Below are 288,358 nucleotides of genomic sequence, written 5' to 3'. Positions count from 1 at the left end.
GTTATTTCCGTTTAATGTCATTTTGTGCAGGGACTGTTCTAAACACGGGAAACACGTGGCACTTCACAGGCATACTACAGACACCCCCCAGGCACCATATTTAAAGGAATATTTCACTTTTTTTTCACTTTAATCGTCATTAAAATCAGTGCTCCCGCCAAAACGGCCATTTTTAAAAACATTTTAGGCATTGACCCATGTCCCCTGGGGCAGGAGCCAGGTCCCCAAACCCTTTTTAGGACAGTATCTTGCATATTAGCCGTTAAAATTAGCACTTTTCATTTCGAACATTCGAGTCCCATAGACTTCAATGGGGTTCTAAAGTTCGTTCGAATTTGGGGTCCGTTCGAAAGTTCTGGTGCGAACCGAACCGGGGGGTGTTCGGCTCATCCCTAATTACTATAGTGCTGTGTTTAGATGTGCACAATACACTGTGTGAATCTAATTTCTTCTTAGGGATCATTCACATATGTTGATTTTCTGCACTGAACACAGGTTCTAGCTGGCAAAGCTAGAAGAAAATTCCACGTAAAAAAAAAAAAAAAAAAGTGCAGCATTTCAATGTCCAATTCCTCAAATAACTTTATGTATGTATCAGTGGCATAACTAGAACCTTCAGAGCCCCGGTTCAAGAAACCATTAGGGCACTTTCACACTGGGGCGGGGGCGTCTCGCAAGAGCACCACTCCAGTGTGAAAGCACTCGGGCTTTCACACTGGAGTGACAGGAGAGGAGCTTTACAGGCGCTCCTTTTAACACTAAAATGCCTGTAAAGGGCCTCAGTGTGAAAGTAGCCTTAGGGCCCCCCTTCCCACTGAGCCTAGTGGTGGAATACCAGGGCCTGGTTGCAAGTGTGACCTTTGTGACTCTGGTAGTTCCGCCACTGGTGTCAGTAGTTTTTATTTTTGTGTTTTTATTATTTTTACAAAAAAAATTTTTTTTTTAACAATACATTTTTTACATTTTTTTTAGGAGCCTCGTTGGCTTTGGTGAGATATCAGGGGTCTAAACAGACTTCTGATGTTTCACCTTTGAGACATGTAGCACTGACTCCCGAAAGAGCGGCTGATTTAATTGGGCTTACCGTTACCTTCTTGACCTCGTGTGTGTCTAGGGGTTTCCTGAGCCCAAGAACTGTAGAGACTGACACCAAATCTGCTTGAGGGATTTTTATTCGCAAAAAAGGGAATGAACGAACACAGTCTCTCAACGTAGGGTTAGAGGGTTTAGGTAGGAAAGTCCAGGCACTCGAAGTTAAATCAAATATAAAAGAAAAATAGAGTTTCTCACATTAGGAACATCCAGAGAATAGCCATTCACAGCTGGATCTCCACTCTTATCGGATAGTCCCTCTCTCACTAGGCCCAGCAGCCGATAGAATGCTCAAACAAAGCGAAGCCACAGACTTGCTATAGGACACTTGAATAAAGTCTCTGCCACAGACTTGCTGTAGAACACTTGAATAACTGAAAGGATATAGCAGCTTAGAGAACCCTCGTACAGCACCAGTATCTTGAAGCCGGTATGGCGATACCATACGAGATCGGATTCACTTGGGGTCTTTCAAATAAGCTTCCAGGCTTTTTCTAAGAAGCCAACCTGTTCGTGGCCTTCCCCCGAAGAGTCCTCCCCCCTACTTCTCCAGTTGCTGGGCCTCTCCACATATCCGAGACGGCACCAGACCACCTTTGAATCCTTCCTTCAGTTTCTTTGCCTTGGGCCAGCCAGCCCCGAGACTTGAAATCAGGTGGATCCGCACCCCAGGCCATAAGAGCCCTGGGGGCTGGTCAGGAGGACCAGGACCAAACAGCCAGAAAGCACCTCTGGACCTGAACCCCGAAGCATGGTGAGAAGCACCTGCGGTTGCGCTCCCGTGATACATCCGGCGGCTGTAGCCGCTCATTGTATCACTTGGCCCCGCCCCCGGCTCCCCACGTCATTGGATGCGATTGACAGCAGCACGAGCCAATGGCTGCGCTGCTTTCAATCCATCCACTCTAGCCAATCAATGGCCAGGCTGAGCGGCGAAGATGATGTCGGAGGCGAGCAAGGGACTTTCGAGGGGTGAGGTAAGTAAAACGGGGGGCCTGGGGGCGCCGGCACTGTCAGATGTTTTTTCACCTTAATGCATAGAATGCATTAAGGTTAAAAAATATTTATCTTTACAACCCCTTAAAGTAAGGAAGGAACCAGTAAATTACACATTTACCGGCCCCTTACAGGTCACGGCTGAATGCCTGCATGAGGGAGGGGAGGAGAAGCTGACATTCAGTGGCTGAAGGAGAAAAATAGAGAAATCGGTTCCTCTATATGCAGCCGTCCCCATCGCTTTTCCTATCCAGGTCTACAGGGGGCAGCACGGACCCCCTGCAGCATGCAGCCAAGTCGCAACTATGACCCCTATTAGGTATGCCCCTGGTATGTATGCATGCACATGCTTACACTTATAGTACAGGCCCTGCCTTCATGATAGTGACAACTCTACTCTGAATTCAGGAGCAGTGCAGCATTGTTACCACTCTCGCATCAAGCTGCATTAGGTGGACTTCACTGGCAATAGACATTTGTAGACCTTTGAAGGGGGACTAAAAGAACACTGTAAATACAACACTTTTTTTTAAAGGGAGACAAAAGTTCTACTTTAAAGTGGTTGTAAACCATTACAAACCAATTTGACTTACAGGTAAGCCTAGATTAAGGCTTACCTGTAGGTCCAAGAAATATCTCCTAAACCTATACGGTTTAGGAGATATTTGCCTGAAGACAGGCACCGCTGTCTACGGCGCATGCGCCGCAGACAGCGGCACGCAGGCGCACTGAGTGCGGCATCGTCAATGACGAAGATGCCGCGTGTGTCGGCTCCCGTGCGCATGTGCGGGAGTGACGTCATCGCGGCTTCGCCGAATGACAGCGGCGGAGCTGCAAGACCCCACCGAGAAGATGGATGCGTCGGACTACAGGGGACAGCGGTGACTTCTCTGGCTCCTGTGTCAGGTAAGTGCGATGCATAGTAGTCCATTATGCTTTGCCTTTGCAGGGAATGAAAGAGGAAGTAAACCCATCAGGGTTTACTTCCTCTTTAAGGGCCCATTCAAACCAGATGCATTTGGATGCAATTTTGAGTGCGTGGGTCACCCCCTAAAGAGCCGCTGGTGGATTGAGTCCTATTTTCCCCCTTAGATCACACACAGCCAGGCACACAGCATTTTTGGCATTCTTCCTCTGCCTAAAAAAAAAAATCAGTTTAGGGGTTTCTTTTTGGGATTTTTATTGGGGAACGATTACTTTGTATAGGGAAAAGGAGTATATCCCAGAACTGTATAACTGTGCAACCTGAGGACTGCTGAACTTCTGACTGTTCTGCACAACTCCAATCTGTACTGCACAATTTCTGGCTGCACTTTCAGAAAGTAATGTCGCACAGGATCACTAAGCTGCCTGTGACCTATATTGCTCCCAGGCTTTCATAGCACCATGCTGTCACACTTGCAGCTCTGGGGTCTTGTACTCAGCACCAGGATCATCGGTTGCCTTCTGACGATATTCACCAGGCTCTTCCTAGTGAGTTCCTAGTTGCACCACCTCTGGGCAACTTGGGCTCTCTCCCACACATCCTCCTGGCTCTATCTCACGAGTTCACTCTGGATCCTGGGGCTGGATTTGCGAATAGGTCCCCCAGCTAAGCCAAGCTGGGACCTTGGTGTCTTCATGCTGGCTCCCTCCCAGGCTTCTGCCCACGGAGGGGCAGAGCCCCTCAACAGGGCTCTCCTTCTGCAGAGCTGGACCCAGGAACTCTTTCTCCTGCTGTTCAGGCCTCATACTATTTATGAGTTCTTCCTCCACCACTTGGGCACACATTTCCAGGGGTTGGCTGGAATTCCATATATATTTAGGCTGCAGACTTTGCCTTCCCTCCCACTACCAGTATATTCTAGAAGTCTCTAGAAGACAGGGGGAAGTAACAGAGCAGCAGCCTGTGAAAAACTGAGCAGCCCTAAGCAATCCACCTGGGTCCACTGATTACAGAGGAGCTAAACTATATTTATCTAGCGCCTACCGTACTTCTAAATAGGAGGGAGTCACAACTGCATTTCAACTGCATAGACAGTCAAAAACACAGGTTATCCTATGGGCATATAGTCACAAAACATCTAAAAACAGTGTAAAAATCACATCTTCTATATATAATAAATTGAAGCGAGTCCATCATTTCTTTTAAATATATATACAGTCAATCAATAAATACAAAAGAAAAATTTGACTTTGAGAAAGCCCATTGAGTGCTACGCGCGAAGTCATCGGTGACGTAATCATGCTGGGACTAGGTGGAGCTGTGTATGCAGAGGATTGTATTGTGAAAATGTTTATTTTTTTACTTCTTAAATGTGAGTGGATTTTTATATGGAAATAAATACTTTTTATTAGCGATTTGCACTGTGGTTCTTTCCTCTTGCCTCCTATAAGATTGACACCATGCTTAGAGCTATTGAGAGCCATGGATTTGGAGTGTACAGCCAGTGGGAGCCATGCCACTTAGGCCCCATTCACACCTGAGCGTTTTGTAGCTTGACGCCTGAAGCTACAAAAACGCAGGAGGGGAAAAAAATCAATTATTCTCAATGGAGATGGTTCACATCTCCACTCCAAGTCGCCTGAAGCCGAACGCCTGAAGCTCAAAACAAGTTCTGGACCCTTTTTTACGTTTTTCTTTTTTTTTACATTGGTGACCTTTTGCCCTGCATAAAATCGCGGTAAAACGCAGTAAAAAAATGCCGCAAAATTTTCTGCCTGAAAACGCTATGCTCAGGTGTGAATGGGGCCTTACGTATAACAGAGGCAATTACTGAAGAGTTCCTGGTGTATGAGACTGCACATTACTTTTTTACAGAAATTGACTCATTTATTGATGGACTGTATGTATATTTAAAAGAAAAGATGGACTCAAGTAAATGTATTGTATATAAATGGTTTTTACACTGTTTTCAGATATTTATTTATGCACTATAATTTGAATGCACTTGAGAGTGCTTTACCAGTGGCAGTGCATCCATTAGAGACACACGGGCGCCGCCCCCTCTCTCCAGCCACCCCCTCTGTGTACTATGGATAGATACATGCGTTGCATGAATCTATCCAAGGCTGCTGTAGCCATACAGCAGCGGGGGGGGGGGGGGGTATTTTTGAAGCACCTAATTAGAGCCATAGGCTGTAATAGGCTTCAAAAAAGGTGCATTTCGAATGCAAACCATTGTGCTCGCAGTGCACCCAGGTATGTTTATTTGCTTTGCTAACACAGAACTGCCTCTCAGCCAATCAGGAGGCCCGGATGTAATACCGGGCACCTGATTGGCTGAAGGCAGAGGCGATCCCATTGGCGCCAAGGAATACAGGAAATAGACACACACGGAGGAGTCGGCGGACACAGCATCCATCACCACACTACAGTCCCACAGCTCGCCGCCTGACACGCCACCACAATGGGGTAAGTGCCGGGCAGACAGCAGATGGGCACAGTGGCTGCATATTATGGGCACAAAGGCTGCAATTAATGGAGCACAGTTGACTGCATTTGCTGGGCACAGTGGATGCATATTATGGTCACAGAGTCTGCATATAATGGGCACAGTGGCTGCATATGATGGGGCACAGTTGGCTGCATTCGACAAGCACAGGGGCTGCATATTATGGGCATAGTTGGCTACATATGATGGGCACAGTGGCTGCATATAATGGGGCACAGTTGTCTGCATTTGATAAGCACACAGGCTGCATATTATGGGCACAGTTGGCTGCGTATGATAAGCACAAAGTCAACATATGATGGGCACAGAGTCAGCATATGATGAGCACAGTTGGCTGCATATTATGGGCACAGTTGGCTGGATATGATGGGCACAGGTGGCTGCATAATATGGACACAGTTGGCTGCATATTATGGGCACAGTTGGCTGCATATGATGGGCACAGTTGGCTTCATATGATGGGCATGATCAAAAGTTTACACACCCCAGTTCTTAATACCATGTATTACCCCCTTTAACATCAATGACAGCTTGAAGTCTTTTGTGGTATTTGTGGATGAGGCTCTTCATCTTCTCAGATGGTCAAGCTGCCCATTCCTCTTGGCAAAAAGCCTCCAGTTCCTGTAAATGTTTGAGTTGTCTTGCATGAACGGCACGTTTTGAGATCAGGAGACTGAGATGGCCACTCCAGAACCTTCCCTTTATTCTGCTGTAGCCAGTGACAGGTCAACTTGGCCTTGTGTTTTGGATCATTGTTTTGGAATGACCAAGTACGTCCCATGTGCAGCTTCATGGCTAATGACTGCAAATGTTCCTCCAGTATTTTTTTGATAACATACTGCATTCATCTTGCCTTTAGTTTTGACAGTGTGCACTTTCTCTCCAAAATCCGGCGTAAACCAGCAATCTTCCAGGTAGTACACGGTCCACTGCCACAATTTTTATTGCATTTTGTACAGGTGGTTGGATGCATAGTGGTGCTAGCTGCCTCCTATAGTATATAGAGTTGAGTAATAGGTGGTTTATACACAGGGATAGTGCAGAAAGTTTTTTTTCACATTTATATATATGGGCATAGTTCGCACCAATACAGTGCAGTTTAGTGAAAAGAAAAGTACAGTAGTGAATGCAAACACGCAAAAATGTGTACAAACACACCCCTACACATCACAGTGTAAAGGCCAAAGAAAGAAGAAGCAAGTGACCACATAGTACAAACTATGACAAACTATCAACTGCGTGTAAATGCACATCAAATGCATGCAAAATGTGCATGAAAAAACACACAGTAGATGCAGTTTTTGATGTGAATGAGTCTTAAGTTACACACTATGCTCATATCCACTTCTGTACTGAGCACACAATAGAAACAACTAGCAGAGGCATGCTGGCGTCGGCTCAGGTTGAGCTGCATAAGCGGTCTTGGAAATGAACAGAAGGGAGTCGCTGTGAATGGGTTTGTTTGAGTTTGATAAGTGTGGGTGAGTAGCAGGAGGGCGCAGATTAGACAATGGTGTCACCCCGTGCAACCCTCGCCCGGGCTGCTGTGTTGATATTCAGCCGGGTCGAGATGGCAGTGAACGCCCATCTACCTGATACCTAATCTCCTCATTAAAATACCGCTGACGGGAACCAGAAAAGTCCCAGAGAGGGTTCTGATTGTTTTCATTATTGTACCTTAAAGAAATGCAAGAAAACGAATGAATGTATAGTCTGGAGTCCAGTAATGAGACTTTGGCTGAGGGTAATTGGTATAGCTGCCAACATGCAGATATTACCCATTCTGTCCTATTCTTGCTTCTGTGAACATCACAGAGTAGGAATGTGGCCCCATTAACACCTGTGTGGTCTGATGCGGTGGCTTTTATTATGTGTCAATGTGTCTTATGCTGTTATTATTATTATTGTACAGGACTTATATAACACCAACAGTTTTCAGAGGGAGAGAAAGAAAGTAGAGATACAATGCAATTCAACACAAGAGGGGTCTGCTCGTTAGAGCTTACAATCCAAAATGGAGGCTCAAGTGAAACAGAAGGTAATTACTGTTAGAATAGCTTCCCTGAAGACATGGAATTTCTGGGCATCACCTAAAGATGGACAGAGTAGGAGATAATTGTACAGATTGTGGTAGAGAAATCCAGAGGATTAGAGAGGCTCTGGAGAAGTCCTGGAGATGAATATAGGAGGAGGTGATGGGGGAGCTAAAAAGCAGGAGGTCTTGGGAGGAGCGTAGAGGACAGTTTGGTTGGTATTTTGAAACGGGGTTAGTGATGTAGCTGGAGACAGAGTTGTTGATAGCTTTGTAGGTTGCCGTTAGTTTTTTGTTATTTGTTGGGTAAGTAGAAGCTAATGAAGGGTGTGGCTGAGAGGGGGAGCAGGAACTGAAGAGTTGGTAATGTGGATGAGTATGGCAGTATTATTCATGGTGGATGGATGGGGGTATAGCCTCGTAGAAGTAGGCCAACGAGGAGGGAGTTTCAATAGTCGAAGTGACAGATAAATTAGTAGCTTTGTGGTGCTAGTTGAGAACAGGCATATTTTGGTGATGGTACAGGGATTAAAGAGGCAAAATTGGATTGGATATGATTTTTTGAATGCAAGTGGATGTAATTTTTTGGGATCTTTTTTTGGATGGGATAGCATCATCCTTAGGGGGACCCCGGAGACAAGTTGTTTGACATCATAATGGTAAATTGATTGACAATTTTGCTGGATGTGGGCCTGTGCTCTGACTATCTCTTTGTTGGGTTGGGTGGTTTGTGACTGCCTTGTTGTTCGATGGGGATGTCTTTTAGGTGGATTGGGCTGTCTCTTTGCTATATGGGGAGTCTCTTTGCAATATAGGGATGTCTCTTTACTGAATATATAGAGATTTCTCTTTTCTGGATTAGGTCATCACTTTGCTGAATATATGGGGATGTCTCTTTGCTGGATTAGGCTTTCTCTTTGCTGTATATATGGGGCTGTCTCTTTACTGCATTTGACCATCTCTTTGCTGAATATATAGGGAAGTCTCTTTGCTGGATTTGGATGTCTCTTTGCTGAATATTTTCTTTGCTGAATATATGGGGTTGTCTCTTTGCTGGATTGGGCTGCCACTGGGCAGATTTGGTGTCACAGCCAGTGGGCAGGCCCTGGGGAATGTTGGTGGTCAGGCCTGGGGGGGGGGGGGGGGGCTGGCCTAAAGCTGTGTAAGTGGCCCCAAAAATACGTTGGATGCATGTACTCTTATTAATCTTTTCTTACATAAAGCTTGTATTATTTCCATACAGGTGTGCATCTATATACTTATTGGGCAATGTTATATGCTGGTTGCAGTAGCTTCTCTGATCCCAATTACTTTGATTAGATTATTGGTTCATTTCCCAGGAAGGTAATCCCCTCTGCTCACAGAGGCCCTGTCCTGGGTGGAGACACTGCCAACTTTATTATTAAACCCACTCTTCCACTTAGCACTCTTATTTATCCACAGGTTTAGTCCAGCATCCTATTTATGGAGGGCCATTTATCATAACCCCTCAAAAGAGGGCTACAAAACATCTGGCTGGACATGCACTTTAATAAATCTTGCATAATTTAGTTTATCGCATACATCATATGATGAGACAAAGCTGTTACAATCCCCATATTTCAGCTTGTTCCAGTTTTATTAGTCCCAAATACTGCGGTAGGCTTCGGTGATGGATCGCACACTGACTGCAGCAAGATATGACTGTGCACCAGGCAGATAGTGACAACACAGATCATCCAGTGAGCCCAATACGAGTCCACGGGGAGGCCGGAGTGATTGATCATTGGGGTCTGTGACTCATTTCTGCTACACAAAACAAATTTCTTACATGATCGAAATCCAAACCGAAAATCACTTTGAGTCTTAGTGGAATTATTTCTTATATTACAATTTACAAGGGAGGCCCGACTATCACAGGTAGTCTCTCCCGGGATCCATGTCCATCCTAGAGGTGCAATTACTGGAAACAGGATATATAAGCGTGAATAGAACCATATAAGAGAGTATCTTGTTCCTGATATAATTTCCTTCTCCCTGTCACTATTGTCCTCTATCCCACCCTTTAGCTCCCTTTGCATCACCAACATATCCTCCAGATACAGCATAGGTCTTCTCTGTTGGAAGAAGCAACAGCAAGTAGCTTTCTATATTGTGAACTATATATATATGCATTATACCTATCTATACCAGTAGGTGGCACTGCAGTGCTATAGTGTGTTATTCTATGGTATGTGATCACAGGATGTTCTGTCTGTATTTGGTGCATGTACTTGTATGCCCCTTGTCCCTGTTCTCTTCCTGTTTCATGCTGTAAGACATGAGCTAATATTCTCCATAAACGTAAAGCTGTTTTATTTATCCAAGAAGCTTCCAAAGCATTATTTCAATACTCAGCTAATAGGTTATGGACCCAGGCACACCCAGCAAACCCAGAGCGCCCAGCACACCCAGCAGGCACTGGAGATTATACTTTAAGTTTGTGAGTACTGTATACAAGCAGCTGAAAGATGGCAAGCGATTCAGATGTGAAGTTTGCAATTGCAAAGCTGAACAATGCCAATTACCAGCTGTGGAAATTTAAGCTAGAAATGTTTCTCCTCAAGGATGACTTGTTGCAAGTGCTGTATACAGACAGACCCACAAACGGAGAGACAGAGGAATGGGACAGAAAGGATAGGCAGGTAAAAGCGATTATAAGCTTACTAGTGGAAGATGACCAGCTTATCCACATAAGAACAGAGAAAACAGCCAAAGGTATGTGGACATCACTGCAAAAGCTGCATGAGCGTTCAAGTCTAAACAGCAAACTGTTTTTGCTAAGAAAGTTAAAATTAGTTTTCTGATGTAAAAGATTTACAAAGTGTGCCACATTCCATGAAAAATGGAATAGAGAGGAACCCCTGGGGGTGGGATTTCTAAGGCACCACCAACACACAGTATAGAAAAAAAATAGTAATAATTTTATTAAGTAACTATCTAGAAAAATACATGTAATAGTAGACAAAATTTAGACATAGAGACATCAAAATTGTACAGATTGATGATACAGAGAGCCTATAACCAACGCGTTTCAGAGATGAATGTAGTCTCTGTCATCAGGGGTTTAACAGGAAATTTGTAATATTTTGTTGAATTGCACATACATAAAATCATCCAAATCCATTTGAAAAAAAGAGAAAGACACTGTCACATGGAGTCCATCCGCCATCCCATTCACATTGTCCCTGCTTGGAATGGAACTCTAAAATGAATATCTCAAACCCAGATTTAGTGTCAAAAAATAAATATATGTATGGACCACGCCCCAAAATTGAAGAGGGTCCTGGGTTGGAGCAGATCATTTGTGCTGGGACCTATAAAGCAGGAGTCCTGCAATAATGCGCATCAAAAATTGCAAACAGGCTGAGAGGGACACAAATATCTGTAGAGGTGTCAGTGTGTTGGGTTTACCTTCAGCAACTCCAGATGTGTCAACCTATCAGCCTTGTTTGCTAAGAAAGTTCTACAAGCTGAGACTACAAGAAGGCCAGCAAATGTGTGACCACGTGAATGCTATGTTAGAGATCATAGAGCAGTTACGCGCCATTGGAGATGACATAAAAGATAACCATATTGTTGCCCTGCTCCTCTGCAGCCTTCCAGAGACAAATACCGCTCATATTAATGCTTTAGAAACCAGAACCGACCACGTCAAAGGGAAATTAATTGATGAATACGAATACGACAGAAGGAGAGAAAATATGCACCATGATGACAGAGCTCTAATGCCGCGTACACCCGACAGGACTTAAGTCCGGCAGACTTTCGACGGAGTTCTGACAGAGTTCTGACGGACTTTCCGAATGAACGGACCTGGCCACACACAATCACACCAAAGTCAGACGGATTCGAACGTGATGACGTATGACTGGACTAGAATAAGGAAGTTCATAGCCAGTAGCTGCCCTAGCGTCGGTTTTAGTCCGTCAGACTAGCACACACACGAGCGGATTTCTGGGTCCGGCAGAGTTCTGTCAGAAAAATTTGAAACATGTTCCATTTCTAAAGTCTGTCAGACTTTTGCAAATCAAAAGTCCGCTGCAGCCCACACACGATCGAATAGTCTGCTGGAATTGTTCCGTCGGACCTTTGATGTTGAAAAGTCCGCTCGTGTGTACGCGGCATTAAGATGTACAAAGGCACAAAGCACACCGAAGAAAGCCAAGCCTGTTTTCGCTGTAAAAGGACTGGTCACTTAAAAAAGGACTGTTCAATCTGGAAAGCCAAGCAGCGAAAGCTAAAGCTATCCACAAAAGAAAGAGTCAAAGCAAAAGCCAGACGTGCTCCCCTTCCACAGGCATCTCAAAGAAAAACCACCACCCCCTCCAGCTCATACACAGTGATGCATGCAGTCCAATGAAAACTCCCACATTAGGCAGGAACAGATATCAACTGACTTTTATTGATGATTATTTCAGGTACACAACTACTTATCTGATGAAACACAAGAATGAAACATCAGAGAAACTTCATGAGTTTGCTGCCATGGCTAGCAAACAATTCCAATGCAAACCAGGAATAATACGCACTGAAAATAGGGGAGAATACATAAGCAAAGAAGTGACGTCTTACTTTTACTTGAAGAGACAAGGAATAGCACACCAAACAACCGCACATACACTCCTGAACAAAACAGTGTAGCATAAAGGAAAAATCGCACTCTTTTAGAAATGTCCGGATCCATGTTGTGGGATGCCAACCTACCTCACAAGTACTGGGGAGAAGCATTTATGACTGTAACCTACCTATAGTACAGACTACCATCAAGAGCCATTAAATGTACTCCATTGGAAATGTGGCATGGATAAAAGCCTATCATAGTGCACATCAGAGTGTTTGGATGTAAAGCATATGCCTATATTCCAAGTGAAAAGCAATCCAAGCTGGAGAACAGAGCCATAGAGGGCATTCTAGTAGGCTACAGTGAGCAAACTAAGGGTTAGAGAATCCTACACCCAAAGACCGACAAAGTGACAATAAGCCATAGTGTTTATTTAATGAGAGCCCATCATCAGAAACACCAGTCCCTAAAAGAGAAAGTGAATATGTCCAGCAAACAAGAAGAAAAGGTTGACCAAAGTGAGAGGTGGAACTCACATTGCCTAAATCAAGTTCCCTACCTGCTGAATTGCCTGAAATCAGAAGATCCACTCGGACTACAAAGGGAATACCACCCTTCAAGCTGTCATACACTGTCAAAACACACAGCATAATTGAACCAACATCCTGGGAAGACATAGAAAAACCTATAAATGGAGTAAGGCAGTAGAAGAAGAATTAAAGTCACTTCAACAAAAAAAAACCTAGACACTCAGAGCTCCTTCTTAACTGCAAAACTATAGGAACTAAGTGGAATTTCAAAGTAAAGTCAGACGCAGAAGGGAATTCACAAATTCAAAGCCAGACTGGTTGCCAAGGGTTACTCACAGAAATTTGGTGAAGATTACGATTAAACTTTTGCTTCTATATCGTAAAACACTCCACTGTTTTGTCTCAAGTACATATAGCTAAACCTTTTTGTCCCATAAACTTCAGATACCATATTTCTTTGTTCTCAGTTTTAATAGAACAAGCCAGGTGAAACTACAAAATAACAGAAATAGACTTCAATAAGTACAATATTGCATACAATACAGCATAGATTGCAGAAACAACGATATATACAATACAAGATGTGATAGTAAAACATACTAGTTAAGTTCTCTAAGGGGTGATGGCGATAGATTGAGAAATACATGTGTTACTTCCTGAGTATCTTCTCAAAGAATGGTGACTGTTTCACTTTCTGTGAAGATTCTACCCAGAATTCCCTACTTACTAACAACTTCCTTAACTACACATACAGTAATCAAATAAACCAGAACAACTGCAGCAATACCGAAAAAGAACGCTAGATGGAGCCTGCACACCACTTATGATTGTCTTATGTAAATTACACATTTTACATGTAAATTTAACAACACAGGTACAAATAACCAGCATAAACATCTGGTGGACAGAACATTCACCATCAGAGCACTTCTTAGTGTAGAAGCTACATGGAGCAACCACCAGGGTTTGATCAAGGAGACAACCTTGTGTGTAAACTGAAGAGCATCTACGGTCTTATTCAATCTGCAAGGATGTGGAATGAGAAAGTAAACAAAGTGTTCACTGGAGAGGGATTCTCAAGATGTAAAACAGACCCCTGTCTCTACTCCAAAAAGCGAGAAGACAGATGGATATACATCCTTATCTATGTTTATGACATTATAACCTGTTTTGAACAAGAAGGGGATTAAAATTTTCAAATTAGATAGTTCACAAGCTGAAAGAAAATTTTGAAATCAGAGAGCTAGGGAACATTAGCTACTACTTGGTAATCCAAATAGAGAGAGAAAAAGATGGAAGTTATCTTCTCAACCAATCTCAGAAAATCTCAGAAATCTTGGAACAATTCCATATGCAAGATGCAAAGGAAGTGAAAACTCCTATGGAACCAGGCTATCTAAAGAGCATTGAAGCAGAAAACGTGCTACCCAACAATATATATTGCAGAGCAATTAGTAAGTTGCTATATGTTGCCACTGTGACAAGACCAGACATAGCCACAGCAGTGGGCATACTATGCAGGAAAGTTTCAGCTCCTTGTCAGCGTGATTGGAACGCAAAAAAGGGTGATGCAATGTCTCAAAGGAACAATTCAGGTGAAGTTATGGTTACCAGCAACATCCAATCCAAAACTGGTTGTATATGTGGATGCTGATTGGGCCAGGGACTGTACAGACCGCAAATCTACAAGTGGATTTATCTTCCAATATGGGGAAGGAACCATAAGTTGGTCTAGTCGAAAGCAAATAACTGTCGCTCTATCTTCAACTGAAGCAGAGTACAATGAAGCAGCTCACGCATGTCAAGAAGCGATATGGATTCATCAACTTTTTGTGGACATTGGGATAGACATGTCAAAACCAATTCCTATTTTTGAAGACAACCAGGGATGTATAAAACTTACACAATCAAAGAGGGTCAATCCTAGGACCAAACACATCAACGTCAAGTATCACCTACTGAGGGACAATCAAGAGCAAGGTGTTATTGACATTCAATATTGCCCATCAGAGGAGATGACTACCACAGATGACTACCACTCACCAAGCCCTTGTGGAAGGAAGGCCATAGCTATTTCCAGAAGAAGCTGAATATAATTTGACAAAGCACATGATGTTAAGAAAGGGTGTTGGAAGAAGCAACAGGAAGTAGCTGTCTTTATTGTGAAATATATATATATATATATACACATTATACCTGTTTAGACCAGTAGGTGGCATTGCAGTGTTATCGTGTGTTATTCTATGGTATGTGATTACAGGATGTTCAGTGCATGTACTTGTATGCTCCTTTATTCCTGTTCTCTTCCTGTTTCATGCTGTAGGACATAATCTAATATTCTCCATAAAAGTCGTTTGCTGTATCAAAGAATCTTCCAAAGCATGATTTCAATACTTCACTAATATTCTCAAACCATGACAATGGGCTTTGGGTTTACAAGTCTAGAAGAGGGCATGGCTTGCTTGACCAGATGATTACTTTTATTTCCAGAGTCAGAGAATGAAAACGAGAATATGATAAGTTCTCAGGAGCAACATAAAGAATATTCTTTGAAGAACATTAATTTGTGCAGCCCAATAAGAATTAGTAGAAGTGTTTTTTTATTTTTATATATATTACAGTTCACAAGGGAACCCTAGCTATCACAGGTAGACTCTCCCAGGATCCATGTCCATCTTGGAGGTACAATTACTGGAGACAGGAGATATAAGCGTGAATAGAGCCATATAAGACCCCTTTCACACTGGCAGAGTTTACCAGCAGATCCGTCTGCTCAGCGCAGGGATCTCTCTGCTGATCCCCGCCAAGTAGGCAGATGACAGGTCCCTGCCTGCTCAACATAGACACAGCCCACTTTCCTCTATAGGCGGTCAGATGTAAACGGACAGATAAGGAATGGATCCCTATCCTTCTGTTTTTAGCGGATAGGATCGGATCAGAAATCGGCAGGTGCCAACAGACACATGTCAATTTACATCCACTGCTCCATAGAAGGCAATGGATGGTCCAATTGGGTCCGCCTGAAAAACTGGCAGAAAAACTGGCAGACGGACCGGATCAGTCTGCCCGTGTGAAAGGGCCTAAAATAGTATCTTGTTCCTGATGTAATTTCCTTCCCACCCCATCACTATCATCCACTATCCTACCCTGAGCTCCCTCCGCAGCACCAACATATCCTCCAGATACTGCACAGACCTTCCCAATCCGGGACAATGGGCTTTAGGTTTGTAAGTCTAGAAGAGGAAATTTTTTCTTTGGCCAGATTGTTACTTTTATTTACAGAGTCAGAGAATGCAAACAAGAAGATGATGAGTTTTTAGGAGCAACATGAAGAATACTCTTTCAAGGACATTTATTTGTGCAGCGCAACAAGCCTTAGAGGAATTATAATTCACAAAGGAGATGAATAAGCTAATGCGCTGACTATAACCCAACCGTCATTTAACGGGGCACATAAGAGGGCCGGGAGAGTGGTAAGGAACACCGGGTGAAGTGGATGCAGCTCTTCTCAGATTAGGTATTGAGATCCTAATGCACATATGACAAACAAACACAAGAGAGCGCCTCCATCTAAGTGTAGCACTTTATTCAAAAAGTATAAAAGACAATAAAAAGTTAAAAGTGGATCAAGGCATGTCATAAACCCATATAGACCTCGATAGGATCACCATGAGGCTATGGTGGGTCTATGGTTTTATGACAAGCCTTGATCCACATTTTTATCTAGTGAGAACATTTTTTATTGTCTTTTATACTTTTTTAATAAATCGCTACACTTAGATGGAGGTGCCTTTTTTTTTATTCATAAAGGAGGCCCAACTATCACTGGTAGGCTCTCCAGGGAACCATGTCGATCCTGGAGGTACAATTACTGGAGATAGGAGATATGAGCGTGAATAGAACCATATAAGAGTATCTTGTTCCTGATGACATTTCCTTCCCACCCCATCGCTATCATCCACTATCCCATCCTGAGCTCCCTCCACAGCACCAATATATTCTCCAGATACAACACAGGTTTTCCCAACCTGGGACAATGGGCTTTAGGTTTGCAAGTCTAGAAGAGCAAATGGCTTGGTTGGCCAAAACAACCAGATGATTAATTTTATTTCCAGTCAGAGCATGAAAGCAAGAAGATGAGGAGTTCCCAGGAGCAACATAAGGAATATTATTTCAAGGACATTTATTTATGCAGCCCAGTAAGCCTTAAGGCTTTCCATGTCCATCCTGGAGGTACAATTACTGGAGACAGGAGATATGAGCGTGAATATAGAATATTCTTTCAAGTACATTCATTTATGCAGCCCAATAAGCCTTAGTGGAATTATTTGTTATATTACAGTTCATAATAGAGCCCTGACTATCACTGGTAGGCTCTCCCGGGATCCATATCCATCCTGGAGGTACAATTACTGGAGATGGGAGATATGAGCGTGAATAGAACCATATAAGAGAGTATCTTGTTCCTGATGTAATTTCCTTCCCCCTGTCACTTTCATCCGCTATCCCACCCTGAGCTCCCTCTGCAGCACCAGCATATCCTCCAGATACAGCGCAAGTTTTTAGAACTCGGTACAATGCACCTTGGGTTTGTAAGTCTAGAAGAGGAAATGGCTTGGTTGGCCAAAGAACCAGATGATAACTTTTATTTTCAGAGTCAGAGAATGAAGGCAAAAAGATGATGAGTTCTTAGAAACAACATAAAGAATATTCTTTGAAGGACATTTATTTGGGCAGCCGAATAAGCCTAACTATCACTGGTAGGCTCTCCCAGGATCCATCCTGGAGGTACAATTACTGGAGACAGGAGATATGAGCATGAATAGAACCATATAAGAGAGTATCTTGTTCTTGATGTAATTTCCTTCCCCCTGTCAGTATCATCCGCTATCCCACGCTGAGATCCCTCCGCAGTACCAACATATCCTCCAGATACAGCACAGGTCTTCCCTACACGGGAGAATGGGCAGGGCCATCTTTAATATCTATTGGACCCTCTGCAAACATTTTCTTGGGTCCCCCTCCATGCAACATTGCTCTCCACCTGCTCTGAGACAAACAATAAATAGCAGCTAGACTCAAAATCAGTTTACTGAATCAGATCAGGCAGCAATTGCGATTGGTTGCGAAAGGTTACAGTGTATCATTACCGCTCACTGACTGGCTGCTAGAGGTTACAGCACACATTATGGCTCACTGTTTATTTGCTAGAGGTTACAGCACATGAATTCTGCTTGCTGATTGGTTGCTAGAGATTACTTTACATCAATACTGCTCACTGATTGGTTGTTAGAGGTTACTGCACATCCTTACCACTCACCAATTGGTTCCTAGAGGTTACCGCACATTATTACTGCTCACTGATTAGTTGCTAGAGGTTACTGCATATCCTTACCGCTCAATGATTGATTGCATGAGGTTAGTGCACACCATTACTGCTCACTGATTGGTTGTAGCACATTAAAGGTTATAGCACATTATCGCCTCACTACCTGCACACCATGGACTGGGGAGGTGAGGGGACCCATCAATAGAAAGAAAACTCCTAGGGATCCTAGGACTCCTGGGATCAGTGGCAATGCTTGGGGAGGAGGATGTGACCAGTAGCAATGCTGGGGGGTTGATGAGATCAGTGGAAGTATGGGATTAGTTAGTAGGCAGTACACTGCCAAACCATATGGACATCCATAGGATCACCATGAGGCTGTGGTGATCCTATGGATGTCTATATGATTTTATGACAAGCCTTGGTCCACTTTTAACTAATGAGTACATTTTTATTGTCTTTTATATTTTTTAATAAATTGCTACACCTAGATGGAGGCGTCCTCTTGTGTTTTTCTTTTTTATTCACAAAGGAGACCCGACTATCACTGGTAGGCTCTCCGGGGAACCATGTCCATCCTGGAGGTACAATTACTAGAGATGGGAGATATCAGTATGAATTGAACCATATAAGAGTATCTTGTTCCCATCCACTATCCCATCCTGAGCTCCCTCTGCAGCACCAATATATTCTCCAGATACAACGCAGGTCTTCCCATCCTAGGACAATGGGCTTTAGGTTTGTAAGTCTAGAAGAGGAAATGGCTTGGTTGGCCAAACCAACCAGATACCGTATATACGCGAGTATAAGCCGAATTTTACAAGACATTTTTTATGCTGAAAACGCCCCCCTTGGCTTATACTCGAGTGAGGGCCTTCCCCTTTTTCACGCAGTCTTAACTGTTCAGCGGCCATCCACTGTAACAAAGCCCTGCCTCCTCCTCATCCATGATAGACGGAACACTGAACACTGGTACAATGCTGGGAAACTGAATCATCAGTGTTCCGTCTATCACAGACGAGGAGGAGGCAGGGCTTTGTTACAGTGGATGGCCACCGAACAGTTAAGACTGCAGTTGCATGACACAGCGGGAGACACCTGCTGTTTGTAATCAAAGGTACAGGTGGGCACAGTGAGGCTGCAGATGGGCACAGTGAGGCTGCAAATGGGCACAGTGAGGCTGCAGATGGGCATTGTTTTCCAGTAGCTGCTGCATTTCCCACCCTAGGCTTATACTTGCGTAAATACGTTTTCCCATTTTTTTGTGGTAAAATTAGGTGCCTCCACTTCTCGAGTATATACGGTACTTTTATTTCCAGTCAGAGCATGAAAGCAAGAAGATGATGAGTTCCCAGGAGCAACATTTATTTATGCAGCCCAATAAGCCTTAAGGCTTTCTGGGATCCATGTCCATCCTGGAGGTACAATTATTTTTATTATTTATTATTATACAGGATTTATATAGCGCCAACAGTTTGCACAGCACTTAACAAAATAAAGGCAGACATTACAGTTACATTACAATTTGGTACAAGAGGAATCAGAAGGCCCTGCTCACTAAAGCTCACAATCTAGGAGGGAGGGCCAATTGATACAAAAAGTAATAGCTGTGGGTGATGAGCTGAGAAAGTAAAACAGTGTATTAGTTAGAAGCAGGATAAGCTTCTTTAAAGAGAAGGGTTTTCAGGGATCGTCTAAAGATGGATAGATTAGGGGACAGTTGGACGGATTGGGGTAGGGAGTTCCAAAGGATGGGAGAAGCTCTGGAGAAATCCTGTAGCCGGGCATAGGACTAGGTGAAAAGGGAGCTAGAGAGCAGGAGGTCTTGGCAGGACCAAAGAGAGCGGCTTGGTTGGTATTTTGAGACTAGGTTAGTGATGTAGCTGGGGGCAGACTTGTGGACAGCTTTGTAAATTATTGTTAGTACTTTGAATTTTATTCGTTGGGTGAGTGGAAGCCAGTGCAGGGATTGGTAGAGAGGGGTGGAGGATACTGAACAGTTGGTAAGGTGGATGAGTCTTGCAGCAGCATTCGTTATGGACTGAAGGGCAGATAGTGTATATAAAGGTAGTCCAATGAGGAGTGAATTGCAGTAGTCGAGGTGAGAGATGACCAGGGAGTGAATTAGAAGCTTTGTGGTGTCATTGGTTAAAAAGGGGCGTATTCTAGAGATGTTGCGGAGGCTAAGGCATGATTTGGACAGGGATTGGATGTGGGCCTGAAAGAACAGTTCAGAGTCTAGGGTTACCCCTAGGACCCTGGCATATGGGGACAGACAGATAGTTGTGCCATTGATCTTGACAGAGAAGTCAGGGTAAGGGGCACTTGGGGGAGGAAATATTATGAGCTTGATTTTAGATAGATTCAGTTTGAGGAAGTGGTGTGACATGCAGGCTGATATGTCTGTTAGTAAATCAGTGATGTGTGAGGAGACTGACGAAGTGAGCTGGGGGGTAGAGAGATAGATTTGGGTGTCATCTGCATATAAATGGTAGTGGAAGCCATGGGAGGCTATCAGCTGACCCAGGGAGGATATGTAGATCGAGAACAGTAGAGGTCCAAGGACTTAACCTTGGGGGACCCCAATGGTAAGATGTGTTGGAGTGGAGGAAGTAGAGTTGTAAGTGACACTGAAGGTGCAGAGAGATAGTTAAGATTCAAACCAACGGAGAGCACAGCCATGGATACCAAGCATATTGAGTTTTTTTGAGGAGGGGGTGATCAACTGTATCAAAGGCAGTGGAGAGGTCCAAGAGTAAGAGTATGGAATAATGACTGTTGATTTTAGCTGTTAGCAAGTTGTTTGTGAGTTTTAGGATAGCAGTTACTGTGGAGTGCTGTGGACGAAATCCAGACTGAAGGGGATCAAGAAGGTTATTCTCAATGAGATGGTCGCTCAGTTGGTTGTAGACTAAATGTTCAAGGAGTTTGGAGGCAAAGGGGAGTAAGGAGATGGAAAAAAGGGAGTAAGGTTGTTAAGATTGGTGCAGTCCAGTGAGGCCTTTTTTGGTATGGGAGTGACTAGTGCATGTTTCAGAGGGTTGGGGAAGATGCCAGTAGAGAGGTTGAAGATATGAGTTAAAGAGTGAAGGATAGAGTCAGAGGGTGACCGTAGTATTTGAGAAGGAATGGAGTCCAGCGGGCAAGAGGTTAGGTGGGCGTTAGAAAAATGTTTATTGACTTTCTCTGTAGTAGCTGGGTTAAAGAAGAGTTTTGATTGTACAGGAGGACAAAGAGTGTAAAGTGAGGGAGATATCCGTAGAGTGGAGGAGATCTCCAGACAAATTTTCTCAATCTTATTTTTGAAGTGATTAGCAATCTCCTGGGCATTGAGAAAGTTAGTGGGTGGAGGTAATGGTGGACGAAGTAGAGGAGCATTAAAGGTAGAAAATAGTTGACGGGGACTGCGTGAGAGGGTGTTAATGAGATTGATAACGTAAGTCTGTTTGGCAGCGTGGAGACAGGAATGTTATTTTTGGAGGGCAGATTTATATTGGCTGAAATATTGCTGTGACTTTGTCTTACGCCACATATGCTCAAGAGCACAGCCCTGTTTTTTGAGGCTTTTGGAAAATGTCTGTCTACCAGGGTTGTAGCGGTCGGGGCCTGTTTCTGTGCATAGTGAGGGGGCCAAGGTATCCAGGGTGGATGACAGTGAACTGTTGTAGATAGAAGTGCCCAGGTTGGGGCAGGACAAGGATGAGATTTTGACATAGAGAAAATCTGTAGCAGAAAAAAGAAGAGAAGGGTTAAGATGGTGAAGGTTTCTACAGGTAATTGTTTAGTAGTTGGAACGCAAAGAGGAGGAAGACAAGGAGAGAGTGAAACTAATAAGGAGGTGATCAGAGAGAGGAAAAGGAATGTTGGAGAGGTTGCATGGAGTGCATAGGTAGGAGAATATGAGGTCAAGGCAGTTGCCAACATTGTCAAAAGAGGAGGTTAGGTTCAGAAATTAAGAAGTAGCAGTAGTGTTAAGATTAACAGGGATTGTGAAGTCACCAAGAATGATTGTTGGGATTTCAGAAGAGAGAAAGTAGGGTAGCCAGGCAAAGTCGTCAAGGAAGCTTGATACTGGTCCAGGAGGCCGATAGATCACAGCAATTCTCAACAAAACTGGAGAAAATAGACAAATACAGTAAGCTTCAAATGAGGAGAGAAAGTGGAGTGGGTGAAGAACCTGAAAAGTGCTTTGAGGGGATAGGAGGATTCCAACACCACCTCCTTTCTGTCCACTAGGCCTGGGAGAGTGAATCCATGGGAGGCCACCATGCGAGAGGGCAGCAGGAGAAGGAAAATCAGATTCTTGAAGCCAAGTAGGTTTAAGGAGTTTGTGATGAATAGGTCATGGACGATGGTAAATTTGTTGCAAACTGAGCGGGCATTCCAAAGGGCACAGGAAAAGGGAAGGCTCGTTCTAGGCAGAAGAGGAATAGAAATTAGATTGTGTAGATTGCGGCTTCTGGCAGAGAATGGGGGTGCTGGGTATGTTGGCCAAAGGTAAATGATGGTGGTCCATTATTTGGAGAAATATCTCCAGACATTAGGAGAAGCAGAAGGGTGAGAGAGGTGATATGGGAGTGTGACTTATGTGGGGGGACACTTCTCAGTGTCCTGGAGGTTTTCTTGGTATGTGGGTTAAAAATTTGTAGGAGCTTATGAGTGCAGTAATAAGGTGAAGACAGGAGTGAGGATGATATATAAGTTGTGGGGTGGAGAAGAGGGGTGAAGGAGAGAAGCTAAAGGAGAGGGGATGCAACTGTGAGAAGGAAAAGTAGGGAGTGCATGATATAGAGTGGTGAGATTGAGAAGCAGACTGGATGAGAGATGTTCTATGGGGAATCAGGACACCTGTAGTCTGTTTAGTGTGTTGCAGTAGTCTGTTGTAGATTTTCGCTTTGTGCGTTCACTGAAGTGCTGAGCCGAAGTGTAATACTTAATCCAATATAAATATTTTATCCAAAATGATAGTTGCCAATGCAATCCCTGCCTGTGCAACCCCTAGAGAAGGCCTACATGTATACTGAGTTGGGTGGGGGTATTATTGCCAGTTAATCAGCCAAGATTGCATAGGAGGAACACATGGCTGACAGAATGAACTTCTCACACCAAAGACAGACTACAAGACTAAAAGATAAAACCAGCTCATAATTTAGGTATGGACAATAAGAAAACAAAAATAAACATTATAGTGATATGGACAGAGGTAAAGAATTTGAAGGCAGCATAGATTACAATTTAAACTTTCAGACCGGATCATTTTGCTGGCTTAAGACCAGACCATTTTTTGCGATTCTGCACTGCGTCGCTTTAACTGACAATTGCGCGGTCGTGCGACGTCGCTCCCAAACAAAATTGACGTATTTTTTTTTCCAACAAATAGAGCTTTCTTTTGGTGAATTTGATCACCCCTGCGGTTTTTATTTTTTGCGCTATAATCAAAAAAAGAGCGTCAATTTTGAAAAAAAAAACGCATTATTTTTTACATTTTGTTATAAGAAATATCCCCTAAAAATGTATAAAAAACATTTTTTTCCTCAGTTTCGGCTGATACATATTGTTCTACATATTTTTGGTAAAACGAAATCACAATAAGTGATTATTGATTGGTTTGCACAAAAGTTGTAGCGTTTACAAAATAGGGGATAGTTTTATGGCATTTTCATTAATAATTTTATTTTTTACTAGTAATGGCGGCGATCAGTGGTTTTTATTGTGACTGCGACATTATGGCGGGCACATCGGACATTTTTGACACATTTTTGGGACCATTGTCATTTATACAGCAATCAGTGCTATAAAAATGCACTGATTCCTGTGTAAATGACGCTGGCAGTGAAGGGGTTAACCACTAGGTGGCAGCGTAGGGGTTAAGTGTGTCCTAGGGGTGTGTTGCTAACCGTGGGGTGCCTGGCCTGTGTTGTACACATTACTGATCTCTGCTCCAATCAGAGGGAGCAGAGATCAGTGTCACTGTTGCTAGGCAGAATGGGGAGATGCTTGTTTACTTTAGCATCTTCCTGTTCTTCCTCCCCGTGAGACGATTGCGGGTATCCCCGCGGCGATGGAGGTGCGCATGCGATGGCACGGCGGCAAATTTAAAGGGACGTACCTGTACGCCCATTTGCCTGTCCGTGCCATTCTGCTGACGTAAATGTGTGTGCGCTGGTCAGGAAGTGATTAAAACAATGAAGCAGTTGCAGTTAACCGGTGTGTTGCCACTAGTAACTAACATCCACCATATCACCCTTCTGCCAGATCTCCATATATCACCTCTAAGGCCGCGTACACACGCGCGGACTGTTCGCCCAACTTTGTCCGTCCAACAGTTTCGGCAAACAGTCCGCTCAAACTTAGCATGGACGGACATGGCCACACACGACGGACGAACAGTTTGCTGAAACCGTGCGCGATGACGTGAACGGCACGTACGACGGGACAAAAAATACAACGTCCTATACACTGCATTATAGCTTTCGGCGTGAAAATCCTTTCTGAGCATGCGCGCAACTTTGTTTGACGAACAAGCCTACACACGAGCGGGCTGTTCGCTGAAACAAGGTTTCAGCGGACAGTTTTTCGGAAATTCCGAAAAACCTTGTCCGTCCAACTGTCCGTTGAAACTGTCCGCTGAAAGCCCACACACGAGCGGACTGTCCGCCCAAACACTGTTCAGCGGACAAAGTTGGGCGAACAGTCCGCCCGTGTGTACGCGGCCTTAGGCAATGAACAGTCATTTGCTTTGTTTTGTTTTGTTTATTGGGGGGATATAACTTGGTTGTGGGGAAAAAGGATATAAGGGATGCCCATAGATCAAATTACTTTGCCATCAGATCTGCCATCATATTTATAAATTAGAACTTTGTTTGAGCCTTGAAGAAATGATGCACATGTATAACATCTAAAGTCTCTTTCCTGCATCACCAAGCAGATTATTGCTTCTCCTCTGCGTAACTCCTGCTGACTATTGCTCCCAGGAATCCTTCCCTCCTGCACAAACTTATTCTATAGCACATTATGTTTCTTGCCACATCCTCTTCTATGTGCAAAAGAACCCACTCTGAATATTCTCTAATGCTGACTCTGATTGGATGCTGCTACTAGGCCAGAGGCCTGCAGTACCTCTCGCCGGAGGCCTAGTAGGTTCGGCTGCATTGATTTGGCACTATTCCCCACAGTCTTTCCTCTGTTCCAGGACTCCTCATCAATGACCGTGTAAAGATGAGGACTTCATCCATGACCGTGTAAGGATTAAGTTCCCTCCCAGACTTCCTTGCATGTCTCCACATCCAGCTCTTCATTGTAATACACTCACTGACCTTTCGCTGCCCCGAGTCCATGATGGAGAACCTAACTGGAGTGTATATTCTGACAGCTTCTCCTGCCCCTCTGCTCCAGGAACTCCTCATCAATGACAGTGTAAAGATGAGGACTTCACCCATGACCGTGTAATGGTGAAGTAGGGGGTAGGGGTGAAGTTCCCTCACAGTTCTCTCGAGCCACCTCTTGCGATCGGCGCACCTCCCCCCAGGGTGGCCTCCTACTGCTGCCACCTAGTACTCCATTCTCCACTTCTCCCGGCCGACAACCCCTCCCAGTGGCCTGTTACATCAGCTTATATGGTTTGCCTGCCCCCTGCCAATTCCAGTTGGGGATTGGTCAGGGCTCCTCACATGAGCTGCCTGCCACTCCAGTTCTAGGCCTTTCTTTTCTTCCAGAACATTCTTTCCTGGAAGCAGAGGAGGCACCCAAGCACTGAAGCACAGGTGGTCACACCCACTGCTACACTAACCACTCCCTGCCCCCAGGTCAAAACAGACAGGCCTAGTCTGAAGCATAGGCCTGCCTAAATTTACCTGTACCAACAGTTCCTTACTAAAAAATCCTCACTATAGCACCTACCTATGGTAGCGGGTGCTACATGTGGAATTTGAAGGCAGCATAGATTGCCATTTAAGCATGTTTAAAACAATGAAGCAGTTGCAGTTAAAGGTGGAATTTGAAGGCAGCATAGATTACCTGTGAAGGGATAGAGAAGAGTTTTTATAGATAGTGCTGAGCTGAAGTGTAATACTTAATCCAATATGAATACTTTATCCAAAATGATAGTTGCCAATGCAATCCCTGCCTGTGCAACTCCTGCCAATTACTGGAGACAGGAGATATGAGTGTGAATATAGAATATTCTTTCAAGAACATTCATTTATGCAGCCCAATAAGCTTTAGTAGAATTATTTCTTATATTACAGTTCATAATGGAGCACCGACTATCACCGGTGGGCTCTCCCGGGATCCATGTCCATCCTGGAGGTACAATTACTGGAGATGGGAGATATGAGCGCGAATAGGACCATATAAGAGAGTATCTTGTTCCTGATGTCATTTCCTTCCCACTGGGGCCCATGTCACTGTCATCTGCTATCCCACCCCGAGATGCCTCCACAGCACCAGCATATCCTCCAGATACAGCACAGGTCTTCCCAACCCGGGACAATGGGCTTTGGGTTTGTAAGTCTAGAAGATTAAATGGCTTGATTGGCCAAAGCAACCAGATGATTACTTTTATTTCCAGAGTCAGTTAGAGAATGAAAGCAAGAAGATGATGAGTTCTCAGGAGCAACAAGAGAAATATTCTTTCATGTACATTCATTTGTGCAGCCCAATAAGCCTTAGTGGAATTATTTATTATATTGCAGTTCATAAGGGAGCCCCAACTATCAGTGGTGGGCTCTACCGGGATCCATGTCCATCCTGGAGGTACAATTACTGAAGATGTGAGATGTGAGCGCGAATAGAAAGCAAGAAGATGATGAGTTCTCAGGAGCAACATAAAGAATATTCTTTCAAGGACATTCATTTGTGCAGCCCAATAAGTCCTTAAAACTGAACTCCAGCCTTCCATTCAGCATTGCACAGTTGAACAGGCTCCTCTCCTGTACTAAAAAAGCTTATTCTGATTTCACTGCACACTGCGAGCATCTCCCAGTGTGCATTGGAAGCTGCAGCAAGTCAGGTAGAGCCTGCCCTATTTCCTGGCTGGAGGACAGCCTGACTGTCCCTGCCCCGCGCCGTTTGTTAATTGGATTCCAGATCTATCAATCGTGGCAGCTCAACGTGAAATGTGGGTGTTACCCAGCACAGTCTGAATGCAAATGCAACCAGACAAACACCCATCCATCAAGGCATAACTCTTTCCATGAGCCAGCCCACTGCTTGCATCAGGGAGGGAGCCTCTTGGGCGGGTACTGAGGAAGAGTGCTGTGATGTTTTCAGGAAGCTGTGTACAGCACCCTTCTGGTCCCTCCCACCAGCCATGATCTTCCTGCATTGCATAGAGAAGCATGGAGACCCAGTGATGACATTGTTGGGTCTAAAATAAGGTACTGTATGTAATGCAATCAGAAAGGTTTTATTTAAAAATATCATTAACATGCTGATGAGGTGGAAAGGAAGAACCAGAGAAGGCAAAATATAAGCTGATTAAACTTCAGCTTTAACTTCCCATTGTTCTCCGTGTCCACAAATTCTGGGTGTGGTCCCTGGATTTAGCCCACTGGATGCAATACAAAGCCTTGATTCTAATATATAATGACCTCAAGAATCTGGCTCCTTCCTATATCTCCTCTTTAGATCCGTGTGTGAACATATCCAGGAACATTGCTCTCTATGTGCGTTTTCTTATTCTTCCTTTCTGATAATCATTCCGATAATTTCTCCAAGAATTTCTTTTTTTTTTTGATGCTCTCTTTCCCTGCAACTCCCATCCAGAGTGTTGAGAGATTCAACGACCTTCTTTAAAGTGGTCCATCTGAGTTAACACTATTTTGAATATATATAATTTATTTTATTTTTATTACCATGTCTTGAAAAAGTATTCATACCCCTTGAATAGTATATATATATATATATATATATATAAATATATATATATATATATATATATATATATATATATATATATATATATATATATATATATATATATATATTAAAAAAAGGAATTAACTCCAGAGATAAAACAATAATTCTCCCGCTCTACAAGACTCTGGTCTGGCCACACCTGGAGTATGCTGTCCAGTTCTGGGCACCAGTCCTCAGGAAGGATGTACTGAAAATGGAGCGATGTACAAAGAAGGCCAACAAAGCTAATAAAGGGTCTGGAGGATATTAGTTATGAGGAAAGGTTGCGAGCACTGAACTTATTCTCTCTGGAGAAGAGACATTTGAGAGGGGATATGATTTCAATTTACAAATACCGTACTGGTGACCCCACAATAGGGATAAAAAAAATTCACGGAAGGGAGTTTAACAAGACATGTGGCCACTCATTAAAATTAGAAGAAAACTGCGTAGAGTGTTCTTTACTGTAAGCAAGGATGTGGAATTCCCTTCCGCAGGCGGTGGTCTCAGCGGGGAGCACCAATAGTTTAAAAAAACTATTAGATACACACCTGAATGACCACAACATACAGGGATATACAATGTAATACTGACATATAATCACACACATAGGTTGGACTTGATGGACTTGTGTCTTTTTTCAATCTCACCTACTATGTAACTATATATATATATATATATATATATATATATATATATATATAATTTTTTTTAATTTTTTTTATATAATTTGTGTTAACTATAGTTTTTGGTATATTTGTTACACAACGTTACACATACATTACTGTTTAGCATATTTGGACTATGAATGTGAATGCCCTACTCCAAATGACAAGAACATTTTTCTCTTGCACTAATATATATTGCTGGTGGATAATTGTAACACATTGCATCTCTTTGGATTGTGTGCTGTGAAATGACAGGTGCTCTTTAGCGGTTGAAGTGTAGCTCCCATGTCATTTGGAACTTGCCGGCTACACCATATTGTCTTTCCAGAAATATCTCTTTCCGTAACCCTGAAGTTAATGTATTTTGTCTGTTCAGAGCCCCCAACCCCTCCACCCTCTTCCTTTCGCTGGCAGCAATTACTGTGTAGGGTTTTGGAGCACAGCGACAACTTCTCATTGGTCAGTGTCAGGCGCGATTCGCTGGAGAATTCCTCCTGACACCAATGTGACCGTGGGGACTTCATCAACACCTCGAAGGGCCCGCACGGCCAAGCTCAGCGACTGACGTGACAGCAGGAAAAGGTCCAAGGTGTATAGATCTGTTTTCTAAAAATGCCATCTCTAGACGTCTCCGCTCATCAGTATGCAGCAGACACAGCGCCAAGGGCACAGGGATTATCTGCCATCGCGGAGAGCGGATCTTGCCTGCAGTTTGCTTGAACAGTAGCTGTGCAGCTTTACTTAATACTCTGGGAAAAAACTTCATCCCCGTTTAAAGAAGGCCGACTCCTGAGACAGTCTGCTCAACCATTGCAAAAGTGCCAGAAATGACACAAGACAAGACTGTATATCAGGTATTGTCCAAGATAGACTCCGCCAAAGCGGTGAGATACCAAGGTGAACCGCTCTTACTGACCTCTGCTTGGAAATACGAGCTGACCCGTTGTAATGCCAGCTCAGTGGTTCTAATATTTTGAAGTTGATGACCTAGAGCATTTTTTTTATATTATGCAAAATATTGAGGCACTCTGGTCTAAAATTTAAAAAACTTAAATCTTACTTATCAAGAAGAAATGTGAGCTTGGGAAAATGCATACAACTGCCTTGATGAAATTAACTTAATATCAGGAGCTCCACTTCACATTAGAGGCCCTCCATCATACCAGAGGTCCACCCTTCACGCCAAAGTCCATACTTCACATCAGAGATACTCCATCACATCAGTGCCCCTCCCCCCATCACTCTAGAGGTCCCCTTGTCACATCAAAGTCCATAATTCACATCAGAGTTCTCCTTCATATCAGAGGTCCTCCATCACATCAGAGGACCCCAATTATGTCAGAGATCTCCCCTTAATGTCAAAGTCCACATTTCACATCAGGAGCCTCCCTTCATATCAGCTGTCCTCCATCACATCCGGGGTCCTCCATCACACCAGAGGTTCCCCCATCACTTCAAAGTCCTCAATTCAGAGTACCCCCTTCATATCAGTGCCCCCCCATCACATCAGAGGAGGTCCCTCATCATGTCAAAGGCCCCCCTTGATGTCAAAGTCCACACATCACATCATGAGCCTCCCTTCATATCAGAAGTCCCCCATCACAACAGACGTCCCCCTTCACGTCAAAGTTCACAATTCACATCAGGAGCCTCCCTTCATATTAAAGGTCCCCCATCACATCAGAAGTTCCCCCTTCACATCAAAGTCAACATTTTACATCAGGAGCCCCCCTTTATATCAGAGGTCCCCCATCACATCCGGGGTCCTACATCACACCAGAGGTTCCCCCATCACTTCAAAGTCCACAATTCAGAGTACCCCTTCATATCAGTGCCCCCCCCCCATCACATCAGAGGAACCTCATCATGTCAAAGGCCCGCCTTGACGTCAAAGTCCACACATCACATCATGAGCCTCCCTTCATATCAGAGGTCCCCCATCACATCAGACGTCCCCCCTTCACGTCAAAGTTCACAATTCACATCAGGAGCCTCCCTTCATATTAAAGGTCCCCCATCACATGAGAAGTTCCCCCATCACATCAAAGTCAACATTTTACATCAGGAGCCCCCCTTTATATCAGAGGTCCCCCATCACATCAGGGGCCCCCATCCCATCAGAGCCCCCCCCTTCATGTCAAAGTCAACACTTCACATCAGGAGCCTGCATTCATATTAGAGGTCCCCCATCACATCAGACGTCCCCCCTTCATTTCAAAGTTCACATTTTACATCAGGAGCCTCCCTTCATATTAAAAGTCACCCATCACATCAGAGGTCCCCCCATCACATCAGAAGTTCCCCCTTCACATCAAAGTCAACATTTTACATCAGGAGCCTCCCTTCATATCAGCTGTCCTCCATCACATCTGGGGTCCTCCATCACACCAGAGGTTCCCCCATCACTTCAAAGTCCTCAATTCAGAGTACCCCCTTCATATCAGTGCCCCCCCCCATCACATCAGAGGAGGTCCCTCATCATGTCAAAGGCCCCCCTTGATGTCAAAGTCCACACATCACATCATGAGCCTCCCTTCATATCAGAAGTCCCCCATCACAACAGACGTCCCCCTTCACGTCAAAGTTCACAATTCACATCAGGAGCCTCCCTTCATATTAAAGGTCCCCCATCACATCAGAAGTTCCCCCTTCACATCAAAGTCAACATTTTACATCAGGAGCCCCCCTTTATATCAGAGGTCCCCCATCACATCCGGGGTCCTACATCACACCAGAGGTTCCCCCATCACTTCAAAGTCCACAATTCAGAGTACCCCTTCATATCAGTGCCCCCCCCCCCCATCACATCAGAGGAACCTCATCATGTCAAAGGCCCGCCTTGACGTCAAAGTCCACACATCACATCATGAGCCTCCCTTCATATCAGAGGTCCCCCATCACATCAGACGTCCCCCCTTCACGTCAAAGTTCACAATTCACATCAGGAGCCTCCCTTCATATTAAAGGTCCCCCATCACATGAGAAGTTCCCCCTTCACATCAAAGTCAACATTTTACATCAGGAGCCCCCCTTTATATCAGAGGTCCCCCATCACATCAGGGGCCCCATCCCATCAGAGCCCCCCCCTTCATGTCAAAGTCAACACTTCACATCAGGAGCCTGCATTCATATTAGAGGTCCCCCATCACATCAGACGTCCCCCCTTCATTTCAAAGTTCACATTTCACATCAGGAGCCTCCCTTCATATTAAAAGTCACCCATCACATCAGAGGTCCCCCCATCACATCAGAAGTTCCCCCTTCACATCAAAGTCAACATTTTACATCAGGAGCCCCCCTTTATATCAGAGGTCCCCCATCACATCAGGGGCCCCCATCCCATCAGAGGCCCCCCCTTCATGTCAAAGTCAGCACTTCACATCAGGAGCCTGCATTCATATTAGAGGTCCCCCATTACATCAGAGCCCCTCCCTATCACATCACGGGTCCCCATCACATCAAAGGTCCCCCCTTCATGTCAAAGTCCACACTTCACATCAGGAGCCCCCCCCCCAATATCAGGGGTCCCCCATCACATCAGAGGTCCCACGTCAAGGTCCACACTTCACATTAGAGGCCCCTCCTCACATCAGAGTCCCCACTTCTCATTGGAGACCTCCCCTATACATGAAAGTCCCCTATGTGATGAAACATGACTATAGTAAAAAAAAAAAAATACAAAAATGTAAATAAAAAAGTTCCACCCAAGTACATAAAATCCCCCCCTCCACCCACATACAAGCACATACGAATGTAAATACAAACATTGCTTCTAATACTTACAAATACGTTACATATTGCCGCGCACGCCGGAGTGAGAGCAACAATTTCTAGTCCCATTATTCACAGCTAATTCTAAACTGATGACTGATCACGGGCACACGGAATTTTAAGTTTTGACATACTGGGCATCTATTTACTTGGCACAATTTCATCTTTTATATTTTACCCAAAAATTGGGTAGTATACTTTTGTGCCCTACAATTAACTTTAGTGTATTTTTCAGTGAAAATTTGCATTTTGTAAACTGTTGCAATAATATAATGGTGCATAAAAGATTGGAACTATCATTGTTTTATTGCGGGCCACATCAGCATTATGGATGCCCTCAAGGGCACGTTTTTTTCTGTAAGATTAAATGTATTCAGGGCTTTTTTCTCAGAGAATAGGTGCAGAAACTAAACCACAACCCCCCCCGCCCAAACTGCATCGAGTGGGTGTGGTCAAATTGCACAGAGGGAGAATCGTAACGGGGCAGGGTTGTGGGTTGCGCTATGTCCACAGTGCAGGGTTTAGGGGTGTGCTACGTACAGAGTGCATTAACCACTTGCCGACCACTGAATGCCGATATACGTCTTTACTTGCTAGCTGCCATAACCCTGGTATCCTCGTATTCAGCCGGTGGTCGGCTACAACTTTTATCGGCGGTGGGAAAGGGGCCCCTGCCATGCTCCAGTGCCCTCCGTCACTTACCGGAACCATCGGCAGCGGCGGGTGCGACCCAGTTCTCTCTGTGGGTGGCTGTTCATGGAGACGAGTGAGGGGAAGATGGCCACCCGTCTCCATGACATTGCAGGGCGGAATCGATCTCAAGGTCACTTCCGCCCATAGGCCATTTTTTTAAAATAATTTTTTTAAATGACAATTAAATTTTTTTTTTTTTTTTTTATTGCATTTTAGTGTAAATTCTGTAGTGTAAAGTCTTTTTGACCACAGATCTTCCACATGTTGGGTATCAATTTACTTGGCGTAACATTATCTTTCACAATATAAAAAAAAAAATTGGGCTAACTTTACTGTTGTCATATTTTTTTAATTCAAAAAAGTGTATTTTTTCCAAAAAGTACGCTTGTAAGACCGCTGCGCAAATACGGTGTGACAAAAAGTATTGCAACGACCGCCATTTTTATTCTCTAGGGTATTGGTAAATAAAATGTATAATGTTTGGGGGTTCTAAGTAATTTTCTAGCAAGAAAAAAAAATGTTTTTAACTTGTAAACACCACATCTAAAAAAGAGGCCTGGTCCTTAAAGCGGAGGTCCACCCTAAAGTGGAGCTTCCGCTCATTGGATCCCTCCCCCCCTCTGGCACCACAATTGGCACCTTTCAGGGGGGAGGGGGGTGCAGGTGCCTGTACAGTACAGGTATCTGCACCCACTTCCGACGTAGATTCTGCAGAAGCTACGCCCCTTTCCGCAGAATCTACGCCCCTTTCCGAAGGTCCCCCGCTGCCTGCTGGGAAACACACGGATCCCAGAGACAGCGGGGACCATCCTTATTGCGCAGCGCAAGGCTCCACTTCCTGATTCCCATACCCAAGATGGCGGCGGCAGCACCCGAGAGACGATCGAGAGATCGGCTTCGGGTGCCGACATCGCGAGCGAGCTGGGCGGGTAAGTGTCATTATTTTAAAAGTCAGCAGCTGCAGTATTTGTAGCTGCTGGCTTTTAAAAAAAAAAACAGCGGACTCCCGCTTTAAGTGGTTAAGGGGCAAAATGTTCCGGTCCTTAAGTGGTTAATAGTAAAGCAATAAATATTGGAATTGGACTCATCCGTTGCTGACCCCAGAGCAAGTATACAGATCAGGTATTCAATGTATATATTAAAACCTGAGGATCAGCATAATAGGCCAAAAATGAGCATTTCCCACAGTAGGTACACAGTATCTGCCTACATAACTGAATTCCTTTTAGTATATAGAAGGAAGGAATGGGCCTGCTGGCCAGTGCGCACCATAAACCTCCCTACTATGGGTTTGCTCTCTATAACCGTCGAGTACCCGGCCCGCCACCGGAATCTACATTCCTTTTCACACTGCTGCGCTGGCATGTACCGCAAAAACCACACAATCATATTTTCCACCAACAAATATGTGACTGGAACGAAATACAAAAACGTTGGTGTCACTCGGTGCCTTCTCAGTCACTCTTCTCCATCTGTCTGCACAGCTGTTCCATGGCCGAGATGAGTAATTAATGAGCATTGCGCACTAACGAGGAACATCAATTTCTCCCAGCATCTTCTTTTATCAAGAGGGCTTTGTTTCTTTACTTAAAGGGGAACCTCCGGCAAAAAAATAGCCATTGAGAAAAAAAAACAATAACAAAACGCATGGATAAAGAAACTACATCTAGTAACCACTTCAGCCCCGGAAGATTTTACCCCCTTCCTGGCCAGAGCATTTTTTTGCGATTCGGCACTGCTTCGCTTTAGCTGCGATTGCGCAGTCGTGCGACGTTGTACCCAAGCAAAAATCCTTTTTTTCCCTACAAATAGAGCTTACTTTTGGTGGTATTTGATCACCTCTACGGTTTTTATTTTTTCACTATAAACAAAAAAAGAGCGACAATTTTGAAAAAAAAAGAAAAGAAATATTTTTTACTTTTTGTTATAATAAATATCCCCAAAAAATATATAAAAAAACGCATTTCTTTCTCAGTTTAGGTCGATACGTATTCTTCTACATATTTTTGGTAAAATAAAATCGCAATAAGCGTATATTGATTGGTTTGCACAAAAGTTATAGCGTCTACAAAATAGGGGATAGATTTATGCCATTTTTATTATTATTTTTTTTTAAATTAGTAATGGCGGCAAGCTGCGATTTTTATCTTGACTGCGACATTGTGGCGGACACATTGGACATTTTTGACACTATTTTGGGACCATTGTCATTTATACAGCGATCAGTGCTATAAAAACGCACTGATTACTGTGTAAATGACACTGGCAGTGAAGGGGTTAAACACTAGGTGGCGATCAAGGGGTTAAGTGTGTCCTAGGGAGTGATTCTAACTGTGGGGGGATGGGCTTCCACCCTCGTGACAGCGATCACTGCTCCGGATGACAGGGAGCAGTGGATCTCTGTCATGTCACAAGGCAGAACAGGGAAATGCCTTGTTTACATAGGCCGTTATGCCTCTCCACACTGCAATCGTGGGCCGCCAGAGAACATCGAGTTCCCGGGACCCGCGGGTATGCTCCCGCGGGATGCGGTGGGCACACCCGATAGGCAGCAAATTTAAAGGAACGTACAGGTACGCCCATTTGCCTGACTGTGCCATTCTGCCGAAGTACATCTGTGTGCGGCTGTTGGCAAGCGGTTAACCCCTTGTCTGCCAAGGTATGTTTTTAAACTATCCAGGTTTATAGGGCTTCTAGCAAGCTCACAGCTGCTGCTGCTGCTGCTGCACCCGATGAGGCTTTTTAGATCAAAGGACTTTCAGATAAACAGGAATCACTTTTATGGAACTCTAAGCCAGTGATGGCGAACCTTGGCACCCCAGATGTTTTGGAACTACATTTCCCATGATGCCCAACTACACTGCAGAGTGCATGAACATCATGGGAAATGTAGTTTCAAAACATCTGGGGTGCCAAGGTTCGCCATCACTGCTCTAAGCCCTTGTACACACGGTCGGAGATTCCGTCGGAATGTGTCCGATCGGAGCGTTTTGTTGGATATTCCGACTGTGTGTGGTCTGCATCGGACTGTTTCAGGCATGTACTGGCCATTGGGACTACAGGGAGTTTCCCGGTGGGCCGATGGCTCGGTGGGCCGGTTTCAATGACAGTAATTGAAAGTAATGGCTGCGCGGCTCGCCTTCAACTTCACGCAGTGATGTGAGAAAGATGAGAAAAAAATACAGAGGAGAATAAGTGAAAAAGAGGTTAGTGAGGACTCCTTATGTTATGCTACATATGTTTTTTTGCACAATTACGTATAGTTTTATATACTGTTTTTGTGCTTGTTTGCAAAATTAAAGTGGGCCGGTCTGGATGAAGTCCAGGGCCAAATTTTTGTCCCAGTCCAGCCCTGGACTGTTTCCGTCGGAATATCCGTCGGACCAACTTTTCCAACTTGCCGGAAATATTTTCTGACAAAATGCTCCGATCGGACATACTCGGATCATGTGTAGAGAATTCCGATCGGACAAAGTGCCACGCATGCTCAGATCAAATTCCTACACCAAAGCTATTGTGTACTGGGGGGAACATAGTCCCGTCGTAACGAAATAACGTCATCACGTCAGATTTTCCGACAACTTTGTCCGACCGTGTGTATACAACAGTTTCGGACAAAATCCGATGGATAAAATCCGACGGATTTGGTTGTCGGTATCTCCGACCGTGTGTACAAGGGCTTAGATCCCCGTTCACACCAAATGGGACTTTGAAATCGTGCGCCTTCACTTGAAATCGCACAATTTCAAAGCCGTAGGTCAGTGCAACTTCATGTCTATGCAAGTTGCATCTGAAATGAAAAAAAAAATAGCGCAGGAACCTATTTTTTTTTCGGTGCCGCACCACAAAGTTAGTGTCGCACCGATTTGAACAAATCCATTGCTAACGATAGGGTGCGATTTGGACATGTCAAATCGCATGACACATTGCACCAGTGTGAACAGGGGGCTCAAGGTGTGCCCAAATCGCCCAGCAGTACTTGCGGTGGGTTCCGGGGTCTCCCATTCCTCTGAGGAGCCTGGGACCACAGTAAAAGGTTCCTTCAGTGAGAACAGGAAGGATGTTCCCCCGGGTTCACAACTGTCATTCCCCAGCTACTGTAGCCAAGGATGCAGATAATCAAGTAAGATATAGGCTTATCTAGCTGGACTGAAGGGGGATGGAGACAATGGGGGGGCTAATAGACCTCTCACGTCTATATTAGGCTGGATTCACACTATTGCCGCATCCGTCTCACAGCAGGGGTCCGATGCGTCCCTGTTCACCGTTTCAGGTCCGATTTCAGCCCGAATTTTGGGCTGAATTCGGACCTGAAATGGACCAAAAGATGCACATTGTTTATGTGCAAAACGCACTAGACCTGCTGTGGAGATCAGCTCAAAATCTCCTGCTATTGCGAATTGGATGTGGGTAAACCGCATCCAATTTGCAATAGTGTGAACCCAGCCTTAAGAGGACCTGTCACCTGCTCAAGACTTGATAGCCCCTTTGTGATAGCGATAAAATTAAATAAAGTAAAAAAATAATAATTTAAAAGTTTAAAAAAATTATATTAAATTGAAATAAAAAATAATAATTCAAAAGCACAGAACAGAATAAAAAAGTTTAACTGCTTGCCGACCAGTGCACGACGATATACGTCAGCACAATGGCACAGCTGCGTAAATGAGCATACAGGTACGTCCCCTTTAAGACATGGCATTGTGGGCGAGTGCGCCTACCACGTCCTCCGTGACCGTGCCCACCCACCGCGTACTCCGTGACTGTGCCCACGGGTCCCGCAGACTCGAGCATCGGTCGGCATCCCATGATTGTGTCACGGAGCAGCAGAACGGGTAGATGCCTATATAAACAAGGCATTACCCCGTTCTGCCTAGTGACATGGCAGAGATCTACTGCTCCCTGTCATCAGGAGCAGTGATTGCTGTCATGTCAGTGGTAGCCCATCTCCCCCACAGTTATAAATCACTCCCTAGGACACATTTAACCCCTTCATCACCCCCTAGTGGTTAACCCCATTCACTGCCAGTGTCATTTATACAGTGATCAGTGCATTTTTATAGCACTGATCGCTGTATAAATGACAATGTTCCCAAAATAGTATCAAAAGTGTCTGACATAATGTCGCAGTCACTATAAGAATCGCAGATCGCCGCCATTACTAATAAAAAAAAATTATAATAAAAATTCCCTATCCCCTATTTTGTTGATGCTGTAACTTTTGAGCAAATCAATATACGCTTATTGCAATTTTTTTTAACAAAAATATGTAGAAGAATACATATCAACCTAAACTGAGAAAGAAACTATTTTTTTTATATATTTTTGGGGGATAGTTATTATAACAAAAAGTAAAAAATATTGTTGTTTTTTTTTTTTAACGTGTCGCTCTTTTTTGTTTATAGCGAAAAAATAACCGCAGAGGTGACCGACCTAAACTGAGAAAGAAATTCGTTTTTTTATATTTTTTGGGGGGATATTTATTATAGCGAAAAGTAGAAAATATTACTCTATTTTTTTTGTTTATAGCGAAAAAAATAAAAACCGCAGAGGTGATCAAATACCACCAAAAGAAAGCTCTATTTGTGGGAAGAAAAGGACGTCAATTTTGTTTGGGTGCAACGTCGCAATTGTCAGTTAAAACGACGCAGTGCCATATCGCAAAAAGTGCTCTGGTCAGGAAGTGGTTAAAAAAAATGATATAAAACGAATAGAAATAATTTAAAAACATTTTATTGCACCATTGTCACCCTCCTACATGTCCCAATTCAAAAACACAGGACAGAATAAAAAAGTGTAAAGAATTATGTAAAATAAATAGAAATTATAAAAAAAACTGTTACGTATTATAAAAGAAAAACATAGTTTTATTTTTTAAATTCAGCTACTGTAAGGCAGGGTTCCCACTGCTGCGGTGACGAGATCGGATGTGATTCGCACCGCACTGCAGTGCAAATCACATCCGATCTCTGTGCGATGCGAGTTCAGCCATACAGATAGTATACAGATAGTATGGCTGAATTCGCATCGCATCCGGCCCAAACTCGCACAGGACCCTTTTTTTGGTCCGCAGCAGAATCGGGTGTTCACACCATGCGATCCGATTCCTGTCCGAGTTTGCAGATCGCACTGCGATATGCGAACTGATCTGGAGGTGTCATTAACGTTTCACTGACACTCCCAGCAGTTCACATAGGGCAGTGTGAACTGCAGCTGGGAGGCATGCGATGCGGGAACCCGCAGCGGATACGCAGCGTTCCCGCATCGCTGCAGTGTGAACCCAGCCTAAGGCTACTTTCACATTACTCCTTTGCAAAAGCACATTGCAAATGCATATGCATTTTTTGCCAAGTTTTTACCTCGTTTTTATTGTATTTCCAGTGCATTTTGCACATGTGAAAAAAGACATGTAACTCAAAAAACCGCACCAAATGCGCGAAGAGGGATGCGTTTTTGACACGGTTTCCATTCATTTCAATGGGGAGGTGCGTTTTTGGTGCAGTTTTATTTTACCGCACCAAACATACACCAAAAATGCAAGGGGGGATTTTACAAAATGCAGCTGACCCACAACTGATCAGAGTTCCATAGGATTTTTATGGTCGTGCATTTTTCTTCCGCATTTTTTAACACGAAAGCAGAAGAAAAGGGGATCCATATGAAAACAGCCTAAAGCCTCGTACACACGATCGGATTTTCTGACCGGAAATGTCTAATGACAGGCTGTTGGTAGAAAATCCGACCGTGTATATGCGCCATCGAACAATTTTTGTCGAATTTTCCACGCACAAATGTTGTATGGCAGGTTTTAAAATTTTTCATGTACAAATGTCTGTTGTCGGATTTTCCGAGCGTGTGTACACAAAAGTCCAAAGTACAAACACGCATGCTCGGAAGCAAGGAGGTGCCAGAAGCGGTCGGTCTTGTAAACTAGCGTTCCTAATGGAGAATTAACAATCGTGACGCTTACCGTTACCTTCTTGACCTCGTGTGCGTCTAGGGGTTTCCCAAAGTAGATGGCCATCTTTAATATTGATTGGACCCTGGGCAAATCTTTTCTTGCCCCCCCCCATGCAGTTTCGCTCTCCACCTGCTCTGAGACATACAATAAATAGCAGCTAGACTCAAAAGCAGTTTACTGAATCAGATCAGGCAGCTATTGCGATTGGTTGCCAGAGGTTACAGTGTATCATTATCGCTCACTGACTGGTTGTTAGAGGTTACAGCACATATTACGGCTCACTGATTATTTGCTAGAGGTCACAGCACATGATTTCTGCTTATTGACTGGTTGCTAGAGATTACTGTGGATATGGGCTCTGGGGGCATGATATACATATCAATGCCACTGGCGGACGCTATTTACATATGAATGCCACCTTTACATATGAATGCCAGTAATTTACATGTAAAAACAGGGTCTGCAGGTGAGTTATCTGTACACAACAATAGGAGAGAGCTGGGCAGCATTAGTAGCAGCACTTCACACTGAGATACTAGGACATAGCACAGGACTAAAACCTGAAGGGACGAGGGAATTTAAACCAGGATAGTTGGCAAGTATGAGGCAGCTGCTTTGGGCCCCACAACAATGACAGGGCCCAGGGCAGCTGCCCCTTTTGCCCTGCCTTAAAAATGGCCCTGGATGGCCCAATGAACTGTAGAGACTGACACTGGATCCACTTTAGGGATTTTTATTTGCAAAATGTTGAACAGAACGCAGTCTCTCAGTAGGGAATAGAGGGTATGGGTGGGTAGGAAAGCTCAGGTATTCTTGGAACTGCTGACACTCGAATGTCTCTTTATATGCAATCCCGGGAATAGCCATTCACAACTGGATATTACAACTATCAGATAAATCCCCTTTTGGTGAATTTAGCAACCAACAGGTGATTCAGATAAAGCAAAGTTTCTGCCACAGACTTGTTTGTAGAACTTTAGAATAAAAAATCTCTGCCACAGATTTGGTTGTAACTGAGGCCGGGTTCACACTATAGCGATGCGGGAACGCCGCGAATCCGCGGCGTTTTCCCGCATCGCACACCTCCCGCCGGCAGTTCACACTGCCCTATGCGGACGGCTGGGAGTGTCAATGTTATGTTAATGACACCCCCAGATCCGTCGGCATATCGCAGTGCGATCTGCCGACTCGCACAGGAATCGGATCGCATGGTGTGAACCCCCATGCGATCCGATTCTGTTGCGGACCCAAAAAAGGGTGCCGTGCGAGTTTGCTGCGGGAGCGCTGCGAATTCAGCCATACTATCTGTATGGCTGAACTCGCATCGCTACGGAGATCGGATGTGATTTGCTGTGCGAATCACATCCGGATCTCCCCCCGCAGCGGTGGGAACCGGGCCTTAAGGATCAAATTAGAGAACTCTCATATGGTACCAGTATCTTGCAGCCGGTCCGGCGATACCGTATGGGTGTGGATTCACCTGGTGTCCTTTCCAGCTTAGCTTCCAGGCTCTTGCTGAGCAGCCAGCCCTGTGCGTGGTCTTCTTCTGAAGAGTCCTCCCCTGGTTGCGTTTTCAGATGCTGGGCCTCTCCAAAACCGAGATGGCACTGGACCACCTTGGAAACCTCCTTCCAGTTACTGTGCCTCGGGCTAGCCAGCCCAGAGACTCGTAAACGGATGGATCCGCACCCCAGGCCATGAGGCCCTCTGGGGGCTGGTCAGGAGGACCAGGACCATGGAGTCAGAACATACTTCTGGACCGGAACCCCGAATCACGGGACCTCAGTACCTTAAGTACCCTTTCCCAGAATACACAGCCAGACAACGCACCCACTGATTGGTTCCGAGAAAGATTGGCACCCAATGCGTCCAACCAGACTGCGTTCCAAATGCCTGCCAGAGGTGACACCCACACCTATGGCCAAGCAGAACACAATACAGTCCAGCCAAACTGATACTGAGACCATAATTTACTACAATTAACCCTAAAACCTAATTATGGTCTTAGAAACATTTAAATTGACAAAAACATGCGTGCTTTTCAGGAGCCTGGCACTACAGATACAACTATGTTGGTGTCCCTTGTTAATTTTACTTTGTAATTTTTTTAAATGTAACTGCCTACTCCCAACTGTCATTTGAAGTAAAACACATAGCCAAGTATTATTCTACACAATTTTTTTTATTGTGCATTAAAAAAAGAAAACAAATAAAATTAGACATGCTATCTGCCAATAGAACTTAACAAAAAAGTGCATTCTATGCATCCAAAAATATAGAAAATATACCAAATCAAATCATTATTATTCAACCAAAAAATAAAATAAAAGCCTCATGCATGTGTCCTGCTTCTTAATATAGGGGGTCACCAATGGCAATAGTTGGTGAAAGCAGGGGTCCGTCATCTGGAGATAACTCCAAAAATTATCCGGATTATTCTCCTGGAGCTCCCGCAGCAAAGGCATATGACATAATTGGTCACGATTAAAAAGCAACCAATTTTTGGTCCAGGAACTCCTTCTCCTCCTGTTCCTGGACTGGACTTGGGTCAAAGCAATAACTCAAAGGCCAATAATAAATAACACGTTATCTCCTCTGATTCTGCAACATGGCTGGTTGAGGAACAACCGATCAGAAACAAACTGAAAAGTGCAAAATGAAAAGCTTGAATAAACACTCACCAAACTTCAACTAACACGAAATTAGCAGAAGGAGTCCACAGGCTCCAGGGTGGCGCCTGACAATTGAACTTAGTAGTACATCACTATATTCGTGTTTGTTGGCCTACAATTCCTTCCGTTTGTATGCAAGACGAGTTCCTGGCCAACACCCTTCGGACAAAACCCTGACGTTTTGCCTGCGGAAAATCTGATCATGTGTACGAGACTTTAGTCTACCTTTTTATACTATGTGACTTGCACATGTTACACCCATATTTAGGATGTAACACGTAACATGGTGCCAAGCTGCCCCTTCAAACTAACCCACCCTTACATATTCTGGGGGTTCCTTTCCTTGGCGGCTGCTGTCGTGGCGCAGAGATCTCTGAATGATTAAACTGCACCACCGTGGCAGAGGGGCTTGTAGTTATCAATGGAACACAAGTGTTCACCAAACTCATAGTCCATTGGTACTTGCTCCAGCGCTGTAACTGAAAGTCTAAACCTCAGTATGGACTAGACATGTGCAGTTTGTTTCGTTCCGAATTAGTTTTTTTAATGAATTTCGACAAATTTGTTAATTCTGAAACATCCGAATTAACAAAAACCTGTTTAATTAATTTTTCCGAAAATTCGTAAATTCTAAAATTCATAAATTTGAAATTCGAAAACCCGAAAATTTGAAAATCTGAAATAATAACTTAACTATTAAATTATAGTTATTGGAATTTCCTTTAAAATTTGGCTGTTAACGAATAGGAATTTATCCAAAGTTACAAATTATCCAAAATAACAAATTCCGTATCTAAACTAATGGAACATAACGCATTAATAATAATAATAAATAACAATAATAAAAGAAATAAAGAAAAAGTTTTATTATTATTATTTATTATTAATTTGATCAGTTCCATTTGTTTAGATGTGGCATTCGTTATTTCGGATAATTCGTAAGTTCAGATAAATTCATATACGTTACGTTCACTAACAGCCAAATTTGAAAGGAAATTCCAATACCTATAATTTAATAGTTAGTTATTATTAGTTAGTTAGTTGGTTATTATTCAGAATTTACAGATTTTTGTTCTTTCAGATTTTTGGATTTTCTTTCGTATTTTCATATTTACATATTTAACGAATGACCTGAAAAACGGAAAAAAAACAAAAAACAAATGAACATATTTTTCGGCAGTGCATATGTCTAGTATGGACATGGCGCAGGAGGAGGAGTCTGCAGGAGCCTGTGCATTGCAGCTGTGGTGCACTGATCGTGGCTGCAATGCTTTGCAGTTTCATAGGCAAAAAAAAAATAATACATACACGTTTTTATGCAAACGGAGGTGTATTTATAATTTTTTGCAAATTTCGGACTTGGCCTTTAAGTCCCCCCACCCTCTTCCCCAGCAACCCTTCCTCCTACACCTTATGCTCACCTTCCCTTCGCTCCTGCCAGATCTTTGCTATGTAGCCCCTTTGGGACTTATAATAGACAACCTCCCCATAGAAATTAATGGGATATTTCCGTGCATGGACAAAGGCAATAGCTGCCCCGCTGGGAGACTTTACAGCAGTGGCTGTGCACATCCCAGTGAGAGTGAGAGAAGGTGAGTATTAGACTTTGCGGGGGCTCTGGAGTTGGGTGGGAGGGGGTCAATTAAAGGATAACTATACAAAAAGTACCTTTAATGCTGAACACTGAGAAAATGAAAAAAATGACCTTTGCATTGGGAATCCCCCACACCATTACTGGTACGGTTTGAAAAGCAAACACTTGTGCAGGTTGAATATTGAATATTGGAAGTGCATTTTGCGTTTTTATACACATCTTTAACCACTTCAATACAGGGCACTTTCACCCCCCTCCTGCCCAGGCTATCTTTTAGTTTTCAGCGCTGTTGCACATTGATTGACAATTACGCGGTCATGCAACACTGTACCCAAATGAAATTTTTATGTTTTTTTCCCCACAAATAGAGCTTTCTTTTGGTGGTATTTGATCATCTCTGTGGTTTTTATTTTTTTGTGCTATAAACAAAAGAAGAGCGACAAGTTTAAAAAAAAAAAAACACAATGGGGGTTATTTACTACCGGAAAATCCACTTTGCACTGGTAAATCTGAAATTAGGGGAAGCTCTGCTGATTTTATTATCTTTACTTTCAAGTGCACTTGCAGTGCAAAGTGGATTTTCCGTTAGTAAATAACCCTTAATATTTTTTACTTTTTACTATAATAAATATCCCAATTTTTTCCTCAGTTTAGACGGATGTGTATTCTTCTACATATGTTTGGTTTGCAATAAGCATATATCGATTGGTTTGCGCAAAAGTTATAGTGTCTACAAAATAGGGGATAATTTTATGGCATTTTTCATTTATTTATTTCATTTTTTTTTACTAGTAATGGCGGCGATCTGTGATTTTTATCGTGACATTTATCGTGGCATTGCGGCGGACATATCTGACACTTTTGACACCATTTTGAGACCATTCCCATTTATACAGCAATCAGTGCTATAAACATGCACTGATTACTGTATAAATGTCACTGGCAGGGAAGGGGTTAACACTAGGGGGCGATCAAGGGGTTAAATGTGTTACCTAGGGAGTGATTCTAACTGTAGGGAGAGGGGACTCACAAGGGGAGGAGACCGATCAGTGATCCTCTGTACTGGGAACACACTATCGGTCTCCTCTCACCCGACAGGACGTGGATCTGTGTGTTTACACACACAGATCCACGGTCCCGGCTCTGTTATCGGGTAATTGTGGGTGCCGAGCGGACATTGCACCAGGCGTGAGCATCGGCTCTCGAATTGACATGGTGGGTGCACACGCCCCCCAGATGCCTGGGAAGCCCAGGATGTCATATGATGCCCGTCCAGGGTGGGAGATCCCACCTGCGGACGTCATATGAATATGGGTGGGATGTGAAGTGGTTAAAGTGTTTGCAACCAAAAACCAGAAAAAAAACCTGGCCTTTTACCATAAAATGCACCAATATGAACTACATCCACAGGAAACCATGTTAAATGCACTGTAGCGTGTTTCTACAAAACTGAAAATGCACTACAAAATGCATAGGTGTGAACCAGGCCTAACTTATCCATCACTCCCGCAGGCTCCCTTCTCTTCTTGGGTCTGATCCCCAAGCAACCTTGCTTTGGCACTCCACCCATCCGTTGGCCGCAGCTCTGACTTCATCATGTACAATGCTGGGCCAGCTGTCCTCTATTTTAAGTGAGGATACCAAGGGCCAGATCACAACCTTGAAGGGAGGAGGAGTGCTTGTGCAAAAGGGGGGATGGGTAAAGTAAACTTTAAAATTGTAAATTTAAAAATACTTTTTATTGGTACACTAGGCAAAAACAAGCTTTCAACCCATGCAGTGCTGGAGGATCCCCACTGTGAAAATAGTTCATTTCCTTAGCTGTAAACACTTGCAGACCTCCCACCCGCAATGTACTCTGGATGGGCGGCCTATGCAGGCAAAGCAATGTACTGGTACGTAGCTGCATGTTTCTGGGATTAAGAGTCAGGCCCCCCCCCCTCCCTCGCCCAATCCCTCTTCCTTTCCCCCCCAACACTTGCTGTGATTGCACAAATCAGACGTCTGTCAGCAGGTCCCAACCAATGATTCATGGCTGGGACCTGCTGATCGGCTCTGTACAATCACAGCCCAGAGCCCTGTGTTGACAATCAGCACAGAACTTGTTGTGGAAATTTTATGACGATGTATTTTAATATATATTGTCACTATATATTGTCACAGTGTCTCGCAGTGTTCATTCTCCTGCAGCCCGCTCTAAAGAGCTGACTGGGGCAGGCTGATGCTGGTTGAGATCCGTTAGGTAGCGAAAAATTTCTTGGGATTGGAGAGAGGTGTTTGCAGAGTGGGGGTATGTCCGCCAGCGAAAGGCCCCCTGTGCATTGCATAGACGATCGTCTGAGGGGATACAGTGCCTTGCGATTGTATTCGGCCCCCTTGAACTTTTCAACCTTTTGCCACATTTCAGGCTTCAAACATAAAGATATAACATTTTTATTTTTTGTGAAGAATCACCAACAAGTGGGACACAATTGTGAAGTGGAATGAAATCTATTGGATAATTTAAACTTTTTTAGCAAATAAAAAACTGAAAAGTGGTGCGTGCAAAATTATTCGGCCCCTTTACTTTCAGTGCAGCAAATTCACTCCAGAAGTTCAGCGAGGATCTCTGAATGATCCAATGTTGTCCTAAATGACTGATGGTGATAAATAGAATCCACCTGTGTGTAATCAAGTCTCTGTATAAATGCACCTGCTCTGTGATAGTCTCAGGGTTCTGTTGAAAGTGCAGAGAGCATCATGAAGACCAAGGAACACACCAGGCAGGTCCGTAATACTGTTGTGGAGAAGTTTAAAGCCGGATTTGGATACAAAAAGATTTCCCAAGGAGCACTGTGCAAGCGATCATTTTGAAATGGAAGGAGTATCACACCACTGCAAATCTACCAAGACCTGGCCATCCCTCTAAACTTTCAGCTCAGACAAGGAGAAGACTGATCAGAGATGCAGCCAAGAGGCCCATGATCACTCTGGATGAACTGCAGAGAACTACAGCTGAGGTGGGAGAGTCTGTCCATAGGACAACAATCAGTCGTACACTGCACAAATCTGCCCTTTATGGAAGAGTGGCAAGAAGAAAGCCATTTCTCAAAGATATCCATAAAAAGTCTTGTCTAAAGTTTGCCACAAGCCACCTGGGAGACACACCAAACATGTGGAAGAAGGTGCTCTGGTCAGATGAAACCAAAATCCAACCCACAATGCAAAACGATGTTTGGCGTAAAAGCAACACAGCTCATCACCCTCAACACACCATCCCCACTGTCAAACATGGTGGTGGCAGCATCATGGTTTGGGCCTGCTTTTCTTCAGCAGGGACAGGGAAGATGGTTAAAATTGAGGGGAAGATGGATGCACCCAAATACAGGACCATTCTGGATGAAAACCTGTTGGAGTCTGCAAAAGACCTGAAACTGGGACGGAGATTTATCTTCCAACAAGACAATGATCCCAAACATACAGCAAAATCTACAAAGGAATGGTTCACAAATAAACGTATCCAGGTGTTAGAATGGCCAAGTCAAAGTCCAGACCTGAATCCAATCGAGAATCTGTGGCAAGAGCTGAAAACTGCTGTTCACAAACGCTCTCCATCCAACCTCACTGAGCTCGAGCTGTTTTGCAAGGAAGAATGGGCAAGAATTTCAGTCTCTCGATGTGCAAAACTGATAGAGACATACCCCAAGCGACTTGCAGCTGTAATCGCAGCAAAAGGTGGCTCTACAAAGTATTAATGCAAGGGGGACGATTAATTTTGCACGCCCCACTTTTTTTTATTAGTTAAAAAAGTTTCAAAAATCCAATAGATTTCGTTCCACTTCACAATTGTGTCCCACTTGTTGGTGATTCTTCACAAAAAATAAAAATGTTATATCTTTATGTTTGAAACCTGAAATGTGGCAAAAGGTTGAAAAGTTCAAGGGGGCCGAATACTTTCGCAAGGCATTGTATGTTTGCTCTGCAAGGACATTATCAGTTATAGGCGGATGTACACTCTTGTCTCTGCTGTATCTGATCAGCACATGTCGAGATTCGCAGCGTGCACCTGCAGATAGCCTCCCATCCACAAGGAACGGTAGTATAAGGATTCCTATCAGCTGGATTGTAGTCATCGTTCATTGGTTAGTGTATAAATTTGTTTATCACGTGTTACATCCTTATTTGGTAATTTCCTGTGTTGACATTTACATCCTGTTTTGTTACATCCTTATTTGGTCATTTCCTGTGAGGTCACAAACTGTAGGAGGCGATTGGCTGTTGGAGGCAATCCCCCCAGTTTGGGACTTCCTGTTTATGTGTAAATAAAAGCAAATGCACTGCTTGGAAAGGCAGTGATGCTGATGGAGCTGAGAACGTAAGCCATGGTTATGTCTGTTTACGTGGGGATATATATACGGGTAATGGAATGATAGGTAAGGTACATTATATTATTAGACAGAATGTGTGCTTAGGAGCACAGGAGATATGGTGTGCGCATAGCGTACAGCCAAATTTCCCGGACAAACTCTGTACAGTGGGGGTGATCTCTCTGTTTCAGAAACAGAGAACTATTTGGTAAAAATCAGCATGCATTAACACATTCTTAGGCACACAGTTAACCCCTGATTACCCAAGATGTTAACCCCTTCCCAACTAGTGTCATTAGTACAGTGACAGTGTATAGTATTATCACGCCAGTGGCAGTTAGCCAGTTCCTACTTAGTGTCAGTTAGTGTCAGATTACCTGCCGCACAATCACAGTCCCATTATAAGTCGCTGGTCATTAGTAGCATAAAAAAATAAATATATAAAAATTCTATTCTATATAAATATATATATACCATAGTTTGTATACGCTATAACTTTCACGCAAACCAATAAATACACTTATTGGGATTTTGTTTACAAAAGGCATGTAGCAGAAATTTTACGAAGACTTTTTTTTTTTTTAATTAGAAATCAGACAGAAAATGTAAGGACCCCTGTACTGTGAGCCAGCCAAGCTATATGGCTGTGCACATTGCAAACAATCTTACATGTTTTCAGGTACTGGGCAGCTTGTTTGCTTTTTCAAAATGGCAACTGCTTGTATACTTTCGAAAAGTCATGAGGCAGTCAAGCCAGGACAGCCTGTAGACTTTGTCCCTTAGCAATGGCCCAGATCCCAACCACCTGCTGCACGTGATAGATAGAACAGAGACCTTAATGTTGGCCTTCAAGTTCATCACCCCGATCAACCAGAATCTCCAAAGTAATCTTTCTACCTTTAATTAATATTTCTACAGTGCTTTTCTCCCTGGAGATTCAAAGTGCTTTTTGGGCAGATGGTGAGGCAGCCATCTTGGGCTCGCTAAGTAGAATATCATACTAGGGCCAATATTAGGCAGGAGCCAATTAACCTACCAGCATGTCTTTGGAGTGTGGGAGAAGACTCACACAAGCACAGGGAGAACATGCAAACTCCATACAGATGGTGTCCTGACTGGGACTCAAACCAAGAACTCCACTGCTAGAAGCCAGAAGTGTAATCACTAAGCCACTGTGCTTAGCAGTGGATGAATTACCTTCACCACCTGGCCCCAATTATAAAAAATGGCTGATATATTTCACTCCTTTATTCCTTTGAGCTATATTCCACAGCTCTCCCACACCCTCCATTCACTGATTCTTCATTTGGCTATTCTGAAATCACTCTGCTCAAGGATGGCCTTGGTCATCAAGAGGCCCTGTTTTACTGCAGCTTGATATTGCTCTATTCCTTTGTCTGCTGCTTACACTGAGACTCTTCCTTCAGGGCCAACTTTATATACCAACCTTTCTTAATGAGGGTTCCTCCACAGGTTTCTAGAGGTTCCTTGAGCTATGTGAAATTTCTGCCTTTCAGATAAGTAACCACCACAACCAATTTTTATTTTACGTATCTGTAAGGGGGGATTCTTCCTACTGACCATCAATATAAGAAGCATTCTTCCCACTGACCACCAATGTAAGGGGAGATTATTCTTACTGACCTCCAATGTAAGGAGCATTCTTTCCACTGACCACCAATGTAAGGAAGGATTCTTCCTACTGGCCACCAATGTAAGGGGGGATTCATCCCACTGACCACCAATGTAAGGAGCATTCTTCCCACTGGCCACCAATGTAAGAGGGGATTCTTCCTACTGACCATCAATGTAAGGAGCATTCTTCCCACTGGCCACCAATGTAAGAGGGGATTCTTCCCACTGGCCACCAATGTAAGAGTGGATTCTTCCTACTGACCAACAATGTAAGGGGGGAGTCATCCCTTCTGACCACAAATGTAAGGAACATTCTTCCCATTGACCATCATGCTAATGTACCGTATTATGTATTGTATTATGATCTCTAGATGTAGTCATTATTTGCAGGGGTTCCCTGAGGCCCTAAAATTGTTTCAAGGGTTTCCCTGTGTTAAAAAAGTTTGAAAAAAGTTTGAAAAAGTTATAGCCTTACTGAGCAATCTATAACACTGATAGAGTTATGTCCTAAACCCTAATGATGCAACCTTCACACTCCAAGACTATTCTGACATTATTTCATATGGACTATGTGACATGTTGCTATCTATCATTTCTCCTATAATATGTTTAATGGTTCTTGTAGTCTGGCTTAGTATGATGTTTTGGGGTTTGTGGTAACCATGTCTTTGCCGTCCGAATATTAATAAGCTTGCCGAAAGGCTGCTTTGGGCCACCCGAAAAATGATCCAACAAATGAGGCCTGAAGCTCATCTATGCACTTTGTTTTTTTTTGTTTTTTGTTAAGGCTTTTATACACTGCTTATAGACAACTTAAATTGGCTGTAAAGGCTCAAGGTTTTTTAGAATACATAAAAGTAAAAACCCTCCTCTGGGCAGCATCCCCCCAGCCGCCCCTAATACTTACCTAAGCTGATTTCCTCCAGCGTTGTGCACGAGAGCCTTGGCTCTCTGAGGACTCTCCCTCCTCATTGGCTGAGCCAATGGCTCCTACTGCCGTCAATCAAAGCCAGTGAGCCAATGAGGAGAGAGAGGGAGTGGGGCCGAGCCTGGATTCCGTGTTTGAATGGACACACAGAGCTGCGGCTCACGAACGTGCCTGCTTGGGTGCCCCCATTGCAAGCTGCTTGCTCTGGAGGCCAAAAGGCCTGGTGAGGGACCCCAGAAGAGGAGGATCAGGTCTGCACTGTGCAAACCCATTACACAGAGCAGGTCAGTATGTTTGTTATTTAAAAGAAAAACAAAAAAGAAAGCCTTTAATATCACTTTAAAGATAAAACAAGAAAGCAAGTTTTTCACTTTTAGGCTAGGTTCACACCATAGCGATGCGGGAACGCCGCGAATCCGCAGCGTTTTCCCGCATCGCATGCCTCCCGCCGGCAGTTCACACTGCCCTATGCGGACTGCTGGGAGTGTCAATGAAATGTTAATGACACCCCCAGATCCGTCCGCATATCGCAGTGCGATCTGCACACTCGCACAGGAATCGGATCGCATGGTGTGAACACCCATGCGATCCGATTCTGCTGCGGACCAAAAAAAGGGTCCCGTGTGAGTTTGCGGCGGGAGCGATGCGAATTCAGCCATACTATCTGTATGGCTGAACTCGCATCGCTACAGAGATCGGATGTGATTTGCACTGCAGTGCGGTGCGAATCACATCCGGATCTCCCACCCGCAGAAGTGTGAACTCAGCCTTAATCTAGAGCTTTCCCCAGGGCACTTCTTTTGCACCACTAGATGTCCTCAGTCTGACTGCCAGCACCGCTCCATCCATTTCCTCTAAACTCAGGTCGTCATGGACCTACCCCAGCCTGTGACTGAACAGTGAAAGGAAAAGCAGCACAGTGATGAGATTATCTCTCACTCACTCTGCTCTCTCTTTCTTTCTATCAGCATGCTCCTTGTCAGTACATGAACTGGTTGGCTCTTTGTACTACCTTTTTCCTTTCACATTTTGCTTGAAATTCTGTGTATAGCCCTACAGAACAGACAGTGCACAGTCCACATGTGCTTTGCTGCTTAACTGCAGACAGGAAACTTTATTCATGGAACAGACAGAGCATACCATAGATGTGGCTACAATCTTATAAACACTGCCATCTACTGGTTGAAGACTATATCTCTAATACTGATATTGATGTAGTTGTTGCATAAAGTATAAATTAACATTGTATTCCAACAGTTTTGCTGTTCAGGAACTGCAGGAGGCTTACATTCCTTTACTTACATGCTTGTATGATGTATCATTGATTACAGAGCTGCATTCATTTGTGTTTTTTTTTTTTACATCTGCTTAAAGTTTGACTTTAATTCCTCTGCTAATCAGGCATTCATAGACTATGCTGGGCACATCCGCAGTCCCACTTTTCTGACACCCCCCACCTCTAGTGTTTTACAAATATCCTCAAAGGTTTTTTTTTATTCCTAACATGAATCACAGGAACAGCGTAATCTTATAAATTCATTTCCACTTCAAGTAACACATAGTGAGCCTGAACCAGAGGGGAGGAAAGTTCTTCTGGAAAGATGCTCTGTGTAGTAAACTCCTATGTCCCTCTATGACATGTCCATTCCACAAACATCTTTCATACATTTTGCTCCATTGCTCATAAACTGAACAATATAATTAAATTAAGAGAACATTGTTTTGACTGGGGATTTCCATCACACATCGTCTCCATACTTTATAAGGCTAAGGCTTGGATCACATTGCTGCATGTGCAGTTGAGATTGTGAATTTTACGCGTGTAGCATCCTGATGTTTAGGCAGGGTTGCTAGCAAATTTACCTGCCAAGTGATCGTTGCCTTGGCCGATTGATAGGAGGTCAATTGATTCCACCCTAATTTTGGAATTGCTGCACTTCTCTCTTCTGTCACTAGATGGCCGGGTATCTGTTGGCATTAAATAAGACAAGGGCATTGCAAGGACAGATTAGGAATAGATGGGGTGTCTCAGCCAATGGGCAGGGATTTTCTTGGGTCCCTTGGCCTGCTGGGAGAGCCTATTTTTTTGGGTGAGGTCAGGTGATCAGGGTTCTGTACCACCTGGACGGCTGTCTGGGTGGAAGTGTGTTCTACTGCCCCGGGCTGCTTGGCCAGAGCCTGAGGCCTATCCCGGGGACATCTTGCTGCTAGGCTGTTTGAGGGCCTATCCAGAAGCAAGAGAGAGAGCACCATAGGGTTGGACTGCAGCTTGCAGTCCAACCAAAAGTGATGGTTCTGCTGGCTGGAGAACCTGTCATGGTCGGAGGTAGAGGGGAAGCTGCCACCACTAAGGGACCATCCACCTTATTATCAAGAACCACTTTGAGTAGTTGAAGCAAGTACCAGAGCAATATTCTCATCATATTCTCATCAACCGTCGACGGTGAAGAATTGGGAAACTTCAGCACGTGTCAAGCCAGGGACCCAGCCAGTGGAGGTGACACTTGCAGAGCAGTCTTGTGTGCCAAACTAGGGACTAAGCAGACCAGTGGGGTGAGTGCCAAGCTAAGGACCCAGCAGGGACTGGGTGATGCTTAAGGAAGATACTCAGTGAGAAGATTGGAAAAGCTCAGGAGATCCAGTAGCAGTGGATCAGCGGGTCTAAGTGATAGACTGGGAGCTCAGAGAAGGAGAGTGTGGAGGAGCTGAAAGAGTTCATTCCAACCTTTGTTAGAAACTGTTCAAGATTGTTGCCATAGGAGACAGCGTGTCTACACATGCAGAAGTGGTGTCCGGCTGGATGCCTTTTCCTGCATGGCTGTCTACCTATATAAGTCTCGGAGTCTGCTAATTAACATTGCATCTACTAAAGGGGGCCCTGTCCCTAACCCTCTTTCCCACAGTTCTGTTAAGAGAAAATAAATCTCTTTGCATTCAAGAAGTGTCTGGCACCCATGAATCTACCCTACATTGCACCCACCATGCCTTGTAACCCTACACAGAAGGGTGTCAGCTGTCCCTAACTCTGGAGGTCACCATTAGGCCTGGAGAGGCCCAGGACAAGGTTACACGTGGATTTCCATGGGTCGTGCGTAGGGCAGCTTATTAATTTCAAATGGCTGCCCTACCAGCAAGAAATATGGGGAAAGAAGTCCTTGGCCCTATTTTTAAAATTGCGTCGCACTGAAGCGCATGAGGCTGCTGGACCATGCGGTTTGACATGCGTTTTTACTGATGCTTGGGGGTACCTGTTTTTAACCCCCTGAAGCCAGTACCACTGAGCTATTTCAGGGGGCTTGTGGTATGGCTTTATTCGCTTAACAGGTCCTGTTCAGTGGTGGTACTGCCCTATAAACACAAAGCATCGTGACCTCACCATTTGTTCATGCCTGTCCAACTGCCTTTTCAGCTCAAATGGGCGGTCAGGAGGGATTGGGGGTGGTAAAGCATCATCTTCATTTCACCTAAAAGTGTCAGAGCAAAAAAAAAAAAACAGCAGTAAACCTCTTTAACACATGCACACGCATACTTGTCTTTAGTTTATCCCTTTAAAAACCCTTCACGTACAGAAAAATGGTTCCAGAAATGCACACAGCTGCTAATACCCTTTTGTGGAATAACACCACTTTTGTGGACTAAAATTGCAAGACTTGAGGGCCTGTTTTTAAAACATTTGTTGGACGAATGTCTCAAGCCTTTGTCAAGGCTGCGTGAACTTTTCCCGAGTTTTCTCTAATATTATGACTTTCTGTGACCATCAGCTGCATCTAGTGGCCAAAAATGTGGTTATTTTTTTTAACTATCTCAACCAGAAAATTATACGACCTTTTGGCGACTATATGGGGGTGACGATCATAGGAAATCATGGTATTCGAGAAAATGAATAGGAAAACTTGTGTAGCTCGGACGAATGCTTGTGACATTTGTCCAATGAATGTTTTATAAATAGATTCCCTGGTGTCAGCCCTGCCCAGTTGTCCGTTGTTAAAGTACCGAATCCCACCCACTCTCCCCATCTTAAAAGTATACGGACTAATTGTAGTGCAGGACAATAATTTGGGATAACACAGTAAATGTACATAAGATAGCTCTGACATTTCTGACTTTTTTGCATTTAACAAAAAAGATAACAAAACAGTTTCAATAGTATTTTTAACAGACCAGAATAAGAGAAGCCCATTGTTGGGGTTTATATACCCTTAATCATTAATTATAATCAAATTCATTTGTAAAATGCGAGTAGCTGCACTTGGCTTGGTAACAGCCTTTTGTAATCCCCTGTAGAGTAGAACTCAGAATGAGAGAGGGAGAAGCAGCACAAGAAGCCAATCACATTGTCAGGTCACCTTGAGGCGAGGTGACAGGTGCACACCGTAGGGATCCGGAGTGCACCGCAAGGTTGTGGACCCTACGGCTGACTGCTGCAGACAGGGGACAGATCCCACTGGGGATAGAGCGTGAGATTCCCTGGGGCGCGGAGTCTAAGAGCCAGCAGGTGTTCACCAGAGCCTCCAGTGGTGAGGATGGACTTGGCTGCAACTGGCTCCAGGTCGCGACCCCCAGGGTCCCCCAGCTCACACCCACAGTAGGCAACAGGAGGATAGGGATGGTGAGGGACAAAGCCAAGGTCGGAGCCACAAGCAGACAAGGATAGTCGGGTACACGCCAAAAGGTCAGGGTCACAGGCAAGCAGGGATAGTCAAGACACGCCAAGGTCAGTAACGGAAACCAGTAGCAGAGCACACGGCAGGAAACAGGAAGCTGATACACAATGGTTGATCAGCACTGAGGCCTGCAGTGCACAGGTTAATATAGGGATCCCTGATAGGGCTTGGGGTGGAGCCATGCTTAGAGGAGAGGTTATAAAAAACCCCAGGTGGAAGTGGCTGGATTCTTAGTCTGAAGACATGGGGGAAGGTAAGCAAACACAGGAAGATCACTGCATAACCATGACACACATGTACCATTGTACTCATATGCGAACAAGGAGCGTGCTTATAGGAGGAGAAAGGTGTGATAGAGAGATGATAATTTTCTGCCAAATTCCTGCACTTGGCTTGGTATCAGCCTCTTGTAATCCCCTGTACAACAGAGCTCAGAATGAGAGGGAGAAGCAGCAAAAGAAGCATAAATAAGACAATCAGTTGTACCATGGTGCCCATATGCCTCAGCTCCATCTAGTGGCCAAAATGCAATATTTTCCTGAACCACTCTTTTTATGAATGAATGCCTTTCGACCTGTAGATGAAATGGCAGGAGGACATTTGTTTTTGCCCCATTCACAAATGTAAAAGCAGTATCAGTGGACGGTTAGCTATGCGAATAAGTGTGCATGTACAGCTTTTTTTTCTGTTGGTGCCCTTGTAGGCAGGTGCAGTGTCATGGTTATGCAGTGATCTTCCTGTTTGCTTACCTCCCCTCATGTGTTCAGACTAAGAGGCCAGCCACTTCCACCTGGTGGTTTTTATAACCTCTCCTCTAAGCATGGCTCCACCCCAGGCCCTATCAGGGAACCTTATATTAACCTGTGCACTGCAAGCCAACAGTGCTGATCAACCATTGTGTATTCCTTTGTGTGTTTAGCTTCCTGTTACCTGCCGTGTGCTCTTCTGTTGTTCCGTTACCGACTTTGGCGTGTCTTTGACTATCCCTGTTTGCCTGTGATCCTGACCTTTTGGTGTGTCCCTTACTATTCCTGTCTGCTTGTGGCCCCGACCTTGGCTTTGTCCCTCACCATCCCTATCCTCCTGTTGCCTACTGTGGGTGTGAGTTGGGGGACCCTGGGGGTCGCGACCTGGAGCCAGTTGCAGCCAAGTCCATCCTCACCACTCAAGGCTCTGGTGAACATCTGCTGGCTCTTAGACTCTGCGCCCCAGGGAATCTTATGCTCTAACCCCGGTGGGACCTGTCTCCCATCCGCAGCAGTCAGCTGTAGCGTCCACAACCTTGCGGTGCACTCCTGATCCCTACGGTGTGCATCTGTCACCTCGCCTCAAGGTGACCTGACATACAGTTAGCCCCTGTGCCACTAGGTGGCTCTGTACCAGAATAGTGTTGGGTGCAGCAGGTAGTGACACTAGGTGGTATACCCTTTTTTAGGTAGAGCCCTCCCACAGGGGATGTCAGAGGTGAGTTAGCACCCATATATAAGCTAGGTGGGGTGGGACACAGAGAGTATTGAAGCAGGAGAGCCATACACTCCAAATCTGTGAGACTGTAATAAACACACATGGGCCCTGGACAGAGCAGGAGGCAGGGTGGAGTGGACCTGTATGCAGAAGAAGCTGGCTGTAGACAACCTGTCCCTGAAGGAGGTGGGGGCTAGGGCAGATTGCAAATGGACTTTTAGGCCAGGTTGGAGATCCCTGGATAAGGCTGCTTTCCTGGAGGTTCCCGGGAGATGTGCACCCAGCTAGAAGGTGTCTACAGAGAACACAGTCCTGTAAGTACTTTATGACCCTGGGCAGAGGACAGACTGTAGGAGATGGCTGATAAGGTCCTGCAGTGCTTTCACCTGTGACTACTGCGGCCTGTCCACTTTATGTGATTGACTGTGTACTGTCAAGTGACTCCAGACTGTATGTCCTAGTGATGTGACCATCTTGCCATTCACACCAGTAAAGTGTAGTGAAGCCAACTAAGATGTGGACATTCCATCTAATATAAAGGTCTATGGCTGGGAATGTCGCGAGGAGGCCGATAGTGAGGAGCAGGGCACAAGATGGCGGAGGGGTTGGCCTCAGCAGGTGGAATCATGCTGTAGCAAGGCTGGAGCGAGGGTTGGGCCTTGTGCTTGGATGCCAAAATCCGCCAACCACAAGGATCCTCTTTCACTCTGACCCTACAGAGACACAGATATTATGGCCATTGACAGTGACCAGACAACCAACCGGTTATGGGCAACCAAAATATGAGCAGAATTTTTGTCAGAAGTCTTTATGCTCCTCCAGCTAGCAAGATGCTGGCAGCAGCTCTGTAGAACATTTGATTCTATTGCTGTCAAACTTTTTATAGAACAATAGTTGGATGACACAGGAAAGAAAATGAATTGAAGTCAGCAAACCGGGATGGTGGGCGACTCCCACCCATTATATGTGAGAGCACAGGTGTCTGCAATGATGTTTCCTGCTTTGTGCCCTACAATGACACGCCCACCATGTCCTGGTCATCGGGAAAGACCCCTGCGAGTCCTGCGAGCAATTCTTGCATTTAAGTGATATTTTTAACTCTTTGTGAAAATTTTACTTTTCCTGGTTTACTTTTTTTTTTTTTTTTTTTTTTTTACTTACTTTAATACTGGGCACTTTGACCCCCTTCCTTCCCAGGCCAATTTTCAGCTTTCAGCGCTGTTGCACTTTAAATGACAATTGTGCAGTCATGCAACACTGTACCCATATGAATTGTTTTATCATTTTTTTTTTAAATAAAGCTTTCTTCTGGTGGCATTTAATCACCATTGGGGTTTTTATTTTTATTTTTTGCTAAACAAATAAAAAAAAGACTGAAAATTTTGAAAAAAAACCCTTTCTTAATTTTTGTTATACAGTTTTGCGAATAAGTAATTTTTCTTTTTTACTGATGTGGGCTGATGAGGCTGCACCGATGGGCACTGATAGGCTGCATTGATGGGCACTGATGAGGCTGCACTGATGGACACTAATAAGTCTGCACCGATGGGCTCTGATTGGCACTGATGAGGCTGCACTGATGAGCACTGATGAGGCTGCAATGATGGGCACTGATGAGGCTGCAATGACGGACACTGATGAGGCGGCACTGATGAGGTGGCACTGATTAGCTTGATGGCTACTGATGAGGCTGCAATGATGGGCACTGATGAGGCTGCAATGATGGAGACCGATGAGGTGGCACTGATTAGCTACACTGATGGCTACTGATAAGGCAGCACTGATGGGTGCTAAAATGCTACACTGATATCTTGCACTGATGGGGCTCCACTGATCATCAGTGCACTGATTATCAGTGTAAATGTTCCCCTGTAAATGGAAAGCCAGTTATTGTCTTTCCTTTCCTCAAACACTGACAGCGCTGCGGAAAGAAAATGCTGATAACCAGCATTTGTTTAAATGTGATCAGTTGTGATTGGACACAGCTGATCACACGGTAAAGAGCCTAAATCATCAGCTCTTTACCCTGATCAGTGATGCGCTGTGTCCGAGGGAAATCGAAACGCAAAGTACATTGGTTCCATGCTTCTTGGCGCCTGATTTTGTGCATGCATTAGCAAGCTGCATAGTAGGGTTGCCACCTGTCCAGGATTCACCCGGACAGTTCAAACTGCCTGAAACCCGGACGCATAATTCAGACTGGACTATGGCTTCTCAGCAGGGTTGCTGGCTGCAGTTTTTCGAAGCCGAGAGTGTCTATTACACTTTTTCACACTGCCCTAAGCCAACACTAACAACCCCCCCCCCCCACACACAGACACTTAGACGGGAGAGGAGAGAGGGCTCGATCCGCTCCTCTTTCTCCCGCCTCTACCCCTCTGCCCACACTCCAATACCTGGGCTGTGCCTCAGAAAAGGAAAGTGGGTGTCGGAAATTTGAAATCTAGCAGCCTCAGATACATATGGATGAGAGGTGCTGACTGCCAAAGGGTGAAGGAGCTCACCATCCATCCTCATCTGTGATTAAAGTCTCCCCCTTCTCTCTCCTGCCTCTGAATGAGTACACAAAAAAAAAAATCAGGATTCTCAGAGCACCCCTTACATCAGAGTGCCCCTTTACACTATAAGCCACCCTTACAGCAGAGTCCTCTCCGTATATCAGAGTTCTCAGTGTTCCCCTTTAAATCAGGGTTTCAAGAACATCCCTTATGCCAGAGTCCCCAGAGTTCTCCCTTACATTAGAGTCTGCAGAGTCCCCTCTTACAGTGTAAGATAACTCTGAAAGTGGATTCAGATGTAAAAGGGGAACTATGTGGACTCTGATGTAAACGGGGACTCTGGTGATTAACTTAATATGCTTAGAAATGTTACTTAATTGCAAAATATATGTATAGTTTATACTATTAAAAAAATAAAATAAAATGTGTGCCGCTAAAGTGTTCGGGTTTGACTTGAAGAAAAGGTGGCAACCCTACTGCATAGGGGTGTCATTTAGAATGAATACTACCACTGGCAGAGGAATGCACAATATTACGCATTATGGGAAAGCGCGCAATTTTGCGCACATTCCCACAATGCACAAATGTGACCCTAGCCTAAGGACTAGTATGCTGCTATATATTCCTTTTTTTACTCTTGGATTTAGCTGCAGTTTAGGTCGTGCATGTCACAACGTCCCTAATTGTGTATTGAATTCATGGCTGCCTTCGGTGTCTGTAGATGACAGGTGCTCTTTAACTGAGGGATGCGTTTTAATGGAAACACTGAGCGAAACCAATACCCTACTGATTATTTTCCTACTCCGACTCAAATAAAAGCAGCGGGCAGAGAGCTCAGAGGCAGCCTCTCTCCTCCGACAGAATAAAAGAGCGAGGCCTGCAATTGATGTCCAGTTGGCACTAGACAAAATGGTTTGGAATCAATAGGAAAATCAATGGTGGAGCGAGCGCAGCTGACTAGAGAAAGCGCCCGGCACCTGAGCAGCTGCAGAACGCACACAGAGACTCTGCCATCCCCTGCTGAGATGACAGCATTCAGACACCGTCTGCTCTTCATTGAAGCTGCAAAGCTTTTGTGATTTCATGGAGTGTCGCAGGACAACAGAAAGTCCATAGAGTTTGCTGGTGCCTGTTTGTAAAGTGTGTCCGGTCATTACGGCCCCCGGGGGGGCCTACAATATTTGTTTGATCACATTACATTTAAGACTGGCATGTGAATGTTAATAGAATTTGTTAATGGCTAAAAGACCTTGTGTATGGTGTGTCCTAATATATGACTTTCTTAATAGGCCAATGACATTGTCAGAGGAAATCCTTGGCCCGTAACCTCCAGGGATGTATTACATAGCACTCCCAATGGATCCAGTAAGGTGATCTGAGGTCAGACAAGTGTCTCCCTGGTTTGTAGGCTCGAGATATGCTCTTCTACTGACTACAGGCATCCAAGAAGCAGTAGCACAAGATTACTGTTGAGCTGCATTTATCTTATCTGTGGCAGCATCATTGTGCAAAGGGTGTTGACCAGCCCTTGAGGAATCGGACTGCCCTAATACAGTGTAGCTCAAGGTCTTCCAGGATTGAATTCCTGGATCACCACCCAACTCTTATGCTGTGTACACACAAGGGGAATTTCCAACAGAAAGTCCGACTGGAGCTTTTCATCGTATATTCTGATCATGTGTATGCCCCATCTGATTTTTTACGTCGAAAATTCTGACGGACCTAGAAAGAGAACATCTTCTAAATTTTCCCGACAGAACCAATTCCTATTGGGAAAACCGCTCGTCTGTATGCTGTTTCAACGTACCAAAAACTATGCATGCTCTGAAGCAAGTACGAGATGGAAGCTATTGGCTACTGGCTATTGAACTTCCTTTTTCTAGTCCTGTCGTACGTATTGTACGTCATCGCTTCTTAACGGTCAGACATTGGTGTGACCGTGTGTGTATGCAAGATAGCTTGACAGGAATTCCATCGGAGAAACCTTCAGAGTTTATTCCGACAGAAAAAACGCTTGTGTGTACAGGGCATTATGGTATTCAGCTGTGACCTATTTTCATCTCACTCTAGACCAGCGTTCTCCTGTGGGCCAGATGCAGCCATTTGCTTGCCAGTATGCTTGCCTTGGGCACTGATCCTCCCACTGATTTGAGGTACTATTTCACCCATTAATACAGAGCACTGTTCCTCCCCCTGACACCAACAATGGGGCACTATTCCTTCCACTGATACCAGTAATGGGGCAATATTCCTCCCACTGACATCAATGATGGGGCAAATGTTTGGGGGGGGCAAACAAACCAAAAAATCTGCGAATCCGAGCGCAATGTGGGCCCACTACCAGCAGTAGCCTTATCATCAGTATCAGCCCTACAGCAGTATTATCAATATGAGCCAAGAAATCAAGGCAATCACTCACGCGACCACCCAACCCCTGCAAGCTAGGTCGAGTCGGTCCAAGCTCCCCCATCCTCCCCTCCTCCTCATCCGAACTCCCTGTGAAGGGGAACCGCTGCAAAGACAAAACCGAACCTTCTTTCATCTTGAGACCCCTCACGGGGAATGAGACTCGCTGAGAACAGTCCAATCACATGATACCAAAACACAAAAAAAACATTGATTCGCCAAAATCAAAAATGGGAGGGCTTGGGGCGCAGTGCTCTGCGAATCCAAAACAAGCCAATTACAGCTCAGCCTCAAATCACATGCTGCAGGTAAGATAGCCAGCTCCCTGCTACATCCCTATATGAAAACATTAATCACAATAGCCATCATGGCACAGGTGCACTCTCCCTTAACTTCTAAAATCAAGGAGTATCATATATCCAATGTGGTAAAATGGATCTCCCAGGGCAAGAGACACCATCCAACACCTTACAAAGTAGACCCAGAATGGTTTCTTACTTCCCAGATGAAAAAGGAAACATCTCTTGACCAAGAAACCACCCCACACCAATTATCACCTAAACCCCCCTTGATGTTTCTCCAATTGGAGGGTAATTACTCAAAAACAGGTTCTTGCTCTACAACTCTGGAGGGAAAGCCTTCTTAGCCCTTGTACACACGGTCGGAGATTCTGACGGAATGTGTCCGATCGAACCATTTTGTCGGATATTCCGACTGTGTGTGGTCTACATCGGACTGTTTCCGTCGGAAAATATCCGACTGACCAAGTTTTCCAACTTGTTGGTAAAATTTTCAGACAAAATGCTCCGATCGGACATACTCCGATCATGTGTAGAGAATTCCGATCGGACAAAGTGCCATGCATGCTCAGATCAAATTCCTACACCAAAGCTATTGGCTACTAGCCTGAACGTAGTCCCGTCGTAACGAAATAACGTCATCACGTTGGATTTTCCGACAACTTTGTCTGAACGTGTGTATGCAACAGTTTTGGACAAAAAACGACGGACAAAATCCAAAATCCGACGGATATGGTTGTCGGAATCTCCGACCGTGTGTACAAGGGCTAAGGCAGTGGTCATCAACCCTGTCCTCAGGGCCCACTAACAGGCCATGTTTTACGTATTACCTTGGGGAGATGCAGACTAGAATACGGCAATCACTGAGCAGCAAATTATATCACCTGTGATGTATTTCAGTTATCTTGCAAACCTGGCCTGTTAGTGGGCCCTAAGGACAGGGTTGATGACCACTGCTCTAAGGGACTCTTTATCGGCAATTGGCTTTAAGTGCCCTCCAGAGCATCCTAAGGACAGATGTCACAGCCAGAGACCAGGGCTTGTCCTGCTGTATAGAAGGCCTTCCTACACAGCTTCATGTCACCCCAACTGAAGGGAAAATCCCCAATTTGATAAAACAGCCTTGCCAAACCCCCCAGACCCCAGCACTGTCAGGCCAGTAAAGAATGTAAAAACCCATTTTGCAAATATATTTCAATATCTTTTTTTCCTTTTTTTTTTTTATGTTATTATATTGTATTACCTCTACTAGGGATAGAAGCGATATGTTTTCGGGAGCCTACAGTGTGTTCCTTATTGGCTAGGTAGGCAGTTAAATTGCACCTCTCTAACGTTCCATGGCAACTGCATTCGTTACAATGGCATACAAATATTAGCTCCCCATATTTACCATACAAGCCCGGGGCAAATCCGAAGGGCAGGTGTAAAAATAACTTCATCTTCCTCTTCTTTGCTTTCTGTTGTACAGCATTATTCTTTCTCCTCCAGGTGTTTATTTATTAACAAGTAGAGGATATCTGGACATGACATTGAGTGGACTGCAATTATTTTTCAAGGACAATGCTTCAGTGTTGCTGATTTACTTAAAGCAAGCTTTCGCCTTTTTTTGGTGCTCTCTTATGCATCCTATACCTCCCTCCCTATAACAGAATTGCAAAAAAAAGAAATGTTTTGTTTTGAATTAAATATTTTTTCCCCATAAAATTCAGGTCCGTCATTCTTGCCTAGGTGACAGCATCATATACAGATCTCCAATGGTTCGCGACGCGTCCTTCCTAGGAAATCGGTCACAGACAGTTAAACTAGGAACATTTTTTTCCGAATCTCAGGCAGTCACCTGCGGAGTCCCTCAAGGCTCTCCTTTGTCACCCGTTCTCTTCAACATTTACATCCGCCCACTCCTCCAAATCATCAGATGCTCAGACCTCTGCTTCCACTCTTACGCTGACGACACGCAACTTTATTTAAGGATCAATGGAAAAAAAGATCACCAACAACAACTTGAAAATTGCCTCAAATCAATAGATGACTGGATGACCACTAACTCCCTCAAGCTGAACAAATCAAAAACAGAGCTTCTTATCTTACACCCAAATCATAATCCCGTAACCAAAACCTCCTGTTCTCCACCAACCGTCTTTGGGCAGGCTATCCTCCCAAAAACCAAAGCCAAGGGTCTCGGGGTTATTTTAGATGCACAAATGTCAATGGGTGCGCAAATAGGAGCAGTAGTCAGTCGATCTCACCATCTGCTGCGCATGCTTCGCAGACTCATCCCTTTTATCCCAAAGAATGACAAGGCAGTGGTAGTTGGAACAATCATTAATTCACGACTGGACTACGCAAACTCGCTTTACATAGGATTACCACAATATCAACTTGCGCGATTACAACTGATCCAAAACACGGCGGCAAGGCTGATAACAGGAAAAAAAAACCTGGGAATCCATTTCTCCTTCACTGAGGAGCTTACATTGGCTAACTGTAAAAAATCGGATCACATTCAAAACCCCTTGCCTCACCCATAAATGCGTGCATAGAGAAGCTCCGCAATACCTAATGGAGAAAATAAATCATTACACACCAAACCACAGTCTTCGATCAGCTAACAAAAACCTCCTCCTCGTGTCCAAAGCCCGGTATAAATCCAAGGGTGATCGGAGATTCGCTGTCCAAGGGCCTCGGCTATGGAATGCTCTACCAATCGACATCCGTCTGGAAGTAAATCACCTGGCTTTTAGGAAAAAACGTAAGACCTTCCTCTTTTAGCTGATGATCAAAGCTCGCCACAGCGCCTTGAGGCGATTCAGTTCGCATTGTGCGCTATACAAGCATTTCATTCATTCATTCAGAGCCTGTGCATGCGGAGGAACGCTGCAGGTCACTTTGGGCTTTGTTGCAGCATGTCTGCACATGTGCATGATCATGCAAACTGCCTTCTGGGATTTCTACTTCACTCATCTTAGGAGGCAAATCGCAGAACCTTGTGCATGCAGTTTTCTGCCAGGAATCCCACTGCACTATTGTGTTCTGACAGATGGAGGTTCCCCTACTGTCAAAATACAATGATCACTGCTGGTGGTTATAGTCGCCAGGAGTGATTGTATGAAAAAACCCAACGGGCTAGTTGTGCTGAAATTGATTGATAGATCGATTTCAGCACAACCAGCCTAACCATAGATCAGGCTTTCACAACCTATAGGGTGGCACAGTGGTGTAGTGGTTAGCACTCTTACCTAGCAGTAAGAAGGGCCGCTGGTTCCAACCCCAACCATGACACTACCTGCCTGGAGTTTGCATGTTCTCCCTGTGCCTGTGTGGGTTTCCTCCGGGTACTCCAATTTCCTCCCACAATCCAAAGACATGCAGGTAGGTTAATTGGCTTCTGTCCAAAATTGGCCCTAGTATATGAATGGGGACCTTGGATTGTGGGCTCCTTGAGGATAGGGACAGATGAGAATGTGCAGGGATAGGGACAAATGTAGAAACTCCCTCAGTTTGAACTGGATGGACTGGTGTCTTTATTCAACCTTACTAACTATGAAACTATGTAACCTTTTCAACACAGAGGAGCCCTTGAAGTAACTTTTTGGTCTCAGGGAACTCCTGCTAAAAATTACTATATCTACAACTCATGATAGATTAGTGTGATGGTCAGTGCCTTACACTTGTGGTCATTGGGATGAATTCTCCCCCTTACAGATTGCTAAAAAGATCAATGGTGTCAGAGGGAACTCATCTAAGCCCTTGTACACACGATCGGAGATTCAGACGGAATATGTCCAATCGGAGTGTTTTGTCGGATATTACAACTGTGTGTTGTATGCATCGGACTGTTTCCGTCGGAATATCCGTCGGACCAAATTTTCCAACTTGCCGGAAATATTTTCCGACAAAATGCTCCGATCAGACATACTCCGATCATGTGTAGAGAATTCCGATCGGACAAAGTGCCACGCATGCTCAGATCAAATTCCTACATCAAAGCTATTGGCTACTAGCCTGAACATAGTCCCGTCGTAACGAAATAACGTCATCATGTCGGATTTTCAGACAACTTCGTCCGACCGTGTGTATACAACAGTTTCGGACAAAATCCGACGGATTTGGTTGTCGGAATCTCCGACCGTGTGTACAAGGGCTAACAGGCAGAAATTGCTCAAAGAACCCCTAGCAACTTCTAGATCAGCCTTTCTCAAACTTTTCAACACAGAGGAACCCTTAAAATAGTTCTCCGGTTTCGAGGGAACCCCTGCTAAAAATTTGAAATCTACAACTCATGATACATTGGTGTGATGGTCAGTGGGAAGAATTGTCCTTACGCTTGTGGTCATTGGGAAGAATTACCTCCTTACAGATAGCTAAAAAAATCAATGGTGTCGGTGGGAACTTATCCGAGAGGCAGAAATGGCCCGATGCTGAAGGAATCCCTAGCAACCTCTGGAGGAACCCTGGTTGAGAATCACTGCTCTAGAGGTACCCCAGGGTTATATGGAACCATGTTTGAGAAACCCTGCCATAGATGGACTAAAATTTGACCGGTTTCTGCTGAATTGGACAAATTTCGATCCATCTATGGCTGGCTTTAAGGGCTCTTTTACACGAGCATTAGCAGGGGATCAGTGAGCAGAATCGGATACAGATTTCGGTTTATTGGTATTACTCCTCTGTTCCAAAGTTTGCATATGGAGCTACAAGGATATTTTGTGATAATAAATGGAGGGTCCCAGCCAAATAGAGGCTCATCACTTTTTTCACAAACTCCATTTTGATGGAATTTCGATTCAGTTGATATGATATACTGTAAATTAAAAATGTTGGTCAAGCTCACAGCATTGCTCATTTTTGTTATGTACATGGACAGGTTCATTTTAAGCATATTTCTTATGTTTCGCAGGATGCTAGGAATATTTTACGTTATGTTACAGATTTTGCCATGACTGTTCTCAGCAACACTGGCAATAAAATAACAGAGATTAGCAGCTAATCAAGTTATCCGACTTTAATAATGTTTAATGACAATCTCTAAGCTTCTGCTGTCTGAGACATACCATAGCTTTATGGAATCCTCTGAACAACTCCTACATTGCCCTTGTATTGTTTTAATAGAAAGGAATGACGCAGTATTATATGATGTAGAGACATGGCCTAGTTGCCAGACATAAACAGGGGATTTTCCCATCAGTATAGGGAAGGGTTTTCTAAGGTGCATTCACACCTATGTGTTGGAATGTAAGGCAACATGCATAAAGCCATACATTGTGCTGATGACAACCCAACACATGAATACAGACCAACAATGCACCCACATGAATATATACAGTATCAGTGATGGCTGGTGCTCAACATTTTTTTTGGGGGGGGGGGGGGGGGGGCGCAAACAAACTGAAAAATACTTTTAAAAAAAACATCAATTGCAGCCTCACTGTGCCCATCAAATTCAGCCACTTTGCCCATCAAATTCAGCCACTGTGTCCATCAAATTCAGCCACTGTGTTCATCAAATGCAGCCACTGTGCCCATCAAATGCAGCCACTGTGCCCATCAAATGCAGCCACTTGCCACTGTGCCCAGCATATGCAGCCACTGTGCCCATCAAATGCAGCCACTATGCCCAGCATATGCAGCCACTGTGCCCACCAAATACAGTCACTTTGCCCATCATGTGCAGCCACTGTGCCCACCAAATACAGTCACTGTGCCTATCATGTATCATGTGCAGCCACTGTGCCCACCAAATACAGCCACTGTGCCCATGTGCTGCCACTGTGCCCACCAAATACAGCCACTGTGCCCATCATGTGCAGCCACTGTACCCACCAAATACAGCCACTGTGCCCATCATGAGCAGCCACTGTGCTCAGCATATGCAGCCACTTGTGCCCAGTATATGCAGCCAATGTGCTCACCAACCCCCCCTCCACTCACGGGGCTTGTGTTCCTGACCCTGATGATGGACTCGCTCTTTGGCTTGAAAGGTATTTCAATACCTTCCTTCCTGGTGGTTTTTGCTGAGATTTCTTAGCCCACGTACACACAGTCGGAGATTTTGCCAACCAAATCCGTCGGATTTTGCCCGTCGGATTTAGTCCGACGGATTGTGTCCGAAACTGTTGCATACACACGGTCGGGCCAAGTTGGCGAAAAATACGATCTTTCAGAACGTGATGACGTAATTTCGTTACGATGGGACTACATTCAGGCTAGTAGCCAATAGCTTTGATGTAGGAATTTGATCTGTTCTGATCTGTTTGAATGTTATGGGGTTCTATGTAATTTTCTAGCAAATAAATGATGATTTTACATGTAGGAGAGAAATGTCAGAATTGCCCTGGGTGCTCCAGAACGCCTGCAGGTGCTCCCTGCATGTTGGGCCTCTGTATGTGGCCACGCTGTGTAAAAGTCTCACACATGTGGTATCGCCGTACTCGGGAGTAATAGCAGAATGTGTTATGGGGTGTAATTTGCATATGCATATGCTGTGTGTGAGAAATAACCTGCTAATATGACAATTTTGTGGAAAAAAAACGAAAAAAAAAAACTTGATTTTGCAAAGAATTGTGGGAAAAAATTACAACTTCAAAAACCTCACCATGCATCTTTCTAAATACCTTGGAATGTCTTATTTCCAAAAAGGGGTCATTTGGGGGGTATTTGTACTTTTCTGGCATATTAGGGTCTCAAGAAATGAGATAGGCCGTCAGTCCTTCAGGTGTGATCAATTTTCAGATATTGGCACCATAGCTTGTGGACTCTAACTTTCACAAACATATACTCCTCTAGGGAGAGGACTTTAACATGGGCAGGTAGCCATACAAAGTATACAACATTATATCAAAGTAACAATGCGTAGTTTAATAATAGTAATTAAAATTGACAATGTAAGATACTATACAGATTTCATGTGTTTACAAACATGAAATAACAAATATACAAAATACATATCCTGTTACACTGTATATTTCCTCAATCCAACTGTGTGACGACACCTTACAGTGGACGAAGGGCAACAAACCCAACGCATTTCGAGATCATAAATAAACTCTCTTCATCAAGGGTATGAATGAATTGCATTAAACAGAAAACAGGAAATTGCTATAATAACCAGAGTCTGTGCACTGGATGGTATAGGGGTTATAAGGTAGTAAGCAAAGAAGCCCTCTATCCAAATACTGGGGAGTGGATGATGCACCAATAGGATCGGCAACCATCACTCAAAGTGACCCGCAAGACAGCATACTCACAAGGGGCATCAATTAGTATAACCCTGGTCTTAAGTATTGACCAAATAATTGAGGGGAGCCTGAGTTTTGTTCCTCTATATCAAACAATCCACCGCCCAGAGTGGACACAAGTCGCATACCGGCAGATTTCAAATATAAGGCAAACAAGCCAGCAGATGTGACATGTAAGCACGCCGGGCTCACGTCTCACGTGACATGTAAGCCCGGCGTGCTTACATGTCACATCTGCTGGCTTGTTTGCCTTATATATGAAATCTGCCGTTTATAATGAATAAAAATTCATTTTTCTACAGAATTTTTGTCTTTTTTCTTTTTTAGCGCAAAAAATAAAAAACCCACCGGTGATTAAATATCACCAAAAGAAAGCTCTATTTGTGTGAAAAAAATGACATAAATTTCATATAGGGACAGTGTTGCATGACTGAGTAATTGTCAAAGGACGTCTGTGGAATGCTTTGCCTGATAGTTTGAGGGTTTTTCAGTCTACTGAAAATTTTAAAAAGGGATTGAAGACTTTTCTTTTTAGCAAATGTTTTTGAATTAAGTTATTTGTTTGTTTTTTATTGAAACTGTGTAGCACTTTGAGGTCTTTTGATGGAAAGTGCAATATAAATAAAATGTATTATTATTATTATTCAAAATGTGAGAGCACCGAAAGCTGAAAATTGCTCTGGTTAGGAAGGGGGTTTAAGTGCCCAGCGGTTAATAAACGCAACACAATTACAAAAAAAGTATTTGAGCAAATAAAATATATGAAAAATGAATACTCACAAGACTATTAAAAGCCCATAGACCACAAGATGCCATAGAGTAAAGGATATGTATGCTCCAATGCAGGGGTCAAGTCCTGGGGAAAAAAGTGTGGGAACTCCCACCCAAGACATCGGGGCACCTCAGGGCACGTGGCACCTCAGGGCACATTATGGGGCATGGGGCATATCAGACCACATGGCACATCAGGGCACAGGGCACATAGGGGCACATCAGGCCACATGGCACATAGCACATCAGGGCACATAGCACATCAGCACATGGGGCACATCAGGGCACATCGGGGCTTGGGACACATAGCACATCAGGGCACATAGCACATCAGGGCACATAGCACATCAGGGCACGGGCATAAAAGGGCACATGGCACATCAGGGCATGGGGAAAATCAGGGCACAGGGCACATAGCACATCAGGGCATGGGGCACATAGCACATCAGGGGGCACATTAAGCGATCTTACTAGCCAGCATGTGCTGCGTGACATGAGAGAGAACTTATTACAAACGCTTTCCGCGCTACTCTGCATGCATCTCGGGCAGCTCTAGTCCTGCAAAGGGAATGGTGTTCCTGCTGTGAAAAAAGTGCAGGGATGCCGTTCCCATGCATTCCCGCAGGACTTGAGCCCTGCTCCAATGTTTGCTGCCAAACTGACGCATAGTTACATAGTTAGTAAGGTTGAATAAAGACACCAGTCCATCCTGAGTGAGTGTCTGTAATTGTCCCTATCCCAGTACATTGCACACTCACATCAGTCCCTACCCTTGAGGAGCCCACAATCCAAGGTCCCCATTCATATACTAGGGCCAATTTGGGACAGAAGCCAATTAATCTACCTGCATGTCTCTGGAGTGTGGGAGGAAACTGGAGCACCTGGAGAAAGCCCACGCAGGCACAGGGAGAACATGCAAACTCCAGGCAGGTGGAGTCGTGGTTGGGATTCAGCGACCCTTTTTACTGCTAGGTGAGAGTGCTAACCACTACACCACTATAGCGCCTGACACATTTCAGAGCTGGTTATGTGGGACTCCATATTTTCAGGACAGGAAGAGAAATCTCTGTGATTGAACCCCTGGATAGCAGTAAAAAACAAAAACAGGGTCTCTACAGTACAGCTGTTAGACCTCACCAACCACAAAAAGTCAACCTTGACCATCCAGCTAAGTCCACCCAAAACTGATATTTCAATAATAAACAATTGCCATTGAGCTGAAGCACCCAAATAGCTTAATAAAGCAGATGACAATTTGCACTTCGAATCTGACTCTGTCACTTTTTAAAAGTAAGAAGATAAGGTTTGGAATTTGGTTGTTGGTTTTCCTCAAGAATGACTTGAGTGGTTATCCGAAGCTCAAAAGTCGCTGATTGCTAAGTAGCTGCCTGGCGTTTGACAGGCTGAAATATTTATAGAAGCTGAAAAAGCTGAAAATCTCAGAAGCCTGGCTCAGTAATTGGTCTAAGATTACATTAGCGGAGGCCACTTTGCCCCAGTGACTGAGATTTAAAAGATTTGGGCCGCGGTGGGTGGATGGCGCCCGCGCGAAAACCTCTTTGTGGAGCCGCCTGTCAGTCCATGTTGTGTGTTACAAGGACTCAACATCGGCAAGGAGTGGGGGGGCTTCTTTATGGGGCATTGATACATAATAGATTTTGGGACTGTGGCAGAAAAGTTTATTTATACCGCGTAACGTTGTTTATGAAGGATGGTCTAGATCAAATATATAGATGGCGGTCTATCCAGGGGTGAACAGATAATGGGGAGTTTGGGAGCTAGATATACTAATACTCAGCAGGGTAGTGTCCTTGGATGTTGTTTGTTGCATGCAGCCCTTCATTTCAACAAAAATCTTCCAATAATATTATATGTGCATTTAAATTATTTTATGTTGGTTATGTTTCATGTAAAAGCCTCCCTTGTATGGACATCCAGAAGCCCTGAAAGTGCTGCTGGGCGCCGCCATCTTGGATGTGATGTCAGCAGCCCCAGCAGACTCAGATCTGTCACTCTATAACAGCAGTCTCCAAACTGTGATTACTGGGCCTGATGCTGCTCTTTGCTTGCCTTTATGCCCTTGGGTCACTAGTCCTCCCACTGACACCAACAGTGAGGGATAACCCCTCCCAATGATATGGGTGATGGAACATAATTCTTTCTACTGACACCTACAATGGGGCATAATTCCTTACGCTGATGGAACATTGCTCATCCCACTAACACCAATGATAAGGCATTATTCTTACCACTAACATCAACGATGGGTCACCATGGAGAGAGATGTTATTCCCCCATTCCTTCTAAATGGGCTGGGATGTGTACTCCCAATAAACCGGATGGTATACCTATGGATGCTTGTGCAGGTTTACATAGACAAGGTGAGGTACCCTTACCGTAAATGGGGGACCAAAATACCATATGGCAGTGAGTCAAACAAGCTTGAAAATCCTCCATTCTGATGTCACGCTGGATGCAATGAAGGATGTACAGCTCCAAATCGTATAACCACTTAAGCCCCGGACCAATTTGCAGCCAAAGGACCAAGCCCCTTTTTGCGATTCGGCACTGCGTCGCTTTAACTGACAATTGCACGGTCGTGCAACGTGGCTCCCAAACAAAATTGGCGTCCTTTTTTTCCCATAAATAGAGCTTTCTTTTGGTGGTATTTGATCACCTCTGCAGTTTTTATTTTTTGCGCTATTAACAAAAATAGAGCGACAATTTTCACGGCAATGGCTGGTGTTAGTGATTCAATCATCACGGCACCATGCTTGATATGGTGTCAGGGTGATTGAACCGTATTATTTCTATTATTACATTGCAGTAATAAATGAAATAGTTCAACTCGCCATACTGTAGAATCAGTGGGAGCCTTGAGTGTGTCACTTACTACTGTCGCCTGCTACTAAATGTGCATAGTCACTTGCCACGCTGCCTGTCACTAGAAGCGGAATGTCACTTGCCACACTGCCTGCCACAAGATGTGGATTGCCACCTGCCACGTTGCCTGTCACCAGATGCGGAGTGAGTGGAGTGCCCCTTGTGGTATGTCAGGCAGACAGCTGAGGGGGTGAACTACAGGTCCCAGCACACCTCACCTGTACTCCCACACACAGCTCACCTGTCATTGATGATGTCACATCTCTGTGGGATCGCCCCTCTGGATGTTGCAGGGTGTCTCTCTCCTCATGCTGCAGCTGGCAGAGGGAGGGTCCGGGACTCCTTCAGCTCTCATTCTCTGGCTCCACCCTTCTGCCACCCCTGATTAGCTGTCTGGGGGGCAGGCAATCTGCGCCGCTGAACAAGGAATCAGCATAAGTTTTCACACACGAGGAGCTGGGGGAGAGCGGCGATGCGGGCAGGCAGTATGAGATGATGTCATCTCTCTGCTCCCCGCTGCACCTCCGACACAGACTGGCTTTGAGGGCGGAAGACAGGTGATGCAGAGGGGGCGGAGAGAGATATCATCTCTGCTTGCCCGCCGCTCGCTTCTTCCATCCACCGCTTTCATACCCGTAGCCCAGCATGTGTCTTGCGGCCGCCCGCACCCGCGGCCCACCTGCAGAAGGGCCACGGCCCGGTAGTGGGCCGGGGACCGGGGGTTGATGACCCCTGATGTATTACGTTATGTGTTGTTTTTTTATTGTAGGGGGCGTGGCCTGGCATGTGACATCACTGATCGTCCTTCCCTATAAAAGGGAAGAGACGATCGGTGACAACCACACTAGGAACCCCGTTGAGAGGTTTGTTTACACAGACCTCTCCTCATTCTTCAGCTCTGTGACCTGATCGTGGGACACCAGCGGCGATCGGGTCCGCTGGTCCCACGGCCACGGTCACGGAGCACAGGACCGGTTCGGGAGCCTGGGTCCTTAAAGAATCCCGTACAGGTACGGGATTGTGCCCAGCCGTGCCATTCTGCTGACGTATTGTCAGAAACCATGAACCAGACTGAGACAGAAGTGCAATCAAATCACACTTGTTTGTTAATAAAAATAAAAGGTAAATAGAAAAAAGCGTAGTCAAGCATAGCCAGAGTCCAGTAGCCAGATCGGGTATTCAGCCAGTCCAAATTTAATTAACCAGATCGGGTAATCAGCCAGGCCAGAAGTCAGGGATCCAAGGAGAGCAACCACAAGCAGGAAAAGAAGCCAGGAGGGATGTCAGCAAGCCAGTCTTTGAAACAAAAAGCAGGAGATGGTTCCTTGTGATGTGACCAACGTGAAGGCAAATGAAAAAGTGAGCAGGAAGGCTTTAAATAGGCAGGTCAGACGAGCATCATCGGGAACAGCTGGTAACTGTGGAAAGAGAAGAGAGCTGGCAATTAGCTGACAGTTGAGCGGCCAGCCCAGAGGAGGAAGGGCTAAGCCAGTCCTAACACGTATATATATCGGCGTGAGGCGGTCCTTAAAGCGGGAGTCCGCCGGGAGTTCCGCCGTTTTTTTTTTTAAGAGCCAGCAGCTACAAATACTGCAGCTGCTGACTTTTAAAATAAGGACACTTACCCGCCCAGCGCGCCCGCGATGTCGGCACCCGAAGCCGATCTCTAGATCGTCTCTCGGGTGCTGCCGCCGCCATCTTGGGTATGGGAATCAGGAAGTGGAGCCTTTCGGCTTCATTTCTCGGTTCCCTACTGCGCATGCGCGAGTTGCGCTGCGCAATAAGGATGGTCCCGCTGCCTCTGGGATCTGTGTGTTTCCCAGCAGGCAGCGGGGGACTTTCAGAAAGGGGCGTAGATCTACGCCCCTTTCCGCAGATAGCTATGCCGGAAGTGGGTGCAGATACCTGTACTGTACAGGTACCGGCACCCCCCTCCCCCCTGAAAGGTGCCAATTGTGGCGCTGGAGGGGGGGAGGATTCCAATGAGTGGAAGGTCCACTTTAGGGTGGACCTCCGCTTTAAGCAGTTAAACGACAGGCAATAGGCACCGATTGTGGTGCAGGTCAACCAGGGATGTTTATTAAAATATAAAAAATCTTACAATGATATGCAAGATACAGAATCTAAATGCCCCAGTTGAAGACCTTTTGTTGTCGAAACACGTTGGATAGAATTTTTATGTCTTCCACATTGCTTTTAGATTTTTTTTTATCGATTTTTGTGATCACTTTTAGATTCTGTATCTTGCATATCATTGTAAGATTTTTTTATATTTGAATAAACCATCCCTGGTTGACCTGCACCATATGGAGTCCTCTTCCATTTTCCTTCCATTTTTGGGTTCTGCTGATTACTTAAATAAAAATAAAAAAGAGTCCTAGAATCCTCTCTCACCCATATATGTATTAATAGTTAAAGCGGTAGTAAACCCGCTATTTTTTTTTTTTTTTTTAACACCTGCAAAGCAAAAGGCATAATGAGCTAGTATGCACCGCATACTAGCTCATTATGAAATACTTACCTTAGAACGAGGCCTCGACATCTGGCACGATCCACGCCGAGGGAGCTGACATGCTCCCTCGGCGTTTCTTCCGGGTATCGCGGCTCCGGCGCTGTGAGTGGCCGGAGCCGCGATATCGTCACTCCCACGCATGCGCACGGGAGATTTCATTCCGGCCGGCCGGACACTGCCGGATTTTCAGGCCGAGAATCCCCTCGTGCGCATGCGCCGCTTACCTACAGGTAAGCCTTATTATAGACTTTCCTGTAGGTAAAAGTTAAAAAAAAGAGTATACAACCACTTTAAGGTATCAGCCGATTCGCCTATAACAGACTCGGATTCCGCCACATAAACAAACAACACCATATGAATAAACAGAAAGTAGGGACAAGATAGTCCCAAGAAAACAAAAAAGGGAGGAATCAACCACGGCTTGTGATACCACTTTGTATCACAAGCCGTGGTTGATTCCTCCCTTTTTTTGTTTCTTGGGACTATCTTGCCTGTCGTTTATACGATTTGGAGCTGTACATCCTCCATTGCATCCAGCATGGCATCTCCCAGAACGGAGGATTTTCAAGCTTGTTTGACTCACTGCCATATGGTATTTGGGTCCCCCATTTCCGGTAAGGGTATCTCACCTTTTCTATGTGAATCTGAAAAGCATCCATAGGTATACCATTTGGTTTATCGGGAGTGCACATCCCAGCCCATTTAGGTATGGGGGAATAACATCTCTCTCTTATGGACTTGGCTTCTTTGGACTGTGATCCAACACACCATTGTGTTGTACCCAGTACATTCCGAATCACTTTCACAGATTTGTTTGATTTTATTACTATGTATTGATATTTTTCACGTGTATATTTTCACAAGCACTAAAACTTTGGTATCCGCCTTAGTTTTTGATATTTATATTATTGCATGTATATATGTTTCCTTTATTCGGTCACAATATTTAGCGCTATACATTATCTTTGCACCTCCCACTAACACCAATGATGGGACATTATTCTCACCACTAATATCAATGATGGGTCACAATTCCTCTACTAACATCAATGATGGGGCACTATTCCTTCCAAAGACACCAACAGTGGGCATAATTCCTTCAACTGACAACAACAATAGAGCACTATTCCTCCTACTCACACCAAAGATGGTGTCAGTAGGATGGTGTCACCAACAAATTTTTCTGACTATTCGTAAATTCAAATATTCGAAAATTCGTAAATTTGAAATCCGAAAATCTGAAATAATAACTATTAACCACTTGCTTACTGGGCACTTAAACCCCCCTCAGTCCCATACCAATTTTCAGCTTTCAGCGCTGATGCACTTTGAATGACAATTGCGCGGGCATAAGACACTGTACCCAAATGAAATTTTTATTATTTTTTTCCCACAATTAGAGCTTTCTTTTGATGGTATTTAGTTACAGCTCGGAGTTTTATTTTTTGCTAAACAAACAAAAAAAGATGCAAATAAAAATAAATCATGTTTTAATAGTTTGTTATAAAATTTTGCAAACGGGTCATTTTTCTCCTTCATTGAAGTGCGCTGATTAGGCGGTACTGATTGGCTGCATTGGTGGGCACTGATGGGCTGCATTGGTGGGCACTGATAGGCTGCACTGGTGGGCACTGATAGGCATAGTTAAGGCGGCACTAATAGGCACAGATAAGGCGGCACCGATGGGCACAGATAAGGCGGCACTGATGGGCAAAGATGGGCACAGATAAGATGGCACGGATGGGTGGCACGGATGGGTGGCACGGATGGGCACTGATAGGTACCACTGATAGATGGGACTGATGGGCACTGATAGGTGGCACTGATAGGTGGCTCTGATAGGTGGCACTGCTGGGCACTGATGGGCGGCACTGCTAGGCACTGATGGGCGGCACTGCTGGGCACTGATGGGCGGCACTGGGGTGCAGCACCTTTGAGGCAGATTGTGGGCACTGTGGGTGGCACTGCTGGGTGGCACTGTGGGCACTGCTGGGTGGCACTGTGGGCACTGCTGGGTGGCACTATGGGCACTGCTGGGTGGCACTGACGGGGGGCACTTACTTTTTATTAGGGTGGCAATGCAGGGGGCAGGTGGGCACTGGCAGGGGGCAGGTGGGCGCTTGCATTGCTGGCCGTGATCGGGACTGATGTCCCGATCACGGCCGCCGGTGATCGGCTTTTTTTTTCTCCTCGCGCCGATTACCGGCTCCGTTATGTCACCTGATCAGCTGTCATTGGCTGACAGCTGATCACGTGATAAGGGGTCGGGATCGACCCCTTGCACGGATCGGTGATCAGGCGAGTCTCATGGACTCGCCGATCACAGAGCGCGCCGCGCGCGCCCCTCAGGGCGCGCGCAGGCCGCTCGTACACGGGACGACGTCAATAGACGTAGTCCCGGAAAAGGAGATCCGCGCTGTAGCCGTCAATTGACTATAGCGCGGATCTCAAGTGGTTAAATTATAGGTATTGGAATTTCCTTTCAAATTTGGCTTTTAGTGAACGTAACGAATACAAATGATCGAATTATCCGAAATAATGAATGCCGTATCTAAACGAATGGAACGTAATGAATTATTAATAATAAATAACAATAATAATAATGAAATGTTTTTATTATTATTATTATTTATTATTAATTTGTTCCTTTCCATTTGTTTAGATGCGGCATTTGTTATTTTGCATAATTCGGAACTTTGGAAAAATTCGTATTCATTGCGTTCACTAACAGCAAATTTTGGAGGAACCTATAATTGAATAGTTAGTTATTATCAGTTAGTTAGTTATTCTTTGGAATTTTCGTTCTATAGAATTTTCAAAATTTATTTCTTATTTTCGGATTTTCTTTTTTCCGAATTTTTGAATTTCAGAATTTTTGAATTTCCGAATTTTTGAATTGACGAATTTACGAATTTTCAAATTTATGAATTTACAAGTATTTAAATGTACAAATTTTTTCCTTTTTTCATTTATGATTTTTCAAATTTAAGAATTTTCAAGTTTACGAATTTACTAATTGACAATTTTTTTAATTTATTATATTTTTTGAATGTATTATATTTTTTTAATTTTTTAATTTACAAATTTTTTATTTACACATTTTTTAATTTACAATTTTTTTAATTTACGAATTTACAAATGTTTGAATTTATAAATTTTTTAATCTTTACATTTACTAATTTGTAAATTTAGAATTTACGAATTTTCTAATTTACGCATTTACAAATTTTTACATTTTATAATTTAAGAATTTTTTAATTTACAATTTTTTTAATTTTACGAATTAAAAAAAAAAAAAAAATTATTTACGAATTTTTGATCATAACAAATGACCCGAAAAAAAATTAAATGAGCAAAATTAAAACGAACAAATTTTTCGGCAGTGCACAGGTCTATAAAATAGAAATGTATAAGCAATCATAGGTTGATTTGCTCCATTCAGTTGTATTTTTGATTGAATAGTGTGTGGCCAGAATTCTGTAGCAGATAATTGTGATCCAGAGACGTTTTGGGCTCAGTATTTCAGCAGGGGGCGTTGTACCAAACCGAGAAAATTGCCCTTCATTCGCTGTAAGCTGTTCCTCCTTGGCGCACAGAAATAAAACTTTCCTCAACTTCCTTTCCCCGATTGTTCCGGCTCCTTTGTGAAGACGTATAAAATAAATAAGGTATTTTTACGAATGCCGAGGGACAGAGTGACCTTAGCCGTGTTTTATGTGCCACTAATCCGGTTTTCCGCATGGGGCTGATTGAAGGAAGCGGCTTTACAAGAATAATTCTTTTCATTTTCATAGCTTCTCCGCTTTGAAAGGAGCCCTTTAATGAGACGGTGTCTTAGGTTACCGGTGACACCACAAGACCTGGCCTGCTCGCTGTGACACCGGGGGCCACCTGTCTTTGTGTGACAACAGGAACACTCTCTGTTTGAAGCCAGGACCGGGGGGTGACATTCCGGAGCCGGAGCCTGCCAGACTATTAGATATCATTTCTGGGTTTTGCACAGATTTAAAGGAAACCTGGATTGGGAGATCTATAGGAGCCGACATTGCCGTCTTCTGTGTCTGAAAATGCTAACACCCTGGCTGTCTTGTTGATGTTTTGGGATGAACTGGAAGGAATTCTGACATTTGTCTGAGTTTCATTATATGTTTGTTGTGGGGTGGTGACTAAACCTGACACAGCCAGGAAACTGGCCTTTTCAGAAAGACCAGCAATGGCAACACACGTACACTATATTACCAAAAGTATTGGGACATCTGCCTTTACATGCACATGAACTTCAGTGGTATACCAGTCTTAGTCCGTAGGGTTCAATATTGAGTTGGTCCACCCTTTGCGGCTATAACAGCTTCAACTATTCTGGAAAGGCTGTCCACAAGGTTTAGGAGTGTGTCTATGGGAATGTTTGACCATTCTTCCAGAAGAACATTCTAGAGTTAAGGGACTGATGTTGGACAAGAATGCCTGGCTCACAGTCTCTTCTCTAATTCATCCCAAAGGTGTTCTATCGGGTTGAGGTCAGGTTGCACGCCAGTCAGGTCCCGCCACCCCAAACTTGCTCATAAATGTCTTTATGGACCTTGCTTGGTGCACTGGTGCGCAGTCATGTTGGAACAGGAAGGGACCATCCCCAAACTGTTCCCACAAAGTTGGGAGCATGAAATTGCCCAAAATGTCTTGGTATGCTGACACCTTATGAGTTCCCTTCATTGTAACTAAGTGGTCAAGCGTGACCACTTAAGTGTGCAGGCCAGTCATGTTCCTCCACCGCAAACTTGCTCATCCATGTCTTTATGGACCTTGCTTTGTGCACTGGTGTGCAGTCATGTTGGAACAGGAAGGGACCATCCCCAAACTGTTCCCACAAAGTTGGGAGCATGAAATTGCCCAAAATGTCTTGGTATGCTGACACCTTATGAGTTCCCTTCATTGTAACTAAGTGGTCAAGCGTGACCACTTAAGTGTGCAGGCCAGTCATGTTCCTCCACCGCAAACTTGCTCATCCATGTCTTTATGGTCCTTGCTTTGTGCACTGGTGTGCAGTCATGTTGGAACAGGAAGGGGCCGTCCCCAAACTGTTCCCACAAAGTTGGGAACATGAAATTGTACAAACTGTCTTGGTATGCTGACGCCTTAAGAGTTCCCTTCACTGGAACTAAGAGGCCAAGCCCAACCCCTGAAATATAACCCTGCACCATAATCTCCCCTCCACCAAATGATTTGGACCAGTGCACAAAGCAAGGTCTATAAAGACATGGATGAGCGACTTTGGGGTGGAGGAACTTGACTGGCCTGCACACTTAAAGGGGGGTGCCCCCTAAAATAAAAAAAATAAAAGTCAGCAGCTACAAATACTGCAGCTGCTGACTTTTAATAATCGGACACTTACCTGTTCCAGGGTCCAGCGATGCGGGGGAATGAAGCCCCCCCCTCGTTCCCCGCTCCGCTCACGGCACCGTCATTCGTACTGTGGGCACCCAGCTGTGGCTTCACAGCCGGGCACCCACTGTGCATGCGCGAGCGGCGCAGGGAGGCCGTGATACGCCGCACAGCCACCTGGGACACGTGACAGGTCCCAGGTGACTGTGCGGCGCGAGGGGAAGTGATGTCACCAGCCCGGGCAAGGAAGAAGGCAGATTACGAGGGACCCCCTAGCAACAGGTATTTAGAGGTGAGTACATTTTTTTTTTCCAAATTATTTTATTTTTTATTTTTTTGAAGAATTTAAAAAATATATATATTTTTTGGTGGCAACGCCACTTTAAGTGGTCACGCCTGACCACTTAGTTCCAGTGAAGGAAACTCTTAAGGCGTCAGCATACCAAGACATTTTGGACAATTTCATGTTCCCAACTTCTGTGGGAACAGTTTGGGGACGGCCCTTTCCTGTTCCAACATGACCGTGCACCAGTGCACAAAGCAAGGTCCATAAAAACATGGATGAGTGAGTTTGGGGTGGAGGAACTTGACTGGCCTGCACACAGTCCTGGCCTCAACCCGATAGAACACCTTTGGGATGAATTTGAGTGGAGATTGTGAGCCAAGCCTTCTCGTCCAACATCAGTGCCTGACCTCAAAAATGTGCTTCTGGAAGAATGGTCAAACATTCCCATAGACACACTCCTAAACCTTGTGGACAGCCTTCCCAGAAGAGTTGAAGCTGTTATAGCTGCAGAGGGTGGACCAACTCAATATTGAACCCTACGGACTAACAATGGGATGGCATTAACGTTCATGTGCGTGTAAAGTGTATACTTTTGGCATGGGTGTTCTGCACCATAGGGCAAGGGGGGTCAATTGCCCCCCCCCCCCCGGAATCGTAAGAGTGTTGAAGTGAGAGTGAAGACACTTGCCCCCTGTGTTGCAATGGCGGGGGGGGCCGCCTCCGTGGCAGCCGTGGACTTTTCTTTCAGTCTGCTGCTGACCTGGGGGCTTGGGCTGCTCTCAGTCTTTTCCGACTACACATTCGTCCCCCCCTCCCTCCTCACCCCCGGCCCGAGCATCGGATTGGCTCTGCTGGTCGGGCCTCTGCTTAACATCACCGTAACCCAGCTGTTCCGTGATTGGCTGCTGCCTCAGCCTGCCGCTGCCTGTGTAAATGTATGTTGTGCCTATGCCGATCCAGCCGACGCAGCGCCAGCTCCTCCCACAGGTCACAGGTGCGTGGCGTGCAGTGGCCAAAACGACCGATAATACACTGCCTGGCTGCCAGTTCCTGTCCTGGGCCTATTGCTGAAGAACTACAAGTAACAGCAGTGCCTGTGCCATGTTACATCTTTTTGTATTGCAAATTGCAATACATGACCTTAAAATGATGCCCCCCCCCCCCCCCATAAAAAAGTTCAGTGGACGCCCATGACTTTTGGTAATATAGTGTGTTTCTTGCATTTCAGGTGCACTTTAAATTTGAACCCATAGGAATACATTCCAAACATATCACAATATACAATAATAGTATCATTTTTTTTTGTAAAAGCTCCACCTTTTATCATTAAAAAGCAGACTTTCACCTCCAGTGACTTAGGCCTAAGCTATCATCAGTCTGCTGCAGGCACAAGAAACCATTTCCTCAGTCTTCATCCCGCCTCCCCCCAGGGATCATACTGTACATTCCAACTTAGTAGGCAGTCACAAGGTGAAAGGCTGCAGCAGAGGCTAATCTGTGTCAGACATCTGTGAACACAGCCAAGAACTGTACAGGCAACAGGATTATGGGATCTCTGAGCTGGCAACATTATTCTAGAAAAGTAGAGGCTGACCCTAAAGGACGTGCGAAGTTGTACCCAAATAAAATTGGTGTCCTTTTTTTTCCCCCACAAATAGAGCTTTCTTTTGGTGGTATTCAATCACCTCTGCATTTTTTTTGCACTATAAACAATATAAAATATTTATACATATATATATATATATATATATATATATATATATATTGATATTTTATATATTTTTTGCTATAAAACACATTTAATAAAAAAAAAAATATCGAATTTCTTTATCAGTTTAGGCCGAGGTGTATTCTGCTACATATTTTTGGGGGAAAATAAAAATCCCAATATGCGTATATTGATTGGTTTGCGTAAAAGTTATGTCTACCATCTATGGATATATAATGAAATTTTTATTAATTTACTTATGTATTATTATACAGGATTTATATAACACCAACAGTTTCTGCAGCACTTTACATCGTTAGGGCAGACAGTACAGTTAGAATTGAATACAGGATTACAGTGGAATCTTGGATTACAAGAAGAATCCGTTCCAGGAGAATGCTTGTAATCCAAAGCACTCGCATATCAAAGTGAGTTTCCCCATAGAAGTCAATGGAAACGAAGAGAATTCGTTCTGCATTGACATCTATTGCATGCAATACCACATGTGGCCAGAGGTTGTGGGGGGCGCTGGAGAGCCTTGGAAATACCCGGGGACAGCTCGCCTGAACTTGGAAAGGCTTGGGAACCCTCTGGAACGGAGTATTACCGAGTGCTTCTGAGTATTTCCGAAAGGCTCCGAACCGTTCCTAGTGTCACTGGCGCCCCCGCACCTCTGGCCAAATGCGGTACTGCAAACCCCATTGGCTTGAATTCTGCTCCTTTTGCGAGACGACACTCACAAACCGAGTCAGAATAAAAAAAAAAAAGAAAGTTGCTCATCTTTCAAAACACTCGTTAACCGTGTTACTTGTAAACCATGGTTGCGCTGTAGTTGTAACTGTACTGTCATTATGCTAGTAATGTTGGTGATCAGCGACTTATTGTGGGACTGCAAATATTGCGGCGGACAATCTGACACTTTGTGGGAACCAGTGACACTAATACAGTGATCGGTACTAAAAATATGCACTGTCACTGTACTAATGACACTGGCTGGGAAGGGGTTAACATCAGGGGCGATCAAAGGGTTATGCGTGTCCCTAGGAGGTGCTTTCTGTGTGGGGGGTGGGCTGACTGGAAGAACACAGAGATTGCTGTTCCTGCTTAGCATTTAGGGTGATCAAAGTGTTAACTGTGTGCCTAGCCAGTGTTTTTTTCTACTGTGTTAGGTGCTTTCACTAAGGTAAGTAATGGATTTTATTCCCTGCTTTTCAGGGACACAAAATCCATCCCCCCCCCCCCCCCATCAGGACAGAGCTCTGCATTGTTTACTGTGTAGGGATGAGCCGAACACCCCCGGTTCGGTTCGCACCAGAACTTTCGAACGGACCGAAAATTCGTACAAACTTTAGAACCTCATTGAAGTCAATGGGACTCGAACGTTCAAAATAATAAGTGCTCATTTTAATGGCTAATATGCAAGATATTGTCCTAAAAAGGGTTTGGGGACCCGGCTCCTGCCCCAGGGGACATGCGTCAATGCCTAAAATGTTTTTAAAAACTGACGTTTTTTCGGGAGCACTGATTTTAATGACGATTAAAGTGACAAAAAAAGTGAAATATTCCTTTAAATATCGTGCCTGGGGGGTGTCTATAGTATGCCTGTGAAGTGGCACGTGCAGATGCCTTTATTATAGAACACCAGCAATAAAAGGTAGATACAGGTGTATATTGTGCTGTGCTGGAGGCACAAAACACCCACTAACTCCTGCAGATGGCTCAATTAGAGAACAGCAATATAGGTAGCTACAGGTGTATACTGCGCTGGAGGCACACAACACCAACTAACTCCTGCAGATGACTCAATTAGAGAACAGCAATATAGATAGCTACAGGTGTATACTGCGCTGGAGGCACACAACACCAACTAACTCCTGCAGATGACTCAATTAGAGAACAGCAATAAAGGGTAGATACAGGTGTATACTGCGCTGGAGGCACACAACACCAACTAACTCCTGCAGATGACTCAATTAGAGAACAGCAATAAAGGGTAGATACAGGTGTATACTGCGCTGGAGGCACACAGACAACACCCACTAACTCCTGCAGACGCCGGAACACTACACAAGGCGCCCGTGTGCCGCATATGGATGGGCCACCACTGATGGGAGTGCAGAATCACGTATATATACATGATTCTGCACTAAACGCCAGCCCTATAGCTGTGTATTTGCTATAGGGTGATCGGGAAATGGATGAAAATGGCGCCGTCCTTCTGGAGCAGATAAAGTCATTGTCAGGAGGCAGGGGCGGACTGACAACTCATGGGGCCCCCGGGCAATAGGAGATTATGGGGCCCCCAGGCAATCAGAGATTATGGGGCCACATAGTATACACAAACACACACACAGTATAATATCACACACACAGTACACACAGACATGTTTCTATTGGCTGAGAAGGTACTGGAGAGGTGGGGCAACTATAATCTTGGGTTTTACTGAGGCTGGCAACCCTGATGGGGCCCCCTAGTGGCATGGGGCCCTCGGGCAGTGCCCGAGTAGCCCAATGGTCAGTCCGCCCCTGTCAGGAGGAGTACTGTAACCTTTGTGAGAGGTGATGAATACCTATAAGTGTTACACCTACCTACACCTTACTTAGCACACAACTACTTGGCATTAAACAAAATATAATGCTAGGTCCATTTTATGGCCGAGCTGAACTCTCAGCAGGTGAAAGACCCAAATGAAGGCAGCTCTGTAATCATGAATACATCTCTATTTCCCAGTCGCAGTCTGGAGTGGTTCCAAATCAGTGTGGGCTCAGAGGAAGTGGGTTCAGTGATGCTGGCCATCAGACTGAGGACATCTAGCAGCAGAAAAGGAGTACTGCAGGCAGGGAGATCTCTGGATTGAAGATGAGCATTGCAACATTGTTTTTTGGTATTTTTATCTTTTAATGGACTGTTCAATTTTTTCCTTGTTATTTTGGGCTGAAGTTCTGTGTTAGGAATATGGAAGAATATCTGGGCACAGGGGCACTTTAAGAACTCCTAATCCAGGTCAAGTGAGGACAAGCTATATAAACAGAGAAAAACGTAATTGCCAAATGAGGACTTCCACCCCTATGTGCTAGGAGAGAAAACATGCTGAGAAACTACATCACCCAGCCCACCCTCCCACTGATATACCGAAGAACTACAATACCCAGCCCACCCTCCCAGTGATATACCGAAGAACTACAATACCCAGCCCACCCTACCAGAAACATACTGAAGAACTACACTACCCACAATAGCCTCCCACCCTTCCAGCGACATGGGGAAGAACTACAATACCCAGCCCACCCTCACAGTGACATCCTGAGAAACTACAATACCCAGCTCTCCCAGTGACATACCAAAGATCTACAATACCCAACCCATCCTCCCTGTGAAATGGTGAAGAACTACAATACCCAGCCCACCCTCTCAGTGACATGCTGAAGAACTACAACACCGAGCCCACCCTCCCACTGACATACCAAAGAACGCCAATACCCAGCCCACCCTCCCAGTGACATACAGAAGAACTACAATGCCCAGCCCACCCTCCCAGTGACATGCTGAAGAACTACAACACCGAGCCCACCCTCCCACTGACATACCAAAGAACGCCAATACCCAGCCCACCCTCCCAGTGACATACAGAAGAACTACAACACCCAGCCCACCCTCCCAGTGACATAACAAAGAACTACAATACTCAAACAACCCTCCCAGTGACATGCTGAAGAACTACAACACCTAGTACATTCTCCCCAAAGAACTACAATACTCAGCCCACCCCCCCACTGACATACTGAAGAACTACAACACCCAACCTGCCCTACCAGTGACATACCAAGGAACTACAATTCCCAGCCCACCCTCTCAGTGACATGCTGAAGAACTACAACACTCAGAACACTCTCTCCAAAGAACTACAATACTCAGCCCACCCTCCCACTGATATACTGAAGAACTACAACACCCAGCACACCCTCCCAGTGACATACCAAAGAACTACAATACCCAGCCCACCCTCCCCAAAGAACTACAATACTCAGCTCACCCTCCCTCTGACATACTGAAGAACTACAACACCCAGCCCACCTTCCCAGTGAGAAACTACAACACCCAGCCCACTATCCCAGTTAGATAATGAAGAACTACAATACCCAGCCCATCCTCCCAGTAATATACCAAAGAACTACAATACCGAGCCCACCCTCCCACTGACATACCAAAGAACTACAATACCCAGCCCGCCCTCCCAGTTAGGAGATAATTCATGCTGAGAAACTAGAATAACCGATCCACATTTCAAGCTAAGAGGTATCACATGTTGAAGAAGCCCACCCACCTAACTAATGAATATGGCATGCTGAGGAACTACAAGGCCCATCCCACCCTCCCAGCTACAACACACAGTAGCACAACATGCCGGGACTTTATGATCCAACATCTGGAGCAGCGCGGACTGCCCATCTGGAGGATGTTTTTGATTCCCAGTGAAAAGTATGAAATGAGAAGCTTTCATCTTGCCAGGACTAGGCCGGGGTCTATGTTGGGTGGAGGGGGTCTGTGTTGGATGGAGGGGGTCTGTGTTGGGTGGAGGGGGTCTGTATTTGGGCGGAGGCCCTGTATTTGGGTGGAGGGGGTATTGGTGCCCACCCTGAGCTGTATCTTGGGTGGGTTAGGATGTTGAAGATTTCCCTGTGTGAATATGTGTGGGAGAGGCTTAGAAAAACATTCCAGGCTGGGCTGGGATCAGGAAGGGGGGAGGATGAAGAAGAGACTAAAGTCATGGAGTTTTCAGACTGGGAGGACTGTGGTCACCACACATCCTTCTGTGATTTCTGACACTGGCTCTCACACCAAGGACAACGCAGAGGCATCAGACGTAAACAGTTTTCTTAGATTTCCTGTTGTTCTTTGCTGAATAGTCAGCAGTAGAAAATGAGAATGACAATAAATGTTCAAAGGGGGTTCAAAGGCAAGGCGTAATTATGAAGTGTTTGCATGGGCTGGTTGCCAAGCTTTGCGTCCTTAAGCAGATGGAACAGGACCCAGACGAGGGAGGTATATTAGCCTCTCTCTTACTTCACCAGTGCGCAGGGATGCACCTGACCAGTATCTGAAAGAAAGAGCTTATGGTCTTTTCACCCAGCCCAGGACCAATAGAGAAGGTTCCTGAACTATCCGGATACATCAGAAGCCTTTCCTGCACTAAACCTAACTGTTCCTGACAGAGGATTGAAATTAAAGCGCCATTTCACTGCTAAGGGGTCCACATACAACTTTATTCCATTAAAAGTCAGGGATACAATCCAAAAAACGTATCCAACACTTTTCGGGGGTCCAAGCACCCCCTTCATCAGGGCTTGCCTAGCAACAATGTGAAAAAGCCAGAAGTAAACTCAACCTACAGAATTATTTTCTTCCAATGTAAAATACAACAGGCGTTATGAGCAACTTGTTTGGCCTGTGCTTGACGGGGGGACTTGGACCCTCAAACCGCGTTGGATTCTATTTTTTTTCAAAAGTCTTTTATTGGAATAAAATTGTATCTGGACCTCCTAGCAGAGGTGTTGCACTTTCATTTCAATTTCCATTACAGTACACTACAAGGCAAGGAGACTGTGGAGATGTTCTGGAGTGTAGAAGCCACCTGCCCAGGAACCAGGTCATGTACAACAACATCAACACCTGTCTGCAACCATAAAATCAGGTAGAGACAGAAGTACAGTTAAATCACACTTGATTAATAATAAAAGTAAAAAGAACAAACGTAGACAAAACATAGCCAAAGTTCAGTAACTGAAACAGATAGTCAGCCAAGCCAGAAGTCAGGGATCAATGTAGTAGAACAGCAAGCAGGATCTGGAGCCAGAAGGGATGTCAGCAAAGCAAGCCTTTAAACAGGAATGCAGGAGATGTCTCTGTGATGTTGACCAAGGTGAAGGCAGAGATCCACTAGGCTGAACAGCTTAAGTAGGCAGGACTGATGAGCAGGATATCATCAACAGCTGTGGAGAGATAGGAGCTAGCAATTAGCAGACAGCTGAGAGGCCAGCTCTGAGAAGGAAGGGCTGAGCCCAGCTCTGACAACACCTAAAAGTGGAGGTCCGCCAAAATTATTTTTTTTTTTTTAAGTCAGCAGCTACAAATACTGCAGCTGGTGACTTTTAAAATATGGTCACACTTACCTGTCCAGGGCGCCTGCGATATCGGCACCCGAAGCCAATCTGTCGCTCGGCTCTCGGGTGCTGACACCGCCATCTTCGGTAAGGGAATCAGGAACAGAAGCCTTGCGGCTTCACTTCCCAGTTCCCTACTGCGCATGCACGAGTCGTGCTGCGCAGTCCAGATGGTCTCTGCTGTCTCTGGGACCCGTGCGTTTCTCAGCAGACAGCGGGGCAGGGGGCGGGAAGAGGCGTAGACTCCCGTGGGAGTCTATGCCCGGATGTGGGTGCAAATACCTATATTATACAGATATCTGCACCCCCCTCCCCTCTAAAAGGTGCCAAATGTGACACCGGAGGGGGGGGGGGATTCCGAAAAGTTGAGATTCCATTTTTGTGTGAGATAAGATAATACCAGTAAGATAACCCTTCGGGTCCAGTGCTATCTTTCCACTTTCCTCACCTGACAAGAGAGGTTCTACCTACTCCCACCCATGCCTAATGGCTACATCAGGGAAGATATGTCCCTTCTGGGTCCAACGAGGCCACCACAATCTGAGGAGAACTTGTGTCCATTCAGGACATAAGGCTCCCCCAAGAAAGGACCTGGAAGTCCTGCGCAGGGGACATACCGGTCCTCTGAGAGGCCTCCTTATCAGCAGTTAAAGAAGTGAGTGAGCAATCTTCGGATCTGCGCAAGCAGCACCTGCCCACACCAGGCTCCCCCTTAGTGACAGGGATACCTTACCTTGCAGGAGGTTCCTCAAACGTCGGAATCCTTCAAGGACATTCCAGATCAGAATCCCAGGTCATAGTTTTTGCTCCCGATTCAGCAATAAAAGGGGAACTCCTTGGCTCAAAGGTCCTCTGCCTTGAGCCCACTACAGAGGACATATAAGTCCTCTACAGGGATTCCTCTAATGCTCAGAACTTTTTGTTTCTCAATAACTCCAGGTATTGTACAAAAGGCCAATGTTCCACCAGGGATGCTGAAGCCTCAAGAGGTTGGTCTGGTTCTTTTTTTTTTTAAGGGTAAAAACCCAAGAGCTTTACTCCAATACACTTCCCTCTCTTGTACAGACCAACTATTCTTTACCCACAAAGCCTACAAACAGTCTTACTCACTCACTCTTTATCCCAGCACATTACAGACACAGAATGTCCATTTTCAACATGGTGGCTTAAGGCAAGTCTCCACAGAATAAACATCTTCCTTTTGTTAGTGCTCAAGAGCTCACGGTGATGTGCGTGATCAAGCTGGCCATACACTGGTCAAAGTTCTGGTGGTTCCTGATAAAAATTGATAAATTCCTTTGTCTTCTTTCTTCCTTCTTCTGCTTCTTCTTCCTTTGTCTTCTTCTTCTCCTTCTTCTTCCTTTGTCTTCTTCCTCTTCTCCTTCTTCTAACTTATTATTCTCCTTCTTCTTCCTTTGTCTTCTTCTCCTTCTTGCTTCTTCATCTTCTTGTTTCTTCCTTCTCCTTCTTCTTCTCCTTCTTGCTTCTTCATCTTCTTGTTTCTTCCTTCTCCTTCTTCTTCTCCTTCTTGCTTCTTCATCTTCTTGTTTCTTCCTTCTCCTTCTTCTTCGCCTTCTTCTTCTTTCTGGCTCCTTCTTCTTCTTCCTTCCTCCTTCTTCTTTCTCATTATTCTTCCTTCTTCCATTTCCCTTCTTCTTCTTTCTCATTCTTCCTTCTTCCATTTTCCTCCTTTTTCTTTCTCATTATTCTTCCTTCCTCCTTCTTCTTTCTCATTATTCTTCCTTCTTCCATTTCCCTTCTTCTTCTTCTTAATTATGTTACCCCAGCATTTCAAATTCCTGATATGTGCCTGCTGTACCATGTACTTATATGAGATAGTATCCCGTTCTCTTTGTATTGCTTCCTTTGTGTGAAATCTCTGGTGTTCCTGCCATTCCCTCTGCGTTACTGTTAAAAACTGACCACACTAGGCGGGAGGGCTCGTCATGTTCAGTTCCCTAGCTATGCTGGAAACTAAGCATGCTCTCCTCCAATGATCAGCCTCCTTGAGAAGTTTCACTTCTCCTTTCACTGAGAAGTTCCGTGTACTGTTGCTTCTCCTCCCCCCAGCTCTTATGCAGCTGAGAACAGAGGGAATGTGATCATTTCCTATCAAAAAAGGTGAAAAAAAGTATTTCTAATTTTTTTTCACTTTTTTTTATTTTTTATATCTATGCACACATGTTTGCTTTTCATTTCAATTTTAAATTAATTGGGTTGTTTTACAAAGTGATAATTTACAATCACTTTAAGTAATAAAATGTATCTAAAGCCAATTTTAGTTTTGGATAGAGTAGAGAAGGATAAAAACACCCGTCAAGTTTTTTTTTTTTTTTTTTTTTTTTTGCTGTGTGAATCTTATTGGGGAGATTTACCTTCACTTCCCGTTTTAGAGACATAACAGGAAATTAGAGGAAATCCTTTTAAAGAGTTGTCACCATTTCCCCTCTGTACCTGTTTGACGACAACTTAAAGTTTAGGATTTTCCCTCACGTTCGATCCCAATGACAGTGTTCACCAGGACAAACAGAGAGGGTGAATCTGCCCCCCCCCCCCCCATCCCTGAAGGGACCTCACTATGTTGTGGAGCAGTCCCGCTCTGTAGAAGAAGTGACCACATGTGACATTCTCTCTGCTCTACATGTTAGCACATGATATTTTTTTATCACGTCTGCACCAAAATGGCCACCAAATCTTGTGGGAATCCTGTGTCTTTAAAAGGCAGTGGCAGGCATCCATTTGGGGAGATTACACCTCACTTCCTGTCCCTGGGACAGCGGGACATAGAAAGAGATTACACCTCACTTCCTGTCCCTGGGACAGCGGGACATAGAAAGAGATTACACCTCACTTCCTGTCCCTGGGACAGCGGGACATAGAAAGAGAGTCGTGGTTGTCACTGGGGCAGTAAATCTAAATATTACTATGACAGTATGTTACATATTATTGATGGCTCTGCAGAAAAACAGTACATTTTATGGTGTCACTTGGGGAAAAACGTGGAGTTTCCGGGAGGCATGAGTGGGGCAATCCTTCATTCTGAAAGGAACAGATCAAAGGATTTCCCATTGCTTGAACTATGGTTATTTATTGGGGATGTAGTTAGAGATGGAGGCCAGCAGAGGTCTCCACTAAATGCTCCATTCCGGCTAAAGTACCAAGCAACCTGTTTACTGAGTATCCCATCAAGTAGAAAGGGAGTGAGAACTTTTGGCACTGCCATTGCTGACCCCGTATATAATGCCGCACAGTGAGCCACTGACTTTACTGGCTGCATGCGTGTTCCAGATCACTTCACTAGATAGTGAATTCAGGGTGAACATGACAGCCCCGGAACCTGCACCTTTAAAAACAAGTCAGCAGTGGCAACTGTATCTCAGTTCCACTTTTATTGATTCTGAGACCATTTTACTTATTTATTTTTTGAATTGATATTTTATATACTTTTAAAGGCTTTATGATTTCACTAGGAAACAGTCAATGCAGTGTGCACCAATGACACTGGTTACAGACTATTTTAAAGGAAGAGCACAGTGGTAGCTTCTCTCCTTATCACACTGTCTATAAGGAGAGCAGAGATAGAAGAGGGGGCGGAGTCACTGTTCTGCAGTATTCAGCTGTGTGTATAATCTGAGCTTCAACCATGCAGCTCTAGAAACGGGTGCTTATCAGCAAGATCCTATTGGAAGTGTAAAAAGGATCTTAGAGCTATGCTCGCTGGATGGAAGAAGAAAATACGATTTATATATATGCATGCACTCTATTACCAAAATGATTGGGACACCTGCCTTTATATGCGCATGAACTTTAATTGCATCCCAGTCTTAGTCCATAGGGTTCTGGGAAGGATGTCCACAAGGTTTAGGAGTGTGTCTATAGGATTGTTTGACTATTCTTCAGAAGCGCATTTTTGAGGTCAGCCACTGATGTTGGACGTGAAGGGCTGGCTTGCATTTTCCACTCTAATTCTTCCCAAAGGTGTTCTATCGGGTTGAGGTCAGGACTCTGTACAGGCCAGTCAAGTTCCTCCACCCCTCGCTCATCCATGTCTTTATGGACCTTGCTTTGTGCACTGGTCAAAATCATTTGGTGGAGGGGGGATTAAGGTGTGGGGTTGTTTTTTGGGGTTGGGCTTGGCCACTTAGTTCCAGTGAAGGGAACTCTTAAAGTGGTTGTAAACCCTTTTTAAAAAATCCTGAAAAAAAAAATCCTGCAAGACAAAGACATAATGAGCATACTAGCTCATTATGAATAACTTACCTAAGAACGAAGCCCCCGAAGCGGTCCTCTGTCTTCCTCTTCGCCGCTGCCATTGATCCCGGAGCAACTTCGGGGTCTCACGGCTCCGTCGCTGTGATTCGCCTGAGCTGCAATGACGTCACTCCCGCGCATACGCACGGGAGCCAACGCTCGCGGCATATTGCAATTGTGGCCTGCCCCAGCGGTGGCTGTCTTCGGCCAAATATCTCCTAAACCGTATAGGTTTAGGAGATATTTCTTGGACCTACAGGTAAGCCTTAATCTAGGCTTACCTGTAGGTCAAAGTTGGTTGTGAGGGTTTACAACCACTTTAAGGCGTCAGTATACTAAGATATTTGGACAAATTAATTTTTCTAACTTTGTGGGAACAGTTTGGTGATGTCCCCTTCCTGTTCCAACATGACTGCACACCAGTGCACAAAGCAAAGTCCATAAAGACATGGATGAGTGAGTTTGGGGTGGAGGAACCTGACTAGCGCACATGTGAGTCCTGACCCCAAGCCCAATATAACACCTTTGGGATGAATTAGAGCGGAGATTGCAAGACAGACAGACCTTCTCGTCCAACATCAGTGCCTGACCTCACAAATGTGCTTCTGGAAGAATGGTCAAACATTCCCATAGACACACTCCTAAACCTTGTGTACAGCCTTCCCAGAGGAGTTGAAGCTGTTATAGCTGCAAAGGGTGGGCCAAGTCAATTTTGAACTCTACGGACTAAGGCTGGGATGCCATTAATGTTCATGTAAAGGCAGGTGTCCCAATACTTATGACAATAGATTGTATGTATGTAGCAGATGACATTTTGGACAAAATGTCATACGCATGTAAATTTAGTTTTTGCCTTAGAACAGTAGTGGGGTTATGAGGGTTGATTGTGTAGGTTAGGCCTTAACTCCAGTCTGGCCAGGCTGTGTTTGGAAGTTCTGCCTGGTCATGTGAGCGGTGAGGTGCACATGACAGGCCAGAACCAGGTCTGGTTGGATGTTTAGGTATCGGCCTTCTCTGAACCAATCAGTGGGAGTGCCGGGGCCCGCTGAGGACTCTGGGAAGGGGTACTTAAGGGGTGTGGGTCACATGTTTGGAGGAGAGGAGTTCGTGAGACCCGTGGGGTCTGTTCTGGTTCCAGGACCAGGGTAGCCCCGTGAGGAGTCCCGGTCATGGGGTGTTCGATACCCCGCAACATGTTCCTGTGGAAGGCCCCCGATAGACCCGCCTGGTCTGGGGTAGGATCCGTCTGTTCCCGAGTCTCGGACCCGACCCGAGGCACAGTAACTGAGGGAGGATTCAAGGTGTCCGGGTGTGCTTTCGGCTTGGAGAGGCACCACAGCTCGTGGAAGTGACCGGGGGAGGACTCTTCAGAGGAGGGACAGCAAGTGGCATCCTGGGAAGTGTCTGGTTACTGAGTTGGGAAGGACATTGACCATTCAGGTGTCCTCCTAAATTATATTCCCGGATCACAATGTTCAAGTACCTGAATGAAAGTGACATCACTCCTGTCAGACACTAACAAGCTCCCGGTGCCCCCTCATCCAACACGACACTACACCCTGGATGGATCTCCATCCCCCCCTTATCCCAGCCCTAGTGGAGAGCGCTAGGCGAAGCGTGGTCCTCCTCCGTTTAAATACTGTGCAGTGTGCAGGGAGTCGCGCCCGTGACGTCACTAGTTACTAGACACCAGGCGGCTCTAGCAACCAGTGGCCAGTAAGGCTCAGGTGGAGGTGGACGCGCAGCCAGCGCTATGTCCGGGTTTGCTGGCTCTGTCAGTTTCATTCTGGGACACTGTATTGTCCCAGAATGAAGGTGCCTGGGACACTATTGTCCCAAAATGAAGGAGCACGGGACACTGTATTGTCCCAGAATGAAGGTGCCTGGGACACTATTGTCCCAAAATGAAGGAGCACGGGACACTGTATTGTCCCAGAATGAAGGTGCCGGGGACACTATTGTCCCAAAATGAAGGAGCCTGGGACACTGTATTGTCCCAGAATGAAGGTAACGGGGACACTATTGTCCCAAAATGAAGGTGCCCGGGACACTGTATTGTCCCAAAATGAAGGTGCCCGGGACACTGTATTGTCCCAGAATGAAGGTGCCCTGGACAATCCCAAATCATTGGAGCGACTGACCTGGCCCCGATGGAGCCCCACGTGTGGCTGGGGCCCCTGGGCAGTGCCCAGGGGTGGCCGCTTGATAAGACGGCCCTAGGGAGCACAGGGAACATGTGCTTTCAAGAGCACCTGTCTAAATGGTAAAGTGACAGAGTCTCTTTAAGTGACAAGGAACAATGAGGTCACGTTTCTGTGACCGTAATTAATAGCCTTGGATGTCTGTAAAAAGCAGCTCCCTGAATAGCCTCCTCCTAGGTATAGACAGGAAGCCGAGCTGCAGCCTCACCTAAGAGACAAAACTATAATTTGTAATGTACAAGATATAATTGTAGAGAAAAAGTTGGCAGTATGAACTTTCTTTTATATGAGGATGTGCTTTACAGTGTACTGTTCTTGCACTGAGGTGATAGCCCTGGGCCACCTCACTAGAAGTCCTTAGTCTGTGACCTCCCTCTTTATAGAAGACAGCCTTGTGCACAGTAAATGCATTGCACAATAGAATTCTACTTATGTAGGCCAGTGGTTCTGAACCACTGGGGCTGAGGCCTGCGACTGGGCTGCGGCTGCGACCTTCCTCCATCTTTGTGACAATATACACTCACCAGTCACTTTATCAGGTACACCTGTTCCAGTGTTTGGTAACACACATTGCTAATCAGCCAATCACATGGCAGCAACTCAATGCATTTAGGCATCTAGGCGCGGTGAAGACGACTTGCTGAAGTTCAACCTGAGCATCAGAATGGGGAAGAAAGGGGATTTAAGTGACTTTGAACGTGGCATGGTTGTTGGTGCCAGACGGGCTGGTCTGAGTATTTAGAAAACTGCTGATCTACTGGGATTTTCACACACAACCATCTCTCGGGTTTACAGAGAATGGTCCGAAAAAGAGAGAATATCCAGTGAGCGGCAGTCGTGTGGAGGAAAAGGCCTTGTTGTAATCGGAGGTCAGAGGAGAATGGGCAGACTGGTTCCTGATGATAGAAAGACAACAGTAACTCAAATAACCCCTCTTTACAACCAAGGTATGCAGAATACCATCTCTGAACGCACAACAAATCGAACCTTGAAGCAGATGGGCTACAGCAGCAGAAGACCACACCGGGTGCCACTTCTGTCAGCTAAGAATAGGAAACTGAGGCTACAATTCGCACAGGCTCACCAAAATTGGACAACGGAAGATTGTAAAAACATTGCTTGGTCTGATGAGTCTCGATTTCAGTTGCGACATTCAGATGGTCGGGTCAGAATTGGGTGTAAATAACATGAAAGCATGGATCCATCCTGCCTTGTATCACCGGTTTAGGCTGGTGGTGGTGTAATGGTGTGGGGGATATTTTCTTGGCACACTTTGGGCTCCTTAGTACCGATTGAGCATCGTTTAAACACCACAACCTACCTGAGTATCGCTGCTGACCATGTCCATCCCTTTATGACTACAATGTACCATCTTCTGATGGCTCCTTCCAGCAGGATAATGCTCCATGTCACAAAGCTCCAATCATCTCACCACTGGACAATGAGTTCTCTGTACTCCAATGGTCTCCACACTCACCACATCTCATCCAATAGAGCACCTTTGGTATGTGGTGGAACGGGAGATTGGCATCATGGATGTGCAGCCGACAAATCTGCAGCGACTGCGTGATACTATGATGTCACTATGGAGCAAAATCTCTGAGGAATGTTTCCAACACCTTGTTGAATCTATGCAACCAAGAATGAAGGCAGTTCTGAAGGCAAATGGGGGGTCCAACCCGGTACTAGTAAGGTGTACCTAATAAAGTGGCCGGTGAGTGTATAACTCCTTAGTCTCTGTAGTCCCTCCTCATCGAAGGCTCTCAGCATTGCACAATAGAATCTATTTATTTAGACGTGGTTACCAACCATCGGCCTGGGACTCGGCCATAACCTTTCTCCACCCAGTTTGCAGCTTTCTGTTACATCGTGCTCTAACACACCCATTCTATGCGCCTCATGCTGTAACTGCTTATAGTTCATATGAAAAAAAAAAAAACATACACCCAACATATGTCTTTTATATGTCATCTATGGGCATTTGGAGAATGGAGGCACTAGACAGCTGATGTCATACAGGTGATTTTGTAGCACATATGAATTTCTCTGACTATTTGTACCTGGCTACACAGTTGCTGCAGTAGCTGGCTACACTGAATTTAAGAATTGAAATACCGCACCATAATATTCAAGTCCGAATACATGTGTATTCCAAAGATAGAGTGATTGCTATCCATCGCTTTTCAGGGGTCTTAGCTTCGCTCCTTCATCAGGGGAGGCTACAAGAAATAGAGCCTCACAAGTCTACATCCTTGCTGAGGCTTGGACCTACATGTGCTTCCCATCCCAGGCACACTCCTGCCAGGTTATTTATACCTGAGCCCTACTTCCCAAGATGCTCTACACTGGCATGGGCAGGGCTTGCCCTTCCTATGACAACCTTATCTCAACCAGGTTTCCGAGGACCCCTACGCTTCCTCCAGAGATTGCTACGGGTTCCTTGAGATGTGGCTTCCATTTGATGGTGCCTGCATCAGTCCAGGGCCAAAGCCACTTGACAAAGCTGGCAGAATGGCACAGATGAACTTTTTAGCTGTCTGTAGGGGTGGCTGACCTCCACTGTAAGGGGGGCATTCTTCCTGCTGACCACCATTGTAGGAGACATTCTTTCCACAGATCCTCTAATGAATTGGTTTTCAAAGGGACTCCCTGAGACATGAGTGCGGAAAATTGTATCAAATACTTATCAGAATTTTCATTTTCCTGGCGCCAATCCATGGCAGCATATGTGCTGTGGTGACTTTCTAATAAGTAGGGATGGAGGTGCATCCTGCCCCCCCCCCCTACAAGACTAAGATCAAGAAAATGGATGGCAGTGCGCTAATGTGATGTGAACCAGACCTTAGACAGTTGACCCCTAAATAGGTTTCCCCATCGGAAGAGGTGTCCCCTGAACAGGTGTCTCCATTGGAAGAGGTGTCCCCTGAACAGGTGTCTCCATTGGAAGAGGTGTCCCCTGAACAGGTGTCTCCATTGGAAGAGGTGTCCCCTGAATAGGTGTCTCCATTGGGATAAGTGGCTCTAAACAGGTGTCCCCATTGGAAGAAGTGTCCCCAGAACAGGTTTCCTTTGGAAGAAGTGTCCCCAGAACAGGTTTCCTTTGGAAGAAGTGTCCCCAGAACAGGTATCCCCATTGGAAGAAGTGTCCACTGAACAGGTGTTTCAATTGGAAGAAATGTCCCCTGAACAGGTGTCCCCATTGAAAGACGTGTCCCCTCAAAAGATGTCCCATTGGAAGAATTGTCCACTGAACAGGTGTCCCCATTGGAAGACTTATCCCCTCAACAGGTGACCCATTGGAAGAATTGTCCAATGAACAGGGGACCCCATTGGAAGAAGTGTCCCCTCAACAGGTGTCCCCAGAACAGATTTACTGTGGAAGAGGTGTCCCTTGATCATGTGTCCCCATTGGAAGAAGTGTCCCCTGAACAGGTGTGTCCATTGGAATAAGTGGCCTATGAACAGGTGTCCCCTAAAAAGGTATTTCTATTGGAAGAAGTGTCCTTAGTACAGGTTTCCTTTGGAAGAAATCTCCCCTGAACAGGTATCCCCATTAGAAGAAGTGTCCCCTGAACAGGTGTTTCAATTGGAATACATTTTCCCTGAGCTGGTGTGCCCATTAGAAGAAATGTTCCCTGAGCTGCTGTGCTCATTGGAAGAAATGTCCCCTGAACTGGTGTCCCCGTTGGAAGAAGTGTGCCCTGAAAAGGTATTTCTATTGGAAGAAGTGTCCCCAGAACAGGTTTCCTTTGGAAGAAGTGTCCCCAGAACAGGTTTCCTTTGGAAGAAGTGTCCCCAGAACAGGTGTCCTTTGGAAGAAGTGTCCCCAGAACAGGTTTCCTTTGGAAGAAGTGTCCCCAGAACAGGTTTCCTTTGGAAGAAGTGTCCCCAGAACAGGTGTCCTTTGGAGGAAGTGTCCCCAGAACAGGTGTCCTTTGGAAGAAGCATCCCCAGAACAGGTTTCCTTTGGAGGAAGCGTCCCCAGAACAGGTTTCCTTTGGAAGAAGTGTCCCCAGAACAGGTGTCCTTTGGAAGAAGTGTCCCCAGAACAGGTTTCCTTTGGAAGAAGTGTCCCCAGAACAGGTGTCCTTTGGAAGAAGTGTCCCCAGAACAGGTTTCCTTTGGAAGAAGTGTCCCCAGAACAGGTTTCCTTTGGAAGAAGTGTCCCCAGAACAGGTGTCCTTTGGAGGAAGTGTCCCCAGAACAGGTGTCCTTTGGAAGAAGCATCCCCAGAACAGGTTTCCTTTGGAGGAAGCGTCCCCAGAACAGGTTTCCTTTGGAAGAAGTGTCCCCAGAACAGGTGTCCTTTGGAAGAAGTGTCCCCAGAACAGGTTTCCTTTGGAAGAAGTGTCCCCAGAACAGGTGTCCTTTGGAAGAAGTGTCCCCAGAACAGGTTTCCTTTGGAAGAAGTGTCCCCAGAACAGGTTTCCTTTGGAAGAAGTGTCCCCAGAACAGGTGTCCTTTGGAGGAAGTGTCCCCAGAACAGGTGTCCTTTGGAAGAAGCATCCCCAGAACAGGTTTCCTTTGGAGGAAGCGTCCCCAGAACAGGTTTCCTTTGGAAGAAGCGTCCCCAGAACAGGTTTCCTTTGGAAGAAGTGTACCCAGAACAGGTTTCCTTTGGAAGAAGTGGCCCCAGAACAGGTTTCCTTTGGAGGAAGTGTCCCCAGAACAGGTTTCCTTTGAAGAAGTGTCCCTAGAACAGGTATCCCCAATTGGAAGACGTGTCCCCTGAACAGGGGTCCCCATTGGATGTAGTGTCCCTTGAACCGTATACTCCACTGGAAAAAGTGTCCCCTGAATAGGTGTCCCCAGGAAGAAGAGTGCCCTGAACAGGGTGAATCTCCTCAACAGGGACAAATACAGCAATACATTTTTTACAGGGATTCTAACCCTTCCCTACTCTATCCAAGATAAAAAGCAATGACAGTACATACACTTGGATTACATTTCTATTACAGCTTCTAATTCATGTGTACTGGCCCTTTAAAGGCCACCTGGCATGTATCTGGGCCATGTCTAGCTGCGGCAGGAAGCCCGTGTGCCAGGACTGTCTATATGTCTGGCAGTGCCAGGGGGAATATCCCTGGGTACACATTGTTCTGCGGTCAGGTGGTGCTCCGTCTATCTAATAATCCTCCCCCCTCCCCACATGGCTCACAGCTATACTAACACACCCAAAAACAAAACAAACACAACCGCGCCTACTGGATAACGCCAAATCATTTATTTAACCTTCCACCGCAAAACATCTCACACCGATACTCAGCGACCTCACCGACCCAAAATCTCCCCTTATCTGATCACTTAAAAATATTACATTACATATAAACTTGAATTAAATGATCATTACTGTGTATCATAAACAATTGCATTTTTATTTATTTATAATAAAACACTTTTTTTCACCTTTTTTTTCACTCTTTGTGTTTTCCTGCGGCCTCTTTGCAGCCACTTCCAGCCCACATGCACCCCACAATGGAGTGGGTTTCCTGGCTGTGACAACAATGGACCAGGCTTGCGTCAGAAAAATACTGCTTTTTGGCAACTAGATGGCGATAAGGATCATAGGAATTATATACACATACATTTATTTAATTTATTATATGTATTATTATACATATTTATTAATTTCAATTATTTGAAAATATATATTTTAATTAATTATTAAATAATTATATTTGACAAAATTCTGCTATTTTTCATTGCTTTACATTTGAACGGTGTTATTTTCTGCTTTACAGGGCAATTAATTGAAAAAAAGTATTTAAATTTATTAATTAAAATGATTATATTAGACAGAATTCTGTGACTTTTCGCTGCTTTACATTTGAACAGCAATTTTTGCACACAGCTGCAATGAATAATCGCCATATTTTGTCTAATATATTTATGTAGTGGCCATAAGGTGGTATTTTACCTGAACTACCTCAATCAGCAAAATACCAATATCATTTATTTAGATAATTATTTCCTATATATATATATATATATATATGTGTGTGTGTGTGTGTGTGTGAAGGGTATATTAACAGTGTGTATATATATATTAATTTAAAAAATGTATTTAAAATAATTCATTAAATAATTATATTAGACAAACTTCTGTGTCTTTTCATTGCTTCACATTCGAACAGTAATTCATTTATTTAATCATTGATTTTTAATAAATGGACCCCTTTGTTTTCTGCTTTGCAGGGGAATTCATTAAAAAGTGTATTTCAAATAATTAATTAAATAATTATGTTAGACACAATTCTGTTATTTTTTGTTGCTTCACATTTGAACAGCAGTGTTTGTTTTTTTTGTTTTTTAAATAGATAGACCCCTTTGTTTTCTGCTTTGCCGAGGAATTCATTCGAAAAATGTATTTCAATTAATGAATTCAATATTTGTATTAGACACAATTCTGTGATTTTCCGTTGCTTCACATGTGAACAGCAGTGTTTTGTTTTTGTTTTTTTTAACTATTTAATAAATAAACCCCTTTGTTTTCTGTTTTGCAGGGGAATTCATAAAAAAAAAAAATAATAATTTAATTAATTCAATATTTATATTAGACAAATTTCTGCGATTTTTTTTTTTTTTTGTTGCTTCGCATTTAAACAGCATATTTTTTTTTTTTTGATAAGTAGACCTCTTTTTTTTCTGGTTTGCAGGGGATTGTAAAACGATAATATATAGAGACCCTATCACCATCTTCAAAAAATTTAGGGGAAAAATAATAACAGAAAAAAATTAGTGTTTTAAATATCATTGTTTTTATTTTCCAGAACTGATTTTATTTCACTTGCAATGTGGCTTTAAACTTGCCAGAAAATTTTGTCAATTTTACTAGGAAGAGTCAGTTCTCTCTCTTCTGATTGAACGTCAAAATCCTCTTCTTGTTTGGGAGTATATAATTACTGCCTGTGCTGGTCCAGCTCCTCCACTCCTCCCCACATCTTCTTATGTAACCTTTCATGGGGCTGCAGGGGAATACTATAAACCAACAATCGAGTGACAGCTCTGAGTCTGCTGACATCACATCCAAGATGGCGGCACCCAAGTGGGCTCAGGGCATTTGGATGTCTACACAAGGGCGGCTTTTACAGGTAAATAACCGACATAAAATGTAAAACCCACATATAATCTAATGGGAAAGCTGTTTTTGAAATGAATGGTCTGGCGACAAGGTCTCTATAAAAATACGGAGTCAGGTAGTTATATTTCATCATGTTTTATCATTTAATATCCTTTAATATGTGATAAAACAATCGTCTATTATACCCGTCTGGAGTACATAAACACCGCCCTGGTATATGGTGTGTCACATTTTAGAATTTGCCGGTATCTCATTTAATGCCGGGAGCGCAGTGGCTCTCGTCTGTGATTAATATATCCCAATAAATTCTCTGCATCTATAAAAGAAGATATTCTGGGCTTTTCATGGATCAATGTTTTATTTAGAATATTGTATCTCTCTGCTTTATTCTTCATTTATTTGGATTATTTTATATAGAAAAAAAAATATTTACTACAATTTTGCTTTGCAACTTAGTAAATAAAATGCGAAACGCGTCTGCGGAATTGCGTTATGTATGAAAACGTCCGACATAGAGGGCTGTGTCCAGACATTGCGGTCCCCAAGTCTCACCACATTGTAAAGCTCCACCCCTTGTGCCGATTTAAGTGAAAATTGGATGTTAGAATGAGCTATTGGGGGCAGCATTGTCCACTTCAGCTCTGGAAGATTTACCCCCCCCTTCATGACCAGGCCATTTTTTGCTCTACAATACGGCACAACTTTGTCCACTTCATCTCTGGAAGATTTACCCCCTTTCATGACCAGGCCATTTTTTGCTCTGCGGTAGGGCACAACTTTAACCACTTCAGAAGGATTTGCCCACTTCCTGACCAGGCAATTTTTTGTTTTGGGATACGGCACTGCATCGCTTTAACTGACAATTGCGCAGCCGTGCGACGTTGTACCCAAACAACATTGATGTCCTTTTTTTCCCCATAAATAGAGCTTTCTTTTGGTGGTATTTGATCACCTCTGCGGTTTTTATTTTTTGCGCTATAAACAAAAAAAGAGTGAAATTTTTGAAAAAAAAGAAATATTTTTTACTTTTTTGCTATAATAAATATCCCCCAAAAATACGTAAAAAAAAAAAAATCAAACAACAAATATCCCCCAATTAAAAAAAAAATATATTTCTTCCTCAGTTTAGGCCGATATGTATTCTTCTACACATTTTTGGTAAAAAAAAATACCAATAAGCGTATATTGATTGGTTTGCGCAAAAGTTATCACGTCTACAAAATAGGGGATAGATTTATGGCATTTTTATTATTATTATTTTTTGTTTACTAGTAAAAATCAGTGATATTTAGTGGGACTGCGACATTGCGGCAGACAGATCGGACACCTAACTGATATTTTGACACTTTTTTGAGGACCAATGACATTATTACAGAAATCAGTGCTAAAAATATGCACTGTCACTGTACTAATGACACTAGTAGGGAAGGGGTAAACTTCTGGGGCGATCGAGGGGTTAACTGTGTTTCCTGGGTGAGTTTGCTAACTGTTTGGGGATATACATACCTCCCAACTTTCTGAGATGGGAATGAGGGACACCTATCAGCAAAAGTATGCAGGCTTGGACACGCCCCTTGCCACGCCCCCTTAAAGGAGAATTGTACAAAAAAACAAGATTGGTTAAACCCACAAGTGCTTTTTTACCACTACTATTCCTTTATATTGGCTTTTGGAATTTACAAATGCAGCAATTTAGAAATCAGATGAAAGGTTTAGCGCTGGGAAAAAAAATTTGAGAGATAAAAAGTGCATTTTATATACAACTATATAGATGAGACCAAAAGAGGGACAAATGAGGAGAAAAGAGGGACAGAGGGACATTGCTCCAAATCAGGGACAGTCCCTTGAAATCAGGGACAGTTGGGAGCTATGGGGGATGGGCTCACTGGGACAACACACAGACCTGCTTAGCAGAACGACAGGATCTGTGTGATCTCCCCTGTCAGAACGGAGATCTGCCTTGTTTAATTGCAGGTGGCCGGTGTTCTGGCAGATAGTGTCCTGCCATCATATAGTGTGCGCAGTACGGGGCAGAAGAAACTTCGGAAAATCTCCGAAGATGAACGGCGCCTGGGCCTTGAGTGGAGGTGGTAGCCCCACCATCCAAGCGGACATAGGGTTGGGAAAATTAGAGGGCCCCTCGTGGGCGAGCTTTACTCGCCACGCTTCGGGCTCGGCCTCGCTGCGCTCGGCTCTTTTATATTCCTACTCTATGTTCACTTGGATGGTGGGGATAGAACCTGGACTCACGGCGCAGGCGCCGTTCATCCTCGGCTATTTTCGGAATCTGTGTGTGCTGTGTACTGCGCATGCGCAGTACACAGCGGACACTATCCGATGGGGGACCATATATGATAGGATACCGGCAGACATTGAGTCAGGCCGGACACGCAGATTGGCTCCCCCCCGCTGGCCAATGGGAGCACGCGCCCACAAAAGCGAGTTCCCGAGCCAATGTACACCTACTGCGCTTTGCGGGATCCTGCCACCTTGCCGCAGTATAATGACGACAGCTGGTCGGCAAACGGTTAACTGACAATTATGCGGTCGTGCAGCGCTGTACCCAAACAAAATATACACAAATAGAGCTTTCTTTTGGTAGTATTTGATGATTTCTACATTTTTATTATATAAAACGATAAAAGACCGACAATTTAAAACATTTTTTTTTCTTTTTGCTATAAAACATATTCCATGAAAAAAAATCTCTTAATATATTTTGGCCTTTGGTAAAAAAAGAAATCCAAATAAGCGGTATATTGATTGGTTGGCGTAAAATTTATAGCGTTTACAAACGATGGGATTTATACGGTACTGGAATTCGTAAAATCGCATATTTGCATACAGTTACGAAACAACGGATTCCGTGCTTAGGAGAAAATTCTGTAGCTGCAGCCTCCGCAAAAAAAAAGACGCTCACAGAATGATGCCCAAATAAGCAAATAATAACTAAAGGGGAAATGGCGCCGCTAGAAAACTGCCTAAATGTCACCTAATCAGGACAAATAATGAATCAATATGTGACAGTGGGGCAGTCAAAGTATGTGTGTGAAACAAAATCCCTGTGTGATATAATGAATCATATAACAAAAACTATGCAAAGTAAAAGAAACTAAAAAATCATATTCTCACCTGAAAGGCATATAATCACATCAAGTATATAAACATCATAAAATCAAACTGATCAAATAAATCAAAAGGGAATGTGTATAAAGCATATAAAATGATGACAGTGAAAATTGAATCCATAAATAAACAAAGCTGTGCAGCAAAAAGGAATTTGCTAACTTTCCGCCTTCACAGCCAAAAAACCCCAAAATATGTGTAAAGGTAAATAAATATACACTTAGTCTATTACTGAACTGATATAAAAGGAAGTCTCTTAATATAAAAAAATTCATATTCCCAGTGAAGAGATTATTTTCAAGTGATGCGACTTTATCTCGACTTCGGTGCAACGAGCATCAGACAACGTCCTATGACGAAACGCGCAAGGTTGGGCTTCTGTTACAAGTCAACAACATGTGGGTTTTATTTCCTCTTTTGCTCCTCGCAAGGCCTGCAAATGAAAAGCATAATGGGCTAGTATGCATCGCATTCTAGCCCATTATACGACACTTACCTGCAAACGAAGCCCACGCTGTCCCCTGAGCAGGCCACATCCATCCTCGCCCCTCTTCCTTCCGGGGCCATGGACTCACGCGCGTGCGCACAGGATCCGTCAGTCACGGCACACGCTGGGGGAAGAAACGGGGGTTCGTTTCTTCACAGCTCATGCGCTGATGGCGCACGTTTAGGAGATATTTCCACTACCTATAGGTAAGCCTTATTCTAGGCTTACCTATAGGTAAGCCTTATTCTAGGCTTACCTATAGGTAAAACTCAACAAAAAGGGTTTACAACCACTTTAAGCTTCACTAAACCTGGATACCCAATCACATGCAAATTGCAACATTTCTGCTTTCACATGATTAAATAAGGTTGGGAGTGCCGTATACACTGCTCCCAAAATGCCTTGCCTAGTGGAATGGGCAGCCCTTTCAAAAGCGCCTTAAAAGTGCCACAAAACTGGAGTTTTTAACCCCTTTTTTGGGATTAAAAGCACCCCGCTAGTGGCCGAAAAGTGAAGCAAAACAGTGGTAAGCGTACATATTGAATAAAAAATAAAACAGTAAAGTTAGCCCATTTTTTTTGTATAATGAGAACGATGATGTTACACCGAGTAAAGAGATACCTAACATGTCACGCTTTAAAATTGCGCACACTCATGGAATGACGACAAACTACGGTACCTAAAAATCTCCATAGGCGATGCTTTAAACATTTTTACAGGTTACTTGGTTAGAGGTACAGAGGAGGTCTGATGCTAGAATTAGAGAAAAGCTGCGCAATGAAATCATACTAAAACAAATCGTGACACAAATTAAATTATATGACATCAATTAATCATAAAAATGAATGTTATAATTAAATATGTGTTCCGAGATAAGTAACCAGTCCTCACATTTCAAGAAAACAATGAACAAAATGTTATCTAAGCCAGTGAAATAAGTGAAAGTGATAATTAATAAATATCCTTTTGTGCAAACAGACCACCAATATATGTGAACCTCCACCACACAGCATATGCTCTTACCAGAAGGAAAGCAGTAAGAGCCTTGTATTGTAGAATCACCAGTAAAAACGTATAGGAAAACCGCCTGATGTATGTTTCATCAAAGAGTGATTTAACACCCATCCTAGACCGCAATGACGTCAGCAAGTCTCTCACCCAATGTATGTTTCGTCAAAGAGTGACTTAACACCCATCCTAGACCGCGATGACGTCAGCAAGTCTCTCACCCGACGTATGTTTCGTCAAAGAGTGACTTAACACCCATCCTAGACCGCGATGAGTCATGGGGACTAAGTCACTCTTTGACGAAACGTACATCGGTGGGAGATGTGCTGATGTCATTGCGGTCTAGGATAGGTGTTTGCAAGCCGGCCGGTGGTTTTTCTATACGTTTTTACTGGTGATTATACAATACAAGGCTCTCACTGCTTGCCTTCTGGTAAGCGCATATGCTGTGTGGTGGAGGTTCACCTATATTGGTGATCTGTCTGCACAAAAGAAATCTGAGGACTGGTTACTTATCAGGAAACACATATTTAATTATAACATAAATTTTTATGATTAATTTATGTCATATAATTAAATTTGTGTCATGATTTGTTTTAGTATAATTTCATTGCGCAGCTTTTTTTTATTTCTGGTCATGGTGTTTGTATGTATCTAAAGGTGATTCAGTTCGCATTGTGCGCTATACAAGTATTTCATTCATTCATTCATTCATTCATCTTACAAGTTGAGCTGCATGTATAGTTTATTTTTGGAGCTTTTAGTTTTGAGTGCAGTATTTTTCTTTTTTTCTGATGCTAGAATTATTGTTCTCGCTCTAATGTTCGTGACGATACCTCACATGTGTGGTTTGAACACCTTTGCATAATGCGGGCATGAACTACGTATGCAATCGTTTTTGTGTGTGAGCTCGGAGGGACGGGGCGCTTTCATTTTTTTTTCTTATTTATTTCACTTTTTATTTTTACACTGTCCCTTCATGTTTATTTTTTATAATCACTTTTATTCCTAGTATAAGAAATCCCTTGTAATAGAAATAAGCATGCCAGATCCACTTTATTGAGAGGTCTGGAGTCAAAAAGACCCAAAATCTCTCATTTACCTGTAAAAAAAGAAAAAGGCACTTTGTCTTAAAAAAATAAAATAAAAAAAATCTCTGTAAGCCCGAGAACAGGAAGTGACGTCAGACATCGCTCCGGTCCTCCAAGGGCACAGAGCCGAGTGGGGGCTATCTTGCCCTCACTCAACTTCCTGCCTAGCCATCAGCCACATCGGATCAGTTCCGGTGGCTTGGGTAAGTTTAGAAACAACCTGGAAGCAGCGGAAAGGGGGGGAAGGGCACCTCTCTGCCCGCCTAGAAAAGTGATCTTGCGGCAAATCCACCACTGGGACCACTTTTATCGGAAAGTCGTCCAGAAAAAACATTTGACAAACACGTCAAAAACGCACGGTTACAAAAAAACAAAACTAAGCTCTACACTCTTTTGTGTTTGTTGAGTATTTTTCTGTTGCATGAGTGTCTTCTGATACGTGAGCTGTTTTTGCCACATTGGTCGCTCATTGAAATGAATGGACTGCCCTATGCATAGAGCGCAAAAAATGCACACAGCAAAGCACGATTTTGCGCACATTCACAAAACGCTCAGGCAAGATTTCCAGTGCGACAGCTCCATTCACACATAGGCGATTGGAATCGCGCGGGGGGGGGGGGGGGGCGGAATTGCTGCGATTCTGCCTGCGATTTCCAAATTCACAGAAAAACACATTTGCCATGCAGTTATTTCTTAACCACTAGCCGACCAGCGCACCACGATGTACGTCGGCACAATGGCGCGGCTGGGCAAATGGGTGAACAGGTACGTCCCCTTTAAATCACAGCATTGTGGGTACGCGCGCCGCGTCTTCTGTGACTGCGGGTCCTGTGTGCGCGATGTCCGCCGGGGGCCCGCGATCGTGTCATGGAGAGGAAGAACGGGGAGATGCCAATGTAAACAAGGCATTTCTTCATTCTGCCTAATAACATGACAGGGATCTACTGCTCTCTGTCATCGGGAGCAGTGATCAATGTCATGTCAGTTGTAGCCATCCCCTCCACAGTTAGAATCACTCCCTAGGACACTAGCCATTGTCATTTACACAGTAATCAGTGCATTTTTATAGCACTGATAACTTTATAAATGACAATGGTCCCAAAATGGTGTCAAAAGTGTCCGATGTGTCCGCCATAATGTCGCAGTCATGATAAAAATCGCAGATCGCCACCATTACTAATAAAAAAAAAATGAATAATAAAAATGCTATAAATCTATCCCCTATTTTGTAGACGCTATAACCATTGCGCAAACCAATATATACGTATCAGTCTAAACTGAGATAGTGCAAGTATCTATATTTTCCATATACGCTTGCGCCAACATCATCGGCGCATGCGCACCGAAGAATGGGCACGATCGTGCCGTTTCTTAAGGGCCGTGCCCTCACCGTCAGCTCCTGCATGCATTCGGGGGAGTGACGTCACGCGGCTCCGGCCAGTCACAGAGCTGGAGTCCACGACCCCGGAAGAAAGAGGGGTAAAGATGGACGCGGCCACCAGCGGGAATCTCAGGGACATTGCGGGCTTCGTTTGCAGGTAAGTGCAGCGTAATGGGCTAGTGTGCAAATGCATACTAGCCCATTATGCTTTTACTTTGCAGGGGGAAAAAGAGGAAGTAAGCCCCCATCGGGGTTTACTTCCTCTTTAAGGCTAGGTTCACATTGCAGCGATGCGGGAACGCAGCGAATCCGCGGCGGGTTCCCGCATCGCATACCTCCCGGCGGCAGTTCACACTGCCCTATGCGAACTGCTGGGAGTGTCAGTGAAACGTTAATGACTCCCCCAGATCAGTTCGCATATCGCAGTGCGATCTGCAAACTCGGACAGGAATCGGATCACATGGTGCTGCGGACAAAAAAAAGGGTCCTGTGCGAGTTTGGGCCAGATGCGATGCAAATTCAGCCATACTATCTGTATGGCTGAACTCGCATCGCACAGAGATCGGATGTGATTTGCACTGCAGTGCGGTGCGAATCACATCCGTTCTCATAAACCGCTGCAGTGTGAACCCAGCCTAAAGGTACCTAATGATCATAGTTACCAAAATTGTATAAAAAAATAAAAATAAAAAAATAAAAAAATTCTATAAAAAGTACTGGTCATATAAAATGCTCATAAAATTGCAAAAATCGCTGTCTTATATTATTATATTATATTATTTTTATTTTTTTTTGCTTGTACAAGTGTATCATTAGAGTCCGTTCACACATGTTAAAATGTCAAATTGCACATCAGCTTGTTCAGGTTCCATTTAATTTAATGGCACCTAAAAAACAAAACAAAAAAACGTGGTGTGATTCTGCCACGCGACAAATTGCGTGATGCGTGTCACCCAAAAAGGAACTTTTTTGGGGCGGCCCGCATCGCCCCCTCCCCCCCCCCCTGATTTGGTTTTGCGTGATTTGTCACAGCAGAATCTCAACCATGTTTATTTAGGTGCCATTGAACTGATGTGCCATTTGACATTTTAACAGTGTGTTTTGAAATCGTGGGCAGAATCGCGCCAATTCTGCCCAAAGTGCGAAAACGCCCATGTGTGAACGGAGCTTAATGACCACAATTTCAAAACGCGCTGTTAAAATGTCAAATCACACATCAACTTGTTCAGGTGCCATTTAATTCAATGGCACCTAAAAAAAAAAAAAAAAAAAGTGCTGTGACGAATTGTGCGACGATTGTTGCCCAAAAGGGGACCTTTTTTGGGGCGGCCCGCATCTCCCCCCTCCCCCCGATTTGGTTTGTGTGATTTTTCACACGACAGTTGTGGCAGAATGTGATATAAAAACGCGCTGTTAAAATGTCAAATCGCACATCAGCTTGTTCAGGTGCCATTTAATTCACCTTGCGTGACGCATGTCGCCCCAAAAAGAAACTTTTTTGGGGCGACCCGCATCGCCCCCCTCCCCCTAATTTGGTTTGCGACAGTTGCAACATAATCTCAACCATGTTTTTTAGATGCCATTGAACTGATGTGCGATTTGACGTTTTGAAATCGTGGGCAGAATCGCGCCAATTCTGCTCAAAGTTTGAAAACGCCCGTGTGTGAACGGAGCTTAATGATACAATTTGTACAAGTTAAAAAAAATATACAATAAAATAAGGCACCGATTTTTACGATTTTATGAGCATTTTTAATGACCAGACCACTTTTTTTTTACAGTTTTTTTTTATTTTTTATACATTTTTTTTTTTTACAATTTTTTTTTTATATATATATATATATATATACAATTTTGGTAAGTATTAAAACCTCCTGTGTTTTGTAGGGCCCAGGTTATTTTTAGATGAGTTATCGGCAAGGTATCCGGCGTTTGGTCTAGCCGTCTAGGCGTCGACGAACCAAAAAGGGGTTAAAAAGAAAATGGTAAAATGTATACAATTTTTTTTTTTTTTATATATATATAGAATTTTGGCAAGTATTACCTTTTAAACCTCCCGTGTTTTGTAGGGCACGGGTTATTTTTAGATGAGTTATCGTTGAGGTATCCGTCGTTTGGTCTGGACGTCTAGGCGTCGACGAACCAAAAAGGGGTTAAAAAGAAAATGAAAAGAACTAAAAAAAAAAAATGGTAAAATTTATACAATTTTTTTTTTGTTACCATTTTTTTTTTTATATAGAATTTTGGCAAGTATTACCTTTTAAACCTCCCATGTTATGTAGGGCACGGGTTATTTTTAGATGAGTTATCGTTGAGGTATCCGGCGTTTGGTCTGGACGTCTAGGCGTCGACGAACCAAAAAGGGGTTAAAAAGAAAATGAAAAGAACTAAAAAAAAAAAAAAAAAAAAGGAAGAACCAGTTGAGCGAGGCGCAGGGAAGGCGTGCTGATAAAGGTGGTAGAGGGTGCCAGCCGCACAGCCCAGCTTCCTTGTACAGGTGGACTGGCGAGGCTCCATGCCAAATAGTTTTGGTTTACAGGGAGTGGTGGGAGTACATTCTTCAAACCACTCCTAGGAAGCAGCGCTCTCTTCATACAAATCAATGACAATTTGCAGTCCACACCCCCCCCCACCCCACAGCAGCCTGCCTGATATTTTTTTTTTCCTACTTTTTTTTTTACATCAATTCAGCACTTCTGCAGCCGCCGCCTGCCACAACGGACGCAGGAAAAGGTCAGTGGAAAAAGCTTCTTTTTGCTCCCAATTTTTTCGATTCTTTCTGTGCCTGTGACTACGGCTCTCTGAGAGATACAAAAGGGAAAAAAATAGAAAAGGTCCTTCCTATTCTTCTGCATGGTATAGAATTGGAGGATGACAGTTCTCCCGGAGCTCAGCTCGTGAGATCAAAAAATGTACAAGGTGGTGGAACTCGCGGCAGCCAATCAGAGATCGTTTTCTTTTTTTTCTTCTTTTTTTTTTTAGATGCTTTTTGTTATTATAATGCTGCCCTGATCTGCAGAGAGCTTTCGGTCCCAGCAGCCAAAGGAGATTTAAAGGGTACATTTCAATTTTAAGGGGTATTTCCACTTATCCACTTATTTCCACTTCCACTCAATTTTGTCTTTATCTGCTCTCATTTACACTCATTTTATTTTTAAAAAATAATGTTTTTACTCCAAAAGAAACTTTGAAACAATTTTCACGTCTCCCCTGCTAAGATTAGTCCATTGGGGGTCATTAGGAAAATGCCCCTTACATTGGAGGTCAGTGGGAAGAATAATCCTTACATTGGTGGTCAGTGGGAAGAATAATTCTTACATTGGTGGTCAGCGGGAAGAATGTTCCTTACATTGGTGGTCAGTTGGAAGAATGCTCATTACATTGATGGTCAGTCAAAAGAATGCACCTTTCATTGATGGCTAATTAGAAAAATGCCCCTTACATTTGTGTTCAGTGGGAAGAATGTTTCTTAATTGGTGGTCAGTGGGAAGAATGCTGTTTACCTTGGTGGTCAGTGGGAAGAATAATCCTTACATTGGTGGTCAGTGGGAAGAATGCCCCTTACATTGGTGGCCAGTGGGAAGAATGCTCATTACATTGATGGTCAGTCAAAAGAATGCGCCTTTCATTGATGGCCAAGTAGAAAAGTGCCCCTTACGTTGGTGGTCAGTGGGAAGAATGTACCTTACGTTGGTGGTCATTGGGAAGATTGCTTCTTACATTGGTGGTCAATGGGAAAAATGTAAAAATTGCGGTCAGTGGGAAGATTTCACCTATCATTGATTGGTATTGAGAAGAAGGCCCCTTACATGGGTGGTTAATGTGAACAATGCACCTTACATTGGTGGTCAGTGGAAAGAATGTACCTTACGTTGGTGGTCAGTGGGAAGAATGTACCTTACGTTGGTGGTCATTGGGAAGATCGCTTCTTACATTGGTAGTCAGTGGGAAGAATGTGCCTTTTAGTGATGGCCAGTGAAAATAATGAAAATAATGCCCTTAACATTGGTGGTCAGAGGGAAGAATGCCCCTTACATTGGTGATTAGCTGAAAGAATGTAACTTACATTGGTGGTCAATGGGAAGAATGATCCTTACACTGATAGTCAGTGGGAAGAATGTCCCTTACATTGATGGTCAATGGAAAGATTGCCACTTTTATTGGTGCCAGCGGGAAAAAGCACCTTATATTGGTGGCCTGTGGGAAGAAAGTCGCCTTCCTTAGTGTGGTGGTTAGAATGCCACCTTTACAGATAGCTTTACAGATCATTGGTGTCATGCTACTGTGGTAATGAAGACAACATTAAATAAATATATTGTAACATTAGATGGGAGGTCCATTAGCCACCGCTCAAGGAACCCCTGGCAACCTCTGGAGGAACCCTAGCGTGCCAAGGTATCCTGGTTGATAATGGCTGCTTTAGATGTTTCTAATGCTGGTCATACATGGTTAGATTTTATTTTGAAAGTTTTCGTTTCCGAAACTTTCATTCATTTAGTCCAGTTAGTGGAGTCAAACTGGCAGTCGATTTCGATAAAAGAATCAGGATAAAAGTTTTAATACAGTAATTTTCAGGAATTACATTAAAACGAAAACAGTGCAATTTAAAAGGTTATTGGCTAAAAAAATGTAAATTCATTTGGAAAAAAAAAACATGAATTTCATTATATACAGTATATACATATGTCTTTCTCATCTCTAACACAGCATTTCTTAACTCTTTTAACATGAAGGAACTCTTGAAATAACTTTTAGGCCCCAGGGAACCCTTGCTAAGAATTACTTTATCTACAGCTCATAGTACATTAACGTAGTGGTCAATGGGAAGAATGCTCCTTACATTGGTGGTTAGTGAGAAGAATGCTCCTTACATTGGTGGTCAGTGGAAAGAATGCTTCTTACATTGGTGGTTCTGTGGGAAGAATGCTCCTTACATTGATGGTTAGTGGGAAGAACGCTCCTTACATTGGTGGTCAGTGGGAAGAATGCTTCTTACATTGGTGGTTCTGTGGGAAGAATGCTCCTTACATTGGTGGTCAGTGGGAAGAATGTTTCTTACATTGGTGGTTCTGTGGGAAGAATGCTCCTAACATTGGTGGTCATTGGGAAGAATGTTCCTTACATTGGAGGTCAGTGGCAGAACTGCTTCTTACATTGGTGGTCAGTGGGAAGAATGCTCCTTAGATTGGTGGTCAGTGGGAAAAATGCTCCTTAGATTGGCGGTCAGTGGGAAAAATGTTCCTTACATTGGTGGCTCTGTGGGAAGAATGTTCCTTACATTGGTGGCTCTGTGGGAAGAATGTTCCTTACATTGGTGGCTCTGTGGGAAGAATGTTCCATACATTGGTGGTTCTGTGGGAAGAATGTTCCTTACATTGGTGGCTCTGTGGGAAGAATGTTCCATACATTGGTGGTTCTGTGGGAAGAATGTTCCTTACATTGGTGGTTCTGTGGGAAGAATGCTACCTTACCATGGTGGTGAGTGGGAAAAGTTCCTCCATCATTGGTAGTGCTACATGTGTGGTTTGAAACTGTGGACTTGCTACAGGTGTGGTTGGAGACTGTGGATATGCTACGGATGTATTTGAGAACTGTGGGCATGCTACAGGTGTGGTTGGAAACTGGAGACACACTGCAGGATACAAAACAGAGTCTGGCAACATGTCTTAAGATACTGCTGAAGATCACTGCCATAGTAGTCCCTTTCCAAATCAGTGCTCCCACCACTGACCGCTGGGGTCCAAGGGCTGCACAACAAGTATTAAAGGGCCAATGTGGCTGTTGGGCCACTGGTTGGGCACCAGGAGGTTTAAAAACTTCTCAGCCTGGTTGACCTCTTGATGGGGTAAAGCAGCCATGGCCATCAGAGAACTGGGCAGTGCCCCAATCCAATCCAAATTGGTACGTGTTCTGAGTAGAGTTGCTCCTTGGAATTAGGATGGTTCCCATAGCTTTTAATATAACAGTTGATTTCCTGTTATGTAATCCTATGGATAGACAGTATACTGACTTCAGCAGTGATTTCAGCAAAGTGCCCCTTCATCTTTTTTTTTTTTTTTTTTGACAAAAATGGGTCACAGAGTCAAATATTAGAAAGGTTATAGAAATATCAAAGGTCTATTTTTCTGTGGTGGCTTTTTTATGCAAATTTGTGGATGTCGCTAGTAGCTCTTGTAGCCAACATTTATTTCATTTTAGGTATCTATGGATTTCCTTCCTAACTCTCCTTCCTTCCTCCCTTCCTCCCTTCCTCCCTCTCCCTCCCTTCCAAATATTCTAAAGGTTATAAAAATATCATTAGTCTTGTCTTCTGTGATGGCTTTTTTAAATACAAATACTGTATGTGGATGTTGCTTGTAGCTCTTGTTTCCAAAATTAATTTGATTTTGTTATCTATAGATTTACTTTTCCTTCCTTCCTTCCTTCCTCTTCCTTCCTTCCTTCTTTCCCTCCTTCCCTCCTAATATTCTAAAGGTTATAAAAATATCAGAAGTCTTGTCTTCTGTGATGGCTTTTTAATGTATATTTGTGGATGTTCTTTGTAGCTCTTGTAGCCAACATTAATTTGATTTGGTTATCTATGGATTTCCTTTGACTTCCATCCTTCCTCTTCCTTCCTTCCTTCCAAATATTCTAAAGGTTATAGAAATATCAAAAGGTACCATTTTCTGTGATGGCTTTTTTTAACCACTTGCCTCCCGCCAATTGTCAAATGACGGCTGCAAAATGGTTTCAAAATCCTGACTTGGCGTCATAGACCGTCCTCATGATTTTGAGCTGCTGCGCGTCCCCGGGGGCGCGCATCGCGCCGATCGTTGTTGCGGGGTGTCAGTCTGACACCCCGCAACTACGATCTTGGTAAAGAGTCTGCGACGGAGACTCTTTACCATGTGATCAGCCGTGTCCAATCACAGCTGATCACAGTGTAAATAGGAAGAGCCGGTGATCGGCTTTTCCTCACTCGTGTCTGTCAGACGCGAGTAGAGGAGAGCCGATCGGCTGCTCCTCTGACAGGGGGGGTCTGTGCTGATTGATTATCAGTGCAGCCCCCCCGAGGATGCCCACACTGGACCACCAGGGACATCACCAGACCACCAGGGATGCCCAGCACCAGGTATGCCCCCCTAGACCACCAGGAATGCCAGTCAGTGCCACAATGGATGCCAATCAGTGCCCACAATGGATGCCAATCAGTGCCCACAATGGGCATCACTGATTGGCATGCATTATTGTTTGGCACTGATTGGCATCCATCAGCACAAAACCATACAATACAATGTCGCCTATCAGTGCCCATTTATGCCACCTACCAGTGCCCATCCGTGCCACCTATCAGTGCCCATCCATGCCAACTATCAGTGCCCATCCATGCCCATCTGTGCCGCCTATCCATGCCCATCTGTGCTGCCTATCCATGCCCATTCCTGCCGCCTATCCATGCCAATCTGTGCCAGCTATCAGTGCCAATTTGTGCCACCTATCAGTGTCCATCCGTGTCACCCATAAGTGCCACCTATCAGTGCCGCCCATCAGTGCCGCTCATCAGTGCCGCCCATCAGTGCCACATATCAGTGCCCATCAATGCCACCTCATCAGTGCCACTTCATTGGTGCCAGCTCATCAGTGCCCATCAGTGCCGCCTTATAAGTGCCCTTCAGTGCAGCCCCATCAGTGCCCATCAGTGAAGGAGAAAACATACTTATTTACAAAGTTTTGAAACTGAAACAAGAAAAAAACATATTTATTTTCAAAATTTTCTGTCTTTTTTTATTTGTTTAGCAAAAAATAAAAACCGTAGAGGTGATCAAATACCACCAAAAGAAATCTCTATTTGTGGGAAAAAAATGATAAAAATTTCATTTGGGTACAGTGTAGCATGACCGCGCAATTGTCATTCAAAGTGCGACAGCGCTGAAAGATCAAAATTAGTCTGGGCAGGAAGGTGTTTAAGTGTCCTGTATTGAAGTGGTTAATGCAAATACTGTATGTGGATGTTGCTTGTAGCTCTTGTTTTCAAAATGAATTTGATTTTGTTACCTATGGATTTCCTCTTCCTTCCTTCCTTCTTTCTTTCCTTCCTTCCTTCCTAATATTTTAAAGGTTATAGAAATATCAGAAGTCTTGTCTTCTGTGATGGATTTTTAATGTATATTTGTGGATGTTCTTTGTAGCTCTTGTAGCCAAAATTAATTTGATTTGGTTATCTATAGATTTCCTTTTCCTTCCTTCCTCTTCCTTATAGGTTATAGAAATATCAAAAGGTACCATTTTCTGTGATGGCTTTTTTTAACCACTTGCCGCCCGGCAAATGTCAAATGACAGCTACAAAGTGGTTTCAAAATCCTGACTGGACATCATAGACCGTCCTCATGATTTTGAGCCGCTGCGCATCCCCGGGGGGCGTGCATTGTGGCGATTGTTGTTGCGGGGTGTCAGTCTGATACCCGGCAACTACAATCTCGGTAAAGAGTCTCCGACGGAGACTCTTTCCAAAGTGATCGGCCATGTCCAATCACGGCTGATCACAATGCAAATAGGAAGAGCCGGTGATCTGCTTTTCCTCACTCCAGTCTGTCTGTCTTATAGCCAAAATTAATTTGATTTGGTTATCTATAGATTTCCTTTTCCTTCCTTCCTTTTCCTTCCTTCCTTTTCCTTCCTTCCTTCCCCTTCCTTCCAAATATTCTAAAAGTTATAGAAATATCAAAAGGTACCATTTTCTGTGATGGCTTTTTTTTAAAGCAAATACTGTATGTAGATGTTGCTTGTAGCTCTTGTTTCCAAAATTAATTTGATTTGGTTATCTATGGATTTCCTTTTCCTTCCTTCCTCTTCCTTCCTTCCTTCCCTCCTTCCTTCTCCCCTACTAGTTGGCACATTTCTTTTGGCATCTATAAATCACACCGTATATCTCTCCCCTACGTTAGCTGCAGGGTTGCAATGTTCTGTTTATTATTTTTTCACAGTTATACAATATTTGTCGCACTCTGACAACCAATAACAATCTGAAATTGTTCTCTATACAGAAAGAAAGGTCAATCAAATAGATTTGCGCTCAGATCCTCTGGCCTGGTATGGCATGTTGAGACCCAGGTTGCCCTCAGGTCACCCTCAGGCCAATGTCAAATGGTCTCTCTGAGCAGCCCATCTGACAATTACAATTATATTCCGCCATGAGCTCCTTGCAGTGTGCTGGCAGTGTGACACCCTTATCTTTCCTATCCAGATAAATATGAGATATTCCAGAACGGATGGTGTGGGCACTTAGTTCACAGAGAAGAGCGAATCCGGTACAATTCTCCCTCCCGGCAGTCTGAATCCAGTTCTGGGATCTTTTAAAATATTTACAATCCACCTCCTTTTCTTCTTCTTTTTTTTTAAGTTTTAACTTACAAAACTATTTTTATTGGAGAAACAAATGACATTGTTACATGTCTCATTTCTTTAAAACATATGTTGTAGCTAAGAGGGCTAGAAAAATAATTCTTTGAACTCTGTGGTATTTTTTATTTTGTTCATGTAAATCTGGCCCTAAGGGGTGTATTATTTTTATTTTAAAAAATTCCCATAGCTGTTTTTTTTTTGCATGGAAAATATAAATGGGTCCTGTGTAAATGGGCAAAATCAAAATGTTCTCAGGCGATATTTTTTTTCGCGATCAAATTTGTGAAATGCTGCAATATGTCCACTAGATGGTGCTGACTGTCATAGAAAATGAGTATGCTCCTCAGAGCCATCTAGTGGCCGTAAAGCAGTATTTTTTTCTCATGTACAGATTCATTCTGCAGAGAATACTGTAGCATGGGAACATTTGATTTTACCCCTTTTTTTGCACAGAATGCAAATGCACATGCAGTTTTAGTGGGAGGAATGCTTCCTACATTGGTGACCAGTGGGAAGGATATTTCCTACAGTAACATGCAGTTTTAATGGACGAACAGCTAAGATAAGTTTAATATGAAATAAAAAAAGTCACTCTTAAAAAATAACTAAAATCCACAATACTCACCCTACAGCAATGTGGTGAGTGCCAACTCATTTACCATTATGTGTGCCCGGTCTTCTTCCTGGGTAGGCATCTTCTGCCCCCCTGATTGGGTAGCCTAGGGTGATGTAACACCCACACATGCGCACAGTAGTTCATTATTTTATTTATTTTATTTACACCCAAGGTATGTTGTATATACATACAGCACAATAAAGGTGTGAGGTATGTAACATAGGGGGTTATTTACTAAAGGCAACTCCATTTTGCACTACAAGTACAAGTGTAAACTACAAGTGCAAAGTGCATTTGAAATTGCACTGAAAGTGCACTTGGAAGTGCAGTCGCTCTAAATCTAAGGGGTTGATCTGAAATGAGGGGAAGCTCTGCTGATTTTATCATCCAATCATGTGCAAGCTAAAATACTGTTTTTTATTTTCCTTACATGTCCCCCTCGGATCTACAGCGACTTTACTTCCAAGTGCACTTGCAGTGCAAAGTGGATTTGCCTTTCGTAAATAACCCTTACAGTGTTACTTTCTGCTCAGTGAGAGAAAATAATATTAAAAAACACCAAAAATAGAGTTACTATTTTTGAATGTTAGCTATATTTTAAACATATCTTTTTTAAATGCGCAATTCTGACTTCAGTGCGTGTAATCCCCTGTACAAGAGCACTTCGACTTTTGCTGCTCCTTTTCTAACCAATCACAGGATGGGGGTGGGAAGGTGACCTAGCTGCATGGCTTAACGGCAATAGAGAAATATCAGGCATGTTGTGTGGCAGAGCTGTGTAAATCTCAGGACAGGTTGGACAGAATTACAAAACCTTAGGAAGGTAAAACTGATTATATATACTGTGTGTATGTATATATATATATATATATATATATATATATATATATATGAGAGGGAGGGAGATTTTTTATATATATATATATATATTTATTTATGTACACTATATCAGGGCTCAAAATTTCAAGTCCTGAGTTACTAGCCAGACCTCAAGGGTTACTTGCCACCATTTGCCCCACCCAACGCCGACCCTGCCACACCCCCAATTCCACCTCCTAAACACACCCTCATAAATTGCAGCCTGCCCGTGTCCACCAATACAGCCTGCCCAGGCCCACTAATGCAGCCTGCCGGTGCCCACCAATACAGCCTGCCCATGCCCACCAATGCAGCCTGCCCGTGCCCACCAATGCAGCCTCACCTGTGTCCATCAATGCAGCCTGCCCATACAGGGGAAGAGAGGAGAGGAGCAGCAAAGCCGCCCGGATGATCAGAGCGTGGGGAACACAGTGATAACAGCTTTCTTGGCCAGAGAACATTGATAGAGAGATCACCCTGCCCAGGTGATCTGTCTATCAAATTTCCTGGTCGGGGGCGGGGCTGTATGTGACAGCAAGTGCGGGGAGCATACAGCAATTCAAATGAAAGCTGTTATCGCTGTGTTCCCCACGTTCTGATCATCCGGGCGGCTCTCCTTTCTCTTCCCCTCCGCCGTCGCTGGGAGAAGGACTCCCATTCAACCTCACCTGCCAGTGGTGCTTGCCCCCGATCCCAGGTAGCCCTTCTTCACTAGCCCTCAAATTACACTCACAAAATACGAGTGGAATTTTTAAGGAGTGCACTGTCTAGTCAAAAGTATTGGGACACTTTCCTTTGTGTGCACATGAACTTTAATGGCATCCCAGTCTTAGTCCGTAGGGTTCAATATTGAGTTGGCCCACCCTTTGCACCTATAACCTATTCTTCTAGAAGCCCATTTGTGAGGTCAGGCACTGATGTTGGACGAGAAGCCCTGGTTTGCAGACTCCCCTCTAATTCATCCCAAAGGTGCTCTATCAGGCTGAGGTCAGGACTCTGTGCAGGCCAGTCAAGTTCCTCCACCCCAAACTCGCTCATCCTTGTCTTTATGAATCTTGCTTTGTGCACTGGTTCAAATCATATGGTGGAGGGGGGATTATAGTGAGGGGTTGTTTTTCAGGGGTTGGGCTTGGCCCCTTTCAGTGAAGGGAACTCTTAAGGCATCAGCACACCAAGACATTTTGGACAATTTCATTTTCCCAACTTTGTGGGAACAGTTTGGGGATGGCCCCTTCCTGTTGCAACATGACTGTGCACCAGTGCACAAAGCAAGGTCCATAAAGACATGGACGAGTGAGTTTGGGGTGGAGGAACCTGACTGGTCTGCACCTCAACCCGATAGAACACCTTTGGGATGAATTAGAGCGGAGACTGTGAGCCAGGCCTTCTTGTCCAACATCAGTGCCTAACCTCACAAATACGCTTCATAGGAGACTGCATAATAATATACAATGGGTATTTATTTAAAAAAAAATTGTATCTGTGATTTCATTAAAATTGGGAGGGGGGGGGCTCAGAAAATTCTTTAACCTTTTTCTGACCACATGACGCATTTGCGATTCTACACTGCGTCACTTTAACTGACAAATGCGCGGTCATGCGACGTGGCTCCCAAACAAAATTGGCGTCCTTTTTTCCCCACAAATAGAGCTTTCTTTTGGTGGTATTTAATCACCTCTGTGGTTTTTATTTTTTTGCGCTATAAACCAAAAAAGAGCGTCAATTTTGAAATTTTTTACATTTTGCTCTAATAAATATCCCCCCAAAAAATATATAAAAAACATTTTTTTTTCCTCAGTTGAGGCTGATACGTATTCTTCTACATATTTTTGGTATAAAAAAAAAGTTATAGCGTTTACAAAATAGGGATAGTTTTATGGCATTTTTGTTAATATTTTTATTTTTTTACTAGTAATGGCGGCGATCAGCGATTTTTATCGTAACTGCGACATTATGGCGGACACATCGGACATTTTTGACACATTTTTGGGACCATTGTCATTTATACAGCAATAAGTGCTATACAAATGCACTGATTCCTGCATAAATGACACTGGCAGGGAAGGGGGTTAACCACTAGGGGGCAGTGTAGGGGATAAGTATGTCCTGGGGAGTGTTACTAACTGTGAGGGGCGTGGCTACGTGTGACATGTCACTGATCACCACTCCCGATCCCACAGAGCAGAGATCAGTGACAGTGTCATTAGGCAGAACGGGGAGATCCTTCTTTACATTAGCATCTCCTTGTTCTTCCTCCCCGTGAGATGATCATGGGTATCCCCGCGGCGATAGAATCCACGGGACCCGCGACCCGACTCACGGATAACACGCACGCGATGGCCATTCAGAATGGTGCCATTCTGCCGACGTACATCGGCGTGCGCCGGTCGGGAACAGGGTTAATATCATGAATTTAACCACTTGCCACCCGCCCTATAGCAGAAACACGGCAGCAAAGTGGTTTCAAAATCCTGCCCGGACGTCATATGACGTGATCAGGATTTTGAGCCGCTGCGTGCCCCCGGGGGCGCGCATCGTGGCGATCATTGTTGCGGGGTGTCGGTCTGACGGAGACTCCGACGGAGACTCTTTACCACGTGATCAGCCGTGTCCAATCACGGCTGATTACAGTGTAAATAGGAAGAGCCGGTGATCTGTCAGACGCGAGTAGAGGAGAGCCGATCAGCTGCTCCTCTGACAGAGGGGGTCTGTGCTGATTGATTATCAGCACAGCCCCCCCAAAGATGCCCACACTGGACCACCAGGGACGCCACCAGTCCACCAGGGATGCCCAGCACCAGGTATGCCACCCTAGACCACCAGGGATGCCAGTCAGTGCCCACAATGGATGCCAATCAGTGCCCACAATGGACATCACTGATTGGCATGCATTGTTATTTGGCACAGATTGTCATCCATCAGTACAGTATAATACAATACAATGCCGCCTATCAATGCCCATCCGTGCCGCCTATCAGTGCCCATCCGTGCCGCCTATCAGTGCCCATCTGTGCCACCTATCAGTGCCCATCCGTGGCACCTATCAGTGCCCATCCATGCTCATCTGTGCCGCCTATCCATGCCGCCTATCCATGCCAGCTATCAGTGCCAATTTGTGTCACCTATCAGTGCACATCCGTGTCACCCATCAGTGCCACCTATCAGTGCCGCCTATCAGTGCCACATATCAGTGTCCATCAATGCCACCTCATCAGTGCCACTTCATTGGTGCCCCCTCATCGGTGCCCATCAGTGCCGCCTTATCAGTGCCCGTCAGTGCAGCTCCATCAGTGCCCATCAGTGAACGAGAAAGCGTACTTATTTACAAAGTTTTGAAACATATTTTTTTTTCAAAATTTTCAGTCTTTTTTTATTTGTTTAGCAAAAAATAAAAACCGCAGAGGTGATCAAATACCACCAAAATAAAGCTCCATTTGTGGGAAAAAAATAATAAAAATTTAATTTGGGTACAGTGTAGCATGACCGCGCAATTGTGTGCGTTTTCAGCAGCTGTTACCTGCACTTTTTTTTTTTTTTTCAACACAACAATGAAAACCCTATTTTTATCTATCAAAAAGTGTTTTCCAGTGCTAAACCTTTCATCTGATTTTGAAATTTCTGCATTTGTAAATTCCAAAAGCCAATATAAAGGAATATTAGTGGTAAAAAAGCACTCGTGGGTTTAACCAATCTTTTTTTTTTGTACAATTCTCCTTAAGGCTGGGTTCACACTGCTGCGGGGGGAGATCCGGATGTGATTCGCACAGCAAATCACATCCGATCTCCGTAGCACTGCGAGTTCAGCCATACAGATAGTATGGCTGAACTCGCAGCTGTCCCGCAGCAAACTCGCACAGGACCCTTTTTTGGGTCCGCAACGGAATCGGATCGCATGGGGGTTCACACCATGCGATCCGATTCCTGTGCGAGTCGGCAGATCGCACTGCGATATGCCGACGGATCTGGGGGTGTCATTAACATAACATTGACACCCCCAGCCGTCCGCATAGGGCAGTGTGAACTGCCGGCGGGAGGTGAGCGATGCGGGAAAACGCCGCGGATTCGCGGCGTTCCCGCATCGCAATAGTGTGAACCTAGCCTTAAAGACTATGCCTATTTTTGACATTTGGTGTTTACAAGTTAAAATCCATATTTTTTGCTAGAAAATTACTTGGAACCCCCAAACATTATTTATATATATATATATATATATATATATATATATATATATTTCAGCAGAGACTCTAGAGAATAAAACGGCGATTGTTGCAATATTTTATGTCACACGGTATTTGCGCAGCAGTCTTTTAAACGCAACTTTTTGGGAAAAGGGACACTTTCATGAATTAAAAAAAAAAAAAACAGTAAAATTAGCCCACATTTTTTGCATAATGTGAAAGATAATGTTACACCGAGTAAATAGATACCAAACATGTCACACTTTATAATTGCACGCACTCGTGGAATGATGACAAACTACGGTACCTAAAAATCTCAATAGGTGACGCTTTTTTTTCCGTTTACCAGGTTAGAGTTCCAGAGGAGGTCTAGCGCTAGAATTATTGCTCTTGCTCTGACAATCGCGCCCATACCTCACATGTGTGATTTGAACACCGTTTAGATATGCGGGTGCGACTTCCGTATGCGTTTTCTTTGCTTCGCGAGCTCGCGGGGAGGGGGGGGCGCTTTAAATTTTTATTTTTTTCTTATTTATTTTATTAATTTTAAAATTAATAAATTGTTTTAAAAAAAAAATAAAATTTTGATCACTTTTATTGCTGTCACAAGGAATGTAAACATCCCTTGTGACAGTAATAGGCGGTGACAGGTACTCTTTATGGAGGGATCCCTCCTTTACACTTCAAAGTATTCAGATCGCCATTTTCGGCGATTCTGAATACTGTATATATTTTTAAATCCGGCGCCATTGGCAGCTGAGTAAACTGGAAGTGATGTCATGACGTCGCTTCCGTGTTTACAATTAGGAGACTGGAATGAAGCCGCTTACGGCTTCATTCCAGTCCCTCACTAGCCGCCAGAGGCATCGGATTGTGCATCGTTGCTCCCGACTGAACGGGAGCTCCGGTAAGAGCAGCGGGAGGAGGCGGGGGGGGGGGGAATCCCCTCCAGCTCCTCCGGCATAACAGTCGAGTGGCTTTTAGCCGCATAGGTTGGTATGGCTGGAAAGCCAATCGCCCGCTCTAAAAATCAGTACTGGGATGATGCCTGCAGCTGCGGGCATCATCCCGGTATAACCCCCAGAAGCCGAGTACCCATATCTCAGAAAGTTGGGAGGTATGGCTTCTGATTGGTATCCAGTGGGTGAGGCTGTCGATCATGAGAGCCAATCACAGCGGTCGCATGGTAGGAAAGCCTGCCTGAATTGGTTAAAAAAGGAAAAAGGGAGGGGAAGTCTAGATTGTATTTAAAGTGATCCTGTCGTCTATTTGGATTGGAATTCTCAGGCGTCAGTGTATAGAATTCACATTTTGAACACAGGAAGGAGAGGATTTGGGATGAAGCCTCTTCTCAGTAATCAGAAGGAATCAGGCAATTGATATTTTAGCTATGAGACTCCGAATTACAGCCCATATTCACACCTCCCAACTTACTGAGATAGGAATGAGGGACACCTATCAGCAAAAGTATGCAGGCATAGGACACACCCCCTTGTCACGCCCCCTTAAAGGAGAATTGTACAACCCACAAGTGCTTTTTTTTTTACCCGTACTATTCCTATTATATTGGCTTTTGGAATTTACAAATGCAGCAATTTAGAAATCAGATGAAATGTTTAGTGCTGGAAAACACTTTTTGATAGATAAAGTACATTTTAAATAAGGAACAGAGGGACATTGCTCCAAATCAGGGACAGTCCCTCGAAATCAGGGACGGTTGGGATCTAAGCACATTGTGTATTGGGGTATGATGGCGGTGTATGGGGGGTGCATTAATAGTGTGCTGGTGCATACCTCCCAACATTTTGAGATGGAAATGAGGGACACCTACTAGCAAATGTATGTAGGCATAGGACACGCCCCCTGTCACACCCCCTTAAAGCATAATTAACCCCAAAAAAAGGTTAATTAAACCCACAAGTGCTTTTTTTACCACTACTATTCTTTTATATTGGTTTTTAAAATTTACAAATGCAGCAATTTAGAATTCAGATGAAAGGTTTAGCACTTGGAAACACTTTTTGAAAGATAAAAAGGGAATTTTATATACAACTATAGAGATCAGACCAAAATGGGGGACAAATGAGGAGGAATGAGGGGCAGAGGGACATTGCTCCAAATCAGGGACAGTCCCTCGAAATCAGGGACAGTTGGGAGCTATGGGGGTGGATTCCCGGCTCTCCCACCAGAACTCCTCAGCCAGCTGCTCTTCCAGAGTTCAGTAATGTCAACCACATAAAAGAGGCAGAGCTGCCTTCCCTCCCCTCCGGGGGAGTGAAAAATCCGGCAAACACTTAGCTAACGTTTCATTAACCCCGCCACAGCCGGAGCGGAGGTGTCGGCTCCCCTCCAAGATTGGGTGTAAAAGATTGGTCCTGAGAGTCTCTGTCCCTAGATTTCATTGCTAATGATCAATCCTTGTTTCTACGCTCGATGTGGATTTTCATTGCGGGGGCTTTAGCTGAAGTAAAAATAATACGACTCATCCATGTATTAATTAAAGCTGATAAAAATAAATACATAAATAAATAAATATATTCCTCACTAGCCACAAAGAGTAGAAGTCCACTTGATTTTCCAGCATGTAAATGTAGCGGTGACATCATAACTGTGCTGCACATTGCCTGTGCAAAGAGCAGAGCTGTGGGAGGGGCCCAGCAGGTTCCACCTACCATAGGCTGCCTGTAGAGAACTACAGGAGGGGGCGGAGACTAGACCAGTCACCTGCACAAGGAGAGAGAGCAACAGTGACCGGTCTTTATTACAGGAATCTATTTTCATTTTTTATTTTTTTTGTACAGACCTCATTTGCAGTCTAACCCCTTCAGATCCGCGCTACAGCCAAATGACGGCTACAGAGCAGATCTACTTTGCTGGGAGGCCGTCAATAGATGTCCTGCCCTTTGCACGCTCCCCGCGCACCCCCTGCATGATGCACGCTGTGATCACTAAGTCAATGAGACAAAGCCACCTCATCTGTGCCACCTATCAGTGCCCACAGTGCCAGAAATCAGTGCCCACCAGTGCATAAGTGCCAGAAATCAGTGTCACTTATCAATGTCCATGACTGCCACCTATCAATGCCCATCACTGCCACCTATCAGTGCAACCTATCAGTGCCACCTATCAGTTCCCTTCAGTGCCACCTATAAATGCCTTTCAGTGCCGCCCATCAGTGCCACCTATGAGTGCCCACCAGTACCACCTCATCAGTGCCCACCAGTGCCGCCTATTAGTGGCCATCAATGCAGCTTCATCAGTGCCGCCTATCAATGTCACCTATCAGTGCCCATCAATGCCGCCAATCAGTGCCCATCACTGCCACCTATCAGTGCAACCTATCAGTGCCACCTATCAGTTCCCTTCAGTGCCACCTATCAATGCCCTTCAGTGCCACCCATCAGTGCCAGCTATCAGTGCCCACCAGTACCACCTATCAGTGCCCACCAGTGCCACCTCATCAGTGCCCATCAGTGATGCCTCATCAGTGTACATCAATGAAGGAGAAAAATTACCTGTTTGAAAAATTTCTAAAAATATAAAACTGTTTTGTAATATTTTTTTTCGGTCTTTTTAAAAAAAAAATAACAAAAAAAAAAACCCCAGAGGTGATCAAATACCACCAAAAGAAAGCTCTATTTGTGGAGGAAAAAAATAATAAATAAATAATAAATTTCATTTGGGTGCAGTGTTGTATGACCGCGCAATTGTCATTCTTGCCTAAATGTGCTCTTGAACTGGACCCAAACACACACAGGACCCTTTTGTGATCCGCTCCGTAGCCGCTCCAGACCTGTGTGAACTGGCTCCATTGATATTATCATATATAATATAGATAGATAGATTTATTATATATTTTTATTATTATATATTTATTATATATTATTATTATATTATTATTATTTATTATATATTTAACATATATATTTTTCTATATGTGTTTTATTGGTGAATTATAATACACTATAAATTATACTGTATATATATATATATGTATATGTATGTATATGGTTTACTCACCTAGGTCGGTGACATGCAGGGCCCTATATTATATTATATTGGGGCTGCTGTATTTAAACTCTTTTTTGGGGGGTTTAGTATGTCTTTAATCTGTGGGGTGATGTACATTTATATAGTTTCATGAAATGTATAATAATCTTATTTTTTATTTTTTCATACAATTTTTGTGGTGTGGGCATTTGTTTCACGTGGTGATTTTGCTTGTAGGCCATCTAATAATGAGTTGCGGCAGTGCCAGGATAATTAATGACCCTACACAATTGGTCAGTGAGACTTTCTGTGATGGGTGGAAGGGCATGGAGGAGCGTAGTGGTTAGCGGCTGCTATGGAAGAAAAGAGGAAGCTGAGTCAGAGCTTTACTTCCTGCTACAGGCTAAAATATTTCTTTAGATTTTATTTATCACTTCATCAAAGCAGAGCATTCTGAATCAGAGATGCAGGCAGTCCTCTTGTAGTGTTGATAATTTGGAATGTGGGCACCCTGCTGCCCTATGAAGGCTTTATTTTTTTAATAAAAAAGGTTCAGCCTTAACATATGTTATATGTTTCTTCTCTCTTTTGGGGACTTCATTGGTGATATCCTTGTGTTGAGTTCCCGGGTCTGTACACCTGCTGTGCCCATTATGAGGGGTTCCCACCTTCTCTGTGACGAGCTCCTGGGTCTGTATACCTGCTGTGCCCATTATGAGGGGTTCCCACCTTCTCTGTGACGAGTTTCTGGGTCTGTACACCTGCTGTGTTCATTATGAGGGGTTCCCATCATCTCTGTGATGAGTTCCTGGGTCTGTATACCAGCTGTGCCCATTATGGGGTGTTTCCACTATTCCTGCCCAGAGTTCATGGGTCTGTACACCTGTTGTGCCAATTATGAGGGGTTCCCACCATCCCTGTGCTTAGTTTCTGGGCCTGCACATCTGCTGTGCCTATTATGGGGGGTTCCCACCACTGAGTTCCTAGGTCTGTATACCTGCTGTGCCAATTATGAGGGGTGCCCACCATCCTTGTGCTGAGTTCCTGGGTCTGTACACCTGCTGTGCCAATTATGAGGGGTTCTCACCATCCTTGTACTGAGTTCCTGGGCCTGCACATCTGTTGTGCCCATTATGAGGGGTTCCCACCATCTCTGCACTGTGTTCCCAGGTATGTACACCTGCTGTGCCCATTATGGTGGGTTTCCACTATGCCTGTCCTGAGCTCCTGGGCCTGTACATCTGCTGTGCCCATTATGAGGAGTTCCCACAATCTCTGCACTGAGATCCCAGGTCTGTACACCTGCTGTGCCCATTATGAGGAATTCCCACCACCATTCCACTGAGTTCCTAGGTCTGTACACCTGCTGTGCCCATGATGAGGGGTTCCCATCATCCTTACGCTGGGTTCCTAGGTTAATACACCTGCTGTGTCCATTATAAAGGGTTCCTACCATCCCTGTGTTGAGTTCCTGCTGCACAGGTTTGCTGGACTTTATTTTATTTTATGGAGAATGTACAAGGAGGAGCTGGGGCACACAGAGCTGGGCGGGGGGGGGGGGGGGGGGGGGACACCCAGGTGGACAGGAAGCGTTGCAAATGATGGTGGGAAGATCTCATTAACTTTAACTTAAAATTTTGGGTGGGATGACCCTTTAAGTTCAGTCGCAACAGAGTGGAGAAAGATCATCAAGAGTTGATTTGCTTTCTGTGCCTGTGATGGGAAGATTTGCCTCTACTTCCTGTCCCAGCAACCACACAGGAAGCGAGGAGAAGTCTCAGCAATGGGGACACAGACATCAGATGAAACCTAGCAGGGATCTTACCCTTCTGCTTTCTACCCAGAAAATGTTCTGTTGAGAGTTCTACTTTTACGACACTGGAGACAACCAGAATTTAGGGAAGACACGGTGGGTGTAAGGAATGTCCGCCCTATGGCCCTTCGTCTGCCCATGTGGACTATGTGTTCTCGCTCTCTCTTTCTCGCAGGAGAAGTAGCAGTAAATCCCAGCCTGGCAATAGCTCTCTTTTCCTCTCTGTCTCCTCTCCCTCCTCTCCTCTCTGTGCCAGAGCCAACGTGTGGGTGGGAGACGACCCAACCCATGTAGATTACTATCCAGGTGACTCGGATTCTGGCACATCTCTCCTTGGCACAGTCATTAACTCGCTGACAACTCAACACTCCTCCTAACCAGTTCTAAATGTGCAGGATAACATAAGACGCTAAAAGAAGTCAACTTAAAGGGGCCCTCACATGCAAGGCTAGGCAGAGGGGTAGGCAGAAGAGGCCTTGCACACTTCGGCAGGAGGGGGGTGTATAAAGACCATGACCTGCAACCTATGCTGCTGAAGTCGTTCACAGATCATTGGGGGGGGGGGGGGGGGCTCTTTGGTCTTTTTTACCTTGGATGCTACAGGACCTTGTTCCACATGCCACTTTCTTTACCATTACAGTAGATTTAAAGCCTAAAGCTGGCCATACATGGATCGAAATTCGGCCAGTTCAGCAGGGTCCAGCCAAATTTCAAACCATCCATGAGAAGGGTGGCTGTACAGAAGTTCAACCGCCCTGTTAGAAAATGTTTGCTTAATCAGCATCGCCAGCTATAGCCAGAATACAAAGGCTCAGCGTGGGTGGGGGGTGGAGGGGGGTACGGTTCCCCTATCCACATCGAATGTGTGTTCAGTCATTTTTTTTTTCATTCAACCAATCATCTATGGCCTGCCCAACAAAATAATTTGTTTATGAAAGCATCATAAATTGGATTTGGCGCACAGTTTTTTTTAAATTTTAGCGGTAAATACCCTGTTTCCCCGAAAATAAGACCTAGCGTGATAGTCGGTGATGGCTGCGATATAAGCCATACCCCCCAAATAAGCCCAACCCTGTTTCCCCAAAAATAAGCCCTACCCTGAAACTAAGACCTACAAGGACTTTAACTAAGGCTTATTTGGGGGGTAGGGCTTATATTGCAGCCATCAGTGACAATCAAGCTAGGTCTTATTTTCAGGGAAACAGGGTATGTTTTGCGCAAACCGATCAATATACCTTTTGGAAGGGCCTATGTTCAAATATCACATATATTGAATGGATTGAATGGAGGAACTCCATGCAAAAATTCTGGTAGCACAAAAGGACATAAGGCTCCATTTACACCATGCAGCTGTGATGGAGCGTGCGTGCGTATCAGTGCGTTATTGTGCATCGTGTGTAGAGCAGCCCATTTGCTTCAATGGGCTGCCCTATGCATGCAAAACGCGCACAAGAAGCGTCCGTCACTTTTTCAAAATTGTGCCGCACCAAATCGCATGTTGCTGCGGCACCGTGTATTTTGCCGCATGTTAGCGGGGGGGGGGGGGGGGTGCTTTTATACCGCTAAGAATGAATGGCACTATCACATGTTTGGTTAAGGGCAGTGCGTTCCTGTGCGTGCGTTCCTGACATGCACAGATGTGAATATAGGGGAAAGAGCCAGCAATAAAAATCTGACACAGGTTCTGAATTTTCCCCACCCTATGATTAACAGAAAAAAAAAGGGTTGCGTTTCATTCAAAAATATTTTCTACGTATAAGTTATTAACCTCTTGCTCGGTATAAAATAAATGTACAGCTCCTTGAAAAAGTATTCATACCCCATGAAATTTTCCACATTTTGTCATGTTACGACCAAAAATGTAAATGCATTTTATTGGGATTTTATGTGATAGACCAGCAGAAAGTAGCACAGAATTGTGAAGTGGAAGGAAAATGATAAATGGTTTTCCAAATTGTTTTACAAATAAATATCTGAAAAGTGGGGGGGGGGGCATTTGTATTCAGCCCCCTTTACTCTGATACGCCTAACTAAAATCCAGAGGAACCAATTGCCTTCATAAGTCACCTAATTAGTAAATAGTCCACCTGTGTGTAATTTAATCTCAGTATAATTACAGCTGTTGTGTGAAGCCCTCAGAGGTTTGTTAAAGAACCTTCGTGAACAAACAGCATCATGAAGGCCAAGGAACACACCAGACAGGTCAGGAATAAAGTTGTGGAGACATTTAAAGCAGGGTTTGGTTATAAAAAAAAATCCCAAACTCTGAACATCTCACGGAGCTCTGTTCAATCCATAATCCGAAAATGGAAAGAGTATGGCACAACTGCAAACCTACCAAGACATGGCCGTCCATCTAAACTGACAGGCCGGGCAATGAGAGCATTAATCAGAGAAGCAGCCAAGAGGCCCATGGTAACTCTGGAGGAGCTGCAGAGATCCACAGTTCAGGTGGGACAATCTGTCCACAGGACAACTATTAGTCGTGTACTCCACAAATCTGGCCTTTATGGAAGAGTGGAAAGAATAAAGATATTGTTGAAAGAAAGATATAAGAAGTCCTGTATGCAGTTTGTGAGAAGCCATGTGGGGGACACATCAAACATGTGGAAGAAGGTCCTCTGGTCAGATGAGACCAAAATTGAACTTTTTGGCCTAAAAGCAAAATGCTATGTGTGGCGGAAAACTAACACTGCACATCACCCTGAACACACCATCCCCACCGTGAAACATGTTGGTGGTGGCATCATGTGGTGGGGATACTTTTCTTCAGCAGGGACAGGGAAGGTGGTCAGAGTTGATGGGAAGATGGATGGAGCCAAATACAGAGCAATCTTAGAAGAAAGCCTGTTAGATTCTGCAAAACACTTGAGACTGGGGTGGAGGGTCACCTTCCAGCAGGACAACGACCCTAAACATACATCCAGAGCTACAATGGAATGGTTTATATCAAAGCATTTTCATGTGTTAGAATGGCCCAGTCAAAGTCCAGACCTAAATCCAATTGAGAATCCGTGACAAGACTTGAAAATTGCTGTTCACAGACCCTCCATATCCAATCTGACAGAGCTTGAGATATTTTTCAAAGAAGAATGGGCAAAAATGTCCCTCTCTAGATGTGCAAAGCTGGTAGAGACATCCCCAAAAAGAGTTGCAGGTGTAATTGCAGCAAAAGGTGGTTCTAAAAAGTATTGACTCTGAGGGCTTCACAGAACAGCTGTATTTATGCTGAGATTAAATTACACACAGGTGGACTCTATTTACTAATTAGGTGACTTCTGAAGGCAATTGGTTCCTCTAGATTTTAGTTAAGGGTAAAGGGGGCTGAATACACTTTTCACATATTTATTTGTAAAAATGTTGAATGAAAACCATTTATAATTTTCCTTCCACTTCACAATTATGTGCCACTTTGTGTTGGTCTCACAAAATCCCAATAAAATACTTTTTTTTGACCAGTGAGAAGCACATCTCAGGCTTCTTCTCTGGAAAGGTGTTCCATAAGAAAGAGGCACTTGGGCGCACTAACCATTGCAAGCATTACCATAGATACGCGCTTCGGCCTGTGTATTGCACTGGCAGCACAGGGCATCACAGCCACTATGTCCAGTGGGGTCCAGAGGGGTGGCCAGGATAGATGAAGTTAGTTCACCTTTAAAGTTTTTTGTGATACGGTGAACATACCCTTTAAGGCTGGGTTCACACCTAATGTGGATGCGGCTCCCAGCAGGAGTCCGGTGCAGTTCACAGTTTCAGGTCCGATTTCAGCCCAAATTTTGGGCTGAATTGGGACCTGAAAGGAACCGAAAGACGCACAGGGCTCCTGTGCAAATTCACACCGGAGCCGCATTGGAGATATGTGATCCGGCTCCATAGAGAGCCAGTCAAAATCTCCTGCTATTGTTGTGAATGCATAGCTCCCAACTGTCCCTGATTTCAAGGGACTGTCCCCGATTTGGAGCAATGTCCCTCTTTCCTCCTCATTTGTCCCTCATTTTGGTCTGATCTATATAGTTGTATAGGAAATGCACTTTTTATCTTTCAAAAAATGTTTCCCAGCGATAAAAACCTTTCATCCAAATTCTAAATTGCTGCATTTGTCTATTTTAAAAAACCGTATAAAGAAATATTAGTGGTAAAAAAAAGCACTTGCGGATTTAAATAATAAATAATAGGTGTCCCTCATTCCCATCTCAAAATGTTGGGAGGTATGCGAATTAGCGAATTGGATGCCGGGGGTACTGCAGCCAATTCGCAATGGTGTGAACCCAGCCTAAGACCCGGGTTAAAGGGACGTGCTGGGTGGACTGGAAGGGGTTAATGTCATAAGAAATGTGTTATACATCAGAATGTATATAGATGGGGAAAGCCATCTTTGTTCACTGGCAGTGCATGGTCCTACTTGATTACAGCCACTGCACTCTATTTGTACTCCTAATCTTAGTGTTGGTTGTCAGCCGACCTGAACACAAAATACTTTCCAGGTGGCTTATCTCACGTGATCCATATCTTGATTGCAGTTGTTCAGAAATAATGCTGATTGCACTGCTTGGCCTACAGATGAGCTCACACTGGGTTGAGGCTGGGTTCACACTGATGCGGTCTACAGCATCGCATATCATATCAGGAATCGCACCAAATTCATGTACAAATGTCAGTTTGGTGCGAATTAAGCCATTGGCTCAATTCACGTTGGATCCGCACCAAAAATGTGCAGGACCCTTTTTTTTTTGTCCGTGCTGGAATTAGATTGCATAGGTGTGTTCAGACCCATGCAATCCGATTCCACAGTTCGCACGGCGTTCTGCAAACCAATTTGGGGGTCTCATTATCCATTTAAGGACCGAGGCTCCTTTTTGAGATTTGTTGTTTACAAGTTAAAAACTGTTTTTTTTTTTGCTAGAAAATTACTCAGAACCCCCAAATATTATACTTTTTTTTTTCTAACACCCTAGAGAATAAAATGGCGGTCGTTGCAATACTTTCTGTCACACCGTATTTGCGCAGCGGTCTTACAAGCGCACTTTTTTTGGAAAAAATACACTTTTTTTAAATTTAAAAATAAGACAACAGTATTATGAAAGACAATGTTATGCCGAGTAAATTGATACCCAACATGTCACGCTTCAAAATTATGCCCACTCGTGGAATGGTGACAAACTTTTACCCTTAAAAATCACCATAGGCGACGTTTAAAAAATTCTACCAGTTGCATTTTTAGAGTTACAGAGGAGTTTCTAGAATTATTGCTCTCGCTCTACCGATCGCGGCGATTCCTCACATGTGTGGTTTGACCACCGTTTCCATATGCAGGCGTTACTCACGTATGCGTTTCCTACCTGCACGCGAGCTGGGCGGGACGGGGCGCATTAATAAAAAAAAATAATTCTTATTTATTTTACCTTTTATTTTTTATTTTTACACTGTTCTGTTAAAAAAAAAAAAAGGTGTCACTTTTATTCCTATTACAAGGAATGTAAACATCCCTTGTAATAGAAAAAAAGCATGACAGGTCCTCTTAAATATGAGATCTGGGGTCAAAAAGACCTCACATGTCATATTTACGCTAAAATGTAATAATAAAAAAAAAAGAAATTTTTTTTTTTGCCATTTAAATTTTTTTTTTAAATGGCACTTTAAGAGCTATGGGCGGAAGTGAAATTTTGACAGCGCTTCCGCCCTGCAATGTTATGGAGACAGGTGGGGGGCCATGCTCCCTTGACTCGTCTCCATACCCAGCAAGGGAGAAGGATCCGATCGCATCCGCCGCTGCCGACAGCTCCGGTAAGTGGCTGAGGGAGGAGGGCCTCTCCCGTCGCTGATAAAAGTGATCTTGCAGCGAATCCGCCACAGAGACCACTATTATCGGAAAGCGGACCGCCAGCTGAAGAAGACGATACTGGGGTTATGGAAGCTAGCTGCTGCCATTACCACAATATTCCTCTTCAAATTTAAGTCGTATATCGGCGTGTGGCAGTCCGGAAGTGGTTAACTTTATATTGACACCCACAGCGATTCGCAGAGCATGGTGTGAACTGCCTGCCATTCTGACACAGTGCGGGTTCCCGCCCAGGAATCACTGTGGTTCCCGCGCCGCATACACGTGATCCCAGCCTAAATGGAATGCCTGCATAAGCCCCCCGTTCACACCGGTGCTGCTTTGAAACCGCTCTACTTCAGCGAGATTTCAAAGCCGCACATCAGTGCGATTTGCACTGCCGATTTCAACAGAAGCCTATGCACATCGCAATGAAATAGGGAAAAAATCGTGCAGAAACTTTTTTTCAAAGTGGCAGCTATTTAAACAGGTCCATTGCCGACAATGGAGGTGCGACTTGTCATGCGATTTGGAACTGACAAATCGCACCGGTGTGATTTTATCCTAAACATATGATGGTAAAAAAATGTAGAACTCACATCAAGATTGCTTTTAGGTTTTATTTACAATGACTAAAAATGAGTACTCATTGAAAATGGATAATGTCTTCCCTGCTTAGTGACAGCAGTCCTGGACGATGCCTGCCCTTGGCTCAGGCAGGAATGTGGATTTCATCCAGAAGGGAGGTTTTCCGGCATTGTCTGCTCTGATTACACAGGTGTGTGCACACTGCGGTTGTGCCCGACCACGCTGCAGCTTCCCTCGGTGCTATAGGGGTTACTTTTATTTTGTTTTGCACATTTTCTTGGCTCGGAGGTGGCTTGAAGGGTGGAGAAGATTATAAACTGGGATTCTGATGTCAGTCTGGGTTCTCTGCCTGCTCTGCATTAACCAGTTCAGCTCTCACACCTGTACACACTGTACACACTGTACACACTGTGGACGTTTTTGGATGCCTGCTATGGGCCGGTGTATTCGGCAAAAGCTTTGAAATTGCATAAGATAACAATACATTTATCATTTTTAACCACTTGTCTACAGGGCACTTTTACTCCCTTCCCTTCCTGCCCAGGCCAATTTTCAGCTTTCAGCGCTGTCACACTTTGAATGACAATTGCGCGGTCATGCTACACTGTACCCATGTGAAATGTTTATCATTTTCTTTACACAAATAGAGCTTTCTTTTGGGGGTATTTGATCACTACTGGGTTTTTTATTTTTTACTAAAAATAAATTTACTTAAAATAAATAACAAAAGTTTTTTTTTTTAGTTTCTGTCAGTACATTTTCTATTGAAGCCATTTTTCTCCTTCACTGATGTGCGCTGATGACACGGCACTGATAGGCTGCACTGATGAGGTGGCACTTGTGGGCACTGATTAGGTGGCACTGATGAGGAGACAAGAATATGCCGCACTTATGGGCACTGATAGGTGACACTGATATGTTGCACTGATAGGTTGCACTGATGGGTGGCACTGGTGGGCACTGATAGGTGGCACTGATATTTGGCACTGATGAGCACTGATAGGTTGCACTGATGGGTGGCACTGGTGTGCACTGATAGGTGGCACTGATGGGCACAGATAGGCAGCATTGGTGGGCACTGATGAGCAGCATTGATGGGTGGCATTGATGGGCAGCAATCATGTGCATTGATGGGCAGCAATGATAGGCGGCACTGATAGCCAGCACTGACTGGCATCACTAATGGGCACTGATTGGTGGCACTTGCGGGCACTGATTGCTGGCAATGGGGGCATGTTATAGTAATCAGGGCACTGATGATCAGTGCCCTAATTAAATGTCTTGATGTCCCCTGGGAGGAGATGCCACTGATCCGCTCTCCTCGCCACACACTCTGTCAGTGTGAGGCGATGAGAGCCAATTACCAGCATCTCCTTGTTTACATGTGACCAGCTGTGATTGAACATACTGGCCTGGAGGTGAAGTTCCGGCACCCTGTGGGTATAGGAAGTGATGTCAGCTTGGGGGCGGACCGCCTCTACACCTCCTCCAGCTCTGTGAGCACCACCAGCGGCCATGATTTGCTATCATCGGCGGGACTGGGACACCGATGAAGATTTTGCATTTGGCCAGATATGTACTGTGAGGCCGCGTACACACGCGGGGACTGTTCGCCCAACTTTGTCCGCTGAACAGTGTTTCGGCGGACAGTCCGCCCGTGTGTGGGCTTTCAGCGGACAGTTTCAGCGAACAGTTTGCTGAACAAGGTTTTTCGGAATTTCCGAAAAACTGTCCGCTGAAACTTGGTTTCAGCGAACAGTCCCCTCGTGTGTAGGCTTGTTCGTCAAACTAAGTTCCGCGCATGCTCAGAAAGGATTTACACGCCGAAAGTTGTAATGCAGTGTATAGGACGTTGTATTTTCCGTCCCGTCGTACGTGCCGTTCACGTCATCGCGCACGGTTTCAGCAAACTGTTCGTTCGTCGTGTGTGGGCAAGTCCGTCCATGCTAATTTTGAGCGGACTGTTTGCTGAAACTGTTTGACGGACAAAGTTGAGCGAACAGTCCCCGCGTGTGTACGCGGCCTGAGTGCTAACATTTTTAATAAACTGCCCACTAGATGGCGCTTTTCCCTTTCTACTGTATACACAGTGTTAATTTTGGCAGCAAATTTCGATTTAGTTTTAGTCTTTTGACTAAAATGGCATTTTAGTTTTAGTCCCATTTTAGTCTTCTGCAATGTGAAGACATGTGAACCGGCTACATAGAGAGCCGGTCACAATCTCCTGCTATGCAAATTGAATGCGGAGGAAGCTTGCATCCAATTCGCAATATTGTGCACCCAGCCTCAATCATTTTTTTCAACTCTCCATCTATTAAATCTTCTGTCCTTGTTATTTTAACTTTGGATAGTAAAACTTTCTTTTTCTGCCAGTAAATACCTTATACAGCCCACTTCCTGTTTCTTGTCTGGTCATTAGCCTAGGCTTATGACATCAAGCACAGCTCTCTCTCTCACTCTTCTGAGAGCTTGCCAGGAAGGGAGGGGGGGGTGAGTCATAAGAGGGCCAATGAGAGCTGCAGAGCTGGAGGTGTGTCTGTGTAAATCCAGGAAGTGAATAGGCAGCAGCTTCAGTTGCCCACAGTTAAAATGGATGCAGCCAGACTCAGTGGAGGGTGATTTCTGCAGCATATTTGGCAAGTAAGGATGAGCTCAGGCGTGTTTGCATGGAACAAGTGCAGAGCCCGCCAGGAAGTCGTAATCACAGGTAGTGAGACATTACCCCGATGTGCGGCTGCAGAGATCGGGCAATGCTTCACTGCCTGTGATTAGCGCAGCGCCGACTTCCTGGCGGGCTCTGCACGTGGTCCATGCGAACACGCCTGAGCTCATCCCTACTGGCGAGTACAGAATCGCAGTATATATAAAATAATATGCAAAGTGGTTAGAGGGAAGCTTCAGAATAGCCAAGATTCGCATTATCTATTTGTCTTGGTGACCATGAGACTGCAAGTAAGAGAAAATTCCAGTTGTCACCTGAACAGGAATAGAGGGGAAATGGACGCTTCTTCCAGTGACAACTAGGAAGGGCTTTCCCTCACTTTGGAGAAATGTCTTCTCTCTCCCTGTGGGTTCTTATAGACAGGTTAAGAAAGATCTCACTAGCCACATACAAATGGCGCAAGAAAATACGACATGGGATTTTGTCCGTTCCTCACTCTATCCAAAACGAATAAAAAAAAAAAAAGTTTTGGCTTTGAATCGAGTTTTTAAACGTGTGGCTTAAACTGCAAAATTTTCATTTTTGATGAGAGGGTAAAAGTTTGTAAAGCAGAACCTGTGGGAGACATTCAGATGGCACATTTGGCATTAACTGGTCTTGTGTTCCAACCACACATCAGCCCTTGAAAGCTGTCATGGAGGCTTAGTGGTAGGGAAGGAAAGTGATGAAGACGTGATGAAAACCAGCAACAAGATCTCTACATCAAGAATACAGCAAAATTGGAATTGGAAAATGGAAAAGACTATTATTAGCCAACCCCCCCAACCTGCTTTCCTGCACCTCACCATCATTCTGTTTTTCCGTGAGTCAAACTCTATGCAAACTCCATGGTGAGTGGTGACAGAGCTCACACGGGGTTGATGCCTTCCTCCCCCTTTGGTGACTGTGCTCAGGACTGAAGATTGGCCACTTGTAGGGTTCTGCATCTGGTGTAGTGTGGCCTCTAGATGCCCCCCAGTGCTAGTCTGGAAACCATGGCCACTAGAGACACCTGGCTTAAGTGCCAGCCCTACCCCTGCCAACAGTAGGGCACTTTGGGTAACTAAGAAATAGATTATAAATAGCCCCAGGGATGCAGTGTAAAAGTGGCCAGTATGTGGGACAGTGTACTATATTCTTCTGTCCACAGGCCTAAAGACACAACACCATGTAGGTGGGAAGCCATCTTCATTTTAGCTTCCCCTGGGGGAAGCCAGAGGACTTTTTTAGAAATTAGTTTGCTAACATCCGTTGGAGGGATGTTAAAACTACAGACGATCAGTAGAGGGTCTCTTGTTTCTCATCCCTCTGTAAGTTGCCATAAGTAATGTGCCATCACCTCCCTTGGGTGGCTGAATTGTTATGTTGGAATGTAATAATTCAGTAAACAAGCAAAAGATTTTGTGTATGGACTACTCCTTTCCTCTAACCGGTATAGTCCCATCTCCTGCAAATGGCCTTATGCACCAAGGTTACAATGGGGTTTATTGCAGGCAAAGCCTCTAACAGCTGCAAGAGGTCTGCTGGGATTACTGGTTAGGCCAGGCTTGATGACCAGGTGGCCAGGTGTCCCCTGAGGTGATCAGCGCTTACATCATAGAGGCCCCATGCTGAGAGTACCCCACTAGTCAAGGAAACCAGCCAAGGAAAGGACCAGGCAGGAAAGGAATGGGTCAATGCAGGGGTTTCCAAACTTTCTAAGCAAATAGCCAATTTACTGCTCTTCAGGCTTTAGGGGGCCAGACTGTGGCCAGTGGAAGTAGAAAATGCCGTAGCATCAATGCCCCTTTGGTTTTAATGGGAGGAATAGTGCCCCATTGTTGATATCAATGAGATGAATAGTGCTCCATCATTGATGTCAGTTGGTGGAATAGTGCCCCAAGGGCCAGATAAAGGCAAGTGAAGGGCCATTTGGCCCCCGGGCCACTGTTTGGAGACCACTGGGTTAACAAGTGGATGTTCTCTCCCACTACACAATACACACAAGTTGATTTGCTTGATCAACTTGAGTACATCCAGCCTGCCCATACATGGTTAGAATCTCGGCCGTTTCCTGATGAAACGGCCGAGATTCCAAACGTCTATGGCTGGGTTTAGATGATCTCGCTCTGCAGCTATGAGGCTTAAGGCGCAGGAAGTGCACTGCTATGTTTCTGGAGGAATTTTAGACCAATAGTAAAATTTCCAGGTACCATATAGATGCAAATAATATTTCCAGATGTCCCTTATAATATAGCAAAGCCTCACATTTTCTGTTTTGGTCCTCTTTAAGGGGTAAGAATCTCAAAGCCCTCCAATTTTGTGCAATATAAGCTTGCCTTTCTAAAGGGCCTTACGAGCTTGAGTCCATGGCATCAGTTTGACTTCAGTTTGAGATGCTTCTGAGGTGCACTTGACCTCTTTTTTGACCTGCAGTAAAATGGTTTTGCATAGACTTGTATAGCCTCATACACACAATCGGACTTCAAACCAACATTTCCGTGGACTTCTGTCCAAAGGGTGTTGGCCATGAACTTGGTATGCACACACACGGCAGGACTTTTTCAGCCAACTTTCACCAAATCACGTGGTTTTTTACTTCTTTACCGCCACCATTTGGTCAGCTTCTGTATTGTTGTCTGATCTTTTGCATTGGTTCTGAGCATGCGTGTTTGTACTTTGGACTAAAGTTCAATGGACTTGTGTACACACGATAGTATTTTGCACCCTAGGACTTTTGTTGCCGGAAAGTTTGTTTGCACAGCGAACATTTGTCCGATGAAAACCGAAAAAGTTTGTCCGATGGAGCATACACACGGTTGGATTTTTCCTTAAAACAGGTAATTTGCATGTTTGTTGTCAAAAATTCAGATCGTGTGTATGGGCCTTAAGAGAAAGAAAAGTCCATTTGAAGTAAACAAAAGCTTGTTGACACAGGCCCCCAAAAGAGATGGCCAAAATCCCAAGGTGTCAGAAACCATGAGACAGAAGTACAATCAAATCACACTTGTTTATTAATAAAAATAAAGAGGTAAATAGAAAAAGCGTAGTCAAGCATAGCCAGAGTCCAGTAGCCAGATCGGGTAGTCAGCCAGTCCAAAGTTCATTAACCAGATCAGGAAATCAGCCAGGCCAGAGGTCAGGGATTCAAGGAGAGCAACTGCAAGCAGGATAAGAAGCCAGAAGGGATGTCAGCAAGCCAGTCTTGAAACAAACAGCAGGAGATGGTTCCCTGTGATGTGACCACGCAAAGGCAAAAGTGAGATGGAAGGCTTTAAATAGGCAGGCCAGACGAGCATCTTTGGGAACAGCTGGTAACTGTGGAAAGAGAAGAGAGCTGGCAATTAGCCAACAGCTGAGCGGCCAGCCCAGAGGAGGAAGGCCTAAGCCAGCCCTGACACAAGGTTACATTTCTCCTTTAGCCCACGTTCACATTGGGCCAATTTGGCATGTCGAAAAGCATGACAAACCAATAGCTGGCAACGGCACCGTCTGACTTTTCAGTGCCGCACCAATTCCCAAAAGTAGTTCCTGGACCACTTTTTGAGACTTTGAGGTCGGGTTGTGATCTCATCCCTTTAAACCCCTAACACATATGAATTACACAGGTTCTGAGGCTAATTTAATCCAGGTAAGGCAATAAGTGAGATTAATTACCAACTTAATCAGCCACAGAACCTGTGTAATTCATATGTGTTTGGGTTGAGGATGAGGTGGCAACTCTCTGTACATGAGCCCACATAGATGTCTGTCAAGTCTCCTCCGAAGTCGCACTGAGATGCAGTTTTGAAACCGCGTGAGACCTACCCTCAGTGTACACGTGGGCTTAAACAAAGTAGCTGAGGCTATGCAAATAATGATAATACGCTCACCTGTGCTTAGAGGTCCTCATGTTTATAGCACAGGTAAAACCTCCAAATAGAAAGGCATTTGTTTAGCTTCTTTAAGCCCAACTCTTTTTGTGTCATCAGCCGTAAAACAGCTGTATTGTGAGTAAGCAGTGAAATGCTGATTATGTGTCTCCTCTTACTAGCAGTGGGCAGGACCATTAGAGGAACACTTGAAGCACCTCAGATAACCTCGGTGCAGAGAATTTCAAAATGTTCCACACAGGTGCAGAGAGGAAAGCATCTTAGAGCCAACAAAGGCTTATGGTTACACCAGTGCACCAATTCTCAGCACCGGGTTTTGGCATGAATTTTTGTATGTGCACCCATGGCCTCCTATAACATATACAATGCCTTGTAAAAGTATTCCCTTGGCTTTTTACCTATTTTGTTACATTACAGCCTTTAGTTCAATGTTTTTTTTTTTTTTTATCTGAATTATATGTGATGGATCAGAACACAATAGTCTAAGTTTTAAGTAAAATTAGAAAAATATATACATAAAAAAAAATTTCTGAAATAAAAAAAAAAGATAATTGGCATGTGCGTATGTATTTTGAAGCCCATAAAAAGCTCTGGTGCCACCAATTACCTTCAGAAGTCACTTAATTAGTGAAATGATGTCCACCTGTGTGCAATCTAAGTGTCACATAATCTGTCATTACATAAACACACTTTTTTTTGAAAGGCCCCAGAGGCTGCAACACCTAAGCTAGAGGCACCACTAACCAAAGACTGCCATGAAGACCAAGGAACTCTCCAAACAAGTAAGGGACAATGTTGTTGAGAAGTACAAGTTTATGAAAAAAATATCCAAATCTTTGATGATCCCTAGGAGCACCATCACATTTATCATAACCAAATGGAAAGAACATGGCATAACAGCAAACCTGCCAAGAGACGGCCGCACACCAAAACCCACGGACCGGGCAAGAAGGGCATTAATCAGAGAGGCAGCACAGAGACCTAAGGTAACCCTGGAGGAGCTGCAGAGTTCCACAGCAGAGACTGGAGGATCTGTACATAGGACGACAATAAGCCGTACGCTCCATAGAGTTGGGCTTTATGGCAGAGTGGCCAGAAGAAAGACATTACTTTCACCAAAAAATAAAATGGCGCGTTTTGAGTTTGCGAAAAGGCATGTGGGAGACTCCCAAAATGTATGGAGGAAGGTGCTCTGATCTGATGATACTAAAATTTAATTGTAACCTTTTTTACATTTTCACTGCTGTCTGTGCCCACAATAGAAATATTTATTTCACTTCTTATTGTATCATCTTGACAGGAAGAGAAGGAGCTGTCTCCATTGTAGACACAGACCACAGTTAAAATGTTATTAAAGGCTATATTTTAACAAATGTTATACTTACCTGCTCTGTGCAATACCCTGAAATCCTCTTATGAGGTCCCCCTCTGGCGTTGTCCTCTCCTCCTTTTCTGTATCTACCCCCATAGCAAGCGCTTTCTATGGGACACATTGCGGGGTCCCTCCCAAACTGGTGGCTTGGCCCTGCCCTCCTGCTTCCTTCTCACAGCATTTGATTGACAGCAGCAGGAACCAATGCCCCCCCACTGCTGCCTCTGCACCTGTGAGGAGAGAGAGCTGAGCTGCTGCTCTCATACACAGTGCTGGATCATGATCAGGCTCAGGTAAGTATTTATGGGGGGAGGGGGGCTAATCATAGAAGGTTTTTTTTTTTCACCTTAATGCAGAGAATGCATTAACCACTTAAGGACCACACTGCAGCAACGTGGCTCGAAATCGCCGTAGGTGTATGTCGGCTTGTACACCGATTGCGCACGCACTCCCGCTGGCCAATGTCCGCCGGCGACCCACGATCGTTCCCCGCAATGACAGAATGGGGATCTCTCTGTGTAAACAGGGCAAATCTCCATTCTGACAGGACAGATCACACACATCACTGTCTTTCTGCTATGCAGGAAGATGGATCTGTGTGTTGTCCCAGTCACACAGCCCCCCATACAGTTAGAACACACAGTGAGGGAACACATTTAACCTCTTGATCGCCCCTGATGTTATCCCCTTCCCTATCAGTGTCATTAGTACAATAACAGTGCATATTTTTAGCACTGATTACTGTAATAATGTCACTGGTTCCCAAAAAAGTGTCAAAAATGTCAGTTAGGTGTCTGATCTGTCAGAAGACCAATTAGTGGTTTGTGTAAACCATTGACTTTAAACAGGCTTTTTGGTGCCAATATTCATGCTCAATGTGCACGCATGCCTTGAGTCACGTGCATGAACACACACATTCATTACTGTAAGTGCAGAGCCTTGTGCCACTGTATAAGGCAGCACATACCTGTAGTGTACTAGCATGTATTGCAAGCTGGTAAGCTTGACTTACTTTTGTGACACTCAGTGGAAGTGCCAAGGTAAGTATATTTTGAATTTTTCACCTATGTGTGTGATTTTTTGTTTTTTGTTTTTTTGCAATGTTCTTAACATAAAGGGATCTAAAGCAGAGGTGTCCAAATGTAATAACCAAAGGGCCACTTTACTGTCCTTCAACTTTAGGGGGCCAGTGGGAGTAGAAAATGTCATGGTGTCAATGGAAGGAATAGTGCCCTACTGTTGGTGTCAGTGAGAGGAATAGTGCCCCATTGTTGGTGTTCGTGGGAGGAATAGTGCGCCATTATTGGTGTTAATGAGAGTAATAGCGCCCCACCTATGGTATAAAGGGGGAGGAACAGTACCCCATTGTTGGTGTCTGTGGGAGGAATAGTACCCCATTATTGGTGTCAAAATGAGGTATAGTGTGGCAGGAACTCTGCTTCCTACTGACAGTGGGGGGAATTATGCCCCAAGGGCTGGCTAAAAGCAAGCAAAAGACTGCATCTGGCCCCAGGGCCGCAGTTTGGAGAACACCGATCTAAAGGAAAAGTTGTCGTTGCATTTTGAATGGGGTGCAGTTGCACATACTCATACCCTTTGCTTGTGCTATGTTCAGCCACCAGGAGTATACAATATATAGAGTGCAAGGGTAAAGTGTATGTAATGCACAGAGTGCTAGAGGTAGGAGTATGTAACATACAGGGTGTAAGGGTCAGAAGTATGTGATGTACAGAGTGCTAGGCTCAGAAGTATGTAACATACAGAGTACAAGGGTCAGGAGTATACAATATAAGAGTGCAAGTGTAAAGTGTATGTAATGCACAGAGTGCTAGAGGCAAGAGTATGTAACATACAGGGTGTAAGGGTCAGGAGTATGTAATGTACAGAGTGCAAGGGTGAGAAGTATGTCATATACAGAGTGCAGGGGTCATGAGTATGTAACATACAGAGTGTAATGGTCAGAAGTATGAGAGTATGTAATGTACAGAGTGCAAGGGTCAGGAGTATATAATGTACAGAATGTAAGGGTCAGGAATGACTGTCAGGAGCAAAGTCACTTAATATTACTCTGCTCCCAAAAGGAAGAACAAAGTCCCCTTTCTGCCCTGGGCTCTCCTGCTAAACTAATGGGGCCCGGGAAACTTTAAGAAAAAATGCTGGGAACTGCAGCCTGCAGTAATACTCTGCCTGCACCCCATGGAAAGTAAAAAGTCCCCTCTCTGCCCCTGGGCCCCCCGACTGGAGTCTGGGCCTAATACAGGAAGGTCAAGTCTAACCCCCCCCCCCCCCCCCCCATTGGCAGCCCTGCATACAGTAACAAAACAAAATACCTTATTGGAAATACAGAATAGTTTCCCTTTAAGTATATTAAAGTATATGTAAACCCTAAATGAATGACTTGAGATTTTAGTAAATTAATTTACTAATATACATAAAATGCACATAATACTTTGTTGTGTGGTTTAATTGGTGCCTAAAGAATGTTCAGGCCACTGCCAAGGCAACACAATACAATGTAACCTACTTAGTTTCAAGGCCTGTGTGCTTCAGGCAGTATTCAGGTAACAATTGGCACACATTGCTATTCACTGCCTGCTCAAGGACTGTGTCCCTATTTCACTTGCTGTCTTGATTAGTGATGGACGAACTTCCGACGGGACGTTTCGCGAACGCGAAACGCGAACGGACACAAACGTTCGCGAAAACGACCGTTCGCCGCGGGCTCCATTGACTTCAATGGGAGGCGAATTTCGCAAACCTTTAGGTCGAATTTGCGGCCACGGGGTAATTATTAGGGGGTAGCACGTAGTCCCACCACCTGGACAATAGCATAATACATGTATGAGGTGAATTTGGGATCGATAACTACAAGCATTTTTTTTTTATTTGGGAAATTGTTCTGACAATTCAGGACTATGGAGCTAATGAAGGCAATGGAGGAGAGGGAAGGTCAGGGACCAGGGTAGGCAAACAAGAGGGTGCAGGAGATACAGAGCACTGACAGCAGCACCGTAATACAGAGCACTGACATCAGCACCGTGACATACAGCGCTGACAGCAGCTCCGTGACATACAGCGCTGACAGCAGCTCCGTGACATACAGCGCTGACAGCAGCTCCGTGACATACAGCGCTGACAGCAGCTCCGTGACATACAGCGCTGACAGCAGCTCCGTGACATACAGCGCTGACAGCAGCACCGTGACATACAGCGCTGACAGCAGCTCCGTGACATACAGCGCTGACAGCAGCTCCGTGACATACAGCGCTGACAGCAGCTCCGTGACATACAGCACTGACAGCAGCTCCGTGACATACAGCGCTGACAGCAGCTCCGTGACATACAGCGCTGACAGCAGCTCCGTGACATACAGCGCTGACAGCAGCTCCGTGACATACAGCGCTGACAGCAGCTCCGTGACATACAGCGCTGACAGCAGCTCCGTGACATACAGCGCTGACAGCAGCACCGTGACATACAGCGCTGACAGCAGCTCCGTGACATACAGCGCTGACAGCAGCTCCGTGACATACAGCGCTGACAGCAGCTCCGTGACATACAGCGCTGACAGCAGCTCCGTGACATACAGCGCTGACAGCAGCTCCGTGACATACAGCGCTGACAGCAGCTCCGTGACATACAGCGCTGACAGCAGCTCCGTGACATACAGCGCTGACAGCAGCTCCGTGACATACAGCGCTGACAGCAGCACCGTAAGCAGCCCCAGGAGGAAGTCAGCACAGCACAGGGATGGTGTGATCCCCTCATAATAAGAACCCCCAGGAGGAAGTCAGCACAGCACAGGGATGGTGGGAGCCCCTCATAATAAGAACCCCCAGGAGGAAGTCAGCACAGCACAGGGATGGTGGGAACCCCTCATAATAAGCAGCCCCAGTAGAAATATGACACCGCTCAACCTCTTCAAAGAGGAGGGTAGGGGCATATAGTACGGTGTGCTTTTTTGGGTCAGGGAAGTGAGCCAAATGAATTAAGAAGGTCTGTGTGCTTGATTCCAAAAATTGTTTATAGACATATACATGGTCTACTGATCACATGTGTTGAATTCCTCCGAGATCCATGCCTCATTCATTTTTAGAAATGTGAGGTAGTTAACACTGTCGTGAGCTAGGCGAGTACGCTTATCGGTCACAATCCCCCCTGCTGCGCTGAACGTCCTTTCGGACAGGACACTGGATGAGGGGCAAGCCAACAGTTCGATTGCAAATTGGGCAAGCTCTGGCCAGAGGTCAAGCCTGCCCACCCAGTAGTCTAGGGGTTCATCACTCCTCAGAGCGTCCACATCGGCCGTTAACCCAATGTAGTCGGACACCTGACGGTCTAGGCGTTCCCTGATGCTGGATCCGGATGACACCTGTCGATGGGTCGGCTGAAAGAATGACCTCATATCCGAAGTCACCAACACATCTTCAAACCGGCCTCTTCTTGCAGGCGCTGTTGGATTGGTACCCGCAAATCCTTCTCTGGGAGTGGGAATTGCTCCTCTGCCAGCGCACGCAAAAGCAGAATGCAGCATTTCTCGAAGCAAGGCCTGGAAGTGCTGCATTCTGACAGCCCTCTGCGACGGCGGTAACATTTCCGCCATTTTGTGTTTGTACCGGGGATCTAAGTACGTTGCCACCCAGTACTGGTCCTTGACCCTCATGCTTTTTATACGGGGGTCCCTATTAAAACACTGGAGCATGAAGGCCCCCATTTGCACTCAAGCGGAAGGTATGTGGTGGTGGTGGTGTTGTTGGTGGTAGTGTCTTTGGGGGTGCACATAGCAGAGAGTGAAGAAGAGGGTGCAGATCGAGAGGATGAGGAGGGTGCAGAAGAATAAGGCTGAGTGAGCCACTCAACCAAGTCTGGTGCGTCCTTTAAAGTAATTGAACGCACCTTCTGCAACTTCCCACTTTGGCTCAAGGCTGTTGCTCCTGCCCTACCCCTACCACCCCTGCGGAAGGGCCTGCCTCTTCCTCTGCCTGTCATTTTTTAAATCACCCTGTGACAAAACTCTTAGTCCCTATACCGCTGAAGGACTGCTGCAGTATAGGGCAGCGGTCAGCAGTAGTGCACGTCAACCCTATGTATTGTGGACCGATAGCGGTCCTTACAGAACAGCAGACTGTACTGCACTCAGGCCTATGTACCGTAGCACCCTATACCAAGTTACCAGTCCTTATAAAAACTTTTGTGGACCAAGCAGGTTGTGTGTTAGTGTTTAGCAGACTGTGCGTCAGTCCCTATACCGCTGAAGGACTGCTGCAGTATAGGGCAGCGGTCAGCAGTAGTGCACGTCAACCCTATGTATTGTGGACCGATAGCGGTCCTTACAGAACAGCAGACTGTAACGCACTCAGGCCTATGTACCGTAGCACCCTATACCAAGTTACCAGTCCTTATAAGAACTTTTGTGGACCAAGCAGGTTGTGTATTAGTGTTTAGCAGACTGTGCGTCAGTCCCTATACCGCTGAAGGACTGCTGCAGTATAGGGCAGCGGTCAGCAGTAGTGCACGGCAACCCTATGTATTGTGGACCGATAGCAGTCCTTACAGAACAGCAGACTGTACTGCACTCAGGCCTATGTACCGTAGCACCCTATACCAAGTTACCAGTCCTTATAAAAACTTTTGTGGACCAAGCAGGTTGTGTGTTAGTGTTTAGCAGACTGTGCGTCAGTCCCTATACCGCTGAAGGACTGCTGCAGTATAGGGCAGCGGTCAGCAGTAGTGCACGTCAACCCTATGTATTGTGGACCGATAGCGGTCCTTACAGAACAGCAGACTGTAACGCACTCAGGCCTATGTACCGTAGCACCCTATACCAAGTTACCAGTCCTTATAAGAACTTTTGTGGACCAAGCAGGTTGTGTATTAGTGTTTAGCAGACTGTGCGTCAGTCCCTATACCGCTGAAGGACTGCTGCAGTATAGGGCAGCGGTCAGCAGTAGTGCACGGCAACCCTATGTATTGTGGACCGATAGCGGTCCTTACAGAACAGCAGACTGTACCGCACCCAAGCCTATGTACCGTAGCACCCTAGACAGACCAAGTTACCAGTCCTGATAAAGAGCTTTGTGGAACAAGTGAGTTGTGAATGATTAGCAGACTGCAGCAGAAGGGCAGCAGTCAAGTATAATATTCTTTCTATATTTGGAAGAAAGAATATTATACGTGTACAAGCCTATTACCGTACCACTGATACCAGTCCTGAAAAGAACCTTTGTGGAACTAATAGTAACAGCAAGTCTTTAAAATTATCCTCACTGCCTGACACACTGCTTCCTGCCTGTCCCTATACAAATTGGCAAAAAAGAGTAGGCTGGAACGATTAGCTGGAATAGCTCTTTTGTGGACCTGATAGTAACAGCTAATGATGATGATGATGATGATGATGAAGAAAGACTAATCTGGCTGAGCTGTCCCTAAAATAGCAGCATACAGCGCTCTGTCCCTTTATCTAAACTGACAAAAGAAACTCAGGCTGCTGACCTAACACCTATACCAGTCCTGAAAAGAACTTTTGTGTACCAAATAGCTAGCGTTTTCTCTGTCCCTACTCCACACAGGATCCTTTCCCTACAGTGACAGAAGAAAGAATGTAAAATGGCCACCGGATCGGGTGTATTTATAGGTTAGGGGGAATGTCCAAGTGTCCATGAGCTGTCATGTCTCAATTGGTTGTCCTGTAACACATGATAAACGTGTCACGAAAGGTTAAAGTTCTTGTATACATTAAACACGTAAGTCCGCCGGGGCGAACGACGGAAAAAGGCGTTCGAACCCGCGGACGGCGAAAGTCGGAAATTCGCCGCGAAACGACCGCCGGGCGAAACGTTCGTCCATCACTAGTCTTGATTTGATAAATAAATTTTTGTGTGAAAAGTAAAAAAATAAATAAATAAAAAGACATATGTATCCCTTATGATATTTAAAAACAAACAATGTAAGTATCCTAAATCTGTTTACTTGCCACATTAGCTGAAATTTGAGATTAGGCTACAAAATAAGGGATAGATTTATGGCATTTTTATTATTATTATTTTTTTCCCCACTAGTAATGGCGGTGATCAGAGATTTTTAGCGGGACTGCGACATTGCGGCGGACAGATCGGACACTTTTTTGGGACCATTGATATTCATACAGCGATCAGTGCTATGAAAATGCCCTAATTACTGTATAAAGGTCACTGGCAGGGAAGGGGTTAACTCTAGGGGGCGATCAACATTAAATGTGTTCCCTGGGAGGTGTTTCTAACTGTGGGGGGGGGGGCAGACTGGAAGTACAGACAGATCGATGTTCCTAATCACTAGGAACAGACGATCACTCTGTAGTTCCCTGTCAGAACGGGGATCTGTTTGTTTGCATTAATCAGATCCCTGTTCTGGCTCTCTGTGAAGCGATGGCAGGTGGCCAGCGGAAATCACGGCAGCCAGTCACGCGCATCAGCTCCCCTGCCACGCTGCTAAAGGGACCACCGTACAGCTACGGTGATTCTTGGGAACGAGCCGACCTGCCATCTTAATGACCGCAGCTGGTCGGCAAATGGTTAATGATGAAAGGTGGAACTTTTTAAAAACTGACACTATTGCTGTGTATAGTGACATGTTAAAAATGTAGGTAGACTTGTAAATTTCAAGTATTACTAAACTCACAACAGTAAAATCAGTCTGTATATGTAATAAAGCATGCTTGTTATACTCACTGTGGAACCTAAGGGGTTAATCCTCTGCATTGTGTAAAAAAAAGCTGTTTGATTCTGTCTTCTTTGATGCTCCCCTTTTTCACCTGTCCCCAATACATCTGCTGATAGAACAGAGCAGGGTTTCTCAACTCCAGTCCTCAAGGCGCACCAATGGGTCATGTTTTCAGAATTTCCACTATTTTGCACAGGTGATTTGATCAGTTTTCACTGCCTTAGTAATTACCACAGCCATTTTATCTGAGGGAAATCCTGAAAACATGACCTGTTGGTGCGCCTTGAGGACTGGAGTTGAGAAACACTGGAACAGAGCATTAGGGGACACACTGCACATGCTCAGTTTGGTGTGTGGTGTGCATGTGATCAGCACAGGGGTAATCAGCACTGTGCAGACAGAGGGTCAGGGGTCCTGCAGCCTCATCGGAGAGTCAGAGGGGAATGAAAACTCCTCCTACAAGCTTTAACCAGACACTGATAGAAGTCACAATACTGCTATATAGTGCTGATGAGAAAAGGTTTATTTTTACTAGAACTATTGCATGTTCTGTGTTCTGTGGGAGACCAGATATAGTGAATGCAGGCTTCTGGATTTAGTAACTGCTGGTGTACTCTGGAAGGAGACAGCACAATGAAAGGGGTGGGCCAGGGACAGTCAGACTGTGAAGGAAAGAGCTAGATGATGCTGGATGTCCTCCAGCCAGGAAATGAGGTGAGCTCTCTAACGTGCTGCAACTGCTAATGCACACTATAAGAAGCTCACAGTGTGCAGTGACATCAGAATAAGCGACTTTAGTACAGGAGAGGAACCTATACAGGTGTGAAAGACTGAAGGGAAGACTGGAGTTCAGCACACAGTGACACCATACCGTCCATGTAAACCACATTCCGGTTAAACACCATTTCACCATTTGATTGCAGGGAAATGTCAACAGACACCTCAGATCAGGGGATGGCTTGCACAGGGCATGCTGGGCCATGTGGTTCTCCGGCAACTTAGCCCCCCCCCCCCCGGCGCTCACGTACAGAGCTGAGCCTCATGACAGCGTATTGTGTTTTTCCGCCGATCCTGGCCGCACTCTCTCTCTCCAGCTCTGCTTTCCTGCCTGCCAGATAAAAGTCAAGGCCTAGGGGCTTGGCCCGGTCTCTCTGTGTTTTCTTAGTTTTGCCCATTTGTTGGGGTCAAGACCAGAACAAATTGTGATCTCACAGAACTGAAAAATCAGAGACGAGGAAGGAGTTCCAGAACATATGGTTTACCCGGCCTTATCTATTTGTCCCCAAGCCGGCCACAAAATTCCTGTGTGCTGGAAATCCAATATGGGTGGGTGGGGGGGACAATTATGGGTTGGACAAAATTACAGCTCTATCTTCCCCAGTGTCACTTCCAGTTTAAATCATATGATAAATATTTCATAACATCTTCCCATTAAAGTATCCAGTTGAAGAAATTGGCTTTATTAAAGCCCAACTGAACTCTCGGTTGAAATCAGCTAAATGTATCCCAGGCGCATTAAAGCAGAGATCTCCAACCTCTCCAGCCGTGCAGAAGACAACCCCTCCACAGACCTTGGGGGTGGGTTTGGTTGGTCGGTGCAGCCCGTCACTTGGGGAAGGAAGGAGATCGGGTTGGTTGTTCAGTGTAGCCTATAACCTCGGGGGAGGAGGGGGTGCAGCCTCAGTCTCACCAGCGCTTTGAGATCCTGTCCCTGGGCTGGCTCTCCTTCCTCCCCTTCTCCATGAACACAGAGAAGGAAAGGAGTAGTGGTACTAAGAGAAGGGGAGCGGGCTTTAAGATCCTGTCCCTGGGCTGGCTCTCCTTTCTCCCCTTCTCTGTGAGCACAGAGAAGGAAAAGAGTAGTGGTACTAAGAGGAGGGGAGCGGGCTTTGAGATCCTGTCCCTGGGCTGGCTCTCCTTCCTCCCCTTCTCTGTGAACACAGAGAAGGAAAGGAGTATTGGTACTAAGAGGAGGGGAGCGGGCTTTGAGATCCTGTCCCTGGGCTGGCTCTCCTTCCTCCCCTTCTCTGTGAACACAGAGAAGGAAAGGAGTATTGGTACTAAGAGAAGGGGAGTGGGCTTTGAGATCCTGTCCCAGGCCTGGCTCTCCTTCCTCCCCTTCTCTGTGAACACAGAGAAGGAAAAGAGTAGTGGTACTAAGAGGAGGGGAGCGGGCTTTGAGATCCTGTCCCTGGGCTGGCTCTCCTTCCTCCCCTTCTCTGTGAACACAGAGAAGGAAAAGAGTAGTGGTACTAAGAGAAGGGGAGTGGGCTTTGAGATCCTGTCCCAGGCCTGGCTCTCCTTCCTCCCCTTCTCCTTTTTCGTGACCACAGAGAGGAAAGAGAAAAGCGGTGCTAGGAGAAGGGGAGCGGGCACCCTCTGGAGATCTTAGGGTGGCAGTGCAGGTTGTTCTGGCTCGCTCTGCTTGCCACCAACCCTTCCGCTGTGTGGCCCAGCTCCCAGTAAGCCAGGCACCGGAACCAGTCCACAGCCTGGGGGTTTGGGAGCCCTGCAGTAAAGCAAAAGGTGTGCAAAGTCTTAAACTTAGTTTTCTTTAGAAAACAGCCACAACCTGAGTAGAAAAACATGTCTCCTGCTAGCATGCTGCAGAGAAGGACCTTTGCTTTCTGTAGTGGTCTTTCTGTAGAAGTCCCTCTGCTCAGGCAGATATAGAGCATGAGTTTTGCTGATTGGAGAGGTGAAAGTCTGACTCAGCATCAAAGGCATCTCTTTTCTAAAACAGAAGTTAAACTTACAGATCTATGAGTATTTGGGTTAAGCAGAGGTTGGAGGAACCCTGGAGAGACCAGGTCGGCAACCACAGAGGATGGGACCCTGTTAACCATGTGGACTGCGAGTAATATCCTTCTCTATCTCCCCTTATTGGGTTGAGCAATAGTCTACAGTTGGACCACTATACATAGGAGGGTCGGGAGGAGTTTGAAGAGTTGGTGGTGGTAGAATCGAGAAATTAGACAAAGAGGACAAGTGTCCCTGGTTTAGGCCCCCATGGGAATACAAGTGCCTCACCAGCAGAGGCCATGTAGTACACCAGACTATGGCTTTCGCTTCTGGAAAATCTTACTACCCCTAATTGGGTCAGATGAAGGTAGCTGGAGGACTAGTTGATATAGACCATTGTGGGAAGTTATGCTGTGTCCCTCAGGTATCTATGATGATCTCTGTGATCATTTAGGCGTTAGTCTTCAAGTTCATATTCAGTAAAGCAAGAAAAAGAAGAACTTAGAGTCATACTTTTCTTTGCCTGTTAAGGTGGATGGCCTATACCTTGGGAACCTTTTGTGGAACGTGGCACACTAAGAGGCGAGTTGGGTCGGCAATCATGCTGGTAGAGATGGGTTCCCTGTATGTACTTTGCATCCAGTAGGCCTTTAGGCTGGGTAGTTGAAGCCAGAAACCTTGGAGGGACCTGGTTGGCAACCACAGACGATAAGACCCTGTTAGCTATGTGTATCTAACTGACCGAGGATAGGACCCAGTTCTAGCTCCCTTATTGGGTTTAGCGGTAGTCTCCAGTTTGACCCTAAGGGGTTTCCCTGTTTGGGTAAGCACTATACAAATAGTAGTGTTGGGAAGAGTTTGGCGAGTTATTGTTGGTGGAGTAGACAGAGCAGACAGAGAGAAAAAGTGTTCCTGAGTAAGGCCTTCAAGGGAATCGGAAAGCGTCACAAAAAAAGAACATGTAGTATATCAGACTATGGGGAATGATGGAAATCTCCCTACCCCTGAGTGGGTCAGACCAAGGTAGATGAAGTACTATTTGATAAAACATTGTTGTAGGCTGACGATGGGACTATCAAAAACTGCAAAAGTTCAAGTCATGTGTCTATGAGAAGTTTTCTGCATGATCATTTAACCACTTGCTTACTGGGCACTTAAACCCCCCTCCTGCCCAGACCAATTTTCAGCTTTCAGCATTGATGCACTTTGAATGACAATTGCGCGGGCATACAACAGTGTACCCAAATGAAATTTTTATAATTTTTTTTCCCTCAAATAGAGCTTTCTTTTGGTGGTATTTAATTACAGCTGGGAGTTTTATTTTTTGCTAAACAAACAAAAAAAGATGCAAAATAAAAAAAAAAAAAAAAATCATGTTTAATAGTTTGTTATAAAATTTTGCCAACAGGTCATTTTTCTCCTTCATTGAAGTGCGCTGATGAGGCGGCACTGATAGGCTGCACTGGTGGGCACTGATAGGCTGCACTGGTGGGCACTGATAGGCTGCACTGGTGGGCACTGATAGGCATAGTTAAGGTGGCACCAATAGGCACAGATAAAGTGGCACCGATAGGCACAGATAAGGTAGTACTGATGGGCACAGATAAGGCGGCACTGATGGGCACAGATGGGCACAGATAAGATGGCACGGATGGGTGGCACTAAGGGGCACTGATAGGTGCCACTGATAGATGGGACTGATGGGCACTGATAGGTGGCACTGATAGGTGGCTCTGATAGGTGGAACTGCTGGGCACTGATGGGCGGCACTGATGGGCACTGGTAGATGACACTGATGGGCACGGATATGTGGCACTGGGGTGCAGCACCATTATTGAGGCAGATTGCGGGCATTGATGGGTGGCACTGTGGGCACTGCTGGGTGGCACTGTGGGCACTGCTGGGTGGCACTATGGGCACTGCTGGGTGGCACTGACAGGGGGCACTTATTTATTGGTGAGGTGGCACTGGCAGGTGGGCACTGGCAGGGCTGGCCGTGATCGGGACTGATGTCCCGATCACGGCCGCCGGCTGACAGCGCGAGGAGGAATAATAGCCGATTACCGGCTCCGTTGTATCACATGATCAGCTGTCATTGGCTGACAGCTGATCACGTGGTAAGGGGTCGGGATCGACCCCTTGCTCGGATCCGTGATCAGGCGAGTCTCATAGACTCGCCAATCACAGAGCGCGCCGTGCGCGCCCCTCAGGGGGCGCGCAGGCCGCTCGTGCACGGGACGACGTCAATAGACGTCGTCCCGGCAAAGGAGGTCCGCGCTGTAGCCGTCATTTGGCTATAGCGTGGATCTCAACTGGTTAAGTTGTATTCTTCAAGTCCATGTTCAGTAAAGCAAGAAAAAGAAGAACATTGAGTCTAGGCTCACACCTATGTGGCTGCGTTTTATGATTTTTTTTTAGGCACGCTTTTAAGTGCATTTTGCCTTTTTAAACCAGCGTTTTTTATGTGTTTTTGCATGCAGTTTTCGTGCATTTTGCGTTTTACATTTTTTTTCTCTTTAAAAGCATTGTAAAGCACACTGTATAAAGCTGGTTTCTAACGAGTAGGCCAGGAAGTTGGTTGCTGCATCCCTAACAACGGATGAGTCATCAACTGTCAGCGGGGTTGTGTGGGGGCCCCCCCCAAAACCCATAGCAGACCCTTATCCGAGCATGCCCCCATGGCAGGTCAAGAAAGGGAGAGGAAGAGTGAGCGCCCCCTCCTGAACCATACCAGGTCGCATGCCCTCAACTTGGAGGGGGATGGGTGCTTTGCGAGCCACCCCCCACCCCAAAGCACCTTGCTCCATGTTAATGAAGACAAGAGCCTCTTCCCGACAACCCTTGTCTGGTGGTTGTCAGGGTCTGAGGGCGGGGGGCTATAGGAATCTGGAAGCCCCCTTTAACAAGGGGCCCCTCACATCCCTGCCCCCCACCCTATGTGAATGGGTATCGGGTACATCGTCCCCCTACCCATTAACCAAAAAAGCAATGAAAAGTAAAAAAAAAAAACAAGAGCCAGCTTTTGACTATTCTTTTATTAGTAAAATAGCTCTGAGCCACCGTTCCCCGGATAGCCCCGCCCCTGGTGACGTCACATGTCAGAAAGGACGGGCTCTCCAACGACATCACTGGATGGCCACTCCCCATGCCTATATAAGAGGGGCCGGACAGCGGGGTCTGGTATGAATTTTGGGGGGGGACCCCATACCAAACTCGAGGGGCCTGGTATGAAACTGAAGGGGAACCCCACGCCGTTTTGTTCGGAGATTATTTTTCAATTCAGCTTTCAGCGTGGGAACCCTGCTGACAGCTGATGACCCATCGGTTGCTAAGGATGCAGCAGTCAGCTTCCCGGTCCCCTGCTTAGCAACCAGCTATATACAGTGGTAAAATAAGAACCGCAAAACACATAAAAAATCGTATATCACAAACGCACCACTTGCATTTCTGGTGCAGCTCCATTGAAAACTATTAAAAAAGTCCCCAACCCTTTCCAAAAATGCACCGGCCACAAAACACATACAGTGGTGTGAAAAAGTGTTTGCCCCCTTCCTCATTTCCTGTTCCTTTGCATGTTTGTCACACTTAAGTGTTTCGGAACATCAAACCAATTTAAACAATAGTCAAGGACAACACAAGTAAACACAAAATGCAATTTGTAAATGAAGGTGTTTATTATTAAAGGTGAAAAAAAATCCAAACCATCATGGCCCTGTGTGAAAAAGTGATTGCCCCCCTTGTTAAAACATACTATAACTGTGGTTGTCCACACCTGAGTTCAATTTCTCTAGCCACACCCAGGCCTGATTATTGCCACACCTGTTCACAATCAAGGCATCACTTAAATAGGAGCTGCTTGACACAGTAAGGTCCACCAGAAGATCCTTAAAAGCTACACATCATGCCGAGACCCAAAGAAATTCAGGAACAATTGAGAAAGAAAGTAATTGAGATCTATCAGTCTGGAAAGGGTTATAAAGCCATTTCCAAAGCTTTGGGAATCCAGCGAACCACAGTGAGAGCCATTATCCACAAATGGCGAAGACATGGAACAGTGGTGAACCTTCCCAGGAGTGGCCGGCCGCCCAAAATGACCCCAAGAGCGCAGCGACGACTCATCCAAGAGGTCACAAAAGACCCCACAACAACGTCCAAGGAACTGCAGGCCTCACTTGCCTCAGTTAAGGTCAGCGTTCATGCCTCCACCATCAGGAAAAGACTGGGCAAAAATGGCCTGCATGGCAGAGTTCCAAGGAGAAAACCACTGCTGAGCAAAAAGAACATCAAAGCTCGTCTCAATTTCTCCACAACACATCTTGATGATCCCCAAGACTTTTGGGACAACATTCTGTGGACCGATGAGACAAAAGTGGAACTCTTTGGAAGGTGTGTGTCCAAGTATATCTGGCGTAGAAGGAACACTGCATTTCATAAAAAGAACATTATACCAACAGTAAAATATGGTGATGGTAGTGTGATGGTCTGGGGCTGTTTTGCTGCTTCAGGACCTGGAAGACTTGCCGTGATAAAAGGAACTATGAATTCTGCTGTCTACCAAGAGATCCTGAAGGAGAATGTCCGACCATCTGTTCGTGTTCTCAAGCTGAAACGAACTTGGGTTCTGCAGCAGGACAATGATCCTAAACACACCAGCAAGTCCACCACCGAATGGCTGAAGAAAAACAAAATGAAGACTTTGGAGTGGCCTAGCCAAAGTCCTGACCTGAATCCTATTGATATGTTGTGGTATGACCTTAAAAAGGCCGTTCATGCTCGAAAACCCTCTAATGTAACTGAATTAGGACAATTCTGCAAAGATGAGTGGGCCAAAATTCCTCCAGGACGCTGTAAAAGCCTCATTGCACGTTATCGCAAACGCGTGGTTGCAGTTGTTGCTGCTAAGGGTGGCCCAACCAGTTATTAGGTTTAGGGGGCAATCACTTTTTCACACAGGGCCATGATGGTTTGGATTTTTTTTCACCTTTAATAATAAACACCTTCATTTACAAATTGCATTTTGTGTTTACTTGTGTTGTCCTTGACTATTGTTTAAATTGGTTTGATGTTCCGAAACACTAAGTGTGACAAACATGCAAAGGAACAGGAAATGAGGAAGGGGGCAAACACTTTTTCACACCACTGTAGATGTGAACTAGTACCATTGGAAACCATGTTAAATGGACTGTAGTGCATTTCTCCAAACAGCAAAATGTACTAAAGAAATGCATAGGTGTGAACATAGGGTGAATCAGTCTCTTCCGAGCCTATTAGGTGGGTGGCCTATACCTAGGGAACCTTGTGAAACACAACTCAGCGAGAGGTGGCGTTGCCCCTGGTGAGCTCCAGCATGGTGGTATAGATGGTCCCCTGTCTGCACCCTGAATCCAGTAGGCCGGGTAGATGGGACCATGGAGGGACCAGGTTGGCAACCACAGTAGATGGGTATCTAGACTGGGGGCTCCCTTGTAAACCTGAAGGCCGTAAGTAGTGTGCCATGCCTGGGATGGAGGTCACCTAAGTTCCTGACAATTATGTTCCTGTGCATAGGCCCTCTAGCACAGGAACTGGCTTATCAGGGATTGCCACATGCAGTATATTGCTTTCTAATGTCAAGTCTGGAAGTATAACCATACAGGTTATGTTATTTTTGGGATTTGTGATGGAATGAGACATGCGAATCCTTTTTTAAGAAGATATTACTGTCAATGTCAAATCTAAAATAGTTTTTATTTTTAACAAATGGTCAATGTTTCTAAAACCTGGGATTGTCCCTGAAAACCAAAAACGGTTGGCAATCATGCTACTGCTATCCCAAGCTCGGCATTGCTCTCAAATAAGCGCCCTCGTTTCTAATCACTCCGCACTGTGATACGTCAGACTAGTGAAGTCTGTCAGTTTAGCGATCTGTACCCGATATACCCAAATACCGCGTACAGTGAGCTACAGCCAGGAACCTCATACGCTCCGCTGAGCATGAAAAATTCAATAAAGTCTTCATTTCAGCAATTACCAGCATCAGACAAATTGTAATGGAAGGATTGTTTCTACTATTATGTAATTGCGGATTTTATCCCAGAATGTCGCTTCTCCATTACAGAGAGAGCTGATGAGATGATGTCATATTTCAGGCTGAGCGTTAAATGATTAATTTGAAATCAGGAATTCACAAAAAAACAACATGTCACACGGAGATTTACTCATTCCCAGCTCATGATCGGCTGATATACTCACTCTACTTTATTATTACCAGCTGATTCGGCTACATGTCACCCCCGTATTCCTGAACCTCTCCCACTGCAATGTCCACTGTGACCACAGATCTTACTACGTCTTGTGTTAATGTGTTTATTGACACGACACATTGACGTGTGTTAAGGAGCACTGCATTAAGGCTGTCAGTAATTTTGTATGGGCTGGCAGTGGACCTTAGCCCTTTTTTTACGTCAGTGTAATGAATATGTGTGGCGCCAGGGTAGGACACCGCACATAGACATCCATGGGGCTCACTGCGCACTCCCAGCACACTGACTGAGCTGTTATCGAAAGCTCCTGGTCACTGTTTGCAACTAGGAGCCAACGACAGCCAATCACAGTGAGCATGTGATCCGGAAACTGCCTCCACCTCTCAGCCTTAACGCCCCCTTAAAGGGACATTAGCATGCAGTGGGAAGGGGTAAAATACCAAAAAATGGACACAAACCCCCCCCCTTTTTTTTTTATGCGGCACAGTGGAGCACCACAATGCCCTAAACAGGAGTGGCCATGCCTCTGCCTGTTGTTCCCCAGGCCACGCCAGGGCTCACTATCCAATGACATGAGCCGTTTTCCTTTGCTTTTCCCTGTCCACCTTCCATAGCTCTCAACTGTCCCTGATTTCGAGGGACTGCCTCTCACTTGTCCCCCATTTTGGTCTGATCTGTATAGATGTATATAAAATACACTTTTTGACTATCAAAACATTTTTCCAGCGCTAAACCTTTCATCTGATTTCTAATTCGCTGCATTTGTAAATTCCAAAAGCCAATATAAAGGAATAGTAATGGCAAAACAAACACTTGTGGGTCTAACCAATCTTGTTTTTTTGTACAGTTCTCCTTTAAGGAGGCGTGGCAAGGGGTGTGTCCTATGCCTGCATACTTTTGCTGATAGGTGTCCCTCATTCCCATCTCAAAAAGTTGGGAGGTATGCACCTTCCATGAGGTCTATTGTTATTGCGTGATGTATGTGACATAAGGAGAGAGTTTGGGACTTTGTGTGAAGCAGGCGGCCTGAATTGAACAACATGAACCAAGAGTGACTGGTGGGTATAAAATAATGTTATACCCACCAGTCATTCCTTGTTCATTTTGTTCAATTCGGCCACCAGCCTCACACAAAGTCCCAAACTCTCTCCTTATGTCAATTTAATAGGGATGGAGGCACTTGACGGTTCAAGTCTTGGCCTCATATAAAGTCCCAAACCCCCCCTTTTTTTCTTAATGTGTGATGTATCTGTTTGTTTACTTCCTGAGATTTCTACCCCCTTAATGGGGGCTGTTATAATATTTAAAATATATAATATTATATAATATTTAAAATATTTTTTGATTCTTTATCCATTTATATGTTTATCAGTTACCATATCCCAAGTTAATACAATCAAGTGGATCCTGAGGAAACAGCTTATATGTAAAACGCGTCAATCCATTACGATTTGCAGAGTGTTCACTATACATTTAATATTGGTGTTTCTGATGGATGTGGTTTACAATTGTCTATTTTAATGTACCAATAAAGCTGTATTTTACTTTTAGGTTTATTAGTTGTTGGCATATTATAAATCCCCATATTCCGGTCGTTCTATGGGTCGATTGGAGACTGAGGAAATGCTCTCTCCTTCCTGCAGCAGACCGATGACATCATCTGTCATGTACCTGACTGGAGACTGAAATGACGAGATTGGCCTCTCTTGTATCTCCAGCCCAGGTCCCACTGAAGGTGGAACAGAGGATACTGAGGGACAGGAGGAACACGAGTGCTGGCAGATGTTGATAGGAGTGCTTGCAGCAAGAGTTGCAGATCCTGGCAGGCTGGCAGAACATCAGGTCAGGAACAGTAGCTGTGCATGAGATCTAGCCAAAGTTAAAGGGGCACTCCACACAGGCTGTGGTTTCCAGATGCGAGGCTTGTCAGAACTCCCAGCAGGCTTGAGACAGGGACTCGCTGTGATGAGCAGAGTTGATACAGATGACAGCCGGATAGACACTTGAACTAGATTTGAGAGCAGAGATCTCAGGGATAGCCAGGGGTCAGCAGCAGGCGGGCAGTGAGGTACTGAGTCATAAGACAGAGATGTGGTCAAAAACAGGGCCGTGGTCAGGAAGTGGCAACAGAGAGAGGATCCAAGTTCAGGTCAGAGGCAAGCCGGGTCAGCAACAAGAGAACAAGCTGAGTACTAGCAGGACAAAGGGAACAGCTGAAAGACCAGTCAGCACTGGGGCATGAGCAGGAGCCCGTCTGACGCCAACATGCACTGAGTGCACGCCCGTGTGCGTGTGCTCATGCGCATTCCTGTGCACGCCTAGTCACCATTCTGCTGAGAATTGTGCATTTCTGTTAGCCAAATGTCTGGTAGTCATTCTCTGACATCATCTCTTGTCAAAAAGGCAAACTAACAAAAATTCCAAGCTCACTTACCAGCCACCCTGCAACAGTTCACTTTAAAAACTGGCATTTAGTTTACACATATGTGTAAGCTGCATCGGCCACATCACGTCACCCCAGTGTACTGAAGTTCTAACTCTATAATTTTGAGGTTCTCTTGAGTTGGAGCACATATATAATAAAGGATAGATTAAGTTCAGGCATGCCTGGAGGGAGCCCACCCCTCCCAGGGAGCTTGCCCTTCCTTAAAGCCACAGACACGCATTGGACACCCAGCAATAGCACAATGGCAGCCAAGGTGTCCACTGCACCCCCTCACCAATTCGCCAACAGTACAAATAAATGGCAACCAACCCAACCTATAAAGCCCTGTACACACGAGCGGACTTTTCAACATCCAAAGTCCGACGGAATGATTCCGTCAGACTATTCGATCGTGTGTGGGCTGCAACGGACTTTTGATTCGCAAAAGTCTGACAGACTTTAGAAAATGGAACATGCTTCAAATTTTTCCGACGGAACTCCGCCGGACCCAGTTCCTACCGAAAAATTCGCTTGTGTGTATGCTATTCCGACGGACTAAAACCGACACTAGGGCAGCTATTGGCTACTGGCTATGAACTTCCTTATTCGAGTCCAGTCGTACGTCATCACGTTCGAATCCGTCGGAGTTTGGTGTGATTGTGTGTGGCCAAGTCCGCTCAGTCGAAAAGTCCGTCAGAACTCTGTCGGAACTCCGGCAGAACTCCGGCAGAACTCCTTCGGAAGTCTGTCGGACATAAGTCCTCTCCTGTGTATGGGGCTTTACTGGCTTTTGCAGCAAGGAGCACATGGAATGAAGAGGGGTGGTCTCCCTCCAGGCATACCTTCCCTTAACCACTTGCCGACCATGCTATAGCAAAAGGACGGCTACAGTGCGGGCAGCCAGTTCTGGGAGGGCGTTATATGACCTTCTCCCGTAATCGTGTCCCACGCATGCCTGCTGCAGAGCATGGACGGCATGATCTGTGATTGCTGTTTTCTGGACACAGCTGATCACAGATCGGGGTAAGGAGCCAATCACAGTGGCTCTTTAGCATGTGATCAGCTGTGTCCAATCACAGCTGATCACAATGTAAACACACTTGCTGCTGGTGATCAACATTCCTTTCCTCGTGCTGTCACAGCGTGAGGAGAGGAGGGAGCTGATAACCGACTAGTGTGAAAGGGGACATCTGCACTGATCATCGGTGTCCTGATGATCAGTGCAGCCCCAACAATGCCCATCAGTGTGCTGCCCATCAGTGCGGCCTATCAGTGCCCATCAGTGCTGCCTATCAGGGCCAACTATTAGTGCCCATCAGTGGTGCATATCAGTGCAGCCTCGTCGGTGCCCACCAGTGTAGCCCATCAGTGCCACCTATCAGTGCCCATCAGTTACACATATCAGTGCAGTCTATCAGTGCTGCTCATCAGTGCCCATCAGTCTTGCCTCATCAGTTCCCATCAGTGCTGCCTATTAGTGTCCATCAGTGCTACCTTATCAGTGCAAATCAGTGAAAAAGAAAAATGACCTGTTTGCAAAATTTTATAATAAACTATGAACGATTTTTCTTTTTTCGAGAGTCTTTTTTTTGTTTCTTTAGCAAAAAAATAAAAAACTCAGTGGTGATTAAATACCACCAAAAGAAAGCTCTATTTGTGTGAAAACAATGATAAAAATTTCACATGGGTACAATCTTGCATGACCGCGCAATTGTCATTCAAAGTGTGACAGCGCTGAAAGCTGAAAATTGGTCTGGGCAGGAAGGGGGTGAAAGTGCCCGGTAGGCAAGCAGTTAATCTATCCCTTACAGGGGCGGACTGACCATTAAGCCACTCGGGCACTGTCCGAGGGCCCCGTGCCACTAGTGGGCCCCATCAGGGTTGCCAGCCTCAGTAAAACCAGGGACAGTATGTAAAAATTTGTGTTTTTTTTTTACATCTGTCTCTGAAATGTCCCTTACCGACATCCTTTTGGTCTAAAAATCCAGAGATTATAGCTGCCCCACCTCTCCAGTACCTTCTCAGCCAATAGAAACCTGTCTGTGTATACTGTGTGATTGTATACTGTGTGTGTGCGTTTATGTATACTGTGTGGTCCCATAATCTCTGATTACCTGGGGGCCCCATAATCTACTATTGCCCGGGGGCCCCATGAGTTGTCAGTCCGCCCCTGATCCCTTATTATATATGTGTTCCAACTCAGGAGGCGCTCAAGGATAGTTTTTTTTTAATGATAAAAAGGTAGACCTTTCAGAACATCAGGAATTTATTTTATTTACTTAACTTATATTAAATTGTAAAAAAAGGTACATGTTAAATTCTAAATAATAATGTGATTCGGTAATGCCAAGGTGGACCCTACTGATTAGAGAGATGTGTGCATTTATAGATAGGACCACTTTAATTAAAGGGGAGATAGAATACCTTAAACAAAAAAAAGCAAGAACTAATGAAACATTTACAATATACATATGTTTATCTCCATAAAGAATTTCTCTCTAAAAAGCCTACTATTGGTTCAAAGAATGGTCAGACTTGGGTCCTCCAGAGAACTCCATGACAGCTGCACTCTGTGCCCCCCCACACTAGAGAAGCCTCGTAACTACCTGGTAGCTTGTATGCTGAGGAGGTAGGTGGGAATTGCTGCAAGAAACAATATTAGCTAAGGTGTGGAGGCCAGATTAGAAAACGTTAACCTTTGACCTTTTGATAATCTCTTCTGGGCCAGATTTTTTTTTGGGTCCTCCCAATTAGTCATTGTGCTTCAGTAAGTAAAGCGCCTGCTGTGACTGCCATGGCGATGATACTTTGTTACCAGTAAATACGCAATTCTTTTTTTTCTGGACACGACAAGCACTTCTTTTTCTAAGATAAACTTGCTACAAATGTGGCTAATTTTGGATGTATTCATTTGTAGCGGCCTCCCGAACCTCTAGAGGCCTAATGGTGACCTCCAGAGTCCAGGAGAGCTGACATCCTTCATGGTAGAGTGGGTTACCAGGCATGGTGGGTGTAATGCAAGAGGAAATGCTGGGCGCCGGTCCCTTTATGAATGCAAATAAAGATATTTATTGCCTCTTAACAAGAACTGTAGGCATCTGGGAGAAGGGGTTAGGGGCCAGGACACCCTTAGGTAGATGCAATGACAATTGGCAGACTCCGAGACACAATAGGCAGACAGCTATACAGTCGGTGGCGGCTGGTGCGCAAAATTTTTGGGGGGGCACAAACAAACTGAAAAATACTGAAAACCCTACCCCCCATCAATTGCAACCCCACTGTGCCCATCAAATGCAGCCACTCTGCCCATCATAGGCAGCCATTGTGCCCATCAAAGGCAGCCACTGTGCCCATCAATTGCAGCCATTGTGCCCATCAAACGCAGCCATTGTGCCCATCAAACGCAGCCACTGTGCCCATCATAGGCAGCCACTGTGCCCATCAAATGCAGCCAGGTGCGTTCCCCGGCTGTCATTTCACTAACCCTCCCCGATCCAGCGGCACTTACCGATTGACGGGGCTCGTCTCCTCTTCTGTAGTGACGGGAAGCGACGGCTGCAGCTCCTGTGTCCGCTCGGCTTCTCAGGCTTCCTCCGCCGCGTCTCCTCTTCCGCCAAAGCGTTAGGCATCCAATAGGATCGCCTAATGCTTTGGCCAATTGGGGGAGATAGGTCTCACTGACCTGCCTGCTGATTGGCAGGGAGGAGCATTAGTGTGAAAATAGCGAAAATCCATTCACTTTGCCACACAACAGGGTGGGATCGGGCAGAAGTTTTCTGCACCCCGAGCCCACCCTATTTTGAAGCCTATTAGAGCCTCTGGCTCTAATCACATGCTTAAAAATACACACCCCCCGCCTATCCCCGCCATAGAATTTCATGTGTCCGGCGTCCTGAAAGGGGCCGGGCACATGAATACCGAGGGCAGCGGAGGTGTCAGGGGGAATGGCATCCCTGTGCCCACAATGCACGGGCCGCCACTGTATACAGTTCAAAGCCTCCAGCCAGATGCAGCTTCTGTATTGGCAGGACCGCTGTCTCCTATAGCAACTAAGCTTTTAACAGTTTCCAAAGATCTTCACACATAGAACTTGGTAACAGAGTACGGTTCTTCTCTTATCTCCCCTGAGCTCTTCCACAGCTAACCCGCTGTATACTCCTCAAGCAGCACCCCCGCTAACCCGCTGAGTCCCTGACTTGGCACTTGCTGAAGCTGTCCCACTTCTTCACTGTCCCCAGCTGGTGAGAAGACTGCTCTGGTGCTTTTTCAGGCTTACTCACAGTAGTCTCTGGTAATAAGGTGTTTGGTCTCTTTGTGGTGACAGCTTCCCCTTTACCTCTGACCACATCTGGTTCTCCGTCCAGCTGAACCTTCTCAACTCATTTGGACACCAATCCTGCAGTCCCAACCTTACGCTGCTTCTCCTGCTCCTGGATAGGCCTCAGGCAGACTAGCAGCCAGGTGTCCCCGGGATAGGCCGTAGGCTTCTGACCTAGTAACACACGTCCACCCAGACAGCTGTCCAGGTGGCACAGAACCCCCAATCACCTGACTCCATCCAAATAAATAGGCTCTCCCAGCAGGCCAAGGGTACAAGAGAAACCCCTGCCGATTGGCTCAGACACCTCCCCATTCATAATCTGACCTTGCTATGCCCTTGTCGATCTAATGTCACCAGCAACAGTGCCACCCAGTGACAGAAGAGAAAAGGGTGCAGCAACTCCAGAATTAGAGAGTAATCAGTGTATCTTCTAACAATTGACCAGAACATTTAATATCTGGCAAATTAATTTGTGAGCAACCCTGCCTAACCATCAGGGTGCTACACATTTAAAAAAAATTGTCCTGCGAAACTACACATACATTCGTTCTGGAAAAATCAAATGTTTCTAGGCTATGTTCTCAAAAGGTGGATGATCTTCATTCATAAGAATAGGAAAATACTACATCATGGCCCCTACATGGAGCCAATGATCATAGGAAGTAAATATTTATTTACTATGATCGGCAGCTCCATTTAGTGGCCATATTGCTGTATTTTTCTGTGTTGTTTTTTTTTTTTGAAAGAACATCCTATCTTTAGAGAAAATAGCCTAGAAACATTCGATTTTGACAGCATTCGCACAGAACGAATGTACATGCAGTTTCGGTAGACGAATATGTCTGCAATTTTTTTTTTATAAATACACCTCATAGTGTATAATAATAAAGTATATAAATGAAGGTTTCCTTTACCGCATGTCAAAATCATTGACAGAAACCTGGAAATCCAGGCTGTTCCAAGTTTTTTGTGTGTGTGTGTATATATATATATATATATATATATATATATATATATATATATATATATATATTGTTGTTGTTTTTTTGCTCAGTGCATGCATGCTAAGTAATGTGAGAAGGTGATGCATTTTAATAATCACAATCCTGCTACTGGTGATGCTTTAGTTTACCTTTCTCCCCAGAAAGACGGCACCATCTTTTTTTAGGAAACATATGAGGGTCATTATCCAATTCCTGAACTATAAACGATGTCCTTGTACACATTCATGTAAACGTGCCTTTGCAGTATATTGTAGTAGTTGCTAAGGTGTGGAAATTCTTTAAGTATGTAAACAGTAAAAAAGGAGGACGGACCATATTGGCCCCATAAAGAATGAAGAAGGACATCTGGTTACAACGGATGGGGAGATGGTGAAGGTATTGAATTTATTCTTCTCCTCAGTCTTCACAAGGGAATTTGGGGACTTCAGTAACCAAAACTGCAGTGTTTATCCTCATGACACATCACAGGAATAACCTCCATGGTTAACAGAGGACAGAATTAAAATTAGACTTGGGAAACTCAACATTAATAAATCACTGGGACCAGATGGCTTGCACCCGAGGGTACTTAGGGAACTTGGTCAAGTAATTGTCAGACCATTGTTCCTAATTTTTACTGACAGTCTACTGACTGGAATGGTACGAGCTGATCGGAGAAAAGCCAATGTAGCACCAATATTTAAAAATGGGCCAAAATACATCCCTGGGAAATACAGACCAGTTAGCCTAACATCAATAGTATGTAAACTCTTGGAGGGGATGATAAGGGACTATATACAAGATTTTAGTAACAGGGACAGGAGAGGTTAAATCTGTCCATACACACATTTAAAAAATCTAACAGGACCCTTCATCCACACTAAAGCACACTTCAGCTCCTGTATTCTGGCAGTTGGCACTGCTGGCTGTCAGAATACACATACAGCTACTGAAACTGATTGGATGCAGGTGCTGATCAGCTGACAATTTCCCACCTGACGCCTTCAAATTTTTTAAACAAAGGATATTGGGAGGTGAGGTGCCAACAGGGCCCCAAGGGAGTGAAAGTGGTAACAAAACCCAAAACCGAAAATGTATTATATTGCAGTTTACCGATCAGAAGATGTGGTGGCTGCATTCGTTTTCTATTTTCTTTAGGCTTCCTGCCCAGTAACACACGTCATGTATTAGAGCCCCCCTCCCCTCCACTCTGGATGAAAGAGAACAGGAGGCACAGCAGACAGAAGTATTGTCAGTCTCTGGGGGAGGGCAGTGTTAGGTGTACTAGCAGATTAAAATACACTAACAAATTCAATCTAAACTCCAGCTCACACTGTAGTTACACAAACAAATACAGCAACGTTTTCTTTATTTTTTGGGATAAAGGTTTTATATGAATCGATAAAAGCTGATCATAGAAAGCACCCCTTGTCAGTGGTAAATAGTTTTTCTCAAACCTCTTATCTGATACATATGAAGGAGAGTTTGTTATTTTAGAAAAACAACAGACCACCAGGTGAAAAAAAATTGCGAGTGAAGCCTTCACATCTGAGAATTGGTAAGCTGCAATATAATAAATGTTTGCTTTTGGGTTTAATGCCACTGGTATGGCCAACTTGAGACTGGAAAGAGGGACTGTGGGTGTAGTTAGGCCGGCCATACACGGTTCAAATCTTGGCCGGTTCAGCAGGAACTGTCCGAGATTCAAACTTTTAATGGGCAGGCTGAATGTACCAAGTTGACCAACTTGGCTACAACCAACCTGCTGGATTCTCTTGCGATTATCGCATGTGGCTGCTATAGCCGCTAACAATAACCCCTGTCTTCTCCTGATGGGGACAGCTTCCCAGACAATTGCTAGACAGGAGGGGTTCCCCTGTCAGCACTGTCTGTGCTGATGGGGGATTTGCAGCATATAGGGCCACCCTTATGCTTTAATGTGATTTTGTTACTTCAATGTGATGGTCCCATTTGCCAATAAATAGGGCCATGTGGCACACACAGAGCAAGTAGGAAATTGCGAAATTTTATTGCAGCTGTCAATCTAAAACAGGGAATTTAGCCATCTAGAATCTGCTAATCGTCTACGTTCAATTGTCCCTAAAATAACCCAGACTTTTTGCAATGCCGGTAAAAGGCCTTTTTGATCCATGTTGACGTGGAGATCTCGCTATACGCTATGCGTAATCTATCTCACCTGTGCTACTACGCGCCCTTTCAGCCTTCTGGTATAATGCATCTCAATCAACCCTTGTCTCACGCTTTTCCCCAAGTAAACAGACATAGTCATCTTATATCCTCAGCTCCATTGCTCGACTACCTGCCCTCAGGAACACAGGCACCTTTATTCATCGGCAACAAAAGGAAATGACAAACAGGAAGTCATGGCCCCAACAGCAAATTGCTTCCTCCGTGCAAAATGACATCACAGGAAATGGCTACACAGGAAATGACTACACATGAAATGACTACACTAAAGGGGAGGGCATCCAGGGCATCTTGGTCAGCATGGAGCCCACTCAATACTGCTCAGAGTAACCACTATCTAGTAAGATCATTCTACTTGTTCTTACAGGCTTGAGAAGATCTGCGGGGACATTGCTACTGCTGTTGTTAAAGGGGAGGGCCACCCTGAAAAACAAAAAAATGTTAAAAATTACAAAAAATCTAAAAAAAAAAAAAATGAAAAAAATTTTTTTTTTTTACTTACCAGAAATGCCTGTTGCTAGGCACTTTCTCCTAATCTTCCTCTTCCTCCTCCGCGGAGATCTTCTGTCTTCTGTCTTCGTCGCGGCGTCTTCTGGGTAATGAGTCGCGCTGTGTTCTGGGAACTGTGTGTTCCAGAACACAGCGCGTCCCATTCAGAAAGCGCTGCGGGACTCGCGAATGCGCAGTAGCTGCGGGACTCGCGCATGCGCAGTAGGAAACGGGCAGTGAAGCCATAAGGCTCCGCTGCCTGTTTCCCTTACAAGGGATGGCGGCGCCGGGACCCGAGAGCCGAGGGACGGATCGGCCTCGTGCGGCCGACATCGCGGGCGCCCTGGACAGGTGAGTGTGTTTATTAAGTCAGCAGCTGCAGTGTTTGCAGCTGCTGACTTTTTTTTTTTTTTTTTTTTTTATAACTGGCCCTCCACTTTAATATACGGTATGAGTACATTAACAAGGCAGATATCAATGTCCTCTTATTAAAGCAGATATGTATCTGTAGCGGTACCCCCATAGGGGCTGCTGATTAATTCAAAATCCCACTGGCTACCCCAACACTGTGGATCCTCTCTTACCTCTGACACCTCGGGTTCCATATTGTAAAGTGATGTTGTCAATGAGAATCACACAACGAGCTGCTGAAAATTTAAGTAAATTTACTGTAATATATGCTGAACATAACCGAAAATGCAATTCAACATAAACAGCAAGTAACAATTGACAACCTTACATATACACTTTATGAGTGTAGATTAAACAGTTACCATAAGATATGTATGCAAACGGACAAGAAATGGGATAAGCGTCCAATACACCAAGCTCATATATTGAACGCCTTCCCTCCAACCCAAGAGCATACACACCAAGAGATGCTATGCACATAAAACAGTACAATACACTATATTGATATTCTGTACTCAAGGGCCCCCCCCCCCCCCCCAGGTTGTAATGCAGTTCTCAGGACATGTATAACAAGGTAAGAACGCTTTATAGTGAATAGTAAAGTCTCTTGTCTTCTTCCTCTTCAGCTAGCTTATTAAACTGCAGTATTTGTAATCCAGGAAACAAGTGAATAGCAAATTATAGCAAAGGTGATGTGTAGATAACTATGTGCTCAGTTATATAAAGCACCTGTAGAACTTCTTCCTTGCTGGAACATGCAACTCAAAATTAGCTCAGTAGTACAGGGAAAACGAACATCATTGAATAAGTGAAACTGCTTCTGTGGGACTACAGGTTTCACCAGCCGTCTGGGACCTCTTTGCACAGTAACAAAGTATTAAGTCAATCTGGGCAAGTGCCCGGTCACCACACAAGGCCCAGATGCTTGTACTGTTCAGCTTCTGATATCTTAGTCCTGCTCCAAGCTGGCACCATCACACTGCACCCTCCTTCTGATGGTTCATGATTGCAATGCAGGAAACTTTGGGTTATCTTGAGCCCTCCGATCTGTCCACATGCTGATCCAGCACACTGTGTTCCGGAATTCCTTGGAGGCCACGCGATTCCGCTCCGCGCCATACAGGCCGCAGTCTCTCAATCGCACCCCACAGCTCCCTGCAGGCAGGTCTTTAATGGCATCCCAGCAAGAGGCTGGACAAATGGCCACGCTGCCCTTTTTATGTCACTACCCAGCAGGCTGTTCTGTGACCCGGCATTGTGAGTAGGTGAACTGAGCATTGTGGGTCAGTAGTTCAAAGACTGAGTTTCAGCACGAGTCACTTCCTCATTCACTATATCTCCCACAATGCTTTGGAGCGTGGCTTTAATGAAACCAAACAAAAAGTCTTAATAGCATTAAAGAAAGACAAAACTAGAGGGAGCCAAACTCTTACTTGTAACCTACTGCAATGCATAAGTTAACAAAGCATGGCTACATATCGAAAAGGGATAGTGTGGCCACAACAGAAATATAATATGTTTCTCTCGTTATGCGGACCTCTAATGTGCATAGACATTTGAAGGCAAGAAGCCCAGCGCATTGCGCTTGATACTTACAAACCGGCAAACGCCCACACACACAGTGAACACGTCTCTAAGCCCATGAAGGTTTACCGCTGCTCCCGATTCAACCCAAGTGTGCTCCTGTGAGAGCGCTCCTTGGTTAAATCAGACACAGGGAGACAGATGACAATCTATAAAACACACATAAAAAAATTTCCACGACAATGTCCAGCCCAATTTCACTTGTTTTGTTGTATGAAATTGGGGAATGACTATGGGAGGTAAAAGGACATTTCTGCTCCCCCTGGTTGTTTTCTAGTGGAAAGCATCCGAAATGCAGTCAGTATTACAATATGTGCATCTACAGGACTGTTGTAGGGCCAGTAAGCTCCAGTAGTGCAAGGCTTGCCCTGGTTGGTCCATTGTAGAGTTTTTTCAAATTTTATTAGCACTTTATGGATAAGGGTAGCAAATAAAATAATGGTTGCCAATTGCATGATAGACCAACTTGTTCATTTTCAAAAGGTTCCTTTTTTTCTGTGGTATGCAGATTTCCCCTGGCATGCCTGCCCGGTGCCCTGTGACAGCTTGCCTGTACCTGCTGCACTCTTTGTTTGCCTTGTTACATACACCCTGTCCCCCCCACCCAAATCCTAAGAATAAAACTATCCGTTCTCCACCCTCCCCGGCCGTGACTCAGTGCACACCCACTGTGTTATTTTCCTTTACATCTGTTGCTGATTTAACTTGTAGACTACTGGGTTCTGATTTTTCCCTCGCCGTCTAAATGTTTACCCATTCCTCTTTATTGGTGAGCACCAGCCTTGTTTTCCATCTCTGAAGGTTTAAATTGACTTTGTTATACCGATGATGACAATATATCGAGCTAGAAACAGACCAATATGCAGAACCCCTTACTATATACCTGCATAGCCACAAAAATCTGACTCACTTGTATGTGGCTCATCTAGATGTAAGCATGTGATAGCATACAGTGCCTGCATAGCTTTTACCTGCAGTTTCAAACTTTTTGTTCTGCTGGTGTACAGCTTCACTGACCTTAACAGCAAGGCTATCATAAATTGTACTTTTAGTGGATGTAAAGCCAAAATCCTCTGTATCATAAAAATTACCTTTTTTCATCCTTCTTTGCATATCTGCTGCAAATTTCCCCAAGCCACTTCCTGTCTAGATGCTCTCACTCCAACGTTGACTGCATTGTATTTGTCTTATTCTTCCGGAACACCTTCTTGAAAGTGAAAATGATGAACCTAATTGCTTTGGGCCAGCTTCCTAATAACGTCAATGATGCACCTTATTGCTCTGGACCGGCATCCTTATAATGCCAACTATGGACCTCCTTGCTTTGGACCAATTTCTAATAGAGACAATGATGGACCTTAATGCTCTGGACCAGCTTCCTAATAGTGACAACAATGGACCTTGTTGTTCCCAAACAGCTTCATAGTAGTGACAAAATACTTCTCTGGACCAGCTTCATAATAGTGACAAAGATGGACCTTACTGATCTGAACCAGCTTCCTGATAGTGACCACGAAGAACCTTATTGCTCTGGGTCAACTTCCTGATATTGACATACATGGACCTTTATTTGTCTGGACCAGCTTTGCAATAGTGACAACATTTTACCCTATAGCTCTAGACCAGCTTCCTAATATTAAAACAACAATGGACCTTTTTGCTCTGAACTAGCTTCCTATAGTCACAAAGATGGACCTTTTGCTGTAGACCAGCTTCCTAATACAAACAACAATAAACCTGTGCTGTGGACTAATTTCCTAATAGGGATGACACTGTTATTGCTCTGAACCAGATTCATAATAGTAACAACGATGGACCCTATTGACAAAGATGGACCTTATTGCTCTGGACCAGCTTCCTGATAGTGACAACGATGAACCTTATTGCTCCAGGTCAACTTCCTAATATTGACAAAAGCTGGACCTCATTGGTCTGGCCCAGATTTTTAGTAGTGACAAAATGGACCTTTATAGCTCTGGACCAGCTTCCCAATAATAACAAAAAATGAACTTTTTGCTTTGAACCAGCTTCTTATAGCCACAAAGCTGGACCTTTTGCTCTAGACCAGCTTCTTAATACAAACAACAATGGACATTTGTGCTGTGGAATAGTTTTCTAATAGAGGTGATGGATCTTATTGCTCTGGTTTAGATACCAAAGAGTGACAGCAATGGACCTTATTGCTATGGAGCTGCTTCCTAATAGAGAAAATGGTGGACCATTCTAATAGAGGCAACACCTGTGCTAAAATAGTTTGTGCAGCCACATTTAGTCTGGAAGCTACTGGAAGCAAATGTGATGGGCTTACAATGCAGCCAAGGCATAACAGGAAGTGCTTGGACCAGGACCTTTATGGCAGAATTACCAGGCATTATTTAAAGCCCCAGAAAAAAGTTAACTTACCTCCCAACCTTCTCTCACTCCATCAATGTTTTTTTTTTTAAGTATCTGTAGCAAAGTCTTTAAACTCTTCCAGCCTAATGAGGACCTTCAAGGCCAAAGACAGCTGACATACTTCAATATGTAGTGGGTTGTGAGGCATAGTGGGTGCAAAGATGGTGAAAGTCATTGGGCGCCAAACACTTCTTAGATGCAAGAGGTTTTATTTCTTTTAACAATCCTTTAATTATTTGAAGGGAAAGAGGGTTAGTGTCAGGACACCCTTAAGTAGTTGCAATTTCAGACTCTGAGACTTCAAAAGGGAGGACAGCAATACAGGGAAAGACCCGAGCAAGGTGCCACTTCTGCACGTGCAGGATTGCTGGCAACAGTACTTAACAGTTCCCAACACAAAGTTCAACAGTTCACTCAGCTTCACTACAACTTCTACTTGTAGTTCTTCAGCCCCTTGAGCTCCTGGTCTCACGCTGGACTCTCTGATTCACTGACTCTGAATCCCGTGAGCTCCTCAAGGCTTTTGAGGTGGTATCTCCCTCAAGAGTCACCCACGCTTCCCAGATAGTTTGGCACTCCAGATACTTTTCAAGCTTCACCCCTGCTAACTGGCGCAGTTCCTGGCTTGATACACACGGTTGCTCTGCCAGGGTCACCTCCGCTGGTTGGGTTCCTGACTTGGTCCCACCCCATTCTCCACCATGCGCGTTGTGAGAAGTGAGAATGTGGTTTCCGGTACTTGCTTCAGTTACTCACTGTGGACCCTGGTAAAGGTGATTGGTCCTTTAGTGGCGACAGCTTTCCTCCTGCCTCCGACCACGGCAGATTCTCCAGCTGCCAGGATGTACTGCAAGTCACAGTCCCAACCCTGCGCTGCCCTGTCACTCCTGAATAGGAATATATAGGTTCTCCCAGCAGACCAAGGGATTCAAGAAAACCATTGGCTGAGATACCCCATCTACCCATAACCTGACCTTGGGTTGCCCTTCTCATATCTAGTGCCACCAAGTTCATGGCCACCTAGTGGTAGAATAGAAAACCGCAAACTTGGGGAGAAATCAATAGAACTATATCAATAGACTGCAGAAGCTACTCCTGACAAGGAACTTGATGAGGAGCTCCCCAACTAAACCCCAGGGCTCTACACACCTTACTCACTGTCCATGTCCCTCCCTCGCTGGCTCCATTTTTGGGTAGAGTTGAGCAGTAATCTAGAGCTGTAGATGTGCCTACTCTAGATGGTTCCTACCAGAGACCTGAAGTCATAATTTTTCCGATCCTAAAAGAACCCCACCACTGAACAGCCAATAGAAAACTGACTGGAGTTCAGCTTTAATGAAACCTGTAGTCTTATACATTTTGAAATCTACGATCTCACTTAACTATATGGCCAAAAGTATGTAAACACTTTTCAAAATTATTAGGTTTTAAGTGAAGGATATTTTCAGTGAAGGGTACTGTTTATGTATGCTACATTACACAAATACGTTTTTTGTGGTGTTTTAACCCTGTGGAAACAGTTTGGGGAAGGCACAATGGCACGGCTGCGCGAATGGGCGTACAGGTACCTCCCCTTTAAGACACGACATTGTGGGTGCGCCGCGTGCTCCGTGACAGTGCCCGCAGACTCGATGTCTGACGGTGTCCCGCGATCATGTCACAGAGTGGCAGAATGGGGAGATGTAAACAAGGCATTTCCCCATTCTAGTTAAGTAACATGACAGAGATCTACTGCTCCCTGTCATCGGGAGCAGTGATCGTTGTCATGTCAGTGGTAGCCCATCCCCCCACAGTTAGAATCACTCCCTAAGACACAGGTAGGTAGGTTTCCCTACCAGTGTCATTTATACAGTAATCAGTGCATTTTTATAGCACTGATCGCTATATAAATGAAAATGGTGCCAAAATAGGGTCAAAAATGTCCGATGTGTCCGCCATAATGTTGCAGTCAGGATAAAAATTGCAGATCGCCACCATTACTAATAGCAAAAAAAAAATAATAAAAATGCCATAAATCTATCCCCTATTTTGTAGACGCTATAACTTTTGTGCAAACCAATCAATATAAGCTTATTGCAATTTTTTTTTACAAAAAATCTGTAGAATAATACATATCGGCCTAAAAATTTTTGGGGGTTATTTATTATAGCAAAAAGTAAAAAAAGGCGCTTTTTTGTTTATAGCGCAAAAAAATAAAACCGCAGAGGTGATAAAATACCACCAAAAGAAAGCTCTATTTGTGGGAAAAAAAGGCGTCAATTTTGTTTGGGTGCAACATCGCACAGCTGCGCAATTGTCAGTTAAAGTGGCGCAGTACTGTATCGCAAAAAGTGCTCTGGTCAGGAAGGGGGTAAATTCTTCCGGGGCTGAAGTGATTAAATAAAATACTCACTTTGACCTTGTCTATCCTCTGTTGCATCTTTGTGCTGCTGACTAGCAACATGCACCCCAGTGACGACTGTATGTCATTTCACAGGTGACATTAGTGCACCATTCCTGCATAATGTGAGTCAGCACAGCACAGCTTGTGGTTTTCATTGAAAACCTGTGTGACAGGGTAAGCTCAATTGGGAAACAGGGACGATTGTTGTCACCCTGTAACAGGAAGTGTCTGAACATGGACCTTCATGACAGGATCAACAGGTATTATTTTAATGAAAGCTGCAGATTAAAAATTACTTTTCAGATTGCATTGACATAGTAAAGCTTATTTAGGTTTTCACTAATTCTGTGTAATCTGCTGCAGATAGATTTGGTAGCACCTCTGATCAGGACCATGCCAGGGGTGGATGTCACCTGAAGATGTCATTTTCATAATATCTCCTCCAGGTCACAGCTTGCTGGTGGACTGCTGCATAGCGTCTTTGGTTGCTAGGATGCTGGCAGCTGGGGCTCTCGACATACACTCATTTTATTAGGTACACTTTGCCAGTACCGGGTTGGGCCCCCTTTGCCTTTACTTCAGAACTACCTTAATTCTTAGTGGCATAGATTCAACAAGGTGTTGGAAACATTCCTCAGAGATTTTGGTCCATAGTGGTATGCAGGGCCGCTGATAGAAATCATGGGGCCCCATACAGCCTACCTGACGGGGCCCCCTTCAGTTCCACCCTGGCCCCACCCCTAGTCCCTCCTTCAGCCCCACCCTTGGCTTCACCCATTGTCCCTCCCCAGACCCCGCCTTGAAACAAAGTGTAGGTTTGTCTACAAGTGATATTTGTTTTTCTTCAGCCAGTTATAGGTTTGATTATCCAAAAGAAATACTGTTTTCAGATGAGAACAGACCTCTTTAATATCTATATGTAATACATAGTAAGTATTGGCAGGGTATTGCAGAGTATTGGCAGGGTATGTATTGCAGAGTATTGGCGGGGTATGTATTGCAGAGTATTGGCGGGGTATGTATTGCAGAGTATTGGCGGGGTATGTATTGCAGAGTATTGGCGGGGTATGTATTGCAGAGTATTGGCGGGGTATGTATTGCAGAGTATTGGCAGGGTAAGTATTGCAGAGTATTGGCGGGGTAAGTATTGCAGAGTGAGTATTGGCAGGGTATTGGCAGGGTAAGTATTGCAGAGTATTGGCGGGGTATGTATTGCAGAGTATTGGCAGGGTATGTATTGCAGAGTATTGGCAGGGTATGTATTGCAGAGTATTGGCGGGGTATGTATTGCAGAGTATTGGCGGGGTATGTATTGCAGAGTATTGGCGGGGTATGTATTGCAGAGTATTGGTAGGGTATTGGCAGGGTAAGTATTGCAGAGTATTGGCGGGGTATGTATTGCAGAGTATTGGCAGGGTATGTATTGCAGAGTATTGGCAGGGTATGTATTGCAGAGTATTGGCAGGGTATGTATTGCAGAGTATTGGCAGGGTATGTATTGCAGAGTATTGGCAGGGTATTTATTGCAGAGTATTGGCAGGGTAAGTATTGCAGAATATTGGCGGGGTATGTATTGCAGAGTATTGGCGGGGTATGTATTGCAGAGTATTGGTGGGGTATGTATTGCAGAGTATTGGCAGGGTATTTATTGCAGAGTATTGGCAGGGTAAGTATTGCAGAGTATTGGCAGGGTAGGTATTGGCAGGGTATGTATTGCAGAGTATTGGCAGGGTATTGGCAGGGTATGTATTGCAGATGTTGAACTTCAAGCCCCCTTCTGCCCCCCCCCCCAAGCAAGCATACACCTCACCTGTGTAATTGTCGACAATATCTCTCGATCGCCCGGCCCCTGCTCTCTCTGCTCGCCTCTCACTCTGCTACTTCTTGTCACGCGGAGAGAGAGAGAGAGAGAGAGAGAGAGAGGAATATCACTCCACAACACCATAATATGATATGCTGGCCGGGACTTGTGCGGTGTGTGGAGCATTAGGAGCGGGTGCAGAAGACTGATGGCATACGATGATCGGTGGAGGAGAATCTTTTTTTTATATATACATAAATATTAACTTTGCAGTTCAGGTTGCCCGGGCCCCCCTGCTGGTCAGGCCCGGTACAGCAGGGCCAGTTGTACTGGCCTATCAGCGGCCCTGGTGGTATGATAACATCACACAGTTGCTACAGATTTGTCGGCTGCACATCCATGATGCCAATCTCCCATTCCACTACATCCCAAAGGTTCTCTATTGGATGAGATGTGGTGAGTGCGGAGGCCATTGGAGTACAGAGACCTCATTGTCCAGTGGTGAGATGATTGGAGCTTTGTGACATGGTGCATTATCCTGCTGGAAGGAGCCATCAGAAGATGGGGACACTGTAGTCATAAAGGGATGGACATGGTCAGCAACAATACTCAGGTAGGCCTTGGTATTTAAACAATGTTCAATTGGTACTAAGGTGCCCATAGTGTGCCATGAAAATATGCCCCATGCCATTATACCACCACCAGCCTGAACCATTGGTATAAGGCAGGATAAATCCATGCTTTCACATTGTTTACGCCAAATCCTGACCCAACCATCTGAATGTCGCAGCTGAAATCAAGACTCATCAGACCAGGCAACGTTTTTCCAATCTTCTATTGTCCAATTTTGGTGAGCCTGTGCAAACTGTAGCCTCAGTTTCATGTTCTTAGCTCACAGGAGTGGCACCTGGTGTGGTCTTCTGCTGCTGTAGCCCATCTGCTTCAAGGTTCGATGTGTTCTGTTCTTCAGAGAGGGTGTTCTGCATACCTTGGTTGTAACAAGTGGTTATTTGAGTTACTGTTGCCTTTCCATCATCTCAAACCAGTCTGCCCATTCTTCTCTGACATCAACAAGACATTTACCTCCATACAACTGCTGCTCGCTAGATATTTTCTCTTTTTCTGAAACTTTTCCAGGGTACAATGGCTTTATTCTTAGCACCTGGTCTGTGAGTGGAGATGGCTCCTATAATCGCCCGAAACTGGGTTTAACGTGGCAGTGGGAAGGATTGGCTTGGAGTGGAGAATTTTTATGTCCAATCAGTGGATTAGTGGTTGGCTTTTCTGGCCTGCAGCACTGAAGTCCTCAGTATGAATCTTGGCCAGGACATTCTCTGCATGGAGTTTGCATGCTTTCCCTGTGCTTGCATAGGTTTCCTCTGGGTACCGCAGTTTTCTGCTAATATATTCCTCTGGGTACTACATCTTCCTCCCACACTCCAGAGACACGCTGGGAGGTTAATTGGATTCTATCTAATTTAGCTGTAGTATGCATGTGCATGCATGTGAAGTAGGGGCCTTAGACTGCAAGCTCCTTGAGGGCAGGGACTGATATGAACGTGCGGTGTTTTACGTGCTAAAACAAATCATTTTACTTTCACGCTGATCTTAGAGTGCTCCTTTAACTCGCCTCTGAGCTTGAGTATTTTTTTTTTATTTAGAGGGATGAAGAATTGCAGTTGAGTCAGTTATCGAAGAAGTCTTTTTATCTTTGTTTTTCCAGCCGGGTTTCAGCTCTCGGAGATGCTGTGGTTGACAGCTGGGCAAAGTTCTCCAAGTGTTATTTTAGAAAGGAAGTGAATCCGCCCAAAGTGGGCTGTAGGCTGAAATAGTATCCCCCGGCTCCTCTCGTTTCGGTTTATTTTTGGGGGGGGGGGGGGGGTTGGTGGGATGTTTCCTGCGGCCACCTGAACATAGAGCCCGAGTCTCCCTGATGAGTATGGGTACTTGTGCAGCCAGACGGAGGTTTGACTAAGTTTGGTGACCACTCATTAGACTGCATGGACGTCTGCAAAGGGTTTTCTTGAAGTTTGCTGGTGAGCCGCGGCCTTCCACAATATCATCTGTAGCCCCTGGCATTCACTGTGGCACAATTGAGCCTCTTCATATACAGTCATTTATCTTTCAGAAGAACATCTAAAAGAAGAATTTCAAAACTAACACTTGTTGTATTTTGAGGATACTGCTGGTCTGATCATGGGGCCATTCTGAACAAGTAATGCCCCGTACACACGTTTGGAATTCTCGTTGGAAAAATCTCCGATGGTTTTCCAGACGGAATTCCGACGGGATTTCACCCCAGCTGTCTTGCATACACACGGCCACACCAAATTCCGACCATCAAGAACGCGGTGACGTACAACACACGATGGGACTAGAAAAAGCAAATGCAATAGCCAGTAGCCAATAGCTTCCATCTCGTAGTTGAATCTGAGCATGCGTGAGTTTTTGCGTGTCGGAATTGCATACACACGTTCGGAATTTCCGTGTAGGTTTAAGCCCTTGTACACACGATCGGAGATTCCGACGGAATCTGTCCGATCGGAGTGTTTTGTCGGATATTCTGACTGTGTGTGGTCTGCATCGGACTGTTTCCGTCTGAATATCCGTCGGACCAAATTTTCCAACTTGCCGGAAATATTTTCCGACAAAATGCTCCGATCGGACATACTCCGATCATGTGTAGAGAATTCCGATCGGACAAAGTGCCACGCATGCTCAGATCAAATTCCTACATCAAAGCTATTGGCTACTAGCCTGAACGTAGTCCCATCGTAACGAAATTACGCCATCACGTTCTGAAAGAGCGGATTTTCCGACAACTTTGTCCGACCGTGTGTATGCAACAGTTTCGGACAAGATCCGTCGGACAAAATCCGACGGACAAAATCCGACGGATTTGGTTGTTGGAATCTCCGACCATATGTACAAGGGCTAAGAGATATTTCTTGGACCTACAGGTAAGCCTTAATCTAGGCTTATCTGTTGGTCAAAGTGGTTTGTAAGGGTTTACAACCACTTTAAAGGGGTTGTAAAGTCTCAAGGTTTTTCACCTTAATGCATTCTATGCATTAAAGTGTTTGTTAAGCCACTCTAACCTGTATAACCCATCAGCACTGCCTCCTATTGTAGTGTCCCCCTCTGTGTATGATTTATAACAATAAAGGCTGCAAATACCTAATTTCACTGCCGAAATTGCGATCACATGACATGAAATAGAACATGTTCTAAATATTTCCGACGGAACCAATTCCTATCGGGAAAACCGCTCGTCTGTATGCTGTTCCGACGGACCAAAAACGACGCATGCTCTGAAGCAAGTACGAGACGGAAGCTATTGGCTACTGGCTATTGAACTTCCTTTTTCTAGTCCCGTCGTACTTGCTGTACGTCACCGCGTTCTTGACGATCAGACTTTGGTGTGATCATGTGTGTACGCAAGACAGTTTCAGCAGAATCCCGTCAGAATTCCGTCGGGAAAACCATCAGAGCTTTTTCCGATGAGAATTCCAGTCGTGTGTACGCGGCATTACTTGTTCAGAACTGCCCCATGATCAGGCTAGCAGTATCCCCAAAATACACCAAATTTTAGTTTTGAAATTCTTCTTTAAAAGTTCTACTGTTCATTCAGTATATGAAGAGGCTCAATTGTGCCACACTGAATGCCAGGGCCTACAGATGATATTGTGGAAGGCCGCGGCTCACCAGCAAACTTCAAGAAAACCCTTTGCAGACCTTCATGCAGTCTAATGAGTGGTCACCAAACTTAGTCAAACCTCCGTCTGGCTGCACAAGTACCCAGTTTATTCCGACTGTAAAACCGGTCGTGTGTAAAGGGCATTATAGCTGCAAAGGGTGGGCCAACTCAATATTGAACCCTACGGACTAAGACTAGGATGTCATTAAAGTTCATGTGCGTGTAAAGGCAATACTTTTGACAATATAGCATATATCATTGTGAAGCTGAAATCTATTGTCTCCTTGCCACTGGAACCGTGTGACCGCACTGATAGCACATAATCCAGCCCTGTATAAACTTGAAGTATTGAAGAAGCAGGGCTGTGCACACCTGTGGTCTGTGGATGGCTCCTGTGCTACATTCTTTATGTCATCGGCACGCCCAAAGTGAGAGGGTCACATACTACAATCACCTCTCCCAACGTTGGATAAACATGGCTGCCGCAGCCAGGAATCCGTGTTTTGTGTTGTGGATCTGTCTAGCAACCTAGCTCCTAACAGGTGCTGCAACACCTTCTTGCCTGGGGGGGAAAGTGCTGATTGCTGGTATTAGGGTGGGTGGTTTTAATAACACATTCTGCCTGAGACAAGATGTACAGAATGTAGGTGTGCTGAGACGAGGAGAGTCGGGGCTGCTTTGTCCTCAATGTATTGTATTTGCTGGCACGGCTAATCTCCTTTCAGATGGATCTCACCTTCCACGGTGTCACAGCAGCTGTGATGACAATCCTGCATTGAGAGATTACATCGAAAGCCCAACTACGCCTTTCAGACAATATTGATATTTTTAGAGTGGCCACAGATACAGATCGACCAGAGAACAGGTTCAAGTGTGAGCTCCACCACAGAAAGAAATCCATAGTTCCTTAATAGCGGTTCAGGGATTTAAAAGATTATGTTGAAGGAGAACTGTGGGAACTAGCCCTTGACAACTGTATTGATTGGGACAAGTCTTCCTACCTGTCCAGTTCGGGTTACCACCTTTCCTGAGAACATATACAGACCTTCCTGCCTTTTTTAGAGAAGAGGTTCTTAATCTGTTCATGATTTCAGACCCCCCCCAATGGATTTCCCAATACGTCCCCATACCTCCTTAAAGAGGAGCTGCACCTAAAAAAAAAAATATTAAAAGCCAGCAGCTACTAATATTGCAGCTGCTGACTTTTAATAATATCACACTTACCTGTCCCAGGTTCCAGCGATGTCGGCGGCAGATGACGAGCGATCGCTCGTCTCGCTGCAGCCACCGCCGCCATCCTCTGTCAGGGAATCGGGAAGTGAAGCATGAGGGCTTCACTGCCCGGTTCCCTACTGCGCATGCGCGAGTCGCGCTGCGCTGGTTCCCCGCTGTGTCTCTGGGAACTGTGTGTTTCCCAGAACACAACAGGGGGGGCGGAGCCATGCGGGGATGGGCGGAGCCATGCGGCGGTCTGGCTGGAAGTGGGTGCAGTTACCTGGATTATCCAGGTAACTGCACCCCCCTCCCCCCCGAAAGGTGCCGATTGTGGCACCGGAGGGGGGGAGGGATAATACTAGCGGAACTTCCCCTTTAGGGTGAAGAACCGCTTTAAACTAGGGTTGCCACCTCATCCCTTTAAAACCAAACATACACTGCCTTGCAAAAGTATTCACCCCCCTTGGCTTTTTACCTATTTTGTTACATTACATCCTTTAGTTCAATGTTTTTTTTAATCTGAATTATATGTGATGGATCAGAACACAATAATCGAATGCCGCGTACACACGATCGGAATTCTCATCGGAAAAAGCTCTGATGGTTTTCCCCGATGGAATTCTGACGGAATTCGGCTCAAGCTGTCTTGCCTACACACGGTCACATAAAATTCCGATCATTTATAACGCGGTGACGTACAACATGTACGACGTGACTAGAAAAAGGAAGTTCAATAGTCAGTAGCCAAAAGCTTCTGTCTCGTAGTTGAATCTGAGCATGCGTGATTTTTGGCATGTCAGAATTGCATGCACACGATCGGAATTACCGATAGAAAGTTTTCCCGTATGGAAAATTGAGAACATGCTATCAATTTTTGGCTGGCGGAAATTCGGACAGCTAAATTCCGATGGAACATACACACGGTCACATTTTCTGATGAAAAGCTCTCATCGGTCTTTTTCTGTCCGGAATTCCGACCGTGTGTACGAAGCATAAGTTGGTGAAGTATTTTGAGAAAAATATATACATGAAACTATTTTTCAGAAATAAAAAAATGATAATATGTATTCACCCCCTTTGTTATGAAGCCCATAAAAAGCTCTGGTGCAACCAATTACCTTCAGAAGTCACATAATTAGTGAAATGATGTCCACCTGTGTGCAATCTAAGTGTCACATGATCTGTCATTACATATACACACCTTTGTGAAAGGCCCCAGAGGCTGCAACACCTAAGCAAGATGCACCACTAACCAAACACTGCCATGAAGACCAAGGAACTCTCCAAACAAGTAAGGGACAATGTTGTTGAGAAGGACAAGTAAGGGTTTGGTTATAAAAAATATCCAAATCTTTGATGATCCCTAGGAGCACCATCAAATCTATCATAACCAAATGGAAAGAACATGGCACAACAGCAAACCTGCCAAGAGACGGCCGCACACCAAAACTCATGGACCGGGCAAGGAGGGCATCAATCAGAGAGGCAGCACAGAGACCTGAGGTAACCCTGGAGGAGCTGCAGAGTTCCACAGCAGAGACTGGAGTATCTGTACATAGGACGACAATAAGACGTACGTTTTACGAGTGGCCAGTAGTGATGGCCGAACGGTTCGCCCGGCGGTCGTTTCGCGGCGAATTTCCGACTTTCGCCGTCCGCGGGTTCGAACGCCTTTTTCCGTCGTTCGCCCCGGCGGACTTACGTGTTTAATGTATACAAGAACTTTAACCTTTCGTGACACGTTTATCATGTGTTACAGGACAACCAATTGAGACATGACAGCTCATGGACACTTGGACATTCCCCCTAACCTATAAATACACCCGATCCGGTGGCCATTTTACATTCTTTCTTCTGTCACTGTAGGGAAAGGATCCTGTGTGGAGTAGGGACAGAGAAAACGCTAGCTATTTGGTACACAAAAGTTCTTTTCAGGACTGGTATAGGTGTTAGGTCAGCAGCCTGAGTTTCTTTTGTCAGTTTAGATAAAGGGACAGAGCGCTGTATGCTGCTATTTTAGGGACAGCTCAGCCAGATTAGTCTTTCTTCATCATCATCATCATCATCATCATTAGCTGTTACTATCAGGTCCACAAAAGAGCTGTTCCAGCTAATCGTTCCAGCCTACTCTTTTTTGCCAATTTGTATAGGGACAGGCAGGAAGCAGTGTGTCAGGCAGTGAGGATAATTTTAAAGACTTGCTGTTACTATTAGTTCCACAAAGGTTCTTTTCAGGACTGGTATCAGTGGTACGGTAATAGGCTTGTACACGTATAATATTCTTTCTTCCAAATATAGAAAGAATATTATACTTGACTGCTGCCCTTCTGCTGCAGTCTGCTAATCATTCACAACTCACTTGTTCCACAAAGCTCTTTATCAGGACTGGTAACTTGGTCTGTCTAGGGTGCTACGGTACATAGGCTTGGGTGCGGTACAGTCTGCTGTTCTGTAAGGACCGCTATCGGTCCACAATAGATAGGGTTGCCGTGCACTACTGCTGACCGCTGCCCTATACTGCAGCAGTCCTTCAGCGGTATAGGGACTGACGCACAGTCTGCTAAACACTAATACACAACCTGCTTGGTCCACAAAAGTTCTTATAAGGACTGGTAACTTGGTATAGGGTGCTACGGTACATAGGCCTGAGTGCGTTACAGTCTGCTGTTCTGTAAGGACCGCTATCGGTCCACAATACATAGGGTTGACGTGCACTACTGCTGACCGCTGCCCTATACTGCAGCAGTCCTTCAGCGGTATAGGGACTGACGCACAGTCTGCTAAACACTAATACACAACCTGCTTGGTCCACAAAAGTTCTTATAAGGACTGGTAACTTGGTATAGGGTGCTACGGTACATAGGCCTGAGTGCGTTACAGTCTGCTGTTCTGTAAGGACCGCTATCGGTCCACAATACATAGGGTTGACGTGCACTACTGCTGACCGCTGCCCTATACTGCAGCAGTCCTTCAGCGGTATAGGGACTGACGCACAGTCTGCTAAACACTAACACACAACCTGCTTGGTCCACAAAAGTTCTTATAAGGACTGGTAACTTGGTATAGGGTGCTACGGTACATAGGCCTGAGTGCAGTACAGTCTGCTGTTCTGTAAGGACTGCTATCGGTCCACAATACATAGGGTTGCCGTGCACTACTGCTGACCGCTGCCCTATACTGCAGCAGTCCTTCAGCGGTATAGGGACTGACGCACAGTCTGCTAAACACTAATACACAACCTGCTTGGTCCACAAAAGTTCTTATAAGGACTGGTAACTTGGTATAGGGTGCTACGGTACATAGGCCTGAGTGCAGTACAGTCTGCTGTTCTGTAAGGACCGCTATCGGTCCACAATACATAGGGTTGCCGTGCACTACTGCTGACCGCTGCCCTATACTGCAGCAGTCCTTCATTGGTATAGGGACTGACGTACAGTCTGCTAATCACTAACACACAACCTGCTTGGTCCACAAAAGTTCTTATAAGGACTGGTAACTTGGTATAGGGTGCTACGGTACATAGGCCTGAGTGCGTTACAGTCTGCTGTTCTGTAAGGACCGCTATCGGTCCACAATACATAGGGTTGCCGTGCACTACTGCTGACCGCTGCCCTATACTGCAGCAGTCCTTCATTGGTATAGGGACTGACGTACAGTCTGCTAATCACTAACACACAACCTGCTTGGTCCACAAAAGTTCTTATAAGGACTGGTAACTTGGTATAGGGTGCTACGGTACATAGGCCTGAGTGCAGTACAGTCTGCTGTTCTGTAAGGACCGCTATCGGTCCACAATACATAGGGTTGCCGTGCACTACTGCTGACCGCTGCCCTATACTGCAGCAGTCCTTCATTGGTATAGGGACTGACGTACAGTCTGCTAATCACTAACACACAACCTGCTTGGTCCACAAAAGTTCTTATAAGGACTGGTAACTTGGTATAGGGTGCTACGGTACATAGGCCTGAGTGCAGTACAGTCTGCTGTTCTGTAAGGACCGCTATCGGTCCACAATACATAGGGTTGCCGTGCACTACTGCTGACCGCTGCCCTATACTGCAGCAGTCCTTCATTGGTATAGGGACTGACGTACAGTCTGCTAATCACTAACACACAACCTGCTTGGTCCACAAAAGTTCTTATAAGGACTGGTAACTTGGTATAGGGTGCTACGGTACATAGGCCTGAGTGCAGTACAGTCTGCTGTTCTGTAAGGACCGCTATCGGTCCACAATACATAGGGTTGCCGTGCACTACTGCTGACCGCTGCCCTATACTGCAGCAGTCCTTCATTGGTATAGGGACTGACGTACAGTCTGCTAATCACTAACACACAACCTGCTTGGTCCACAAAAGTTCTTATAAGGACTGGTAACTTGGTATAGGGTGCTACGGTACATAGGCCTGAGTGCGTTACAGTCTGCTGTTCTGTAAGGACCGCTATCGGTCCACAATACATAGGGTTGACGTGCACTACTGCTGACCGCTGCCCTATACTGCAGCAGTCCTTCAGCGGTATAGGGACTGACGCACAGTCTGCTAAACACTAACACACAACCTGCTTGGTCCACAAAAGTTCTTATAAGGACTGGTAACTTGGTATAGGGTGCTACGGTACATAGGCCTGAGTGCAGTACAGTCTGCTGTTCTGTAAGGACTGCTATCGGTCCACAATACATAGGGTTGCCGTGCACTACTGCTGACCGCTGCCCTATACTGCAGCAGTCCTTCAGCGGTATAGGGACTGACGCACAGTCTGCTAAACACTAATACACAACCTGCTTGGTCCACAAAAGTTCTTATAAGGACTGGTAACTTGGTATAGGGTGCTACGGTACATAGGCCTGAGTGCAGTACAGTCTGCTGTTCTGTAAGGACCGCTATCGGTCCACAATACATAGGGTTGCCGTGCACTACTGCTGACCGCTGCCCTATACTGCAGCAGTCCTTCATTGGTATAGGGACTGACGTACAGTCTGCTAATCACTAACACACAACCTGCTTGGTCCACAAAAGTTCTTATAAGGACTGGTAACTTGGTATAGGGTGCTACGGTACATAGGCCTGAGTGCGTTACAGTCTGCTGTTCTGTAAGGACCGCTATCGGTCCACAATACATAGGGTTGCCGTGCACTACTGCTGACCGCTGCCCTATACTGCAGCAGTCCTTCATTGGTATAGGGACTGACGTACAGTCTGCTAATCACTAACACACAACCTGCTTGGTCCACAAAAGTTCTTATAAGGACTGGTAACTTGGTATAGGGTGCTACGGTACATAGGCCTGAGTGCAGTACAGTCTGCTGTTCTGTAAGGACCGCTATCGGTCCACAATACATAGGGTTGCCGTGCACTACTGCTGACCGCTGCCCTATACTGCAGCAGTCCTTCATTGGTATAGGGACTGACGTACAGTCTGCTAATCACTAACACACAACCTGCTTGGTCCACAAAAGTTCTTATAAGGACTGGTAACTTGGTATAGGGTGCTACGGTACATAGGCCTGAGTGCAGTACAGTCTGCTGTTCTGTAAGGACCGCTATCGGTCCACAATACATAGGGTTGCCGTGCACTACTGCTGACCGCTGCCCTATACTGCAGCAGTCCTTCATTGGTATAGGGACTGACGTACAGTCTGCTAATCACTAACACACAACCTGCTTGGTCCACAAAAGTTCTTATAAGGACTGGTAACTTGGTATAGGGTGCTACGGTACATAGGCCTGAGTGCAGTACAGTCTGCTGTTCTGTAAGGACCGCTATCGGTCCACAATACATAGGGTTGCCGTGCACTACTGCTGACCGCTGCCCTATACTGCAGCAGTCCTTCATTGGTATAGGGACTGACGTACAGTCTGCTAATCACTAACACACAACCTGCTTGGTCCACAAAAGTTCTTATAAGGACTGGTAACTTGGTATAGGGTGCTACGGTACATAGGCCTGAGTGCGTTACAGTCTGCTGTTCTGTAAGGACCGCTATCGGTCCACAATACATAGGGTTGCCGTGCACTACTGCTGACCGCTGCCCTATACTGCAGCAGTCCTTCAGCGGTATAGGGACTGACGCACAGTCTGCTAAACACTAACACACAACCTGCTTGGTCCACAAAAGTTTTTATAAGGACTGGTAACTTGGTATAGGGTGCTACGGTACATAGGCCTGAGTGCAGTACAGTCTGCTGTTCTGTAAGGACCGCTATCGGTCCACAATACATAGGGTTGCCGTGCACTACTGCTGACCGCTGCCCTATACTGCAGCAGTCCTTCATTGGTATAGGGACTGACGTACAGTCTGCTAATCACTAACACACAACCTGCTTGGTCCACAAAAGTTCTTATAAGGACTGGTAACTTGGTATAGGGTGCTACGGTACATAGGCCTGAGTGCAGTACAGTCTGCTGTTCTGTAAGGACCGCTATCGGTCCACAATACATAGGGTTGCCGTGCACTACTGCTGACCGCTGCCCTATACTGCAGCAGTCCTTCATTGGTATAGGGACTGACGTACAGTCTGCTAATCACTAACACACAACCTGCTTGGTCCACAAAAGTTCTTATAAGGACTGGTAACTTGGTATAGGGTGCTACGGTACATAGGCCTGAGTGCAGTACAGTCTGCTGTTCTGTAAGGACCGCTATCGGTCCACAATACATAGGGTTGCCGTGCACTACTGCTGACCGCTGCCCTATACTGCAGCAGTCCTTCAGCGGTATAGGGACTGACGCACAGTCTGCTAAACACTAACACACAACCTGCTTGGTCCACAAAAGTTTTTATAAGGACTGGTAACTTGGTATAGGGTGCTACGGTACATAGGCCTGAGTGCGTTACAGTCTGCTGTTCTGTAAGGACCGCTATCGGTCCACAATACATAGGGTTGCCGTGCACTACTGCTGACCGCTGCCCTATACTGCAGCAGTCCTTCATTGGTATAGGGACTGACGTACAGTCTGCTAATCACTAACACACAACCTGCTTGGTCCACAAAAGTTCTTATAAGGACTGGTAACTTGGTATAGGGTGCTACGGTACATAGGCCTGAGTGCAGTACAGTCTGCTGTTCTGTAAGGACCGCTATCGGTCCACAATACATAGGGTTGCCGTGCACTACTGCTGACCGCTGCCCTATACTGCAGCAGTCCTTCATTGGTATAGGGACTGACGTACAGTCTGCTAATCACTAACACACAACCTGCTTGGTCCACAAAAGTTCTTATAAGGACTGGTAACTTGGTATAGGGTGCTACGGTACATAGGCCTGAGTGCGTTACAGTCTGCTGTTCTGTAAGGACCGCTATCGGTCCACAATACATAGGGTTGCCGTGCACTACTGCTGACCGCTGCCCTATACTGCAGCAGTCCTTCAGCGGTATAGGGACTGACGCACAGTCTGCTAAACACTAACACACAACCTGCTTGGTCCACAAAAGTTTTTATAAGGACTGGTAACTTGGTATAGGGTGCTACGGTACATAGGCCTGAGTGCAGTACAGTCTGCTGTTCTGTAAGGACCGCTATCGGTCCACAATACATAGGGTTGCCGTGCACTACTGCTGACCGCTGCCCTATACTGCAGCAGTCCTTCATTGGTATAGGGACTGACGTACAGTCTGCTAATCACTAACACACAACCTGCTTGGTCCACAAAAGTTCTTATAAGGACTGGTAACTTGGTATAGGGTGCTACGGTACATAGGCCTGAGTGCAGTACAGTCTGCTGTTCTGTAAGGACCGCTATCGGTCCACAATACATAGGGTTGCCGTGCACTACTGCTGACCGCTGCCCTATACTGCAGCAGTCCTTCATTGGTATAGGGACTGACGTACAGTCTGCTAATCACTAACACACAACCTGCTTGGTCCACAAAAGTTCTTATAAGGACTGGTAACTTGGTATAGGGTGCTACGGTACATAGGCCTGAGTGCAGTACAGTCTGCTGTTCTGTAAGGACCGCTATCGGTCCACAATACATAGGGTTGCCGTGCACTACTGCTGACCGCTGCCCTATACTGCAGCAGTCCTTCAGCGGTATAGGGACTGACGCACAGTCTGCTAAACACTAACACACAACCTGCTTGGTCCACAAAAGTTTTTATAAGGACTGGTAACTTGGTATAGGGTGCTACGGTACATAGGCCTGAGTGCAGTACAGTCTGCTGTTCTGTAAGGACCGCTATCGGTCCACAATACATAGGGTTGCCGTGCACTACTGCTGACCGCTGCCCTATACTGCAGCAGTCCTTCAGCGGTATAGGGACTGACGCACAGTCTGCTAAACACTAACACACAACCTGCTTGGTCCACAAAAGTTTTTATAAGGACTGGTAACTTGGTATAGGGTGCTACGGTACATAGGCCTGAGTGCAGTACAGTCTGCTGTTCTGTAAGGACCGCTATCGGTCCACAATACATAGGGTTGCCGTGCACTACTGCTGACCGCTGCCCTATACTGCAGCAGTCCTTCATTGGTATAGGGACTGACGTACAGTCTGCTAATCACTAACACACAACCTGCTTGGTCCACAAAAGTTTTTATAAGGACTGGTAACTTGGTATAGGGTGCTACGGTACATAGGCCTGAGTGCAGTACAGTCTGCTGTTCTGTAAGGACCGCTATCGGTCCACAATACATAGGGTTGACGTGCACTACTGCTGACCGCTGCCCTATACTGCAGCAGTCCTTCAGCGGTATAGGGACTAAGAGTTTTGTCACAGGGTGATTTAAAAAATGACAGGCAGAGGAAGAGGCAGGCCCTTCCGCAGGGGTGGTAGGGGTAGGGCAGGAGCAACAGCCTTGAGCCAAAGTGGGAAGTTGCAGAAGGTGCGTTCAATTACTTTAAAGGACGCACCAGACTTGGTTGAGTGGCTCACTCAGCCTTATTCTTCTGCACCCTCCTCATCCTCTCGATCTGCACCCTCTTCTTCACTCTCTGCTATGTGCACCCCCAAAGACACTACCACCAACAACACCACCACCACCACATACCTTCCGCTTGAGTGCAAATGGGGGCCTTCATGCTCCAGTGTTTTAATAGGGACCCCCGTATAAAAAGCATGAGGGTCAAGGACCAGTACTGGGTGGCAACGTACTTAGATCCCCGGTACAAACACAAAATGGCGGAAATGTTACCGCCGTCGCAGAGGGCTGTCAGAATGCAGCACTTCCAGGCCTTGCTTCGAGAAATGCTGCATTCTGCTTTTGCGTGCGCTGGCAGAGGAGCAATTCCCACTCCCAGAGAAGGATTTGCGGGTACCAATCCAACAGCGCCTGCAAGAAGAGGCCGGTTTGAAGATGTGTTGGTGACTTCGGATATGAGGTCATTCTTTCAGCCGACCCATCGACAGGTGTCATCCGGATCCAGCATCAGGGAACGCCTAGACCGTCAGGTGTCCGACTACATTGGGTTAACGGCCGATGTGGACGCTCTGAGGAGTGATGAACCCCTAGACTACTGGGTGGGCAGGCTTGACCTCTGGCCAGAGCTTGCCCAATTTGCAATCGAACTGTTGGCTTGCCCCTCATCCAGTGTCCTGTCCGAAAGGACGTTCAGCGCAGCAGGGGGGATTGTGACCGATAAGCGTACTCGCCTAGCTCACGACAGTGTTAACTACCTCACATTTCTAAAAATGAATGAGGCATGGATCTCGGAGGAATTCAACACATGTGATCAGTAGACCATGTATATGTCTATAAACAATTTTTGGAATCAAGCACACAGACCTTCTTAATTCATTTGGCTCACTTCCCTGACCCAAAAAAGCACACCGTACTATATGCCCCTACCCTCCTCTTTGAAGAGATTGAGCGGTGTCATATTTCTACTGGGGCTGCTTATTATGAGGGGTTCCCACCATCCCTGTGCTGTGCTGACTTCCTCCTGGGTGTTCTTATTATGAGGGGCTCCCACCATCCCTGTGCTGTGCTGACTTCCTCCTGGGGGTTCTTATTATGAGGGGCTCCCACCATCCCTGTGCTGTGCTGACTTCCTCCTGGGGGTTCTTATTATGAGGGGATCACACCATCCCTGTGCTGTGCTGACTTCCTCCTGGGGCTGCTTACGGTGCTGCTGTCAGCGCTGTATGTCACGGAGCTGCTGTCAGCGCTGTATGTCACGGAGCTGCTGTCAGCGCTGTATGTCACGGAGCTGCTGTCAGCGCTGTATGTCACGGAGCTGCTGTCAGCGCTGTATGTCACGGAGCTGCTGTCAGCGCTGTATGTCACGGAGCTGCTGTCAGCGCTGTATGTCACGGAGCTGCTGTCAGCGCTGTATGTCACGGTGCTGCTGTCAGCGCTGTATGTCACGGAGCTGCTGTCAGCGCTGTATGTCACGGAGCTGCTGTCAGTGCTGTATGTCACGGAGCTGCTGTCAGCGCTGTATGTCACGGAGCTGCTGTCAGCGCTGTATGTCACGGAGCTGCTGTCAGCGCTGTATGTCACGGTGCTGCTGTCAGCGCTGTATGTCACGGAGCTGCTGTCAGCGCTGTATGTCACGGAGCTGCTGTCAGTGCTGTATGTCACGGAGCTGCTGTCAGCGCTGTATGTCACGGAGCTGCTGTCAGCGCTGTATGTCACGGAGCTGCTGTCAGCGCTGTATGTCACGGTGCTGCTGTCAGCGCTGTATGTCACGGAGCTGCTGTCAGCGCTGTATGTCACGGAGCTGCTGTCAGCGCTGTATGTCACGGAGCTGCTGTCAGCGCTGTATGTCACGGAGCTGCTGTCAGCGCTGTATGTCACGGAGCTGCTGTCAGCGCTGTATGTCACGGTGCTGATGTCAGTGCTCTGTATTACGGTGCTGCTGTCAGTGCTCTGTATCTCCTGCACCCTCTTGTTTGCCTACCCTGGTCCCTGACCTTCCCTCTCCTCCATTGCCTTCATTAGCTCCATAGTCCTGAATTGTCAGAACAATTTCCCAAATAAAAAAAAAATGCTTGTAGTTATCGATCCCAAATTCACCTCATACATGTATTATGCTATTGTCCAGGTGGTGGGACTACGTGCTACCCCCAAATAATTACCCCGTGGCCGCAAATTCGACCTAAAGGTTTGCGAAATTCGCCTCCCATTGAAGTCAATGGAGCCCGCGGCGAACGGTCGTTTTCGCGAACGTTTGTGTCCGTTCGCGTTTCGCGTTCGCGAAACGTCCCGTCGGAAGTTCGTCCATCACTAGTGGCCAGAACAAAGCCATTACTTTCAGCAAAAAACAAAATTTTGTATTTATTTATCTATGTATTTATATGTGTTTGGGTTAAAAGAGATGAGGTTGTAACCCTACCTTAAACCAAAGAGTTCTCCTTCACCAAACTTCAGGAGGACTTCAAAACATGTCAGAGGGTTGGCGTTACATATGGACAGTTAGGAACAGAACAGCTCAAAGAAAATCTTCAGGCTTTTGTCATATTTTTTTTATATAACAATTTCAAATCACAAGCTAGATACAATTAGGATTTTTGCTGTTGGTTTTATCCAACCAGAACATGGAATGGAGGTCCAATTACTGACTAAGATACTTGCATGTCATCTGATGGATCCAGTCCATTTTTCCACTTCAATTAGAGCAGGGGTTTCAAGCTCAATTTCTTGGGATATGTTATCATAACTTAACCCTGCTTTAAATGTCTCCTCAGACTTTTTGTCTGGTGTGTTCCTTGGCCTTTGTGATACTTTTTGTCCACTAAGGTTCCCTAACAAACCTCTGGGGGCTTCACAGAACAGCTGTGTTTATACTGAGATTTAATTACACACAGGGGGACTCTATTTACTAATTAGGTGACTTCTGAAGGCAATTGGTTCCACTAGATTTTAGTTAGGGGTATTGGAGTAAAGGGGACTGAAAAAAATGCACACCACACTTTTCACATATTTATTTGTAAAAAAAAAAAATGTGAAAACCATTTATCATTTTCCTTCCACTTGGCAATTATGTGCCACTTTTTGATGGTCTATCACAGAAATTCCCAATAAAATACATTTATGTTTTTGGTTGTAACATGACAAAATGTAGAAAATTTCAAGGGGTATGAATACTTTTTCAAGGCACTGTAAATACATATCGTATATTGACATCTGCGATGCTGTTTGGATGTGTAGCGCCGACTCCTGAAGAGCATGCGCTATGTTTTTGAAAGTTAAGGTTACACCTGAACTGCAGTTTGGTTTGGGTACAATTGTTCTAAATTTGGACCTCAGCATCAGTCTGACTGGACTATAGGATGTTCAGCCTGGCCACAAGGGGCGCTGTCTCTTCTGGTGGGCAAGGAACTACAGTCTGGTTGGGCGCTTTAAGTTTACTCTCTCTCGGAGCCCGCCCAGTGGGAGTGTCACTCTTGCTGTGCTTTCTGGGAGAGGGTACTTAAGATGCAGATGTCACGTGGTTCGTGGTTCCGGTCCAGAAGTATGTTCTGACTCCATGGTCCTGGTCCTCCTGACCAGCCCCTAGGAAGGCTATGGCCTGGGGTGCGGACTTGTTGTCTCGGGGCTGGCTAGCTAGAGGCAAAGGAAACTAAAGAAGGATTCCAAGGTGGTCCAGTGCTGTCTCCGGCAGTTGGAGAGGCTCAAAAACTTCGTAGCTATCCAGGGGAGGACTCTTCAGAAGAAAGCCACGTACGGGTTGGCTTCTTAGCAAGAGCCTGGTGGGGCTGAAGTACCTAAGTGAATCCAGTCTTGTGGGTATTGCCAAGCTGGCTGAAAGATCCAGGTATCGCACGAGTGTTAAAAAAGTTTTAGTTTCCTGAATGTCCTACAACAACGTCTGTGGCAGAGACTTATTCTTGTATGTTCTACAACAACGTCTGTGGCAGAGACTTATTCTTGTATGTTCTACAACAACGTCTGTGGCAGAGACTTGTTCATGAGTAAGCACCGTGTTGGCTGCTAGGCCTTGTGAGAGAGGGACTGTCCAACCTGAGTGAACATCCAGTTGTGAATGGCTATTCTCTGGATTTGGTCAAAGTAAGGCCGCGTACACACGGGCGGACTGTCTGGCCTACTTAGTCCGTCGAAACACATTTCAGCGGACAGTCCGCTCGTGTGTGGGCTTTTTCAGCGTGCAGTCCGGCGTACTAAGTATTTCGGATTTTTTGAAATTCTGTCCGTCATACTTTGGTTTCAGCGGACAATCCGCTCGTCAGTAGGCTAGTTCGAAGGACTAAGAATGGCGCATGCTCAGAAAGGATTTACACGGCGGAAGGGTGCATTGCTGTGTATTGGACTTCCTATTTCTAGTCCCGTCGTACGTGCTGTACACGTCATCGTGCAAGCTTTCGACGGACTGTTTGTGCATCCGTGTGTGGTCAAGTCCGTTCATTCGAAAGTATGACGGACTGTCCGTCGGATTGTATGACGGACTAAGTAGGCCATACAGTCCGCTCGTGTGTACGCGGCCTAAGAAAGTTCTTCATTATTGACTTTGATACTAATGCCGCGTACACACGATCAGACAATCCTCCCGTGTGTGGGCTCTGGCTGACTTTTTCTTTCCAAAAGTCCAAAAATCGAACTGCCGAGTCAAATCCGCCCGTCTGTGTGCTAGTCCGCCGGACTTTTGAAATGAACGGACTTGCCCACACACGGAGAAAAGTCCATTCATTTTGAACGTGGCTCCAGGTAGACGGGACTAGTGCAGGAAGTCAATGTCGCCGCCTCCATCAGCGAGATTGACACTTTTCTGGCCCCATCACCTGGTATGGACTTTAAAGGGGAAGCCCTATGCCAAAAAAAATGGCGTGGGGGTCCCCCCCAAGTCCATATCAGACCCATATCAGACCACACATTCTTGTGAAAACAGTGGTGGGACAACTCTTTGTACACTATACTATCAGCATAGCAGGAGGCCTGAATGTTTATGGTCTTCTAGAGAAGATCCTTCTCAGGAATTTGGGTGACACCACGTGTTCGTGTGAAAACAGTGGTGGGACAACTCTTTGTAGGTGTTTCCGTTACACTATACGATCAGCATAGGAGGAGGCATGAATGTTTATGGTCTTCTAGAGAAGATCCCGCCCATGAATTTGGGGACACCACACATTTTTGTGAAAACATTGGTGGAACAACTCTTTGTAGGCGTTTCCGCTACACTATACTATCAGCATAACAGGAGGCCTGATTGTTTATGGTCTTCAAGAGAAGATCCTGCCCATGAATTTGGGTGACACCACACATTCTTGTAAAAACAGCGGTGGGACAACTCTTTGTAGGTGTTTCCGCTACACCACCCTATCAGCATAGCAGGAGGCCTTAATGTTTATGGTCTTCTAGAAAAGATCCTGCCCAGGAATTTGTTCTTGTGGAAACAGTGGTGGGGCAGCTCTTTGTAGGCGTCCCTGGGAAATGTGACAAACCAGTGAATGACCCAACCCTCCAGGTTCCACCCATAGCAGATATATGGATGACATTGGCAATATTCTAACATTGTATAAGTTCTGGAGACTCTGCTTCTAGCCTGGCTGTGACTTTTGATCTTTAGTAGCAGGGTGCTCTTTTTTTTGGGGGGGGGGGGGGGAGTTCCTCGCCCTCCATCGCCCCTGCAGAGCTTGTAGAAGTCTTCTAATGAGCAGCTCTGGGAAATGTGACACATCTGTTTTGTCTGATCACCTCTTATGAACTTCCAGCTGCTGCTAATGAGTGAAAATAAGACTAAAATTCTGCTGCTAATACATTAGACTAGACTGCGCCGTGTCCTCATGATGTGCTCTTCCACACTTCCGGACCTAGACACTCGTCTCAGCCGTCTGCCTAATGCACTGCCCCCATTTATTTATTTATTTTTTCCTCTTTGCAGTAGATAATAACACTGTAGACAATATTCCGGTTTGGTTAAAGGGCAAAACTACCAGGCATTAAAACTGGACGTAGCATTAGATATATTTTTCATGCTAAATACCTACGTGCTAAGCAATGTGTAAGTGTGATATGTTTATAGAGACCACAGCACTCCCATGACAATGCCTGCATCTGCTAATTTCCCCAGGACAGAGCCATCTTTATTCAGGAATCACACAGGGTCACCTTCTACTTACTGGTTTAAGATCCCGGCTCAGAGAGGACACAAATGTCTGACACATTTCAGCCCCAGCCTATTACCTAAAGTTACAATATACAGTATGATTACTGGGGGAGAGGAGACTGGAGAAAGGACTGCTTTTTAATGACATAAGGTGGAGCATTTTGATGATGCTGTAGCTGATTATTGTGACATTCCACAAATGTATTCAGGCATATAGACATAGGGACTGTTTTCTGGCCAATTTTTAAAGAACATACTCAGTCTGGATATCCCTATAGATGCATAGCACTGTTTAAGTCATGCTAAGGACTCTGTGCCTCTAGCGCTCCCCCTGCCTGTTTTGTGAACTACAGTGATGTATAGTTACATGGTAGGAGAGGTTGAAAAAAGACACAAGTCAATCAAGTCCAACCTATGTGTGTGATTATATATCAGTATTACATTGTATATTCCTGTATGTTGTGGTCATTCAGGTGCTTATCTAATAGTTTCTTGAAACTATCGATGCTCCCCGCTGAGACCACCGCCTGTGGAAGGGAATTCCACATCCTTGCCGTTCTTACAGTAAAGAACCCTCTACGCAGTTTAAGGTTAAACCTCTTTTCTTATTTTAATGAGTGGCCACGATTCTTGTTAAACTCCCTTTAGCGAAAACGTTTTATCCCTATTGTGGGGTCACCAGTACGGTATTTGAATATTGAAATTATGTCTCCTCTCAAGCGTCTCTTCTCCAGAGAAAATAAGTTCAAGAGGAATGGGTGATGGGTTTACTTCCTCTTTGTCTCCCTGCAAAGGTAAAGCATAATGGGCTACTATGCATCGCATAGTAGCCCATTATGTGTCACTTACCTGACACAGGAGCCAGCGATGTCACCGATGTCCCCTGTAGTCCGGAGCGTCCATCTTCTTCCGGGTATGACGTCACTCCCACGCATGTGCATGGGAGCCTCCACTAACAGCATATCGCCGTTAGCAGCGGCATGCTGCTAACGATGATAGTGCGCCTGCGCATGCGCCGTAGACAGCTGTGACTGTCTTTTAGTAAATATCTCCTAAACCGTGTAGGTTTAGGAGATATTTCTTGGACCTACAGGTAAGCCTTAATCTAGGCTTACCTGTAGGTCAAAGTGGTTTGTAAGGGTTTACAATCACTTTCAGTGCTCGCAACCTTTCCTCATAACTAATATCCTCCAGACCCTTTATTAGCTTTGTTGCCCTTCTTTGTACATCGCTCCATTTCCAGTACATCCTTCCTGAGGACTGGTGCCCAGAATTGGACAGTATACTCCAGGTGCGGCCGGACCAGAGTCTTGTAGAGCGGGAGAATTATCGTTTTATCTTTGGAATGAATCCCCTTTTTAATACTTGCTGAGCCATATACTAGGACCCCCAGGTCCTTTTCCATCCTAGATTCCCCCCAGAGGTTCTCCCCCCAGTGTATAGATTGCATTCATATTTTTGCCACCCAAATGCATTATTTTACATTTTTCTACATTGAACCTCATTTGCCATGTAGTTGCCCACCCCATTCATTTGTTTAGATCTTTTTGCAAGGTTTCCACATCCTGCGGAGAAGTTATTGCCCTGCTTAGCTTAGTATCGTCCGCAAATACAGAGACTAAACTGTTTACCCCATTCGCCAGGTTGTTGATGAACAGATTAAACAGGATTGGTCCCAGCACAGAACCCTGGGGGATCCCCACAACCCACCCCTGACCAGTCCGAGTACTCCCCATTTATCACCACCTAGATGGCAGCTCACCTCCTCATAGAAGGTTAGTAGATTGGTTTGGCAAGAACGATTCTTAATGAATCCATGCTGATTACTGCTAATGATACCATTCTCATTACTAAAATCTTGTATATAGTCCCTTATCATCCTCTCCAAGAGTTGTGATCCCCTCTCTAAGCCCTGGTTCACACCTATGTGTTTTTTAGTGCTTTTTTTCAGAAACGCACTACAGACCATTTAACATGGTTTCCTATGGGACACGTTCACATCTAAGCTGTTTTTAGCCGCTGCATTTTTGGAAAGGGTCAGACTTTAAATGCAAAACGGTGCATTTTTGGTTCAATAAACATCAATAGAGAAACTGCAGAAAAGCATGTAGTGCATTTCTGCCGCATGTTGCATTTCTTAACCACTTGCAGCCCACCCATTGTACATATACTGCGGCATGGCCCCCACTCTGAGACAGATCATGTACCTAGTATGTAATCTGGCACTTCCGGGTCTGGGGCGTGCGAGCGCTGCCCGCGACTTGTTCTCCAGCAGGCGGTTACTGCGGACTTGATGTCCGCCAGCGCCTGCTGATTTCACAGGACATAGGTGCAAAGGCGATCTGCCTATGTAAACAAGGCAGAACGCCGTCCTTTCAAAGGGGAAGGTACTGATCCTGTGTTTCTGCAAACCCGGAACACAGATCTTTGCCTTCCCCTAGTGCAAGCACCTCCTCCACAGTCAGTAAGCACAACCTAGCCATACATTTAACCCTTTGATCGCCCTTGATGTTAACCGCTTTCCAGCCATAGTCATTAGTACAGTGCATATTTTTAGCACTTTAAAGAAAAAAACACTGCGCTATCCAAATGTCAAAAAAAGCTGCTAACACACCAAAATGGATATTTTAGGTAGAAGGTGTACAATCTATAAAAAAGTGTAGCGCTAATGGGGATGAAAAAAATTAGCAAAAATACAAGAACATGTATAGTATCGCCGTGTGCATCCACATGGGACTCTATATATGTTACCTGTAGTGAAGGCTTTAATCCTAATAAACACCAAAATTATATTAGTGAAGCATTTGCCATATAGAATTGTGCTTATATGTATCTGTGAAACAGAACATTTGCCGTATAAAAATGTGTTACTATGTGTCCATAGAACAAAACAGTCAATGTCAAACAAAAATTCTTTGTTTAAACGTGAAGTCTCTTTGTTTGTTGAAAGTATTCCACGTAAGTCCCACGTGTGTAATTAAACTACAAATCCACCTTCCACTCTTAAAGAGATAGCATGCGAACACCACGTGACAATCTCACCACCTCTGTGGATGCGGGCTTGCCAGACGTATCTGACCCAAAAGAATATATATTCAAAGGGTCGTACAGGCTTTTGTAGTATCTGTAGAAATCCAAGCTCGCATATGATGGATCACCAAGGAAACGTCAAAGCAATCTCTCTACCAAATGCAATTGATGTCAATAGGTTTTCTCCAGTTGGATAGAGGTCTGGGGTGAGACGATGTCTATGAGGACGAAACGCGTCGGGAGAACTCCACTGCAGCCGATTTTTATTTGAAAGCGCTTGATTCACTTAAAAAATGTGAGTTTGTTACCATTTTTTATAAAATTTTGTTTTTTAATGGAATTACACTATATGGCCCCATCTTTTTATTTTATGCGTCCATCATTCTGAGCTGGACCTCTATCCAATTGGAGAAAACCTATTGCCATCAATTGCATTGGCGGAGAGATTGCTTTGACGTTACATATATAGATATAGAGTCCCATGTGGTTGCACACGGCGATACTATACATGTTGTTGTATTTTTGCATATTTTTTTTCATCCCTTTAGCGCTACACTTTTTTATAGATTGTACATATTTTTAGCACAGATCACTGTATTAGTGTCATTGGTCCCCAAAAAGTGTCAAAACTGTCAGTTAGGTGTCCGATTTGTCCGCCGCTATATCGCAGTCCTGCTATAAGTCACTGTTTACTGCCACTGCTAGTAAATAAAAAATATATCCCATAACTTTTGCGCAAACCAATCAATATATGCTTACTGGGATTTTCTTTTACCAAAAATATGTAGCAGAATACATACTGACCTAAACTGATGAAGAAATTAGATTTTTTTAAATTTTTTTTATTGGGTGTGTTTTATAGCAGAAAGTAGAAAATATTGTTCTTTTTTTTTTTTTAAATTGTGTTTTTTTTTGTTGTTTACAGCACAAAAATAAAAACCGCAGAGGTGATCAAATACCACCAAAAGGAAGCTCTATTTGTGGGAAATAAAGGACATCAATTTTATTTGGTTACAGTGTCGCATAACTGCGCAGTTGTCAAAGTAATGCAGTGCCCTACGGCAAAAAATGGTCTTGTCATAAAGGGGGGTAAATCGTCCGGAGCTGAATGGTTAATCTGCCCAACAACAAATTGGCAATAAAAAGCATAAAAAAGCAAAACGCATCAAAGAATGTGGGAAAAATGCAAAATGCACCGCAAAAAGCACCGCAGAAACGGATCAAAAGCAAACTGCATATGTGTGAAGCGAGTCTTAATGATCCCTCTCCTGTATGTACCTCTCTCTGCTGCAAGCGTATTCTTGTCAATGAACTGTCTCAACACAATCGGTGTCAATGCTCAACCCCCATCAGATTTATGTTTTTTGTCATCTGTGTCCTAGTTGAGAGATTTCCCGTTAGACATCTGCAGAACGAAAACATTTGTTTTGTTTCATTTCGTTATTTACATAAATTAGTTTAGTTAAATTTTTTAATTCATTTTCGGGATTCGTTTCGTTTATTTGTTTTCGAATCGATTCAAAACGTTTTTGCATCAATTTCGAGTAGTTTTCAAATTTGAAAAGTTTTCTAATCAATTTAGAATAGTTTGCTAATTCGAAAAGTTTTATAATTCGGAAAATTTTCTAATTCGAAACGTTTTTGAATTCGAAAAGTTTTTGAATTCGAAATAGTTTTCCATTTTTCAAAAAGAATAGAATGGAATAGAAAATAAAGGAATAGAATAGACATTATTTTTTTATTTTCTATTCTATTCCTTTATTTTCTATTCTATTTTATTCTCCTTGGAAATTCGAAAACTATTTGAATTAGAAAAATATTCGAATTTCCTCCTTCGAATTTCATTATTTTCTGATTCATTTAAATTTGGTACTATTCTAATTCGGATACATCTGAATTTCCGAATAACGAAAATTTGTCCGAATTTTAATTCGGAAAGAAACGAACCTCACATGTCTATTTCCTGTTACTTCCTGTCCTGTAGACACAACAGGAAGAAAAAGCAAATCCTCCCATAGACAGTTGTCACCAGAACTAGTGTCCCCATAGGAAGATTTCCCTTTTTATTTCTGTTCTGGTGACAACTCAATATGTTGGATGGTTCCTCACGTCCAGTCCTGGTGACAGACAGATATTATTGTTATAGGTGTTTATTACAGTGCAAACAATTTATACATACATGCATATCAGTCGCTGCCCTCAAGGAGCTTACAATCTAAAACTGGCCATTGGCGGGTTGTTTTATTTTTTTTCTCATTCAGCCAGGACTGAATACAATCAGATTGTAACATGTGTGTGGTGAACATTAAGGTGACCATACACTATGCAATCTCCTCAAGCTAACATCAACTATGTACTAGGGGGACTCACCTAAACTGTCCAATCAATTTTTACCCAATCAGACAGACTCTTGTACTACATAGCTGATGGTAGATCTAAATGAGATTGTACAATCTGGTTGTATAGTGTGTTCTGTCCCGGCTACACCTTTCCCTGTGTTTAGCTCGACATGCAGGTAAATCCTCCTGTTCTGCAATAAGCCAGACTGAGCGTCATTATGAAGCTTTATTCACAAACAGGGTGGGGTGAAACTATTGAGAAAACAAAAATACAGATACATATAATCAGTATATGAAGTATACAGAAATACAATAAATAAGCTATAAGATGGCAATAAGTAATTCTCACCAGCGATGCTGCTTTTAGGGGATGCAAGCTAATGCCAGTTAGCTGGTTCCTTCTTTCAGTCTCTAAGATGGAGTCTGAATTCTCAGGATGCACCTGTTTCTCTTTCTTCGACTGAAGAATGATGGGAATTTTTGTTAAGGGTGAACAGTTTCTAGTTTCTGCAAAAACAGCAAATTTACCACTGGCTCCATCTTGTGGTCAAATTTGATATTGCGGGCATAGCAACTTAATTAATATTCTGCTAGAGGATTTGCCCAGGACATTCCTGCAAATCAGATCAGTGCCCTGGTCTGAGCGTGTCCCGGGCAAATCGGGACTGTTGGCAACTATGGTATTCTGAGACTAAAGCTGGCATACACTATACAATCTGATTGTACAATCTCCTTTAGATCCATGTAGTGTGAGGGCCTGCCTGATTCACTACACACTGAATGGATGTCTGTGTGTGTCCCCATATTATACAGGTTTGGTACATGCCGTGGGCGCCCTGCAGGGGGTGCTCAGGGCACATGCAAAGGGGAGGATGTCATATGACGGCCTCTCGGAAATTCAGGTCCACGCTGTGGCGGTCATTCAGCAATAGCACAGACTGCAAGAAGTTAAATATGAGATCTGGGGTCAAAATGACTATGGGCGGAAGTGGCGTTTTCCGCTTCCACCACTGCAATGTCATGGAGACGGATGGGGCCATCTTCCCCCTCACTTGTCTCCATGCCCAGCCACAGAGAGGACCAATCACCTCCGCCGCTGCCGATGGTTCCGGTAAGCGCGGGGGGGGGGGGCACTGGAGCGTGGCGGAAGGGGGGCCTCTCCTGCCGCCGGTAAAAGTGATCTTGCGGCGAATCCACCACAGAGACCACTTTTATCTTGTAGCGGACCGCCGGCCGAACACGAGGATACCAGGGTTATGGTAGCTAGCTGCTGCCATAACGATATTCCTCCCCAAAGTGAGGACGTATATCGCGGTCTGGAGGTGGTTAAGTGTCGGTTCACACCGCCGCAACCTGAAAGTTGCACAACTTGCGGTACGACTTTGCCAGGTGACTTCCTGGTGGCTTGAGTACTACTTTGATAGAAGTATAGAATAGAAGTCGGAAAGAAGTCGCCTTGAAGTAGAACAAGAACCTTTTCGGAACGACTTCAAGACCACTCTCATTGACTAACATGGGATTTCACATGTCATGCGACTCAGGGGGTCTCACAAGTCGAATCCCAAGTCGCAGCACTGTGATCCGAGTCTAAGGGTTAATCCGGGGGCCGTCTGCATTTTTTTTATTATGCCGCTGGAAATGTGCGCCAGCAACTCTTGGCCCGAATTTCGGCGTGCTGAATGAAGACACAAGGCTGGGTCTCCTCACCTCCTAATATCACGTGGGGGGTGGGGGAGGCTGGTGTGACAACGCTGCCAGCCAAAAAAAAAAAAAAATTCCAGCGTGTCTGAAGCTCCATCTACAGGGACCTATAGCAGGCTGCCGAGGAGCTGCGCTCCATGAACGCCAAGCCGCTGCGTCCTGCCGGGCGATGGGGAGAGAAACTTTCATGTAGATGCCAAGGTATGGAATATTTATCGTTATCTGGGGTCGGGACCAGGAAAAAAAAAAACGTTTTGTCTGGAGACGTTCTCCAGATCGAAGAGCCAGGTGGGTGTTTTCAGCGCTGCGCCGTTGGCGTCACTTTTTTTTTCTTGTTAAGTGCCAATGTGCTGTCAGGAACGAGCGTGCTGGTCTCTTTGTTTTTCTCCGAGAAGCTCGCTTTTCTAGTGACACATTATACGAAAATAGAAATTTCCCCTGGCCCGGTGACAGAGGGGAGGGTGGGAAGTCCTCCAAGGAGGGCCGGGGGGAAAGTGCTGCACAGACTCGGCTCAGTGTGGAAATCAGAACTAAAAGCAGCCAATCGGATCTTCCGCAGAGTCCTTAAAGTGGAACTTCACTCTTCCAATCAACATTGACTATTTGTAATCCTTATGCTGCATTAGTAAATATTTAGGAAAGTATATTTACTAATTTACAAACCTCCCAACTTTTTGAGATGGGAATGAGGGACACCTATCATCAAAAGTATCCAGGCATAGGACACACACCCGGCCACGCCCCCTTAAAGGAGAATTGTACAAAAAACAAGATTGGGTAAACTCACAAGGGCTTTTTTTTACCACTACTATTCCTTTATATTGGCTTTTGGAATTTACAAATGCAGCAATTTAGAAATCAGATGAAAGGTTTAGTGCTGGAAAACACTTTTTGATAGATAAAAAGTGCATTTTATATACAACTATATAGATCAGACCAAAATGGGGGACAAATAAGGAGGAGTGAGGGACAAAGGGGCTCCAAACCAGGGACAGTTGGGAGCTATGTATTTACTTGTTTAAAAACATTTTTCTAAGTTTCTTCAGTTACTTCCTGGTTTCTTGTCTAGGCAAATGACTTCATACATCACAGGAGTCTTCAGGAGGGGAGGAGAGGAGGAGGGGGTTTCTCAGCTAAGCACAGTCTCCTGCATGCATACTTGAGCTAAGGGCAGCTGGATTCCAGGAAGTAAATGCTGCATCAATTATCTGCCCTTACTCAAGATGGCCATGGCTAGAAATGGTCATGGCAATCTTGATGGGATGAATGGGGGAGTTTACTTGGAATAACAACAACTTGATGTACATGGACATCCTCCTGTGCGTGGGCAGAGCGCTCTGTGATCATGGAGTCCTTGGGAAAGGGTCGATTCAGGCCCTTTACCACATGATCAGCTGTCAATAACAGTTGATCACATGATGTAAACAGAAGCGGGTAATCTGCTTCTTTTCATCACGCTGACAGCATGAGGTGAAAAAATAAGCCGACTACCGGCTTGTTAAGATGGGACATCGGTCCCACACACCAACAGCCACTGCTGCCAAGCAGTGCCCACCAGTGCCACCTACCAGTGCCCATCAGTACTGCTAAGCAGTGCCCACCAGTGCAACCTATCAGTGCTCATCAGTGCCTTACCATCAATGCTGCCTATCAGTGCTGCCCATTAGTACCACTTATCAGTGCCACCTATCGGTGCTGCCTATCAGTGCCCTTTAGTGCTGCCTATCAGTGCCACCTATCAGTGCCACCTATTAGTGCAGCCACATCAGTGCCTCCTGATCAGTGCCCATTAGTGCCCTTCAGTGCCGCCTCATCAGTGCCCATCATCAGTGCCCATCAGTGCCTCCTGATCAGTGCCCATCAGTGCCACCTCATCAATGCCCATCAGTGCCGCCTAGGGTTGCCACCTTTTCTTCAAGTCAAACCCGAACACTTTAGCGGGGCATTGCTATTTTTTTTTTTTTTTATAGTATAAACTATACATCGATTTTTCTACTAAATAACATTTCTAATCATATGAAGTTAATAACAAGAGTTCCCCTTTACATCAGAGTCCACAGAGTTCCCCCTTTACATCTGAACTAGCAGAGTTCCCTTTCACTGTAAGGGGGGACTCTCCAGACTCTGATGTAAGGGAGATCTCTGGGGACTCTGACATAAGGGATGCTCTGGGAACCCTGATCTAAGGGGGAACACTGAGAACTCTGATGTACGGACAGGACTCTGATGTAAGGGGAAAGACTGTGGCCTCTGATGTAAAGAGGAACTCTGATATAAGGGGTGCTCTGAGAACCCTGATTTGCCTTAGTGTACTTACTCAGAGGCAAGAGAGTGAAGGGGGGAGACTTCAGTCACAGATGGATGGATGTTGAGATGGATGGTGAGCTCACTCACCTCTTGACAGTCAGCACCTCTCATTCAGTTGGATCTGAGGCTGTTGGACTTCAAATTTCTGGCCCAAATTTCCCTTTTCTGAGGCACAGTGGCAGGGATTGGAGTGTGGGCAGACAAAGAGGGGTAGGGGTGGGGGGAAGAGGTGCAGATCGAGCCCTCTCTCCTCTCCCGTCTGTATGTGTTTGGGGGGGGGGGGGGGGGGGTTGTTAGTTCTGGCTTTGGGGAGTGTGAAAGAGAGTAACAGACACTCTCAGCTTAGACAACTGCAGCCAGCAACCCTGCTGGGAAGCCATAGGCCAGTCATAATGTGTCCCGGGTTTCAGACAGTCTGAAACCCGGACACATGATTCCAAACCCGAACTGTTCGGGTGAATCCTGGACAGGTGGCAACCCTAGTGCCGCCTCATCAGTGCCCCACCGGTGCTCCTGGCTCCTCTTCTTCTCGGGTCCCCCACCTGTGCTCTTGGCTCTTTCTCTTCTTGAGTCCCATGCCGGCCCTCCTGGCTCCTCCTCTTCTCAGATCCCCCGCTGGTGCTCCTGGCTAATCCTCTTCTCGGGTCCCCCACTGGAGCTCCTGTCTCTTCCTATTCTCAGGCCCTCCACCTGTGCTCCTGGCTCCTCCTCTTCTCAGGTCCCCCGCTGGCACTCCAGGCTCCTCTTCTTCTCAGGTCCCCCGCTGGCACTCCTGGCTCCTCCTCTTCTCTCAGTGCCTCCCAAAGCAAGCCGCTTGCTATGGGGGCACTGGTGCGTGCTTGCTCCCGAACCCCACTCTGTGTGTCCATAAGACACATGGAAGGGGGCTTAGCCCTGCCCCTGCTACCTCCTAATTGGCTCACTGACAGTGATTGACAGCGATAGAAGCCAATGGTGAGGCCAAAGCTGTGTTAACATCATGTGATATAACAAATAAGTCAATTACCACCCTTCTATTCTACAGGGTGTCTGCTTTCAGAAAATATAGAATATTTTGGGGGTGTTTAAAGGGTTTGTAAAGGTAAATGTTTTTTCACCTTAATGCATTCTATGCATTAAGGTGAAAAAACATCTGACAGTGCCTGCGCCCTCAGCCCCCCCGTTTTACTTACCTCACCCCTCAAAAGTCCCGCGCTCGTCCCCCGACGTCCTTTCCACCGTTCAGCCTGGCCGCTGATTGGCTGGAGTGGATGGATGGAAAGCAGCGCAGCTATTGGCTCGCGCTGCTGTCAATCACATCCACTGACACAGAGCGCCGGGGGCGGGGCCGTGTGATACAGCCAGCGGCTATAGCCGCTGGCTGTATCACGGGAGCGCGCCCGCAGATGCTTCTCACCATGTGAGGGAGCTCGCATGAACGTGAGAAGCACCTGCGAGGGACCCCAGAAGAGCAGGTTCGGGGCCACTCTGTGCAAAACGAGCTGCACAGTGGAAGTAAGTATAACATGTTTGTTATTTTAAATAAAAAAAAATAAAAATCACTTTACAATCCCTTTAAGTAATCTTCCGGTCCAAAATCTTAATTTTAACACGAAGGAGGTAAAATGCCCCTGTCTGGGCCAACAGACATGGAGAAAGCGTTTACCACGAGGGCATTCAAGGCCGCCATTCCCTGACAAACAGCACAGGAGTATAACTTCATGTAATAATAAAAGTATTATAATATTTAGAAAGTTAGAATATTAAATATTTATGTTATTAAATTTTTAATTAAAATAAAATTAAATTATTGTAAATTAAACTTTAATTATTAAAGCATATTAACTGATGGTATAACCATCATTATAATGCCAACCTTTAGCCACTTTGTGTACTTTGGCCGTTTTAAAACATCCTGGGCTTTAAGTGGTAATTTGCCAGGATGTGACTAAATAAATATTAAAAAAAAGAGTAAAAAAAAAAAAAGTTTAGAACAAAAAAATCTGAGTGAGGTTCCCCTTTAAAAGATCTAAAGGCACATGGGGACATCTAGTGGTTGAAAGTGAGATCAACACCAGAAAGCTCACTAGACTAGAGGGAAACAAACTGAGAGTACACTCCTACTTCCTGTTGTGTCTACAGAGCAGGAAGTGAAAGAATTAACCCCCTCTCCCAAAAAAAGGCAGGAATTTTCACCATTCCCTACGCCATCCAAAATGAAAGGTAACATTTTACCTTTAATTATGGCTAACCAGTGCAAGTCCTGTGCCTTGAGCTTGTATATCTGTAATGTGAGATTACCTAAGGCACTGCTGCCTCTGACTACCGTTCTCAAGAGATTAGGTGTGAGATTTGGTGATCTCACTACTGTGCTGCTCACTGTTCTCTTTGCTGGAGAGGAAGAAGTAGCTGAGGACCTGCAGAGCAAGGAAAACCCCCATACCTAACTCCAAAAAACAAAAATGCTAACTATTACAGCATACCAGTCCTTAGATGTGGTGGTTGCATTAGTTTTAATTCTGAGGCTTTTTCCTTTATATGTAATAACACATGTCCTGTCCCTGAGTGGCTACACTCACTCCCCTCACTGTATCTATGGAGGGAGCTGTGGTTGTCACCCAGGTTGGACTTCAAACATGTCAGCTTTTTGTTCCTATCCATTACATGGGGGCTGATGGTATTAGTAGTTTATAAAAAGAAAATAACATTGTTTTTGCTGTCTGCTCTGCTCACAGGAAGTGACAAGGATACAGCATTTCTGGCAGGATCAACAAGCTACAAAAAAAATTCAACTACGGTTCAAAGGGACCAGAGTTGAAAAAAGGGGCTCCAAAAAGGAAACTCACTGCTGCATATGTATCCATACCTCCCAAACATTTTGAGATGGGAATGAGGGACACCTACTAGCAAACGTATGTAGGCATAAGACACGCCCCTTGCTACACCCTCTTAAAGGAGAATTAACCAAAAAAAAAAGTTAATTAAATCCACAAGAGCTTTTTTTTTTTACCACTACTATTCTTTTATATTGGCTTTTAAAATTTACAAATGCAGCAATTTAGAATTTGAATGAAAGGTTTAGCACTGCGAAACACTTATTGAAAGTTAAAAAGTGCATTTTATATACAACTATAGAGAACAGACCAAAATGAGGGACAAATGAGGAGGAAAGAGGGACATTGTTCTAAATCAGGGACAGTCCCTTGAAATCAGGGACAGGTGGGAGTAGGGTTGCCACCTGTCCAGGATTCACCCGGACAGTTCGGGTTTGGAATCATGTGTCCGGGTTTCAGACTGTCTGAGACCCGGACACATTATTTAGACTGGGCTATGGCTTCACAGCAGGGTTTCTGGCTGCAGTTGTCTAAGCTGAGATTATCTTTTACACGCTTTCACACTGCCTAAAAGCCAGCACTAACACTCCCCCCTCCTCCCCCCAAAAAAACACACAAACTGGTGAGGAGAGAGGGCTCAATCTGCACCTCTTCCTCCCACCCCAACCCCCCTGTGTCTGCCCACACAGCCAATTATACTCATTACAGGGCGCAGTCCATCAGAGGCCCAATAAAGGCGGATCTCAGATCGTACTTCCACATCTTACCAGACACTGTTACATGCCTCTCAACTTTTTGAGATGGGAATGAGGGACTCCTATCAGCAAAAGTATCCAGGCATAGGACACACCCCTTGTCACTCCCCCTTAAAGGAGAATTGTACAAAAAAACAAGATTGGTTAAACCCACAAGTGCTTTTTTTTTTACCACTAATATTCCTTTATATTGGCTTTTGGCATTTACAAATGCAGCAATTTAGAATTTGGATAAAATGAGGGACAAATGAGGAGGAAAGAGGGACAGAGGGGCATTGCTCCAAATCAGGGACAGTCCCTCCAAATCAGGGACAGTTGGGAGCTATGCTGTTTATTTAAAGTATAAAAACCAAAGACACAAAATGTGAATATATTGCAGCTTAGGTGTGTCCTCAGATGTGGTGGCCGCATTCGTTTTCTTATTTTACGTTTTTTATTCCTTCAATTTTCCCCTGGTGATCCTGCAAATAAAGAATAGACTTCATGTCCTAGGGTGACAACACTCACTAACTGCATCTATGGAAGAGCAGTGTTGTCACCTTGGGACAGGAAGTGTGTTGGGACTGCAGAACACCTTCCCCTGGGGAGGAAGAGGGGGTCTTTAGTTCACTGTGTATTGTTTTTTGTTTTTTTTTTAAACAAAATAATATTTTTTACATTCTGCTATAAAACACATCCAATACATAAAAAAAAAAATTCTTCATCAATTTAGGCCAATGTGTATTCTGCTACATATTTTTGGTAAAAAAAAAATACCAAAAAGCGTATATTGATTGGTTTGCGCAAAAGTTATATAGTGTACAATCTATGGGATATATATATGGAATTTCTATTTATTTATTTTATTTTATATTAGTAATAGCGGTGAAATGGCAGAACAATCTGACACTAACTGCCACTTTGTGGCAACCAGTGACACTAGTACAGTGATCAGTGCTGGAAATATGCACCCTTACATCACAATCCCTATCAGAGCCCCCCTTACATCAACACCCCTACATCAATGCCCCATCATAGTTCTTTCTACAGCAGAGCCCCCTTTACATTGGAGTCCCCATCAGTGTCTCCCTTATATCAAGGTCCTAATCAGAGTCTGCCCTTCTGACCCCATCCACTGCCCTACTGACATCATCCACTGCCCTACTGACACCGTCCACTGCCTTATTGACACCGTCCACTGCCCTACTGACCCCATCCACTGCCCTACTGACACCGTCCACTGCCCTACTGACACTGTCCACTGCCCTACTGTCCCCCTCCACTGCCCTTCTGACCCTGTCCACTGCTCTACTGACATTATCCACTGCTCTACTGACATTATCCACTGCTCTACTGACCCCATCCATTGCTCTACTGACATCATCCACTGCCCTACTGACACCGTCCACTGCCCTACTGACACCGTCCACTGCCCTACTGACATCATCCACTGCCCTACTGACATCATCCACTGCCCTACTGACTTCATCCACTGCCCTACTGACATCATCCACTGCCCTACTGACATCATCCACTGCCCTACTGACTTCATCCACTGCCCTACTGACATCATCCACTGCCCTACTGACTTCATCCACTGCTCTACTGACACCGTCCACTGCTGTACTGGCTGACAGTGTCCACTTTTAAGGTAGGCTAGTTTCATATTTTAACTGGCATTTCTTTTATTAACTGAATCATATTTCATGGGTACACAAATGCTTTTGTTTTATTTGATCATGTCCATTTAAGTCCCCCCCCCCCTCCACTGTTAATGCAATTTGGCCACAGCCAAATTGCCAAATTTCAAAGTTGAAGTTGGTTTGAAGAAAAGGTGGCAACCTTACGCGTACACACGACCGGACTTTCCGGCAGAAAAGGTCAGACAGAATCATTTCATTGGATATTCCGATCGTGTGTGGGCTTCAGCTGACTTTTTTCAAAAATTCGGGCGGACCTAGAACTAGAACATGTTTTAAATCTTTCTGACGGAATCAATTCCTATCGGGAAAACCGATCGTCTGTATGCTGGTCCGACGGACCATAAATGACGCAAGGCCAGCTATTGGCTACTGGCCTTTTCTAGTCCCGTCGTATGTCATCACGTTCTAAACAAACGGACTTTGGTGTGATCGTATGTGGGCAAGTCCATTTCAGCAGAACTCCATCGGAACTTCGTTGGAAAGACCGCCAGAGTTTATTCTGACGGAAAGTCCAGTCGTGTGTACGTGGCATAAGATTGTCCTGTATTTGGCTCCATCCATCTTCCTATCAACTCTGACCAGCTTCCCTGTCCCTGCTAAAGAAAAGCATCCCCACAACATGATGATGCCACCACCATGTTTCACAGTGGGGATGGTGTGTTCAGGGTGATATGTAGTGTTAGTTTTCCACCATACATAGCATTTTGCTTTTAAGCTGAAAAGTTCAATTTTGGTCTCATCTGACCAGAGCACCTTCTTCCATGTTTGCTGTGTCCCCCACATGGCTTCTCGCAAACTGCAAAAGGAACTTCTTATGGCTTTCTTTCAACAATGACTTTCTTCTTGTCACTCTTCCATAAAGGTCAGATTTGTGGAGTACACAACTAATAGTTGTCCTGTGGACAGATTCTCCCACCTGAGCTGTGGATCTCTGCAGCTCCTCCAGAGTTGCCATGGACCTCTTGGCTGCTTCTCTGATTAATGCTCTCCTTGCCCGGCCTGTCAGTTTAGGTGGACGGCCATGTCTTGGTAGGTTTGCGGTTGTGCCATACACTTTCCATTTTTGGATGATGGATTGAACAGTGCTCTGTGAGATGTTCAAAGCTTGGGGTATTTTTTTATAACCGAACCCTGCTTTAACCACTTGCCGCCCGCCCTATTACAAATTGACGGCGGCAAAGTGGTTTCATAATCCTAACCGGACGTCATATGACGTGATTAGGATTATGAGCCGCTGCGCGCCCCCGGGGGCGCGCATCGCGGCGATCGTTGTTGCGGGGTGTCAGTCTGACACCCGGCAACTACGATCTCGGTAAAGAGTCTCCGACGGAGACTCTTTACCATGTGATCAGCCGTGTCCAATCACGGCTGATCACAGTGTAAATGGGAAGAGCCGGTGATCGGCTTTCCCTCACTCGCGTCTGTCAGACGTGAGTAGAGGAGAGCCGATCGGCTGCTCCTCTGACAGGGGGGGTCTGTGCTGATCGATTATCAGCACAGCCCCCCCGAGGATGCCCACACTGGACCACCAGGGACACCACTAGACCACCAGGGAAAAGGTAATAAAAATCCATAATCCTCCCTAGACCACCAGGGTGCCAGTCAGCACAATGGGTGCCAATCAGTGCCCATAATGGATGCCAATCAGTGGCCACAATGGGCATCACTGATTGGCATGCATTATTGTTTGGCACTGATTGGCATCCATTACTATAACACCGATGCCGCCTATGAGTGCCCACCTGTGCCGCCTATGAGTGCCCACCTGTGCCGCCTGAGTGCCCACCTGTGCCGCCTATGAGTGCCCACCTGTGCCGCCTATCCATGCCCACCTGTGCCGCCTATCTATGCCCACCTGTGCCGCCTATCCATGCCCACCTGTGCCGCCTATCCATGCCCACCTGTGCCGCCTATCCATGCCCATCCGTGCCGCCCATCCGTGCCAGCTATCAGTGCCAATTTGTGCCACCTATTAGTGTCCGTCCGTGTCGCCCATCCGTGTCGCCCATCCGTGTCGCCCATCCGTGCCGCCTATCAGTGCCACTTCATTGGTGCCACATTGGTGCCCATCAGTGCCACCTTATCAGTGCCCATCAGTCTAGCCCCATCAGTGCCCATCAGTGAAGGAGAAAACGTACTTATTTACAAAGTTTTGAAACTGAAACAAAAAAAAACTTTTTTTTTTTCAAAATTTTCGGTATTTTTTTATTTGTAGCGCAAAAAATAAAAACCGTAGAGGTGATCAAATACCACCAAAAGAAAGCTCTATTTGTGGGAAAAAAATGATAAAAATTTCATTTGGGTACAGTGTAGCATGACCGCGCAATTGTCATTCAAAGTGCGACAGCGCTGAAAGCTCAAAATTGGTCTGGGCAGGAAGGTGTTTAAGTGCCCGGTATTGAAGTGGTTAAATGTCTCCACAAATTTATCCATGACCTGTCTGGTGTGTTACTTGGTCTTAATGATGCTGTTTATTTACTAAGGTTCGCTAACAAACCTCTGAGGGCTTCACAGCTGTATTTATACAGAGATTAAATTACACAGAGGTGAACTCTATTTAATAATTAGGTGACTTCTGAAGGCGATTGATTCCACTAGATTTTAGTTAGGGGTATCAGAGTAAAGGGGGCTGAATACAAATGTACGCCACACTTTTCACATATTTATTTGTAAAAAAAAAAAAAATGTGAAAACCATTTATCATTTTCCTTCCACTTGGCAATTATGTTCCACTTTGTGTTGGTATATCACATAAAATCCCAATAAAATACATTTATGTTTTTGGTTGTAACATGAAAAAAGGTGGAAAATGTCAAGGGGTATGGATACTTTTTTAAGGCACTGTATATCAGAGCCCCCCTTACCTCAAGGCCCCCCTTACATCAGGATCCCTATCAAAGTACCCTTTACATCAAAACCCACCTTACATTGAGGTTCCCATCAAAGGCCTCCTTACATCAGAGGCCCCTTTACATTGGAGTCCCCTTCAGCATCCCCTTATATGAAGAGTCTCCCCTTACATCAGAGCCCCCCTATATCAGAGTCCCAATCAGATTACCCCCTTACAACAGGGTCCCCATCAAAACCCCCTTTACAACAGGGTCCCCATCAGAGTCCCCCCTTACAACAGGGTCCCCATCAGAGTCTCTCCTTACATCAGGGTCCCAGTCAGATTACCCCCTTACATTAGGGCCCCATCAGAGTCTCCCCTTACATCAGTGTCCCCATTACAGTCTGACCCTTACATCAGGGTCCCCATTATAGTCTCCCCTTACATCAGGGCCCCCATCAGAGTCCCCCCTTACATCAGGGTCCCCATCACTGTCCCTCCTGGGGAACCTACTCTAGAAAGTGCAGGGGGTTGTTGTGGATGTTGGAGAGAAAATGGATGCCATAGGCTGACCTGAAGACCTGTGTGAGTGGAAAAGATCCTAGCTGTGGGCCATATAGAATCCTGCAACGGATCGGGTTTAACGTGTAGGCTATAACTTGGAGACCCCCCGCCCTAGGACAAGAAGTGTGTTGGGACTACAGAACACCTCCCCCAGGGACAGGCTGGGGGGTTCTGTAGTCCTCAAGGTGAATTGAGCACATTGCTAACTGATAACAGTCGGCGCAGGCAGAGAACACAGGAAGATATCAGCTTACAGGATTTCTGGCAGGATCAACAGAATATATATATATTTATATATATATATTACACAGATATAACAAAACACTTTCAATGGTATAACAGATAACACAAAAGGCAGTAGATTGCTGGTTATACACATATCCTTGAATTCATTGTATGGAATGGCACATGGTGTTGTGTAAAGGTGGACGCACCCTGCACTGGCACGGAGGGCGCTGGCAGGCGGAGGGTTAATGGCTGCCCCCCCAATTCCTCCTGTCTCTGCCTGTCTCGGCTCCACCGCCTCCTCCTCCTCCTCCTCCTGGCTGTGCTCGGCATTTAATATCATCTCCTGTTCTTGCCGTACCCTTCAGCCAAGACACCGAGCGGCAGCAAAACAACCCGCAAAAAAAATTATTAAAACCGATGCGTTTCAAGGAGATCGATCGGTGACACGCAGTGCAAAAAAAAAAAATCCGGCTACAACAGAAATCCCAATTATCATTTCATGTATTATTTTTACCCGAACACAGATCTCAATTCATTGGAAACAAACGAGGATTGCTTGTAAGGTCAATGGCTCGCCCACTCACTGATAATACCCCCCCTCCCCCCCTCCATTACCATATTGGTTAGCGATGTAGCATTTCATGCAGGAACGTTGATTTTTCAGTCTGTGGAAATCGTTCGCTGACATATTTGTGCTTATTTTAAGGGCCGGTTCACTCACAAAAGGATACTTAAAGGTGAACTCCAACCAGTGCCGAGACAAGGTCATCTAACCGCTTGCCGACTACCTAACTGGGAATGTACGTCATGACTTCGGGTTATGGCAGCAGCTAGCTACCATAACCTCGGTGTCTTTATTTACAGCAGGCGGTCGGCTTTCAGATAAAAGTGATCCCAGCAGGGGATATGCCACAGGATCACTTTTATAGGCGGCAGCAGATGTGCCCCCCCCCCCACCCCCACCCACCACTTCCCAGTCGTTTCTGAGCTTACTGAAGCCGTTGGTAGACCCAGAACCGGTCCGGTGTGACAGATGGCTAGGCAGGAAGCCGAGTTAGGGCAAGATAGCCCCCACTCGGCTCTATGCTGTCAGAGCTGGGCTCAGCCCTTCCTTCTCTAAGCTGGCCGCTCAGCTGTTGGCTAACTGCCAGCTCCTATCTCTTTCCACAGTTACTCACCTGTTGATGATCCTGCTCGTGAGTCCTGCCTACATATCGTGTATAGTAATAATAATATGCCCTTGGAGGACCAGAGCGACCTCCAACGTCACTTCCCACTTCTGTTTCTCAGGCTTAAAGACATGTTTGTTTGTTTTTAAAGTCAAAGTGTCAAAAAGAACATTTTTTTTTTTTTTGCTTTTGAGGCTAAATGTGAGATCTGGGGTCTTTTTCACCCCAGATCTCTCAATAAAGAGGACCTGTCATACTTATTTCTATTACAAGGGATGTTTATGTTTCTATTACTTGTAATATGAATAAAAATGCTAAAAAAATAAATAAAGGGACAGTGTAAAAATAAAAAAGTAAAATAATAAATAATAATTTTTTTTTAATAGCTCCCCATCCCTCCAAGCTCACGCGCAGAAGTGAACACATATGTAAGTCGCGCCCGCATATGTAAATGGTGTTCATACCACACAGGTGAGGTATTGCTGCAATTGTTAGCGCAAGAGCAATAATTCCCGTGCTAGACCCCCTCTGTAACTCTAAATAGGCAACCTGTAAAATTTAAAGTGTCGCCTATGGAGATTTTTAAGTACTGTCGTTTTTCACCATTCCACAAGTGTGCGCAATTTTAAAGCGTGACATGTTAGGTATCCATTTACTTGGCGTAACATCATCTTTCACATTCTAAAAAAAAAATTTGAGTTCACTTTACTGTTTTTTTTTTTAATTCATAAAAGTGTTTTCTTTCCAAAAAAAATGGCGTTTAAAAGACCGCTGCACAAAAACAGTGTGACATAAAATATTGCAACGCCATTTTATTCTCTATGGTCTCTGCTAAAAAAAAAAAAAACATATATATTGTTTCTAAGTAATTTTCTATCCAAAAAATATAGATTCTTATTCGTAAAAAAAACAAATGTCAGAAAAAGGCATGGCCTTAAAGTGGCTAAAGCCAGAAAGAACATGTCAAACTGCGCACCCCCCCCCCACTCCCACCAAAATGTATGAGTATTATATGTGAGCAAAAATCCCCCCCCCCCACAAAAACACTGATCAACAATCTGCATGTTTACCCCCAAGCATAAATTCCCCCTCTTCCCTGTACAAATCCGCCCCCCTGCTGAAAGTCCCCCACCCAGCACAAACCTTTGCCTCCCCAATCCTCAAAATGCCCCCTCCCCTCCCAGAAAAAAAAATCACTCCTCCTAGCACAAATCCTCTACCCCTAAAATTTTCCCTCCTAGTACACATTTCCCCCCCCTCCCCCACTTCAAGTCCCCCCCTCCTAGCACTGATTCCCGCCAAATCCCCCCTCCCAGCACTAATTCCCCCCAAATCCCCCCTCCTAGCACATATCTTCTCCCCCCTCCCAACACAAATTCCTATAAATCACTACTCTAGAACAATACTTACCCCCTACCGCCACCCTAATTCCCACTTCCAACACAAATCCTCCCCACCCCAACTCACATGATACCACAGTGCCCAGGGCAGCTGTCCCTCCTGCCCACCCCTTGTCCCAGCCCTGACTCCAGCCTGTCCTTCAGTCTTGTACGGTTGTCCAGTCTCCTCTGCTGTGCTGAAAAGGCTTACGCTGATTTCACTGCACACTGTGAGCTTCTGACATTGCGTATTAGTAACTGCAGCAAATCAGATAGGGCCTGTCTCATTACCTGCCTGGAGGACATCTGAAATCATCTAGCTCTTCCTTTGCTAGCTTGGCTGTCTCTGGCCTGCCTCTTTTATCAACTAGATGGTAGTTCTTGCAATCAAATGTGGGTATTGCCAAGGGTGGCCTGCATGCAATTACAATCTAGGGGCATCCACTCGTTCACACTGACCTCCACCCATCAGGGCATTTTTATATTTGCATAACTGCTCCCAAGAGCCAGCCCACTGCTTGCAGAGCTAAGAGCTCCTGAGAGGAGTACGGAGGCAAGGTGCTGGGATGCTTTCAGTGAGCTACATACAGCGCAACCCCTCCCACCACTCATGATCTGCTGCATTGCATAGAGAAGCATAGCGACCAAGTAATGACATCACTGGGTCTAAAATATGGTATATAATACAAGCAAAAAGGTTTTAATTAGAAATGTCATTAACATGACAGGGGGGACACCCAATGTAAGGGGGCACTCTGATGGGTACATTGATGTAAGGGAGCACTCTGATGAGGACACCTGATCTAAGGCGGCACTATGATGGAGACACCTGATGTAAGGGGCACTCTGATGAGGACACCTGATGTAAGAGGGCACTCTGATGAGGACACCTGATGTAAGGGGGCACTCTGATGGGGACACCTGATGTAAGGCGGCATTCTGATGGAGACACCTGATGTAAGGGGGCACTCTGATGAGGACACCTGATGTAAGGGGGCATTCTGATGAGGACACCTGATGTAAGGAGGCACTCTGATGGAGACACCCGATGTAAGGCGGCAGTCTGAGTGGTACACCGGATGTAAGGGGGCACTCTGATGGGGACACCTGATGTAAGGGGGCACTCTGATGGGTACACTGGACGTAAGGGGGCAATCTGATGAGGAAACCTGATGTAAGGGGGCACTTTGATGGGGACACCTGATGTAAGGCGGCACTCTGATGAGGACACCTGATGTAAGGCGGCACTCTGATGAGGACACCTGATGTAAGGGGGCATTTTGATGGGGGCACCTGATGTAAGGGGCCACTCTGATGGGGACACCAGATGTAAGGGGGCACTCTGATGGAGACACCAGATATAAGGGGGCACTCTGATGGAGACACCTGATGTAAGGGGCCACTCTGATGGGGACACCAGATGTAAGGGGCCACTCTGATGGGGACACCAGATGTAAGGGGACACTCTGATGGGGACACCAGATGTAAGGGGCCACTCTGATGGAGACACCTGATGTAAGGGGCCACTCTGATGGGGACACCAGATGTAAGGGGCCACTCTGATGGAGACACCTGATGTAAGGGGCCACTCTGATGGGGACACCAGATGTAAGGGGCCACTCTGATGGGGACACCAGATGTAAGGGGCCACTTCGATGGAGACACCTGATGTAAGGGGACACTCTGATGGATAAACTGATGTAAGGGTGCACGCTGATGGAGACACCTGATGTAAGGGGGCACTCTGATGGGGACACCTGATGTAAGGGGGCACTTTAATGGAGACACCTGATGTAAGGGGCCACGCTGATGGAGACATCTGATGTAAGGGGACACTCTGATGGGTAAACTGATGTAAGGGGGCACGCTGATGGAGACACCTGATGTAAGGGGGCACTCTGATGGGGACACCTGATGTAAGGGGGCACTCTAATGGAGACACCTGATGTAAGGGGACACTCTGATGGACACACCTGATGTAAGGGGACACTCTGATGGGGACACCCGATGTAAGGCGGCACTCTGATGGGGACACTTGATGTAAGGGGACACTCTGATGGGGACACCTGATATAAGGCGGCACTCTGAAGGAGACACCTGATGTAAGGGGGCACTTTGATGGGGACACCTGATGTAACGGGACACTCTGATGGGGACACCAGATGTAAGGGGGCACTCTGATGGGGACACCAGATGTAAGGGGGCACCCTGATGGAGACACCTGATGTAAGGGGACACTCTGATGGGGACACCAGATGTAAGGGGGCACTCTGATGGAGACACCTGATGTAAGGGGACACTCTGATGGGTAAACTGATGTAAGAGGCCATGCTGATGGAGACACCTGATGTAAGGGGGCACTCTGATGGGGACACCTGATGTAAGGGGGCACTCTAATGGAGACACCTGATGTAAGGGGACACTCTGATGGAGACACCTGATGTAAGGGGACACTCTGATGTGGACACCTGATGTAAGGGGGCACTCTGATGGGGACACCTGATGTAAGGGGACACTCTGATTTGGACACCTGATGTAAGGGGGCACTCTGACGGGGACCCCTGATATAAGGGGGCACTCTGAGGGGGATACCGAATGTAAGGGGGCACTCTGATGGAGACACCTGATGTAAGGGGGCACTCTGATGAGGACACCTGATGTAAGGGGGCACTCTGATAAGGACACCTGGTGTAAGGTGCTTTGTAATGGTGCTGGAGAGCATCATTTTTGAAAAGGGGTGCTATGGCCAAAGTTCAGCCATACTGCTACTTTTTAAATGGGCCCCTTGTGAAAGCTGTTGCTGGAGTTCTACTTTAACTTTCCACCATATTTAAACCTCATTCACTGTGTCTTTGTAATCCCCCCTCCCATGTATCTGGTCTCTCGTACCATAATCTGTGCTGATTGGATAAATAGTTTTCTGCTTTTATTAGTTTGATCTTTCGCAGTGGCGTGGTGGTCAGTTGAATTGCAATTCGCCTGAGAGGTAACAATGAATGTTCCTCCAGAGGATGACACAGCTGAAGATTAACAAAACAATTACTTTTTTTTTTCACGGTCTTTATAGGATTGTAGAGGAGACTAAGATATTTTTATTGCTGTATCGATCGGCACTATATCAAGGTTAACCAGGGCAGTGCCTCCAGGCCCAGCACCTTTGTCAATTAATGTTTTCTGTATTTACGGAATATACAGCATCCTGTCCACGTTCTCAATTAAATATTGATCTGCAGATGTCTTCTTCCTATTGGCTGACCACATCCAGGACCGTCTTAAATTCAATGATTATGACTTGTATGCTTCTACCATTAAAGGGCTCATAGATGTTTTTTGTCACCAACCTGGCTTCGCTGACAGTCAGGTAGGGAGTTCAGGGTGTGCCTGCTAAACGATTACTATTTCTTCCCATCCAGTCCTGAAATTTACAGAGCTCTGCCCAACGGCACTGTCTTGTCTAGCAGGGGAGGGGGTCGGAGCTTTCTGTTTTAAAATATCACTTTCACTTACAGGTCCCCAGCCTGTGATTGAGCAAGGTAGGGTTATAAGCCCTGTCAGATGTATAAAAGTTAATGGGTGTGAGTCAGAGTCCTTTGAGATGGAGAGGGGTACAAGGCAAGGTTGCCCGCTTTCGCCCCTCCTATTTGTGCTCTCTTTGGAACCACTTTTAGCGGCAATAAGGGGAGACCCTGGAATAGAGGGGGTGAAAGTGGGAAAAGTTGAATACAAATACTCCGCTTTTGCGGACGATATATTATTGTATTTAAACAACCCCAAGACATCTATGCCAGAATTATTAAATCTACTAGACCAATATGGGGAAGTGTCAAACTTTAAAATTAATAGGTCAAAATCGGAGATAATGAATATTAATATTAGCAAGCGAGAGGCACAAAGTATGCAACAGAATTGGAAAATCCAGTGGAGGAGCGAACTGAAATATTTAGGGATAAAACTATCAAAAACAGAAAGGAAAATGTACCGCTGTAACTACATTCCGTTATTAGATGAGATACAGGCAGAATGTAAAAGGTGTAGTTATAGACCACTATCGTGGTTGGGGAGAATAAACTCATTAAAGATGATAATATTCCCTAAGATCCTATATAGGTTTCAGATGCTCCCAATACCTTTGTCCAATGTATACCTATCGAAATTAAAAACCATCCTAATGAAATTTATCTGGAAAAATAAAAAAGCTAGGGTGGCCTTCGCGACACTTCGACAACCAAAAAATAGGGGTGGAGTGGCAATGCCAGACGTGCAGACTTATTATGAAGCAGTTGTAGTGTCCAGAGTGAGTGAATGGAGTAGAAGGGATAACACAGAGAAAAGATGGGTGAGATTGGAACACGAATTATGCAGAACAAAATTGGAGAAGCAAATTTGGAACCCACCACAGGAGAGAAGTGTATTTTTGGAAGGGAACAACATTACACGAAACACGTTGCGGATTTGGGATAAGATATATAGGCAATTTAATGGGAAATACAATTCACCACTTATAGCGTTAAAGCACAATAATTTTTTTTTACCAGGGTGTCAGGAGATAGGAGGAAACTGGGTCAAGGAAGAGGTAAAATTAAAAGATGTAATGAAAGGGGAAGGGATAGCACCATATCACGAGTTGGCACAAAAAAAAGAGATGATGATAATTGATGAGTGGAGGTACGCACAGCTTTCAAGTTTTATTAAAAAACTCCCCCCACAGATTAGAACAGCGGAAGATTTAACTCCTTTGGAACAATTATGTTCATTAAAGACATCAAAGAAAATTGTTTCGAGATGGTATAGAACGCTGGTGGAGGGAGTAGAGCTGGGGGTACCTGTGTACATCAAAAAATGGGGGAGGGAACTAGGAACACAACCAGATAACACAATATTAAGGAAAATATTTAAATTAGTGCATGGCTCAGCGGTAGATGCTGGAACTGCGGAAATGAGTTTCAAATGTATGACGAGATGGTACTACACCCCAGAGAGGAAAAGTAAATTTCAGCGGGATGGTGTTAGGGAGTGTTGGCGGGGATGTAAAGAGTTGGGCACGATGACACATCTGTGGTGGAGTTGTCCAAAAATAGAACTGTACTGGAACCAAATCCTAGCCTTCATTAAAGAGATTACTAACAAAGAGGTGAAAGCTGATCCCTGGGTAGTGTTATTCCATGGGACAAAAATTGGGCTCAGACAATATAAGGAATCGGTGATTCCCCATTTGCTGAATGCAGGTAAAAAACTAATACCGAAAAAATGGCAAGAGAAGGAGGCCCCGTCAATGTGGGAATGGGTGGATGCGGTAGAAAAGACCTATAAGATGGAGTGTTTGAGAGTCAGCTTGGAAGAGCGGAGTAATACACCAATCATAGAGAAATGGAAGTGTTGGGCAGATTTTAGGAAGAAATGGCTCATCTCAGAGGGGTTGAGAAAGCCCTAAAATAGGTGTAGACAAGATACAACAAAGTACAAACTAGATAGAAATTAAAACTCTCACAGGGAAAACAAGATAAGGTGGTCCACAGATAGGAAGGAGGGGGGGGGGGGGTCGAGGTAAGAACTAGAAGGGGGATAAGATGGGAGTGTGATACCGGAGGGATGATATGGTTATTATGAAGGTTGTTAGCCTGGCATTAACACTCTCAAAAAAAAAAAAAAAAAAAAAAAAAAAAAAAAAAAAAAAAACTTGCCACTATGATGTGACTGCATGGAAGGGACGCTGAGCTGTAAGCTGAGGTGGTCCCATGGTTATTAAATTGATTTCACTGAGTGGTTAAGAAGCAAAAAAAAAAAAAAAAAAAAAAAAAAAAAAAAAAATAAGCCCTGTCAGATTTTATTTTATTTTTTTGCCACCTGTGTCCCATTGTGGAGATTTCCCTTCACTTCCTGTCCCATAGCCAAACAGGAAGTGAGAGTAAATCCCTGCAAATTAAGGGAATTCCTAAGGGACCCCCGGGTCCCCGTTGGAAGATTTCACCTCTTTTACTTTTCTGGGGACAAAATTTGGGATTTTATTTTGGCTTTCACTTTCAATGATAATGGAAAAAAAATTTAAAATTTGAAAAAGTGGCAACCTTTAGCCCCATACAGCCAGTTTTTCAGTTATGAATGAACACATTGAGTGGTTGGTACAGATCACTCAATGTGTTCATTCAGGAAAGGAAGGAGCTGGTAAATATGACATATTTACCAGCCCCTTCTCTCACTCTCCATCTTGAAGGATCCTATTGTGTGTTTGCAACTGCTGGCGGGAAGGAGAGGAGGGATGCCAGCATCACTGCAGGGTGGCGGGGAACAAAGGGGGGCCTAGGCAGCAGGGGGAAACGTATGGTGCACAGGGAGGGTGATCAGTGTGGCAGGGAGGCCAATTACTGGAACCAATCCCCTGTATGGCTCTCTCTGTAGCAGCTGAAAGCCAACAGCAGGGAGAGGCAAAGAAGCGCCCACCATGCCGCGATTTAAAAGGGACATACCTGTACACCCATTTGCCAAGCTGTGCCATTATTACAACTAGGGATGCGCCGATATAATTTTTACTAAGAGTACGAGTACCGATACTTTTATTTTAGTACTCTCTGATACCAATTACCGATACCTACCGCAACTGTTTTGTTTTCGCTTCAGCTGTCACCAATGGTACAAAGTATTGAAAAGTTATTTACAAATGAAAGAAATAGATTTTTTTTAATTTTGCACTTTTTCAATGTGAAATGTGTAAATATATGTAAATATATATGTGTAAAAATATTCACTAACAAAGCAAACAAAAAAAAAGTTTTAATTGTTTATCGTTTATAAAATATACGTGAAAAAAAAAGCAGGAAAATAATTAAATGGAGGTGAATAAGGAGTAAGTTAAGGGTTTAGAAGGCGTTAAACAGAGGAACATTTGTTCATCCCTTTGATCTGCAGATGAAGAAACAAAAAGATTCAAAAAGAAACAATGTTTCTTTTTATTTTAGCGCTGAGCAATGTTGTTAATAAACTTTGCCGGCTGCTGTTTTTTCACAGCTCCATTTACCAGACTTCTTTAACACTTCAGCTGTCAACAGAGGAGACCCACTGACAGCTCAAAGAACCAAGCCTGAAAGTTTCAGGTATTGGTGCATTTGCTCGAGTACCGATACTTGTGCAAATACTCGGTATCGGCACCAATACCGATACCGATACTAGTATCGGTGCAACCCCAGTGCCGACATACATCGTTGTGCGCTGGTTGGCTAGTGGTTAAAGACATTCACCTTCTCTATTTGTAAATCCTAGAGAAAATCGAAAATTTTTGGTTGTCACCAGAACAGGAGTAGAGGGGAAAACTTCCAATGGGGACAACCCGGGATTCCCTCCTGTAGGAGGAATTTCCTCTCACTTCCTGTTTGGTGGGAAGGGAAGGCAAATCTCCCCAATGGGTCACAGATGGTAAAAAAAAAACAAACAAAAAAACCTGACAGCGGTTACAACTCTTCCTTACTCAATCCAAAACGAAAAAAAAAGTTTTCCCTAGAGTTCTACTTTAATCACCATGAAATGTGTCAAGGCAGATGTTGATTGTCCTGACACTTATTAGAACTGAAGAAGTGGCTTGGATAGGCTACAAAACCACTTCAATATTGTCCAATTAAATGTATTAAATGACTACCCAAGGTATACCTGGATGGACGAGAACCTTCACAGTTACCGTTGGGACCGTTCTTGGACGTCAAGGACATTGGCATTGAGTATGGGGTGGGTAGGATGGAGGTGGCTTCCAGCAGCTGCGGTGTGATATTTACGCACATCTCTTTTCCCATGGCCCCGCTCGTCCTCCTTTCACCCGCTGTGTGTGGGAGGAGGGGAACGATAGCGGTAAGGTCCGCTCTCCACATTGATCTTCCACGAGCAAAGATGAAGCTTTCTCAGCGTGAAAATTCCATATTACAACCTTCCCCGATATTCAGCCACCGCGCAGAAGACGAGGAGAAATAATAATGTATTTCTGGCCTCAGAGAGGAAACCGCAGCGTACCGGAAGGCCAACATCTATTCGGCTATATAAAGGCACACTTTAGCCCTTCTATATGTTATTTCTGAAGTTAGAAAACCTATTTTTCAGTTCAGCTTGTTTAACCACTTCAGCCCCGGAAGGTTTTAACCCCCTTAATGACCAGGCCATTTTTTTTTTGTGATACGGCACTGCGTTACTTTAACTGACAATGGCACGGTACCCAAAAAAAAAAATTGATGTCCTTTTTTTCCCCCCACAAATGGAGCTTTCTTTTGGTGGTATTTGATCACCTTTGCAGGGTTTTTATTCCCGCTATAAACAAAGAAAGAGCAACAATTTTGAAAAGAAAAAAAAAACAATATTTTTTACTTTATGCTATAAAACCTAACAAATAAAAAAATTTTAAAAATCACATTTTTCATCACTTTAGGCCAGGGGTGCCCAACCAGTGGCCCGGGGGCCACATGTGGCCCGCAGAGCCCTCTGATGTGGCCCGCGACCTCCTGCCCTGGGATAGAACTGAAAGAATACTGTTATTAAAGGTCAGTTTATTGCTAAAATCACAATACATATATGGGCATATCTTTTCTGCAGTGGTTACTGGGCTGCTTTCAAACTGATCCGCAGGTGCACTGAGCCATAGACTTCTATTATTACCTGCGAGTTTGGTGAGCTTTCTGAAAGTGCACCAAACCTGCAGAATATAATAGAAGTCTATTGCAAACTGCAGGAAAGCCAAAGGTACACTGTGTTGCACAAGTGTAAACCGCAGCGCATGAGTGTAAAAGCAGCCTTGGACCCCTTTCACACAGTCAGTCCGACAGTCAGACCAACTGGACCCTCCACTCATCTCTAAGTAGTGGCAGACATAAACCGACTCGTGTTCTACCTCCAATACGATCCGCTAAAAAAGTATCGTGGGCTGCTCTGCAGAGCGGACACGGACATGCCATCCACCCGCTCCGCTCATTGTGGCCCGCGACCATTTACCAAGTCGCTGAAGTGGCCCTTGATATTCAAAAGGTTGGGCACTCCTGCTTTAGGCCAATATGTATTCTGCTACATGTTTTTGTTAAAAAAAAAATCCCAATAAGCGTATATCAATTGGTTATCGCATCTACAAACTATAGGATATTTTTATGGCATTTTTTATTTATTCGTTTTTTACTAGTAATGACGGCGTTTAGTGATTTGTAGCGGGACTTTGCGGCAGACAAATCAGACACCTAACTGACACTTTTGACACTTTTTTTGAGAACCGGTGACATTATTTTCACTGTCGGGGCAATAAGGATGTGGCGTTCTCTTCCACAATTGGTGGTGGCTGCGGGGAGTATGGATATTTATAAGGGATTCTTGGACGTGCATCTTAAAGAACACAACAAACAGGGATATGGGAAATAATTATAAACAATGACACAGGTTGAACTAGATGGACTATTGTCTTTATTCAACCTTACCTACTTTGTAACTATTACAGTGATCAGTGCTAAAAATATGCCCTGTTACTGTACTAATGACACTGGCAGGGAAAAGGTTAACATCAGGGGCGATCAAAGGGTTAAATGTGTCCCTAGGGGGTGCTTGCTAACTGTGTAGGGGATGGTCTGATTGGGTGAAGACAGAAATTGGTGTTCTTGCTTAGCAGGAACACAAGATCTCTATATTTTCCCCTGTCGGAACAGTGATCTGCCTTGTTTACATAGGCAGATCGCTGTTCTACCTTTCTGGGGAATGATCCCAGGTGGCCGGCCGGACATCAGATCCACCGGACCTGCTGCTTGGCTCCCCCTCTGTCCAATCAGCGAGCTCCCGGTGTCCATTGCACGAAATTACATACAGGTATTTTGTTTCACACAATAGAGCCGACCTGCCGCAGTACATCTGCGGTTGGCAGTTGGGAAGGGGTTAAAGTAGATGTAAACCTTAACTGTGATCTTTCTTACAGTTCAGTGCTGCTGTTCTACCGGTGCCTCTTTGCAGCTACTTTATGTCTATGTGACTCCAGTGATGGGCGTGTGGTATTTCTTAGGGAGGATTTCCTGATGGTGACAACCGTGGACCATGCCTGGGAAGTCTGTGTTGTGGTCTCCTTTGGCGGCCTACAGTATATGACAAGGTGACAACAGGGAGACAAAGCGTTAGAAGGGGTGCCAGATCACCAGAGGATAGCAAACCAGGGAGTGTACTTGTACAACATGGGGGGGGGGGGGGCCGCACAGGATCAAGTCAACAGGGTTTTGTCACCTGTTGTCGCCTATAACAGGAAGTGGCTAACCAAGAGCTTTCATGGCAGAATCATCATAGCCGATATACTGCTACAGGGTGGCCATTCTGTGCAGATTTGCATTAAAGTATAACTAACGGCAAACATTTTTTTTTAGTTTTGGATAAAGTGCAGAAGGATTAGAATACCGAGGGCCGGTGCTACCGCTAGGCAAACTAGGCAGCCGCCGCCACCACTGGTGTTCCTACTCTCTTCTTTCTTCAGCAAGCAACTAAGTCTCGGCATCTGCAGGCAGCTACTGATCCGTTCACACATAGTATCAGAGGCGCAGCCGCAGCGGAGGACTGTGTCTGTGTCCCGACACCCGAATAAATGGAAGCAAGCAAACATTAATTGATGGGTACTGGCAGGCTGCATTAATGGGTGCTGGTGAGGCTGCATTTGATGGGTGCTAGTGAGGCTGCATTTGATGGGTGCTGGCGAGGCTGCATTTGATGGAGGCTGGTGAGGCTGAATTTGATGGACGCTGGCGAGGCTGCATTTGATGATTGCTGGCGAGGCTGCATTTGATGGGTGCTGGCGAGGCTGCATTTGATGGGCGCTGGCGAGGCTTCATTTGATGGGCGCTGGCGAGGCTGCATTTGATGGGTGCTGATGAGGCTGCATTTGATGGGCGCTGGCAAAGCTGCATTGATGGGCGCTGAGGCTGAATTTGATGGACGCTGGTGAGGCTGAATTTTGATAGGTGCTGATGGGCTACATTTAATGAGCCCTTCGTTAAAAAGGTGGGGTATACATGGGTAGGGCAAAGGGGGTGGAGCCAAGGGGGCCGCAAAATGAGGTTTCACCTGGGGTGTCAAAAATCCTTGCACCAGCCCTGAGAATACCTGTCAATTTTTATTGCTTCTCTGTGCCCCTGTTAGGGAGATTCACCCTCTCTATTTGTCCAGTTTGACATTATCACTGAAAGTTGAAGTAAAAGTAAATCCCAAATTTTGAGGGCTAATCTTCCAATGGGCACACTAGTTCTGGTGACCTTGGTGGCCCCAGAGAATTCCCTTAATTTGCAGGGATTTTCTCTCACTTCCCATTTGGCTATGGAACAGGAAGTAAAGGTAAATTTCTGGAATGGGACACAGATGATGAAAAAAAATTCTGGCAGGGGTTATAACCCACCCTTACTCTATCCAAAATGTGAAAAAAAAATTGCCTGTAGCTCTGCTTTAAGCATTGTAAATGATTCAGTTGACAGTCCCTTTAAATATCTACTTTTAGACTGACGCTGAATTTCTGTTGTGTTCCAGGACTACATATGAGAACATGGCCAGTACGGACGAAGACCTGATCGGTATACCATTCCCGAACCACAGCAGTGATATCTTATGTGGGCTAAACCAACAAAGGCAGGACGGCTTTCTCTGCGATGTGATCCTCATCATACAGGATCAAGAGTACAGGACGCACAGGTCGGTGCTCGCAGCCTGCAGTCAATATTTCAAGAAACTCTTCACTGCTGGCTCCATGACGGACCAGCCGTACATCTACGAGATCGACTTTGTCAAGCCAGATGCATTCTCCGCCATATTAGAGTTTGCTTACACCTCCACGCTCACTATCACGACATCCAACGTTAAACATATCCTCGACGCTGCTGAAATGCTGGAGATCCAATGTATCATCAACGTGTGCTTGGAGATCTTGGAGACGCCAAGAGACGGTGAGGAGGACGATGATGAGAAGGAAGAAGATGACGATGAAGACGATGATGAAGAAGATGAGACCAAAGACTTTGTTGACCAGGAAAATCAAATGGATATTCAGGAAACCAGCTTCAACCAAAGCCCACCAGAGTCCGATGAACCTGATGAATCTTACCGTGAAACTCAGAAGGACCTACCAACTCATTACACTTCCACCAACAGTTCTTCTGGCCACCAAAGTGCCATTAAAGACTTTTCAATCAAGTCACTGTTGAGTGAAAACCTTTACCCAAAAAGCACAGCAGAGAAAAGGCCACCCATTACCCATTTTGTTCCTGGCTTCTTTCCTCAGCTTTGGAATGGTGATCTGATGAACTTCTCTCAAGTCCAAGAACAGCCAGTAGACACTGGACCCCTGGATCTTGTAATCAAGGACAGGAAAATTAAAGAGGAGGAGGAGAATGTAGAGATCCCGGCTCTACCGTTTCCTACTGACTTCTTCAAGGATATGTTTCTAGAGCATTCCACCAAACATTTTGGGCAGATCAAAGCCGAAATGGATTATAGTGCTTACCTGAGCTTTCTGAGTGCGGCACATCTGGGCATGTTTCCCCCATGGCCTTTGGAAGAAGAGAGGAAGATCAAGCCGAAGGCCTCCCAACAATGTCCCATATGTCACAAGGTCATCATGGGAGCTGGGAAACTTCCAAGGCACATGCGGACCCACACAGGAGAAAAGCCTTATATGTGTAATATCTGCGAAGTTCGTTTTACCAGGTCAGAGGATAAAATAAACAAAAATGTAACATTATTTAGAAGGGTTGGGGTAGGTTCTCTCTGGAGATGGGTTCTATAGGTTCTCTGTGGAGATGGGTTCTATCTGGAGATAGGTCTCTTTGAGGAGAATGTCTTTCTATCGGTCTAAGTGACCATTGTCAGCATTATAGAAAATGAAGAGACATATGTTACAAAAATTTCACAGTTATCACCAGAACAGGATGTGAGGAGAAATTTTCAAATGAACATGGATGCTTCGGTGACAACTGTCTAAGAGAGGATTTCTCCTCAGTTGCAGAGATTTCCTGCCACTTCCGAAGAGAAATCTCCCCTATGGAACACAGACATAAAAAAATTGACAGGGTTTCTAACTGTAGTGCTCACCCCCATAGGAGCCCACTGTTTGGGTCCCTAGGCTCTTTCCCAGTAGTTGCACATGGTGCCAGTACACAGTCACACTCATTCTGTTCAGGTCTAGGGGTATGCTTTTCTGATACTTTATTGCAAAAATCTAAACTTGGATAGCTGGTAACTGTGGGATACACCAGCAACATTACACAGTCACTTGAGGACGCTCATCTTCCGCCTAAGAACCTTCTAGGAATCCTTGCTTGCATCAAATATATTGAGCTGAGCTATACTAGGACACCATAGATAATGTCCTCTTTGGGCAACGTTGACTCTAGTACAGGAGGGATAGTAGTAGCACACAGTCTCAGGGATCTCCCATACCGGTCTGTACTCACTTAAAGTCCTTGCATAATTGAATGCCTCCTTCTAATATCTTCCAGACCCCTTTTCTGATTCTCCAGACCAGATCCCAAAAAGAAAATCCCTCATTCAGCTCCAGCAAACTTTTGGCAGAACAGGCCCCCCAGCTAGCATAGCTGGGACCAGAGCCGTGGATAAGGGGTTACCACTGATCCTCCTGTACTGGGCCTGGGCCAGCAGGGGGGCCCAAGGAGCAGGGTGAAGCAGATGTGGGCAGGGAGGTGCGGTGGGGGGGCAATTCCTGTAACCAAAAAGTAGCAGCTGAAAGCTGGCTTCTACTCCTCTCCCTCCTGTTGGCTTTCAGCTGCAGAGAGATGCATACAGAGGATCGGTTCCGGTAATCTCCCCCCTCCCCCATCCACACCGATCACCCTCCCTGTGCACCATATTTTTCCCTCTGCTGCTCAGGCCCCCCTGTGTGTCCTCTCTACCATGCAGTGCTTCCGGCTTCCCTCCTCTATCTCATGCCAGAAGCTGCAAACACACAATAGGATCCTTCAAAGTGGAGAGTGAGGGAAGCGTCTGTTAAATGTCATATCTACCAGCCCCTTCCTTAGGCATGATGCAGGGCCGTCTTTAAGGCATGGCAAAAGGGGCAGCTGCCCTGGGCCCTGTAATTGTTGTGAGGCCCAAAGCAGCTGCCTCATACTTTCCAACTATCCCAGTTTAAATTCCCTTGAAGTTTTAATCCCTTGCCGTGTCCCGATATCTCAGTGTGAAGTGCTGGTACTAATGCTGCCCAGCTCTGCCCTGTTGCTGTGTACAGATGACTCACCTGCAGACCCTGTGTTTACATGTAAATAACCGGCATTCATAAGTAAATAGCTGCGGTCAGCTGCATTGAGATGTAAATAAAGGCAGCATTCATATGTATATCATGCTCCCCTGCATTGAGGAGATGATGTGCTGTAACCTCTAGTAACTAATCAGTGAGCTGTAATGTGTGCTGTAACCTCTAGCAACCAGTCAGTAAGGAGTAATGATATGCTGTAACTGCTGGCAACCAATCACAATTTCTACCTGATCTGATACAGTAAACTGATTTTAAGTCTAGCTGCTATTTAATGTATGTCTCAGAGCAGGTGGAAAGTGAAATTGCATGGGGGGGCCCCCAAGAAAATATTTGCCCAGGGTCCAATCAATATTAAAGACAGCCCTGGCATGATGTGTACCAATCACTAACTGTGTTCATTCATAACTGAAGCATTGGCTACATTGTGCCTCGTGTCAGGTTGTCTGTTTGGGGCCTTTGGTTTCAAACAGCAGCCCTGGCTGGGACCTCGATGAACAGCAGACACATGGAAGGCCTGCCCAGAAGGGCAGCAGTCCTCCAGGCCGGGATCTCTTCCTGCCCGAAAAAGAACCCTTCTTTCCAAGTCCCAGAGTATTTATGCTCCCTCCCAGCCACCGTCTGGGCACCTTTCCCCAGGGATTGGCTAGGGCTGCATAAATATTCAGCTGCTGATTTGACTCTTCCAGCCCACTATCTTTCAGTACCCTCCAGACAGATGGAGGAAGCATCCAATCCTGCAGTCAACATAATCAGTGATTACAATGAGCTCGTAACTAAATTTACCAAACCTAGTACCTACCTAGGAGGATGCTAGATCACTATTGTCTACTCTTTCCAAATGTTTTGGCTAGGAAAAGGAACCAAACCAGTTCTTTTTCCATTTAAAAATGGTCATTCTTATTCTTGAATCTTAAACTAGACATATTTTTCTTTTATCATATTTTAAATTCCACCCATGTTCAGTGTTATCCTTCCAGTACACGTTGACCCTCCCTTCTGTAAAGCTTGCCCTGACCTCATACGCTATTTAAAACATCTCTAAAATGTGAGGAACCTTCTTGCCGCAGCAAACATCTGAGTGATTATGTGCCTCTTAGGACAATGACGCAATAATTACTTGTGAGGAAGGATTTGGCCTCATGACTTTAAACAGAGAAGACATGTGAAGGTCTGTTTTCAGAAGAAATTCATAAAGCATGGGGTAAGGGAGAGACCTTCCATAGAAGACAGGTTATAGAACAGACCATGGGACTCTGCTGCCATCTAGTGCCCAATGTTAAACATAACCATAAAAATCAAATCGCATTGGCAGATTGCACCACTGAGGGGTGAGGAGCTGAGACAACGTGATGCAATGAAAGCGAAAAGGAAAAACAAAGATTATAAAGGGAGCGCTTTTAGATTGGAGCCACGTGGCCCTTCAGGCTTCCAGTTGAGGGCCACTGCTAAAAAAATAATTTTATATATATATTTTTTTTTCAAATGCAATTGTTTATTGCATTTGTTGTCTATCTTTAAAGGGCATCAAGTGGGTACTGTGAGCCGAATCTAAAGGTGCCCACACATGCAAACCGAAAAAAAAAAAAAAAGATAATTTAAGCTTCTGAGAATTTCCTTGGTTGTTTTTGGTGCAAATAATTGATGCCATATGCGTTATACATTACACCCAAAAGATTAATACTGACTCATTGGGGGTTATTTACTAAAGGAAAATCCACTTTGCAGTGCAAATGCACTTGGCAGTGCAGTCGCTGTAGACCCGAGGGGGACATACAAGGAAAATAAAAAACAGCATTTTAGCTTCCCACATGATTGGATGATAAAATCAGCAGTGCTTCCCCTCATTTCAAATCTACCCCTTAGATTTAGAGAGACTGAACATTCAAGTGCACTTGGAGTGCAAAGTGGATTTGCCTTTCATAAATAAACCCCATAATGTCATAGCTCTTGAATCAAATCCATGAATTTAAACCTTAAAGCTGTATTAAATGCAAAACCAAAATTTAATATATTGCAGCTTACCAATCCTTAGATGTGGTGGCTGCATTCGTTTTCTTTTATAGGCTTTTTTTTCCCCCTCTGTTTTCACCTGGAGATGTGGCCACTAACACTCCTCCTGTATTAGAGTTTTCTTTTGCGATGAAGCCATGCTAGTATTAAAAGAAAAAAAAAAATAGATAAGGGGATTGGATTTCAACTATATATATATATACATAGCTCCCAACTGTCCCTGATTTCGAGGAACTGTCCCTGATTTGGAACAATGTCCCTCTGTCCCTCTTTCCTCCTCATTTGTCCCTCATTTTGGTCTGATCTATATAGTTGTATATAAAATGCACTTTTTATCTTTCAAAAAGGGTTTCCCAGTGCTAAATCTTTCATCCAAATTGTAAATTCCTGCATTTGTACATTTAATAAAAGCTAACATAAAACAATAGTAGTGGTAAAAAAAAAAGCCATTGTGGATTTAATTAACCTTTCTTTGGGTTACTTCTCCTTAAAGGGTGTGTGGCAGGGGGCGTGTCCCTTGCCTACATACATTTGCTGGTAGGTGTCCCTCATTCCCATCTCAAAATGTTAGGAGGTATGAGTATGTGTGTGTGGGGGGGGGGGGGAGGGGGTGTTAGCCCCTGTACACACGGTCGGAGATTTTGCCAACCAAATCCGTCGGATTTTGCCCGTCGGATTTAGTCCGACGGATTGTGTCCGAAACTGTTGCATACACACGGTCGGGCCAAGTTGGCGAAAAATCCGATCTTTCAGAACGTGATGACGTAATTTCGTTACGATGGGACTACATTCAGGCTAGTAGCCAATAGCTTTGATGTAGGAATTTGATCTGAGCATGCGTGGCACTTGGTCCGATCAAAATGCTATACACATGATCGGATTAGGTCCGACCGGCCCAGTTGGTCGGGAAATATTTCCAACATGTTGGAAAATTGGATCGGACGGAGATTCGGACGGAATCAGTTCGATGCATACCACACTCAGTCGGATTATCTGACGACACGGTCGGATAAGACGCATTCCGACAGATTCTCCGACTGTGTGTACAGGGGCTTAGAGCGGTTGTGAGCATGGGTGTTTGGAGGGGGGCACAACTGAAATCTGGGGAGGGGGGGGGGGCACATGTTGAACCTTCTTGGGCGGTGGGTTGGACACCCCTGGGCTAAATGATACTGAATGTCTTTCACCTAAGAAATGACACAGGCTCTATCTGACAAGCTGCTGCAGCATCTAATGAACCATAAAGACATGAATGAGCGAGTTTGAGGTGAAGGAACTTGACTGGCCTGTACAGAGTCCTGACCTCAACTTAATAGAACACCTTTGGGATGAATAATTAGAGGGGAGACTGCGAGCCAGGCCTTCCCGTCCAACATCAGTGCCTAACCTCACAAATGCGCTTGTGGAAGAATGGTCAAACATTCCCATAGGCACACTCCTAAACCTTGTGTACAGCCTTCCCAGAAGAGTTGAAGCTGTTATAGCTGCAAAGGGTGGGCCAACTCAATACTGAACCCTACGGATTAAGACTGGGATGCCATTAAAGTGCACATGCGTGTAAATGCAGGTGTCCCAATACTTTTGGTAGTATAATGTATACAGTGTTTTTAAGGGGGGGGGGGACACCAAACACATTAAAAACACATCAAAAAGCAAAGCTTGCATTTCTGGTGCGACTCCATTGAAGTCTATTACACGTAAAATGCAATCTGCTGCGGGGGAGGGGGGGGAAGTCCCCAACCCTTTCCAAAAACGCACCGGATGAAAAACGCATAGATGTGAATGTGTCCCAATAGGATAATACCATGTTAAATAGACTGTATTGTGTTTCTTCAAAACAGAAAACGCGCAGAAAAGCGCATAGGAGCGTAGGGTAAGTGTCCCTCATTCTCAAGTTGGAAGTTTGGGAGGTATGTCACTGTGAAGGATATATTCAGCCTCAGGATCATCCCCCTGCTCCTTCTCAGTCCGGCTCATGTTATGTCTGGGCCACACATAGAAGATTCCTGAGTGAGATAGAAAAGGGTGGAAGTGGAAGGAGATGGAAGGTGACGAAGATCCAGGATAGAGCCTGCCTGCATTGTCTGGAAGGGGAGCCATGATACAGAAAAGAGGTGATACGATATCTCAGAGCTCATCAGTGCAGGATCACACATGTCTCCGGGGGAGGGAAACACCAAGCTCTGCTATATGAGAGCAGGGAGGGAGCAATGGAGGCAACGGATTATGAAATATACATTTTAAATAAATACGAGGATGATTTAGTATGTGAGCGCCGGATGCGTTCCCTCCGGTTTCCAGCAATCAGCTTCTCCTATCTGCTCCCATTTGATCTGATAAAGCGGTATTAAACCCAAAAGCAATTATATATATTATATTGCAGATTACCAATCCTTAGATGAGATGGCTGCATTCGTTTTCTTTTTAGGCTTTCTTTCTTCTATTTTCATCTGGTGATCCAGCCATCAAGTCTGTTGTTTTTCAAAAGCACAAGCTCTCCTGCAGAATGTATCAGTTGACATGGATGAGATAAACCACTTAACACTGGAAAGGGGTGCTTACAATGGTCAGCTTTTATTTATTCATGCAAAACCTTTATCTCAAAAGGAAAAAAACAGTTTGCTGTAACCAGGGATTTTTTCCTTAGAGATTAGGTGCAGAAACTTCCCCCTTCCTAGTCCAAGTCACCCATTATCCCCACCCCCTACCCACCTCTGAACACCATCTCTGGGTTCCACCCCCTACCCACCTCTGAACACCATCCCTTAGCACCAGCCCCTACCCACCTCTGAACACCATCCCTTAGCACCTCACCCTACCCACCTCTGAACACCATCCCTTAGCACCTCACACTACCCACCTCTGAACACCATCCCTTGGTTCCACCCCCTACCCACTTCTGAACTCCATGCCTTGGTTCCACCTCTGAACACCATCCCTTAGCACCACCCCCTACCCACCTCTAAACACCATCCCTTAGCAACACCCCCTACCCACCTCTGAACACCATCCCTTAGCACCACCCCCAACCCACCTCTGAACACCATCCCTTGGTCCCAACCCCTACCCACTTCTGAACACCATGCCTTGGTTCCACCCCTACTCACCTCTGAACACCATCCCTTAGCTACAAACCCCCTACCCACCTCTGAACACCATCCCTTGGTCCCACCCCCTACCCACTTCTGAACACCATTGATTAGCACCACCCCCTACCTACCTCTGAACACCATTCCATGGTTCCTACCCCCTATCCACCTCTAAACACCATCCCTTGGTTCCTACCCCCTACCCACCTCTGAACACCATCCCTTGGTTACACCCCCTACCCACTTCTGAACACCATGCCTTGGTTCCACCCCTACTCACCTCTGAACACCATCCCTTGGTTCCACCCCCTACCTACCTCTGAACACCATCGATTAGTACCACCCCCTACCTACCTCTGAACACCATTCCATGGTTCCTACCCCCTATCCACCTCTGAACACCATCCCTTGGTTCCTACCCCCTACCCACCTCTGAACACCATCCCTTGGTTACACCCCCTACCCACTTCTGAACACCATCCCTTGGTTCCTACCCCCTACCCACCTCTGAACACCATCCCTTGGTTACACCCCCTACACACTTCTGAACACCATCTTTTGGTTCCACCACCTACCCACCTCTGAACATGATCCTTTGGTTACACCCCATACCCACTTCTGAACACCATCTCTTGGTTCCACCCCCTACCCACCTCTGAACACCATCTCTTGGTTCCACCTCCTACCCACCTCTGAACAGCATCCCTTAGCACCACCCCCTACCCACCTCTGAACTAGGGTGACCACATTTCCAAACTACCATTCAGGGACAATTTTGCCAAGGACCAGGGGGAGGGGTATTGAATGAATCTCTGAGATGACAGGGATTTCAGGGGCGAGTGATTTGTCAGGTGAATGGCTGGTTTTAGCACTTATATCACCCCAACACCATGCTTGATATGGTATCACTATGATCAAATCATATTATTTCTATTACTACATTGTACTATATAATGAAATAGTTCAACGCATCATAATACAGAATCATTGGGAACCCTGAGCTTGTCACTTGCCACCAGATGCAGCATACCACTGTGGCCTGCCCCCAGATGCAGTGTGTCACTTTAGGTTTAAGTATAACTAAGGGCAAAACTTTTTTTTTTGTGGTTTTGGATAGTGGTTTGAAGTGCAGAAGGATTAGAACACCTGTCAGTTTTTATTGCTGTCTGTGCCCCGTTATGTAGATTCCCCCTCTCTATTTGTCCTGTTTACCATTATCATTGAAAGTGAAAGTAAAGGAAAATCACACATTTTGAATTGTCCCCAGAAAAGTAATAGAAGGGAGATCTTCCAATGGAGACACAAATTCTGGTGATCTGGGGGGCCCCAAGAAATTCCCTTAAATTGCAGGGATTTCCTCCTTTTTCCTGTTTGGCTTTGGGACAGGAAGTGAAGGGAAATTTCTGCAATGGGACACTGTGGGGCAACAAAAAAGTCTGATAGGGTTTATAGCTCTCCCTTACTCAGTCCCCAGACTGAGGACGCTGTCCCTGGACCAAGCCTGTCCCCGGTTTTGTCCCCGGCAGGGGCGGCGCCAGGCAGGGCCACTGATAACCCAGTACAGCCAGCCCTGTTGTACCAGCCCCGGCACCCTGAGCTCAGCAGGGGGCAGGCAGCCTCACAGATGATCGGTGCGGTGATGGGGGAAGTTACAAGCACTGATATCCCTGCCTGGCTTTCAATGAAGCAACAGACAGCCGCTTCACCTGCTCTCCCTCCCATGGCTGTCAGCTGCTTCATTGAAAGCCACACAGGGAGATTAGTGATTCTAACTCCCCACACCACCGCACTGATCATTCCCGACTGCCAATCAAATGTTCCTAATCTCTGGGCCCCCATTCCCTCCTCCGGCTCCCGGTGTCCTCCTCCGTCTCCTCATCCAGCTCCCGGTGTCCTCCTCCATCTCCTCATCCAGTTCCCATTGTCCTCCTCCGTCTCCTCATCTGGTTCCCGGTGTCCTCCTTTGGCTCCTCATCCGGCTCCCGGTGTCCTCCTCCTGTTCCTCTTCTGGCTCCCAGGGTCCTCCTTTGGCTTCCTGTGTCCTTCTCCTCCTCCGGTCCCCCCCTCGTCCTGGATCCGTCAGGATGGAGAGCGGAGGAAGGAGCCGGTAAATCTGTCATTTATTGGCTCCTTCCTTTTCTGATTGAACTGTCCATTCATAACTGAGCATCGTGAACCGTGTTTACGGTGCTTCAGTTTATGAATGGAGAGGCGCCTCTGTCTCATCTCCATTCATCTCCAGTGCAGATAAGGCTGCAGAGAAAGGGACTGGGGAATCTGTGTCTTCAGTCCCTTTCCCTGTCTCAAAGGGGAGATGTCAGGTGTCCTCCTGATATCTCACCAAAGCCCCCCCAACAAGGCTGATAAAAATAAAAAAAGCTACAGCTATAAGTTTCTAAATACAGATTTTTGTATTTTTGAAATATTGTTTCTAAATTTATTGGAGTTTCCTTATAATTTTCTTTAGATATAAAAGTTTTACTGGATTGATGAGAAATCCCCAAAGACTACCAACGCAGCAGTATTCACTCCGTAAAATCTGTAACCCTTATGTGGGGTTCCATTTTACTCTCTGAACTTGAATGTGCATATGTAAATCCTGACATCTATGCAACTCTTGCAACTAATGCCACGTACACACAATCGGAATTCCGGCCAGAAAAAGACTGATGAGAGCTTTTCATCTGAAAATGCGACCGTATGCTCCATCGAAATTTAGCTGTCCGAAATTTCCGCCAGCCAAAAATTGATAGCATGTTCTCAATTTTCCAGATGGAAAAACTATCTATCGGAAATTCCGATCATGTGTATGCAATTCCGACATGCCAAAAATCACGCATGCTCAGATTCAACTACGAGACAGAAGCTATTGGCTACTGGCTATTGAACTTCCTTTTTCTAGTCTCGTCGTACATGTTGTACGTCACCGCGTTATAAACGAACGGAATTTGGTGTGACCGTGTGTAGGCAAGACATCTTGAGCGGAATTCTGTCGGAATTCCGTCGGGAAAACCATCAGAGCTTTTTCCGACGAGAATTCCAATCGTGTGTACGCCGCATTAGAGAGCAGTGTAGCTGGGCTGAGAGGTCGCAAATCTCAATGCACGGACCCCATTGTTGGGTTACCTCACTGCATTATCAATGTCTTACTGTAGGTAATGGAACAAAGTTTGGAGGTTTGTGGAGTTCATTGTGTTTATGTCAGTCAAGTTTACTTCTCCAGCCATAACCAAGTGTTAGCAGAGTCCTAACAGGAAGCCATCAGGACCAGTTATATACGGCTCATACAATGAGACGCATCCTGTGCTTTGATCCGCTGCAGACTGCCACTTGTTTGGCCTCAGTTTTTGAATGGGACACTCTACAAAACCCTGCTTTTAGGAATAAAAGGGCCCGCTCTCTTTTTATTACCAGCAGTAGACATGGTAATTACTCATGTAGCAAGCACTGTGTTCACTACACAACTCATGGACAGATAGAAATGTACACTGTTCTAGCAGAAGTGGGTGACTGGCTATCTTCAGATCCCAGTAGACACCCCAAAGTTTATAGATCTTGGGTAAGGGAAAGTGTGTTGGTTGAATGATGCTGACGGTTATCTATTTGGATGGAGGAGTTACTTAGGTACACATTGACTTAGGTGTTGCTTGCCCATTGATTATTTTATTATTGGTCTCTCTCCATGATTAAGCCCTGTCATGGGTGAAACTCGTTGGAGGAGTGGCTAGAGGTGGAATGCTCCCAGTATGTGCTAGAACCTACTTGCTTGTTCATTGGTGTGTGGCCCGTTTTCTTGAATTGAGGTGCAGTGTGGAACAAGGGAAGGTTCCTGAGCTTTGTCCCCTGTCTGGTCCATGAGATTAAGGAGGACAAAGGCAGTTTTGATAGTGGTGGGATGTGCTATGATCATTTTATTATTGGTATTGCAATATTATTTGCATTAGGATAATAACATTTACCTAAGTAAGAAAACAAAATAAAAGTGACCCTGACTGCTAGAATTTAGATGAAGCTGGTGGCTTCCCATGCTGCTGAGTGCTACTTCACTCCTTATTAGGCTGGATTCGCACTTATGCAGTTTTAGTGCTTTTTGCATTTTGCAGATTTGCACTACAGTCCATTAAACATGGTTTCCTATGGAAGACGATCTGTAGGTCAAATCTGCAAAATGCAAAAAGCACTAAAAATGCATAGGTGTGAATCCAGCCTTACTCCTCATGTGAGGTCTGCTTGGCTGGGAGTGGCAGTCTCTTGGGTCAACCACAGCTGTCACTGGTTTCACCTACTGACCTTCTTTTCCACCTCTCTCTTTTGGTGAGGTGGGGGTCAGCAGGAAGAACCAGTGAGAGCTGCAGTTGACCATGAAGACTGACACTTGATTCCCCAATGGACTAGTCCTAGTGGTTGAAACAGCGTAGGGTGCAGTAGAAGTAAGTGTTAGGCCGCGTACACACGAGAGGATTGTCCGTCCAACTTAGTCCGCTGAAACGTGTTTCAGCGGACAATCCGCTCGTGTGTGGGCTTCAGCGGACTTTTTCAGCGGACAGTCTGGCGGACTAAGTCTTTCGGAATTTCCGTAATATTGTCCGTCCAAACTTGGTTTCAGCGGACAGTCCGCTCGTGAGTAGGCTAGTTCGACGGACTAAGTATGGCGCATGCTCAGAAAGGATTTACACGGCCGAAGGTTGCATTGCAGTGTATTGGACGTCGAATTTCTAGTCCCGTCGTACGTGCCGTACACGTCATCGCGCAAGCTTTCAGCGGACTGTCTGTTCATCGTGTGTGGTCAAGTCCGTTCATTCAAAAGTAGGACGGACTGTCTGTCGGATTGTCTGACGGACTTAGTTGGACGGATAGTCCGCCCGTGTGTACGCGGCCTTAGTCTCTTATTTACAGGTATTGCCAGTGGCGGCCCGTAATGCAGGGTGCAGGGACGCCGCCCCCCTATCCATGCGTTCCGGCCCTTAATCTACATGTGGGGCACTGGACGCATGGTGGGTTTTTTTTTTCTTAGAAGCACATGATTGGAGCCAGAGGCTCTAATAGGCTTCAAAAAAGGATGGGCTCACCCACTTGTGTGACAATAGCAAATGAAAATAAAAATGAATCTTCAAAGTTCGCAACAGAGGCACTGAAAGCTAAGCTTCCCTTCCCTTTGGTTTCTATGGAAACACAACTTGCCAGCCTGTTAGTATTTTAATGCAAACACACAGCAACTGTTTTTTTAAAGAGGAACTTCAGTCCTCTGTTCATTGACTCTGCCCTCACCAGAACCACCATTTAGGAAATTTCCTGCACATACACTAGGACAGTAAAGGGTTGGGACCTCCATTGCCGTCATTGTGCATGTGTGGGGTAAACTCCACTTGGGACCAGTGGTGGCCCATCAATAGGGGGCGCACGCCCCCCCCCCCCCCCCAAGCTTTTCACAAAAAAAAAAAACAAGTAGTCACTTTAAGAGTGTCCAGGCACCTGACACACAGCAGTCTACGAAAAGTTTCCCCATCTTGCAATCAGCTGATTTCAACTGGGAAGCTGATTTGCCCGTGTTTAGGGAGTGTCTGGAGCGCAAGCGATGCGCCCGAAAACACTCCTATTCTACAATGATTTGTCTCTGTCCCCTGTCCTTTTTATTTATTGGCAGGGATGGAGGATGACTGGGCAGTGCTTTTTACGGCACCTTGTCATCACTTCCGGTTTCCCGGCTGGCTCACTGTGCTGTTAAGTGGACTCTGAGACTGACTAACTCTGTGACCGACACGTGGTGGAAGCCAACCTGAGCTGAGCAGCGTGATAACAGTAGGTAAAGCTAACAGTGCCACAGGCCTCAGGCTCAGTCTCCCTCTCCTCCAAGTCCTAGATAGGTAAGCTGATTGTCTGACAGCCGTGAGCCGCCCCTCCGCTCCGCACACTCTTCCCTCAGTCAATCCCCTGTGCTTCTCTGCTTGATGAGGTCTCCCCACTCAGTGGTTGCAGACTGGGCCCAGGCCAGAGTGGATGTCCTAGCAGTGGTGCATTATACAATGATGAGGATGATGATGATCATCATCATCATCCTCATATATACCTCATCTGTAATACTGACCTATATACCCTGATCTGTAATGCTGAGCTATACACCCTGATCTGTAATGCTGAGCTATATACCCTGGTCTGTAAAGCTAAACTATATTCCCTGATCTGTAATGCTTAGCTGTATACCCTGATCTGTAATGTTTAGCTATATACCCTGATCTGTATTGTTGAGCTATATACCCTGTAATGCTGAGCTGTATAACCTGATCTGTGAAACTGAGCTATATACCCTGATCTGTGATGGTGAGCTATATACCCTGATCTGTAATGCTGAGCTATATACTCTGATCTGTCATGCTGAGCTGTATACCATGAACTGTAATGTTGAGATATATACCCTTATCTGTAATGCTGATCTGTATACCCTGATCTGTGATGTTGAGCTATATACCCTAAACTGTAATGCTGAGCTATATACCCTGATTTGTGATGTTAAGCTATATACCCTGATCTGTGATGTTAAGCTATATACCCTGATCTGTGAGGCTGAGCTACATACCCTGATCTGTAATGCTGAGATATATACCCTGATCTGTAATGCTGAGCTATATTCCCTGATCTGTGAGGCTGAGTTATAGTGTCTACAAACTATGGGATAGATTTATGGATTTATTTATTTTTTACTAGTAATGGTGGCGATCAGTGACTTATAGCGGGACTGCGACAATGCGGTGGACAAATCGGACACTAAGTGACACTTTGTAGGAACCAGTGACACCAATACAGTGATCAGTGCTAAAAAAAAATGCACTGTCTCTGTACTAATGATACTGGCAGGGAAGGGGTTAACATCAGAGGCGAGCAAAGGGTTAAATGTGTTCCTAGGGTGTGCTTGCTAACTGTGTGGGGGAGGTGCTTGTACTCTGGGAAGGCTGTGCTTAGTAGAAACACAGGATCACTACCTCACCTTCACACAGAATGGCGATCTGCCTTGTTCACATGCCGTTCTGTCTCTCTCGGGAATGATCAATGGGACCAGGTGGACATCAGGTTTGCGTGGACCCCTGATTGGCTCCCCCTGTGTCCAATCACAATGGGAATGGGTCGCCAGCGGTGAGCACATGCACCCCAGACCTGGAAGTGCAAAATCACGCCCATGTACGTGATTTTGCATAGGAGGGCCGCATTGCCACCATATATTTACAGTATACAGTCAGCATGCAGTTAACTTTGGGCCCGTCACTGCTGCTCTTACACCTCTCTGGGGCTCCCTACAATGCTAGGAAATGAAATGGAGCAACCTTCCTCCTGGCTTCAACAGATGCTTGAATTATTAAGTCAACTCATTTCATTGGAAAGCCCTTACAATTTTGCCAACACCTGCTACTTGAATGGAATGCTTAGAACATTCACATTATAATATGTACATTTTTTTCCTAGCCAAAGGCCACATTTACATTTAGAATTTCGAAAATTTTTCCATCTTGCCCCTTTAAATTTTCTCATCTCTAGGGTCAAAAACTAACATCAATTTGAGACTGCTGACCATTCATAAATTGAAAGAAAATTTGAAAGTGAAAACTCTAACAAAGTTCTACTGGTGTATGGCCTTCTTTTTAATAGTATCTGGAGATGAGCTTTTAAATTGCCATAAATTGCTCATTTATGAAAAATACAACTATTTCCATAGAAACATTAGCTATGAAAACAGCTTGAATGACTACTCAGATGATCATATCCTTTTTATTCAATTTAATTTATGAAATATAAAAATAAGAAGAGTCAAAAGTTTCATTAAAGGCACCCATTAATTATTACATGTGTTTTTATTTTTCAGACAAGACAAGCTGAAAATTCACATGCGAAAGCATACAGGTGAGCGTCCTTATCTGTGTATCCACTGCAACGCTAAGTTTGTCCACAATTACGACTTGAAGAATCACATGCGCATTCACACTGGAATCCGTCCCTACCAGTGCGAGTTCTGCTACAAGAGCTTTACCCGTTCGGATCACCTCCATCGCCATATCAAGAGACAAAGTTGTCGAATGTCCCGTCCCAGGAGAGGAAGGAAGCCTGCGGCTTGGAGAAATTCCAGTTTATTGTTTACGCACAACAACCATGGAGGAGAGGAAGGTTTTATGGTGATGCCTCCAAGTCTGGAGAACAACAGAGACCACGTTGTGGCTCCCGGAACCATTGGCCTTCCAGGGCCTAGCCAAAAACATCTACTTGAAGAGCCTAGAAACCTCCTGAACTTAACAGACTTGGAAAAACAATACGAGGACTCTCACATGAAGCTACTGGAGAGGGCCCGCCTAGACACAGACAGGAATGGAGGACTGTACCCATTTTCTTTGGGGGACAACCTTTCCCCAAGGCAGTTCTTTGATCCTTGGAGTGTGACGTTGAAGCATGCTCCCCTTTCTGAGACAAGCAGTTAAAATCTAAGTCGGCTTTATTGTCAATATGGTTGAAAGTGAACTTGACAACTGCCCAGATTGGGGTTGGCCATTTTGTGGAATAAAGCAATATTCAGCTTAACAACTAGGAATTGGTAATATAAGAGTAGAAGGTATGGTGGGTTTCATGTTTTAGGTGGATCTCTCATTCTTGAAGTATCAATTCATCAATTAGTGTGAAGCAAATTAAGAATATACGGCACTCTAAACAAAGTATTATTTAAAGTGTATGTAAACCCTACCAATGAACTTCTCTTATTTTCTCATGTTGGTCTGTAAAATTTACAATCAGAAGGGTTTTGTTCCATCTTTTCCATTAATGCAAAAAATCGATTGAAAAAAAAAAAATGATTGCAAAAAAATGGATCCAGCCACAAATCTTGTGAGCTGGTAACTTATTGTGCTCTCTACTACAGTTAAAATGTTCCAGTTCCCTCTAAGGTCTACAGAACACCTTTCCCAACATCTAGAGATTAGGAGGGGCCAGGTGTTTTGCAGTACTAACACATCCTGTTCCTCCATAGATACTGATGCTGAGTGAGCTTTGTCTCCAAAGGACAGGAAGTGTGTTACTGGCAGAATCACCAAGTAACAATAACGGAATCAAAAGCCTGAAAAAAAGAAAACGAATGCTTCCAGGTCTAAAGGTGGCCATACATGGATTGAAATTCAGCCGGTTCAGCAGGAACCAGATAAATTTTGATCCATGAGGCTGGTTGTACAGAAGCTGATCTAACGATACACAACCAGCCTGTTGGGATTTTCCCAGGCGAACAGTGCCACTGGCTATAGTGACTAATGACTAATCAGTGTATTCTGATGGTGGGGAAGTCTTCCTGCTGTCAGAATAACTTAGCGGGAGTGATTGGACATGGAGTGTGTGGATGGGGGAATCAAGTAATATTTCTCATTCAACACCCGTCCAGCCTAAAGACTGGCAATACAATATACTTGTTTAGATACGCTTTAACTATGTTGTTCCATAATTTTACCAGTTGCTAAAAGGCCAATGGGAAATGGTCACAGTTTATAAAAAATCTAGTTGTGTGACTACTGCCATCTACAGATGACTACAGTTGCCTGGAAAGTTGGCATAGACACAACATGGGCCATTGCTGTTACAGATCTCTGTCATACATAAGATTACCTCTAAATTCCATCCTAGCAAAGCCATCAGCTCTCTGCTACAAAATTTACAGTACACCTGTCCCAAATGTGCCCTATTCAAGCTGAACAAATAAGCAAAAATAAATTCAGTGAAAACCAAAGGTTAAAACAAACAGCAGATCCTAAGATTTTGCAGCTTAATTTATAAGAAGAGCTTGACTTTTCTTGAAAAAAAGTAAAAACTGGTCCCACCCTTCCCCCCTCCTGAACTACCCTACGGGTCAAGTTAAACTACCCGTTAAAGGACCAATCACAAGGTTCAGGAGATGAACCGATTGGAGCCAAGCTCAACGCTTACTGGAAAATTTGAGATCTGCATAAACATTGTCTGCCTATGTTCCAGGAGTGGCACAATGGCTTAGCAGTTAGCACATATGCCTAGCAGCACTGGGGTCCGTGCTTTACATTTTGTCCAAAAGATTGCCTGCAAGGAATTTGCATGATCTGCCTGTGCTCACATGGGTTTTGTTGATTTTATCCCACACTCCAAACATAGAGATAGGTTAGTCAGCTCTTGTCTAAATTGACCCTACTAGGATTAGTGTACAAATTGCCAATGCACATGTGTTATCACATTCTGCATGCAAGTCTCAAGCTTAACAATAGGGCAGAGTTGGTTAAAAGACCCCTACTTTGTAAAAAAATTCACCAAAAAAAATCTATGGAAAAGGGTTTTAAGCGTTTCTGGCTTGGTGCCCAGAGAACTGGCTCATAGAATTGCCAAGAGTATGATATAACTGAAAGAGATGTATACATCTATTCCTGAATCTACTTATTGTCTTGACACATGGGTTTTACCGGAGGAGAACTCTGCTTGTGCTGATGATTTTCACAATATAATTGAGCACTCCCATCCCTGACATTCATATGTCATAATTATAATTCTATGTTCCTGGCTTTCACTTCTACCATGATTGTACAATGAGATCATCTGAATCCTTCTACAAGTTTGGAATTTTAGTGGTCCCCTTTTTTGGCCAACTTAAGCCAAAATTCTGGGATGCCTTAGATCCCCTTTTCAGGCTTTATAATACATGCTTAAAATCAAAGGTAAAAAAACGTGGCAGAATTTTTATTTTATCGGTAACCAGAGATAGAGTTGTGGGATAGAGGTATTGAGGAGGAATGTCCTAAGATGGACACCTACTGAGAGTCAGATTGTTTCTGTTTTAAGATACTAATGTTTCAAAAGAAATAGATCCACTTTCAAAAGCATGCTATTTGGCCAGATATTTCATACCAATGGACTGAGTTCCTGAATTTTATCCACAACTATGGCCATCACAGAGTTACCACAGGGTGATTGTCCCATTTCATCATTGAATTTCCAGAGAGATATGGGATGGCAGATAATTCGACCCACTTTTACCTACCCAAACAGGAGGTGGCGTCCTTGGACAGCCAACCTATAGGGGCTTTCCATCTTTGCACGATATCCCCATTAATAACGAGAATATTGGTTCAAACCACAATATGGCTTCCTCCACTGTTGTTGATGAGTCCACTTGATTGGTCATCCCAAAGGTAAATGTTCAGGCTTTAGTAGAGTTTGAAAATAATTAAAATGACCTAATAGTTTCTTACCCTCTCTACACAATTATGAAGATGGTCCTACCCTTCCTATGCAATGACGAGGGGGTCCCGGCGTTACAGTTGGGTTTCTTTTTGTTATATATTATGGAGAATACAAGGAGTGGCAAACTGGTCCAAAAGTAGTCAAAACTGTTAACCATAATAAGAGGATCTTTAAATGTATCTAAACCTTAAAAACGTAATATATCGCAGCTTACAAGTCCGTATGGTGCTGTGGCTACATAAGCTTTCATATTTCAGGACATTTCAGAAAGATACCTGTTTATCTTGCTAGAAATGCATTATCCTTATTGCTTCCTACAAGCTAAAAAAAAGCACAAAGAATCGTATTTTATGTAGTAAACCAGTAATCCTATCATTCCACCATGTAATGAAGATAAAAAAGATGGACATGTTTGAAATACAGCTTCTTCCATAGATACAGTGGAAGAATGAGTGTAGCCATCCATGGACAGCAAGTGTGTTACTAACAGGACCACCTGGTAAAAAAGCTTGAAAAAAAAGAAAACAAATGCAGCCACCACTTCTAAGGACTGGTAAATTGCAATATATACATTTTTTGGTTTATATATGCTTTAAATACAGTGGTTACCTACCAGACTCTACCTATACCTGAAATATAATTATGGGATGGACCAGCCCCTTAAAAAGATTACTTCAATGTCTATAAATTCCTTTTGTATCCTAGATCTAGAAAATTGTACAGTTAAATGCAGTTGCAGACTCATTCCAAAGAATTGCACTTACACGCAGAACACACACAGGCACGTACATGTATATGAACATGTCCTAGGTATACATGTATGTGGTCAGTTGATTCCAATCCATTGATGCATGTGAAATTTACGTACTAATTCACTTTTACTTTTTAACTAGGAAAGACTTGGGGTTGTACGTAAAGCACTCTTGAAAAAAACTGTGATTTATTCTAATTTTAAAAGCATGTTTAAATCATGTCTGCCCTCGAGGATTGGAGCGAGCGGTGGGGTATTATTTAAGAGTGACAGTTCTGAGTCTTCTGGGGAAGATGGTGGCACCCAGAAGCCGTCTCAAGGCTTTTGGATGTCTACACAAGGGAAGCCTCTATAAGCTGTGTATGATATATCAGTGGTCTCCACAAGAGGCCTTCAAAATTATTTAACGAGACCCTGTTGCCAGACCATCCATTTCAACAACAATTTTAAGATTATGTTTGCATTTACTCATGTTCTTTACCCAAAGAACATGAGTAAATGCAAATATAATCTTAAAATTGTTGTTGAAATGGATGGTCTGGCAACAGGGTCTCGTTAAATAATTTTGAAGGCCTCTTGTGGAGACCACTGATATATCATACACAGCTTATAGAGGCTTCCCTTGTGTAGACATCCAAAAGCCTTGAGACGGCTTCTGGGCGCCACCATCTTCCCCAGAAGACTCAGAACTGTCACTCTTAAATAATTTTCAGGTCTCAAGGAATATTGGTGGTCAGTGGGCAGAATGCCTCTGACATTGGTGGTTAGTGGGAAAAATGTCCCTTACGTTGATGGTCAGTGGGAAGAATGCCCCTTACATTGATGGTCAGTGGGAAGAATGCTCCTTATATTGGTGGTCAGTGGAAACAGTGTCCCTTACATTAGTGGTCATTGGGCAAAATGTCCTTTACATTGGTAGTCAGTGGGAAGAATGTCCCTTATATTGGTGGTCAGTGAGAAGAACATCCCCTTACGTTGGTGGCCAATAGGAAGAATAGTCCTTACATTGGTGGTCAGTGGGAAGAATGTCCCTTATATTGGTGGTCAGTGGAAAGAGTGTCCCTTACATTGGTGGCCATTGGGAAAAATGTCCTTTATATTGGTAGTCAGTGGGAAGAATGTCCCTTACACTGTAATTTAGTGGAAAGAATGCCCCTTATATTGCTGATCAGTGGGAAGAACATCCCCTTACATTGGTGGTCACTGGGAAAAGTGCCTCTTAGCCCCTGTACACACGGTCGGAGATTCCGATGGAATGTGTCCGATCGGACCATTTTGTCTGAGATTCCGACGGAATGTGTCCGATCGGACCATTTTGTCGGATATTCCAACTGTGTGTGGTCTCCATCGGACTGTTTCCGACGGACCAAGTTTTCCAACTTGTTGGTAAAATTTTCAGACAAAATGCTCCGATCGGACATACTCCGATCATGTGTAGAGAATTCCGATTGGACAAAGTGCCACGCATGCTCAGATCAAATTCCTATACCAAAGCTATTGGCTACTAGCGTGAACGTAGTCCCATCGTAATGAAATAACGTAATCACATCGGATTTTGCGACAACTTTGTCCGACCGTGTGTATGCAACAGTTTCGGACAAAATCCGTCGGACAAAATCCGTCGGACAAAATCCGACGGATTTGGTTGTCGGAATCTCCGACCGTGTGTACAAGGGCTTACATTGGAGGTCATTGGGAAGAATATCCCCTTACACTCTTAGTCAATGGGAAAAATGTCCCTTACATTGGTGGTCAAAATGCCTCCCTTACAGATGGCTTAAGATTATTGTGTCATGCAGTTGGCTCTGCCAAGTGGCAATGGTGTTGACTGTAACCCTGGTGTTTTTTTCCTCATTGGAAAAATATCTCCCTACTTCCTGTTGAGCAGGAAATTTAAAGATATCTCTCCAGTGTGGACACAGGCTGCAGCAAAACCCTTTTTATTGCTGAGTCCCCATTTGGATACTTTCTCTTTACTTCCAGTTCTGTCTGGCACTCATTTTCTATTCTGTTTGACCCTGGTCAAATAGACAGGAAGTCAGGAGGAATCTTCCAAATGTTGACACAGGCAGCCATGAAAATCCAGACCTCCTCTGGCGCTGGCATGGCTGATCTTTAATTGTCAGGCTGTTAGGCTGAACTGCTGGATTTGACAATTTCTATATCAATGACCCCAAAAAAGATGTCCTTATCTACATACTTAGTCCCACTAGTGTTACTCTTAGAGGATCAGCATGACTGCCAAATAGAATGTTTGAAAACGGTGGCCTCCATGTTTCTCTTATGTTTCTTTTAAAGACAACTGCAGAAGTCCTTAGCTTGCTGTGTTACTGGGAGTTTCAACTGACACATCACTGTCGGGGTCCAAGGGCTTGGCTATATTGGTTAGTGCCAGAGGAAGGGATCAACCCACTACCCCAATAACCTAACACCACAGTACAAAGGGTCTTCTATCCAATTCAGAGTTGGCTACACGCACATAGTTTACAGCTTAACATCTGATTGGCTACAACACAATGATATTTCCTGTGCTTTACGGTACGCTGGTCTTTCATTAAAGGAGAACTCCAGAAAAGCGCAACGTTCAGACTTTTTTTTTGTAGTGTCCTGTAAGACTACAATGATCTTCTGACTGGCTTCATTAAAAGTGGACCATGAGGAACAGCTGAGCATGTAGTGTGATCTCCAGAATGGATCCTCCTACACATTGTGCAACTCAAGTCTACAGAAATGGTAAAAGAAGATCAGTCCCAAAAATTACAAAAAGCTATAAATTCTGCATTGTGTGTAAATGTAGTGCAGTATTGAATAGAACTGACATTTATGCAACTTTCCTGATTAACCTATTGATTGGTTAGCTGACATTTTGGGTGAAAGGAAGAGGCCTGTCTCTGCTAATGTGCTTCTGAAAATTCTAGTTGCCTGACTCTCTACAGCAGGGGTCTCCAAACTGCAGGCCGGGGGCTGGATGTGGCCCTTTGCTTGCTTTTATCTAGCCCTCTGGGCAGTGTTTGTCTCACTGATACAAGACACTATTCCTCCCATTGACATCAACAATAGGACACTATTCCTCTCACTGACACCAACAATAGGGCACTATTTCTCCCACTGACACCAATGATGGAGTACTATTCCTCCCACCGATACCAACAATAGGACACTGTTTCTCCCACTGACACCAATGATGGGGTACTATTCCTCCCACTGATACCTACAATGGAGCAGTATTACTCTCAAAACCAATGATTGGGGAATTATTATTCCTACTAACACCAATTATGGGGTACTATTCCTCACAGTGACACTAACAATAGGAAACTATTCCGCCCACTAATACCCACAATAGGACACTATTTCTCCCACTGACATCAACAATAGGACACTATTTTTCCCACTGACACCAATGATGGGGTACTATTACTCCAACTGATACCAACGATGGGGCATTATTCCTCCCACTGATACCTAAAATGGAGGCAGTATTTCTCTCACTACCAATGATTGGGGCACTATTATTCCTACTGACATCAATGATGGGGTACTATTCCTCCCACTGACACCAACGTCTGGGCCCTCCTAAAGTCCGAAGGACAGTAAGCTGGCCCTTTGTTTAGAAAGTTTGGAGACCCCTGCTCTACAGCTTGAGTGCTTTCTGAGTGCTCAAGTGGTCCATCAAATTTGGGGTCTTTGAAGGAGCGGCTGAATTTATTGAGCTTACCATTACCTTCTTCACCTCGTGTGCGTCTAGGGGATTCCCGAGGTAGATGGCCCAAAAACTGCAGAGACTGACGACAGATCCACTTAATGGGATTTTTATTTGTGAAAAACAGTTAGTAACACAGTCTGTTAACATAGGATCAGAGGGTTTAGGTGAAAAGTCCAGGTACTCTTAATGTTAAATTCCGTATGAAACAGTCTCTCACTTTGAATAAATCCACAGAATAGCCATTCACAACTGGATCCTCACCCTAATTGTATAGTCCTTCTCTCACCAGGCCTAGCAACCAACAGGGTACTTGAGTCAGGAACAAGTCTCTGCCGCAGACTTTGCTATAGAACACGTGAGGGAAACTTGAAAGCTTGTAGAACACTCGCGTAGTACCAGTTTCTTGCAGCCGATCCGGCGATACCGCACGAGATTGGATTCGCTTAGGTCCTTCAAGCTTTTCCAGGCTCTTGTTGAGAGGCCAACCCTTACGTGGTCCTCCTCTGGATAACCTCACAGTTGCTGGGCCTCTCCACTAAACGGACCACCTCCGAACCCTCCTTTCAGTTTGCTCTCCTCGGGCTAGCTAGCCCCGAGATGTAAAGTTGGGTGGATCCGCACCCCAGGCCATGAAAATCCTGGGGGCTGATCAGGAGGACCAGGACCATGCAGTCAGAACATACTTCTGGACCGGAACCCCGAAACACGTGACATCCGCACCTTAAGTAGCCCCTCCCAGAAGGCACAGCAAGAGTGACACTCCCACTGGGCTGGTTCTGAGAGAAAGTAACCAACAGTAACAGTAACAGTAACCAATGCACCCAACTAGACTGTGTTTCCATGCCTGCCAAAAGTGACAGCACCACCTATGGCCAGGCAGAACACCCAACAGTCCAGTCAGACTGATACTGAGGTCAAATTTAGAGCAACCAAACCCAAACCAAACTGCGCTTTAAGGGTAACATTAAATTTCAAAAAAACATATAGTGCCTGCTCTTCAGGAGCCGGCCCTACATTTATTTTTTATTTATTTTTTAAAACCTTTTTGTTTTAGAACAGATCTCTGTTTATTGCAATCATGTTTAAATTCACTTGTTAGGCCTACTGCACATGGACGCAAAAGACACAACTTTCAAGGGCTTCTTGCGTTTTTGTTTTTTTTTGTTTGTTAACTAATGTCATTTGCACATGCAAGTGTTTAAATGCGTATTTTCACACAACTTTTGTAAAAAACTAAAAAATAAAACATGAAATTTGCGGTCCCAGAGAAGTGTGTTTGCGTTTATTACAATTACGACTCCTTCACATGAGCAGAAAAAAGCTGTATCGCAAAAAAAATGTCCTGGTCATGAAAGGGGGTAAATCTTCCGGAGGTCAAGTGGCTAACACATTGTTAATTAGTTAGTCTGGTTGAAAAAAGACACAAGTCCACCTAGTTCAACCAATAAAAGGGAAAAATAATATATAAAATACGCCTTTGTACATTAACGCTGAACGGCAGGGAGAAGCATTTATGTTATAAGAAACCAATAGGTTCTCTTCTGTCCTAAAATCCTATCTGTCGGCATTTTTTTTTTAATTTATGAGTTTGATTCCACTTTAAATTTTATGCTAGAAGCCGTAGAATTATGATTTTTTTTTTATACAGCACATGCCTTCAGTGCATAGGGAGAAAGTATGTGTAGAGAGAAGTTGCAGAAAGAGACATCCCTAGAGTCTGTGTTGTCATCTAAAAAAGAGATGCCATTGATTGCCCATAGATTTGGGATGCCCATGCACAATCTGACTGCTATTGGCCAGTAGGTCCATACGATAAAAAAAGAGAAAAAAAAATTATCTCAATGGAGCAGGAAGGAGATAAGCTGTGCAGGCAGATATTGCTGGTACCAGTTAAATAAGAAGGGAACTGTAGCAATCAGGTAACTGTCATTCTGCTGTCTGTGGTTGGCTGTGAACAAAAAGCAACAGACTGCAGGTAAAAAAAAACAAAAAAACAAAATCTTAACTGAAGGGTCCCTTGATAGACAGCATTCCAAGAAATTTTATTTTATTTATCTACCTGGAAATATTAGCTTAGCTGGTGTACATAGCCTATATATAAAGTTTCTTTTTTTATTTTATTTTTTATTTTTTTTAATCAATCTGGAGTTCTCCTTTAAGCCTGATTGTGTACATACACCAATGGTGTTTTTTTTTCTGTGCATATGTTTTAAGTACGATTGACATATCCAAAGATTGCAGTTATTGTATGATGTACCAGAACTTGAAATGATGTATGAATTGTCCAAATTATTTTTCTATTTATAATAATTTTTATGTGTTGATGTATTAAAAAAAAATTGAAATAAACAGGTTTGCTTTAGAAAATGACTTTGATATTATTACGGGATCTGCAATGCTGCCCCACACATAATCTGTGTGTGTGTGTGTGGGTGTTTTTTTTTTCCAATGTGGGCGGATTTATGCATCAATGATGAGAAGAAATAGTTACTATTCCTGGGGAAAATGCTGCTCTACTTCCCCTCCAGTGCTGCTTACATAACCAAGAGGTTAGGCACATGATTTCTGCTAAAGGGGAGGATTGGCTAACCCACCCTAATTGTATGACATATAGTTTGCTAAGGTGTAGAAATATATATATATATATATATATATATATATATATATATATATACAGTATATATATTTTATATTTATATTTATATATATATATATATATATATATATATATATATATATATATAGATATATAATGAACACACATGGGAATCTAAAGGTGCCCAAATATATTACCGAGAAAAGACATATAGTTTGCTAAGGTGTAGAAATATATATATATATATATATATATATATATATATATATACAGTATATATATTTTATATTATATATATATATATATATATATATATATATATATATATATATATATATATATATATATATATATATATATATATATATATAATGAACACACATGGGAATCTAAAGGTGCCCAAATATATTACCGAGAAAAGTATGAGAATCCCCAGGGAAGAAAAAGGGTATCCATAAAGTTAAAGTATATAAAAAATATATATTTTATTTTACGTCGATTTAAATAAGACATGGGTTTTAAAATATGAGCTCTGGTTATAAAACACTTCCCATTTGGCCCAACGGCCTTGACAAGAATAATATTTTTACAGGCAGATACACTACTACGCTGATGGATAACAGTTTTGATCCTTCCTTAGAGAAAGCCCCTCTTTTGGTCAAAACGGGCAGGGGCTTTCTCTAAGGCAGGATCAACACTGTTATCCATCAGTGTACTAAAAATATTATTGTTGTCAAGGCCGTTGGGCCAAATGGGAAGTGTTTTTATAACCAGAGCTCATATTTTAAAACCTGTGTCTTATTTAAATGAATGTACAATAAAAAAAATATATTTTTTATATACTTTAACTTTAAGTATACCTTTTTCTTTGCTGCTACAAAACCCCTGAGGATTCTCAATTTTTTTTATTGGTTTGCTAAGGTGTATTGTAAACATTTGCATACTTTTTTTTTAGATTAAATACTTGTTTCCATGTTTCCTCTATCCTTTGTTCTGTTGCCCCTTTGCTGCCACCTTCTGTCTACGAGCACACCAGTGACGGCTGCATGCCATTTCTCAGGGCAGCAGTGCCGACAGTGATTGACCTGCATAATGTGCAACAACACAACCGCTTGTAGTGAGTGGGGCATAAAATGAATGTATATATGTTATACCTTGTCTGTTAAATGTAAATAATTGATTTAAAACTGAAAATATCACATTTGGCCACTAGATGGGGCTAAGTAACACAGGAATATACTATACTTCTTAGCTCCATCTAGTAAATACATCATGTATTTTCTATTTAGACTATTTACATTTGTTCCTTGACCCAGTTTTACAGAAAAAATGTATTTTCCCTTTTATTGGGTGTGTGAGTTCTTCATAACGACAAAAACTATTGACAAAACCTTGTGTTAATGCAATTCTAGAATATATACAATTAATATATATATATATATATATATATATATATTCAGGAACACCCCCCCTTTGCTCGCTCTACCCAGAAGCACTGAACATGCCCCCAAAAAGGCCACCGAGTTGCCACTTTACTCACGAGAGTACTTCTTCTGGCCAATCGTGACCAGGACACACAGAACAGGGCCGAGTGTGTGTGTAAACACGCACTTCCCTGTTCTGTTCTAACAGGAGTGACAGATAGTGTGTTCCTATTAGCTAGGAACCACGATCCATCACTTCCTCCAGTCAGTCCCCTCCCCCTTCAGTTAGAATCACCTCCCAGGGAACACAGTTAACCCCTTCACCGGGCCCTAGTGTTAACCCTTTCACTGCCAGTGACATTTTTACAGTATTCAATGAATTTTTTATCGCATTGATCGCTGTATTAATGCCAATGGTTCCAAAAATGTGTCAAAATTGTACGATGTGTCCACCATAATGTGGCAGTCGTGATAAAAATCGCAGATTGCCGCCATTACTAGTAAGAAAAAAATAATAATAATAAAAATGCTATAAAACTATTCCCTTTTTTGTAGATGCTATAACTTTTGCGCAAGCCAATCAATAAACGCTTATTGCGATTTCTTTTTACCAAAAATATGTAGAAGAATACATATCGCCCTAAACTGAGGAAAAAAATTGTTTTTTTATATATTTTTGGGGGATATTTATTATAGCAAACAGTAAAAAATAATGTGTTTTTTTTCAAAATTGTCGCTCTTTTTTTTTTTATAGCACAAAAAATAAAAACCGCAGGGGTGATCAAATACCACCAAAAGAAAGCTCTATTTGTGGGGAAAAAAGGATGTCAAGTTTGTTTGGGTGCAACGTCGCAAGACCGTGCAATTGTCAGTTAAAACGACGCAGTGCCGAATCGCAAAAAGTGCTCTGGTCCGGAAGGGGGCAAAATCTTCCGGGGCTGAAGCGGTTAATAAAGCTGATGTGAGACTTGTTACTCCCTACTATGGTGTAGTCAGATGTATTTCCCCTCTGTCCAGGATCTGTTTATGGATGTAGAAGGTCTCCAGCGAGTGTAATTGAATCTGTCTTTGCTTTTTTCAGAGGGAAAAACAGGAAATGTCATTTATTTCACATTTTAAACAGACGCAGCAGCAGAATCATCACGACCGCACGAAAACAAGTTTCAGGCAGATCAAATACACAGATGTCAAGTGGCTGAACATGCAGTGTTTAAAGGCATCGCTTTTAAGGCGGCCATGTATGCTTCGATAAATGATCTATTACTTTTCTGATCAATCTGTTTCAATATGAATAATCGATCTATAGCTAACTCATTCGATCGATATGCCACACACGGGGAAGTGGATTCGAACTGATAGTTAGGATGCGATTGTATCTTTCACTTGTAGGTTATTGACATAGGAGTGCGCACGCACACCCGAATCCAGAGGTTAGCAACCCATCAATCGTGGTACCGATCACTCACTCTGTTCATTCAAAACTGAAGCGTAGCTTCAGTTTGTGAATGTACAGGAAGCTGCACAGCACAGACCACTTCCCAGGGGCGTAACTATAGGGGGTGCAGCAGTCGCGACCGCAACTGGGCCCTTTGCTGCAGGGGGCCCATGCAGCCCCCTCTACATATGGCTGGCAGCAGCATAGGCAGCTAGGGGTACCAGTGCACCATGCACACAGATGGCTGGAGGTGGAGTGTGACTAGCAGAGCTCCATGCTCGACTATCGCACTGGCTGCTCTTTAGTTGTACATACCCCGCACGACCTGTGTCCTCGGCCGGCTCCTCAGAGTACCCCTCTCCTGCTCCATGCATTGCTGCTCAGTCCGATGTCTGTTCTCCCCCGCCAGTGGTGGAACTACAGGGCTCACAAAGGTCATACCTGTGACCACGCCCTGGACTCGGAGGGAAGGGCCCTGGCTGGGGTTCAGGGGGGCCCTTCATGGTTTCTTGCATCGGGGCCCTGAAGGTTCTAGTTACGCCACTGGCACTTCCCATTCATTCACTGTTCAGTGCAGCTGAGGCTACAGAGAAAAAGACTGGGGAATCTCTGTCCTCATTCCCTTTCTCTGCCTCTAATGTAAGACATCAGGGGTCTGTTTAGAGCCCAGATAGTTAACCAAAGCCCCCCTCCAATGGGGCTCCTAAAAATGTTTTAAAAAAAATAAATAATATTCTAAAAAGTACTGTCCTAATGACACCAACCTCTGCCCTACTGACATGTCCACTGTAATACTGACACTGTTCACTGTCCTACTGTAGGTGCTAAAGGTGTAGTATTGTAGGTTCTGTCAGTACAGGTAAATTTAAGCAGGCTTATGCTGCAAGCTAGGCCTGTTTGTTTTCTTGATCTGGGGGTTGGGGGTGGTTGGAGTAGCCGTGGGTGTGACCACCTGTGCTTTATTTCTGAGGCGCCTCCCCTGCTTCCAGGGAGAATGTTCTGGAAGAGAGGCACGGCCTGGAACTGGAGTGGCAGGTAGCTCATGTGAGGAGCTCTGAACAATCCCTAACTGGAATTGGCAGGGGGCAGGCCTCCTACATATAAGCTGTGGTAACTGGCCACTGGGGGGAATTGACGGCTGGGTGAACTGAAGGATGGAGTGCTAGACTGCGTGCAGGAGGAGTGCCCCCATCTGCGGGGGGGTGCGACTCAGGCGGAGGAGCTCGGGAGCTGGGAGGGAGCCTCTCCTTACACGGTCATGGGGAGGTGTCCTGGAACAGGAGCTGGAGAAGCATTTGGTCCGCATGGCCTGGGTGAATCCTTCAGGAAGGACTCGGGGCAGGAGTCGGTGAATGAGGCACAGTGAAGATCTGGAAGAGGCATGCCAGGGGAGCTGGGTGCAGAGCAGGAGGAGAGACTGTGGGGTTTTGTGTCAAATCATTGCAGCCTGAGGGCACAAGATTTGCAAGTCAGGCTTTCTGGGATGAGTAGTCCCTCATGAAATATCTTTTCCAATTAAATGTTCAAGGCCACCAAGAAGGGGTACTGCAGGCCCCTGGCCTATTAAAAACCATCGAGTGAAAATACTCCTAGGACTTATTCAGAGTGAGGCCTAGTCAGCTCAAAATGGTGGGACAGGATGTCTAATACTGTGACAGGAATGTATTGTGCAGGAGGAGAAGTGTCCTGGAGGTAAGTCTGCAGGGAGCGCGCAGGGAGAAGAATGGTCTGAGGTAACGCTGTCAAGATTAGAGTCCACCATTTTTTTGTCTTATTCAAGGAAATATAAAGCATAACTTCTAGTGACATTTGTCAATGTAAGCTGGATCCACTATAACATTGCAAATACAATTTTTTTCTATGGGCATCCCATATCCCTTCCCCCAACCAAGTTCAATTTCCCAAATAAATCAACAAAAACAAAGCAAAAGACTTTTCATTGTCTACCAGTGTGATGTATGGATGTCTGGCAGCAAGGTGAATATGCGTGGATGTTAGAAGCTAGTAACAACACACCGCTACACTACTTATGCCGTGTACACACGACCAGACTTTTCTACAGCAAAGGTACGACGGAACAAATCCGTCTGACAATTTGATCGTGTGGGCTTCATCGGACCTTTTCTGTCGAAAAATCGGATGGACTTTAGAAATAGAAGATGTTTCAAATCTTTCCACCGGAACTCCACCAGAACCAGTTCCTACCGAGAAAACCGCTCGTCTGTATGCAGGTCCGACAGACCAACAACAGCCCAGGGGCGGCTATTGGCTATTGAACTTTCTTTTTCTAGTACCGTCGTACGTCATCGCGTTAAGCAATCGGGCTTTGGTGTGATCGTGTGTAGGCAAGTCCATTTTAGCGGAACTCTGTCGAAAAGTCAGTTGAAAAGTCCGTCAGAGTTCATTCCGACGGAAAGTCCGGTTGTGTGTACGCGGCATAACATCTACCTCTGCCCTACTGACATGTCCACTGTCCTACTGACACCAACCTCTGCCCTACTGACATGCCCACTGCTCTACTGACACCAACCTCTGTCCTACTGTCATGTCCACTGCTCTACTGACGCCAACCTGTGTCCTACTGACATATCCACTGCTCTACTGACAGACAGTATCTACTGTCCTACTGACACCAACCTCTGCCCTACTGACATGCCCACTGCTCTACGGACACTGTCCACTGTCTTACTGACACCAACCTCTGTCCTACTGATATGTCCACTGCTCTACTGACACTGTCCACTGTCCTACTGACACCAACCTCTGTCCTACTGTCATGTTCACTGCTCTACGGACGCCATCCTTTGTCCTACTGACATATCCACTGCTCTACTGACAGACAGTATCTACTGTCCTACTGACACCAACCTCTGCCCTACTCACGTGCCCAGTTCTCTACTGACGCTGTCCTACTGACACCAACCTCTGTCCTACTGACATGTCCACTGTTCTACTGACACTGTCCTACTGACACCAACCTCTGTCCTACTGTCATCTCCACTGCTCTACTGACGCCAACCTTTGTCCTACTGACATATCCACTGCTCTAATGACAGACAGTATCTACTGTCCTACTGACAACAAACTCTACCCTACTGACATGTCTACTGCTCTACTGACACCAACCTTTGTCCTACTGACATGTCCACTGCTCTACTGACACTGTCCACTATCCTACTGACACCAACCTCTGTCCTACTGTCATGTCCACTGCTCTACTGATGCCAACCTTTGTCCTACTGACATATCCACTGCTCTACTGACAGACAGTATCTACTGTCCTACTGACACCAACCTCTGCCCTACTGACATGCCCACTGCTCTACGGACACTGTCCACTGTCTTACTGACACCAACCTCTGTCCTACTGTCATGTCCACTGCTCTACTGATGCCAACCTTTGTCCTACTGACATATCCACTGCTCTACTGCCAGACAGTATCTACTGTCCTACTGACACCAACCTCTGCCCTACTGACAGGCCCACTGCTCTACTGACACTGTCCACTGTCCTACTGACACCAACCTCTGCCCTACTGACATGCCCACTTCTCTACTGACACTGTCCACTGCTCTACTGACACCAAACTTTGTCCTACTGAGATGTCCACTGCTCTACCGACACTGTCCACTGTCCTACTGACACCAACCTCCGTCCTACTGACACGTCTAGTGCTCTACTGAATGACACCATCCACTGCTCTACTCACACCGTATACATATACACACACACACACACACACACACACACACACAGACGCATGTGTGGTTGTGCTTTGTGGTGCACATCCTAATGCAATAGGCTGCGCCCACCTATGGTTATTGATCACATCTCTGTCTCCACCTTGTACCCTCATAATCTGATTGCTCAAACTATGATCATATTCATGAACAAAGCATCTCAGCATCAATCAATGCAAAATGATCGATACATTTCTGCACTGGCCAATCGACCCAAATCTAAAACGTGAATGTTTGCAAATTACACTGTTTTGATGAATCACACATTGATTAGAAAATAAAATGAAAGCATGCGTGGCCATCATGGGTGCGTGCATTGATGGGCTTTTGCTGGCACCAGAACTGCTTCTTGCCCCATACAACTTAATGAGGAACTTCACTACCCTAAGTTATGTTTTGCCCTGTTGTTTTTATTGCTGGGATATCCATAAATGTCCAACAATTTCAGTGGTGTTCTGTAGGGATCCACGGCTCTGCTACTGCTCACCAGTCCCAAACCCCCATTTTCTTCTCCAACACCACTGGGAGCCGGTGGTCTTTTCTGGATCCTTGCAGTCCCTCTCCCTCCTGATGATGCGCCTTCACCATGGCGTGTCATCAGAGGGGCGAATGCAAAAACTAGGAAGAGACAGCGGCCAACTGATGATGCATTAAGTGGAGTACCCCAAGGTCCCTTGGGATGTGTAAAGTAAGTAACCAAGGAGACTAAGTACAACTGAATACACCACTCTCATCTAGATGATAACCCAGCAAGTGTAACTCAAAAAAGGTAATTAAAAAAAGCTCTGCTTGCTGGAGTGGCGGGGGGGGGGGGGGGGGTCTCGGAGTGAATGTCAGAAAGTGGGTAGGGCAACTTTAATGGGAATGCAAAAGCAACTTGAAGCCTCTGATGAATGTTGAAGCCTCTGATAAAACCTCTGCTGAAATCTGAAGCTGATGAAGCCTCTGATGAAGGTTGAAGCATCTGATGAAGGTTTAAGCCTCTGATGAAACCTCTGATGAAGGCTCCGAGGAAGGTTGGAGCCTCTGCTGAAACCTCAGATGAAGGCTTTGATGAATGTTGAAGCCTCAGATGATATCTCTAATTAAGGTTGAAGCCTTTGATGAAACCTCTGATGAAAGTTGAAGCCTCTGATGAAACATATGATGAAACCTCTGATGAAGGTTGAAGCCTCTGATGAAGGTTGAAACCTCTGATGAAGCCTCCAATGAAGGTTGAAGCCTCTGATGAAACCTCCGATGAAGCCTCTGAAGAAGTTTGAAAACTCTGATAAAGCTTCTGATGAAGGTTGAAGCCTCTTATGAAACCTCTAATGAAGGTTAACATTTCTGATAAAACCTCTCATGAAGCCTCCAATGAAGGTTGGAGCCTCTGATGAAACCTCCAAAGAAGGCTTTGATGAATGTTGAAGTCTCTGATGATATCTCTGATTAAGGTTGAAGCCTTTTATGAAACCTCCGATGAAGCCTCTGATGAAAGTTGAGGCCTCTGATGAAACATTTGATGAAACTTCTGATGAAGGTTGAAGCCTCTGATTAAGGTTGAAGCCTCTGATGAAGCCTCCAATGAAGGTTGAAGCCTCTGATGAAACCTCCGATGAACCCTCTGATGTAGTTTGAAACCTCAGATGAAGCCTCTGATAAAGGTTGAAGCCCCTGATGAAACCTCTGATGAAGGTTAAAGTTTCTGATAACACTTCTCATGAAGCCTTTTATGAAGGTTGAAGCCTCGGATGATCCCTCTCATCAATTCTCTGATAAAACCTATGATGAAACCTCTGATGAAGCATTTGATGAAGGTTGAAGTCTCCTCTGAAACGTCTCATAAATTCTCTGATGAAACACCTGATGACGCAAATCAGGCATTTTTCGGTTGGCTTTGTTTAATTGCTCTTAAAGTGGTTTAAAAGACAAATTTAAAGCTCAGGATTTTTCCCCGTTTACAATCCCATATTCCTTCTTGGAAAAACCTTGGTACCCTTTAGGGTTCATGTCCTGAGTTGTTTTCCTGCGTTTGTAATGCATGAGGAGAAGCAACAGGATCACTCAATTGGTGAGCCTGCTGTGAACAGCACTGAAGAGGACGCACTTTTTTTTTTTTTTTAAGCTGTGGGGGGGGGGGGGGGGGGGCGGGGTTTTGCTGTTGATGACATCTCTTAAACAATACTGAGTCCTCCATGGGAAAGGTCACATTCTGCACTAATGTGACCGTGGAAGTGAAAGTTCATGCGGAAACACAGGATTGGCCATAATGCTTAATGCCGTGTACACACGACCAGACTTTCCGGCAGAATAGGTCTGATGGAATCATTCCGTCTGATATTCCGGTCGTGTGTGGGATAGTCAGATTGTTTTTCTTTAAAAAAATTCTGATGGACCTAGAAATAGAACATGTTTCAAATCTGTCCAACAGACTCATTTCCTATCGGGAAAACCGTTCGTCTGCATGCTGGTCCGACGGACCAAATACAATGCAAGTACCCTGGAACCTGCAACCCAGCAGCCAGGAAACTATCCCATGAGCGCATTCAAAATGCAGTATGGCATTACCATGCATTGCGTTAGGACTATTCATTATGCATAGGTTGCCAACGCACTGCACTGGATAAAAAAATATGTATGACGTTTTGTAAAAACGCACAGCATGGAAATCCATGGTATATGCATTGTGGTGCACTTTACAATGCACTGGGGTGTTATTCACAATGAACTGCACTGCAGGACCTGCAGGAAATAGTGCCCCATCATTGGTGTCAGTGGGAGGAATAGTGCCTCATGGATGGGATCAGTGGGAAAAATTGGGGCTGACCAATGGTGTCAGCAATATATCCAGTGCCCCCATTGTCCATAAAGTGTGAGGAATAGCACCACAGCTTTGGTGTCAGTAGGAGGAATGTTGTCCCATTGTTGGTATCAGTGTGGGGAATAGTGCCACTATATTAGTATCGGTAGGAGGAATAGTGCACCATCATTCATCTGTGTGGGTGATATAGTGCCCCACCGTTGGTGTCAGCGGGAGAAGTAGTGTGATATTGTTGGTGTCAGTAAGAGAAATAGTGTCCAATTATCAGTCTTTGTGGAAGAATAGTGCCCCATCACTAGTGTCAGTAGGAGGAGGAATAGTGCCCCATCACTAGTGTCAGTAGGAGGAATGGTGCCCCATCATTAGTATCAGTGGGGGGAATAGTGCTCCATCATTGGTGTCAGTGGGAGGAATAGTGCCCCATCATTGGTATCAGTGGGAGGAATAGTGTCCCATCATTGTGTAGTGGATGACATTTTGGATAAAATGTCATACACATGTAAATTTAGTTTTTGCCTCAGAACAGTAGGGGTTCTGAGGGTTGATTACATAGGTTGGCCTTAACTCCAGTCTGGCCAGGCTGTGTTTGGAAGTTCTGCCTGGTCATGTGAGCGGTGAGGTGCACATGACAGGCAAGAACCAGGTCTGGTTGGATGTTTAGGTATCAGCCTTCTCGGAACCAATCAGTGGGAGTGTCGGGGCCCGCTGAGGGGTCTGGGAAGGGGTACTTAAGGGGTGTGGGTCACATGTTCAAGAGATGAGTTCGTGAGACCCGTGTGGTCTGGTCTGGTTCCAGGACCGGGGTGGCCCCGTGAGGGGTCCCAGGCACGGGGTGTTCAATACCCCGCAATATGTTCCTGTTGAAGGCCCCTGATAGACCTGCTTGGTCTGGGGATCCGTCTGTTCCCGAGTCTCGGACCTGAGAACTGAGGGAGGATTCAAGGTGTCCGGGTGTGCTCTCGGCTTGGAGAGGCACCACAATTCGTGGAAGTGACCGGGGGAGGACTCTTCGGAGGAGGGCCGGCAAGTGACATCCTGAGAAGTGCCTGGTTACTGAGTTGGGAAGGACATTGACGAATTCACGCTTTTCCAGTACCATTGAGGAGACGGGAAATGTTCCAGGTACTGAGGAAAAGGTTCCTGTTCACCTTTAGTTACAACTTGTACACGTTCATGGGACTGTTTCAAGTTTTGAGTCAACATGCTGACTGCCATGATCTCTGGCTAGAGACCTGTTCAGCCTTGAAGTACCCAGCTGCGAGTGGCTACTCTCTGGGTGGAATTAGAGACTTTGCTAGACCTGCAGTTCAAGGTGCCCGAGTTCTTCACCCGTGCCCTCTGTTCCCTAAGAGACTGTGTTGTTCGGAAGTTATTATCGCAAAAAATAAAACCTTTGTTAACCACTTGCTTACTGGGCACTTAAACACCCTTCCTGCCCAGACCAATTTTCAGCTTTCGGTGCTCTCACACTTTGAATGACAATTACTCAGTCATGCAACACTGTACCCAAATTAATTTTTTGTCCTTTTTTCCCACAAATAGTGCTTTCTTTTGGTGGTATTTGATCACCTCTGGGGTTTTTATTTTTTGCGCTATAAATGAAAAAAGACCGAAAATTTTGAAAAAAAAACGCATATTTCTTTGTTTCTGTGACAGAATTATGCAAATTATTAAATTTTCTTCATAAATTTTGGCCACAATTTATACTGCTACATATCTTTGGTAAAAATAACCCAAATTAGTGGATATTATTTGGTCTTTGTGAAAGTTAGAGAGTCTACAAGCTATGGTGCGAATCGCACAAAATTGATCACATCTGATGTACTGGTGGCCGATCTCGCTTCTTGTGACTCGAACAAGTCAGGAAAGTACAAATACCCCCAAATGACCCCTTTTTGGAAAGTAGACATTCCAAGGTATTTAGTAAGAGGCATGGTGAGCTTTTTGATGTTGTCATTTTTTTCCCACTTACAAAATTAAGATTTTTCATTTTTTTTTCCACAAAATTGTCATTGTAATAGGTTATTTCTCTCACATGGCATGTGTATACCACAAATGACACCCCCAAAAAAATTCTGCTACTCCTCTTGAGTATTACAATACCACATGTGTGGGACTTTTTCACAGCCTGGCCACTTAGAGAGACCCAACATGCAGGTAGCGCCATCACATGTTCTAGGAGCATAAATTACACATCTAACTTGTTGACTACCTATTACACTTTTGAAGGCCCTGGAGCACCAGGACAATGACACATGACACTGATGACAGATGGCACTGATACGTGGCAATGATGACATTAATACGTGGCACTGATGACACGTGGCACTAATATGTGGCACTGATGACAGATGGCACTAATACGTGCCACCGATGACAGATGGCACTAATACGTGCCACCGATGACGCATGACACTGATGACAGATGGCACTGATAAGTGGCATTGATGACACGTGACACTGACAACAGATGGCACGTGACACTGACAGGTGGCACTGATGACAAATGGCACTGATTCGTGGCACTGACAGATGGCACTAATATGTGGCACTGATGACAGATGGCACTATGTGGCACTGATGACACGTGGCACTGATGACAGATGGCACTTATACGCGGCACTGATGACAGATGGCACTGGGGACAAATGGCACTGACAACAGGTGGCACTGGGGACAGATAGCACTAACAGGTGGCACTGGGGGCAGGTGGCACTGGGGTGGATGGCACTGGGGCAGGATGGCACTGGGGCAGGATAGCACTGGGGCAGGATAGCACTGAGGGAGGATAGCACTGGGGCAGGATGGCACTGGGGGAGGATGGCACTGGGGGAGGATGGCACATTTTTTAACTTTTTTTTTTACACTCACGCCCGCTGCAGCCGTTCATCTCTCCCTCCTCACACGCTGTCTGTGTGAGGAGGGAGAGCGGCGCTGAGAGATGATCTCATATGTTTACATATGAGATCATCTCCCATTGGACACGCCGATCACGCTGTAAACGGCCGCTGTGATTGGGCGTTTACAGTGATCTGTGTTTGCCTGTCTCCGGGAGACACAGCAAACACAGAACTTCCCCGATGCGCGCCTGCGGCGGCGTGCATTGCGGAAGTGAATAACAGGACGTCCAGGGATGGCCTCCCGGACGAAAGAGCCTGCTCTACGGCCGTCATTCGGCTATAGGGCGGGTGCGAGGAGGTTAAAGGACTTTATCTGTGTCAGTGTTCAAGTCGTTGGGTATCAACCCTGGGAACCCCTAGACGTGGAAGAGCAGGCCAAGAGAAGGTAACTGGTAAGCACAACAAGTCAAGGCCGCACAGCAAAGGTTGTGGCCGCTACAATTGGTATCAGTGGGAGGAATCGTGCCCCATTATTGGTATCAGTGGGAGGAATAGTGCCCCATCATTGGTATCAGTGGGAGGAATAGTGCCCCATTGTTGGTGTCAGTGGGAGGAATAGTGCCCCATCAATAGTGTCAGTAGGAGGAGGAATAGTGCCCCATCATTGGTATCAGTGGGAGGTATAGTGCCCCATTGATGGTGTTAGTGGGAAGTATAGTGCCCCATTGTTGGTGTCAGCATGAGGAATAGTGCCCCATCATTGGTGTCAGTGGGAGGAAGAGTGCCCCATGGTGTCAGGTGAATGGTGCCCCATTGTTGGCATCATTGGGAGGAATTGTGCCCCATTGTTGGTATTAGTGACTTATCAGGGGAACATTCAGACTCAAAACCAATCTTTTTGTACATTTTTAGGGCATTGATTGTCAGCTGTAAATCCATCTGTGTACACTGATTGGAGATCTATAGGCATGATACTGACATTGGCTCCATCATGACAAGCTCTCTGTCTGGCCGCCAGCATGTTTGCGCATGCGCAGAACCATTTCCCTTCCATCTGTCAGTCACTCACACTCTCTATGGACGTAGAAGTGCACTCAGCACGGAGTAGGCGTGGCCTTACGTTTGATTGACACCGTCTTTCGAAGCTTCGCCTGGCTCGTCACCCTCATTGCCCCCCCCACCAGAGCAAGACACGCCCCTAAAACTCCTACTGCGTGGGAGGGGCTCAGCCCAAATACGTTCCTCCCACATCTATTGCCTTGACGTCGGCACCGAAAAGGGGCGGACCCATTACAATTGACAGGCAGACCAACCAATAGCCTTACACGGAGTAGGTCACCTACACCAATAGGTAAAACGAACGCAAAGAAATGGGCGGGGCCACGAAGTTGACAGCCCGCTAGACAAATCAAATTCCCAGTTGAGTCTGCGAGCGAGAGAATAAAGTGCATGACGTAGGCTGGACGAAAAAAAAAAGGAGGCGGTGCCGCCGGAGATCGACAGCCGTCACGACCAATCATTTTGACAAGCTGCTGTTCGCCAGCGAATCCGGTCAAAGCAGCTGGATTGACAGTGGCGCGGGCCAACCAGGTTCCCGGCTCGGTTTGCCCGCGCCAATCGGCCAGAGCGGCTGAGGCGGCGGGGCGGAGCTGCGGGCCGTGGCGAGGTTTGCGTGCGCGGCGGGGGTCTGTGAGGAGATTTGTGCGGCGGCGGTGAAGAACAATAATAATAAATAATAAAGAGGGGGAGATATCGCCGCCCGGTGCCGGTGAGCGGGGCTCTCCCCACCCCTCCAGGTGGAAGCGGGGTCTTCATAGCGTCTTCTCCCCCCCTCCTCCGTCTCCTAGGCCTTCTCCGGCCTGCAGAGGGGGAGAAAGGGTGACCGGAGGCCGCACCTCAGAGATCCCCCCCTCCGGGGACAGCGCCGGCTTCTTCCCTCATACAGGTAATCCAGGGGACTACAGGTCCCAGCATGCTCTGGGGGAGGGGGGGTCCCTGTACTGTCTGTGATAATAATCCCCCCAACCCCCACCACTGCCTGTGTTTACATTCTGCATCCCCTCCCCCACCCCGCACACCGCCAGGAGGCCTCAGATTGGATTACAGGACAGTCCCACCCCATCCCCCCCCATCACTTCCACCAGTGATTGTCAGCTCTTCTGCCCAGGACAGTCCCACCACATCCCCCACCCCATCCACTAGTGATTGTCAGCTCTTCTGCCCAGGACAGTCCCCCCCCCCCCCCCCCCCATCCCTTCCACTAGTGATTGTCAGCTCTTCTGCCCAGGACAGTCCCCACCCCATCCCTTCCACTAGTGATTGTCAGCTCTTCTGCCCAGGACAGTCCCACCCCATCCCCCCCCCCCCCCATCACTTCCACCAGTGATTGTCAGCTCTTCTGCCCAGGACAGTCCCACCACATCACTTCCACTATGATTGCCAGCTCTTCTGCCCAGGACAGTCCCACCCCATACCCAGCATCCTTTCCACTAGTGATTGTCAGCTCTTCTGCCCAGGACATTCCCCCCACCCCCCATCACTTCCACTAGTGATTGTCAGCTCTTCTGCCCAGGACAGTCCCATCACTTCCACTAGTGATTGTCAGCTCTTCTGCCCAGGACATTCCCACCCCATCCCCCCATCACTTCCACTAGTGATTGTCAGCTCTTCTGCCCAGGACAGCCCCACCACATCACGTCCACTAGTGATTGCCAGCTCTTCTGCCCAGGACAGTCCCATCACTTCCACTAGTGATTGTCAGCTCTTCTGCCCAGGACAGTCCCATCACTTCCACCAGTGATTGTCAGCTCTTCTGCCCAGGACAGCCCTACCCCAGCACTTCCACTAGTGATTGTCAGCTCTTCTGCCCAGGACAGCCCCACCACATCCCCCATCCCTTCCACTAGTGATTGTCAGCTCTTCTGCCCAGGACAGCCCTACCCCAGCACTTCCACTAGTGATTGTCAGCTCTTCTGCCCAGGACAGCCCCACCACATCCCCCATCCCTTCCACTAGTGATTGTCAGCTCTTCTGCCCAGGACATTCCCACCCCATCCCCCCATCACTTCCACTAGTGATTGTCAGCTCTTCTGCCCAGGACAGCCCCACCACATCACGTCCACTAGTGATTGCCAGCTCTTCTGCCCAGGACAGTCCCATCACTTCCACTAGTGATTGTCAGCTCTTCTGCCCAGGACAGTCCCATCACTTCCACCAGTGATTGTCAGCTCTTCTGCCCAGGACAGCCCCACCACATCCCCCATCCCTTCCACTAGTGATTGTCAGCTCTTCTGCCCAGGACAGCCCTACCCCAGCACTTCCACTAGTGATTGTCAGCTCTTCTGCCCAGGACAGCCCCACCACATCCCCCATCCCTTCCACTAGTGATTGTCAGCTCTTCTGCTCAGGACAGTCCCCCCCCATCACTTCCACTAGTGATTGTCAGCTCTTCTGCCAAGGAGAATCCCACCACATCCCCCATCCCTTCCACTAGTGATTGTCAGCTCTTCTGCCCAGGACAGTCCCCCTCCATCCCTTCCACTAGTGATTGTCAGCTCTTCTGCCCAGGACAGTCCCACCCCATCCTCCATCCCTTCCACTAATGATTGTCAGCTCTTCTGCCCAGGACAGTCCCACCACATCCCCCATCCCTTCCACTAGTGATTGTCAGCTCTTCTGCCCAGGACAGTCCCACCGCATCCTCCATCCCTTCCACAGCGGATTGTCAGCTCTTCTGCCCAGGACAGTCCCCCCCCCCCCCATCACTTCCACTAGTGATTGTCAGCTCTTCTGCCAAGGAGAATCCCACCACATCCCCCATCCCTTCCACTAGTGATTGTCAGCTCTTCTGCCCAGGACAGCCCCCCCCCATCCCTTCCACTAGTGATTGTCAGCTCTTCTGCCCAGGACAGTCCCACCCCATCCTCCATCCCTTCCACTAGTGATTGTCAGCTCTTCTGCCCAGGACAGTCCCACCACATCCTCCATCCCTTCCACTAGTGATTGTCAGCTCTTCTGCCCAGAACAGCCCCCCCCCCCATCACTTCCACAGTGGATTGTCAGCTCTTCTGCACTGAGCCATCTTGGACTAGATGTAGATTAGCTTCTCGGCCCAGTAGGGTCCCGCTAAAATCTCATCACTTGTTTAAATGCCGCATCTCTTCTGCAAAGCAGAGTTTTTCTGACTAGGTATGAACTATTAGCTCTTATGCCATTATTGGGAACCCTCCTGGGCAGGTCTCATTGTTCATTTCTGCCTGACCCCAGCTAGTCACTGAGCTCTCTTCACTAGATCTAGATTGCTATCTCTTGAGCCCAGGAGGGTTATGTCATCGGATATCTTAAGTATCTCCTACGCAGCAACAAGCTCTCCTAACCAGATCTAGATTGCAAGTTCTTCAGTCTAAGATGGTGCTCATTAACAACCCACATACTGCAATATTTCACCCCCGGTTAAGATGGCCATTGACATATATGCATTGCTAATGAATGGATTCCCCCCCCCCCCCCGTGCCTATAGGATTATGACAGCTGACCCCACTGGGTGTCAAAGTACCCAACAGCGGCTGCATCTGATTGGATGAAGCTGCTTTTTGACTGTCAATTTTCCACCAGGCTGTTCGATTTTTCGATTGAGGGATGGTGGGTGGGAGGTGAAATGTGTAGAGTGAATGGGCAGATTTAGATTGCTTTGCTCCTTTTACTAGATGTTGATTGTAAGCTCTTCAGCTTAGGAGAGTTCTGTATAGTCTCTCCTTATTGTTTCCCACTGATGGTCACTAAGCTTTCCCGGCTAGATCTAGAGTTCTTCAGCCTAAGAGGACCTCAAAACCCCTGTAATGCTTGCCGATCCTGAATTTTCACACCTGCACCCCGACTCGCTGAGCTCTCCTGACTTTGTATAGATTGTAAGCTCTTCAGCCGACAGGGTCCACCATGACTCCCTTTTCTCCCCGTCTTAATTACTGCATCCTCTCCTTCTCCAAGTTGGATTTCTGAGCCTTTCGACCGTGATCTAGGTCGCAAGCTTCTCAACCAAAGAGGGCTTCATAATCCTCCCTGGAAGTGTTTACATTCAGCATCCCTTCCCCGGGCCACAGTCGCTACGCTTTCCAATGTGCTCCAGAGAAGCTGAGCTCTGCTGACTTTGTGTAGATTCTAAGCTCTTCAGCCGATAGGTTCCAACATGACTCCCTTTTCTCCTCATCTAAATACAGGAGTGCCCAACCTTTTTGAGGAGCGAGGGCTTTTTTTTATCAACTTGGTAACCGGTCGTGGCCCACAATGAGCGTAAAGGGGGGGGGGGGGGGTGTCAGGTCTGTGTCCACTCTGCGTATGTAGAGCAGACACAGATGCAGCCCGCTCTACCTTAACCGCTTGAGATCCGCAATATAGCCGAATGACGGCTACAGCACGGACCTGCTTTGCGGGGACTGCGTCTATTGACGTTGTCCCGTGCACGAGCGGCCTGGGCGCGCTCTGTGATCAGCGAGTCTGAGACTCGCCTGATCACAGATCAGAGCAAGGGGTCGATCCCGACCCCTTACCACGTGATCAGCTTTCAGCCAATGACAGCTGATCATGTGGTCACAACAGAGCCGGTAATCGGCTATTTTTCCTCCTCGCGCTGACAGCACAAGGAGAATAAAAAAAAAGCCGATCACCGGTGGCCGTGAGAGGGACTTCAGTCCCGATCACGGCGAGCTGGAGTGAGCTCATCAGTGCCACCTAAAGATTGGATAAAAGTGCCACCTATCAGTGCCCACAATCTGCCTCAACAACAGTGCTACACCTCAGTGCCACATATCCGTGCCCATCAGTGTCATCTACCAGTGCCTGTCAGTGACGCCTATCAGTGCCCATCAGTCCCATCTATCTGTGGTACCTATCTGTGTCCATCAGTACTGCCTTAACTGTGCCTATTGGTGCCGCCTTAACTGTGCCTATCAGTGCCCACCAGTGCAGCCTATCAGTGCATTCCAATGAATGAGAAAAATTACCTGTTTGCAAAATTTTATAACAAACTATTAAACATGATTTTTTTTTTTTTTGCATTTTTTTTGTTTAGCAGAAAATAAAACCCCCAGCTGTAATTAAATACCACCAAAAGAAAGCTCTATTTGTGGGAAAAAAATGATAAAAATTTCATTTGGGTACAGTGTTGTATGGCCGAGCAATTGTCATTCTAAGTGCATCAGCGCTGAAAATTGGTCTGGGCAGGAGGGGGGTTTAAGTGCCCAGTAAGCAAGTGGTTAAGGGCCCTTCTATCCGCCCAGACAGAAGTGGACAGATCCCCCTTCCTTTTTATAATTTTTTTTTTTTTTTTCAGTAGATTGGATTGCAGATAGGTGGGTGTAAACAGAAACAAGTCCGTTTATATCTCCCGCTCTATAGAGGTGAATGGTGAGTCCGTTTGAGACCACCTGAAAAATAGACAGGCGGACCCGATTGGACCGATCATGTGAAAGGAGCCTAAGGTTGCTTTCACACTGTTGCACAGCAGTTTACCTACTCCTCAACTGACCTCAATCTTCACTTCTTCCTCAGGATTCCTGCAGCTGGCTGGGTACTGCTGGCTGGGTACTGCTGGGTACTGCTGGCTGGTACGGATGAATGGTACGGATGGGGTGGGTACTAGTAATGCTGGGGGGGAATTCTGTCTGGTACTGGTGGTTTATACTGCTGACTGGTACGGATGGTGGGTACTGCTGGCGGGTACTTCTATTGACTAGTACTGCTGGTTGGTACTGCTGTCTGTTACTGTTGATTGGTACTGCTGGCTGGTACCTGATACTGGTGGCTGCTGTCCCAGATCACGGGTTCCTGTGTCCTGACCCGCCACCCCCAAGCATAATTGTGACAGAAGCATGTAGCTGCAGTAGAGAGCAGAGCGGATGCTTCATGTCACAGGCTCGGAGTACATTTGGTATCCCTCCGCCTGTGAAGGAGCTGGCGCTATACAGGAAGCATTGGCTCCGCTTCCTCTGGCGGCGGCTCTGTTCTTCGCTCTAATGCTCAGAAATGGTGGGTCGGGAACCCACATTCTGGGCTTGCTGACCCGCCATCTCAGAGCAAGGTATGGTGGGCAACATGTGGGCCAGCAGTTGGGCACCCCTTGCCTTAATTCCTGCATCCTCTCCTTCTCCAACTTGGGTTTCTGAGCCTTCCTAGGTTGCAAGCTTCTCAACCAAGAAGGACTTCATTATCCTCCCTCGAAATGTTTACATTCAGAATCCCTTCCTCGGGTCACAGTCTCTATGGTTTTTCTAATGTGGTCCTCCAGAGTCGCTGAGCTCTCCTGACTTTGTAAGCTCTTCAGCCGACAGGTTCCAACATAATCCCCCCCCCCCCCCCCTTACTCCCTGCATCTCCCCTTCTCCGACCTGGGGGTCTCTGAGACTTCCAAGCCTGATCTAGGTTGCAAAGCTTTTCAGCTGACAAGGGTCTTCATAGTCTTCCCCTGTAATGTTTTACATTCAGCATCCCGTCAACGTTGCACTGAGCTGTTTCCAAAAAATCGATATAGCAAGCTCTTTCACCCAATTCATAATTCCTCATCCCACCATTGTTTACATCTTGCATCCCCCCCCCCCCCCCAGCTTCAACCATGTCTCTATCAGTGTAGCCTCTTCTCCAGGTTTTCTTCTTTGGTCATCTGACTCACACAAATCATTTTTTTGTTTTGCTTGTTCCCTTCCCTCTGGCTGGATGTGATGATTCCCTGACCAGGCATTTGCCTTTTTCTTAAACTTCCTTCAGCCTTCAGTCTTTTCTGATTTTTATTTATTTTTTCTTCACAGAGCTTGCACAACTAGGTCTAAATTACAAGCTCTTTTGCCAAGCGTTCTCTATCTGTGTGTAGGCTGATGGTCAATGCAGATAATGTACTAATGTGTTTTGGTATTATTTTGCATGACCTTTCGCTCGGCTCTAGATTGAATGCTGGGGGGGGGGGGTCTCACTTTACCACTGCCTGTCTGCAATGTGATGATGATCCCTTCTGTGCTCCAGTTACACTTCTGTATGCATAGCTTTTGGAGATACCGAATCTTCCTTGGTTTCACTTGATTGCAAGCTCTTCAACCTAGGAGCTGCCTTTTAGTTAGTGTGTGGGTTATTTTTCTTTTTGAGATATGCTACTTCCAATTGTTTAACATGCCAGGGAGTTGCATTTTTGCAGTAATGCTTTGTGCTGTGGTGCTCTTATTGTGTCATGTGGACTTACCTGAAGATGACCTCCCTGATGTTTGTTTTTAGGAAATGTCTGTGATATGTAAAGGATAATGACGTCTCCAAAAACTTTACATTTCCTGCCAGTGTCACGTATGTCAGTTGTGTGATTTATTGTCCTAATGGTGTTAATAATACTGTTTTTGCCAACAGTACAAAGTGACTTTCAGAGCATGTCGGTAGATTTTACATTCTCAGTTTTCATCTCCTTCAGTATTGGTGCTCTTCTATATCTCTATCATGGCTTGGAACACTGTGATTTATATAATATAGATCAGGGTTCCCGTGGAACACTAAGGTTCCTCCAGAGGTTGTTAGGGGTTCCTTGAGCAGTGAGAAATGTCCCCTCCCCCCTCAGGTAAGTTCCCACTGACACCATCTATCTGTAAGGTGGGAATTCTTCCCAATGACCACACATGTAAGGAGCATCCTTTCTACTTACCATCACACTAATGTATCAGGAGTTGTAGATGCATCATTTTTAGAAGGGGTTCCCTGCAACTGCAAAGTTATTTCAAGGGTTCCTCTGTGTTGAAAAGGTTGAGAAAGGCTGATATATATATCAGCCTATCTCTGCTGCCATTTGTGGTTCTCTTTCTAAAAAATGTTGGTCCCCACATAGATGTCATTCTAATCCAATGGCTTCAATGCTTTGAGACCCCCTCAACCCTGAAATTAGCATACTGATCAGGAAGGTTAGCACACGTCATCTATGTGTTTATGTATATACTGTGTGTTAGTGGTGCACTGAATCCGACAATTCAGGACACACTTGGCCGAAAAAAAACAAACCCAAAATGGACAGTTTAACCACTTTCAGACCGGACCATTTTGCTGGTCAATGACCAGAGGTCTTTTTACAATTTGGCACTGCGCTGCTTTAACTGGTAATTGCACGGTCATGCAGTGTTGTACCCAAACAAAATTTGCGTCCTTTTCTTCCCACAAATAGAGCTTTCTTTTGATGGTATTTGATTGCCTCTGCGATTTTTATTTTTTGCGATATAAACGTAAAAAGACCGCAAATTTTGAAAAAAAATGATATTTTCTACTTTTTGTTATTAGAAAAATCCAATAAACTCAATTTTAGTCATACATTTAGGCCAAAATGTATTCAGCCACATGTCTTTGGTAAAAAAAAAGTCAATAATTGTATATTTATTGGTTTGCGCAAAAGTTGTCACATCTACAAACTAAGGTACGTTTTCTGGAATTTACGCAGCTTTTAGTTTACGACTGCCTATCTCATTTCTTGAGGTGCTAAAATGGCAGGGCAGTACAAAACCCCCCCAAATGACCCCATTTTGGAAAGTAGACCCCCTAAGGAAATTGATAAGTGGCATGTTGAGCCCATTGAATATTTTTTTTTTTTTTGCCTCAAGTGATTGAATAATGACAAAAAAAAAAAATTTTTTTTTTTTTTTACACAAAGTTGTCACTAAATGATATATTGCTCACACATGCTATGGGCATATGTGAAATGACACCCCAAAATAAATTCTGCTGCTTCTCCTGAGTACGGGGATACCACATATGTGGGATTTTTTTGGGAGCCTAGCCGCGTACGGGGCCCCGAAAACCAAGCACCACCTTCAGGCTTTCTAAGGGCGTAAATTTTTGAGTTCACTTCTCACTACCTATTACAGTTTTGAAGGCCATAAAATGCCAAGATGGCACAAAACCCCCACAAATGACCCCATTTTAGAAAGTAGACACCCCAAGCTATTTGCTGAGAGGCATGTTGAGTCCATGGAATATTTTATATTTTGCCACAAGTTGCGGGAAAATTACAAACTTTTTATTTTATTTTTTTTCACAAAGTTGTCACTAAATGATATATTGCTCACGCATGCCATGGGCATATGTGAAATGACACCCCAAAATAAATTCTGCTGCTTCTCCTGAGTACGGGGATACCACATATGTGGGACTTTTTGGGAGCCTAGCCGCGTACGGGGCCCCGAAAACCAAGCACCGCCTTCAGGCTTTCTAAGGGCGTTACAGTTTTGAAGGCCATAAAATGCCAAGATGGCACAAACCCCCCCCCCCCCCCCCCCAAATGACCCCATTTTGGACAGTAGACACCCCTAAATTTAGGGGTACACTAGTGAGACTAGGTAATAAATGGCGGGTGCCCTGAAACTATAAAAAAAATAACTAACCAACCAGCGTCACCTGTAACAGTTATATGGTGATCACTGGTGAAAGGGTTAACTAGGGGGCAATCAGGGGGCTTTATGCGGTAGTATATGGGGGTCCCTGGCACTATAAAAAGCTGCGGCGAACCTAAATACCTACCTGCCTAACTAGCGTCACCTGTGACACTAATACAGCGATCAGAAAAACGATCGCTTATTAGGCTGGGTTCACACTGGAGCGATGCGGGAACGCCACAAATCCGCGGCGGGTTCCCGCATCGCATGCCTCCCGGCGGCAGTTCACACTGCCCTATGCGAACTGCTGGGAGTGTCAGTGAAATGTTAATGACACCCCCAGATCAGTTCGCATATCGCAGTGCGATCTGCAAACTCGGATCGCATGGTGTGAACACCCATGCGATCCGATTCTGCTGCGGGCCAAAAAAAGGGTCCCGTGCGAATTTGCGGCGGGTGCGGCGGGTGCGACACGAATTCAGCCATACTATCTGTATGGCTGAACTCGAATCGCACAGAGATTGGATGTGATTTGCACTGCAGTGCGGTGCGAATCACATTCGTTCTCATAAACCGCTGCAATGTGAACCCAGCCTTAGTGACACTGGCGACGGGGGGTGATCACGGGGTTAAACCTTTATTGGGGGGGTTAGGGGGGTACATTAGAACTAAAGGGGGCTAACCCTAACTGCCCTAACAGTTATTACAGTCACAAATGACACCAATGCAAAAAAAAAAAAAAAAATGACATTGGTGTCACTGTGACTGGGTGGCAGGGGTAATTGGGGGGGTGATCGGGGGGGTGTGAGTGTGCCTGGCATGTTCTACTGTGTAGTGTCGTGTTGGTGCAACTCACCGATCCTCTCTCCTCGGTGTCGGAACGAAAAATACCGACACGGAGGAGAGATTACATCACTTCCTCTCCTGTGTTTACATTACAGGAGAGGAAGTGATGTCACGAAGGATTTCTATTCGTCGGGAGCGATCGCGAGGGGGTGGCCATGAATGAATGGCCGCCCCCCCCTCGTCCGGGATCGCTCCCGAACGAATACCGACCGCCGCAGGCACCGGGCGGGGGCCCAATCGGGAAGGGAAGGCAGGGACGTACATGTAAGCCCTTATGCCTGCCCGTGCCATTCTGTCGACGTACATCGTCGTGCGGCGGTCGGGAAGTGGTTAAAGATGTTCTTTTTATAAAATTTCATTAATGTGGCTGGCATTGTTTTGTATTGGAGTCAATGGTACTCCATTTTTTGTATTAAAGTCAATGGGTTTTTTATTTATTTCTTTTTTTAAGTCAGTGGTACACAGCATGCCATCATCTGCTCTTTTTTATTTATTTATTTTTTAATTAATTTATTTATTCTAGCGGCAAAACGCAGACGAGCTTATTTTTGGCCAATCATTTATGGAGCATCCCTAGTGTGTGTGTATTGCCTTGAATAAGTATTCGTAACTTTTTCCATGTTGCAACCAAAAACATAAATGTACTTTATTGGGATTTTATGTGATAGACCAACACAAAGTGACATATAATGTTGAAGTCGAAGCAGATAAGGGGGGGGGGGGCAGCTTTTTTTTTTTCTTTTTTACAAATATGTGTGAAGTGTAGCGTTTATTTGTATTCACCCCCCCCCCCTTTACTCTGATACCCCTAACTAAAGTCTTGTGCGACCGATCACCTTCAGAAGTCACCTAATTTAGTAAACAGTCCATCTGCGTGTAATTTATCCTCAGTACAAATACAGCTGTTGTGTGAAGCCCTCAGAGGTTTGTTAGAGGACCTTAGTAAACAAACGGCATCATGAAGGCCAAGGAACACACCAGACCGGTCAGGGATAAAGTGGTGAGGGTTTAAAGCAGAGTTGGGTTATATAAAAAAATATCTCAAGCTTTGAACATCTGACGGAGCACTGCTTATCCGAAAATTGAGTATGGCACAACTGCAAACCTACCAAGACATGGCCATCCACCTAAACCGGGCAAGGAGAGCATTAATCAGAGAAGCAGCCAAGAGGTCCATGGGAACTCTGGAGGAGCTGCAGAGATCCACAGCTCAGGTGGGAGAATCTGTCCACAGGACAACTATTAAGGCCCGTACACACGGTCGGACTTTTTGACAACAAACATGCAAATTAGCTGTTTTGGAGCAACATCCGACTGTGTGTACGCTCCATCGGACAAACTTTTTCTGTTTTCATCGGACTTTTGTTGGCTGTGCGAACGGACAAACTTTCTGGCAACAAAAGTCCGATGGAGCAAAGTCCGACCGTGTGTACGCAAAAGCATCGGACTTTTGTACAAGGTACAAACACGCATGCTCAAAACCAATGCAAAAGATCAGACTACAATACAGAAGTTCACCAAAGGTGGCGCTGGAGTCATTGAACGTCCTCTTTTTTGAAGCGGCGTCAGTATGTTGTGACGTCACTACGTTCGTGTTTGTCAAAAAGTCCGACCGTGTGTATGCAATACAAACTTGTGAACCACGCCCTTTGTACAAAAGTCCACGGAAAAGTTTGTACAAAGTCCGACCGTGTGTATGAGGCTTTAGTCGTACACTCCACAAATCGGACTTTTTATGGAAGAGTGGCAAGAAGAAAGTCATTGTTGAAAGAAAGCCATAAGAAGTCCTCTTTGTAGTTTGCAAGAAGCCATGTGGGGGACACAGCAAACATGTGGAAGAAGGTGCTCTGGTCAGATGAGACCAAAATTGAACTTTTGGCCTGAAAGCAAAATGTTGCGTGGTGGAAAACTAACACTGCACATCACCCTGAACACACTATCCCCACTGTGAAACATGATGGTGGCAGCATCATGTTGTGGGGATGATTTTCTTTACCAGGGACAGGGAAGCTGGTCGGAGTTGATGGGAAGATGGATGGAGCCAAATACAGGGCAATCTTAGAAGAAAACCTGTTAAAGTCTGCAAAAGACTTGAGACTGGGGCAGAGGTTCCCCTTCCAGCAGGACAACGACCCCAAACATACAGCCAGAGCTACAATGGAATGGTTTAGATCAAAGCATATTCATGTGTTAAAATGGCCCAGTCACAGTCCAGACCTAAATCCAGTTGACAATCTGTGACAAGACTTGAAAATTGCTGATCACAGATGCTCTCCATCCAATCTGATAGAGCTTGAGCTATTTTGCGAAGAAAAACTGACAAATAATCAGTCTCTAGATGTGCAAAACTGGTAGAGACATCCCCAAAAAGATTTGCAGCTGTGATTGCAGAGAAAGGAGGTTCTATAAAGTATTGACTCCGGGGGGCGCTATACGAATTTTCCCCACACTTTTCACATATTTGTAAAAGATGTTGAAAACCATTTATCATTTTCCTTCCACTTCACAACTATGTGCCACTTTGTTGGTTTATCACCTAAAATCCCAATAAAATAAATTTCCAGTTTTGGTTGTAAATGTGGAAAATTTCAAAGGGTATGTATTTTTTTTTTCAAGGCACTGTGTATAGTATATCCACTTGCCGACCGCCGCACGACGATATACGTCGACAGAATGGCACGGGCAGGCATATGGGCGTATATATACGTCCCTGCCTTCCCGCGGGTGGGGGGCCCGATCGGGCCCCCCCCCGGTGTCTGCGGCGGTCGGTATTCGTTCGGGAGCGATCCGGGATGAGGGGGCGGCCATTCATTCATGGCCACCCCCTCGCGATCGCTCCCGACGAATAGAAATGCTCCGTGACATCACTTCCTCTCCTGTAATGTAAACACAGGAGAGGAAGTGATGTAATCTCTCCTCCGTGTCGGTATTTTTCCTTCCGACACCGAGGAGAGAGGATCGGTGAGTTGCACCAACACGACACTACACAGTAGATCATGCCAGACGCACACACACCCCCCGATCACCCCCCCAATTACCCCTGCCCCCCAGTCAGTGACACCAATGTCATATTATTTTTTTTTATTTTTTTGCATTGGTGTCATTTGTGACTGTAATAACTGTTAGGGCAGTTAGGGTTAGCCCCCTTTTGGTTCTAATGTACCCCCCTAACCCCCCCAATAAAGGTTTAACCCCGTGATCACCCCCCGTCGCCAGTGTCACTAAGGCTGGGTTCACATTGCAGCGGTTTATGAGAACGAATGTGATTCGCACTGCACTGCAGTGCAAATCACATCCGATCTCTGTGCGATTCGAGTTCAGCCATACAGATAGTATGGCTGAATTTGCGTCGCACCCGCCGCAAATTCGCACGGGACCCTTTTTTTGGTCCGCAGCAGAATCGGATCGCATGGGTGTTCACACCATGCAATCCGAGTTTGCAGATCGCACTGCGATATGCGAACTGATCTGGGGGTGTCATTAACATTTCACTGACACTCCCAGCAGTTCGCATAGGGCAGTGTGAACTGCCGCCGGGAGGCATGCGATGCGGGAACCCGCCGCGGATTCGTGGCGTTCCCGCATCGCTCCAGTGTGAACCCAGCCTAATAAGCGATCATTTTTCTGATCACTGTATTAGTCTCACAGGTGACGCTTGTTAGGCAGGTAGGTATTTAGGTTCGCCGCAGCTTTTTATAGCGCCAGGGACCCCCATATACTACCGCATAAAGCCCCCTGATTGCCCCCTAGTTAACCCTTTCACCAGTGATCACCATATAACTGTTACAGGTGACGCTGGTTAGTTAGTTATTTTTTTATAGTTTCAGGGCACCCGCCATTTATTACCTAGTCTCACTAGTGTACCCCTAAATTTAGGGGTGTCTACTTTCCAAAATGGGGTCATTTGGGGGGGGTTTGTGCCATCTTGGCATTTTATGGCCTTCAAAACTGTAACGCCCTTAGAAAGCCTGAAGGCGGTGCTTGGTTTTCGGGGCCCCGTACGCGGCTAGGCTCCCAAAAAGTCCCACATATGTGGTATCCCCGTACTCAGGAGAAGCAGCAGAATTTATTTTGGGGTGTCATTTCACATATGCCCATGGCATGCGTGAGCAATATATCATTTAGTGACAACTTTGTGAAAAAAAAATAAAAAAATAAAAGTTTGTAATTTTCCCGCAACTTGTGGCAAAATATAAAATATTCCATGGACTCAACATGCCTCTCAGCAAATAGTTTGGGGTGTCTACTTTCTAAAATGGGGTCATTTGTGGGGGTTTTGTGCCATCTTGGCATTTTATGGCCTTCAAAACTGTAATAGGTAGTGAGGAGTGAAGTCAAATATTTACGCCCTTAGAAAACCTGAAGGCGGTTCTTGGCTTTCGGGGCCCCGTACGCGGCTAGGCTCCCAAAAAATCCCACACGTGTGATATCCCCGTACTCAGGAGAAGCAGCAGAATTTATTTTGGGGTGTCATTTCACATATGCCCATAGCATGTGTGAGCAATATATCATTTAGTGACAACTTTGTGTAAAAAAAAAAAAAAATTTTTTTTTTTGTCATTATTCAATCGCTTGAGGCAAAAAAATAAAATATTCAATGGGCTCAACATGCCTCTTATCAATTTCCTTAGGGGGTCTACTTTCCAAAATGGGGTCATTTGGGGGGGTTTTGTACTGCCCTGCCATTTTAGCACCTCAAGAAATGAGATAGGCAGTCGTAAACTAAAAGCTGCGTAAATTCCAGAAAACGTACCTTAGTTTGTAGATGTGACAACTTTTGCGCAAACCAATAAATATACAATTATTGACTTTTTTTTTACCAAAGACATGTGGCTGAATACATTTTGGCCTAAATGTATGACTAAAATTGAGTTTATTGGATTTTTCTAATAACAAAAAGTAGAAAATATCATTTTTTTTCAAAATTTGCGGTCTTTTTACGTTTATATCGCAAAAAATAAAAATCGCAGAGGCAATCAAATACCATCAAAAGAAAGCTCTATTTGTGGGAAGAAAAGGACGCAAATTTTGTTTGGGTACAACATTGCATGACCGCGCAATTACCAGTTAAAGCAGCGCAGTGCCAAATTGTAAAAAGACCTCTGGTCATTGACCAGCAAAATGGTCCGGTCTGAAAGTGGATATACACTATATTAGCAAAAGTATTGGGACGCCTGCCTTTACACACACATGAACTTTAATGACACCCCAGTCTTAGTCCGTAGGGTTCAGTATTGAGTTGGCCCACCTGTTGCAGCTATAACAGCTTCAACTCTTCTGGGAAGGCCATCCACAAGATTTAGGAGTGTGTCTATGGGAATGTTTGACCATTCTTCCAGAAGCACATTTGTGAGGTCAGGCACTGATGTTGGACAAGAAGGCCTGGCTCACAATCTCCACACTAATTCATCCCAGAGGTGTTCTTTCGGGTTTATGTCAGGACTCTGTGCAGGCCAGTCAAGTTCCTCCACCCCAAGCTCGCTCATCCATGTCTCATCCTCGCTCATCCGGGCTACTTTCACACTGCGACTATGTTAACGGTATCGCACCGCTCGTTTTAGCTTTACCGTTGTTTTAGCAGCGCTTTTTGACCGCTAGCGGGGCGTTGAGGGTTGAAACCACCAATTTTGCAGCGCTTCCGAAGTGCTGCCCATGCA

The 288,358-nt window shown here is 45.0% G+C and overlaps 2 protein-coding genes across 4 annotated transcripts in view; both read left to right on the top strand.

Moving 5' to 3' along the window:
- Positions 1 to 112,602: 112,602 nt before the first annotated feature.
- On the top strand, positions 112,603 to 253,259 carry ZBTB7C (zinc finger and BTB domain containing 7C). 2 transcript variants are annotated; one of them, XM_077463039.1, is made up of 3 exons: positions 112,603 to 112,783; positions 233,122 to 234,294; positions 248,810 to 253,259. In XM_077463039.1, the coding sequence occupies exons 1-3, from the start codon at positions 112,653 to 112,655 to the stop codon at positions 249,414 to 249,416; spliced, it is 1,911 nt and encodes a 636-aa protein (XP_077319165.1). In that variant the 5' UTR covers positions 112,603 to 112,652; the 3' UTR covers positions 249,417 to 253,259. The 2 variants fall into 2 exon arrangements, with proteins under 2 accessions (XP_077319165.1, XP_077319167.1); XM_077463041.1 differs by lacking the exon at positions 112,603 to 112,783 and adding an exon at positions 207,965 to 208,093.
- A 19,859-nt stretch (positions 253,260 to 273,118) lies between these two features.
- The window catches only part of SMAD2 (SMAD family member 2), a 120,325-nt gene continuing 105,085 nt past the window's right edge, over positions 273,119 to 288,358 (top strand). For both annotated transcript variants that reach the window (XM_077463038.1, XM_077463037.1), the window contains exon 1: positions 273,119 to 273,418. The gene's annotated coding sequence lies outside the window, so the exon portion shown is untranslated. The remainder of the gene's footprint in view (positions 273,419 to 288,358) is intronic.

The sequence above is a fragment of the Lithobates pipiens genome, unplaced genomic scaffold (genome assembly GCF_037356315.1).
Source record: "Lithobates pipiens isolate NorthernLeopardFrog02 unplaced genomic scaffold, aLitPip1_a1.2 Scaffold_3, whole genome shotgun sequence".
Lineage (NCBI taxonomy): Eukaryota > Metazoa > Chordata > Amphibia > Anura > Ranidae > Lithobates > Lithobates pipiens.
Note: the sequence above shows the minus strand (reverse complement) of the source record. Positions and strands in the feature narration are given on the sequence as shown.

What these genes read in the sequence shown, in the direction of transcription:
- ZBTB7C (XM_077463039.1), top strand. Translation starts at nt 112,653, where the DNA reads ATGACAATTTGCAGTCCACACCCCCCCCCACCCCACAGCAGCCTGCCT. An exon ending in CACAACGGACGCAGGAAAAG is followed by an intron (nt 112,784 to 233,121) that starts GTCAGTGGAAAA and finishes GTTGTGTTCCAG; the next exon opens with GACTACATATGAGAACATGG. An exon ending in TGCGAAGTTCGTTTTACCAG is followed by an intron (nt 234,295 to 248,809) that starts GTCAGAGGATAA and finishes TTTATTTTTCAG; the next exon opens with ACAAGACAAGCTGAAAATTC.